Raw genomic sequence first — 205850 nt, 5'->3', positions numbered from 1 at the left:
TTAAAAAATTAAAATGACTATTATTATATACCTTAGTTTAGTTCAACACTTTATTTGTTGGTCATTTAGGATATTTTATTTATTTATTTTTAATTTATTTATTTTATTTATTTATTTATTATTTTATTTTATTTTATTTTTTATTAAATTATTATCTGTGTACATATTTTAACATTGCCCCCCCCCATACATACCCTCCCTCCCCAGAGTTTTGTGTCCATTGGTTGTACTTATATGCATGTATACAAGTCCTTTGGTTGATCTCTTCATTTAGGATATTTTAATTCTCCTCCCTTCTAAATACTCTATAAACAGACATCTTTATGTAGATAACTTTTCCAAGTTTAGGGTTATTTGCTTTGGCAAGATCCCTAAAAGTAAAATTATTAGAGCAAAGAATATACTTTTTCCCCCCTGACTCTTGAAATACATTATCCAGTTGCTCTCACAGAAGGTTTTAGAAATCAACAATGACTTCTAAGTGTCAAACCCAAATATTTTGTCTCATTCCTCTTTCTCCTTTGCAGCATCTGAGTTTGCTGACTTCTCTGTGCTTGAAATCTTCTTCTCCCAAAATTTTCTTTAAATGACACTGTTCTGGTTCTCTTCCTTTCTCTCAGGCCACATCCTCTATTTCCGCTTTAACCTCCTAAAATGTGTGCTCATCCCAAGGCCTAGTCCTTAGCCCTCACTTTTCTTACTGAGTACACTCTGGTGTCATCACTCTGTCTGTGCCTGACTTTGGATGCTCATTCTGTCCTGAACTCTGCTTCCTTCTGGGTTTTGCCTTCTTCTAAGTCTGGTCCTTGTCCTGTCTTGGGCCCATGTCTGTCTACAACCTTGTGAGGACTAACATATCCTAGTACACTCACATATGCACTCTGTTCTTTGAGATTCTGGATGTAAATGAGGTTCATTTTGGCCAAGTTTTCTATTTGTCTTCTATGAAAATAACATGATTCTGTGTTGAAGGAATACAACTTAATTTACAACCAAAAAGCAAATTAGGCCACTTCACTCCATTAGAAACCTCAATTAAAATATTTATGGAGAAGATGTATGCTTGGAACACAAACATAGTAAGATTTAGTTCTGCCTTCAATGAACTTGAATTTTCTAACTACATTGGCTTGTGACTTAGGTTGGATCCTGACTATAAGAATGGGAAGAGATGGAAGTAGAAAGCCTTCAAATGGATTTACTAATCAAATCCCTTTTCCCACTCCTAATCCCAGGATGCTTCCCTTGCCCTTCCAACCTAAAGTCAAAATAGGGCTGCTTCCTTACAGAGCCCAGGATCCCACTGTAGTGAACCACTTTCCCCTCTCTTACCAACCCAAACATCTCCCACCTTCCCAGCCAGGATGGAGGGCTGGGGAGAAAAAGGACGGGATCTGGGTGAGTAGAGATATCTCTCCAGGAATATATACTATTCTTCCCTGAAAGTGGAGATTGCCTATCAGTGCAAATCTATCACCTCCAGTTTTGACTCTGAGGGTGAGAGAGAGAAAGGGAAGAGGTCATTTGTATTTTGCAAGAAGAGCGGAAATATATTTGCATACATGTAAGTGTTTATACAAGGACTGTCATAGAAAGATACACTGGAAACTGGCAATAATTCGTGGAGGGGGGTGTGTGAGAGAATAATTCGTGGACGAAGTGAAGAATGAGGAGACTTACTTTTCACTGGACTCGTGCACATGCACTCTGTTTGAAAAAGAACAATCCAAATTTTAAAAAATGCATGATAAGGGAAAAAAAAAATCGCAAGGTCACAGAGGCACTGTTTTGCTGGTGTAGGAGAATGATTTGGACAACGATTTTCTAACTGATCTGAAGCCGAAGCGTTGAATCAGAATTACTGGGGGTGGCGACGTTAGAGGTGGCTCAATATTCAGGGGAGGTGCAGTGGCTTATTTTTTCAAAAACAACTTATGATATATACAAAACAGATCGAGTGGGTAAAGAAAAGGAAGAGAATTAAAAACTTAAGCCCCTTGCCGTGCCATTGTTCCACAATGCCGTGACTCGGATTCGAACCGAGGTTGCTGCGGCCACAACGCAGAGTACTAACCACTATACGATCACGGCGAGCTACCGGAGCCTTGGGACACTCGCCTCTCGATTATCCTTTTCAATAGTTATAGGCCTTCCTGGTCTGCACGTCACTGAAAGCCCCGCCTATGGGGCGGGATTTCAGCTTAAGGCCAGTCTGAGGACGCTCAGTCCCTTGCGTGAGCTCAGGGCAGTTGCTCCGGTCTTCTCCTGTTTCGGTCCTTCAGTCGCGGGACGTGGTGACCATGCAGTGGGAAGGGTGGGATGTGAGATGGATGTGAGATGTAGGAGTTTGGAGGCGCCCATGTGGGCATCCACATTCGGGACTGGTCGGATATCAGAGCGTTCACCAGCTGTGAGCTCCTATTCCCTGGGGGACGCCGATTTCTGCTTCTGTGCTCGGGACACCCTCCCAATGATCGTGGGCCTGCAGGGCGCTCCTCAGGGGGTCTCTTCCTCGCTGATTCCCCCAGGAGTGACCCAATGCCTCGTCTGCGGAGGATGTGGACGCCCCACAACCCGACTGGCCACGTAGCATGGACTCAACGCATCTCACCCTCCCGTCCTCCTCCCCCCGACACCCGCTGCCTTGCCGCTTCTTATACTTCCCCGACGGCGCCGATTCCTCCCCCCGCGATCTCCCGCCGGACCTGGTATCCATCCACCTCCGTTGAGCCCCTGGGCGGCAGCGGGATTCAGGCCGCGTTTTTCTTGTGCTCCCGCCCCCATCGCGCCTAGAACCCGGCCGAGGCCACAGTAGGAAGTGGCTTTCTGCTAAACCAAGGACCTGCCACTGGTTTTAAAAAGTGAATCCACAACGACTACCCGTCTCTCCCGTGTCCTCTGCTCTAATCACCTCCCCGCACCCTACGGAATCGCCAGGCGGATCTTGCTAAACACGAATTGAATCTTTTGACCGCACCACCTCTCGCTCCCACCCTCCAAGAAATTAGTCTACCCTTTCAGAGAGAAAATTTGCAAAGAGGAATTACGATAGCAATTTAAGCCATTGCACAGGAGATTATCTCGGCTGATGGATAAATTTCCTTTCTGTCTTCGAGAGCTACTTCAAAGGACAGCTGTTGTGCGAGGCCTTCTCTTCCTGTTATTGGGAGTCCGTTTCCAGGGCTGCCATGGGAATATGTACACGTCTGTTATAACACAGCCTTGTGCGTGCTTTGTCCCCAAGAACGCTAACGCACGTAGATCTGGAGTAACTGGAAGCCTTTTGATTGTCAGATATCCAGTTTAGCCAGAGATGGCGAAAACGCCATTTCCCGCTGTCCTAAGGGAATTGAGATCTATTTTCCAGAATGTGGTTAAAAACTGGAGAGAAAAGTAAAAGGCAAATCCCCTGCCGTGCCATTGCTTCACGCAATGCCGTGACTCGGATTCGAACCGAGGTTGCTGCGGCCACAACGCAGAGTACTAACCACTATACGATCACGGCGAGCTACTGGGGATCTGACGCACTCGGCCCTCTCCTGAAGTCTTCTGTGTTAAAAGCCCCGCCCCTGGACACATCTGATTTGTCTTTGCTCCCGCCCATCTCCAACCTGGCTGCTCCGAGTGTACGCAGGCGCACTTCCTTGCTTTCGTCTGCGGGCTGGTTCCCGCCGCTTCGCAGGAAGGGTGCCGGCGCGCGGGTTTTCACGTCCTTGCGTCTCGAAGTTGTGCGGGTGGGTCGGAACCGATGCTCTTGTAGAATTTAAGAGACAGCCCCATTCTAAACCAGGGTCTGTTCAGACAGTGTGAGCGTTGTGCGTGAGAGGGCCGCCTTTTGGGCGACCCCGGGGCCTCACGTTCGCACTGCCCATTGGAGCCCTTTCGTTTGCAAAACTTTTTTACGGTTTGTGGGCACGACCAGCCGGGGAGTCCGCGGTGCCCGTCCTCTGCTTCAGGTCAGGTCAGGGCGGGGGCCAGGGGGCCTGGGTCACGATGGTTGACTCAAGAAGCGTGGAATGACGGCCCTGTAGACGAGTACAGCCCTCGGAAGACCTGCCTCCGTGGCGTTCCGGTAGCTCGCCGTGATCGTATAGTGGTTAGTACTCTGCGTTGTGGCCGCAGCAACCTCGGTTCGAATCCGAGTCACGGCATTGTGGGGCAATGGCACGGCAAGGGCGCCCTTTTAGGTCCCTGAACCCTTATTCCTCTCTGGCTGTCCCTTAACTCTTACTGACTTTAGCCATAGCCCAGATTCCAAAGTGGCAGAAAACAAACTCTGGGTCTTAACTACTCTGTAGCTCATCTGCTCACGGGTAAGCTGGCCTACGTATTTCCTGTGGCGTCATTGTTTTGCCGCAGGGCGTCATTCTTTGTTCATTTGCCCCCTACCAAGGGTCAAGTCATGTATTGTACTCTTTAAAAAGCCTCGCACTAGCTAGGACTTAAATACTTTGGAGTTTGTGGCCTCCGTCTCCACAATGGGTGTTTCCTCCTTGAGGATATTTTCCCCTAATCTACCTCAGGTTTAAAGAAAATTCTGTTAGTTATGTTATGAGCACTTAAAAAATCCAAATTTAACAAAGTAAGGTCTGTCCTTTGGCATCAGGCAAAATGGAAGTTTTGGATTTGGCTCTGGGGTGGCTGACAGCAGCTGTATCACGTCAAGGAGGGAATGAGGTAGGACTTAGTGAGGAATGAGCCTCTCCAGCTGCTCCCAGGGAACCTGGGGGCTGGCAAAGCAAGCCAGGAGCAACCCTGGGAGAGGTGGACACTGCAGTGGGGCTGTGCCCCCTTTACCGACAATTTATCAGCAAAGACTTACTGAACGGTATGTAAGAGCAAGACACTGCTGAGGGCTGTAATTTTCCCGGGTCTTCCCTCTGCCAGTTTCCAAAATTGGATGAATTTAAAGCCACACAACAGGACAGCTCAGACCACAATGCAACAGAATGGAGGGAGGTGAGCCTGAGAAAATGCCATTCTTAAGAATATATATATATTATTCACACACACACACACACACACACATAGTTAACATCACATAAAGAAAAAAACAAACAAAAAAAACCAAAAAACAAAAAACAGAACTGGCTAACAGAAATGTGAAGAACTTTTTTCCTCTGACCATTTACCAAATAGCTACACTGAAGGTTTTTAAATCCACGGGCTGGAATGAGGTGTCAGGGTGGGAAGCAAGGTAAGTCTCCTGTTACTTTCCTTGAGGAAGAGTGACAGAAGGGGAAGGTGTTCTGCACTTGCTGCTGCTGACCTTGGCAGGTGTACAGTTATCCTGGAGATGGATGCCACCCAACTATCAAAATTTCATAATATCCTTTTCTGAGGTCACTTGATTCCCCCTGGTCTGATATCAGGCCTACAACACAGACATTTGATAATGATGTGAGTGCCCATGTAGATCCATGTAGATATTTTTGCAGGAAGAGCATTGTTCTGAACAAGCTCAGATGTTTTCTTCCTTCAATATTTCTATTGATTTCAGAGAGGACGGGAAAGGGAGAGGAGAGGAGAGGAGAGGAGAGGAGAGGAGAGGAGAGGAGAGGAGAGGAGAGGAGAGGAGAGAGAGAGAGAGAGAGAGAGAGAGAGAGAGAGAGAGAGAGAGAGAGAGAGAAAGAGAGGAGAGAGAAACATCAATGATGACAGAATCATCGATCAGCTGTTTCCTGCATGTCCCTTACTGGGGATTGAGCCCACAACCTGGACATGTACCCTCACTGGGAATGGAACTCCGTGATCTCCTGGTTCACAGGTCGACACTCAACCATTGAGCTATGCTGACAAGACTTGATTTAGAGTCTTAAAGAATTTGGCATGATTCATTTCCCTTGAATCTCCTTATCTCTGGGCTGGCAGGGCTGAGAACTAGGTGCCCTGACCTTTGATGACCTCACCTGCTGCCCTGGAACGCCCTCTCTGAGCAGCCAGACAACACCCTCTTCCCCTGGACCTCTTGCTTTATCAGTAAACCATATTTTGCAGTTTCTGATTCTGGGAATGTGGTCCTTCCCCCCCACTCCTTCCAACTCGAAGGTTAAGCTTTTCTGTAGGTCTCAACACTAGAAAAGAGGCAGGGAAACCTTTAAGGGGCAAATCTTGAAGAAAATAACTGGAATTTATAAGCATTCCACATTATTCATCTGCACCTTATTTTGCAAAGTGCTGCTCCATCGGAGCCCTTTATTGTTCATCTTGTGAGACTTGTGCTTCCTAGAAGGGGCCTTCTCCAGTCTACGGGGCTTCATCGATGAGGGTGACATTGAGGCTATGAGAATAAGATGGAGATCTGGGCAGAGTAATAGAGGGGCCCAAGTTTGGAGGCATCTAGGGCAGAGGCCGCAGCCCTAGACTTCCACTAGGAGGCGCTGCATTCCAGGAAGTGGACGTGGAATGCTGAGGCTGGAAGCTCTGTCCAGCACCTGCAGCTCCCAGGTCCACTGCCCAGGGCCAAGAGGTGTGGGAGTTTAGGGTCCCAAGAAGAACTCCCTCTAACATTTATTTATTCCACAAAGTTTAAGGAGCCGGGCACTATTCTTGGCACGGAGTAATCAGTCCCGAACAAGACAAACCTACCTCCCTGACTTGCTCACTGATTCCTAAAAGCTCTTTACAGGACACAGAAACCACATGGGTACTTCTTGGCTTTGTTCCCAGCGAGGCAGCTGATCTCAGATCCTTCCCTGAAGACAGATTTTGGTCAGGCCAGAGAGAGGAAGACAGGATGGAGAAAAGGGAAAAGAAAGAGGGCTTAGCTCCAAAGACTCTATGCTGGCTTCCCATTTATCTGTGCTGTCCTTCTTCAGTACACGTCTCAGGCATGACCCCTCCTCTTTATGACCTCATCTGACCCAGGTTGGACTCTATTTTCCTCTCCGACTCTCCAGAAGATGATGTGGACAGTGGTTTCCTTGGAAAGGATCGGATTGGGGCTGCTGGTGGAGCTGGGAGAGAGTGGAGTGAAGCGAGGAGGTGGCAGCAGCAACTCCATTCCATCTTTCTCACAGGCAGCTTCCACTCTTTCAGGCCACAGGATCAGCAGGACTTCCACCCGGAAACATTCCTGAGCAAGAAGCCTGTGGAGTGAATAGACTTCAAAGCTGGAGCCAGCCTGGTGGGCCTTTCCCTATTACCCTATTTCACCAAAAATAAGACAGTGTGTTATATTAATTTTTGCTCCCAAAGATGCGCTAGGTCTTATTTTCAGGGGATGTCTTATTTTTCCACAAAGAAGAATACGGTACACATTTATTGTTAAATGAAAATAAAGGAAATGTATTAACCTGTATACAGTACGGTAGTACGGTAGTTGTCAACACAAACCAGACAAACTGTGAATCCTACAGAATCAAGAATTTACTCATTTATTCAATGACAATCATGTTATCATCTTCTGGAACATCATCATAACAATCCAATTCCTGCATTTCCTGGTGAATTCCTTGTGACTCCATTTCTTTCAGAATCAGTGGACCAAATCTCTCATGTTTAGCCTAGGGGGGCCTTATTTTTGGGGGGGATGCCTTATATTTCTCTCAGAAGGAAACCTGTAAGTAGGTCTTATTTTCGGAGGATGTCTTATTTTCAGGAAAACACGGTATTAGAGTTATCTTAATTCATTTTAATAGAAAGCAGAATTACACTTATCCTCATTGCAACACTGCTTGAGAAGGCTTTTTCCTGAGAAGATATGAACTGAGGGTCTGAATCAGTTCCCCAACTGTGCAGTGCCCCTCAGGCACCCTCCTGGGCTTCAGAGGAGCCAGCAGGCAAGTTTGGTACCTACCACCGAAGGCTTGTGACTCTCCTTGAGAAAATACCCAACTATCTGGATTCATATATAAGATTTCCACTTCACAGCAGTTGGACAAGTTGCTTAACTTCTCTAAGCCCCAGTTTTTGTGAAATAGGGCCTTAAAGCAGTAACTACCTTATAGGGGGTTGGGAGGATTCAGTGAAAATAATGCATGAAAGGCCCTTGGCTCAGAGTTTTGCACCAAGTAAGCTCCCCATAAAGGTTAACTATTATTACTATTATGAATCATTGGTGACCATTCTAGGACATGGTTTCAGTGAGTATTTTCTCCTTCTCCCTGTAGGCCTTCGTCAAATTTCCATGAACCCATTCAGTGTGCTGACAGAGAGAGAGCCTGACAAAACTTCAGCAGTGTCCAGGCTGGGCCCATGGTGCTAGGGCGCCGAGCTCAAGTGGCGCCTCCCGGCAGGCGGCATCCACCTGCCATGGTATGGAATGTTTTCTTTTACAAAAATATGACTTTCAGAGTGTCTTTCTTTGTCTAGCATTTCTTTCTTATATTCTGTAATGTTCCTAAAAAAATAATATCTAACACTTTTTAAGGGCTACTATGTATTGTGGCACTTTTTAAAGGACAGGGATATTTGAAAGATTAATTTTTTTAAAAAGCCTAGTTACCTCAAATGAGAAAATGTAGCATTTAGCAATATAGTTATTAAAGAATTATATATATATATATATATATATATATATATATATATATATATTATTGATTTGAGAGAGAGAGAGAGAGAGAGAGAGAGAGAAAGAGAAACATTGATTCTACCCTGACCAGGGACGGAAGCTGCCACCTTTCAGTGTATGGGATGATGCTCCAACCAACTGAGCCACACTGGCCAGAGCATAGATAAATTTTTCATCTGAATATTACAGTCATGTGGCAAAAGGATTTTTCCCTGTTTATGGTCAAATTAACTTGCCTCTAATCCCCAATAATTTCTTATGGAATGAATAACTTTTCTATGCAATGTAATTTATTATATGTAATAAATCTGAACAGTTATTTTCCTAAGGAAGCACACCTTATCATTCTCTGCATTGTGTTCACACAAAGAGGTATTCTTTCGACAAAGAACTTAAACCTAGGGCATAGGAGAAGAGAGCACCCTCTCATTTCTCTGTATAAGAAAGCCAGTGATGCAGACATAATGTTCACTTCCCTTAAGGGAGCAATGGCTCTTGACAAGAAGAAATGTGGTTTTGGCAAAGAACTTGCTGCTCCGAATTTGTTTAAAAACACTTGATATTCTGTTTTACTTCCTACATCAAATATGTGGGGAGATATTTATAAGGAAATCTGTAAACTGATGAGTGAAGTGTCTTTGAGCCTTGTGTCAGTAATAAAATGAATTTGGTGCTTTCAAACATATACATTTCACTAGGTTAGAGAGAAAGCCAAGTTTCTGAAAGACCTCTCTTTAATGGTTAAAATTGTACAGACTAAAGGAAAATAAACACTGTACTGTGGTAATTGCCTATTGTGATGGTCTACATGTTTGTTTCTCCCTCCCACTTCAACATTAAGGCAAATGTTGAAGGCTTAATCCTCACTGGGATGGTATTTAGGGATGAGACTTTTGGATGGTATTAAGGTTATTAGGTTAGATGAGGTCATGAGAGGGGGCCCTCCTGGTGGGATTAACCCCCTGGTAAGAAGAAAAACCAGGCGAAACCAGTTTGGCTCAGTGGATAGAGCGTCAGCCTGCAGACTGAAAGGTCCCGGGTTCGATTCTGGTCAAGGGCATGTACCTTAGTTGAGGGCACATCCCCAGTAGGGGTGTGCAAGAGGCAGCTGGCCGATGTTTCTAACTCTCTATCCCTCTCTCTTTCTCTCTGTAAAAAAAATCAATAAAATATATTTTTAAAAGAAGAAGAAGAAGAAGAAGAAGAAGAAGAAGAAGAAGAAGAAGAAGAAAAACCAGAGAGCCCTCTTGTTCTCTCTGCCATGTGTGGACACAGCAAGAAGGAGGCTGCCTGCGAGCCAGGAAGAGAGCTCTCATCAGGATCCAGCCATGCTGTACCCTGATGTTGAACTTCTAGCCTACGGAACTGTGAGCAACACATTTAAATTTCTGTTGTTTAAGCCACTCACTCTGTTGCATTTTGTTATGACAGCCCAAGCCAATTAACACACCAATAAACTCTCAGACCATGTTTCTCTTTCATTGACAGATGTTTTCACATGGACCAGTATTTGTGTTGAAACCATCCAGTGACCTGGCTTCCCTGGCTCTTGGCTCTGAGGTCACTTCTTGGACATGAGAACCGATTTAGCTCCACCACTTTGGATCCCAGGCCGTGCACCTTAAACATGGCCTAGGGCTTGCTCTCCGGCTCTCTCATCCAAAGCTAGCCCCTGCTACAACTCTTCAGGGTTACCCCCAGGTGAAGGGTCTGATATCAGTCATGTGTCAGGAACCATCAAAGGTACAATAAAACGTAAGGAACATGGCAGGGTAGGACAAACACTGAACCTACATTTTGATATCGAGAAAGAAGAGTGAGCCATAGAAGGGAGGAGAATACTTGTCACACTATTTCAGAGGGTTATTGCCAGGATCCAATGTGTCATTACACAGGAATGAGAAAAAGCCATGCAGTTTCAATTCAATGCCTTGTCATCATTGCTACTCCAAGGAGTTTATAATATACTAGCTAAGGCAACATAACATGAACCACATGATAACAATATATATTTGACTAAAGTGTTACTCACTTGGAATGACTAACCTATTCTATGCAATCTATGTAATTTATTATATGTCATAGTCCTCTGGACTGCTGAGACCTCCCTTTATCCCCCCATCCTTTAATATTTAAATAAATTATCCTTAACCCCCCGTCTTCTGTAGAATGAGATTAATCACCATCACTCCCAATATTTCTGGAAATTCCTGGGGCCTAGTTCCCTGTGGTCTCTGGTTCTGTGTGCATCCTTTGGCTAAATTCTCTAACTTCGTTGACTGGGCCGTTTATATTCATCTGTCACCCCGCTGCCCCTGTCCCCTGGCAGCCCCCGCACACAGCCTGGCTTCCTGAATTCTCCAAGAATTACTGACATCAAGCTGCATGTGCAGCAGATTTTACTAACGACGTGAGGGAAGGAGGGTGAAGTTGTGGCTCAGCACAGAACATGTTAAATATCCTTTTCCTTAATTGTCCCTTGGCCATGGCCACCTCTGAGAAGACCTCACTGGCCTGCCGTTTACATGGAGCCCCTGTGACCAACATATTATTCCATTTTCCCCATCTCTCTTCTCCTGGCCTTTACTACTTGCTCCTCCTAAGATGCTCCAATAATTCCTGTTCTATTACTTATGTAAAACAAGATGGCCACCACCTGTTGAATGCTTACTCTGTACCAGGCACGGTGCTAAGTGCCATGCACTTCTCAAGTAACAGGTACCCTCACTTTCCTTTGCTCCAGATATCTGGGCACATGCCTAGGTGTTTCAACAAATTTTTTCTACAGATAATTTTTACACTATTTCTGAGTGCTAGGGGCTTGGGGTCTCTGCTCTAATAGGCCTTCATACCCAAAAAGCCACTCAAGAAAGTTGCTAAAACTAAAACAAAGCAATCCCCCCCCCCCCCCCCACACACACACACAATTCTCAATGAGGCATTGTACTGCAACTTTTTATACAAACTCTTTTTCCCTCCAGAATACAATATGACAACATTATGACAAACAGCACCAGAGAAAAATATAAAAGCTGCCACATGAGTAGCTTAGGCAACAAAAGAAGACAGTGAGTCCAGAGGAGGTTGGATGGAGTCCAGCGGCATGCAGGAAAAGAAGTCCGCTGAACGGGACGTTAAGGGCTGGTACAATGAGAACAGGAAGAGGGGAGAGAGGCATTCGGCTGGGCCAGGATGAACAGCAGCGAGTTGTGATGAAGGGCAAGGACTCTGGGCTCAGCCTTCCTTCTGGCATTTGCTCACTTTGGTATTTTTTGGTGAATTGCTTCATGTCTCTGAGCCTGAGTGTCCTCGTCTGGAAAACTGGGATAGCAATAGCACCTTCCTCAAAGGTACGTGGTCAGAAAATGTGTGAAATGCATTTCAGTGACTGACATATAAGTGAACAATACAGCTTTAAAAGAGCAAAGATCTGTATTAGGAACTTCACACTTCGGGAAGCCAGCTCATTGTCTTCACTAGCAGAGAGGTGTGGACAAGGAACCCGGAAGGCTGGTGACCCTCGAGCTCTGGCAAAGGTCAGGGCTGTACACCCACTGTTCAGTCCAGACAATGGTAGCAAAAGAACTTCCCTACCAGACAGTCGTGTAAATTCTTACTGATAAGACAGTCTGCCCTGATAAGATTACTGATAAGATGGTTACTACTGAAAATTGGCTGCCTAAGGGCTATAGTTGTATCCCAAATTAAATAAAAGGAGCCCCTGTGACCAACGTATTTCTCCATCCCCCCCCTCCCCCCCACCTCCCCCTTCGGGCAAGGCCGGAGCCCAAGGGGAGTCCTTCCTCTTGAGTTGGGCTCCAGCCTGGTTCCCTAATATTTCCTAACTATTACTTCTTGTCTCCATTTGCTTGTGGCCCCTCTTCCAGAGCCTGAACCCTGAACCACGGGGACATGGGACTTCACATAACACTTCAGCTATTAGATTTTTTGGAGCACTTACCATTTATACAAATTTTTCCCCCATGCACCTTTGTTCTAATTTAATCATTTGGGAGTGAGGTCACTGTGCCCATGGAGCTGACTCCAAATCTTTCCAATCTTGCTTTGAAAGTAAAGTAACAAACAAACAAACAAAACAAACAGGAGTGGTAAACCCTGACATGCTTAATAATAACTAAGATTACTCCCTTGCTGAAGCCGGTTTGGCTCAGTGGTAGAGCTTCGGTCTGCGGACTGAAAGGTCCCGGGTTTGATTCCGGTCAAGGGCATGTACATTAGTTGCAGGCACATCCCCGGTGGGGGGTGTGCAGGAGGCAGCTGGTTGATGTTTCTCTCTCATCCATGTTTCTAGCTCTCTATCTCTCTCCCTTCCTCTCTGTTGAAAATCAATAAAATATATTAAAAAAAAAAAGATTACTTCCTTATTACTTGTTTTCCCAATCAAGGGTAGACTTTCACCAATGAGATATAGTTAGAGCATCTACGGGGAGGGTCAGGAGTGGACACAACCACCAACTTACTAGACTTTGTCCACCGACTCACTTAGCCATGGAAAATGATTAGCCATCTATTAGTAAGAACTACTAGAGGGAAGGCTTTTAAAATTAGAACCCGAGTCAAAGTCTCCCGAGAAGTTCAGCAAAGAAGAGAATAAAGATTCTAATCCACACTATGACTAAGTGTGGGAGGTGGTTGTTGTTGCTAAGTTTCTAGAACACAAGCCTCATCCATTTCCCATCACAAAGCCGGGACTGCTCACCCATCTGCGCCCTGACACACAGGCCTTTACCCTGTCAGCCTCCGTCACTAGCTCTGCTCGGTCAGGGCTGACGCGGCCCCCACAGGCATTCTGGAGCTCTCTCGATCACAACCAGAGCTCGCTCCATCATCACCTTCTCAGGTGGAGCCCTGCAAAGTTAAATAGGAGGAGATTTGGGACAAAGAGAGGAAGGGATTTAAAAGAGAAAAGAGAGGGTGGGAGGGAGGTAGAGTCAAAGAGAGAGAGAAGTTAAAAGTCGGATGTAGCCAAAACTGGTTTGGCTCAGTGGATAGAGCCTCAGCCTGCACACTGTAAGGGTCCCAGGTTCGATTCCCATCAAGGGTATGTACCTTGGCTGTGGGCACATCCCCAGGAGGGGGTGTGCAGGAGGCAACTGATCGATGTTTCTAACTCTCTATCCCTCTTCCTTTCTCTCTGTAAAAATCAATAAAATATATATTAAAAAATAAATAAATAAAAGTCGGATGTAGAAGCAGAGGGCACGAAAGAAGACAGAAACTCCTAATGGCAGAGCAGAAAGGTTATAACTTCTTAGGACTTACCATATTCTCATTCTGCTTTCTGTGGTCAGATAACAAACATTTGGTTGATCTTTCAATGGGGAATGTTAAAACTGCTGAATAAGCAGGTTGTCCAGTACATGCTCACTGAATTGGCCCAGCCAGTGCTGCAGTGTGGAGGGGTATTTATCATTCCCCTTCTCTAGTTCCACACCCTTCACACGTTCACTACTCTGAGAGAAACCTGTATGAGGGGCAAAGCTAGAGAGGAAAAGACCTTAATCTTCTTGAAGGCAAAGTTTAAAAAACTTCAGGATTCTATGAGAAATGGCAAACATTAAAACAAAAACAAAAAACCCAAACTATAATTGTATACCTGGCAATATAAAAATATTGGGGTGAAGTATGGTAGCAACCATACTTAGGTAAAAACTGCTGTTTGAGTTTTAACCCTGCTATTCTGGCTTCGGCACTTACTTGCTCAAACAATAGGGTAGTTGCCTCAGCTTCCAGATTGAGACGTGGAGGCGAAGGCAATTTTCCTGTGCCTGTGGACCAGGACCACAGGACACTGATTCCCACTGACTCAGTTGCTCCAGGAGTTGAAACTGTAGATAACCTTTAGAGATTAAGTTTGCTCAGGTCTGCTTTTGCACTATCTGCTTTTGCAAGATAGGGCCACATTCCAATGTCCAGCAGGATGTGGCTGGGAACGACCCTGTGGGCTGTTCCCAGCCTTTAGAATTTAGAATTCAGAACAAAGGAAAGATTCTTGTGGTGTAGACCTTTAAAAGGACTGCCTACACCTGCAATGGTGCGGTCATGTGGACTCCGCCTGCGTGTGGTGCTCTCGCAGCCGTCCTGGCCAGTTCAATAAATCCTTGCCTGCTTTTCAAAATCAATTAGCAGCCTCCGGTGGTCTTATTTTTGACTCCAGGGTTCGACCCCACAACAGGGGTTCTTAGAAAACACTTGTTATCACCACCTCTTTAACCCATTTTAAATACCTCCAGTAGTTCAAATGGCTTGATATGCAGGGTCAACCCTATCCAAAAATTGTGACATTTGAAGAAATGTATCTTTAAATGCTTCCCTTTGCATTCTGCCCCATCACGCCTTTCTTTTCTCCTTCACAAGCTCTTCCCTGGAGGAACTTCCCCTCTGGTGAGCAGGAACAAAGGCTTTAGCTCCAACACAAACTCTATACCAGCTCTAACACATCCTTACCTCCAACACAGAGCCGAGGGAGGGCAAGGGCCAGTGGGACGGGGGCAGTGAAAGAAAGAGGGAAGTATAAGGAATGCTCTACTTCGGGAGAAGGTGGCACCTGAGAAGAGAACAGAAAGTTCTTGTTTAGAACATATTGGTGCTGAGACATCAGTGAGCATCTAAGTGGAAATGAACTTCAGGTTTCTGGGACGACAGGAGCGTGGAAGGGTTGGAGAGAGGGACTGGATATCATCTCCATAAAGTGGGAGGTGTGCAATAGGCTGCTGGGTGTACTGGGCCTGAGTGCATGGCCAGCAGAGCACAGAGTCCTTATGCTTGCTCACGGGGCAACTGCCTGCCGCTGGATGACTTAATACATACAGTCAGAGCAGTTGTGGCCAGCCAGAAGGTGTTAAAGGTCCATTTTGCTCTAAAAACCTATATGACTCTACAAGATAACCTGCTTCACACCCCTAGATAAAGCTATTTTATGACCCTGGCTGGTGCCCAGGCAAGATGAAATTGAGCAAGGAAGGAACAGAAAGGCCTCCAAATACTCCCTGGTGCTTTGATTTCTTCAGTTGTCCTCTTGGAAGAAGGAAAATGACAAAATCTGTGCTCTTGTTTAGCAGATAACAATATAATGCGACATATCCATTCAACATTAGCTCAGACAATGACGAGAAAGTCAGAATTTTCAGTTTGTTATTTCTCTGCCTTTACACTTAATACCATTTCCTCAAAGGACTTTAGTCTGGTCAGAGGGAACAAAGGTCTTAACTCTAATATAAACTCTATACCTAGCTTCAACACATGCTTAGCTTCATTTTAAATTTTTTCCCCCCAGTTGTTTCTCTAATAAATATGTTTTCACTAGAGGCCCGATACATGGAATTCGTGTAAGAGTAGGCAGCTTCCTTGGATCCTGAGGCTGCAGCCCAGGCTTCGTCTGGAAGGTCGCCTGGAAGGACATCTGGTCTAATTAGCATACTATGTTTTTATTATTATAGATTGATTTCAGAGGAAGGAGGAGGGAGCGAGAGAAACATCAACGATGAGAGAAAATTATTGATCAGCTGCCTCCTGCATGCCCCCTACAGGGGACTGAGCCTGCAACCCAGGCATGTGCCCTGACTGGGGACCAAACCCTGACCTCGTGGTTCATGGGTCAATGTTCAACCACTGAGCAGCCCTGGGCGGGCATCCCTCCCCCCACTTCATTTCTTAACTAATTTCTTTACTTTGTCCTTTCTTAATTCCTCTAAAAATTCTCCCCATTCTTTAGCTAATTTTTGCAGCCTCTGTGCAGTTTCTCTCTCTCTGCTGGTACATCTTGCCCCTTCTCCATCATTCATCCCCTACTTACCTTTCAAGACTTTGCAGACTCAGAGCAAATGTTACCAACTCTGTGAGCCTCTCTGCCACACCTCTTCCCTTAAGGATTTGTAAGTTCCTTCCTGGCAGAGACCACGTTTCGTTCATCTTTCTATCTTCAGCACCCAAATCAGCGAGGACTCCATGTTTGTCGGGTGGATTAATGAAAGACTTCCTAGTGCTTCCCAGTGACCATGTGGCGTTGAATCCTGCATAGTCCTGCTTTCTGTTTTTCCTTCTTTCTAGTAATTGTCTTTCCACATACCACACGATACATTTCCTGAGGGCAGAGACCTTTCTCTTAGTTCGGTGCTGGACAGTGCTTCTGCTGATCTGCCTGTTAGGAGTGCCCGCGGAACTCGTAGACCTGACCCCACCAAACAGTCTTTAAAAGATGTAAATGTTTAACTTGAGAGCTGCACTCCTCCTCTCCAGGATTCTTCGGAATCAGGATCTCTGGGAGCTGAGCTTTTCTTCCCGTCCTTCCCTGAGGAGACAGAAGGAATCTTAGAAGCTGGTGTAAGAAAGGGTGTTTGGGGAGGGTAGAAATCTGATTTGCTAAGTTCCTTAATTGATCCTGTTTAGACCAAATTCAGCTTGTTCTCTGCCTGTACCGGAAGGACCTAATTTACACAGCAAAAATCTGTTGTGTGTGTTTAATGAAATTATACTTTAATGCTTGAAGAGATCACATTAAAAAAAATTTCATGGGGTCAGTAAACTTTCTGCAAAGTGAAGAACCATCTCAGAATAAGTTTATAAATTTCAATGTTTGTCTACTAGGATTGCTTACTAATACAGTGAGACTCAAAGGTTGCTTTAGTTTATTGATTTTCTCATTTTGTTTTAAAATGTTCTTTATCTAGGATAATTAACTTGGTTTTTTTTAATTTAACTAATGAGGAGCTGTCTTAGATGTTCCAAAAACAATTTTTTTTCAAAATATATTTTTATTGATTCAGAGAGGAAGGGAGAGGGAGAGGGGGAGAGAGAGAGAGAGAGAGAGAGAGAGAGAGAGAGAGAGAGAGAGAGAGAGAGAGAAACATCCATGATGAGAAAGAATCATTGATCAGCTACCTCCTGCACGCCCCTCACTGGGGATCGAGCCTATAACCCAGGCATATGCCCTGAGAGAGAGAGAGAGAGAGAGAGAGAGAGAGAGAGAGAGAGAGAGAGAGAAACATCCATGATGAGAAAGAATCATTGATCAGCTACCTCCTGCACGCCCCTCACTGGGGATCGAGCCTATAACCCAGGCATATGCCCTGACCAGAATCAAACCCTGACCTCCTGGTTTATAGATTGATGCTCAACCACTGAGCCACGCCGGCCAGGACAAAAACAATGTTTGTGTTACAGTATAGTCAGGAACCTGAAAGCCTGTTAATCTTTGTTTTCTCAGCAATATGCTGGGATGTGGAGCCTTCCCAGTCCTCTGTCTCCCTTTCTGTCTTCTCACCGGGCACAGGTCAGTGGGGCCTCCCCCAGTTAACAGGAGTATTGCCCTCTGACTCTTTTTTTTTTTTTTAATATATTTTTATTGATTTTATACAGAGAGGAAGGGAAAGAGATAGAGAGCCAGAAACATTGATGTGGGAGAGTCATCGATCAGCTGCCTCTTGCACACCCCCCACTGGGGATATGCCCGCAACCAAGGTACATGCCCTTGACCGGAATCGAACCCGGGTCCCTTGAGTCCCCAAGCTGACGCTCTATCCATTGAGCCAAACCGGTTTCGGCTGCCCTCTGACTTTTTAAGGAACTAATGGGGACCTGGATGAACCACTGATTCATTTCAATCCTTCCTGGCCTTTATTTCTCTTCTCCCTCCTTGCCTATTCACAATAGGAAATAGAAGTCTGTATTTCATTATTTATTATATTAAAATTATGTTTCCAGTCTTCCCAATTTTCAGTTTTTAAAGAAATTAGCTAAACCTCTAAAGATTTTTAGTTTTTTTTTTTTTTCCTTTGGGTAACTGGCCCTAAAATGTCTCCCTAGTCCCACATTACAGAAGGCCAATCTTTCAGCCTTGGCCCTGGATTTGTTTTTCAGTTGAGGAGAACAGGAGATGGAGAAAACAAGTGGAAGAGAGGCCATTGCTTTGTCCACAACGGAGACTGGCACAGAGAACCCAGCGCTGGAGCTCGCGGTAATGCACCAGTTTAGTTTTTGCAGAGCTTTCTGGTCTGCTGTGCAGCCTCCTGTAGGGTCTTTGGCTGCTCACAATCCCCATCACCCCTGGCAGGGCCCTATGACTGACCCCAGCTCTACCTGTGCTTACAGGAAGAAGGAGTAAATCCTGAGGGAGCCAGGAGGACTGAAGCGCAAGGACAAAGCCTCCCGGATGGGCGGGGGCCTTCCACTCACCACCGGTACGTGTATTCTGGAAGACAGCTATGCTCACCACTATACCACCAATGCAGTATGTGTATTCTGGAACTGGCTCAGTTAAGGCCTAACGAGCTAGGGTGGGTTAATCGTGGCCACTGGACTCAGGAAGCTCATGGTCTTATTGTGGCGATAAGATTCACAGCCACCTGATGTTACCATATGCACAACTGTTTGTATCTAAACATGTGCCATATCTAATAGGAGTTGGTTGGACTGACAACAAAATAACAACAATGAGAAGAGTAACAGCTAACATTTATTGAGTACTCATTATTGTATAGAATGCTTTATGTAATTAATTTAATTTTCACAACAGGTGGATACTAATTTTAATCCCCCCCCCTTTTTTTAAATAAATTAGAAAATTGAGGCTTAGAAATTAACTTACCCATATCAGTAAAAGAAAAAAAAACAACAAAACAAAAACCTCTTCTGGAATACTCAATTTTGGGGATGGTGAGAAAGAAAAATCAGAAAGAGGAAAAAAAGGCAGAGAGGGACCACCATGAGGGATAATAGTAAAAGTAAAAATGTAGAGCCTTGAAAGTCAAAAGGAAAGGAAGTATCAAGAAGGAAGGCACAGTTCACAATGCTGTCTGAACAGGCAGGGGTCAGGGAAGTAGGGGTGAGAGAAATCTTTGGATTTGCTTATGGATTTGGTCCCAGAAGTAATGTCTAAGAAAGTTGTTTGGATAAAGTGGGTCAGATGGAAACCATGTTGCATGGTGTGGAAAAGGTCTGGATATTTATTTAAAAAGTGCAAAAGTCAGACATTGCGAAGCTTAGAAGAGGCTGTTGAATCCTAAACACAGAGCTATTTTTGTTTGTTTTCTTTTCTTTATTTTTAAGAAGTAACTTAGTGACTTCACAGAGAAAACAAGCTTAAAATTTTAAATTCTACTTTCTTCAGAAAGTCACTTTTGTATACAAATTGACATATATCAACATGGACATGGCTGGTCCAAGTACAATGATGCCTACAATTAATTGATTATAGCCAGTTACAGATTTTGTCCTGGCCAGTGTGGCTCAGTTGGTTGGGTGTCATCCCATGCACCAAAAGATTGCCAGTTCCATTCCTATCAGGGCGCATGCCCTGGTAGGGGGCATGCCAGATGTTTCACTGTCATAGCAATGTTTCTCTCTCTCTCTCCCTCCCTCCCTCCCTCTCTCTCTCTTAGAATAGAATTAACAAGTTTTAGTGATTAAAGGTCAACCATTTTCAGGACACACACTCAGACCCATCTTTATCCTCTCTTACTTCTGTCCTTGGTTCCTCGGAAATCCTTAATCTGATCTTGCAATGTAAACTAACTTTAGCTTCTCTTTCTTTCCATTACTCTTTCTGAATTTAGCTATATATATAGTATCCACAAAAATACACACACACATTTTGAATAATTATAAAGGCAGAGTTTATTAAAATACATTTTACTTTCAAAATTGAGCTATTAGCTGTTAAAGTGTCTATACATTTTTCATATTGCATCATTATCCATTCACCCATTGATGGGCTGAAATAAACATGGGAACACATACATCTCTCTAATATTTTGTTTTCATTTCCTGTGGGTCCTATGGGTATATACCCAGAAGTGAAATTACTGAATAATATGATAGATCTATTTTCAAATTTTTGAAGAACCTCCATATTATTTTCCATAGTGATTGAACCAATTTACGTTCTTACCAATAGTGTACAAGGGTTTCCTTTTCTCCCCATCCTTGCCAACACTAGTTATAATCTTGTCTTTTTTATGACAGCCATTCAAACAGGTGTGAAGTTATAGCTCATAGTGGTTTTTATTTTCATTTCTCTGATGATTACTGATGTGAGCATCTTTTCATGTACTTGTTGACCAATTGGATATCTTCTTTGGAAAAATGTCTATTCAACTCCTCTCTCCATTTTAAAGTTGGATTGTTTCTTTTTTCTTTTGCTATTGAGTTGTATGAGTTCTTCATATATTTTGGATACTAATCTCTTATGCAATATATGATTTGCAGAAATGTTCTCTCATTCTGTAGGCTGCTTTTTTCCCATTCTGTTTCTTTTGCTATGCAGAAGCTTTTAAGTTTGATGTAGTCCCACTTGTTGATTTTTTTTTGTGTGTGTGCTTTTGGTGTTATATCCAGAAAATTATCACCAAGATTTATGTTAAGGAGCTTCTTTACTTACGTTTTCTTCTAAGAGTTTTACGGTGTCAGGTCTTATGTTTAAATCTTGGGTCCATTTCAATTTAATTTTTGTGAGTGGTATAAGATAGGTCAATTTTGTTATTGTGCATGTGTTTATCTAGTTTTCCCAACATATTTGCTGAAGAGACTATTTTCCCCCATTGGGTGTTCTTGACTCCCTTGATGAATATTAGTTGACTGTATATGTGGTAATTTAATTCTGAGCGTTCTATTCTGTTCTATTGGTCTATGTGTCTTTTTATGATATACTAGAGGCTTGCTGTATGAATTTGTGCACAGGTGGAGTCCCTTAGCCTGGCCGGCAATCAGGGCCAACAGGGGGTGGAGGGGAGAGGGACCCCAAGAGGTTGGCTGGCTGCAGGAGGTTGACTGTGTGAGAGTACTGACCACCAGGGGCAGCTCCTGCATTGAACACCTGCCTCCTGGTGGTCAGTGGGCATCATAGCTACTGGCCAGTCATCCAGTTGTAATGATTGCTTAGGCTTTTACATATATATATATATATATATATATAACTATTTTTAGTAATATATTATAGCTCTGTATTATAGTTTGAAATAAAAAAGTATGATATCTTTAGCTTTGTTTTTTGTTTTTTGTTTTTTCAGGACTGCTTTGGCTATTTGGGGTGTTTTGTGGTCTCATACAAATATTAGAATAGTTTTTTTCTATTTCTGTGAACAATGCCATTGGTATTTTGATGGGAATTGTGTTGAATCCATAGATGGCTTTGGATAGTATGAAAATTTTAACAATACTAATTCTTCTGACTCATAAACATGAGATCTCTTTCCATGTTATTTTTAATGCCTTTCCTCTTATTATGTCCTTTCTTTTTTCTATGCTTTTCTTCAGGTTGATTTAATATTTTAAATGATTCCATTTTATCTTCTTTGTTGGTCTATTAGATATAACTCTTTTTTTGTTATATTAGTGCTTGCTTTAGTGTTTATAATATACCTTCAACTTATCAAGTATAGCTTCAAGTGATATTATATCCTTTCATGTAAAGTATCAGAACCATATAACAGTATATTTCTGTATCTCTCCTTCCAATCTTTATACTACTATTGTTATGTTTACACAACTTACTTCTACATGTTAGAAACTCCATACTACTATTTTTTGCTTAAATACTAAATTATCTTCCTATATGCTCCAACTTAAATGTACCTGCATCTGTATGAATCCTTATCTTTCCCCCTCCTTTATCAGAAGGTCTACTTTCCCTAAGTCTGAAGCCAACTTCCTTATCATCCTTCTCTACCCTCTTCTCCAGGGCCCTCTTTCCCCTACATCTTCAGTTACTCCTCTGTTAGACCTTTCCTCAATCTATAAGTGTACTCAAGCCTTTTTCTTCTTATAATAAGCAAATAAACAAATCAACCTTACGATATCTTTTTCCTTCATGGCAAAGTTTCTTGGAAAAGTGGGATTTATTTGCAACATCATTTTCTCACATGTCCATTCACTTTTCAGTCCCACATAACCTAGTTTTCACTACCACTCGTCAGCTGAAATTCTCTTACTCAGATGTGCAATGAAAACCTACTTATCAAGTTCAATGTGCACACACTTTTAATGGAAATCTCTGCAGCATGACCTTCTGACCCTTTCCTTCCTTGAAACGAATGTTTTGATTTCAATGACACTACACCCTCCTCATTCTCCTACCTTTCTGGATTGTCTTTATTTTAGTTTTCCAGAGTCTGTCACTTTTCTTCTCTTCTCACTCCTACATGTAATGTCTTGATTTATAAAACCACATCTGAAGTCTGTACCTTTGTTCTAAGCTTCAGCCCTATACATCTAACCATTTGCCAAACAGCTAAACACTTAGATGTCACATAGATACTTCAAATTAAACATTCAAACCAAACTCCTATCAGCATAGGTTTGAGGCTTTTATACTACTTCAGGTGCCAGGTTGGGCTCTAGGCACATAAAGATGAATAAATTCACATTTTCTCCTCATGCCAGTTTCTCCTTAGGTCTGTTCCTCCTCCTATATTCTCTATTTTGGTGAATAACTAAGGCATGCGTGGCAGGAACCTCATTATCATCCCAGTTTTCCTCCACTTGATATGAATCCTCTCTCCTAAACTTCTGTGCCATTCACCCCTCATATCAATCTTCCCCTGCACCCTCAGTTACTTCCTTTATGGCCCCAGTCTATCTCCCGCCCCACTGCCACCAGTGTGATCTTTCTAAAACACACATCTGCTCACATTATTACCTTGCTTACATTCTGCAATGGCTATCCATTTTCTACAAGATAATACCTGAATTCCTAACCATGGCATATAATCTCTATGACCTGGCTTCTGACCCCTTTTACCAGCTTTCTTCCCACCATCCATCTACATACTCCCTGCTTCCCAGAGACTGAAAATCAGCTGTTTTTTTCAAAATGCTAGGGTCACTCAGGTATGCTTTTCTTCTTCTGGAGATTCCCCAGCCTTCTCTTCTAACTGCCTGCAACACACCCACTTAGCAAACTGCTTCCCTTTCCTCTCATATCAGTTCACCGCTCCTCTCCTTTGTGAAAGCTTCTTCAGCAATCACAGGCATGGTTCTTCTCTGCTGCTCTCTTAGCAATCACACATTCCGAATTCCGGGATGACCCTCTGAAATTCTATAAGTAGAAGCCACATGGAGTAATGGAAAGGTCTTGATTTAAACCCTAACTCTGCCATTTACTGGCAGGCTCAGTTCCCTTGCCCATACATCTAACTAACTTTGTGGTCTGGGGGAGGATGATTGGTGAGGTCTGGTAAAAGGTGCTTAATAAACAGCATCTGGGTTTTCTTTTCTTCACAGACAAACTTTAAAAAAAACAAACAAGTAGTTCATATATGCTCACACTCACTCAATCCCCTGCAATTCCGCTTTTACCCAGTCACTCTCCTGTAATTGCTTTCTCCGACAGAACCAGTCACCTCTTCACTGCTGAATCTAGCATCTTCTCATTTGCTTCGCCGCTTGATTTTATCATTGAATATCATTGACCTCTCCTCCTGCCTAAAGATCATTTCTCTTTTTTCACTTTTTCTCTTAGCTCTCAAACTGCTCCTACTAAGTCTGCTGTGTCTTCTGGCTGCCCTATCAGAGTGACTGTTCTGACTTCCTGGGAGGATGGTGGTAAGCCTGGTAGGGATGGGTGAGGATAGCGAGATTGGTAGGTGGCTGTGAACTATACAGGTTACCAGGAGGGAGGTTGGGAAGGGTGCCTGCAGCCCATGTTACATGCCAGTACCATTCCCAAGTGAAGAATTTTAGGCATCCCTTCCTTGCTGGGAGCTTCTCCGCACTCCTCTTTGTTTTATTTCTCATTAGGGCTTGAACCTGATATCGATAGCTGAATGAGCTAGAGTTCTTTTGTCTTCAAATTCCTATTGAAATCTTTTTAAAAGGTGTAAATAGGGACAAACTGTATTAGCGCAGGAAGTCCATAATAGGCTTTAACCATATATCAGAAAGCAGGAGAAACTTCTGCTAACAACAGAACTAAAGGGCCTGGCTCAAAAGGCCATTGAAGGTAGTAATGACTCTCCCTAATGAGAGAGGACACTTCACCTGGGAAAACTTCACTGTCTGTCAGAACCACTGCTACCTCTGACTTGGACAGAACAGAGTTCTGGAATGAAGAAGAGGGTGGATTGAAGGGCTAGTTAGAAATCCCATCACATAGGTCTTCCTGTCTTAGTGTGAAGATCTGATTTTTCTGTTATCAGAAATGGCCACATCAAGCAGGGATTTGGATACAGTATGGAGGAAGAGTTCTTTCCAAGACGATACATCCATCACAACTCAGCCAATAAGCACCTGGCTGTGTTCTGGTTTAGGTTCCCTTCTCACTCTACCTGGGCGGATGGGTCTCAGAACTGGTAATCCCCAGGTGCACAGAGTCTGCTTCCAGTGTAAGTTTTCTGGCTTCCCTCTTGCCTTCCTGGGTTTTCCAACTCCTGTTTGGCTTTCCACTTTGGCTTATTGATAAGTTTTTTGATTCTCAGACTCAGTCACTATTCTCCCGTGGACACTTTTGATAACTTCTCAAACCCAGCTCTCCTTGCCCATCCAGTTTGAAACTAGTTGTGTACATAATTTTGAATCTGGCAAAGTGGTATAGTACCCGTGGACTAGTTCTTTTTATATGATCCTATTTAATAAAGAGGGAATATGCTAATTGACCCTCACACCGTTGCAAAAGATGGCAGTACCTACAGCCAATAAGGAGGGGATATGCTAATTGCTGCCACACCCTCAAAGATGGCACAAAATGGCGGCACCCAGTCCCCTCAGTCCCCCTGGGGCGGCTCCACATGCTTGCCTCCGAATCCCCCAGTCTCCTCAGCCCCCCAGCTGCCCAAGGCTGGCCCGAGGTGGAGGCAAGCCTCAGATGGTGGCTCCCTAGCCGTCCAGGGCAGTCCCAAGGCACAGGTAATCAGGGCCAGCCAAGGCTTGTGCTGCTGGCAGTGGCAGCAGCAGAGGCATCATCTCCTGATTGCCAGGTCGCCTCCTACTCCTGAGGCCTCTAGTCATTAAATAAATGACTTAATCCTCGAAAAGATTCTGATTACTTCTGCCGAGAGGCCCTCACTCTTTACTCAGACTATCATTTGGTTCTGGGTTGACTCATTTCCTTTCTTTTTAGTTCTTCAAGCTAGAGCAGCAGATTCACCCAGGACCACAACAGATTTTGAATTTCTGAAATTCTGAGACAGATTTTCAGAAAGCTGTCCTAAGCTTTCTACTCTAATTGAGAAATGATAGTACCCAGACCTTAGGAGTTTCCATAATTCTATTTCCCTTAATAAGGAGAGTTTCCTCATGATGTGGATAGGATCACTGGGAAAATGCATGCACACTCTTACTGCTAGGCCCGATCTGTAATGTCTTCTAATGTTATGTTCAGCTAGCATGACCTATCATCCTTACCCTACTCTTTCTTGCTCTGTCACTTGAGGCTGCAGGCAGTAAGCATATAAGTGAGAGGGTTATTGTTAGTCCACATCTGGAAAGCCTCCCATGTAGAGCTTACCAGTGGGTACATACTGCAAACAAGTTATGGGTGAGGTATTGAATTTCAGCATCTATCAAGTAGATTACTTCTAAATTCAGCTTCCTGATATAACATAGTACTAACCTTCAAATGGTACCATTATGTAAATAAAGAGCTTGGTGGTATTAGCAAGATCCTGGGCCAAGCAGGATGCCAGGATCATGAACACCTGCTCATATGCTTTTGTGCACTACTTCTCAGTTGGTTCCTATTTTCAGTTGGATGTCCCTCACGGCTTTCCTTTCTATTTTTATTTTATCATTTATTTATTTATTTATTTATTTATTAAAATATATTTTATTGATTTTTCACAGAGAGGAAGAGAGAGGGATAGAGAGTTAGAAACATCGATGAGAGCCAGGACCAGTTTGGCTCAATGGATAGAGCGTCGGCTTGGGGACTGAAGGGTCCCGGGTTCGATTCCAGTCAAGGGCATGTACCTTGGTTGCGGGCATATCCCCAGTAGGGGGTGTGCAAGAGGCAGCTGATCGATGACTCTCTCATCGATGTTTCTAACTCTCTATCTCTCTCCCTTCCTCTCTGTATAAAATCAATAAAATATATATATATATATATATATATATATATATATATATATATATATATATAAAAAAGAAAGAAACATCGATGAGAGAGAATCATCGATCAGCTGCCTCTTGCACACCCCCTACTGGGGATGCGCCCGCAACCAAGGTACATGCCCTTGCCCGGAATCAAACCCAGGACCTTTCAGTCTGCAGGCCGACCCTCCATCCACTGAGCCAAACCGGCCCTGGCTCTATTTTTATTTTAATTTTTAAAATCAGAGATCCAGTTCCAACTTGATATTCTAGAACCAGGTTGTTAATGGGTTTTGCAGAAATGAGTGTTCTTCATTGATTTCTGGTAGTACCCACTGAACTTTAGTTCCCAGAAAATCATCAAGTCTGATTACAGGGTGATGGTAAAAACCTTTTTCAGGCATGCAACTTACTCACTCTTGGACTAGTGCATGCCCACGCTTACTTTGCAGTGGCCTTGCTGATCTGGCCTCTGACTGGGTACATTTTATACCAGCTTTACCTAGTGTATCAGTTTTACCAACAAGAAACAAATGGAATACTTAAGTTAGGATAATTAGAAAAGGGCTTATTTGCAAAGAGACCATTACAAAGATGTGTGTACGATGTAGCGGAACCACAGGAAGGACAGTGCAGAACCTGAGGCCAGCAGCAGTGAACCGTTACTATCCTAGGCTGAAGGGACAAGATGTAAGAGGACCTAAGAGAGTCAGATGAAGAAGACCTCAGTACGTGACCTCAGTCTTTTCTTACACTCTGATCCTCTCCTGGTAGAAGCCAAATAGGTAAGCCAGAGGGCATGGGAGCCTATAGGTGTGGTCCACAGGGTAAGACTCCCTGGGCACAGTGCAAGGTGGAGAGTGGATCTAGAGGAGCAAATCAAATACACCTGGCACATGAAGGGAGACTAGTATTAAAATTAAATTCGTTCCTTGATGTGCTTTGTGAATGACGTTCCAAAGATATTGATGTCCTTTGGGTATTTGACACTTTTAAGCAATACTTTTTACTCACTACATTCTTTATTAATCCGGGAAAGGTAGCAGAGTTCTTGAGATCCTAAGGTATCCTCTTGAATTGATCAATTAGGTGGTGATAAAGATGGTTTTGTCCTTTTTCAGATTATCTATATCTGCTAATACACATTCCATTCTGCTAACACAGGGCTGGGCTCCCTGCTGAAAGGGAAGCGAGGAGGAAGCGGAGGAGGAGGGGGGAATGAAAAGGAAGGCTTATAATGAAGAATGAATGTGTTATATGGGAAAGGCAGCAACGGAGAAGGATATTTTTCCATTGATTTTTAGAAAGAGTGGAAGGGATGGGAAGATACAGAGAGAGAGAAACATCCATGTAAGAGAGACATCACCAGAATCAAACCTGGGAACCTTCAGCCCGAAGGCTGGCCAACACTCTATCCACTGTCCCAAACTGGTTAGGGCTGGAAATTAGTTTTTTGCTCAAATGACTGCAGTGTGCTGAGGATACTGAGGAACGTCAGACAGGTGAGCCTGGAATCTAGGTAAAATAATGATGAGGAATTCAGATTCTGAAGCCAGATTGCCTGAGTTTACATTCTGTCTTTACTCCTTACAGCTTCCACGACCTTGGGAAAGTTACTCAACTTCTGTTTTCCAGTTTCCACATCTGTAAATAGGAATGATAATAGTAGCACCTCAAACATTCTTAGGAGGAGTCAACAAGTTACTATTGGTAAAGTTCTTAGAAAGAGCCCAGCACATAGACAGGGCTATATAAATGTTAAATCAAATTTGAATAGTCCTCCCTGTTGGGCATCTTCTCTCAGTCCCTGCCCACCCAGGGGTGATTGGTGTTTTCCTTCCGGTCTGTCAATGCACATCTGATTGGCTGTTCAGAGTGATGGGCTTGTGCGGTTTTTAGAAAGGAATGGACAAAGCTGCCACTCAGAAGAAAAGGCCCTTTTCTGAATCTGGAAACTGGGCAATGCCTTTTCCCGGGGAACAGGAAAGGAATGGGTCCAGGAGTCTCTCCCTGATATGAGTGTCCACCTCTGTGGTAGGAGGTCCCTGAGATATTGCCAGTCTGGGTTGGGTGGGGTTATTCATGCCCATTGCGATGTTCCTCTGAGGCATTGTCGGGACACTTCCTAATGTCCCCCCTGCTGAATAATTTCCTCCTGGAGAAGAGAAAATTCTTCCTCGGGCCAGGTCATCTAAGGTCTGGAATTGACACAACTGGGATGGAGTAACTTTCGTATCTTAATATTTGTATTCTCATCAGGAGGAGACTGCTACAACCTTTCACCAGGGCAAGAAGTTTCTGCAAAAGACATGCCAGCCTGTTCAAGAAGATCCTGCTGGGCCTGTTCTGTTTGGGTGAGGTGTTGAGAATTCCTGTAAGCGAGAGACACCTTGTTTTAGGAATGTGACCTTGTGTCAAGATGTTTCTAAATGGGATACAACTTTATTCACAAACTGATCTTTTTTATGTGATGTATAGATCTGAATTATTTATAAGTAAATAATCTGAACTATGTTTATTGAGCTGCACTTCTAGGATTAAGTAAAATCTGAGCATAAACTATTTTTCAAAATTATTTGACAGACTTAAATATTTCAGAGAATCTGGGCATGTGTCTGTTTTAGTGTCTTGATTCAAGGTAGGGCATGGACTTTATAGTCTTTAGAAGAGAAACCTGTAGTATACATTACTTATTTGCTAGTAAGATCAATGATATAAAATATTTTAAAATATATTTTATTGACTTTTTTTTTACAGAGAGGAAGGGAGAGAGATAGAGCGTTAGAAACATCAATGAGAGAGAAATATCAATCAATGTGCCCGCAACCAAGGTACATGTCCTTGACCAGAACTGAACCTGAGACCCTTCATTCTGCATGCCGATGCCCTATCCACTGAGCCAAACCGACTAAAGCTAAAATATTTTTTAAAACAGCAAACCTCTTTTTAATATATATTGTCAGTGATGTATGGGATTTTGATGTCAATATTAGAGACAGCTGGGATGATGAGAATGCAAATCATATTTGGGGGTCAGTCAAGGAGCTATGGGATGAGGACTGTATAGTAAGTTCTCACTTAGCATTGTTAATGGGTTCTGTCACTTTCAGAGGAGTACTGTATAATGAACCAATTTAACCAGAGGCTAATTGATATAAACAAGAGTTAAGTTCCTATGGCATTTTACCAATATTATAATGAAAGACACATTTTGAGGACCTGATGTTCTTCCTAGTGTTCATATGGTTTTGCTCAAGAGGAAAGGTTAAAAGCTTTAGAAAAGATGACTTTTGAAATGTTTAACGGTGGATACTGATCAAATGCACTTCAAATTTACTCTGAAAAAAGGATATCAGAGTAAATCCAAGGGAGTTAATGAAAGATAAGTGAAAAGACGCAGTATTCAAACTAAGTCGGACTCTCCCTGCGTATCCTCAAGAAGAAACCAGCCATCCAGCCTGGCCTTGAGAACTGCGGCTCCGTTTGAGGCTGGAGGCTTTTTCTTGCTTAAAGTTCCAGACATTCGTGGCTAGAGCTTCATTTGCCCCTGGGGAGCTCTGACTTGTTGGTCCTTACTCTGCCCCTTCTCCTTTTAGCTTATGCTGCCTACTTCCTGGCAGCCTGCATCTTGGATTTCCAGAGGGCACTGGCCTTGTTCGTCCTCACCTGCCTGGTGCTCTTGGTCCTGGTTCACCGCGCTCTGAAAAGGTTTTTTGGTAAAACATTAACCAGATGTCTGAAGCCCTTTGAAAACTCCTGCCTGAAGCGTTGGATGAAATGGTGAGTTAAGAATCTCAGTATCCCTGGTCGCTCAAACTTGTCCCCCTTTCTTCTCTGACAGTTCCTGAGCTGCCTCTCAGACCCGCCCCTACACTGTTCAAAGTCAATGCTCAGAGAGCAAATAGCAACGGGCCTCTGAGCACTGGACTTCCGTCCAGTTTCTTGCAGCCTCGTGTATCAACATTGCTAGGGGGCAGGAAGGGTTAAGTTTCAGAGAGGAGTTTCCATCCATTTATTGTCAGGGTTCATGACAGAAATAAGGAAAACCATACTTTTCTGCAATGAAGTAATCAAAACAAAGAGGCTTCTAGCTGCATTAAGCTACCAAATTGATTTGGTGGTCATATGTGTCTCCCTTAATTTCCTGATGCTTTTTTTTTTTCTAGTCCCCTAGACTTCTTACGCCCCACCAGGGTCTTTTACAGTTCTTTAGAGCTTAACCTGCAAATTTACTGTTTCAATAAATACTGAACTGAATTTTATAGCAGCTATAGTTCATCTAACTATATAGCATACACATGTTCTTTGAACACAGGCCTGGAGTGACAGAATAACTTTTAGACTCTATAGAGAGTTCCTGTTTTCTGCCTATTCTCCAACGGACACATAGAGAATGAAGTTAAGAATGTTTGCAACAGCAATTATTTGGAGAAACATACCAGACTGCAACCTAAATTTTGGATCACTGATTTGACACTGAGGAGATAATGCTAAAATGACACTATCCATTAGCAGGATAGATTCTAGAAGCCAAATTTTATTCACTTTAAGCGAAAAGAGTTCACAGTAAGAACAGCTCCACAATTCATCCCTGCCTTGTTATCCTTGTTGTTCCTGAGGCATCTCAATGGACAAAGTACTTTTTGTTTTGCTTTCTTTTCATAAGTCTCTCCCTTCTAATTCTGTCCCCTGGAACTGAAATGACACCAACACTCAGACGTGAGGAAACCAGTCTGTGTATTGATCCAGCATGTCTGGTACATCAAGGGACCATAAGACCCTAGGGGTTGGTTTGTGGCTTAGCCTTTACTCTTGCCCTCGGAGTGGTTGGAAATTGCCTGAAGATTCATGGGGAGGACCATGCATACTTTTCTTTCTTTTAAAAATACTTTGGTTTTTCATTAGTGCAAGCTTAAAGAATGAGACTTTATATCACATCTTACTGATATGAAAGCTTGAGGAAAGGAACTCATGTGATTTGCATCCTCAGGTTGGACTCTTTCAGCTTCATTCTGTGAGTACAAGGATTGGAGAGAGAGCTGCTCGCTAGGAAACTGCCAGATGAATGATTCTCAAGAGATGTCTCTGTGTCTAGTCTATTGAGTTATTTCATTTACCCTTGGGGTGAACTTCTGTTTTTTAGAGGGAAGGCTAATTATCTGTTATTCATTCACTGAGTTGATGACATGGTATTGGCATTCCCTCTGTAGGGTGTTCGCTGGAGTCGCCTTGGTTGGCCTCATCCTGTGGCTAGCTCTAGACACAGCCCAAAGGCCAGAGCAGCTGATGTCCTTTGCAGGAATCTGCATGTTCATCCTCATCCTCTTTGCCTGCTCCAAACACCACAGTGCAGTGAGTGTGGGGTATTCAGGGTGGGCCAAGGGCTGTGTGTTACTGATTACAAGGTACATGTGTCAAGTATTGATTACAAAGACATGGAACTAAGCTCTTTAGAACCTCTGGAATTTTTTTTTTTTTTTAATGATTTTGCTCCTAAGGCAAGTTTTAAAGTTCTCAGAGGCTGTAGACCACTTCTTTTCTTTTCTTTTTTTCTATTAAATTATTATCTGTGTACATATTTTAACATTGCCCCCCCTCCCTTACATACTCTCCCTCCCTAGAGTTTTGTGTCCATTGGTTGTACTTATATGCATGTATACATAGACCACTTATTTTCAAATGGTAGGCTATAATACATTAATGAGCCTTGATATCAGATTAGTGGATTTAAGCTAGTGTTAAAGAAAGAACAAAAAAAAAAAAAAAAAAAAGAAAGAAAGAAAGAAAGAAAGAAAGAAAGAAAGAAAGAAAGAAAGAAAAAGAGAATACAGTAAAGAATTGACTTGCATTGCACATAGGAATATCAAAGTATTGGTTATGATGCTTTTATTTGTATACTAGAGGCCCAATGCACAAAATTGTGCACTGGGGTGGGGGAAGGGATCCCTCAGCCTTGCCTGTGCCCTCAGTTGGACATCCATAGCGCTGCTGCAGAGGCGGGAGAGGCTCCCACCACTGCCCTGGCTTATGGCTGAGTGGCACTCCCCTGTGGGAGTGCATTGACCCCCAAGGGGCAGCTCCTGCACATCAAAGTGATCAGTTGTTCTGCCATTCAATCTATTTGTATATTAGCCTTTTATTATATAGGATTATTATATAGGATATGTATGTATGCATGTGTGTCATCTAACCTGTAGACACAGTTTTAAAAAACCGTATGGACATATGTGGCTCTTTAGATATTATCCCGCTCTGTTTTCCCTTGCTCCCTACTCCATCTTACCCTAGATTTCTTGTTAACATCCTGGTTGGTTTCATCCAGTACCATGAATACATGTTTAAAACTTCAACCAGATAATGGACAAGTAGGGTTTAGGACTCACAGAGGAATAACGTGAGTTCTTATTGGTCCCAGGTGTCCTGGAGGACGGTGCTTTGGGGCCTGGGTCTTCAGTTTGTCTTTGGGATCTTGGTCATCAGAACTGATCCTGGATTTAATGCATTTCAATGGCTGGGAGACCAGGTTCAGGTATGAGAAATTGAATGTGAGGGCTCTGCTATTTTAGAGAAAGGAGATCTGAGTGGGGAGGGGGGATACTTGCAGAGATTGGACTATGTCTTGTTAATGATGGTGATGAGAGATCTGGTGGGAAAGGAAAGAGTATACAATAAAGGGTATAATTAATCATATGAATAAAGAACTGTGAGAGATACATTCAGTAACAGAAGTAAGACCTAACCATGCCTGAGTCTGATCGAATGTTCCTCTGTGTCCTACCTGGCTTCACTCTGTTCACTCTCTCCCTCTCTCTCTTTTCTTTCAGATTTTCCTGAGCTACACAGTGGCTGGCTCCAGTTTTGTCTTTGGGGATACGCTGGTCAAGGATGTCTTTGCTTTTCAGGTCGTTTATCTGTTTTGTAGGCAGGAATGAGGGTCCGGGTGGGGAGAGGTGTAAAGCAGAGGATAAAAATGTGTGCCCAAAAGATCAGCCAGTCTGCATACCAATTTGACCCTAAGACGAGGATCTGACCCCATCAGTAGAAGGAACAGCATCAATCTCCCGCCCTTTGGTCATTACCATACTGACACTGGAATAAAATAGGAGTGGGGGAGGAGGGCTCCTTGTGGCATGGTACTAATGGGATAATAGATATAATATATTTAAATTTATTCCTAAGCTAGCTTGTGTTAAAAAGATCCACTGAGTATCTATACTGTGTCAGCTGCTCTTGGAAGACTGAGAGTTAATTTAGAGGCCTGAAGCACAGTCCATCTATGGCATACGTGAGCACATTTGTACAGTAGTCCCCCTTACCTGTGAGGGATACATTCCAAGATTCCCCCTAACCCCCAGTGGATGCCTGAAACCAGATATTACCAAACCCTATAAATATTGTTTTTCCCCCTCTACAGACATACCTTTGATAAAGTTTAATTTATAAATTAGGCAATTTCACAGATAGAAGATTCATCCTTACCACAGATCTTAGCAACCTTACCATATGGTGTGTTTTTTTTTCTTTTCTTACTGAGAACTTTTACTTTTTCTCTTAAAGAAGCACTTTATGAATTACCAGCATCACTACTCTGGTGCTTTGGGGCCATTAAATAAAATAAGGGTTACTTGAACACAAGCACCTGAGATACTGTGACAGTGGATCTGATAACCTAGACAGGTACTAAGTGACTAATGGGTTGGTGGCTAGTGTAAACAGTGTACACACTAGATAAAGGGATGATTCCTGTCCCAGTCGGGACAGATCAGGACAGTACGAGATTCTCTCATGATACTCACAATGGTGCACAATTTAAAACCTATGAACTGTTTACTTCTTAAATTTTCCATAACATATTTTCTGACCACGGTTGATGTTGGGTAACCACAGAAAGTGAAACCACGGATAAGGGGGGTGGGTGTCTATTGTAATATCTCATTAGTAACCCATCATTCTCATTTTAGTCCTTACCGATCATCATTTACTTTGGATGTGTGATGTCCATTCTCTACTACCTGGGCCTTGTGCAGTGGATAGTTCAGAAGGTGAGTCATTCTCCTACACCACTCAGGAGTTGGGGGCGGGGGTTGCTTATCTTGTGATCTATCAAGAAGCATGAATATGACACTCACTTTGGGAAAATGTAGGATCTAGATGTTAGAACCAGTGTGAAAAGGCAAACTCAAGCATGCCTGATGTCGGATGGTCAGGCCAAGGCTCTAGGTAGGCTGAAGAGTAGAGCAGGAAGAGAAAAATGGGCTGGACTGCCATTTCATACTGAGTTTTAGTCTATTAGTTCTGGAAGCCAAGAGTCCTGAGTTCTGGTCCAGGCTCTGTAATTTGCTTTGTGGCCTTGGGCTTATCACTCCACTTCTCCAGGCTTTAGTTTCCTTACCAGTATGGAGAAGGGAATGGGGGCTGGAGGGAGGCTTACTAGATACTCGCCAAGATTTCCACTAATGTTAACGGTTTAGGTCTTTGTATCTCTTTAGGTTGCCTGGTTCTTACAAATTACCATGGGCACCACCGCCACAGAGACCCTAGCTGTGGCAGGAAACATCTTTGTGGGTATGGTAAGTACTCTGAGGCCTTCTGATCATTTTTCCCCCCCTGGGGAATACATGATGTGGCAGAAAACAGGTTGAGAAAAGTATGTTTTCCACCTGAAAAGTCAAGTAAATGAGATGTATGGGCAGTTAATCACTGATGAAAGAAAAACTCAGAAGTTCAGAGGAAACTCAGCTTACTGCTTTTACCCTTCATCTGTAATACAACTACTTGCCTGGGTATACTTAGTTTGGACATCCTTAACCACTGATCCAACTTTTAAAAAAAATATATTTTATTGATTTTTTACAGAGAGGAAGGAAGAGGGATAAAGAGTTAGAAACATCGATGAGAGAGAAACATTGACCAGCTGCCTCCTGCACACACCCCACCGGGGATGTACCCGCAATCAATATACATGCCCTTCATTGGAATTGAACCTGGGACCTTTCAGCCCACAGACTGACGCTCTATCCACTGAGCCAAACTGGTTTCAGCTTAACAAGTACATTTAAAGCTACTAATATGTACTCAGGAAATACACTGTATTTCATAAGATCATTCATTAAGTACATCAGGTCCTCAAATAACGTATGGACAAAAAGTATTTCGTTTAATTTTATTTCAATATAAAGTTGATAAGATGCCATAGGAATTTAACTCTTGTTTATATCAATTAGTCTATGGTAAAATTGATTTCATTATACAGTCACAGAACATATCAACATTAAGTGAGGACTTATTATAGCTGATTTTAGCTATGGAGAAAAAAATATACCATTCCCCTTCCATAGCATTTTATAATTTACATAAATAAGATAAACGTGTATGAAAATCAATGATAACAATACCAACCAGGATATGATAAGGTGCCAGAGAGAGGGAGGCAGATGCTGGGAGGGCCTAAAAGCAGAGCTCTGTCCTGGAAGGGCATTCACACTAGAGGGATGTGTCCCTGGGCCGGGTGGGCACTCTGGGGTGGAGAGTCACATCCTCTTGAATCTGACTTGCTTCTCCCGTTCACAGACAGAGGCCCCTCTGCTCATCCGTCCATACCTTGCGGACATGACACTCTCTGAAGTCCATGCAGTGATGACTGGAGGGTTTGCTACCATTTCAGGCACTGTGTTGGGAGCCTTCATCTCCTTTGGGGTAGGCATAATCTTTTTGATCACTCCTGGGTGAACTCACGTTTGGGTTCTGCAGACTCTGATCCCTATGTCTGGCCTTACAGATTGAAGCGTCATCCTTGATTTCTGCATCTGTGATGGCTGCCCCATCTGCCCTTGCCTTGTCAAAGTTGGTCTATCCAGAAGTGGAGGAATCCAAGTTCAAGAATAAGGAGGGAGTAAAATTGCCCCGTGGGTGAGTCCAATGAGGCATATAAATTGGGAGATGCTGAGGTCAGGTGCAGAGTCAGGAGTAGTGCTGCGGTGGCAGAGGCTTCATGTCTCCTAAAGGAGGGATAATCTGATTCCGTATCCTCTCTTGTCTACCTCTACCTCTAGCTGATCATGTAGATTTTATTTGTTTAACCCTCCATCTGCCTCGGTCTTCTGCAGACCAGTATTCTCTGTCCTAGGTGTCAGTGCAATTTCATGGCAATTAAACCTGATACTGCTTCAGTATAATTTCCACCACAAGGGTCACTGAGGAACCCTATCTCCTCTTAAGCTGGTCTTGCACCTTCCTCCTGTACTCCTGCACCACAGGAAAAGTGGAATTTCTCTTCTGTGAGAGGCTGAGACTAATCCAGACACCATATTCTTCTCCTATGCCCAACAACCACAGGAAGGAGTCAAATATCCTGGAAGCTGCCAGCAATGGAGCCACAGATGCCATAGGCCTTGCTACTAATGTAGCAGCCAACCTGATTGCCTTCTTGGCCGTGTTGGCCTTTGTCAATGCTGCCCTTTCCTGGCTAGGGGAATTGGTAGACATACAGGGGCTCACTTTCCAGGTAAAGAGTTACATTTGTTGTGCTGTCCCTGTTAGGGGTGTCGAACTCAATCAGAGAAGGGGCCAAAATCTAAAATCCAGCCTAAATCGCGGGCCGAATGGTTTACTGAACAGTCATAAACTGACAATGTCATAAACTGACAGCGGAATGCAGTGATGACAGCGTGGTGCGGGCCACATTGCAAGGCCTGGCGGGCTGGATTTGGCCCGCGGGCCTTGTGTTTGACACATGTGCTGTAGGTTGTATTTAAGTGGTCCTGGAACTGTGAGTGCTCTCCTGGCCCACAGTGAGCTAAAACAGAGCATGGATAGAAGGGTGGAGGAGACTAAGTTAAGGCTCCAGAGAAAGTCCTTGGGTCCTGACCTGTTTTGCTTGTTCTTTCTTTTCATCTAGGTGATTTGCTCCTACGTCCTAAGGCCTATGGTTTTCATGATGGGTGTAGAGTGGGCAGATTGTCCAATGGTGGCTGAGATGGTGGGGATCAAGTTCTTCACAAATGAGTTTGTGGCCTATCAGCAACTGTCTCAATACAGGAACAAACGTCTCTCCGGAATGGAAGAGTGGATCGGGGGCGAGAAACAATGGATTTCTGTAGGTGGCAATTCAGAAGAGCACAAATCATTTGTGGGCAGACAGAAAGTGTTACACAAATTTGTTTCACACCCATGGATCCCTTTCCAGTGTCCCGGGCCTAAACCACAATGCAAGCACAACAATATGCTTAGCTCCAGGCCCCTGAGGTCTGTGTGCTATTCCTCCCCTGCACTCTGACCCAACTTCTCTCTATAATGTAATTTACAGTTGGGGAAGTTCAGGGTAGACACTATTTTTGATGGCCTAAGATCCCCTTCTTCATGTATAAGTTGAAATGCTATAAATTGATCTCCTTTTCTCTCTCCCTGTATCTCAATCATCCTCATTCTTAGGCCTTCTCCATACTCATGGACTTGAACAAGAAGAGTGCTGGGCAAAGAGGCCCATTGTGGCTGCCATAACATTATTCCTGTAATAACTCAGGAAGTGAATATTTTCTGAGTATCTTTTCCATATTCTTTAGAGTAATGTGGAAAAGATTGGGGGTTCTATGATCTTTGGAACTTCTATCATGATTATATGACTACACAATATGGGACTGAATTTATTATTTACATTTTTTTTCCCTAGGTGAGAGCTGAAACCATTACAACATTTTCACTCTGTGGATTTGCCAATCTTAGTTCCATAGGAATCACACTGGGAGGCCTGAGTGAGTCTTTTCATTTTCCCAGCTACCCAATAAGCCAGACAGACCCTAGCTTCTGTAGTAGGCAGTCTGGTGCTTTAGTACAAGTTGAGACCAGATAGAGAAGCTGGTGTGAAATGGGCCCTGATTGGCACAGATAATTTGGAGTTAAGGTAGCCATGTGCCTGGCTATGCATGGAGCCCAGGCTAGATTTACAATCTCTATTTCTGTTACTCTTTTTCCATTCCATTGGAGGCTCAAAAGACTTATTTGACTTTTATTTTCCCTTTGAGGAAGATTATCATGATATTACTTTTATTTTGCCATTTAATGTGTATTGTGCATATATACCCATTTTTTTTTATTCAGTACCAAAGGTACTTTCTGAAATTAGGCTGCTCACCAGTTGTCTTCATAGAAGTAGGAGTTGCACAAGGAATCAAAAGACAAATAAAATCATCAGACACATAGGACAGATAGACAGTAAGAACCACTGGCATCAAGTGTGGGATTAAAAGCTATAAATCACTAGGCGGGGGAGGGGTATTTGAAGCAGACACAGATAAATTAGGTTGTAGGTGATGGTTGGATGAAAAAGTAAGGAAAGTGGCGTTGTCCTTGAGGTCAGGGATAGCAAATTCCAAGAGTTTGGAAGATCCAAGTTAGAAATAAAGTGTAAGAAGAAATACAGCTACGTGTGTCCATTAAGAATCATTAAATTGATTTATTTGGCTGCTGGTTGAACAATTTAAAGGTGAAACAATTTCCTTTTGGCTTATTTGCCCCCTTTGTTAAATGCTTGCCTGTGCTGTTCTAATTCTGATGCCCAATTACTGTCTGATTGTGAGATTGCCATCTAGCAGTGGGATGTGCATCATGTGACTGAGGTTTAGGCAAATGTTGCCGTCCTTAGCCCTCTGGCTCAAAGCAGTCCATCAGATTCTGGTCCATGTAATGAACACCAGGCATCTGTGCCTGTCTGGAGCAAACTGGAGCTTTCCTTGATCCAGGTGCATCTTGGGAATGTTCATGGAACCACTGAAGTTAAGGTCAGACACACATTCCTTGACCTGGGTAATGTTTGAATTAATGAACCCTCAGGACTAAAGTATATATACACTTCTTAGGGCACTGCTGGCCAGCCTCTGGTGGTTAGTAGTAAAAAATGCTATTCATCTGCTGTGTTTTATTCTTCTGCATTCTTTAATTGGGGCTCATGGGAAATACCAGATTGGATGGTGATTTATTATTTTGTTTTGTTTGCAGCATCAATGGTACCCCACAGGAAGAGTGACTTGTCCAAGATTGTAGTGAGTGCCCTCTTCACAGGGGCCTGTGTATCCCTTATCAGTGCCTGTGTGGCAGGTATGTACCTCAGCTAGTCTTTTGGTAGAAATCACAAAGCTAGATACTGATAAGCTCTCTCTCAGAATACTGATTAACCACCCACCTCACAGATGCATATAAAAGGCACCTAATCTACAATGTTCTCCAATTTACACCCAAATTGTTGAGAGCTTTCAGGAACATGTGTAAAATCTTCCCCTTACTATCTCTGTCTCCTTTATCCAGGAATCCTCTATGTTCCCAGGGGAGCTGAAAATGACTGTGTCTCCTTCCTAAACACAACTTTCACCAATAGAACCTATGAGGCCTATGTGTGCTGCAGAGAGCTCTTCCAGAGGTGAGTGAGCATCAGAATCCCAGCTTCCTCCTCTAACATGCTATCCACAACTCAGGAATTGTCTGGGAGAAACAGGGTCTTGAGAGTAATCATGTGGATCCTGAATAGTGTTTAAGAAGGAAGATGGGTATTTGTGGTAGTCTAGATTTATGCTCTTTTCTCTTATTACCTCTAGTATGTATTATCTCTAGTGTGGACAAGTGACAGATTTTACCGATATTGGTGGGATACTGAGAAATGGAGGGGCAAGGAAAGAAGAAAGGAAGTGTGATTTCCCTATTGTGACCAGAATGTTGTAGGTGAAGGCTTGGCAATGGTCCTAGGTGGCTAAGAAATTATGGGCTTCTTCAGACAGAAATGATGACTGAAAGAGGATCAAGTTGAATTGATCATGATGCATTCAGATAAAATAAAGTTGTTTACCAATTTCTGGGATATTATAATAGTTTTCTGTTTTCTCATGTAAGGAGCTGGTAAACAAGTAAAAAACTGAAAAATTTGAAAAATCAGTTATTGTTCTTAGATTCTTAAGAGAGGTGAGGACACACAGCAAACCACTGCCCCCAAGATTGGAGAGACAGGGGAATACAGGCAGTCACAGTTATTGGAGCAGAGACTCATGAGTGGAAACTGCTGCAGAAACCAACCCATGCAGGGGTAGGAGAACCTGAAACTGTAATTGCTGGAGGCATAGTGAGGACAAGTCTGAATGTTAAAAACTTGGGTAGGGGTGGGGGTGACAGTCATAGGAGGCACCCCACACTTTTGTGACTTTTACCTCCAGGAAATAGACCAGGTTCTCACAGTAAATAAAAAAAGAAACAGAGTTGAAGTTATGGTGTACTTCAAAATGGTGCCCTTTTCCCTTCCCTGGGTGAAGAGGAAAAGGAACCATTTAAAAACATACCAGAGACTCTGTTTTTGTTTATGTGAACACATGTTTTTATTTATTTCGGGTGAATACCAAGAGTAGAATTGCTGGGTCTTAGAGTAGATACATGTATGACGAAAAAGATGCTATTGAGAAGTTGGTCTGTAGAACAGTAGAACAGTAGATGGTCAAACACAATCACTTTATCAGATGCTCCATTTGAGTCTTAGTTTTCTATGAGTTATTTTCTTAAACAATTTTTATTTTTCAATTACAGTTGACATGCAAAATTATATTACTTTCAGTTGTACAATCCACTGATTAGACATTAAATAACTTACTAAGTGATCATTCTGATAAATCTCGTACCCATCCGACACCATACATGGCTATTATATTATTGTCTATATTCCCTATGCTGTTCTTTGCACTCTATTTTTTAAAAAAATATATTTTATTGATTTTTACAGAGAGGAAGGGAGAGAGATAGAGAGCTAGAAACGTCGATGAGAGAGAAACATCGACCAGCTGCCTCTTGCACATCCCCTACTGGGGATGTGCCCACAACCAACGTACATGCCCCTGACCGGAATCGAACCCGGGACCTTTCAGTCCGCAGACCGACGCTCTACCACTGAGCCAAACCGGTTTTGGCTGTTCTTTACACTCTTGTGACTATTCTATAATTAGCAATTTTTATTTCTTAATCCCTTTACTTTTTTCACCCATTCTCCCAAACCCCGTCCCATCTGTCAAAATGCTCTCTGTATCTATGTCTGCTTTTTAAAAAAATATGTGTTTTTTTAAAAATTTATTTCAGAGAGAGGAAGGGAAAGGGAGAAAGAGATAGAAACATCAATGATAAGAGAGAATCATTGATCAACTGCCTCCTGCACACCTCCTACTGGGGATCAAGCCCGAAACTTGGGCATGTGCCCTGACAGGGAATCAAACCAGCAACCTCCTGGTGCATGGGATGATGCTCAACCAACTAAGCCACACTGGCCAGGCTGTTAGTTTATTTATTTATTTTTTATTTAATCCTCACCAAGGATATGTTTTTTAAAATTGATTTTACAGAGAGGAAGACAGAAAGAAAGAGAGAAACATCGATTGGTTGCCTCCTATATGTGCTCTGACCGGGATTGAACCCACAATCTGGGTATAAGCCATGACCTGGAATTGAACCCTCCACCTTTCAGTATAAGGAATGATGCTCCAACCAACTGAGAAGAAAGGAATAGAAAAAATATTTGAAATAATAATGACTGAGAATTTTCCCAAATTAATGTCAGACACCAAGCCAAAGATCCAGGAACCTCAGAGAACACAAAGCAGGATAAATGCCAAAAAACTACACCTAGGCATATTTTCAAAATACAGAAGATCAGAGATAAAGAAACATACTGAAATAAGCCAGGAGGGGGAAAAAGGGAGCATATATAAGCTAAAAGAAATAGTTATAGGATACACAGAAAGAAAGATTTGAAGAACTAGAATGTTTAGTTCTGCCAAAATAAAAGATATATACAGTAGTGATATATGGGTGAGTGAAGAGAGTTCTGAAGACAATGCAGATAGTTCTGGGAGATGAGGCTAAAATATCTTAAAAGGCCTTGTATGAAATGCTAAGGTATTTAGATCTTGACTTACAGAATTCTGAACACTGTCATGTTAAGAATTTTTAAAAGATAATTCTTATAACCATTTAGATGTCTGGGAGACCAATAAACACATTGATATAATAGTCTAAGTGACTAAATGGTAACAGCTGATACTAAGTGGTTATGGGAATGAAGATGCACTGGACTGAGGAGAATTAATGGAATTGGTCATCGCTAGATAGGAGGGAAGGATGGGGTAGGGAAGGGAAAGGAGCCTCAAGTGATTGTCTTCTTTGTAGCTTTTGAAAAAAGGTCTAAAAGAGATGACACTAGTCCACTGAGAGGAGGACCAGTTTCACGAGTGGGAATAAAGGGGAAATATTATGGTTTAGCTTCATTCAGTTGGATATGTTGACTTGGAGGTACCTGTGGGACCACCATGGATGCTACTTGCAAGCCAGTTGGGATCTGGGGTTCAGGAGAGAAATCAGAGTGGGAGATATATTTGGAAGTTATCATTAAATAGTTGATCTGTTCACTACTTATGCAGATGTTTGGGTGCTGGCTACTTAACAAGTTACTATGCTGAGTAAACAGATGTTACCCTCTTGTGTTTAGAGGTTATCATCAGAGTAGGCAACCAACAATCTTTGAAAAATAATCCCTTTATTGTACTATTAAAGATGAATTATAAACAGGATAGTGATATTGTTCGATTCCTATGTTCTTGTGCCAGTCCAGTGGATTTCATTGTAAGCACAAACCAAAGTAAATGAATAAAGTGAAAACTGCTAACTTTTGTTTAACAATGAGTTATCTTTCCACTGAACTTCACTGAAAAATGAACAGAATACTCTTTCCTGCTCATTTCTGCCTCTACAGCTGCAATGGACTTTTTGTCTATAGTCATTTACTTAGTGTCATTAGCATCTGGATTCTAAAAGAGATCATGTTTTTGTCCAATGTGTTTATACTAAATAAGTTTTGGGTGACTCCAGGCCAAGATGGTGATAGAGGAGGCTCCTGAACTTCCCTCCTCCAAGATATGAATGTACAGCTTCATAGTAATTCCCTTTGAGAGAACCAGAAACTAGCTGAGTGACTCCTACACATTGGAAAACTGAGAAAATACCCACATTGAATTGGGTAGGAAAGGCTAAGACACAGTCTTACCATAAACCCCACCCCTGGCACAGAGCTATACAACTGAGGGGACTCCCAGCTCAACTTCTCCCAGAGGAGGGAAGGGTTTGCACATTTAGGGCACCAACTTTTAAGGCTCCCACCTGAGGGGCAAGTGCCCCAAACACTTGCCTCTGAAATAATATGGGGCTTGGGTTTCTGAGTCTCCCAGAACTATAGCAAACCAAGAGCAATTCTTAACAGGCGGTGAGCATTCATTGTGGCTCTCCTCCAAGGCTCAGTGCAGAGGGAACTGGCAAAATTGCTCATCTCCCAGTCTTTCCCGGGAAAGGGCTCCGCAGCGGACTTTCTAAAGCAGCAGCCTGGTCTGTCGCTTCGAATTAGCATGCAACTAAGGGCTCACTGCAATCCTCCCTAGAACCCAAACAAGCCCATGGGCACTTCCCTGACCTTTTCCCTCAGGCTCGCTTCCATGATGAAACCAGGCCATCAGCATTTCTCTGGGAAGAGTTTTACACACTTAGGTGCCAGAGTGTTTGTGGTGCTGCCCCAGGGACAAGCCCCCAGATCACCTGGTTCTGATAACCAATGTGGCTTGCATTCAGGAGTCCCCTGTGTCTAGCTTCTAATTAGCATGTATCTCTGGGATGACTGTGATCCTCCTTGGAGCCCACTTTCTCCCTCCAACAATAAAACCAATTTTCTGGTATCTCCCTGGAAGGAGCATGTACACACATCTAATGCCCCAAATTTTATGGCTGCCACTTAAGGGACAGGCCCCCAAATCACCTATCTCTGGCAGTAAACTGGGCTTGCGCTGGAAATCAATTTCCAGTGGGAAATCTAGCCAACAAAGATGAAGTTTTTAAATGAGCACAGAAGCAACCCCCAATAGCTATACACCCAGGGTTCAGCACAGAGGGAGCAGGCACAAATGCCCATCTTCCAATTTCTCCCTGAAAAGAATCTGACTGCATACTTTCCCAAGCTGGTATCTAAGGATCCAGCTTCTAATTAGCCTGCATTCAGGTGCTGACTGCAAACCTCCCCATTCGGGACACTAATGAGACCTACACAGAGACACATAATTAAATTGTTAAAAGTTAAAAACAAAGAGAATTTAAAATCAACAAAAGAAAAATAACTCATTTTGTGCAAGGGAATTCTCATAAGCATATTTGCATATTTTTCGCCAGCAACCTTGTAGTTCAGAAGGGAGTGGGATAATATATTCAAACTTAAAAACTACCAACCAAGGATGCTTTATCAGGCTTTCAGAAGTGGAGAAATAGTGTTTTCCAAACAAGCTAAAGCTGATAGAGTTCATTATCACTAGATCAGCCTTACAAGAAACAGATAGTAATACAATCTTCCCAAATTTGTTAAGACTTGTTCTGTTGCCTTGCATCTGACCTATCAGGTAATTTTCATGTGTAACTTGAGAAGAATGTATTCTGGTGTTGGATGGATTGTTCTGTAAATGTATGGTAGTCTATCTAGTATATCATATAATTTAAGTCCAATGTTTCACTGTTGATTTTCTGTCTGTATGATCTATCCATTACTAAATGGGATTATTAAAATCCCCTACTTGTATGAAGGTTCCCAAATAAATTAAAAATAGAACTACCACATGATCCAGCAATCTCACTTCTGAATATATATCCAAAGAAAATGAAATCACTATCTGTATTCCCATGTTGATTGCAGCATTATTTACAGTAGCCATGGTATGAAAACAACCTCTGTGTCCACTGACAGATGAATGGATACAGAAAATTTATCCTTATAAAAGAAGGAAATCCTGGTATTTGTAAAAGCATTAAACAAAGTGAAATAAGATTGACAAAGACAAATATTGCATGGTATCACTTATATGTAGAATAAAAAATTTGTTTTTAAAGCCAAACCTATAAAAACAGAGTAGAGTGGTGGTTGCCTGGGACTGGGAGGGTTGGGGAGGGTGGGGGGGGGGGGGGAGAGGGGACATGTGTCTAAGGAGGGGTGGAAATAGATGCTTATATACAGGTCTTATCTTGGGCATGAATGAGAAAATATACTTAATTATGTCCTATTTAATTGGTCATTGCAATTGGATCCATTTATAGGTCTTTCCCCCCACCCCACCCCACCCCCAGAACTTATTGATATGTCTTGTTGAATTTTCTTTAACATCTGACCCACTATGTATCTCTCTGGCTTTTCATTTCAGTACTCTGAATGGCACCAACGCTCCTTCTTTTTCCGGTCCATGGGAAAATAAAGAGTTCAGTGCCATAGCCCTTGCTAACTGCTGTGAATTCTACACCAATGCTGTGTGTGCCTAAGGCTGGTCCATTTTCATGACAGTCTTAATCTTGACAGACTTTTGATGGTAAAGGTATTTATGTAGTCAAGAGTTCCCACTCTAACAACCAACTCACCATGTCTTTAACAGTACATGTGAAAAAATAATTTGGTTTTCACTGTATGCCAGTAATGAAAATCAGCATTTGTCTTTTCATTATTTGGCTGAACCAAATAGGAAATTCGTTATGGGCTCTGTCTGAGTTTACATGTAAAATAATAAATATTACCATATAAAAATATCTTGCAAAATCTTCCTTCTAGTTGCCACCTCAAAAATTCTGTGATACAGTCTGCTATAAATGTGATTTAGTATGAAATGCACACTGTGGTGAAAAGTGTATTTCTTGGAGTTTTGTGGATGAGTTAGATTTATGGTTCTAATGATACATATAAAAGTTATATGAATATATAATGATAACATTTTTTTCTGGTTGTCACACATACAACCTCCTTAACATAACATAGTAAACAAAAAGTATTTCTTGTCTGCAAACTTGAAAGGAATGTCTATTTCTTTTTTTAAATATATTTTATTGACTTTTTACAGAGAGGAAGGGAGAGGGATAGAGAGCTGAAAACATCCATGAGAAAGAAACATCGATAGCTGCCTCCTGCACATCCCCTACTGGGAATGTGCCACCAACCAAGGTACATGCCCTCCACCGGAATTAAACCTCTCAGTCCGCAGGCCGACGCTCCATCCACTGAGCCAAACCAGCTTCGGTGGAATGTCTATTTCTTAAAGGCCCTTACTTTGTTTTAGTATTCTGCTTTAGTGTTCGATTTGTTTCAAGTTTACGGGGAATCCTTGAAAACAGTGATTTTCAGAGGGAAGGATGTCAATTTTGCCTCCCAGGGGATATCTGGCAATGTCTGGAGACATTATTAGTTCTCACAAATAGGGGAGAGACGGGGATGCTGCTGACATCTACTGGGTAGAGGCCAGGATTGCTACGAAGTTTCTCTGGCCCCAAATTTCAACACTCTGATTTAAAATATCTACTATATGCCTTATATCTAATATTATTTATAGTATTAATAGTATTATAGTATTAAGGAAGAGTTTCAAAAAGATGTGGAGAGTTCCTCAAAAGTTAAACATGGAATTACATCATGTCCCTACAATAACCACTCCTAGGTATAGATGTAAAAGAACTGAAAATAGGTATTCAAACAATTATATATATGTACATGTTCACAGTAGCATTATTTATAATAGTCAAAAGATGGAAACAGTCCAACTGTCCATCAATGGCTGAAAGGATAAACAAATTGTGTTATGTACATATGATGGAATTTTATTCAGCCACAAAAAGCATGAAGTACCTATATATGCTACTTACAAAGAGGAACCTAGAAACATTATGCTAAGTTAAAAAAGCCAGACACAAAGGCTTGTTATTGTATGATTCTATTTTGTATGATTCCATTTATATGCAAATTCAGAACATCTAAGTCCATAGAGACAATACAGATTGGTGGTGCCAGGGGCTGGGGGGAGTGGGGAATTGGGAGTAGCCACTTCATGAGTATGTGGTTTTACTTCAGGGTAATGGGAATGTTTAGGAATTAGTAGAGGTGGTGCTTACACAGTATGAATGTACTTGTTCATTGACTTGTTCATTTTAAAAGGGTTTGTTTTATGTTATGTGAATTTCACCTCAATAAATTATATTTATATGTCTAAAAATGGATGTAGATACTTGTATATGTTCCTGTAACTAATCTACCTTCTTCCACTTCACAGTTTTCTGAGCTCAGAACCTCTTGGTCTTCTTTCCAGTCTCCATTCCAGTCTCTCTCCTATTTCCCAAAGTTGACGTAAAAGGAAACTAAGCCTCAATAAACTGCTTCTTGACCTGCACACTGACTTTCCCCCTAGCCTGGTTTCTTTCTGCGAGGCAGCAGAAGGCAGTGCTTGGTGGTACTGGACACTCGGCCAGGCTACTTGGGTTCTAATTCAGCCTCTGCCACTAAATGTACTAAATGAATGGACATTGGGTGAACTCGGGCAAATTCCTTAACTTCTCTGGGTCATGGCTCCTCATCAATAAAATGGGAATAAATGGACCTACCTTATAGGCAAAGTTGTGAGGCTGACTGCTCACCATAGGCTCAATGTAAGGGTTAGCTGCTACTAATCATTACTATTTAAGGAGCTTCGTTCACGACTATCAACTTGAGTTTTGTATACAATTTAGTTCACCCAAGGAAGCACGGAGCACGGAGGGGAGGGAACTCATTATCTCCTTTCAGGGGAAAGGGCGGGCTTTCTTATTCTCAGTTTCCTAGTTGAAGCAAATCTGGCTTAAACTCCCTTACTAGGAGGGCGGAGCGGTAACAGCAGGAAGCATGGCAATCATTACCACCACCACCTGCAGAGGAGTCTCAACAGCAAGAGAAGCGAACAGGAAAACCCGGCACTGAATGTGATCTCAGCAAACTCAACAACAACTTGCCTAGTTGAGCACCAAGGTGACCTGGGCAGAAATGGGCTGTGCAGCCAGGGTAGTGTGCAGGCACCGGAGGCGCGCAGCGGGGATCAATGACTCTCAGACTCATCCTGGGGCAGGGCAAACATGCCCACTTCCTGGTCTAGGAAGCGCATGCGCTTGGCTTCCACAAACAAGAGCTCCTAGGGTCCCTGGTGTAGGAGCCGCAGGCTAAGGGAAAAGATAATGAGGACCAAGAAAAATGGGAGTTGAGAAAGGAGGCTGTGGGAGTAATAGTGTGGAAAGGGGACCACGTGATGAGGACTGAATCACTTAGTGGGTCAAGTCTGTTCTCTGAAACACTACCTATAACATCTCTCTAGTGCATATTGTTCCACAGTCTACCCTTTTGTTTAAGGTGTGTGAAAGTCTTTCTAGGCCAGTACATATAGATGTATCTCATTCATTCTATTGGCTCCATGGTATTCCATGTAAGGAGGTACCTACTTTATTTTTCCATATTGGTGCACATTTTCTATTGGTGCACATTGGCCAATTATTTCTAGAGGCCTGAGGTACACAAATTTTGTGTTTGACTCCCACTTCTGAATTAGCTTTAGATGCCCGATCTACTCTTGGTGGAAGTTCTTGCCTAAGCTATTGGTTGTCAAGCCAGGTTATCACCTCTGTGAGAATAATTTACTTTTACAACAGAAATAAAAAGATTAGGAGCCAGAAGATCTGGATTCAAAGTCTTGGCCAGAGTTCCTTTGAAGCCACGTGAAAATTCTTAATCTCTCTGAAGTTCAATATCCACTTCTGAATAATGAAGGTGGTGATAGTTATATCTACCTTACAAGTTGCTAGAAAACTTGAATGTACATGAAAAAACCACATTGTGGAAATGGTAAGGTCTCCAAAGATATTCTTTTCACAAGTAGTTAAAGTGTAAGGACCTCAGAGAGTCTGCCCCTTTATACATGAACTTCCGCTTGGTACTTATCACACTTCTGGCATTGCTTACTTATTGAGATTTACATGTTTGCTTTCTTCCCCCATTTAATCCCTACAATAACCCTTTGAGGAAGGCACTATTACTATCCCAGCTTTCCAGGTGAGGAAATATAGGCTTGGAGAGATTATAAATTGCTCCCTAGAGTCACATGATAAGTGGCAGAGCTGGGATCTGAGCCCAGGATCTGTCTAACTCCAAAGGCCTTGCTCATAACCACTATGTCTATTCTCATACAACTTCAGTCTTCCCTGCCTATGTCTGATCCAGTGCTTCAAGGTCCACTGGTTTAATCCAAGTGGTCTCTTCAGCTTCTAACATCTTTACACTTTCTGAAGTACCTGTGCCATCATGTCCTGCTGTGTGGTATCTTATATTTTTTTTTTATTTTGCTGTTTGTTGTCTTTTATTGAAGCAAGCATAAAAATAGTTATAAACTCTGGAAATTCCCTCAAAGACAGAAATGACTTTATTTAACAAGTTACTTTTATCAGCCCTGAATGTGGAGTTCCAGGAGAAAAGAGACCAAGTCTGTTTGCTGCCAAAGCCCAGGAGCTAGCACTGCCTAGCATAAATAAATAAATGAATGAATATTAAATAAATGAAATGTTTATTTGAGGGCTAAAAAAGATGAAGCTCCAAGGTTTGGTCCTACACTTGGGGCAAAACCAAGATAGGGAAAATGTCTGCCAAGTGAAAGCACATACATAAAAGCATTTATAATGCCTGATATAAAGTAAGCATTTAGTCAGTTATTATTGTTACATAAGTATAATAGGGATGGAGTGGTGCTTATAAGTAGCAGGTAGAAAATAGGAAGGCAAAAGAAAGGAAAAAAATGGAGCAAAATGATGCTGAACTATGGCTGCTTGTGATGAGATGGCCAGTGAGGACTTCTCCTGTAGGCATGGTCTTCAATGAGCCTCTGTAAACAGCGGAGAAAGAGAAAACAATTTTATTTTATTTTTCTTTGTTTTTAAAAAAATATATTTTATTGATTTTTTACAGAGAGGAAGAGAGAGGGATAGAGAGTTAGAAACATCAGTGAGAGAATCATCGATCAGCTGCCTCTTGCACACCCACTACTGGAGATGTGCCCGCAACCAAGGTACATGCCCTTGACTGGAATCCAACCAGGGACCTTTCAGTCCACAGGCCGATGCTCTATCCACTGAGCCAAATCGGTTTCGGCAACAATTAGAATTTAAATAAAATGTGTATATTGACTAATGGGCACAGTCTGGGACCTGGCCCAGAATGGCCGGCATTTCCCTGGGACTCAGACATCACGAAGCTCATGACCGTCATGCTCGCCATGTGGAATACCGGGATGAAGTATGTCATGTGGGCCCTCCAAACTGGCCCCTGCTTCAGGTGGCTTTCCCCACTCGTGACAGAGCAGCTCTGTGTTCTGAGTTTAAGTTACCGCCACTCAGAACAACTCACATCCCGGCAGCAGGATCCTGGGCCTCTTTTGCTTCTCTCATTAAGTCGTCCTCTTCCTCCGCAGTTCCTGTTGGCATGTCTTCAATGTGCCTCTGGAAACAGCGAAGAAAGAGAAAAAGATCTGGTTTTACATGAGATGTGTAAACTGACTTATGGGCACAGGCTGGGACCTGGTCGACAAGGGCTGGCATTTCCCTGGGATTCAGACATCATGAAACTCAGGACTGTCACGCTCGCCACGTGGGGATATGGAGATGGAAGCACGTGGCGTGGGCCTGGGAACCTAACACTCGAGGAGACCTGCTGAAGCACCAAGGATCAGGCTGTACCTCATCTCAAGAGAGCAAGGCTCGAACCATGTGAAACTCAGGATCACAAATCCGTGGGCTTTGACAGCTCATACCCTGGTTTCCTTGCTGGAAAATGAGTCCCCCGGATTGAGGCAGCAGCTCAGGCTCCTTCAGCCCAAAGGCTGCTCAGGTCCCTCCTAATCCGGGGCTTTTCCGAGAGCTCCCCATAAAGTAGGCAGAGTGAAAAGTGATGACTCACAAACTGCTGGGACTAGGCCCACCGAACCCACTGGTTCCCAGCGCCCTTGGCTCAGCATCTGCTCTTCCAGTCTGTGTTCTTCTCCTCCCACAGCCGTGCTCCTCGGCCTTATGCTAGAGCCCCTCACTGTCTGCTTTGACCGACCCCCACTACTAGGCGCACAATCTCACGGAGTGCAGGCCCCGCAACCCTCCCTGGGCTGGGAGGACTCCCCTCGGAGCAGCTCAGGAAGCCAGCCAACTCCCTGGCCTCCTGCAGACACTGTCTAATGCAAACCATCACCACATCATCCCCTGGGTACCAAAGCCCGACGCTTCCAGTTGGCACCTGCCCAACCTCCGCTGGTCATTTGTACCCACTGCGTTACAGAGAGCCAACTCAGGCCACAGTCATTTCTGCCCCAAACTACAATGTGGCTTTCCAGGTAAGCCATCCTGAGTGGGTGGTGAGCCGGCTGGAGCTGAGCAGAAGAATCCGGGAGAACGGTGAAGCAGCACCCTGACCCCGGGGTGCTGGGACAGGACCCTGTGGTCACTGTGACCTTGTCCCTGTCCCTCAGGGCCAGCCATACCCCACCACAAGGAAGGACAGTCCAGCAGCACTAGGACCGAGGGGTGAAGGCCACCCTGGGCCCACCAGATGCCTCTCGGGTTACTTGACTTCCAACCACAAGGTTTCCAGCACCAAGCCGCTCCCTCCTGCCTCATTTCAGGCAGCTCCCTCGGCCTCTAGAACAGCCTCCCATAAACACTCAGTCCTAGTGAATCCCACTCCTTAGCGAGGCATGGACGTCTTTCACATCTCAGTGCCCCCTGCTCCGGCTTTCCCTGCTGCCACTGCGTGCGCCTTCCCTGCACCCAGACCACCCCTGCTCCATCTTCAGGCCCTCCCCCCCCCCCCCCACCAACGTCCCGCCCCACTGGCTGGCCCTGGCTCCATCCGGGTCAGCAGCAGAACCCCGATGCTCACCACCACGCTTCCTTCTACACCTCCATGGAGCTCCTCACCATCTGTCTGTTGTGCACACACTGCTCACATCCCATCACCCCTGCTGGTGCTTGGCCACCGGGTCACAGGTCCTGTGCTTCTCGCAGGGCAGGTCCAAATCATGTCAGCAGAGGGAGGACAATCACGGAGCACCCAAAACCCCCTCTCCAGATCATTCAGGGGAAGTCAGACACAGAAAGAGCTCATCCCGCGATCCTGGATCTCTCCCCTAGGTGCCTCTCTTCACCTCTCATATTTTTTAAATGGAGCTTAACTCAAAAGCAGAGGAGGAAGGGGCTGGCAGTGGGCCATGTCTTGGAAGCCAGCAAAATGCAACCACCCCTTCTTGCAGAAACCTAGACCATTCCTGGGAAAGGAGAGGCGGGGGCTCTGGAAAGATGGTCTGTCCCCTTACCCTGCCCTGGGGACGCCAGTGCGCCAGGGGGCTCTCTGCCCTGAATGTGGAGGCTGGGCGTGGAGCGGGAAGCCCGCAGCCGTGGGGACAGGCGTCGGTCACCCCACCCCCTTACTTATTCCGAGGCCAGGTCCCCGCATGCTCTTGCTCAGCTGTTTCACCGTGTTAATTTGACTCCACAGTTGCCTGCTCTCCTCCTCCATGTATTTAGTCAAGAGGGTGAGCGACTGAAACAGAGATCAACAATGTGTCCCCCACCACGGCCTCTGTGGCTCCACTGCTGGGAAACTGCTCCCAGAGAAGAAAGGCCACGTGCACAAGAGGGCCTTTTAGGTAGGAGCCACACCCGTCAGCAGGACCAACACAGCCAATGACATGGGGAGGCCAAGGGCACCGGCCAATCGGGCGTCCACTGCCCACGTGTGGCCGCTGAGCACTGAAACACAGCCAGTCTGAGCTGAGAGGCGCCCTAAGTGCAAAATGTACAGCAGGTTCTGGGGACTTCACAGCCATTTTCAAAAGAAACGTAAACCATCTCATTAATAAGCTGCCCGGCAGGTGTGGGTCAATGGGTGGAGCGGCCTCTCAGGCACCAGGAGTTCACTGGTGAGATGCCTATTCAAGCAACACGCCCAGGAGGAGCTGTCGATCCCCAGGAGGGGGCATGCAGGAGGAAGCCATCACAGATTCTCTCTCATCACTGATGTTTCCATCCCTCTCGCCATCTCCCTTCCTCCCTCTGACATCAATAAAACAAATGACGGGCTGGATAGGAATTTCGGGATGAGGTGGGAGGGGCAGGAAAGCCCAAGCTTTGGCTTCAATCAAACGGAGTCCAGACCCTCTGCCTCAGAGGTCTGAGGATGGCCCCTCAGCTCACAAAGGCATCGCGAGAATTCAATGCGATGACACGGGAGCACAGAGCACAGAGCTCAGCCCAGAGGACAGAGAAAACGGCACTTGGCTATTTCCATGCACCGCCCCAACCCTGCAAAAGCAAAGGTCGGGCCCTAACCAGTTTAGTGCAATGGATAGAGCATCGGACCTCGGACTAAAGGGCCCTGGGTTCCTTTGGGTTCCTTTCCGGTCAAGGAAGGGAAAGGGATAGAAAGTCAGAAACATCGATGAGAGAGAAACATCTATCAGCTGCCTCTTGCACACCCCCTACTGGGGATGTGCCCACAACCAACGTACATGCCCTTGACTGGAATCGAACCCGGGACCCTTGAGTCCGCAGGCCGACGCTCTGTCCACTCAGCTAAACCGGTTTCGGCTCTACCACATTTCTTATATTTCTTTGCAACTTCGATGACACCTGGCTTCATGTTGCTGAACATGTCCTGGGACCACAGGTAGTCTCAGAAGGGTGGGGCTACAGGATGGATTAGGTCTGGCTGGTAGTTGTTGGGGGTGGCCTGAGGCATTTAGACAGGTGCCCATGCCATGTTTAAGGTACAAGTCCAAAGATCAGAACTGACAGAGCCAAATCTATATTCAGGTATTGGGGGTGATCTGATCTGGGAAGAGGGACAATTAGGTCATCAAATGGTTTTAATGCAAAGATCAGACTCTTATGATGAACATTTGTCACGGACAAGAAAAGCATGATTTAGAAAATTTATTAGAAACCACCTATGTTACAGCTTATATTTTTCATTAGACTGAATAACTTATACTAGTTTTATTTTTTAAAACTTAACTCTTGCTTCCAGAAAAGCAAAAGGTATATTTTTCAAAGTCCCAAATTCACTTTTTCAGTCTCAAGGCTCATGTCTATTACATTTATCAGTATATAGATTTACCCTGACTGTAAAAATCCTCTCAATGTATTTTAAGCAGGAATCAAAACAGAATATTGAAGCTGTTTTTATCACACAGAACAGCAATTTCTTGGCTGAAATAATATTTCCACTTGTCAAGAGCTATTGTACCCTCAAGGGAAGTAAACATTATGTCTGTAGCACTGAGTGCCTCACAGAGAAAAATGGAGGAGGGAGCCCTCTTTTCCATGGTGACAAGACTAAGATTTGAATTATTCATTAAATGAAGGATGTTTATTTATGATTAACCTAGCTCAGAGGATGATGTAGCACGTTTCCCAAGGAAAATATTAGCCTTCAGGTATTTGACATTTGAGAGTTACTGTATTCATGGTTTCAGAAGCAAATCTACGACTCTGTGAACAAGAAAATAATCCCTCAGCTACATAGCTATAATTTATAGAATAAAAAAAACAATGTCAATTCATTTTCTTAGTGGATTTCAGAGACAAGTCAAATGTTTAAAAGAATATTTTAAGGTGGCTATACATGGAAGGCATTATCACTAGTCATATTTTTGTAAAGGCAAAATACTCAGCTTCAACACATAGCTGTGTGCTGCTTGGCTGGTGGCCACAACTATTGTGAATCTGTTGCAAAACCATTTGACTGCCTGGATGCCTCATCCCCACTCCTGCTCCCGCTGCTTTGGATGGACCACAGCCCATGGCATTGTTGAACCACTGAGATGTGTCTGGCTGTGTATCAGAGTGCTGACTGAATCTGCGGTGTTTAACAAAGGCTCAGAAGGGATGGAGAAAATGCTCCTAACAGCCATGTCACATAATAATCACACACAAAAATTTCACTTAATTACTATTGCTAATAATAGCTAACATTTGCTAAGTACTTACTAAATGCCAGGGACTGGGTACTACTTGACTGAGTCCTCACAAAAACTCTATGAAGTGTCTTTTAGTCAAAAAGCCACAGCCTCTGTTGCAATATGGCCCCCACAAACTGAGGGGCCCCCACATGTAGTACTGACGAGGCAGAAGGACTGAAGCACTTGAAAATTGACTAGAATGGAATACAGAGGCTCTAGCTTCCCAAGAAGCTGCCTGGAGGGACTAGGTCATATAACCTATAAATGTGGTGAATTAATATCCAGGGTGAAATAAAACTTAACCAACAAGAGACAGAGACAGAAAGAAGCCAACTGGCCTCCAAGCCAGTCTCAGGAGATAAAATGAGGAGCTAGCTTACTGTTTAATTGTAGAAACATGTGCTTAAGTTACACAATTATAATACAATGTGACATGTGCTGAATCCAGGTAAAGAAATCAGGGAAAGCTCCTTCTAGGTGATGATGATGCACTTTCTATTGAAGGAACAGGAATTTCTCAGATAAGTGGGAGCAGGGAGTGAGAAAGATGTCCCAGGCAGAGTGAGCAGCAGTGTAAAAGCATGGCAACATGAGAGAATATGAAGTATGAGTTTGATATTATTAAAGCAAAGGTGAGTGTGTGCATGTGTGTAAGTAATGCACTTGTTATCATTATTAATCTGCACCTGAAGACATGCTTTATTGATTTGAGAGAGAGGAGGGGGAGAGAGAGAGAGAGAGAGAGAGAGAGAGAGAGAGAGAGAGAGAGAGAAGGGAGAAGAGAAAGAGAGAGACATTGATGTAAGAGTTAAACATTGATCAGTTGCCTCCCACACATGCCCCAACTGGGGGTTGAACCCACAATCTGTGTATGTGCCCTGACCAAAATCAAACCCAGGTCTTTTTGGTGTATAGGACAATATTATAATTAATTGAGCTATACTGGTCAGGGCAGTCATGTACTTACATGTGTGTGAATATGAGATAGTCATGAAGTGTAACTGGGTGAAGAGAGTTATAGGAAATAAAGCTGGGAAGGAGTTTAGCTTTTTTTCTCTAATTTTGTGAGATGAATGATAATATTTTCTTTTTGGAAAGATCATCTTGGTTGCAGTGTGGATGGTGAATTAGAGGTGGTTGAGACTAGAGGTAGGGATTCCATCAAGAAGTCTGCTACAGTTGTTCAAATGAGAGCTGCCCTGCCCAGATCTTTTTTTTAAAATAATATATTTTATTGATTTTTTACAGAGAGAAAGAGAGTTAGAAACACCGATGAGAGAGAATCATTGATCAGCTGCCTCTTGCACCACCCCCACTGGGGATGTGCCCGCAACCAAGGTACATGCCCTTGACTGGAATCAAACCCGGGACCTTTCAGTCCACAGACCGACACTCTATCCACTGAGCCAAACCGGGTCTCGGCTTTTTTTTTTTTTTTTTTTTTTCCCAGGCTGGAGCCCAGCTCTCATCCCCAGCAGTGACTGCGGGTGCTGTGAATGGCTCACAGGTGCCCCTTTCTCCAGTGAATTACCCACCATTGACTGTGGCCACCTTCCCCAGGAAGTTATGACACCCTCTTCAACCACTGCCCTCAGTCAATATCTATTGGGTGGTGGTGGTATTACAAGAGATTGGCCCCCTTGCCTCAAGAGGGTATAATTCTGCTGTGTTGTTAATGCTTCAGATCCCTTACCTGTGGACCAGACTGGGCTAGACTTTACCTGAGACTACATCTTTGTTAGGTAGGTCCTTTTCCTTTCCTTAGTCCGTTTCTCTCCCTCCCTCGGGTGTTTCTCTTGAAACCTGCTCCCTCAATAGATCAGATGCAATCTAAATCCTCTTGAGACTCTGTTTCTAGGCAACCTGACAACCAGTAGTAACTTTGTGAGTATGGAGATGCCTGATACACTGATCCAAGTAGAGTCAATACAACTGACCACTAGTTAGATAATCAGAAGGAAACGTAAAGGGAGGAAGGGATCTGGAATGTCCTGTAATTATGGCTTGATTCTAAAAGGATATTTAATATTCATTATACTTTTTAGATAATTATGGAGTAGTTTGGGGGGGGTGGGCATGAGGGAAGTTATAAGTTAATTCAATTGTGGACAAGCTGTGGGACACCCAGAACACTCAGGTAGAGATGAAGAAGCTAGTTGGGATATATTTATTTATTACTATTTTATTTATTTTAGAGAAAGAGAGAGGAAGGGGAGAGAAAAAAAAAAGAGAAAGGGAGAAACATGGATATGAGAAAAAACATCGACCAGTTGCCTCTTATACACACCCCAACCAGGGATTGAACACGAAACCTGGGTATATTACCCTGACCGGGAATCAAATCCTTCACCTTTTGGAGTATGGGATGATGCCTCAACCCACTGAGAACACAGGCCAGAGCAAAGGAGGTTGGAATTTAGAATTTGGAACAGGAAGTGGAAATCTAGTTGAAAGTTAACAGCAAATAAATGGCAGTCACAGCAGAGGTATTATGTTTACCATCCTGATTCCATACAGGGAAAGTCATAGGATGCTGTCCTGTTGAATTTGCAAGTTAACACCAGGGAAGGCAATCCAGTTCTCCAAGTGAGTCCTTTTGGCCCATTCTGAGCTGAATAATCTTGACCAGGCCTTAAACACACACACACACACACACACACACACACACACACACACACCTTATTTTTGTTGTGGATCTGTGTAATCATCAGGGCCAAAGGTAGTAAAATCATAACATTAAAATAACCAATTTTTAAATCACAATGAGTTGTAGTCACATCACCGATGTATACTCTGCCCAAATGAACAAAACACAAGTGTTTCATACTCACTTCCTTCAGAACCACAATGAACTGTTTGCCTGAAACTCCATAAAGAAGGCATTGGCACCCAGCATCTGAAAGAATGACTATTTTTACCCAATCAACCAGACAATAAGCCTGGGTCTTCTCTCCCTCAACAGTAAAGGGACCTGAGGATACCTAACTTAACTTTTAGGATGGAGACCCACCATAGAAATTACAAAGCATGAACTAAATTACAACAAAACCGGGGGAGTGAGTTTCCTAGCAGGTGCAGAGTTAAGGATGAAGCATGGGAAAAGAAAGAAAGGAACTAACTCTAATACATTTTACAAAGTTCTTTACTGGTATAATTTGAGGTATGAAAGGGAAAATACATTTTTTATTCACTTAGTCATTGTTGAAGGTTTCACCTCCACTTACTTAGCAAAACATACTGATAGTCTTGTTGTTCGGAACCACTATGTCATCCTTTGTTTTTTCATTCCAGTGCTTCTCTAAAGGGCACATTTTCCAGTGCCTCAGTGGAAAAGTTGTGTTTAAGGACACCACTGTGTGTGAGAAAGACTGGTTCACTTCTTTACCATTCTTTATTCAGACTACTAGTTCTTTGTCCGCAAAGCTAGTTGAGTTCCTGCTCTACAATCAACTCACCAAAATCTTTAATAGAAAATGAGTAGGCTAGTTCACTGGATCCTAATAATGAAAACATACTAAACAATATTGGAAATTGCCCATGGGACTTACCTGAACTAGGATTGGAAATAATAAATATTACCATATCAAATAAACTCTTAGCATTTTTGTTCCTGCCAGTCATTCTATAAATATGATGAAAGGTGGTATGCATGTGGTATGGTGAGTAAAGGTACTTGTGGAGAAAAGCTCTATTTCTGGAAATTTTGAGCTGAGATTTATGTGATTACTCCGTCATTTGAAAGATGCATATAAATTTAAGGGGCATGGCCCCCACACTACATTTGCATAACTGTTACACAACTCTTTAAATATTAATACAGAATCAAAATACTTTCTACTTTCAAACTCCTAAGGGATATCCTGCTCCTTGAAGATATTTACTATGTGTTGGTATTAAAGAACCATGTTTTTTTTTCCCATTTTAATAAAGGATCATTTAATAATGTTTTCCCCTTAATATTTTAAAAAAAGTTAGCTTTACATAATGATTTCGAAAGGATACCCACATACTGTATTACACACTTAATGAAATCACCCATCTTCAACTCACCAAGCTCAGAGAACACAGCGCCAAAGCAAAGAATCTCTTGGTCTTCTCCATCCTCACCCTTCCTTCTCCATGTTTTCTAAACCTGGCTCAGTGGAAGACTGGACTCTGCTTCTTGAAACTGTGAATTCCTCCTTGCTCTGGAGGCAGTGATTATGGTGGTTTGAGTGGCTCAGAGAAGTCTCACTCCCTGGGTTCTAACCCTAACCACCACTGTACCGCTGTTTTAAGAGCGGATCGTTAGCAAGATACTTAACCTCTTGGTAACCTGGTTTCCTAAATGGAGATAATATCCATCTACCTTGCGGAGAAATGAGCTCTCTCTTATAACGCGCCTATGACAGTGTTTACTATTATTTATTATCATGGAGCTCAGTCCATGGCTAAGGATCAGTTTGGTGGACTTTAAAAGTTTGGCCAGCTGCCAGGCCGGGAGCAGCCGGGTGGGGAGTAGCCACACCCGGAGCAGCAGCAGCCAGGCAGGGAGCGGCAGTGGCCAGACCCAGAGCAGCTGGTTGTGGAGCGGACCAGAGCAACAGAGGCCAGGTCCGGAGCAGCCAGGCCCGGAACAGCTCGCTCCTCGCCTGCCCCCGCCCCAAGGCTGCCTCTCAGACATGGCTGGAAACTTTTGCGGGAACTTGAGGGTCTGCTGAATCAAGTGATGAAGGCTTAGATCTAGATGTGTTGAGTTAGTATAGCGCTGGGGTGTTGATCTGTGAGTGCCTTGTGTGGGGTCTGGATGAGGTTGGTTGATCTATTTGGAAATGTCTTTTGTGTGAAGTGTATCCTTGGGCATGTGGAGGTATTATTGATTTGAGAAAATGCTAAATAACTGATTTACTATCTGAAAAATTTAAAGTTCTGAAAGTTTAAGGTCTCTTGCCAAAAAGAAGTTTTAAAGCTAACACCTTAATTTTAATGGAAAAAGGGGAGGACAAGCCCTTCCCACCCAGAACAGGTAATCCAATTTCAACCAGCAGCTATCTTTAAACAATGTATTCATTTGCATTTGAATGGCTACACCTTTTGATAACCTAAGGGCAAGTTTACATGTAAACAAGTTTGCTTCTCAATTCCCAGGGCAGAAAAAAACAAGGTTTAAAATTATTAGATTTTAAAATTTATTCTTAGAAGTGTAAAAGTTTATTAATCAAAAAACAACAACAACAACAACAAAAGGAGATTGAAAAACCTGATGAACAATATTAGCTATTGATTGTAGTAGAGTCCGTGATACGGGAGGGGAGTGGACTGACAGTTCTCTGGGGAAGGGGGACTGGTGAATGCGGGAAGAGACTGAACAGAAACTGTGCACCTATGGATGGGGACAATGGGGGTTGGGGAGGGGGCGGAGGGTGGGGTGGGAACCTGGTGGAGGGGGGAAGAAATGAGGAAACTTTGTAATAATATGAACAATAAAGATTGATTTTAAAAAAAGAATTACAGACTTAGAGGAGGATATCTCATAAGCATGCCCATTACAAATTGATTTCTTAAGGAAGTCACACATACATTTTCAGAACACAAATGTGACATTGTGCCTTGCTTTTGGGACTGACTGGCTTTTGAATCAAGAGAGGAGCGGCGGTCAGTCAGGGGTGATGGTGCCACCTTGATCCTCTGAGGATCCTGCCCATGTTTTTGTTTGTTTTTTAAGGAAAGAATTTCCTGAGGATATGAGGATATTATTGAGCTCATTTTATCTGTGTATGTAAGTATGTAATCATGTGACTGTTATCCCAGTACAAATGACTGGGCCTTATATTATGTTCTAGTTCTAAATATTTTGAGCAATAAAGAAGTTCCTCCCATTAAAAAAAAAAAAAAAAAAAAAAGTTTGGCCAACACATGTGAACGAGCAGGGAATTTGAAGAGCAAGGGCCAGCTTTCTGATTCTGATTCGGTCTCCTATTTAAAGAAAATCTGGGCGCAGCTCTCCTCGCAAGGAACTACGGGATCCAAAGCCACCCGCTGCTAGAACAGATTGAAAAGCGGGAAGAGGCACAGCGCGCGGGGGCAGAACCCGGACCAGACCGGTCAGGCGGAAGACGGACACTCGCGGGGGCGGGGTCCTTCCAGGCGAGGGGCGGGAGGCGGCTGCACGTTCGGGTTGGGTAGGAAGAGCTGCCAATCCTGCGAGGCGCACCATGGGGACCAATAGCTTTCTCCCTCCGCCATCGGAGGGCGGGAGAACCGGGGGGAGGGCGGTGCCTCCGCGCCTCTAGGACCACAGGCTTGAGTCCTGCCGGGGTCGTCGATGCATCTCAGCCGCTAGAGCAGGGTGAGCGCGGGAAAGAGGCCAGGGAAAGGGGTGAAACGGCAAAGAAGGGAGATACGACCATCAGAGCTGAGAACTAGGAAGCCAGGAGGCAGAAAGGGGGGCGCGTAGGAGGGTCTGGAGAAATGTGAAGAGGGAAGGAGGGGGGTGGGGGCGGAGCGGCGAGGTGAGGAGACCCAGGGAACGAGGGAAGAAGCGAGCAGCCGGGGCATTGAAGAGTCGGACAACCCGCTGGAGTACGGGAGGCCCTAGGAATTCATCCCAAGTGGGGCAGTAAAGCAAAGCCTGGGAGATTTGGGAGCCAGAGCTCGGTCCGCGCCCGGCGGGTCACCACGTTAGCCCCCCTTCCGCCTCAGTTGCCTGCAGACCAACCTGAGGGGGACGTGGCGTCTGGCCTTCTAAGTCAGGCCGACATTGGGAGTTTCCCTTGGTTCCTTTGAGCCCTGGACCTAGGCAGCCCGATCAGCAGATTCGGCCTGTAAGTTACCGCCAGATCGCTCACATCCTCCACTTGTGAGAAAGGAGCATCTCTGTTTTCACCTCCGCCTTTACACTGGCTCCTCCTCTGACATACACTCCCTGGAGATGGTTTCTACTGATTTACTGCCACCCTTCTGATGAATTTTCTTTCATTGACTTTCATGTTAGACTATTTTCTGTGGCAGTGCATCCTCCCATCCACCTCCTCCACCTGTCCTTGAGCTCTAGACTTGCAGACAGGTAAAACAGGCTTTCAAGGAAATCTAGTAGAAGGCCCCCCCATTTGTAGGTGAATTAAAAACACAGACTCCGAAGGGTGGAAGTGACATGTATTGAAACCTTAGTAGGCACCAAAAAGTCATTCTTGTTGATTCCTCATTAAGCACTAGATTGGAAGACCTGCCTTAAACCAGATGTCAAGACCTCATAAATATCTCAGCTTTGCCTTTCCACCTCCTAAGAGGTGACTGAGATTCTGTCCAAAGTTAGTGCGCTCCCTCACTTCAGTAAGAATAAACTCAGCTTTGTTTTATCAACAGGTTGTTTAGATGACATTTTGGTGGAGCCAAAAGAATCACCTCTCAAAAAGTAGTACAAAATAAAACCAGGGAGGGAGGAAAAGGATTGGAAAATTAAGAGATCAATTGAGAAGTTCTAACACACAAAGTTTAGGTATTACAAAAAGAACAGAGGAAATTTCAAAGAAATAATTCAAGAAAATTTTCTAGAACTGAAGGACATGTACTTGTAGAAGGAAGACATGATGGATCAAAGGAGACATATCAAGGTTAAAATCATAAAATTTCAGAAAAATTTGAGACATAGAAGACAGGAAGTTCTTGGTTGCAAGCAGATAAAGATTATTGCCACTAGAGGGCAGTAATGTCTCAGGCTCTGTAAGGTGTGTGTGTGTGTGTTTCCATACAATTTCATCTCTTTCCAGAGCTCTAGAAAGAGTTAGGCTCAGTTTGAATACATTCCATCTAGTCACACTTGATCAAAGCTCTCACTCTGATTTTTTGCCTAAGAGGCTCTGCTAACAGGTCACCATACAATCAGCCTGAAGGAAGAAAAGACAGTTCTCATTGAGGAATTGCCCTTGTCAGCCTTGGCCTCCACTCAAGGCTACAAAGTTTCAATGATAGGATACATAAATCCAAACAGATGGTGGCAGCCCTGGAGTTGGAAAGAGCAAGAGACAAGGATTGCCCCGGGCGATGGAGGAAGCCAAGTTTTTCCCACACCCTGGCTGGCCCAGGCTTCCGCTCCAGGCTACATAGTTTCAATTATAGAAGATACATAAATCCCAACAGAAATGGCTGCCACCACAGAGCAAGCAGAAGGCTTGGCTCTGCTCTAAGCTACAAAGTTTCAATTATAGAAGGTAAAGAAACCCCAGATACCAGGGCCTCTGCTTGGGTTCCAGGGGGCTTGGCCGGCCTGCAAACCACCACAGGCCCCCTCACCCAGGCCCCCCCACACCCCAAGGGAACCCCCACCCTGATCTGGGACATCCTTCAGGGCAAACCAGCCCGCCCCCACCGGTGCACCAGGCCTCTATCCTATTTAATAAAAGAGTAATATGCAGATTGACCATCACTCCAACACACAAGATGGCTGCCCCAATGTGGACATAACATGGCCACCACAAGATGGCCTGCAAGGGAGGGCAGTTGGGAGTGATCAAGCAGGCAGAAGAGGGAAGTTGGGGGCGAACAGGCCTGCAGGGAAGGGCAATTGGGAGGAACCCAGGCCTGCAGGGGAGAGCAGTAGGGGGGGACCAGGACTGCAAGGGAGGGCAGTTAGGGGTGACCAGGTCTGCAGGGGAGGGCAGTTAGGGGCAAAAAGGCTGGCAGGGGAGCAGTTAGGCATCAATCAGGCTGGCAGGGGAGCTGTTAGGGGGGTGATCAGGCTGGCAGGCAGAAGCGGTTAGGGGTAATCAGTAAGGCAGGCAGGCGAACAGTTGGGAGCCAGCAGTCCTGGATTGTGAGAGGGATTCCCAGATTGGAGAGGGTGCAGGCTGGGTTGAGGGAAAAAACCCCAACCCCCACCCCATGCACGAATTTCATGCACTGGGCCTCTAGTTTATTTATAAGGGGGGAAAAAAAGGTTTATAAATTATAAGTAAAAGCATCTTTAGAAAACATGTTATTTATATTATTGTGTAACATGCAATCTAAATAAGAACATTATGCTTGCCACACAGGAACAGTACTAAGTTAAGGCAAGTTTCTAGCTTCTCCTTCCCAGATTGCTACCCATAAGCATTTCTCTGTAAAAAAATCTGACTCTCCCTGTGCTCAAGAGATTGTTAACAACTGTTGTCAAAGGACAGAGCCAATGCCTGGCAGAGGATGTGACATTCCTCTGAAAGCTGAGTCTCCCGTCTTTCCTTCTCCTCCGGTTATGTTGTTTTTGTGCTGTTGTCAGTATTCTGGATTTTCAGAGAAGTCTTATTTATCTTTACATGTTTGATTCTTATTTTTATGATCCAAAGTGTACTATGCAATAAACTGCTTGAGAAAATAGTTTGTTTAAAGCCCCATGAAAAGTATCCTTTGAACCTTTGCCTAAAGTGGTAAGGCAAAAGGGCTGCTGTCTGGAAGCCAGGCTCTGTGGTAAGTTCTTTCTAAGCAATGCAGATATGGGATGTTTTAAAAAACTGAAATTCTGGGAAGCTTTTTATGTGGCAAGGTTTGATTCAAAGTATTTGGAAGGATAGTTTGGAAATGTTATTCCACATTTCACCTCAATTTAAATAATAAAATATGTAAAATAGTTTTCCTATATATTATTTCCCCCCAATTCAGAAGACTTCCTAGTCCCAGGTTTTTCTCATAAAAATAACTTCTTGAAAGTATAATTAGTCAAAAGAACAAAATAAGAGGTTTACTATTGCAGGGGGTTAGCAAAATTATCATTATGTGCAGATGACATAATATAGCTAGAAAACCTAAGGGAATCAATTTATAAGTTATTAGAAATAATAAGAGCATTCAGTAAGTCAGACATTACATTTTTATAAATTCATAAAATGTATACATTTATATAAGTACAAATATACATTTTTAGAAATGTATAAAAATTAATATTGTTATATTCCAGCTAAAAACAGTTCAAAATTATAATAGGTAAAATTATAAGAAGTTCAATAAAAACAATAATAGCAAATCACAATAGGAAGTATGTTGGACCTAGATGAAGAAAAATAGTAAACTTAACAGGATATAAAAAGGCTTGATCAGAAGACTCCATGCTACAAATATGTCCATTTCTCCTGCATTAATCTGTAGGATCAATGGAAAGTCAACAGATACTATGACTGGATTTTTTGGTAACTTGATCTTTAGTTCAACTGAAATAGTAATTATGTAAAATTGATTTGGTGAGAGAAAAGGAAGGAAGGAAAGAAGGAATGGAGGAAGGAAGGGTGAGTTATAAGGAAAGACTTAGCTCTGGTAGCCAACCTCCAAGATGGACCTTAACTGCACATTACAAAATGTTAAAAATATCCTTAAAACACCAACTAGTCAACTGTCAGTTGTGAGATTTATTGTAACATTTTATAAAATGTATTCATTTCTTCCACACTTCTCCCAAACTTATTCTTTTAAAGAATTGATCTCTCAATACAGCTGGATCTACAGTGATAGTAAATTCTGTCTAAAATGACTCTAAGCAATTCTAGAGTGCCAGAACGAGATCACACAGAAATGAAAGGCAGTTGTTGCAATACTATCTTCTGGAAGAACAGAAATCTTCAAAGTGTAAGGATTAAAACACTGATATATTCAATCAGAGGCCTATAGGCAAAGATACTCAGTGATTAAGTGACCTACATATACCTTTAGCTTTTCTTCCAAATATTATAGGAGAAAACTGGGGGACCTGAGGGAGGACCTGGAATGGAACCCCATATAAAGTAAGTTCCAGGGGGATTGACTGAAACCAAAGTAAAATCACTGCCCACACCAGTAAAGTGACCCATATGGTACCAGTGAACAGTTCTTGGGATTCATTTAAGTAGATAGGATAATACATTTTTATTGTGTTTATTTTTTGCAGATTACTTTGGGCACAGTAGCCACAGAAACTCTTGATGTAGCCGGCAACATTTTCTGGGGTAAGTATGGTAGTATATATTTTTTTCATTAGGTAACATCAGGTATTTTTATAAGAACGTCTCAGAGACCCCAAAGCCTCGCTGAGAATAGTTTTTTCAATAATTTTCTTGTAAGAACTTTCCACAGTAATAGAAAGTCATCCCTGCCGAAACTGGTTTGGCTCAGTGGATAGAGCATCGGCCTGCAGACTGAAAGGTCCCAGGTTCGATTCTGGTCAAGGGCATGTACCTTGGTTGCAGGCACATCCCCAGCAGGGGGTGTGCAAGAGGCAGCTGATCGATGATTCTCTCTCATTGATGTTTCTAACTCTCTATCCCTCTCTGTAAAAAATCAATAAAATTTTTTAAAAAAAGTCATCCCTGCTGTTTATGTCACTTGAGGCCTTCCTGATGGTTCAATACCTAATTCTTCAAATTTAGGTTCTCACACTAAAATAACTGCTACTTCCACTTCTGAGGTTGTTTCATGAGCAGAGTAGCAAGTGTTCTTTAATTTGTTGCTGCCCATATCTTGTTTATCTTTCTTCTTTATAGACAGAGACATGTCTAACTCATCTGTACATTGCAGACTGTTCCTCTTTAAAATAGTGCCTTAATGACTGGGGACATTGCAGGAAGTGTTATGTGTGTCTACATGCCTTTTGTTAAGCTTTTGGCAAAAGCCAGAAAACCAGACACTGATCAATGGAGGAAACTGGTTTCGGCCAATAAAAATATTTTAAATATTATAATACAAATTAGAATGTGGTATGTTCTATGTCAGTACTTCTGAGACCACCTACTAAATCAATCTCTGTTTGTAGGGATCAAGAATCTGCATTTTAGCAAGCCTTCTATATGGTTCTCATGCACATTAAAGTGCTTTATATGTTTAAACATAGACATAGAAAGTCTATCCACTGAGCCATACTGGTTTCAGCAGCTTTCCTCCTTTTAGACTGAGTTCTAATCTTTTTAGTTTAGTTTCACATGTGAACTACTTCCCTTAGTTTTTGTTTTTATTTTGTGTGTGTGTGTGTGTGTGTGTGTGTGTGTGTTTTTCATTGTCTTTTAAAACTATAAGACAGTCATACAAATGACTACAAATGGATCATGCAGATCTTACACTGATTTGGTATATTAGTAGGTTTATTTTTATTCACATTTTTAAATATAACCTTTAATCTGTAAGTCATATATGGAGTTACTATATGATCCAGCAAGCAATTCCACTCATTACCCAAGAGAAATGAAAGCAAATGTCCATATAAAAACTTGCACCTGAATGTTCATAGCAGCATTATTCATAATTGCCCAGAAGTGGAAATAACCCACATGTCCATTCATCAGTTGGAAATAACCAAATAGCCCACAAATAAAATGTGGAATATCTATACAATGGAATTTTGTTCAGCCATAAAAAGGAATGAAGTCTTGATAAGTTATAAATAAAATTTAAAAACATTTTGCTGAGTGAAAGAAGCACTTAACAAAAGATCACATATTGTTTGATTCCATTTCTGTGAAATGTTCAGAGTAGACAAATCTATTGAGACAGAAAATAGATTAGTGTAGTCCTAGGACCTGAAAGAGAAATGGGGAGTGACTGCTAATGAGGTATCAGGTTTTTCTGTGGGATGGCACTTTAATAGTCTGTCTGATAAGCTGATATCTGGAGTCCCTGTGGATATGTTTATGTTGAAAGCTGTTTTGCTGAAGGGGTCTTTTCTCATCCTGCATCTGTCAATCAGGTTGTGTGGGTACTTTGTATGGTACACTATTTTTAGAAGCCATTTGAAGCCTACATGGATGTTCTCTTTCTTCAAAGTATAAATTTTGATTGTCTTTTTCAGGCACAAAGTAGTGCCAACAAGCAGGTATCATCTTAACCCAATTCCAGGCCAGAGATTTTTCTGTACAAGCCAGATTATTTGAACCTGGGCTGTAGACAGTGCAAGGCCTAGTTGTTTTCACTTCACCTTAATTTCTGGTATGCAGCTGGGGTATGCACAGCCCCATTGAGGCAAAAGGTACGTCAGTACTACTGATCCTGTCTTTATTTTAAAGTTTGATATTTTGTTCATCATGGATTTTTCATCAGTTTTAACTGCATTAAAGTTTTATCTATCTGGATTACTGAGGGTTTCCCCTAAATTGTGTGCTCCCAGCTTTGGTATTTCTATATGTACTTGGGAATTTTCACATCCTGAGAGTTTGAATAGACAAAGATGTGCGTTCCCCAACTTCCTCTAAATTCCCATAGTGATTCTGGGTGCACTCTCTCAATTTCCTCCTTTACCATGCTATTTAGAATTAACTGTCTAAACTGTCTTTAGACTCTAAAGACTTCCACACAACTAGAGACTGAAGTGAATTAAACATAAACATTTATCTTCACTTTCCTCTGAAACTGCCCTAAAGTGATAGTAGCAGAATAATAAGGTGAAAACCTACAAGGATTAAGTGAAGAGAAAATAAGAGCTGTCCACAAATTTTTGGAAGACATGCAGCTGATGGAGGAGTGATGCCTGATCTTGATTATCAAAGTACAAGAAACAGAGACCTACTTACTACCTATAGAGACAGATAATGAGAAGTGAGCCAGTTCACACCACAAAATACCATTGAAAATGTGTTATTCTTATCATCAGTCATCAGGGAGAGGCAACAACAATTTGCATTCATATGTTATAGTCTATAATTATTTATTGTATCATCTTGAAGATTATTCTAACTCTCCCATGTCACAATCTGGTCAGGTGTGACCTAGATCTAGTACAATGAACAATGCCCTAATAGACTTATACTGATTATCTTAGGAACTAAGTCAAGCTTAAAGTGACCTTACTATGACCATAAATCATATGACTGACCGACTGAGAATGATTAACTCCAAAAAAATTCCAGGGTCTTGCACAGACTGTAAAATTTGGGGCAACTGCATGAGCTGAAAGGGTAACAAAATGGAGCTTTGGCCTGACTGTTGGAACTTTACTGTGAGGCAGCCTTTGGCTGTGATGCATCTCTTCTCACATTGTTGGTGCATTGTGTCTTTTTCCTGCAATAAACTAGGTTAGTGAACTAAGTGATGGGAATCTGAGTATTTTTTTACATTATTCTAATTTCTGAAAAGAATGGATGGATCCAAAGAGTTGACCAAAAAAAAATCTGAGATTGTTTCCTTTTTGCATTCTCCTGAACTATTGGGTAGTATTTGCTTGTAGTTACAAGTTAACACACTATCGTGGTCAGACCCCTGACCTTTATTTTTAAAGGCTATTCCTGAAAGAAATACTTTGCTTTTTACTAGGAACTAGGCTTGCTCTACGATGTCAATATTAGGTATTTTTATTTAAAATTAAGTTTATTTTTTATGGTCCATCTTAATATGCATAACTATTTCCTCTAGACAGGGAGTTACAAAGAGGCTTGGTGTTCCCTAGGAAGAATGATAGCCTGAAGTTGTTGGCATGTTATCTGGACACCCAAGAACAGTTGGTGGGCCTCCTACAGATCACAGAGAAGCCACTGGTAGCAGGAGTGGTAGGTGACAGCTAGAAAGCTGATAGCAGCTGTAGTGGAGACTAGGCTCTTTTGTTTTCCTCCACAACCTTGGCAAAAGAGCAGTATCACAAGATCTAAAAATAGGGAATTTACTAAATTACTCAGTTGAGCTCTCTTTGTTGAAAATATTATCTTGTTTAATAATAATGTAAAAGGCCAACAGAAGGGACCCGATGAGATGAGGAAGAGGGAAGAGTCCAGGATGTCTTGGTGAAGGGTCAATTGTGATATTGTGTTGAGTCTGCAATGCCTTTGCACATCCAGATAATGTCTACATGTAGCAGGACAATAAGAAACTAGGAAAATTCCAGGCCAAGTGGAAAAGGGAAACTGAGACAAGAAACTGAAACAAGATTCAACAGTTTGGGCAGCTTGCAGCCAGTTTGTGAATTGCAAGATCTTCCCTTCCCTAACTGAGGACACTTGAGAGCAATGTTTTATACCCTCCTCCCTAACCAGAAAATACATACCGTAGTTTACATCACCCTGTCCGGGAAAATAAAGAACAAAGACCCAATTAATGCCATTTGTGCCAGCGAAACCCAAGGACGGATGAAGTTGGGGAACAAATAACAAAAACCTCATTAAAGCCAGATAGACCTACTGTAAAAGTAAAAGACCAAAGAATAATCCAAAACTCATATATTAAAGTGAGTGTATTATTAAAATATACACTCATTTTAATATATCAGCATATTAAAAATGCATCGGGAAAGCTGATGAATATTCTATTGAAACCCTCCCCTAAGATTCTTGTCTAGAGAAAGAAAAATAAACCCTCAGGACAAAGACTCAAGGTGGGCTCACTCTACAGCAGGGGTCTTCAAACTACGGCCCGCGGGCCACATGCGGCCCGCAGAGGAGTCTGATCCGGCCCGCCAGGTTTTTTGGGCAGTGAGCGCAGCTGAGGTGTTACAGTAGGAATTAGTAGTTCATATAGTTCGGCCCTCCAGCTCTCTGAGGGACCGTGATCTGGCCCCCACTTTAAAAAGTTTGAGGACCCCTGCTCTACAGTATGCCTATGCCCCTTCCCGAGCATCAACTTTTTATTCTTCCTATATTCTAACTGTCCCCACAGGACTTGCAGCCAGGGAAGTGGTGGGCAGTGGCAGCTCCACCCAGGTTCACCCCTGATCCTGTCTCCAAGGCCCCCTTTTCTCTGACTTACCCGTGAGCTAACAGCAACCCTGGCTTGGCTCACTGCTTTCCTATAACACTTCCGGAGAGCCAAAGCGGAGCACCACCCAGGCTTTCTCTTCCCTATTGTTTCTTCTACTCTAATTTCTCCCTTCGTTTCACTGTCCCCAGCATTAATAAACATACTCTCAAACCCATCTGGACTCATGTTGCAAAATCTTTCCTACACAAAGTCAAGGACCCACACCCTACAGGCTGGCCTGAGGCAGACCTGCTCCGGGCCAGCCCCTGCCCAATCACAGACAGACAGTTGGGAACAGGACCTGGAACTTAAGATAGGGCAAGACTAAGTCTAGGCATAGGGCTTCCCCCCACATGGCCCATGGGAGTTATTAGTAGATATGTGGATGGGGAAGACATATGCACAGATCTAAGAGAAGAGAGAAGGTTCAAGGACACCCACCTCTTAGGAGGAAGAAGATAATTCAGAGAAGGAACTTGAATATCAATAAAAAGAGATGGGAGAGCTCTGGCCAGGTGGCTCAGTTGGTTGGAACATCATCCTGTACACCAAAAGGTTTCAGGTTCGATTCCCAGTCAGAGCACATACCCAGATTTCGGGTTTGATCACTGTCAGGGCACGTATGGGAGGCAAGGAATCAGGTTTCTCTCTCTCATTGATGTTTCTGTTTCGTTTCTTCTCTCACTCTCTCTTCCTTCCTCTTTCTCCAAAAATCAATGAGAACATATCAACAAAGGAGATGGAATAGAGTGGTATAAATAGTATCCACTGGAAATGACATTTGAGAGGTCAGGTCAAAGATTATACTTTGCATGGTAAGGTAGAAATCAGATAGCAGGAGATTGAAGAATAAAAGGTGAAATAGTGGAGATAGTATATGTATTCTGGAAGCTTAAGTCTAAAGGAAAATGAAGTTGCCATAGTTTTTGTTTGAATATTATTTTGAGCTTGATTATTTGCTGAGGAAACACACACACACACACACACACACACACACACACACACACACGGGTTGTAGAAAATATGATAACTGATGTAGCTGAAAGAGAGATTAGAATTAAAGTTGTATGGATTAGACTTGGTTGGTACATTGTCTCTTTTTCTGCCTCAGTGAGAGAAGTGTCTCTTTGTAGAGGGTTGAAAGGTAAGCTTTAGAAATTTAGATAGTAAAGGCAAGGAGAAAAAGAACTTTAACCAGAGAATGCAAATGCAAATAAATTTGTATGGGACTGGAACAGAAAAGCTGAGGGAACTGACACATGATGGCTGCCATTTTCTCTGTGAAAAATGAAGTAATATGATCAAGTAAGAGAACAGAGTGCAGGTGTGGAACAGACACTGAGGAGAATGTGGAGTGCTGTGTAATAGCATGATCAAGTAGTATTTTGGCCTGGGAATGTATACTCTGAGTGTACCCCAGTCCACACGATTGTATAGATTTTATTTAAAACACGAGTCAGTCTAAGTGTAGGACTGCTGTGGTGGATGAAAAAGACACCAGGATACACAGGAGCACAAGTGTTGGCAAGGGCATGGTTGAAACCTATCCCCGCCCCCCCCAATTTTTCATGAGTCAAAACATTTAGCATCTTGAACAGAAACTCTTTTTTTCTTTTCTGGGGCCTAGGATGAGTCCTTTATATTCAAAAGACATTCAGATACATTTGAATGAGTAAATTAATAAACAAAATAGGAATTTGCTAAACATTTCTGAATACAAGTATTAGGTTTAAATTTTTAGCTACTAGGGATGAATATATTGATTATATCAGAGCATTAGAATTCTGTCCCAAGAGTTACATCCTGTAATTTGCTCAAAATAATTAGACTGACACCAAACTCTAATAAAATCCATTTTCTGTAACACAAAACTTTATTAGAATAAAAATACTTGTACAGTATTCAACATTAAAATTACTTCACACCACATGTAGGTTTTACCTCTGTTAGTTTTTAATGTCTTTAAAGTCTGCACTTTAAATAATCTGCACATCTGTAAACAAATGTTAGATTACCAAAAGGAGTAATATATCCATTCAATACTGAATATCAAAATTTAGAGATGGGCACTGATAGTTATATCCTATTGCACTAAATATTTCTATAAAATTATAGAGAAGAAAAAGAGATTAAAATAAATCACCTGAAATGAGGTAAGTTGTATGGAAAAGTTTTTAGTAGCAAACATCTCCGCTGTTGAGAATATTAAAAACATTCATGGAAAATTCACTTAAATGTTTGTATAGTCTAGGTTATTTTTTTAACAACAACAAAAAAATTACCAAAATTCATTAGAAAAAGAGACAATTATATGGCTTTATTTAAGATTTGTGAATATTCTAAATCTTTCATTAATAAAAAAGAAGTGATACAATCATTCACAAGTGTAGCAAAAAGTTTTTTAAAAAAAGTGAAGATTAGGACTAATAGTTCAAGCTGCCTTTTGGAAAGAAAATTAAAAACAGAGGTAGATGGTTAAATATTAGTGGCCAAGTTACTAAATGCTTGAAGCCAAATAGCAAATAAATTTAGGAGCAGAGAGTAAGACAGAGCACAAGTTATTTTCCTTGTAACAAAGAAAATGAAGGCTTAAGACCCTGTGAAGGATATGATTGTTTAAAGCACTACAGTTCATGCACTTCTTAAAGCAGGAAAATGAACCTTGTCCCTACGCCACAAGCTCCATCAAGCGTGGTCAGTCAAAGTAGGACTGCAGGGTGCCTCGGCGCCGGACATCGCAGGTCCAGCAGTGGAAGCCTCCTCCCAGGGAATTGGCATTACGAATGTTAACCTTAATGGTACCGATACCTGCATTGAACGAGAGAGACGTGGCCAGTTAGATGGATTCACATGAAGATTCTCCTATAGGAAGTAAGCCTAAAGATAGGCAGGAATCCTACAGTTCTGATCCTTAAGTCTACCACAGTCCTGGAGAGTCTTTCAATTTTATTTTCATCAATTATATTTCATCTGATCTGTTCCAATGCTTATATAAAACATGCAACCAAAAAGTCAGCAGAGACTCTGAAGTCTATTTTGTGTCACTGACTATTCACAAGACAATAGGTAGGATGAGCATATATGTCTGTCAAATGTTCAAAAACAATCAAGCATGAACATTTCACGGCCTTTAGAATTATGCTTTAACTATTTTGTCAGACTGTTTCTAATTTTACCAGGTCAACTGAGTAGGAAAAGTATAGTTTACCTAATCTGAAAAGTTGACTTTACTAACATACTAGCAAAGTTATCTGATATGATTGACTTTTTTACTAGGCCACTTTAAGGAAACATTGAAACAGAACTCATACTTTAATATCCGGATTGTATGGTCCGATACTGAGACAATTAATTAGTTTAATCTGGCACTTTGTATTGACAAGGTCATGATGTGCCCAATCAACCAGTGGCATTTAGGAAGAATTTGTTGTGGTTGGCATAATGGGGTTTAAAAAAAAATCTGTTTTCCTCCTCTTATTTTGAGAAGAAAAAATAAGCTACAGAGTCACTAAAGGTTCCACTGGTATGGTCAGGGAGGAGAAGGCAGCAGGAACCATCAGAAAAACTTACCTGAGAAAGTGAGACTGAGCAGGGCTTTTAAGAGTAAGAGTAAGGGTAGGGCAGAGGTAAGGAGTAGGCTTGGGATAAGGGGTGAGCTTTCAAATACAAGAGTATGTTTCCTATAGATATATCTTATCTTATTCAGATTGCTAAATCCATATTAACCCTGATTTGGAGAGAATTCAATTACTTAAAAAGGTTTATTTAACAAGTTCCCTGTGTCTAAAAAGACTTTATTACAAAAAAAGGTAAATCAGATCTTTGGTACTTGATAATATTTTAAGTTGAGAAATAATAAAGTATTAATGGATAAAGAAACTGAATTCAAGCAATTGGGTTACTTAATGAAAACTGGGGGGTGGGGAAAGTGGCATAGCGTTAGGGGTAAAATCATTAGATTGGGCTCAATCTGACTCTGACAGGCCAATCTTTTATACTGATACTAGAAACCTGATGCACAAAATTTGTGCAGGAGTAAGCCTTTTTTCCCCCAGGACCTGGGCTTCCCTGGCAGCCCCAGCTTCATTCGGAAGGATGTTTGGTGTAATTAGCATATTACATTTTTATTATTATAGATTACATTAAGGAGAGATGTGTTAAAGGGTCAAAAATTGTTTCAGGGTAGTACACTTGAAATAAATCAAAACATGACTCAATTACAACAAGTGGACTACCTGGCTTTATTTAACACCCGGGATACATCAAGTCTGTTAACAGTGATCAGCACACATACTTCTGTACTCTATAGAACAGCTATATGAAAATTCCTTCTTTCAACACTTTCCTTCATAGTATTAAAATACCTAGTCCAAATTTTGAATATTAGGATAAGCAAATTCCTTTCTAAATAAAAATCAGTTCTGCTTTTTAGTTCAAAAATGATTTATTGACATCCTCTATTGCATTTCATTACTTTGTTCACTGTGCTTATCAGACATATAAGTCACTTATGTGTAAGTACCTTATGTCAATTAAAACATGCAATGACATTAAATTATTTTAAAGGACTCTCAACAATTCCTTGTTTGGGAAGGGCTGAATAATATATATATACTCAATTACAAAGGGATAGTTCTTCACATATGGGCCCCAGGAGGTTAGGTAAGTCATAGAAGGTGGGTACACTTATTGCCAGGGGAGAGATTGAGGAGCCTGGAATGCATTTCCAACCTTTTGAGGTTATGTTGTTGAAAACAAAAATATTGTCCATCTACAAAATAATAACTGTGCCTCTAAAAGGAACAGAAATTAGATAAAGCATACATCAAACCTAGTTTCATTTCTTCAGGTCTTCATATATGATAACAATGCTTTATATATTGTACATACCCAGCTTTTCAAACATCTTTTGAATTGGGACTTCATTGGCATCCACCATAACACGTTTTTCATCTAGCATTAAGACATTCATGGAAAGCCATTTGGATGACATCCAGAGTGGGTGATCTAAAAATAGCAACGACTTTTAATATTGTGTCTGCAATCATTTTTATTTAAAGCAAGGATTTGAAAGTGAAGAATATATTAAAGTGACAGTTCAATTTTCAAAGTTCACTTTCCCTCTAAAATTTTTATCTTAAGGCAATTTATAAATGGTATAAATCAATTTATACTCATTACACATATGGATTTCACTTTGTTTTATTTATGAAGTCATTTCTTGCTTTATGAGATGTTATTTTAGACTGATTTTTCCCATCTTCTCACTTTCATTTTCTGTGGAAGGAGAGGGTAAACACAAGTATAACTTTGTTTTAGTCTCTGTAGTTCTAAGCACCAGTTCACTCTTTACTGGGGAAATGTTTTCTCTGAATTTCTAAAAATTTGGAATGCAATCTATAGGTGAAAGATTCTTAGTCACTGAAGTAATCATTTTAGGCTGTGAGTAATAAAAGTAAACATACCATCTGGAATAACTGGTTTTGGAGGAGTAACTATGGTCCATCCTGCTTTCTTAAAAAGATCGATCTGTAAGACAAAAAAACAGCAAAGAGGCTTTCATCTATATATACTATCCTTATTCTTAGTCTCTGGTAGCCCTTGTGATTAATAGTTATTTTTGAGAAGCTGTCTTCTCAATTGCCAATATAAAGAAATTAAATTTTCAAGACTGGATGATTTCCTCTGAATCCTAATTTAAATTGTACATAAAATCCCCACATTAGTTTAAAAATAGCAGAAATGTTAAAGCTTTTAAAATATTCTTGTGCTTTTTTCCGGTTCAGATATTTTAAAATACTAAAGACACTTCTTTTTGAGAAATTCTCTTGAAAGAAAATGAAAGTATTTTCTATTTAGTTATAAGAAAAAAAATGTGACTGCCAATCCCATAGTCCATCCACTTCATAGACCATCACTTTGTGTCTGTGATTGTGGTATAAATACAAATGTTAGGGTTGTACTCCTTAAGAACTACCTATCCTTAGTGACCTATTTATTATAATTCAGCTGTCTCTATGTTCACTTACCCAATTACTAGTAATATAGCAATGAATTATATTGAAATGAATAACTAATATTGGTAATTTTGTCTAAATTTATGGGATAAAAATAAAGAGTGACATAGTAAAATAGTGATTTTAAAAACATGTACTAAAGCCTAGCAAATAACAAAACCACTTACCACCCAATTGGAAGTAGGGAGCAGCAGGCGGAAGTAAGAGACTCAAGTGATGGGGACAGATCAGCTGCAGTGCAGCAGCTCTGCTCCTCCCTCTGAGGTAGAGCTGGCTGAAGGAGGCCTGACCCACTAGCGAGGGAAGATACCCACTGCCCCAGATTTGCAGGGGTCACCTTGTTTGCAATGCAGCTGCAATTGGAACCTTGTGATATATAGTAGCTCCCCTTTACCCATGGTTTTGCTTTCTGGGGTTTCAGTTACCTTAGGTCAACCAAGGTCTGAAAATATTAAATGGAAAATTCCAGGTATTTTGAAAGAAAGAGACCACATTCACATATTGTTATAATTGTTCTATTTTGTTAGTTATTGTTAATTTCTTACTGTGTCTATTAAATAAATTAAACTACTATAGGTATGTATGTATAGGGGGAAATATAGAATATATATGTAGAATATATAGAATATATATATATATCTCCCTACCTAATAAAAGTAATATGCAAATTAACCATCACTCCGCTACAAGCCACACCACCAGCTACACCCACCAGCCAATCAGAGTGAGTATGCAAATAAACCCAACCCTACCAGCCACAGAGAACAGAAGGGAGGCTTGGGTTTCCCAGGCAACGGCGGAAGCCAAGCTTTCCACCTGCCCTTGCCGGCCTAGGCCTCCACTCAAGGCTACAAAGTCAATTGTAGAAGGTAAATAAATTCCAGATACCAGGGCCTCTGTCTCAGTTGCCAGAGGGCGTGGCTGGCCTGAAAACCACCACAGGCCCCTCCCTCAGGCTGCCCCACGCCCCACACCCCACGGAAACCCCCACCCTGATCCGGGACATCCTTCAGGGCAAACCAGCTGGCCCCACCTGTGCACCAGACCTCTATCCTATCTAATAAAAGAGTAATATGCAGATTGACCATCACTCCAACACACAAGATGGCTGCCCCCATGTGGTCCAAGATCCTGCCCCCATGTGGACATAAGATGGCCACCACAAGATGGTCAGCAGGAGAGGGCAGTTGGGAGGCACCAGGCCTGCAAAGGAGGGCAGTTGGAAGCAATCAACCCTGCAAGGGAGGGCAGTTGGGGGATCAGGCCAGCAGAGGAAGGAAGTTGGGGGCAAAGAGCCTGGCAGGGGAGCAGTTAGATATCAATCAGGCTGGCACGGGAGTGGTTAGGGGGTGATCAGGCTGGCAGGCAGAAGCAGTTAGGGGCAATCAGGAAGGCAGGCAGGCAAGCAGTTGGGAGCCAGCAGTCATGGATTGTGAGAGGGATGTCCGACTGCTGGTTTAGGCTTGATCTCACTGGGATTGGGTCTAAATGGTCGGACATTCCTCAAGGGGTCCCAGATTGGAGAGTATGCAGGCTGGGCTGAGGGACCCCCCCCCCCCCCGCTCCAGCCCATGCATGAATTTCGTGCACTGGGCTTCTAATATAAATATATTTATTTATATATATATATATATATATATATATATATATATATATATATATATATATATGTGTGTGTGTGTGTGTGTGTGTGTGTGTGTGTGTGTATATGGTTCAGTACTATCCATGGTTTTAGGCATCCACAGGGGGTTTTGGAATATATCCCAGTGGATGAAAAGGAGCTACTGTAATACTATTGTACTTTGTTTAAAAAAAATACATATATGCACAAACTTGAGGCTCTCACAGCACAGCCAAAGTCTGATGACACTATACTGTATATGTCTGAGTGTAGGACATCTTATAGTAAATATAACAAGCAATCTAATTTCAATTATAATAATGTTGAACATTGCTGAATTTGTCATTTAAAATCATTAGGAATCATGGAAGTGCTTAAAATAAAAGTGGCAATGACTTCAATTGCTAGTCTCTATTACTTTTCCAGAGTCCTAACAACTTCCTTACCTGGTGACACGGTCGGTCCGGGTTGGAAAGCACAAGACCAGGTCCAATGATATTGAAGGTGGCATCAATATGCATTGGATTAGGATCTTTAAAGGAGATGATATGCACTTTGTAGTCTGGAGCAAGATGCCTACGCATCCATTCAATGCCCAGGTAGTTTGTAACCTGAAAACAAAAGGAAGACATAAGTCAGAAAACTAAAAATAGAATGGAAATATTTGAATTTGGATATAAAAAAAATAAAATAACACAATGTGTGAAATTTCAGAGGCATCCTTTATCAACCTGGCTTCTCTGTGCAAAAATATCTCTTCCAGCTCGAATAAAGTCAGCAGCATCAAAGCATGGCTCAAATTCAGTAGTCACAAATTTTCCCTGAGCAGCCAACTTGTGTCTGTCTTCTACAGAATGAATGGGGTAATCCTAATTGGAACAAGAATGAACACATACAATGCATTGGTTCATGAGAAAACTATTTGTAGGACATTCTTTATTAAGAAAATTCATTTATCATCATCATTTCCCAACATACTACTACCCCAAAACATGTAAGATGTAGGCTCATGCTAACCAAAATAAATAAATAAATAAATAAATAAATAAATAAATAATAACCAATAACAAAAATGGCAGGATAGCATTTTTCTGATACTTAGAAGCAAGTGGTACAGAGGCAAAAATGTTTCTGAAAATATTCTGTGACCCGTAATTGATTTATGTAGCTACCTACAATATTGACTGTCAACAGGATGAAGTCATTCTCTTCTTTTAGAAAAGGAATTTGGTCCTGAGCCTAACTCCTGCCATAAAATGATATGTCATGCTTCCCTGCCAAATTTGATTGGGTGTGGTGAAATAAATTTATTATTTATTTCTGTCTTTAAACCCCTGGAAGGTTTTGTTTTTTTCTTTAGTCTTTCCATAAGTGATCAAATAGTACATTATCTGATAAGAGATATATATTCCCTTTTACTGTGAATTTGGCCAATAGACCAAATTCTTTTTCTAGAACAGAATGGAGTTTAGTGACTTTTCTCTCTCCACCGATGACTCAGGCAAATTTTATGTGCCTTCAGGCAAATTTTGCTGCTCCCTGTAATAGAATGACACTATTTCCTCATGGGGTGGTTGGAAGTATAAACAGGACTGAGGATGTAAATAAAGTACTTTGTTCAAGACCTGACACGTAGTCAGCACCAAGTAAGTACTTTATTTACATCCTCGGCCCTGTTTAAGTATTAGCCATTACAACTATTATTATCACAATATAATTTACTTTTATTTTCATCATAAAATGCATAACAAATATAAGGTATCAGAGAATCTCCATTCTCACTGTGGATCATTTAGAAAAGTTACTAATAAGCGCACCTATAATTTGGGACTTACCTGGTCATAAAGCTCATCAGCCATTGTGGGCTTAGGAGCTGTTGTCCACTTGGCGCCCCGGTGGAAGTAGTCTTTGATAATTGATCGGTATGCTCGGTACTCAAAGAATCGAGCTCGCCATGCCATGGGAGCCTCAATAATCTCATTGCCCACAACCATTAAGATGTCCCGAGGCATTGCACCATATAAACCTATCAGATCGAAAGTTCCACAATAGCCTTAGTAATGCTAATTGCCAAGATAGAGAAGTCTATATAATATTATCCCATTTTTCAGTAAAAAAAATTTTTTTTACAGAAATTCTGTATGTGTGAATATATAATTATGTGCAAATGAAAAAAGTATGGAATGATAGATACTAGATTGTTAACATGAATTCTGTGTGAGGATCCTGACGCCAAACCAGAGAGAGAGAGAGAGAAAGAGAGAGAGAGAGAGAAAGAGAGAGACAGAGAGAGAGAGAGAGAGAGAGAGAGAGAGAAGAAAAAAGTGAAGAAGTAAGGTTCTTATTCAGAGGTCTTGAACCCCAAGTCTCCACCTTTTAAAAACTTTTTTCTTGCTACACAGAAAGAGTTTTTCAGGGAATGTCAGTATGATAAGATAAAAGTTGGGACAAGATAGCTTCTAGAACTGTGAATTAGACTGAATTCAGGCACAAGAACAATCTTGTAGTGGTGTCGATTAAAAAAGGGTGTGTGTTTCTGTTCCTCTCTTAACTTCGGTTCTTGAGGAAAATTAAATAGAATCCACTCTTCTTATGTAAGAAATTTATCATAAAGTTGATAAAGGATTCTTTCAAGAAAATCCCAGATTTACAATGAAGTTTTGAATGTATACATCTTAATCATATCAAAAAGAACCAAACTGTTCCTAAGTAATCCTTACAGTTTTGAAGAATTATTAAAACAAAGAAATCTCTAAGGAATTATTAGAGTTTTCTCCTTACACATTAAGAAATAAAAAATTAAGACACTAGCAATTTAGGAATTAACATCACTTACCCGTAGACTCAAAATCAGGAGTTGTATACTTTAGGGACCAGTCAATGATGTCAGGCCTCCTCACTGTCACTCCTTCCATTTTTAAAATATTGCACATTTCTTCAATTTCAGCAACAGCCTTTTTCAAATGATCTTTGGGAAAGTAATGGCCTCCATGCTTCTGGTAAAATGGCCAGTACTTTTCATATGTGTTGGCCTAGACGCAGAAGAAAGTAAGTGAAATACAGAAGAAAAATACGACTCATGATATATTTATAAGTGGTGAACCATAATTTGAATAGCTTAACAGAACTGAGACTTAGCACCACATCTCGTCCAGTGTTGGACCCTAGCATGGACACAGTGCTTCTCTAGGACGACACTCAATATTTGTTGAATGAAGAAGTCTAAATCCCCTTGATGTTTAAGAGACAACTGAATGGAAAACAGTTGAATGTTTTAAAAAGGCCCAATAAATTTGCTAAAACGATTACTGTTAAATTAGGGTAGATACAATGGTAAAAAATTTTCACAAAAGTATGAAAATCTAGCCGGGACCGGTTTGGCTCAATGAATAGAGTGTCGGCTTGGGGACTGAAGGGCCCCGGGTTCGATTCCGGTCAAGGGCATGTACCTTGGTTGCGGGCATATCTCCAGTAGGGGGTGTGCAAGAGGCAGCTGATCGATGACTCTCTCATTGATGTTTTGAACTCTCTATCTCTCTCCCTTCCACTCTACAAAAATCAATAAAATATATATATATATATTTTTAAAAAGTATGAAAATCTAGTGGATTCTTCATTGAGATTGTTTTGCATGCTTCATTATGTGCAAATGTGGCTAAGTTCTCAGTAAATTTAAAGAAATATATTGAGAAATCTAGGTGATGCATGTGGATGTAACCTATCAAAATAGATGAAGCAGAATTCTAATTAGAAGATCCAAATGGTAAGAAGCCTGTGACCTTCACCAAAAGGTTGGCAAAGCAATATATGTTATTTATATATTTTAGTTTTATAAAATGTTTAAGGCCAGTATTTAAAAAATACATCCATATATATCATTAAATAAGTGACCAATTACCAGTACTGATCATGTCAGATAAGAATGTTTCCATCACAGATCAGACAATTTCAGATAGTGGTAAGTGCTTTTAAGGAAGGAAAACTGAGTAATGAAATATAGTTTGTCTAAATGTCTAACTCTTTAATGTCTAAGACAGTGTTTCTTCCAGATTTTTGGCTTTACTCCCATTTTTACCTTAGCTTAACAAATATCAAACATATGAAGCAGACCTGCCTCCTCTTAGTTCAGTATCTAGGTTCACACCAATTAGGCTGGAGCTGAACCTGCTGGCAGAGGATTGGGAATCTAACTAACAGAGGATTAGGAATCTAACTAATAGGTCTTTAGCAAAAATGAAGAATGTCAGTAAACTTTAAAACAAGGATTGGCAAACTAAAGCCCAAACTAAATCTGCCCTCTGCCTGTTTTTGCACATAAAGTTTTATGGGAACATACACACATTCCTTTACATATTGTCTATGGTGGTTGTGCACTACAACAGCAGAGTTGAGAATGGGTACTTGCGCAACAGAGACCTATGGTTGCAGAGGCTGAAATATTTATTATCTAATGCTACATAGAATAATTTACCTACCCCTGTCTAAAGTATTAATTGCTTTACTTTTGAAGATATATAGGCAGACAATAAACTTAATATCTAGCTCCAGAAAAATGTTATCAGTATTAAAAATTTGAGTACTTTTTTCCATTAAAAATTTAAATATATATATATATATTTTTTTTATTGATTTTTTACAGAGAGGAAGGAAGAGGAATAGAGAGTTAGAAACATCGATCAGCTGCCTCCTGCACACCCCCTACTGGGGATGTGCCCGCAATCAATGTACATGCCTTGACCGGAATCGAACCTGGGACCCTTGAGTCTGCAGGCCGATGCTCTATCCACTGAGCCAAACTGGTTTTGGCTCATTAAAAATTTTTAATGTTAACATTATTGCAGATGCCCCTCATTTCTTCCCCCCGCCCCTCTCTCGCTCTCGCTCTCTCTCCCCCTGCCCTCCCCCCTTTTTCCTCCTCCTTCCCATAGCCCGCCTTCACCTATTCCCTCTTCCCCCTCCTTTGGTCTTCACCACACTACTGTCCCTGTTCATGGAGTATGCATATATGTTCTTTAGATAATCCTTTCAGTTTTTTTACCCAGTTACCCACATCCCCTCCTTTCTGGGACCTGCCAGTCTGTTCCATGTATCCATGTATTTTTTAAGATCAGTCCACTCTTTTAAAAAACAAAACAAAAGCACTCCACTGTTGTCTACGCCTAGGAAGTCCTGCAGCAGCAACCAGAAGGAGAGGATAATAATGACTCTTTATATTCCTCTCAGACACATTCTGGTACTCCATCCATTCACCACTTCATCCTTCTCATGCCAGGCACATCTCTTATAATCCACTTCGGCACAAGAAGCCTTTGAAAATTTAACACTGGGTCAATGGCAGGTGCACAGCCATGTCGTCTTGCCAGGCACATTCCAAAGTAGCCTATGTGACTATTTGTGCAGAGCAAAGCTTGCCTAGATAAATATAAAGTAAACTTCCCCGGGAGAAAAACTTATTTGAACAAGTGTGACTTGTAAAGCTCATACTCTGGCTAAGGTTGGACAAAGTCCAAATGATCAGGGTACATTATATTTTCAAGGAAACAGTTAGGAACCATTTACACCTCCTTTATTACCCTGCTAAATCAGTTATCAATCATTTACCAAGTGTCTGCAAGATAAAAAAACACATGCCAAAACACTGTTTTTAATAATGTTCTAGAGTTGGCTGTATTCCGAGAAACTTTGTAGTCTTTCAGAGGCTAAAATCTTTCAGCAGGGGTTGCCAAATCAATTTTATATAGTATTTGGAAGGTTAGGAAACATCAAAAGAAATTTCTTCCTTATCCAGTTACAAACATATTACATTAACTTTTATAGATTTTATACTTCATAAAAGATCCTTCATCAAAGGCTTTATAAAAAAACAAAAGCAAAGCAAAAAGCACATATTTGATGGAAAGTATTATATTTGCAGAATTAAAAAGCCATATAGGTTTTAAAAATTGTGTTTCCTGATAACGTAAAGTTTAGCTAGCACTTACATTTTCCCACATATTTTATGCTGTAATTGCATATAAATAATTTACTACATTGTTCTATCTTTCATTGTTCCCACAACTGATTAATATATTGGTGTCATTTTCCTCCATCTGGAAGATGGTAAGGCCTTGCCCCCAGGGGTCATGCATGTCTTAGATTTGCTTTCTGCTCCCACAATACCTAGTTTTTAGTATGTGGCATAAAACAGAAATATCCAGACAAATAAATAAAGTCAATACTGCTAATGCTATTAATATCTACAACTATTATACCTCCAATGTACTTTCACAATGTAATTAACAAACTGGATCCACACAATTACAATGAGTTATGGTTTTGTCCTTTAAAATACTTAACATGTAACCTTTTACCTTCATATTTAATTGTGTTAGGTAGATAGCAAACTTCTTAATACCTTGATTTTACAGAGGCCCAGAAATTTGTGGAATCTTGCACAAGGTAAAACCACTGATTAACTGAGACTAGGTATCAAGCTTTATCAAATACCTAATTCAATCCCAGTCTCCTGATTTCAGCCTGGTTCACTTCCCACAATCCCAAGAAATTACAAAGTCCTAAATTATAAGTCAAGGAACATAAAAATAAAAATAATGTCTGAGAATTCTGAATACATAGTATCACATAGTATGAAAGTCAGTGATTTTAAAGACAAGTAGAAGGATAAACTATTGCTTGAACTTCACCTAATTAAAATGATTAGGGGATGGGGCATCTTTTCAAGAAAGGATTTAAAAAAGATCATGCCTTTTAAAACATGTGGCCCTGGCTGGTGTGGCTCAGTTGGTAGGAGCATTCATTCTCTACAGTAGGGGTGTCGAACTCAATCAGAGAAGGGGCCAAAATCTAAAATCCAGCCTAAATCGCGGGCCGAATGGTTTACTGAACAGTCATAAACTGACAATGTCATAAACTGACAGCGGAGTGCAGTGATGACAGCGCGGTGCGGGTCACATTGCAAGGCCTGGCGGGCTGGATTTGGCCCGCGGGCCTTGTGTTTGACACATGTGCTCTACAGGGAAAGGCCAAGGGTTCAATTCCTGGTCAGGGCACATGCCTTGGTTTCTGGTTCAATCCCCTGGCCCAGATCTGAGTCCATGCCAGAGGCAACCAATCAATATTTTTCCATCATATGGAAGCTCTCTCTTTCCTTCCCTCCCTTCCCTTCTTTCTAAAAATCAATGATTAATGTCCTCAGGTGAGGATAAAAAAAAAGCAAAACATGTGGATGAGTCAAAACCGATTTGGCTCAGTGGAGTGTCGGCCTGCAGACTCAAGGGTCCCAGGTTCGATTCCGGTCAAGGGCTGGTTGTGGGCACATCCCCAGTGGAGAGTGTGCAGGAGGCAGCTGGTCAATGTCTCTCTCTCATCGATGTTTCTAACGCTCTATCCCTCTCCCTTCCTCTCTGTAAAATATCAATAAAATATATTCAAACAAATGAACAAACATGTGGATGACATAGAAATCAATCTGTTCTTCAAAATCAGAACCAAAGATAAGTTTCAGAACAATTAGAAGTTGTTGCTTTATCTTACTCTGTCTTCAAGATCTTACTCAAGAATCATTTTCTTCTAGAAGACTTTCCAACTATTCTGCACCTGGTCATTGCTTTTTCCTTAGCTCTCCTGTAACTGCAGTTCAACTGCCTTCTCAGTTGGTTGGCATAAAATACTTAGTATTAGTTTTCATTTTTATATGAACATAGTATCTCTCCAAATACGAAGTTATTTTCTGCTCATACCTCTGGAGCCCTGGTACAATGTAGGCAACATTTCTGATGATGATGACAAGGATGTAAAAGAACTTATTTCCTCAATCCACATTACAAACACAAATGTCAATATTCAGGAAGAATTTAAGTACATTGACGATATATTTGTATCCCATGATTAATGGGAGTGTAGGCTGTGTCTACAATATTGATGGCATTCCCTCAGCTATGGGACTCTTATGCACTACACAACCTGAACACCAAACCATGAAGGCCCTGGCTATACAATAGTACAGATGAAGAACACTAGGTATTTTTAAAAAGAGAGATATTACTCATTCATTTCAGGGAAATTCTGTAAGGCTTTGTGGCAGGTGGAATTGGAGCTAGTCATGATAAGAGGGGTGCTGGAAAAAGGGTGGAAGAGACCTAGGTGTGAGAAAAGGCACGAGGCTTGTTTAGGGATTAGTGAGTAGTCTGGTTTGGCTGCTTATATGGTTATCTTTTAAAGTCTGTTGAAAACCAGGGTAAGCTGAAACCAGTTTGGCTCAGTGGATAGAGCGTAGGCCTGTGGACTGACAGGTTCCAGGTACGATTCCAGTCAAGGGCATGTATCTTGGTTGTGGGGCACATCCCCAGTAGGGGGTGTGCAAGAGGCAGCTGGTCGATGTTTCTTTCTCATCAGTGTTTCTAACTCTCTATCCCTCTCTCTTCCTCTCTGTAAAAAATCAATAAAAATATATATTAAAAACAAAACCAAAAAAAAAAAAAAAAAACAGGGTGAGAGAGCGAGCCAGTAGGAATGCAAATCTGCTAACCTGCCATACTAACATCTCTGAGTCAGTGAGTGAAATGGGGAGTCCTGGAAATACAGACAAAAGCCAAATTGTGAAGGATTTTGAACACCACAAGGACTTCATCCTAAGCAAAGAGGTAGAAAATACGGCAGTGATGAGTAAAAGCAGGATGAGTAACATGATTGAATTTTGGTTTTTAAAAAGTCACTCTGGCCGAAACCGGTTTGGCTCAGTGGATAGAGCATCGGCCTGCGGACTGAAAGGTCCCAGATTCGATTCCGGTCAAGGGCATGTACACTGGCTGCGGGCACATCCCCGGTAGGGGGTGTGCAGGAGGCAGCTGGTCGATGATTCTCTCTCATCGATGTTTCTGACTCTCTATTCCTCTCCCTTCCTCTCCATAAAAAATCAAGTAAAAAAAAAAAAAAATCACTCTGATAGAAGCTGGAAGGTGGTTGGGAGAGAAGAGTGAATAGGGGAGGCCTGTAAGGAGTTAACTGCAATAGTCCAGACAGTAGATGACAACCTGACCAAAGGCAGCAGCAGAGGATTGGAGGCAAAGTTCACTTTAACAAAAGGCTTGTTAGATCTTGGAGAATGAATGTGGAGGATGTGACTGAAATAGGAATCAAAGATGATTCTTTGGTGTTTTTGCTTGATTAAATAGGAATGCCAAAAACTGAAAGGGAAAAGTGAAGAGTCCAGTTTAGCAAAGTGACTGGCAGTTGAATTCAAGATGTGCCATGTTTGAGGTCCTGTGGCAACTTCCAGGAAGCAGTTAATTGAACATGCTGATTTGGACAGAGTTCAGGAGAGAAATTTGGGCTAGAGTGGAGACAGGATCTGAAGCTGTGAGAACAGCCAAGAGAAGAGGGCCAGTCACGAAGACGTGAGGAACAGTTAAAGAACTAACATCCCCAGAAAGAAACCTCTCAGAATCCACAGGATTCTGTGTAAATAGTGTCAAATACTGCAGAGGTGCCAATTAAGAGAACTCAAACTCAACGCTGGGTTTGGGACTCGGGAGTAAGTGAAGTGAAAGCAGTTGGAGAGGAGTGCCGGAGCAGAAGCCAGACTGCAGAAGCTGAGGAGTGACCCCACTTCAGACATGTGAACACCTTTGCGTTACCTTCACCTCCACGGTGAATGGTGGAACACAGGCGTTTTCCGCTCTGCCCACGATCACTTCCTCCAAGGGGTCCCATTCGTTGTAAGAAGAAACGGGGCAGTCCTTGGGCAGAGGATCAGTGGCTTTGTCCTCGGCTGCACAGGAATTCCTGGAGGACGCCGTAGCTGCCTGGGTGCTCTGGAAAGTTTGCTGCACCCATCCCCTTAAGGTTCTTCCAACCTTCCAAGGACAAAGAAGTGATTATTGTGTGGCCAGGTACAGTACTTGGGGGGAGGGGAAGCAGAAGTGGGGTGAAAACCCAGGGTAACATAGTGAGACATTTAAAATCCTCTTAGAGAGTGTAAACCAAGATGTTAGTTTATAGGTAGGCAGTGGTTACAGGTGAGTTTACCTTCCTATTTATTTATACATTATCTTATCTATTATGTTAATTGGCGTAACTCTTTAAAACCACCTCAGAAGATGTTGTCCCCAGCCATCACAGGTCCCATTTGTATCTCAGAATGGTTTTCTGCAATCGAGCTTTAATTAAACTAAACAGCTGGCCTGCAGATGATGGTCACCCTCTTCCCAGAAAACCACCGAAAGCTGCTCCGAGTCTCCCTGCCAAGACCAGCTGTGGGAGGGAGTCGCCTTTCCTCTTCAGTATCAAAGATTACCAATATTAGATGTTTTTTCCCCAAAGTGAAAACATGTAGAGGGCTTTATCTTTCAAAATAGTTTCAAACCAAATTTTTTTCATTGCTGACAGACATTTCACATTCTTTGGCACTTCGATTTTGAGAATAACCAAGTGCCACCTACTCCATTTTACAGATGGTCTGCAGGCACAAATTTAAACAGCTAGAAAGGAGATCTAAGCACTTGAAAAAAGCTTTTTGAAAATGCAGGGCCTTTAAAAATCAAGAGCAGGGAGAGTCCCTCACCACTGGGCAAATCTCAAGTCTCCAAATCTCTCTCCTGGTTAAACTCTTAGCAAGGAGGGGAAGACGGGTGGGGATCAAAGCAACGAGAGTGACAGCTGTTGTAGAACCAGTTGCTGGGGTTGGGTTGGGGGTGGGGGATAGCCAAACTGCCTCAATAGTCCTGGTTTTAGGAGCTGGCGAGGGTCTGGAGGCGCGAGTTCACACACCAGGGAAATGGAGGGCGGGACCGGGCAGAAACTCTGGGTACAGACCATACTCCTCCAACTTCTCCTCGGGACTCAGGACTCCATGTTACACTTAGAGTGGGTCTGCCCGCTCCCTCTCCGTCCTAAATCCCCACTCTGCCTCTTCTCCCGTCCACCCCACATGCAAGCCCAACTCTATGCCCACAGGAGGCAATAAGCCCCAATAACACCTTTTTACTAAAAGGTGTTCTTGTCACCCCCATCCCCTCCGGGCCACAAGCTCCATGGAGCGAGAGATGAGGCTGAGGAGGGCGCATCCCCTGCGCTGACGGCCACCGCGGCCAGAGACGCGTAGAGACCCAGTGTGCCCTCGGGGTGTGTCCCCAGGCTGGGGACACAGCCAAGCTCCCTGCAGCCAGCAAAGATTCCTGAAGCCGAGCTCCCTAGAGGGACCAGAAAGCAGCAGGTCTGCAGTGCTAGCTGGGGCAAAGCGAGGCGGACGCGCACGCACCCGAGACCCGATGTAGTGAACCGCCTCGGCGCCGCGGCTCCCGCCGCGCAGACACCGCACCCGCAGCATCGCTCCGCTCCGCTCCCGCCTGGTCCGCGAGCCGAATGGTCCCTTCGCTGGGCCGCGTCTGACCGTCCGTCTGATGTGCCCGAGAGTGCTCCCGCAGTGGGGTATCCGGGCCCACGGCCCGCAGCCTTTTGTAACTTCGCCACGCCCAGCGCCCCCCCTCCTTCGCGCCCATTGGCTGCCCGGAACAGGTGGCCGGCCGCCCCGAATTAGGAATGGTTAGGGACTGTCCCGGGGCGCAGAGTCAAGTGCCCGGAGCCTGCCTTTTTTTAGCCAGGCAGTCCTCCCACTGACTGTGCTGCGCTCAGAGAAGCCCAGCCTGGGTTCCCCTTCCCTCCTCCCCACAAGGAGGCCCACGAGTGTCACAGGGAAGGGGAGAAGTCCTGACTTCAGACGAAGTAAACTCAACATATACATCTATTGTTTAAAGTTTACATTTATGGATTTAAGTATGCAAGGCGTGAATACAGTCACGCGTCTAAATTCATCTGTGTGCACTGACCTCATGTTACTATGAATGAAACCACCTCGAGTTTAGGTGGCCGCTTAGGGCAACACCGGGAATGAGACTGGAGCATACTCAGGCTGGAATTCAGGTCCTGCCACTCCTTAGGGGGCTGCGCTTGTTAGGTGTTCTTTGGAATAGTTGCCCTTCCAAATAGCCTTTGGCCCTGTGCCCCTGGCTTAAGAAACTCCGTCATGAAAATAGAGACAAATGTGGCCAGAAGGGAGGCATACAGAAAGTTTCTTCCATTTCATGTGTTTACATTTTTAAATTCAATTTTACTAAGATACAATTGTTAGGAAAGTAGTTTCCTAGCGGTGCAAAGTCTAAATTGCTGTGCATTTGTGCACAACTAGAGAACTAGTTGTGCACAAATCTAGTTCCTAGCAGGAGATGGGTCAGAGAGATTTGAGTATTTCATTTTTCTACCTACAAAACAAGTAATTATTCACTTATTTATTTTTTGTTAACCCTCACTCGAATATTCATTCATTCATTCATTCATTCATTCATTCATTCATAGTGGAAGACAGAGAGAAGTGTCAACCATCTTTTGGTTGCACCCTGCAGGAACCCGGACCAGGGCCCGGAGGAGCCTGTGACTAAGGTATGTGCCCTTGCCCGGAATCGAACCCCGGGGACCAATGCTGTATGCATTGATCCAGATCATCTAGGGATATAATTATTTACTTTCAATGAGCTGTCCTTTTAATTCTGGTGTCTCAAACTGGTTTTCCAAATTTAATTAATGGAAAGCACCAACCAGGATGGCATGGTGGAAAGATCGGTGCAGAGAGAAGAGGGAGAACTGGGTTCTAATCTTGACTATTTTTCTTGTTAATCCTCACCTGAGGATATTTTTCCATTGATTTTTAGAGAGAGGGGAAGGGGAGGCAGAGACAGAGAAACATCGATGTGAGATCTCACATCTATTGATTGCCTTCTCCACCCATGAATCAAGCCTGCAACTGAGGCAGTGCCCTGGACCTGAATGGAACCCTGGATCCTTCATTCCCTGGGCTGATGCTCTATCCGGCGAGGGTAATCTTGACTTTGTTATAGACTACAATGTATCTTCTTGAATGGCAATCATCTTATCCTGGAAGGAAGAACAATTGCATTTATTGTTCCTAGCACACAGGGACATTGAAAGGCCAAATGAAGAGACTGTACATGCAGACTTGGTGTGGACCTAGAGTTATGTGAATATGAGGTAATATTTTACCAGCCTAACAACAAGGAGGCCTCCAAATGTGATAATAGTGTGAAAGGAGTCAGTAAGTCTAGGTTCATATCTTAGCTCTACTACTAACTTGCTGTCTGACTTGGAACCAGTTTCCTTCACCTTCTAGTGAAGGTTTTGGGAAATTCCTACCATTTCTTAAAATTTACAAAGTGCCTTCTCCAAACAATTAAATGCAGCCATGTCTAAGGTCTAATTCTATCAGTATACTAGAGATGTGCTCCTCAATTAAGGAATTTCAGAGTATAGTAAGAACACACAACAAATGGTATTGACATTGCTTCATATCATTTCTGTCTGAGATCTGAGGATTTCTCATGGCACTTATTAAAGACAATTTTAATTTTGCAGTAAGAATTGGATCTGCCTGGAAATCATGAGTCTATGGCAGTGGTTGGCAAACTCATTAGTCAACAGAGCCAAAAATCAACGGTACAATGACTGAAAATTCTTTTGAGAGCCAAAAATTTCAAACTTAAACAATATAGGTAGGTACATTGTTATTAATTTAATTAGGGTACTTTGTTGGGCACCAGATGTAGGAATCTCTTTCACAACCCGCATGGAAAGAGTTCCAATTTAGGGTTTGGGTTCTGGAGAAGGGCCGCACACAAATGAAAAGACTTAAGACTTGAAGAAATTCAACTTGGCGATATGGGGGGGCCAGGCGGTAGTCCAACCCTAGTGGGAGAACTACTCACTTCTCTGGCCCTACCATCCCCTTTTATTAAGGCTTTGGGGAAAACATCTTAGGCAATATAAACAGAAATTTACATGTAGCCCTTAGGAAATAACAGAAACTTACATGGGATAAACAAGGTGGAGGCTGCTTCAGCTAACAATGTCTCAACTAAACGTTAGAGCAGTTAAGGTTGTTGACCAGCCTTCCTGGCTTCCTGTCAACATCTCTTTTTTAGTGAAACTGATTTGTTTTCCAGCAGTACATGGTATTTTGTGGAAGAGCCACACTCAAGGGGCCAAAGAGCCGCATGTGGCTGGAGAGCTGTGATTTGCTGACCACTGGTCTAGGGTATCATTAAGTTTTACATATTTACTTATTATAGCCACAGAACATACACTTATCTCCTAGAATCCAGGAAAAAGTATGTGTGTAGAGCCACCAACCCAGTTCTACTGTAAACACAAATCAAAGTACTTTCCTCACTCCCTCTTCCTTCTTATTTTTTATCCTTGAAAAAGAATTTGTAATAATTTTTATATCGATCTCATCAATTGCAAGTACAAATATTCCATACTGGCTTGTTTGTCTAATATTAGGCCAACTCTGTAAAGTATCGATGGTGATACCTGAGAACTCCCTAGTCTTTAATTGCTGCTTCCCTCCTCCCCCCCCCCCCCCCCCCCAAGATGAAATGACTGTGAACTCTTTGCTCCTTCTTCCTCATTGACAATAGATTAGTTTTTGTCTGGGTGTATGTTTTCATTTCTCATTGATATATACCTAGGATCATAATTGCTGTATCATATGGTAACTCCATGATTTACATTTTGAAGAACTGGCAAACTATCTTTCCAAGTAGCTGAACCAGTTTTATTACATTCCCACAAGCAATGTGTGAGTGTTCCAATTTTTCCACATCCTCACCAACATTTGTATATCCATCATTTTTATTATATCCATTCTAGTGGGTGGGACATGGTATATCATTGTGGTTAATTTACATTTCCCTAATGACTAATGATGTTGATAATCTATTCATGTGCTTATTGGCCATTTATACATGTTCTTTTGGTCTCCTCAGTCTTAGGAGAGGTTCAAATTGAAATACCTTTAGTTAGAGAGGAATTGATGCCCATTTAGAGGAACTAACATCCTACTTTCACTCGAGGCAAAATTAATAGCTGTTTAAAAATACAAAGTGAAAAAAACAAACAAACACAAAGTGAGAATACTTCTTTAAATAGATTGCATACAACTCAGTTTAGAAACACCCTTGAACTTAAAAAAAATTATGAAAAGTAACCTTAAATGATTGAGAGGAAATTTCTCTTTTGGAATAGATAAATAAGAAGTGAATACAGTTTAAATAATTAAACAATGGGCTTGTAAGAGACATTATCACCAATATTCCTATCTTTTGGAGGAGACGTGCTTAGAATTTAGTAATCTACTGTTTTGTAAAAGGTAAAGTTATCATTTTAATAGAAATAAGTCCATATAAAAGAAAAAGATAAAGTATTTTTGTGATAAATGTACTTCTATCACATGAACCTGGCCTTAGTGCTCAATTAATATTTGTTGACTTTAGCTTTAAAGTTGCTTCCACTCTTACTAACAATAACAATTACTGTTTACTGAGGGGTTTTTTTCTTTCTTTCTTTCTTTTTTTAAATATTTTATTGATTTTGTATGAGAGGAAGGGAGAGAGAGAGAGAGTTAGAAACATCGATGCGAGAGAGTCATCAATCAGCTGCCTCTTGCACACCCCCTGCCAGGGAGAGAGTCATCGATCAGCTGCCTCTTGCACATCCCCTACCAGGGATATGCCCACAACCAAGGTACATGCCCTTGACCGGAATTGAACCCGGGACCCTTCAGTCCCCAAGCCGATGCTCTATCCATTGAGCCAAACCATCCTCGGCTGTTTACTGAGTTCTTATCATGTACCAAATAAAAGCTTCAAATATGTTATCTCATTTACTCATCTATGAGGGAGGAAGTCTTCTCATAATAATTTCATGTAGATGAGGAAACTGAGCCTTAGAGAAGTTAAATAAATTACCCAGAGTTAAACAGCTGTCAAGGAGCTGACAGAGCCAAATTCAAACTCAGGCCTGTATGCCCTTAATTTCTATAATTTCTTTTGATTTTCTCACAAATTCTCAGGGGAATATCTTTTGCATAATACAAGGTATACATAATACAACTTCTAACATTAGATTCTCTCCTGTAAACTTCATGTTGTGTCACATGCTCCCAGTATCCTTCAAGATATCGCTGAGTGTTTCTTCCAGGAGCTATTTATCAGATAATTGCCTTCTTAGGACAACACCATGCCCATAAGATTGTGTGGTGATGAGTCTTTGACAAATTAAACTTCCGTAGGTCAGCATAGCTGAATGCTGAAGATAAAGACCAGACATGGTATGAGGCCTCTAAACAAGTGCAGAAATGGCTTAGACACTCTGAGAACTGTGCAAGGCAAGGGAAGGTATTTTAACATAGGTTTAGCTGATGCTCTATTTGCTATAGTCAAAGAAGGGAGATCACCAGGAAGGGGCAGGATACTCCAGAGGGTCTATCCCAGCACTAATAAACTACATATTTATTCCCACTTAAGTCCAACCTTAAGATTTCTAGCAGCGGCTAAAATAGCTCCTTTCACCCTGCAGAAAAATTTATTGTGCCTCACATACTAGTAGCCTGGCACTCTGTTTCCTAACGCAGCCGTCACTAGAACTGGTAGTGCTGCCCAGGGGTAGGCCACAGCTAATCAGCACCCAAAAGAAAGGAAGGAATATTGGCCAATTCCAGAAATGATGCAGAGGTTAGTGAAATCCTATCATTATGTTACAGAATGTCATTACCACAAAAATTTCTTTGCCCAGGAACAATTTCTGGTTTTACAGTAAATATCCCTTGGATGCCTTAGTGGTGGGAAGGTGGTTCTCACTGGACCCTCTTCCTTGTCTTATTCTTTCAGCCCAAATTCCTCTCCCAGACTTTTTCCCAATCCTTTTCCTCAATCTGACCTCCTATTTTCACATCTGGCCTAGATTTTCAAAAATGCTATTAAATAAGAAATGACTGAATAACCAACAACTAAAGAATGGTTAAGGAAATTATAGCACATTCAATATTTGGCTCTAATGTGAACAAATAAATTTTTCTTACTGAGTATTTATTTTTACACACACACACACACACACACATATATTACTGATTTCAGAGAGGAAGAAAGAGGGAGAGATTGAAACATCTATGATGAGAGAGGATCATTGATTGGCTGCCTTCCACATGCCTCCTACTGGGGATTGAGCACACAACCCTGGCATGTACCCTTGGCTGGAATCAAGCTGGGACCATTCAGTCCTCAGGCTGATGCTCTATCTGCAGACCAAACGAGCTAGGGCTGAGTATTTCTTAACTGAATGAATTTAGAGTTTAGAATAACTTAATCAAAGGATAAACATGCAACCACTAATAAGAATGTTTACAAAAAATTGTAATAACTTAGGACAATTCTTATGTCATGCTATTAAGAACAGAATATGAAATTATACATATATGGTAGTCTCTCAACCATATTGAATATCTATGCATATAAAATCCTGGAAATTAATTAATTAAAATTGTAATAGTGACTATTTGGATAAAAACATAAGGGGAAGTCTTTATATTCTTCTTTCTGCTTTTCTGCAACTTGTATAGTTTTTCCCATGAGCCATTATTACATTTATAATCAGAAAAAGAAACATAATTTTACAAGAAGCAAAGAGTTCTGTGTATTCCCACAAAGAACTCTCTTATTGTTACAGATATTTCCCCTTGCGGCTCTGCCCAAGAGAACGGAAGATACTGTTCTGGGAGAAAACCTCCCAAAGCCACCTGGCGCCTCGTGTCCACACATGCAGTGACCTGGCAGGACGGGGAGATTAGTGTGGGAATGTACTTCTGTCTATCCTGCGCTCTGCCCAGTTCTCTCAGGTCTGCGCTTGCTCTCTCACTGCTGCCTAGCCCACTTGTTGCTGGTGAGGAATTTTCCAGAATTATCACTCCAGCAAAAGGCACCTCTTTAGATGGGCCCTGGGAAATGGAGAAGTAACACCTGCCAGTGTTCTGTACCCTTCCTGAGTATTCCTTCTTGGCTTGGTCAACATTCTAGGAAAGCACTCCCTGTTGCCCCACCTCAAAATCAATTAAGTGGCACCCCACCATGATCACCAGTCATGCTCTCCTTACTAAGGAAAGTTCTGCCCAAACACAATTATTCAGAATTTGCAAACTTAGGGTCAAAAGCTGGAGCCAATTTTGAACTTTGCTTAGGAACCCTACATTTCTGTTTCTACCACACTGTTCAGAATTTAAAAGCCAGGCCTAAGCTACAATATTCAGTCATAAGATGGGTAGTCAGTCATAAGATGGGAATGGAATGAGCAGAGAGGCATGAATTTTTTATGAAGCCTTGATCTGGAAACGACAGAATGTAACAGCCAACACCTGGCCTTTCTAGCATGTTTATGTGACAGCAATTAAGTCACCCCAGGGGACAGATTTTGTGCATATCCACATTCCCAAGAGAGAGAATCTGCAAAATGAGACAACTGTGCTTTTCTGGCCCAGCTCTGTAGCAACCACATTTCTGACCTAGCAGCTAATTCATAGATGGGTAAATCCAGTAATTCCAGATGTTCATATACAGCCATTGTAATAAATGACTACTACTATAGGGTTGACTCCTCTCTGGCTGTTTAGATCAGAGAGTCACATTTCATGATCTTCCTACTTTCTTAGGTCGAAAGCCTTCCCTGCCTCCACAGTTCCTCCCTGTGCACCAGTGCACCTTGTTAGCACCTCTTTTATGGATCTTGTCACCTGGCTGTAACAGCTTGTATACAGACTGATCTCTCTCACCAGACCAAGACCTCTGGAGGGCAGGCACTAGCACCTAGCATAGTGATCACCTCTTACTACGTGTTTGTGGAATTAATTTGCTAATCACAATGTTGATATTTTCTCCTCAGAATTGATACCACTCCTTAAAAGGAGTTTTTATAGAATTTTATAACTGAGAGGGACCTCGTTTTTTAGATGGGATAACTATGGCTCAGAAAGGCCAAACGACCCATTTGTACTCATCACACTGCTGAGATGACTTCTCCGTGCAATTCTGTTTTCAAGAGTTAATGAGCTTTAGGAAAATGGACCTGGATTTTATGCTCTGAGAGTTCAAATCTGTAAGCCTTTAACTTCCAGGTTTAGCAAACTGTTGCTGTAAGCCCCAAGAAGAGAGTTAAGTGTGGATGTTATAGGTAGGGACTTTGTACCGTCTGCCCTCTAAACTTGTGGAATCTATATGTCAAGGGAAATCTTACTTTAATATGCTACAACTATTTGCATGAGTTTGTGGAAAGTTTTATTTTATTTCCATGGTAGGTTTTAGATTTATAGAAAAGTTACAAAGTAGAACAGAGTTCCTGTATCCCAATTTCCATTTCCTTCAATGTAATCATCTTATATTAATTGTGATGGTATATTCTTCAAAACTAAGGAAATAATACTCTGCATTATTACTACTAACTAAACCTCAGACTAACTCAGATTTCACCAATTTCCCACTAGTAATGTTGTTCTTCCATTCCAGAATCCCACATTGCATCTAGTTGTCATGTCTTCTCTGGTCTCCTCTGTTCTGTGACAGTTTCTTAGTCTTTGTTTTCATGACCCTAAAGGTTTTGAGGAGTACTGTTGGTTGGGTATTTTGTAGGTTGTCTCTCAAAGTGGCTTTGTCTTATGTCTTCTTGTGATTAGACTGGGGTTATGGGTGTTATGGGAAAGAATACCAGAGGGATGAGGTGCCCTTCTCATTGCATTATATTAGAAGATAGGTGACAACCTCATGCTATCACTGGTGATGTCAATTTAACCCTGATCATTTAGTTAAGTGGTATTTATCAGGTTTATCCCTTGTAAAGTGCATTTTTTCCTTTGCATTCTCTATTTTTTTGGAAGTGAGTTATTAAGACCAGTCTGGAAGGGGAGAAAAGTTTATCTTCATATATTATTTAGAGCTAGAGGCCCGGTGCACAAAATTCATGCATGGGTAGGGTCCCTAGGCCTTGCTGGCAATCAGGGCCAATCAGGTTCCCCACTCTCTGCCTCCCCACCTCCTCCTTCCCCTGATCCCTCATCGCCCCACCACCACCATGGTCACCTGCCATGTTCTATGCCACCCCTGGTGGTCAATGCACATCATAGCAAGCGATTGAACTCCCTGTCTCTCGGTTGAACTCCTAAGGAGACACTTTGCATATTAGCCTATATATATATATATATATATATATATATATATATATATATATATATATATAGTTTCTTATGCAAAGGGATTTATCTCTTCTCTTCCCTTTATTTACAAAAATTTTAGTTTAATAGATAATAGCAATTGATTGAATATATGGGAAATTAAACTAAAATTATAATTGTTTACTAGTAAGACAGTGAGTTTTGCCCAGCCAGCATGGCTCAGTGGTTGAGCGTTGACCTATAAACCAGGAGGTCACAGTTTGATTCCTGGTCGGGGCACATGCCTGGGTTGCAGACTAAGTCCCCAGTGGGAGGTGTGCAGGAGGCTGCCGATCAATGATTCTCTCTTATCATTAATGTTTATAGCTCTCTCCTCTCTTCCTTTCTGAAATCAATAATGTGTGTGTGTGTGTGTGTGTGTGTGTGTATTAAAAGACCAAGTTTTGGCAGATATAGAATAGCATATTGAATTAAAATATGAATTTAAGAGGTAAACACTTCTTTGGGGATACCATTTCATAGCAATAAATTTTCCAACTGAAATTTATTCCTTTAATCATTAAAAGTGTTTTAATATATAAATTTATCCCATTCTTATGGCTGCCTTTCTAAGATGTATCATGTTTTTAACTGCTTGAACAGAATATGCTGAACACAATTTAACCTTTTTACAAACATTGAGCATTATACTGAAATTCACAGCAATGATGATGTTGAGTTTGATGACCTCTAAACTTTCTTCTAATCTAAGTTTAATAGCCATCAGGCAAAAGTAATGAAACTACGTCCCCAAATAACCAAAGCTTCTTATTTTCCACCTAAGGTTTCACCTTGGGAGTGGGGATACAGTGGACTCAGCCTACTCTACACCAGAGAGAAGCAATAGATGCTCACACAAAAGCATCTAGGACAGCACATACAAATCATTCGGGGAGGTTGTTACAAGGTAGATTTTGATTCATGCCCGAGATTCTGCATTTCTAACAACCTCCCAAGTGATGCCAGTGCTGCTGGCCCATAGATCACTGAGTAGCAAGGATCCAGGCTCAGTGGTTGAGCATTGACCTATAAACCAGGAGGTCACAATTTGATTCCTGGCCGGGCACATACCAAACTTTATATTATAGTTAGGTTGTTTTACAGGACTTTCTGAGGCCAGGGAGTCCCTGGTACGGCGCAGAGCTTTTCTCTCATGCTGCAAAGAGCTTTGAGTAGATATGGATCTCCACATAGTATGGCCAAAGCTTAGAAAAAGAAGGAGCTAGGTCACAAAAATAAATACCTATATATACCAAAGGAAGGAAAGGGAATTCTCTTCCTTAAGAGAACTTAAGGATACAAACACTTCATTAATTGTGGTTCCTTTGGTGTTGAAAAGAAGTACCCAGACCACATTAAAAAAGTCAATAAACTAGATTTATGTAAAGATCAGTTTTGTGGAGAGAAGGTCCACTTCTAGAAAATTGACGCTTCTTATCCTAAAATTACACTAGAATATTTTAGGGCAACACTAATGTACCTTTTATGTGATTGCTTCTACTGTTATTTTCTGACAAACAAAAGGTGGGCCTCTCTGTCCTTCAAGATTTAAGCCACAGCAACCAAACTCTTAGCTGCGTTCTAATTAAGCTAATATGATATATGGATTCTACTTATTTAAATACACAATGAAATTATGATTGCTGTTTGAAATGTAGTCTCTTTATTAGGGCAACTAATAAAGTTTCTTGACTCTGAAGTCTTTCACATCATTATGTGCAAGACAACAGCTTGATATAGTTCTAGTGAGAAATGCAGTGCCGAGGGAAGACTACACAGGCTGGTCTGGAGACCTGAATTCTAGTCCCTGCTCCATCAGTAACCACTTGGATAATATTATTACTTGAACAAGTTGCTTAACCTCTCCAGACCTAATTATACAAACTAATTCATCTCAAAGTTTCTTCAGGTCCTGGTGTTTCACCACCCTATTCTGATATCTCAGAAGATACTTTGTGTGCATTCAGAACATTGCTTACCCTTGTTTATAATGCCATTAAGAAAGATGATTCATCCAAGTTTGTGCCTTAACTCTTGAGCAAGTAGCAGCTTGAATGCTATCTCATATCAAGCATCCATTAGGAAAAGTAGCTGGGATTTTGACCGCACTTCTTGCATAGATCCGCTTGTGGCTGTATGATAGCTAGTGGTTTGATTAATATTTGCAGAGTTATTGCTAACTTCCCTTTTCCCCAATAATGACTACAAATCAAGGTTTATAACAGAAATTATTAACAGATGGTAATATTCTGAATCTATCATAAGTGGGTAACAAATATTATATTAGAGTTGACTTTAAAAGGTAAAAAAAAAAAAAAATGCTGACTGTTGCCTGAAAAATTGTAACTTGGTAAATATGCATCCAGGACAAAGGCAGGCGCTTATGGCAGAATGAGATGCAGCACAGTATAGTGGTAGCATCGTGGTAAAGAACGTGGGCTGTAGAGCTCACCCCCAGGTTCGAAACCTGACTCTCATCACTTACTAGCTGTATGACCTTGTGAAGGTATTCAGCCCCACTGAGTATGTAACTCACAGAGTTATGATTATTAAATGAATACAGGTAAAGCACTTAAAACAGCACTCACTACCACTTAGTTATTGTTATTTATTACAATTAGGAACTGAAATGGGGGAAAGGGGAACTAGTCAGGACAGGAAGGCAAGCTTAGTCGAATTAAGAAATAAAAAGATGCTGAGAGCCAGTTCAGAAATGGGGAAGATAGTACTTCCCACATCTGCTTCTGTCCTTGAGAATTATCTGTAGTGCATGACAACAGTCTTATATGAAAACTCTCTACTCTGTGTGTTTAGTATTTCAAAGGGACTTCAGATATATCTTCTCATTTGGTTATCAGCAATCTAGGAGGTAATTAACTCTCTTGTACAACCTAGCAAATACTGCTACTGTCACAGAATTGGATAAGGCAAGCATAGGATGGATCCTGAGAGCAGCAAAGCACAGCCCAGCACAGCAGGCCATCGTTTCTATGTGGGTTCTGAGAAGTGTGGCTGGGTTTTTATATGTCACCAGAGAAGGAATGTGGGGCTATTTCATTTCCCAAGGTGGCCTCATAAGACATTTCCTGAAGTCATTGCATTTGATCTTCTTATCTTCACACTCACCAAACATACTTCAAATTTCTTGGTAGTAAGCATATTTTACATGCCTTAGTTGTGCGGCAGAAAATAGCCATTTAAGCATTTTGTCTGTTTAGCCCTGACAGATACTTGTATTACAAGGCAACACCCTATGGAACATTACCACAAAAACGTCTCAAAGAGAATTAGGGTACCAGTAGAAAATGGCTATATGGTGATGATAGAACATAATCACTAGCCAGATAATAGGAAATATGTATCAGGAAAGTTAGTAGCTTATTATTACAGATTAAAATAATAGTGATCACTACTATATGCCTGTAGTATGCCAAGTGTTTTATGTGAATTTAATCATCATGGTATTGAAGTATAGCAAACAGTAGGAGCTCAATAAATATTTGTTGAGTAAATGAATCTATGAAGTAGGAGTTACTTGTATCCCTTTTACAAAAGATGAAAATTAGATTTAGAGTCTTACGTTTTGCCTAAGGTCACGTAATTGTTAACTAGTGAATGTAGTTCATATTGGTAAACTCAAATTTGATTATAGCACAGCATACAGTGTAGTGGTTCAGAGTGAGAACTTTGGAGCCAGTTAGACCATCTGGTTTTGAATCCTAGCTCTGCCACTTACTAGCTGTGTGACCTTGGTAAAGTTAGTTAACCATTCTGTGCCTCAATTCCTTCATCTGTAAATAAGAAATAATAATTTGAACCTCCCAAGTTTTGGCCGATTTAATGAGATCATACATGTAAAGCACTTGGAACTGTGCCTGATACAGTATAGCTAATACTGTTTAAATGAGCCTTATATTACCTATCAATAGAGCATCCTGTTTTTCAAAAGAAATTTCTATAAATTATCTCATGATATACTTGTAAGGCAGGCAGTAATAATGACCATTAATATAATAGTATGTTACTTAATCCTCACAACAACCCATTTTATATATTATAATAATCAGGCTTAGGAAGGTTAGATGAATTGCCCAAGATCACACAGCAAGTCAATAGATAGCTCCTGTAGGGAGAATGAAAGATTACTAACACACAATGTCAACTCTTAAAATTAGGAGGGATTAGAGGGGAGACAGGAAAACGACTAGTTCCTTAAGGCAAAATGAAGCCATATGCTAACAGGTGGTTACAAGCTGAGGAAAGCCTGAGGAAGAATCAATGAGTTCTATCTCGAGGTGGTATGTTTGCCTAGATTCCATCCCAATGGTACAAAAGTAGGTCAGACATTGCTTCATGGTAATGAAACACTTAGTTTATTTGAAGTCAGAAAAGTTTGAAGGTCTGGGAGTAGCAGAACAACATGAAAAAAGTTTCATAAAAAACACAAAAACTCCACCACAGAAAAATAAAACACTGAAAAATGCCTAGGCATTCATGGCTACTCCCACGCATTTTTGGATGTGGGAATGAAACAGTGACCTTCATTTCAACGGACAAATGAAGTATTCAGTACCAAGATAATGTGAACAATGTGATTATTTTAAAGAAAGTCCCCTTTCTACTTGAGAAGATTCAGAATTTGTATCTTCCCATATCCTCAGTTTTGCTACTTTGGAACCTAGTGCATCAATTTCTTCTGGAGTCAGTCCTCCCATTTTGAGGCAAAAGGGTTGTAAGACCTCTCTTAATTCTCTCTCAGGTCTTATACTCTTCTAGCAAGGCATTGCCAATCAGTGAGAGATATAATGGTGCAGTAAAGATATTTCTGTCTCCTCTGCCTGTTCTTGGTGCCTTGGAAAATAGAAATGAAAGATTTTATTCTATTCTTGGAAGGTGTGTAGCAGAGAACTAGAGGAACTTAGGTGAAGTAAGTACAGGGAATTACTATGAATAAACCATTTTCTATGTTGTTTTCCCCATTTCGGTAGATGGGCCTTGTTTCTGGCTCAGTCCCCAAGACCAGATCTTATATAATACTACAGGCCCAGTGCATAAATTCATGCCCTGGTTGAACTCCCTGTTGAGGGGACAATTTGCATATTACCCTTTTATTATATAGAATTAGGTTACTTACTCCTAGACAAGTTTGAGAGTGTGAAAGTTCTAGGATTTGTCATTATAGACTAGAATTCTCAGATCTGGTGTACTGTACTGGTATCTCAAATATAATATTCAAACCAGACTTTCTGAGATTCAAGCTCATTGTCCTAAATTCAAACCAAATCTCTGTAATGGAGAAAACAGACATATTTAATTATTAAGCATTTAGTATTTTGCTTAATGTTAGGGAGTGGGGAGCAAAAATTAAAAAATATTAGAAAAGAGTGGTACAAATTACTAAATCACTTAAAGATCTCACTGGAAGATAATACAAAGTCACATTAAATAATTGCCAAACAACAGAAACAGACTACAACTAGATGTAGAAATGCATAAATATATGCTGGACTTTTTTCTGGCCCAGTTTCACAGATAAGATCTTACATAATATTGTGTCCACTCTTAGACAAGTTTGAGCATTTGAAAAACCTAAGATTTAAGAAGGTAGATACAACCAGTCAAAGCACAGCAGATTCCTGGATGGATTAATATAGCAGTAATGTGAGGAGGGATTAGAGAGATGGCATTTAAATAGGAGGCTGCTGCAGTAATTCAGCAAAAGTGATAAGGATTCCTATTGATAGTGGGAAAATGGAAGATGAATGTGTAGATAAGTCAATAGCACATGGGTTTCGAATTGCATGTTACATTCAACCTTAAAATACAGTATTTGAACATCAGCAATGATTATGGTGATAATACTAAATTTTAACAGAATTTTAAAAAATATATATTTTATTGATTTGTTACAGAGAGGAAGGGAGAGGGATAGAGAGTTAGAAACACTGATGAGAGAGAAACATCGATCAGCTACCTCCTGCACAACCCCTTCTGGGGACGTACCCACAACTAAGATACATGCCCTTGACCGGAATTGAACCTGGGACCTTCAGCCCCCAGGCCAAAGCTCTATCCACTGAGCCAAACCAGTTAGGGCTTAACAGAGTTTTATTCAATGCTTGATTTAACTGAAAATTTAAATTGTCAAAAGAGGGAGAGATGAATAAGTGGCAGGAAGTGTGGCCTCTATCAGGAGCAAGGATATCCTCCTTGAAGATTACCCTGAGTCTACCTGAGTCTGCCCTGAATAGCATCTGGTGAGTCTGGGAAGAACAAGCTCTAATCCACATAGCCAGACTCGATTCCTAACTTCAATCCAACAAGTATTTATTTATTTATTTAAATATATTTTATTGATTTTCCACAGAGAGGAAGGGAGAGGATAGAGAGCTAGAAATGTCAATGAGAGAGAAACATCGACCAGCTGCCTCCTGTACACTCCCCACCGGGGATGTGCCCGCAATCAATGTACATGCCCTTGACCGGAATCGAACCTGGGACCTTTCAGTCCGCAGACCGATGCTCTATCCACTGAGCCAAACCGGTTTCGGCCCAACAAGTATTTATTAGGCACGACTATAATCCAGCACATTACAATTCCTGTAAAGTATACCATAGATACATATTTTTAAGTTAGTTTCTATCTTCAAATAACTACCTATGCAGAGTAATAAAATGTTCATCTTGTTTTTCATGTGTAAAACAATTAGAAAAAATAGAACGTAAGTGCCAAAGGTATGATAAAGACAAACTGGTTTTCTTTTAAATTTCTTAAATACAACAACCATGTTCCACCCTTTCCTTCTGACTGGTACTCTGACCCCCACCCCAATTCTTCTGCTTGGCTCCCTCCTTGTCATCCTTCAGATTGGAGCTTAAATGTCACTTCCTCAGAGAGGTCTTCCCTGCTTCCCTGTGTAAAGTAGCCCTTTTCTGTTTATTTTTCCTCATAGCAATTTCATCACCTTTAATTACCTGGTTTATTCACCTATTGAGTCCTTTGGTGTCTGACTTCTTCACTAGACTATAAACTCTATGAAGAAAAGAGTTACATTTCTTTTAACCACCATATACTCAGTCTCTGGTACAATAAGTAGCACAAAGTAGATATTCAATAAACATTTGTTTAATAAATACATGACAGTTATTACTTTTACTAATTGAACAGTTTGAACCAATATCATGGGAGATAATTATCTTAAAAGACTTGACTTCTAAAAAATGATGAAACAAGAACTTTCCTGAAAAACTATAAGAACAGATTGTTAAAATGATGTTTTGTGAAGTAGTCTGCAGGTTATTTATAATTCAGCAAAGATTTATAATGGCTCTATTCACCCACCTTCCCAAATTTCTATGATGTAAAGAATATTTCTGCCTCGGTATATGAGGAAAACTTGAAAGAACAATTTTAACAATGTCCTATCTGCTTGGCATATAATGTATCTTTGGCAATAACTCACTTGATATATATGTATGAACATATCGTGATAAAGTAAATCATTTTCAAGTGTAAATGAATCTCTGTACTTATCCATTGAAACTCATAATCATTGCTACTGTTCAAATATATTAGGGTTGAGCATAACATGAAAATGAAAGCACAAGAAGGATTAGCATTCATAGATCTATTGATGTCTCATAATACTGGCTTAACCATTTTCTTTAAAATTTTCACAATTATGGTATATTTCACAGCCTGAAATATAATATTTAATATGTAATATTATTGATGTGGAAGGTGCACAAATAATATACAATCATTATTCTAAAAAGAAACAGGTTCCAACTATCTTTTTTAAATGTATTTTTATTTATTTTTAATATATTTTTATTGATATTACACATCTCTCCCATTTCCCCTTTCCCCCCTCCTCCTCAACTATTTCTTTTGAATTTTAGACTTATTGATAATTAAGAATGTTCATAGTTAATCTAATACAGATTGTAACCTTGAATTTAGCCACTGAAATCAAGATAAACTGTTCGTTAAATGCATCTCTTTAGGAAAACCTCACAGAAGATTGTTTAGCAAAGCTATTTAAAACAATTAAAGGCTGTACTTATTTCCAGGCTATCGCAAGAGAAATTCAGTTTGTTTGGAGATTGATCTACCACTACATTTTGCATTGGAGGAGAGTCTCATTATGATATTCAATTTAGCAATTAAATTATAACTTTGAAAGTGAGTTCTGCATGGCCTGAGACATGTAAAAACTAATATGAAAATAAGTAACTATAGAGACAACAGACCATCTCATACACCCAGTGTAAATCTTAGGACAATCTAATAGAAGCCACAATTGAGAATGTTAAACTCAAAAATCCTGTAGCCTCTGGGCTTACTATATGGTTCTGGACTCCCCCTAGTGGTTCAAACTTTTGGTGTTTTAATTGATATTCTTCAGGTCACAGAATCACCAAATTTATTAAAAACAAAATTTAAAAAAGAATTACACAGCTCCTATTAGGTTGATTTTCCACAAAGAGAAGACTGTGTTAATGAATGGTATAATAAATGTGGATATTAAGATAGTTGAAATAATAGTGTTGCTGCAATGGTCTGAAGAGACATAATGGATTTCTCTCAGACTGGGAAAGCCAGTTATAGTTCTGCTGAGAGTGTGTGAATAAGAGCTGAAGGCTCTGGAACAGGATTCTTGGTTGCTCTAAGGTGAGAACTGGACCTTTTAGAGAAAGGGTGAAGTGACTATTTCCTATAATGCATATAACATACAAAACATGTTAATCAAGTGTTCATGTTATTGGTAAGGCTTCCGACCAACAAAAGGCTATTAGTTAAGTTTTGAGAGCTGGCAAAAGTTATACAATGATTTTTGACTGTGTCTCTGTGTTGGCACCCTTAACTCTAGTGTTGTTCAAGGGTAAACTATTTGTATAAGTAGAAAAACAACAATCCTCCAGTAACTTAAGCACTCTATCTGCAATCTCAATTTTGAAATCTTATAAATTGGGGTTGCACAGATCCCACCGCCCAGGATCAGCAAGCTACGAGCCCACCAGTTTCGGTGCCCATTTGGACTTTCACTGAAGCAGAGATGGCAGCAAAGGCGGCATCATCAGGAACTACCACGCCTTGGTCTTGTCATCCAGTGTACGCAAGATACTGGCAACATTATCACCAAGCAATGGCTTGGATGCGGAGCCACCAGAACGCCTATCGGAAGGCCGTCAAGTCTTATTTCAGTTCTCCATGGTACTTCACTCCGGGAGATCTGCCCCAGAGCTCTCATGCTAAGAAGGATGGATCTCCTCAGTCCTTCTGTGACCATCACTTGGCCTCCCAGGGCTCCCACTGTGGTTATTCACATTCTCCAAGGTCTGGGCACCATCCTCATGACAGCACCAGCGAAGACCATTCTTGGTCCACAGAGGAGGCTGCGGAGACCGACTCAGATGCTGGGAGGCAGGACGACCTGAGCAGCAGGGGGATCACGGAGGAGCTCCGCCAGTACTTTGCGGAGACAGAGAGGCACAGGGAAGAGCGGCGGCGGCGGCAGCACCTGGACACGCAGCATCTGGAAGACTATGTGGACGCCGACCACGACCTGTATTACAAGACCGGCCGCTCCATGGAACCCCCCTCCGAGAGCCCCGGCGAGCGGCGCCAGGCCGAGATGAAGCGCCTGTACGGGGACAGTGCGGCCAAGATCCAGGCCATGGAGGCCGCCGTGCAGCTGAGCTTTAACAAACACTTTGACCGCAAGCGGCCCAAGTACTGGCCGGTCATTCCACTGAAGTTCTGAGCCCTGGGCCCCCAGCCATCACCCCTTTCCTCTGGGATTTGCTCCTTCGTCTGGCTCTGTGCATTTTCTCAGGGAAAGGCGGCTTTGTTCTGAGAAATAGCATGTTCACCAAAGTGCCAGTGGGCCTGTCACGGGATGGGGGTGGGGAAGGGGAGGGATAATGTAATATATCATCCTTTTTAAGCAGCAGGGCGTGTACTGTTGCCTGCATGAGAGATTTTCCTTTGACATAAAATGACCATTTCATATGCAAAAACAAAAACAAAAAAACACACCAAAAATAAATTGGGATTGCAATGAAAGTGGGAAAAATAGAGGTAGAAGGATAAAAACAAGGCTTATTTTTTTCATTTTGAATATCCGTAGCTCTTTTTGATGTGGAGAATTTTAAAAGATAGGAAATGTATTCCAGCTGATTATAGTCATTCCTTGTGGCTACAAGAGAGGAAAGGTGGAAAGAGAACAGCAGGGAGTTTAATGTAGACAGGCATCATCACCTCTAACACTGGTATGACTGTGCCCCAAATAGACAATCACGAATCGCATTAATAGAAGAGGTTACAATTGTTGTCAAAGAACATTAAAGGGAATAAATCAGGAACATGGATAGAATGTATTGATGTGCCACAATACGTCAGAGGGCCTGGTTTTCCTTTTTCAAGGGATTTAAAATGCTACCCTGCGCTTCTCTCTTGCTATGCTGGCGTTTGGCGTTTTTCTACACGAAGGGCATGCCCGAACCTTCCAAACAGGCTGGCACCCCGGGGTGTTGAAGGTGCCACGGATGTTATTTCTCAAGTACTTAAGTCACCTAAGACATTCGTACCAAAGCACTCCAAAATACTGTGCCCATGGGGACAGGAGAGGTTTCCTCACAAAACTGTCAGCAGTCAGGCTGACATCCCTTGCGCAGGTGGTGATGCTCCCGGAGAGCCTGGGAGAGAGTGGCTCTGCTGGTGGCTGGCTCTCCACACCACCGAGCCCTTGGACCTTTCAACGAGTGAAGTTAGCTTCCGCTGCCTCCCAGACGCCCGTAGCGATTTGTCCGTAGAGCTCTGGAATCGCCAGTATTTCATCAAACCCGACACCACAGCAAACCATTTCTCCCAGGCCCAGCATCGTCTAACCTCCCGATTGGCCCGTTGGCCTCCACTCAGGCTGGTGACTCTTCCCTGGCGCATGCGCGCCCCCTGCTTCCGGCCGGGTGCGCGGTGCGCCGGCCTTTCCGGCCCGGGTGAAATCCCTACCCCGCTCTCCTCGGCTGGGTTTCACCTCCGAGTGCCATGGCTCCCGACTCGGGCCCTCCGCCCGAAGGGCCCACCTTAAAGCTCCTACCCGCAGACGCCCGGGACCGGGGCACCCAGCGCTGTCGCCTGGGCCCGGCGGCCCTCCGCGCCCTGGGCGCGCGCCTGGGCTCCGCGGTGACGATCTCGCTGCCGGACGGCGGCTCCTGCCTCTGCACCGCCTGGCCGCGGCGGGACGGGGCGGACGGGTTCGTGCAGCTGGATGCGCAGTGCGCGAGCCGGGGGTCGGCGGTCGGCACGCCGGGGCCCCGGGGGAGCCTCAGCCTGAGCCGCATCCGCCTGGTGCCCTGCCCGCCCCTCCGGCGCCTCACCGTGTGGCCCGAGCTGCGGGAGCGGGTGGGCGCGCCCTCGGACCCGGACCCGGCCGCGGTGCTGGAGGCGGCGCGCGAGCTGCTGCGGAACCGGCTGGTCTCCCGGGGCCACGTGCTGGCTGCTCCGCCCGGCGCCCCGGGCCCGGTGGCCGCCCTGCACATTGTGAGCGGGGCGCCCGCCCCGGACCCGGCCGGCCTGGTCACCCCCCACACCCTCGTCAGCCTCAGCGGGGAGCCGCCGGCGGAGCCGCACCCGCAGCCCGAGGTGCCCCTGGGGGGCCTTTCGGAGGCGGCCGACTCGCTGCGGGAGCTCCTCCGCCTGCCGCTCCGCTACCCTGGCACCCTGGCCGCCCTGGGGCTGGCCGTGCCCCGCGGGGTGCTCCTGGCGGGACCCCCGGGGGTGGGCAAGACGCAGCTGGTGCGCGCCGTGGCCCGGGAGGCGGGCGCGGAGCTGCTGGCGGTGAGCGCGCCGGCGCTGCAGGGCGCGCGGCCCGGGGAGACGGAGGAGAACGTGCGGCGGGTGTTCCAGCGCGCCCGGGAGCTGGCCCGCCGCGGGCCCGCCCTCCTCTTCCTGGACGAGGTGGACGCGCTGTGCCCGCGGCGGGGCGGCGCGCACCGGGCCGCCGAGAGCCGCGCGGTGGCCCAGGTGTTGACGCTGCTGGACGGCTTCGGCGGGGACCGCGAGGTGGTGGTGGTGGGAGCCACCAACCGGCCCGATGCTCTGGACCCCGCGCTGCGCAGACCTGGGAGGTTTGACCGAGAGGTAAACGGGCCAGGCGGGTTACCCCATTGCCCCTGGAGCCTCGTCCTCTTCTGGCCCCGGTGGGCTTCCCCGAGGCGTTTGCCATTTAGGTTTGGAACTCGGGGAGGCTGGATTGGGCCTCTTTGCAGTGCAAAGAACGCATTGGTTTTCTGTCCACGTATGATCTGCCAGCCAGGACGTGTTTCTCCAGGGTCACATTGTTCAGAGAAGCAAGGTGCTCGAGCATTATTAAGGGAAAGTTTTGTTGTGCAAGTCCTGAAGAATACTAATCCGGTAATACTTTTTAGGGGAAGTAGGTTTGCTTACAAACGCATTAAACTCTAATGAATTTAGAATGAGAATTTAAAGTAAAAGGCTAGCCTCGAGATATGTGTGATAAAGTAAAAAGGTGAAGTCAGGGAGTAACTAAATCGGAGCAGGTATAAACTCTGATTTATTCCTTGCTTGTGAGGATGCCTGCATCCTACCCTGAGTTGCCAAGGAAGGTTGAGTATTCAAAGCTGACCTGTTTTATCGGCTTCAGTCTTAAATTGATACTTGATTTCTGTTAAATAGTTTGAATAGTGTTTAGTTTAAGTGATGTTTGACTTTGTGGTAGGATTCTAAAGAGACAGTTGATAATTACATACTTTTCGCTTAATTGTTCTGAACTTGAGTGGATTTCACTAACTATTACTACTTTCCCAAATCAGATCCATAAGGACTGGGCCCTAGACTATCGTGGTTAATTGTATCACTGACTCCTAGAATTTGGTACAGTCTCAAAAATAACAAATAAAAATTTGTTAAATGACATGTAGTTTTCATTGTGCAACTTTTTAGCCAGTGTTACTCTTCTGGAAAATGATGTTCAGAATCTGAGGTATGCTTAAGAGTACATAGTAATAATTCCTAATTTGCTCACTAAATTATTGTACATGTTTGTGAGGATATAAAATAATACGTTAGCCCGGCCGGGTGGCTCAGTTGGCTCCCCAGCCCCAAAAGGTCGTGGGTTTGATCCCTGGGAAGGGTGCACACTGGATGCAACCAGTCAATGTTTCTCTCACACATCCATGTTCTCCCCCTCTCCCCTGCCTCTTTCTCTAAAACCAATAAAAATACCCTGGGTGAATATTAAAAAAATAATGACATTTGAAGCTACAAACATTATTTTCCGCTTTGCATTACAGATTGTCATCGGGACTCCCACACTTAAACAAAGAAAGGCAATTCTACAGGTGATTACCTCAAAGATGCCCGTCTCTGACCAAGTGGATTTGGGCCTCCTTGCGGAAATGACGGTTGGCTATGTTGGCGCAGACCTGACCGCGCTCTGTAGGGACGCTGCCCTGCACGCTTTGCTTCATAGTGAGAAGGTAGGAAACTGATTTATGACCATGTATGTTAATTTTTAAAATTAAGATAAATTACTTTGGGGGATTAAAAAAAAAGTGGTAAGTACATTTTCTTGGGACTTTTGATACCTTCCACAGCTCTTTCTTACACATGTTTTTACATCTGAAACATTTAAGAATTTACTCTAGCTATGATGCCTGTATAGCCTTGAAAACATAAGCGTATATTTCCTACAAACAAGAATTTTAACCAAAGTGCAGTGATCAAGATGAGGAAATTAACACTGACAACATACTTTTACTAAATCTATATCGGCTTTATCCAAATCTCACCAATTGTCTCACATTTCATATAGAGCAAACATTTAAAAGGGAAATCAAAATACTATTTTTAATCCAGGATTACACACTGCATTTAATTGTCATTATTTTTTTAATCTTTTAAAATCCCACCATTCTTCAGTCTTTCTTTTATGACTAACTTTTTAAGAGTACAGGTTAGTTATTCTGTAAAATACTCCTCAGTTTAATGTTTTTTAATAATTTGATTCAGGTTTTGCATTTTTGGCAGAAATGTCAAATGATATTGTGTTCTCATTGTATCTATTAGGTAACTGGTTTCTTGGATAAGGTGGTATCTCTGAGATTTTTCCGTTGTCATAATACTATTTCCCTTTCTTATTAATAAGTATAGGGAAAATAACCCTTTCTAACTCAGGAAAAGATTGGGCATCTGTAATTTAAAAAATTTGACTTTGACATTCAAATCTTTAATTCATGACTACCTTTCTTAAAAATATTTAGAATATTAGCTTAAATGCAATAGTCTTGAGAAATTACAGATTGAGAAATCTGTTTACTTTGTATGTAATAAGCAATCCTGACTTTCTAAACCTCTTTAGAAAAAAGTTAATTTCATCATGCTAAGGATTTGGAGACAAAGTTTATAAATCTCTGTTGTAATGGTAGTATTGTCCTTTGATCTTAGAATTTTTAAAACCCAATTTAAACTGTAAAACGATGACTTACCCTAAAGGATCTCTTTACCTAGATAATTTGTATCCTTCCTTATTTCCTTTTCATATACATTTACCCTTACACTGAAGGAGGGGAAGGAGTTACATGAACTTAAGGAGTTATATAAGTTATATTAACTTATCTAAACTCATCTTCTGAGTTTAGAACCAAAACTGCTTGAAGATTTAATGACAAATCCCACGTTTAAAGGTGTATTTTGCCTGTTGAGGGGATGAAGAGAGTATCAGGGCATGGGAAAGGAGCTTTACATTTAGGATTCCTTTGCTTTGAAGTTCCAGGTTTGACCTTAAGCACCTTGGCTTAGGTGTGCCAGCCAGCCGCTGTCATCCTAGGGTGGAGCCCAGTGCTACTTGAGGAGGGCCCTGCCCAGGCATAGTTACCACAGTGATGGCTGAGTTCATAAACAACCAAGGGGAAGTGGAAGAAAGAAAGGCAAAAAGGAAGAAGGGACAGAGGCATCTGGAGAGGTACTGGCTCCACCTTTTCCTTCTTTCCCCCTCCAGGCAGCCGCGGGGCTGCTGCTGCCTCTGTCTGTGCCAGGGCAGACCTCGGGCACATTAAAGTTGTTCACATTGAAGTTCTTGTTAAAAGATGAGAAGTATAATTTAACACATGCACATATACATACAGAGGGAAAAGAATTTTGTCTGCCTGAGAGGATTATGAGAAGCAAGTGAAATAATGTATACATAAGTGATCTTGAAAAAAGATGGGATGTTCAAGTGTCAGTATGTGTTACCTAAAAATTAATTAGTATGCAGGTACCCAGCATCTAATACTGCCAATCAGTTAAAAATTATTTTAAAAATTATTTAATGGTGTTCTTCATAAGAAATTAAACAAGATAAATTGTAAAGAAAGTAAAGATTGCCTAAAATCTTTCCCAGAGATTATAATTATTAATATTTTTTAAGGAATGCTGTTCAGAATTGCTCTATACATATATTCATTTATATAATCTTACATAAATGGAATAAAATAGTTATTGAAAAATGGGAATTTTTGGACAAGTAAATGTTTAGAATTTGATATGATAGGGCAAGTACTTTAAAAAATACAGATATTACTAATAGAAATAAGAGTTTTTAACTCTAACAAAAAACTTGCTTCACTAGAATGATTAAGGAAATTGCTGTCAAAATATAATCTTAGAGTAAATATAGACTTTCTTTGCAAAACATAAAACCTAATAGCCAAAAATGAAATGATAGAGAAACAGTCCAGGAGAAAATGGGTATAAGCAGGATTATAAACAGCCAATGAACATGAAAAATTCTCTTTAAAGACTAGTCTTTTTCAGTTCTTAACTTTCTATTTTGAAATAAATAAAATTTTAAGGAGAGTTGCAAGATAGGTAACTCCTGTTAAATCTTTTATCCAAATCCACCAGTTTTTAACATTTTACCTAATTAGCTTTATCATTTTCTCTTTCTCTGCATGTATGTATTTTTTCTGAATCATTTGAGTTGGGTTGCATACATCATAACCCATAATCCCTTAATATTTGAAAGTCTGTTTCCTGACAACGAAAGTATTTTCATACAATAGTATGGTTAAATATAATCATTATATTCTGGAAATTTGATATTGATACAAAATGTTATCAATTCTACAGTCTACGTGCTGATTTTGGAAATTGTTTCAATATCTTTAGCATTTTTTTCCTTCAGTAGAGAATTTAATTCAGAATAATATATTACACTTACTTTTAGTCTTGAACACCTCCATGGCATTTTATTTTTTGAGAGAGATATTTGACTGACATTTTTTAAGGATGCGGGTCAGTGATGTTATAGAATGCCTCTCAGTTTGGGTTTGCCTAATGTTGCTTCATAGATTCAGGTTATGTATGGCTGTTGGGAATACTACTTTACATCATGGTGTGTCCTTCTTTGGGTAGCAGTAGATTTCCACCATCCCCATTGGTGATACCACTAAATACCCTGTTTTCCCGAAAATAAGACAGTGTCTTATATTAATTTTTGCTCCCAAAGATGCGCTAGGTCTTATTTTCAGGGGATGTCTTATTTTCCCATGAAGACGAATACGGTACACATTTATTGTTTTTTTAAAATATATTTTATTGATTTTTTTACAGAGAGGAAGGGAGAGAGAGAGAATTTGAAACGTCGATGAGAAAGAAACATTGACCAGCTGCCTCTTGCACACCCCTACCGGGGATGTGCCCGCAACCAAGGTACATGTCCTTGACCGGAATAGAACCTGGGACCTTTCAGTCCGCAGACCGATGCTCTACCACTGAGCCAAACCAGTTTCAGCGGTACACATTTATTGTTAAATGAAAATAAAGGAAATTTATTACCTGTATACGGTACGGTAGTATGGTGGTTGTCAACACAAACCAGACAAACTGTGAATCCTACAGTAGCAAGAATTTACTCATTTATTCAATGACAATCATGTCATCATCTTCTGGAACATCATCGTAACAATCCAATTCCTGAATTTCCTGGTGAATTTCTTGTGACTCCATTTCTTTCAGAATCAGTGGACCAAATCTCTCATGTTTAGCCTAGGGGGGCCTTATTTTCGGGGGGATGCCTTATATTTCACTCAGAAGGAAACCTGTAAGTAGGTCTTATTTTCGGAGGATATCTTATTTTCGGGGAAACACGGTAGTGACTGATGTGATCATCCAGTCCAGGTTTTGTCCAGTTTCTCACTATAAAGCTGCTATATTACCCATTGCAACTAATACATCTGTGAGGAGACCTTTTGAGGTCATGCAGATATCCTGCTCTTCATCAGACTTTCCCTCCCCTGGATTAGACTCCATTCTTGCTCAAAGAAACCTTTACTATGATGGTTCCAAAAAGTGATTAAATTTAATTAGCACAATTCTGAGTCTCATTTCCCCTGTCACATTGGGAGAAATTAAAAAGTTTGGTAATGTCCAGTGCCGGAGAGGTTTGGGGAGAACAGCTAAGTATTCATTGGTGCAGCTTTGAGGACAATGTGGTAATAGCTGTCACAACTATAAATGTACACACTCTTAAATCCTGTCATTCTGCTTTGAGGAAATTATATAAAATACTTGATATGTAGAAGTGAGGTGGAAAAAAAGGAGTGAGGTAGAGTTCTACTAGTTAACATGAAAAGATTTCTGAGTTTTTAAACAAGTACAAATTAATATGTGTGCTGTGGTCTCCCATTTGTGCTGTTTGAAAGGATATGCTTATTATAAAACATACGAGGAATACACAGGAAACTTGACATCTTCAGGGATGAATGGTTGTGGGGGGGGAGGTTCTAGTTTTTTTGTACCGTATGTATAAATAAAATTCAAAAGAAGATTAAAAAAAGTAATTCTTCCAAAAATCTCGCCTCACTTTTGGTTTGATTCTGCTTTTTTTGGGTGCTTTTCAGAACCAGGACAGTCCGATGATTGATGAAACAGACTTCCTTGAAGCTTTTAAAAAGATTCAGCCTTCATCGTTTCGAAGTGTCATTGGACTGATGGACATCAAGCCTGTTAGCTGGGAAGAGATTGGTGGCCTTGAAGATGTAAAACTGAAGTTAAAACAGGTGAGATGGAGAATCTGCTGAAGCCAGTAAAATACTAAATGTAATGCCTTTATGAGAAAACACGCTACACTGAAACGGCGCTTGCTACCATCACTATTTTGATCCTCACATTTAAATCCAGTGATCACTTTTCAGTCCTTATGTAATTGGACTTCTATAGGCATCAAATACTGTTTCATAATTTGCTATCTCATCCTTTTATTGTTTTTTTCTTTGAAGAGTTTATAATCTAGAAGAGGGGTCAGCATACTTTTTCTGCAAAGGGCCAGATAGTAAATATTGTGGGCCATACAGTCGCTGTGGCAACCACTCAACTGCCATCGTAGCACAGAAGCAGCCACAGGCAATGCACATTGAGTACTTGTGTTCTGTCAAACTTTATTTACGGACACTGAAATCTTATCATTTTCACATCATAAAATATTCTTTGGGTTTATTTTCAAAGCATTAAAAAATATAAAATTGGTTTAGTTCGTGGGCTGTACAAATACGTAGGTCGTGGGCCTCACTTTGCCCAGGGACTGGTAAAAGCACAACATTATAATAAACAGTCAGCATGGGCTGGAAGGCTACTTGATACTGGTTTTCACAGTGGATGTGTTGAGGTCATAGTCTCCAGACCCTCTTGCCTGCATTGCAGGTTCAGAAGTTGATTTTGCCAGCTTATCATCTGGTGATCCTGCCGGAAGGAACTAGGTTTCTCTACACACCCAAAAATCCTGACTTACCAGTATAAGTATCTGTTGTCACTTATTCATCTTAACTAGGAGCTATGTATCTACAGAGTCCATGGATAAACACATTTGTTTTGTTTTGTTGTTTTTTTTAAATAAATTTTTATTGTTCATATTATTACAAATGTTCCTTTCCGCCCCCCTTCTCACCCCACCCTCTGTCCTTTCCCCACCCCCCATTGTCCTCATCCATAGGTGCACAATTTATGTTCAGTCTCTTCCCACATCTCCCTCTCCCCTTTTCCCCAAGAATCATCAGTTCACTCCCTTTCCATACCTCTGATTCTATTATATTCAACAGTTAATATTGTTCCTCAGATTTTTTTTTTAGTTTCCTTGGTTTTTAGATTCACTTGTTGATAGTTACGTATTTGTTGTTCATAATTTTTATCTTTATTTACTTTCTCTTCTGAAAGAACCCCCTTCAGCAATTCATATAATTCTGGTTTGGTGGTGATGAACTCCTTTAGCTTTTTTTTATTAGTGAAGCTCTTTATCTGACCTTCGAATCTGAGTGGTAGCTTTGCTGGATAGATTATCTTTGGCTGTAGGTTCTTACTATTCATCACCTTGAATATTTCTTGCCATTCCTGTCTGGCCTGCGTGGTTTCTGTTGAGAAATCAGCTGACAATCGTATAGGTGTTCCTTTATAGGTAACTACCTGCTTAGCTCTTGCTGCTTTTAATATTCTCTCTTTGTCTTTTGCTCTTGGAATCTTAATTATGATTTGTCTTGGTGTGGTCCTCTTTGGATTCCTTTTATTTGGAGTTCTGTGTGCTTCCTGGACTTGTAAGTCCAATTCTTTCACCAGGTGGGGGAAGTTTTCTGTCACTATTTCTTTCAGTATGTTTTCGATATCTTGCTCTCTTTCATCTTCTGGGACCCCCATAATTCTGATGTTGGATCGTTTGAAGTTGTCCCAGAGGTTTCTTACATCATCTTCAATTTTCTGGATTCTCTTGCCTTCTAACTTCTGCAGAGGAGTGTCTTCTGGCTCTTTATGTTCCAAATCTTTGACTTGATTCTTGCGATCTTCTGTTCTGTTTTTAGGACTCTGTAAAATATTTTTTATTTCAGACAATATATTCTTTATTTCTTGTTGATCCCTTATCATTTCTTGTTGATCCCTTTTCATATCCTCATAGGTCTCATTTATTTTATCGGCCTTTTCTAGGAGACTCTTGAAAAACCTTATAAGTGTGGTTTTGAACTCTATATCCAGTCGCTTTTTGTCCTCCATTTCTTTCGTTTGTGATCTATTTGGTTTAGGCATTTTTGCAGGCAGCTTTCCTGATGGAGCGGGGTTTCAGGATGGAGCCTACAGCCTCGGCTTCCGTCAGCCCCGCCCTATGCGACTCCTGAGACTCAGGGTCCTTCAGTACTTGTTGCAAGCACCTCTGAGAGAAAGGTGCCCTCGATTTTCGCCTGCTGCCAAACTGTCTATGCTCTCCCCCAATGAGTCTGGTATTGGGGTTCAGTTCAGTTGGAAGTGGAGTTGGAGGTGGCGTTCAGAGCAGTCTGGAGCCCCTGTCTCCTTCCCGTCAGGGCAATCCCGCGGCACAGCGCCTCCGGGACCTCCTCTTGCCGTTCCCTGGAGTTCCGCCTTACAGCCCAGCTCCCTATGGGTGAGCCTGGGTCCCCAGGGCCTGGCCTAGAATTGGGGTTCAGAGCAGTTGGAGCTGGGCCCAGCACAATCGGAGCTTTTCTCTGCTTCCCGCTAGGGAACGCCAGCCAGGCACTCGGCCTCCCTCCTCTCCGGCTCCATCCTCTCCGCGCGCTGCGTGTCTCCGTACCTTAGGCTTTTACAGCTCCTCCGCGCTTCCTTCTGGTTTTCTCCTTGCTTCTTGTTGTAGGATTTCCAGTCAGTCGACTTTCCTGTAGTTCTGGGTAATGTCCATTTTATATTTTAGTTGTATTTTATTAAAATTGTTGTGTGCGGCTGCGGCTAGTTGCCTACCCAAGCAGCCATCTTGGATTCTCCTGGATAAACACATTTGTAATATGCCCTGTTTTTTAATCATCATTGCCACTTAATCTTCACAAAACGTCACAAAAGCTTTTCCTGTTGAAAGCTTTTCAGCTTTGAGAAGTTAAGCTTTCCTTCCTCCCTGAACACTCCTTTCCCGTGCCTTAAATGTTAGTTATCCATGCTCCCGAGAGTCCTCCTTTTGCATTCTGTGAGTGAGTCCGTGATCTCGATGCCCAAGGCTCCAACTGTCCCCTGAAAACTGTTAGCTCAAAAATCTTTCTATCCTGCAGATGGTCATTCTGATTATCAGAAGTACTTAGCTGCCTGCCTACCAGATAACTTCCAGGGATCTCACACGTAGCTTGTTCAAAGTCCAGCTCACACCTGAATTCCCTGCCCCAGGGAAGACAGCCAGCCATCCCATCCCCACGTCAGAAACCTGTCTTCTCAATGGTCATGCCCTGCCTGCACAGAACTTCCCCTCTGGATTTAGAACTTAGTTCCTGTGTAAAATACAGTTACGTTTTATGTTATAGATCCATCCCTTCCCCATCATCTCCTATGACACATCCAGCCTTATTATTTCTGTAGTCTGAATCAATGCAGGAGAATTTTAATTGGTTTCCCTGCCTCTAGTTTCATTTCCTTCCAGTCATACTGCTTCCTCAGTGTTGCCTAAAACTTTTAAGGCTCATTGTCATCTGACTCCTCCTCGTCAACTCTATTGCTCCTTGCTTCTCCCATCCTTCCCTCTGTTCGTGCTTACTGTTGGCGAGATGAATTAGTTGGTTTCGTGTCTCTCTGTATGTACTGTTTCTTCTCCATGGCCTTCTCTGGCCTGGTTGTTAGTTTACAAGCCTGTCTCCCCAGCTGGGTACAGAGGTCTTGTCTTGTACATCAGTAGTTAAAAGCTTCTGCCCTTGACCTGCACTGCCTATGGTCAGTCTCAGCTCTGCCTCATTAGCAATCAGCTCTGAGAAAGTTACTTAACTTTTCTAAGCCTGGGTTTCAAATCTGTAAAATTATGATGATAAAACTATCTACCTACAGGGTAGTGAAGCTTTATTTACTCTCCAGTTAACATTTATTGAGTGCCTACTTTGTGAAGGTGTCATTCTAGGTGCTGGGGATTTACAGGTGACATTGGCTTATAGTCTAGCAGGAGCAGAATGACAGACCAAACGTGGAAAATAATAATCGAGATAGTGCACGAATAAGTGCTCCAAAAGGAAAGGAGGGCAGTAGCACGGAATGAGGAGGAGGAGGAGGTCTGCTTTGACTAGAGTGGTTAGGGAAGACTTCTCCAAGGAAATGACATTTGAGCTGAGACCTGAATGATGAAGGGTGTCCACACGGAGACCTGCGGGAGAGGACAGGCAGAGAGAATAACAGGGCAAGGCCCTGGGATGGGAAGGAACTGGGGTGTTGGGATAGTCAGGTTATGTAAGGCCTTGTAAGCTGTGGTAGGTACGGAGTTTGGATTGGAATGTATTTTAATTCTGATGGCAAGTCGTTGAAGGATTTTATGAAGGCAGTGATGTGACCTGACTTAGATTTTAAGATCCCCAGCTGCTGAGTATGAGTACCTGAGAATTATTGGAGAATTGTTGAAGGAACAGATGCATTTGCTGAAGTACTTGATCTTTTATCGTTACACTAAAATGACTCTCTTTTTGTATACTTAGAGCATCGAATGGCCCCTGAAATACCCTCGTGAGTTTGTTAGGATGGGCCTGACCCAGCCCAAGGGAGTTCTCCTGTACGGCCTGCCTGGGTGTGCGAAGACCACCCTGGTGAGGGCCCTGGCCACCAGCTGTCACTGCTCCTTCGTGTCCGTGAGCGGAGCTGATCTCTTTTCACCTTTTGTTGGAGATTCAGAAAAACTCTTGTCTCAGGTTTGTTGGTTTATCTTCCTCCACGTAGTTAAGTTTACTTTTGATTTTCATTTCATGCCTTAAGGATAAACTTTTTTAAAAATGTAAAAGGCTCTTTATTACTAGAGACCTGGTGCGTGAAATTCGTGCAAGGGGCTCGGCCCTGGCAGCCCTGGCTCTGTCCAGAAGGATGTCTGGAAAGTCTTTCGGCTGTCCAGTCTAATTAGCACATTACACTTTTATTATTATAGATCGGAAAAGTTATACATATTTGTTTATAGAAAATTTAGAAAATATAGAAAAGTATAAATAAATACTTCATAACCCCTCCACCTACATTAACATTTTAGTGAATTTCTTTTGTCTTTTTATTTGCTTGGGCAGAAGATATATGGGTATCTTTATTGTGATTATTTTTTTTAATGTAGCATCACTTTTAAAATTCCATAATACTGAAAATTATTTGAAAACATGATTTTAACCCTTACATAATATTCATTTTTTTTTTATTTGTTCCCAATTTTTAGGCATTTAGAATCTTTCTCTTCTTTTTACATTGTAAAAGTAGTAATGTAAAAGAAAACACATTCATCTGGGTAATGCATCATATATAGCTTTTTAATATTTTTATTTTTCTCACAAAAGGTATTTCGACAAGCAAGAGCAAACACTCCAGCAATTGTGTTTTTGGATGAAATTGATTCAATTGTGGGTTCGCGATCAGTCAGCAACACAGGATGTAATGTTCAAGAGCGTGTTCTTTCTGTTCTCCTGAATGAATTAGATGGTGTTGGACTGAAAACTATCGAGAGAAGAGGAAGTAAATCAGATCAACAGGGTAAATACAAGGAGCTGAAAAAAAATGAAGAGGTATTTATTAGCCAGATCCCACCAAAACTCTAGGCCCACATTGAACAGATCTGCACTAGCTTGTCCCGAGCTGGCTTCATCTCATAGGCGGGATTATATCCCTCCCATTAGGCTCTGTTAGGATAGTTACAAGGCTGGTAAACTTGTGTTTTAGCTGGAAAAGGGGAGGTAAATTTGATAGTAACTTAGCTGTATATGAATGTGAATTTTATTGTAAGATTTAGAAGTATAACTTTACATATTGCTAATGGAGAAGGAACTTTCTTGTGTGTGTGTGTGTGTATCTCCTCTATCCCTTTTTAAATTTATTTCTTGTTAAAGCAGATTTTTTTCAATAATATAGTAATTGAAAACTGTCTCCTTGAGGAAGGGGTTCCCTTGGTTATAATGAAGTTAAAATGACCTTTAGAAGTTCCCTTCCTCCCTTCCGAATCTTCCCCAGATAGAAGTTGATGTCAATAAATTAATAATTCCTAATAGATCATTTTTCTTGTGTTTTATTCTTTTCTTATTAGTACTTATTTTCTGTTTTTAAAACTGTTCCATGGAAAGAGAGCCACTTACAGCTCTTTAGGCCATATGCCACTAGAATTCAAAGGGACCAATAAAGTGTCATATGCTTCCGTCTTTTGAAGTCATCTATTTAAATATAAACATTCGCTGATGTGCAGGTGCCCTCAGATACCAGGTAGATGTTTTCAGCTATGAAGATTTTTCATGGAGAGATGTTCCTTCATGGTTGGCCACCCCTTCCTCATGGATACAAGTGGCCCTTGGATTAATCATTTGTTTCTGGGTTGTTGAGAAGGTAGTCTGGATAGAAGATATAAGCATTCCAATCCCAAGAAAAATATATCCCTATTTAAAAACAAATTTGTAATTTAAAAAAATACATTGAATAATTAACAACTTGTTAACATTATTCCTTGTTGTGTTTCTTCAGGTAGAATTTGAAGAAATTTTTAATCGAAACGTCATGATTGTTGCGGCAACAAATAGACCTGATGTGTTAGATGATGCCTTGTTACGGCCTGGAAGGTTAGATAAGATGATTTATATTCCACCTCCAGATGAAAAGGTAATCATTGTACACACTTGCTCTGTGGGAACATTCTTTTTTATTTTTAATTTTTTTTAATTTTATTGATTATCGTCTCACATAATTGTCCTTATCCCCCTGTTTCCATCCCAAACCCCTCCCTACATATGTCCCCAATCCCCTGTTGACCATGGCCACTGGTTAGGCCCATATGCATGCACACAAGCCCTTTGGTTGATCTCTTCTGTGGGAACATTCTTAACAACACATCAGTATCTGAACCCTGAGGAGATTGGCAGAACTGAATCCCAAACAGGATGTGGGTGTACATGGTATGTGTTGTACACTGGATTCTGCATTCTTCCTGCCTGGTAGCCCCTCATAAATCGTCCTTTCAATCTGCTTTTTTTGGGGGGTATTCCAGTGCTATTTTCAGAGAAATATAAACCTAAAAGTAAGGTAGTTACTTCGGTGAGTTTGGTGAGTCTACTTACCATTATTTTGCAACTAGAAAGGGGGAACCCTAAAGTGTTATAAGGATTTTGGAGCTTCTATGGGTCAGCATCATTGTTTTACAGTGGAGAAATCAGATTTTGAGATTATATAGTGTATCCACTGCCAAAGAATGAGTGAGTTCTTTGCCCTTAACATCCAAGGCAGGGAGTGGTGACAGACACAGAGAAGGAATTTTTTTCCTTCCTTGGGCCTTTATCAAGTTTTGAAGGGATGAAAAAATAAAAAATGTTTGAAGTCTTATGTTTTTAAATTGTGTCTGACAGATCATGTGTTTACTTTTAAACATGTCTGATGGCACTGCTTATACCCAAAAGAGAGATTCATCATGCCTCTTAAAGAGATCTATCTATGGTTGGCTATTTTAAAAATCTATAAAAATATTAAAGTTTTATCATTATTTTTACCATTGTCATATGAGCCATCGATAAGTTAATCGTTTTTACCTCTTCAGAAGTGATTCTTATTGTTTGATTCATACACACACACACACACACACACACACACTCACACAGTGTGTATGTATATATAAGGAAACTATAACTTGAAATGTTTTAATATAGTATCTATCAAACATAAATGTTATAAGGTTACAAACATATTATGTTTTGTTCCAGGGCAGGCTTTCTATTTTGAAAGTCTGTACAAAAAACATGCCAGTGGGGCCTGATGTTTCTTTAGAAAACTTAGCAGCAGAAACCTGTTTTTTCTCTGGAGCTGATCTTGGAAACCTCTGCAAAGAAGTAAGTTAAGTAGTGAAGAAATCTATGGTTCAGAACATGTCTTCCTTTATTCAGGTGTTCATTCACTCAGTATTTACTGAAAAACGTCTGTGTGGCAGGCATTGGGCAAGGTGAAACAGACAGATGCAGCCCCTTTCCTTATAGAGCTTATGGACTGAGGAGGAGTAAGCAGAGGCAAACCATAATTTTAATTGGCAATTGAAAATATGTAGTGAGTTGGGGGAATTTAGGGTGCCATGGAAACATCTAGGAAGAACACTAACCCAGATTGGGTGTCATAAAAGGCTTTCTGAGAGAGGGTATGTGTAAACTGAAATTGGGAGGATGATGAGGGAGTAGCAGGCTAAGGAGGGAAGGGCAGAGGGAATAAAATATGCAGATGATCGGAGATCAGTAATGACATTATTAAAGAGGTGGACAGTGGCTGGATCACTCAGGTCCTTATAAGCCACATTAAGGCATTTAGACTTCATTTTGAGGGCAAAAGAAGCCATTGTCCAGTGTTCCCTTTCCATGAATATTGTTGTTAATGTTTTAATTATTATTTTAATTTTATTGTTCAACTACAGTTTGCATTCGATATTACTAGTATTTTGTATTAGTTCCAGGTTAGACAATTATACTTTACAAAGTGGTCTTTTCAATATTTCCAGGGCACACCTGGCACCATACACAGTTATTATAATATCATTAACTATATTTCTTGTGCTGTACTTTACATCCTATGACTAATTTGTAACTCTCAATTTATACTGCTCAATCCCTTCACCTTTTCACCCAGTCCCCCAAAGCCCCTCCCCTCTGGCAACCCTCAGTATGCTCTCTGTATCTGTGAGTCTATTTCAATTTTGTTTGTTCATTTATTTTGTTCTTTAGTCTGCATATAAGTGAAATCATATGGTATTTAATCTTTCTCTGCCTAATTTACTTCACTTAATATAATACCCCCTAGGTCCATCCATGTTGTCACAAATAGTAGGATTCTTTTTTTATGGTTGAGTAATATTCCGCTCTATATGTACACTGCAGCTTTTTATCTACTTGTTTTCTGGATGGGCACTTGGATTGTTCCTTACCTTGGCTATCTATATCTATAAAAGGCTAATATGCTGTGTCCGACTGGTCTCTATGACATGCACTGACCACCAGGTGGCAGATGCTCAGTGAAGGAGCTGTCGTGACATCTGCATTGGCCACTTACAGAGAAATGGCACTGTGGACCTGACGCCTACAAAGCAACCCTCAGCTTCTCCCAAGTGGGACATAGGCCACCACCCTATAGCCCTCCCACCAAATCGCAGCCTACATTGCCAAGACCCCATGGCGCAAAATGGGCCCACAGCCCGGCCCGGAAACAGTGGCTGTGGGTGCTGGGTAATGACATCATGTAACAATGCCCACCTTCCTCTCCCTAGCTATTAGCCTCCTTGCAATTTCTTCAGCCCAGGAACATGACTTGTTTTACAGCCAGGTGGAAACATTTTACAGTTTTAACCAAATGTCTGTGAAGTGTTTTCCCATGCCTCATGGCATTTGATCCTCACAGAAGTGTTGGAGTAGGTAGATAGGAGACTCGGTGGAATCCTATTTTCTTTTCACTAGCCAGAAAACAGAGATTTAGAAAGTTTAAAAACTTGACCCGACTGAAAAGAAGAAATGGTGGAACTTGAAGATGACTTCAGGTTTCTCATGGCGCAGAATATAATCAAACACTGCTGTAGTTAAATATTTTACCCTTAGTTCTCCCTGTGTGATCTACAATAATAATCTGCTTCATGTTCATATTTACTGCTGTATTGCTGACAATTATCTGAAAGAGAAGTTGGGGTGCCTCACTAGGCTGGAAAAAGTTTAGCTAAATCAGAAAGCAAATCTAATTAAACAAGTTTATTCTATATTTATAAAAGGCTAAGTTGACTCGTGCATGCACGATATATATAAAGCTCATGCTGGCACCAATCACGTGTGTGTGTTTCGATCTGTCATTGTTGATTGTGAATTTGGATGACACTTCTGTTATAGAGAAAGGGCGAATAGCAACATTAAAATATTTCTTCTAATTAATTTCCTTTCATTGTGCACAAATTCGCGCACCGGCCACTAGTTATAAATAATGTTACAAGGGACATAGGGGTGCATATATTCTTTCCGTAAACTTCTATAGAAGATGCACAGATCATAAGGATACAGTTCATTGAATTAACATAAAGTGAACACACTTGTATATCCGCCAGTATTATTAAGAAATAATATTACCCATTCCCAGAAACCTTTCTTGGGCCTCCCCACTCTCTATCTCTAAGGAAATCACTCCTGAACATTTAGGTTACTGCTATTTTGCTATTGTGAATTATACTGCTATGAATAATCTTGAACATGTCTATTAGTATATATGTGTGTGTATGTGTGTTTCATGTATGTATATATCTACAAAGAGGATTGTTGGGCCATGAAGTATGTATTTATCTGTTCCTTTATGGTCAGTGCTGTGTCCTGTTTAGAAACGCCTAGTCTGAGGTCAGGAGGGTAGTCTTTCATCTTTAAGTATGTATATGGGCTCATAATGTATATGTTATTCTGCAACTTGTTTTTGTTTTTTTTTCTTCTTCTTTAAGGCCAGAGTTTAATGTAGAAGAAAAGTTCTAAGAGGACTTTCAATCATTAACTTTTTAGTTTAAGGTTCTTATTGTCATGAATACAGGAATTCTATGAAATACGACAGATTTTTGCATTTAGACTTTATATATTTTAAAACAAAAACGAAGCAAATCATCTCTTATTGTCTCTCATAGGCTGCCTTGCTGGCTCTGCAAGAAGATGGACTAGATGCAACCACAGTGAAACAGGAGCACTTTCTAAAATCACTTCAGACTGTAAAACCATCCTTAACTCACAAGGATTTGACTTTATATAAAAACTTATTTCAGAAACAAGGATTTTCTAACTTAGAGGATATTTAAAAATTACATACCTGCTCAAGGATTAATTGAAATGTGAACTTTCACTATAGTTTGCATCTTCACTTTTAGGGTTTGTATATATGGTATTTCCTGTAAATAAAAAAAACACACTATCTTGTGCTAGATAAGCTAAGATTCATCTTAGTTCTAAAAGGTACATTAAAATACCATAATTTAGAAAGAAAGTATATGTATTGTGTTGATTTTGTAGTGGGGTGGTTGTTTTTGTTTGTGTTTAGGTTGATTGCTTTTTTAACTTTATTTCGAAATAATTTCATACAGAAAAGTTGTAAGAATAGCACAAACAACTCATATTCTTAATCCATATTCACCATTTTTAAACATTTTGCTATATGCTGAACAGACATACCTCATTTTTATTGCACCTCACTTTATTATGCTCCCAAGATGATGCATTATTTACAAATTGAAGGCAAGACCCTCCACCAGGAAAAAGATTTACAATTCGTTTTATTATGATATTTTATTGCAGTGGTCTGGAACCGAATCTGAAGTATATCTGAGGTATGCCTGTATTTAAGAATACATATTATACCTAATGCCCTTTCACCCCCTTAATAACTCAGTGCATATTTCTTATAAATAAAGTCTTGTCTTATATGACCACAGTGCATTTATCAAATTCAGGAAATTGAACTATTGACCCATGATTTTCCTCCATTGTGCCAAGTAGTCATTTTTTCCCATTAACGGATCCAGTCTAGGACCTATACTCCACTTAGTCGTCCTCTCTCTTTACTCTTTTTTTCATATACACACACACACACACACACACATATATTATTGATTTCAGAGATGAAGGGAAAGGGACAGAGAGAAACATCAATGATGAGAGAGAATCATTGATTGGCTACATCCTCCACACCCCTACTGGGGATGGAGCCTGCAGCCCAGGTGCCATGACCAGGAATCAAACCAGCAACCTCCTGGTTCATAAGTAGATGCTCAACCATTGAGCCATGTCCGCTGGGCTGTTTCTTTACTCTTTACTCTCTAGCCTCTTTTAATCTGAAACAGTTCCTCAGTCTTTCTTGACCTTGGAGTTTTTTGAAGAGTACAAATTATTTTATAGAACAGTGCTTCCTGATCTGTATTTGTCTGATATGGCACCATGGTAGATTTAGGCTCTGCCTTACCAGTGAGCAGTATGTATTGTAGGTGCTGTGTCCTCAGAGATCACGTTAATTTTGACTGCTTTTTTATGGAATTGTTCATTTTCTCCACTGTATAGCTATTGTGTTTTCTTTTTAAAATATTTTTAAGGAGGTAAATTACATATACATCTTTATTTTCCATTATTATGAAAGCAGTTAGAATGCTAGAAAATACAGATGAACACACTTGGTATTTAACCTTCTAGTTCCTTATGCATGGTTTACTATGTAACTTGTTTTTCTCATCTAACAATATCAGGTAAGCATCTCACTGAGCTTTCTTCACAAGTATACGCAAATGAGACAGACATGGCACTGATAGGGCAGCTGGGAGCATGGGTCTCAGGCAAGTCATGCAGGAAATTACATACAACCAAAAGGAGTTAAGGGTCTGATCAGAGCGTAGTGCATGAAATATATGAAGTCATAAATGTTAAGTTGGAAAATTTTCTACTTCTGACTGAAGCCAGGACACATTGACTAAGACAAACCTCACAATTTGGGGAATAATTATTTATAGGTATATAATTTATCTAAGTTATTCTAACAACATGACCCCTCACTTTTGAGTAGTAGGGGAAATAGCTAGGAGACTTAGAATTCTGACAGCTTTCAATCATATTCTCCATCAGTACTGGTTTTCTAGGACAAGGCAGCATTGAGCCTTTGCATGCCTGGCTGAGCACCCTGCTGGAACCCCTCCCTCAGGCTCTGGCTGGAGGCCCCTTGTTTGTTTCCTAGAAAAGGTTTCTAGTTGTCACTCTGGAAGTCTAGTATCCATACTTTGGTTCGAAGCTGAATTTTGATGTGAAAACGTTTCATCAGAACTTTGGAAGCCCCTGAGGACAAAAGCCATGTGTTTTCTCATTAAAATACTTAATAAGCCGAGCCGAAACCGGTTTGGCTCAGTGGATAGAGCGTCGGCCTGGGGACTGAAAGGTCCCGGGTTCGATTCCGGTCAAGGGCATGTACCTTGGTTGCGGGCACATCCCCAGTAGGGGGTGTGCAAGAGGCAGCTGATCGATGATTCTCTCTCATTGATGTTTCTAACTATCCCTCTCTCTTCCTCTCTGTAAAAAATCAATAAAATATATCTTTAAAAAAATAAAAATAAAAAAAAAATAATAATAAAAATAAAATAAAATAAAATAAAATACTTAATAAGCCGAAACCTGTAGACTGAAAGGTCTCAGGTTCGATTCCAGTCAAGGGCATGTATCTTGGTTGCGGGCACATCCCCAGTAGGGGGTGTGCAGGACGCAGCTGGTTGATGTTTCTAACTCTATCCCTCTCCCTTCCTCTCTGTAAAAAGTCAATAAAATATATATTTTAAAAAAATCTATTACCTATTAAAAGATAATAAATGATGATGTCAGATCAAGGATTTCTTTGACTCTGTTTCCCCCCCAAGTTTAATGGGGTAATATTGGTTAGTAACAAATTTCAGGTGTACACCTTTATAAAACATCTATATTGTATGCTCACCACAGAAGTCCAGTCTCCTGCCACCATATATTGACCCTCTTCATCCTCCCCACCTCACTTTCCCATTGGTTATCACCACCCATCTGTTGGCTTTGACTCTGTTTTAATCTGATGTGAGAGTGGCTCTGGACAGCTTCCAAAAGTTGTTCTTAATTGGTGAGAAAATTAAAATACTTCAGTTTCTAAGCACCTGGGAAGTATCATTAGCTTTCCCTGTGCATTGAGCAAAAACTCCTTTCTGAGCCACATTAATAGCCTCAGAAAAAGGTACACCCCCAGACCTGCCAAAATTGAGCAAATCCAATATTTGCTAAACCTGGTAATTAGGTATGCACTGATGGGTAGGCAGAATTAATTTTAACAAGAAGTATTTAATAAAGAATATTTTTCGTACAAAGCCTGAGCTGGGCTGACTACAATCTAATTCCTGGCATGTGGGAACCAAGCAGTCACAGTTCCACGTCCCTGGAAGCCTGGGTTGCAGCAGCCGGAGTAGGTACTGGAAGTTTCTGGTGGGGAGGGGAAGCTCCCTTGAGGGGATGACGGGCTTTGGGCAGCCACAGAGGATGAAGTGTCCTGAGTGGGTTCCTTTGGGGTTTGAAAGGTGGAAGCTGTACCTGCTAGTGTCATCCAGGGGAAGACCAAATTCCATACTGACCTTGCATCTCCCGCAAGTTCATCCATCTGGGCATTCACTGAAGGGGGAAATGTGGCTTTCTGGGTGTAATTCTAATTTAGCTGCCTCTGGCTCTGCAGCTCCTTTTCCGAGCGCCGGTTTTCTCCCAGGCCCTGGCCGGCAGCGGTCCCCTGGTTCTCCGTTCCACCCGCTGGGCGCCCGGAGCGCCAGCGCCCAGCCAAGGCGGGCGCGGACGGCGGGTGATGATCGCGGCGAACGGCAGGGGGCGCCCGCGCCCGCATTCGGCCGCGCAGGGTCTGCGCGCGCGGCGTCCTGCAGGGGGCGCCCTCGCGCCGGGCGCCGAGCGGGGAAAGCGAGTCAGGACCCGCACGTCCCCGACCCGCCCCGTGACCAGGACGCCGCGCGCGGCCCTTCCGGGCGGCCGGGGTCAGCTTATAAGGAGCGCGGCCGCCGGGAGCTCGTTGGCCGTCAGCATCCTCCGCGCGCCCCGCCCGCCCCGCCCGCAGGTGAGCCCCGGCGGAGGCGCTGCCCCGGCGAGTCCGTTGGATCGGTTGGCGCCCGCAGTTTGGTCCCAGGGGCTGAAATTTGATCAACATCTTGGATTTTTTATTTTCTTTATTTACTTACTCTAGGTTTGGCATTCTACACCGCGGTCATCATGAACATTTTCCGAATGCTGATGAAAAAGAAGGAAGTGAGTATTTAAAGCAACTGAAAAATCTTGACCGAAATGTTTGATTTCTAAAGACGAAGCGTCGGGATTTACCCTGAACTTAATTCATTCAATGTTTTCTGTTAGCTCATTCCTTTGGCGCTGATCATGACCGTGGCAGCGAGCGGGGCGTCATCCTTTGCTTTGTATTCCCTGAACAGAAAGACCGATGTGATGTAAGTAGACATCATTCATAGAAACGTTTTTAGAAATGTTAGGATGGCCTTCCGTTTATGAAATGTATGATATCAATCCCCCCGCAAAACAGTCCTGCGGAGAAGGTGGTCAGGGCTGGAAAGCATCCTGGGATCAGAAGACTTTAAATTATGGTATTTATAAAACTAGTTTGTTCCTTAATTCTAAGTGTCCTTTTATCCACTGGCATGCCCTCTTCTCCTGCAGCAAAGTTTGATTTTTTTAAAACTTAAGTTTTGACATTTAAATGGTCTTTTGGGATATCAAAGTTAGGTGATTAAATGAAATTTTAAAAATGTTCAGTTTACTAAAAACAATAAAATAAAATTTCAGCGTACTAGAGAGATCTCTCCTAACGCAGTAAAGTTTGTAGACTTAGTTGTTTGCAATGGCCCTAATCTCAGCTGAGGACATAAGAAGGTAAAACACCATGCGTCCTGGAATATGAGGAAGAGAGAAACTTGAAGCTGAGCTCGCAGGGCGAGAAAGGGCGGCTCTGGAAGAGGGACCGGGGAGCCCGCAGTTCTCCGCCTGCAGAGGTCAAGCCCAGCCCTTCGGTTGGTCCCGGGGGCAAGGACATGTGTGTGTCCTCTTAGCCCGGACATCCACCCCTGGTGCTATTCAGCTGGGGAGAGCTTTCTCCAATCGAGCCCAGTATACGCAACCCAGACCTCCTGACCTGCAGACAATCCCTCATGTCTGAGCCAAACTGCGAAGCCCCTGTAAGGGATCTTCCATCAAGTGCAGTTAACATATGAAAGCCTTAGCATGCAACCTGGATCTGTCCCTAGCATGTGTATAGACCCGATATCAGAGTTGGTTTAAATTCACCTATGTTAACATTTAATCAGCTGTCTTTTGTGTGTAGCATTGATCGAAAGAGAAATCCAGAACCTTGGGAAGCTGTGGATCCCACTGTGCCTAGAAAGGTATTGCTGAATTAAAAGTGATTTACATTTAGCCAAGCCTTAGCACCATTGTCAGCAAAATAGATTTATACCTTTCTTTTAGGGTGCCATTTGGTGTGTGTAGTGTTAAAGAGAGTATTACAGAGTTGTAGAGATCTAGTTCAGACCCTTGCTCATTATTCACAGGCAATTTTATTTTTAAATATATATATATGTTTATAAGCTGAAGGGAGAGGGAGATAGGAACATCAATGATTAGAGAGAATCACTGACCAGCTGCCTCCTGCACACCCCCTACTAGGGGCGGAGCCCACAATCCAGGCATAGTCCCTGACTGGGAATCAAACCATAACCTCCTGGTTTATGGGTCGCCGCTCAACCACTGAGCCACACCAGCTGAGCTTCACAGGTGATTTAGACAACTTGGCCTCTCTGAGGCTCTCAATCTATAAAATGGGTACAATAACAGGGTTAAGAGGTTTAAAGAAGATAAAATACAGAGAGTCCTTTAGCACCATGCCCGGCCTCAAATATTAATATCTCATTTTTTTCCCATTATTTATCTACAGTTAATATAAGGTCTATTATGGCTCATTACAGGAGTTCTGAAAACAGAAGTTGCATTTTAAACAAAAGTAGCTAATATTCGCTTACCTTTTTGAGAGTATTGCAAATACTTTTTACATTTTAAATATTTTGGAAATGAGAAACATTTAGTCTGTTAGATTGAAACTATTTCAGTTTGTCGGGAAAGCTATTTTATTTTTAAACAAAACTTTCAAATAACTCAGTTTGACCTGGTGAGGACACTTAAGATCTTTTAAAACTACCGACATCGCCTCGGTCCTGAGGTAATAGAAAAAGTGAGGGTAAATGAGAATCTCTGAATGTGAGTCCTTTAACTGAGTAATTTCAGTGAGGAAACTGCCACACCCTGTGCTGGGAGCATCACATCCACACAGGGAGCAGACTACTCCGCACACTCAAAAACCACGGGGGATTTAAAAATCTAGATCCCAAATGGAAGGGGCCGGACGGGTAAGACCTTTCTCTCTGATCCTGTGACACTCAGGGACCCAAGGGCTTTTGGAGGTTTAGTGTGATAGAAACCAGCCCATGTTACTGTTTTGTCCATGCTTTAGAGATGGGAAAAGGAGGTGATTGTTTGGCTACAAATGCTAAGATGATGCTTTTTCTAAAGAGGAGTGTGGACAAATCCCAAAGGAGGGTGTAGGATGAAGGACAGAACCTAACGAAATGCTTTATTTTGCTTTTTTTATTTAAGCTTATAACAATCAACCAACAATGGAAACCCATTGAAGAGTTGCAGAAGGTTCGAAAGGCAACCAGATGACCAGTCCTGCCTCCCTCTCCCATAGAGTGCTCCGTGAATCTAGCGGAAACACTTATGCACAAGAGAGATTATGAATCCAGTGTGCAGACATGCTTCTGCTACGTTTCTAGGGCTTGCCTACATTTTTGGGCTCTGAATAAGGAATTATAAAGTTGGTGCAGCAATAACCACAGTCTAAAAAAATAAATTTCTTGCTGTAAATTTGAATTTTGAAATATTTATGTTTATGATGCTTGAATGTTTTAACATGTATAAAGATTCATAAATTTTATTATCTATAATAAAATACCATTTGTATAAGATTTCTTAAAGGTTAGATACCTATTTAAATAGAGAAAAAAAGTCTTATGGGAGAAAGAAACATTTTAAAGCATAGATTCATATTTTAATTAATATGCAGCACATATTTCTGTGTAAACTTTTATTCATCCATTAGAAATTTATTACGCACCTGCTATTAGCTGGGCACCTTTTAGATACAGGTGAGATAAGGCAATGAACAAAACCAAATACTGAAGGGAGATGAATAGAAGATGGTGACTAGAGTGAGGGACAGTGAGGAAGAGATGGGGTGTGAGACACACACGAAGACTCTCCTGGGATTCTGGGGGGGAGTGGTAATGGGGGGTATGTTGGGACTGGCCCTGGGGTGACCCTGTAAGTGTGGGAGGAGGGTGCACAGCACCCTGCAGAGCCTGGGGCCCCTTTACTCTGGCCAGTAGTGACTTGGAGACCAAAGGAGCCATCAAACCCAGAGTGCCCTTGGGGTCCCCTTTGAGTGTTCCATAAAATTGCTTTATGTTAACTTTTTAAAAATACAATTAAGATATAATTCACCTACCATAGTATTCATCCATTTAAAGTCACAATTCAGTGTTTTTTAATATATTCACAAAGTTTTACCCTCACCTCCACCATTTAATTCCAGAACATTTTTATCACCCCCAGAAGAACCCTCTGCTCATTAGCAACAATTCCCTATTCCTGACCCCTCCGTCCCTAGCTCAGGCAAACACTCATACACTCTCTATTCCCACCATCTTATGTGAATGGAATTACACATTAGGTGGCCTTTGTGTCTGGTTTCTTTAACTGAACATAATACTTTCATCTGTGTTGTGTCGTGTATCAGTATTTAATTCCTTTCTGAGACTGTTTATCAGTTGATAGATAAACAACTGTTTATTAGTTTATGGACATTGGTTTTTTGCTTTTTGGTTGTTATGAATAATGCTGCTGTGAATAGCCATGTACAACATTTTGTGTAGCCATGTTTTCTGTTTTTGTTTGTTTTTTATTTATTTTTATTTGTTTTTGTAGCCATATATTTTCAATTCTCTTGGGTACATTAGACTATAATAAAATAGATTCATTAATTATTTTTAACATATTTTTGTTGATATCAGAGAGGAAGGAAGAGGGAGAGAGAGATGGAAACATCAATGATGAGAGAGAACCATTGATTGGCTGCCTTCTGTATGCCTGCTCCTGGGGATTGAGTCCATAGTCCAGCATGTGTCCTGACTGGGAATTAAACCATGTTCTCAATGCTCAGCCACTGAGCTACCCCTGCCAAGCAATCATTAACTATATTAAATAAAGATGATAAATTATTTTTTTCTTAACTTCCCTTTGAATATAATAGAAATTTAAGAGAAGGGCTAAATTTTTTATCAACTTCACAGCAAAATTAACTAGCTCTTGTTAGAGACTTGGCAATTCTGAAAGGACTAAAGCAAAACTACTTCCACCAACCCTTCTTGCTTTCTTATCACTGAAAACTTTCCCAGATGAAAATCTCCAATGGTTGATCTCAAGGAATTACAATTACCAATTAGGAAGCACACTTTTATTTGCTTAAGCTTCTCAAGTGTGATATGATACCATTTAGGCAAATAAAAACAGTTGTGATGGTTGGTCAACTAGGAGAGCAAATTTGTGAGGGATGACTGTGCCTTTCAGATTTCAAAAGATTTATTTTAATTTTGGTTGTGTTCTTAGCATTTTTCCTGAATGTCTTAATTGGAAAAATTTTCAAATATGCAGAGTTGAACAATTGGTACAAAGAATTCTCTCTCTCTCTCTCTCTCTCTCTCTCTCTCTCTCTCTCTCTCTCTCTCTCTCTTTTATCAGTTAACATTTCCCCACATTTTATGTATCTCTGTATATTATGCTCTTTTATTTGCTTATTTTTAATTGATTTCAGAGAGGGAAAAGGAGAGAAAGAGAAACATCAATGATGAGAGAGAATCATTGATAGGCTGCCTCTTGCATGCCCCCTACTGGGGATTGAGCTTGCAATCCAGGCATGTACCCTTGACTCGAATTGTACCTGGGACCCTCAGTCCGCAGGCCAACACTCCATCCACTGAGCCAAACCGACTAGGGCTATATTATGTTCTTTAAAAATGAATTATTTGAAAATAAGTTACACACATCATAAAGCTTTTTATGTCTAAAAGAAAGGACATCTTGGCTGACTAATGCCATTATCATTTCTAAGAAACTGAACATTATTTCAATAATATCACCTAACCTATAACCCATTTCCGTTTTCTCTAATTGCAATGTCCTTTGTGACTGTACTCTTCAGTCTGTAATCCAACTCGGGGTTCAGTTGCCTCATTTGGTTGTTAGGTGGTTGTACTGAATATGCACACAATAAACACATGGTCACAAAAATGACTTCAAAGAATCTTGTGTTGAACTGCTCTCTTCCGAGTTTCATCTGGATAAGATTCTCTTGGATTGTGTACTTTGAACTTTACAAATTTTCATGTAATTTAAATAAGTACAATTATTGAGCATTCACTATGGGGCAGGCCTTGTGCTGGCCTCGAGGATCTGGCATAGGAAAGGGAGACACCTACAAGCACAGCTATGCAGTGACCGTGAAGCAAAGATAGAGGTGAGCACAGGGCGCAAAGGGAAGCTTCTCGAGGAAGATGGACCCTCAGGACCAGCAAGTCTAGTTTCTTGAAAAGGCAATAATTAGAAGTCAGCAAGGCAATGGTGAGCAAGACACTGGCAGAAGGAGAAGAGAAAAAAAGGATGCATTTGAGAGCGATTGATGAGAAGACTTCCAGGCTTCCTGGATCTATCTGGGGGAAGTCCAACATGACTCCGAGATTTCTCACCTGATTCGTTGGGCAGGTGGTGGTGCCAAGACAAAGAATACAGGAGGAAGAAGGAACGGAATGCTTAGGGAAGGGTGGACCAGGAAGAAAATGAACGAGACTCTGGAATAGTTGTGTCAGAGAGCTCAGCGAGCTATCTAGGCAAATTACTTCTGGAGAACTGCAGAGGTGTGAGCTGCAGGTGGTTTGAGTGGTGGTGAAGCCAAGGGCATACAAGAGATCGCCGACGGAGGGAGAGAGCATCTGAAGTGAAGTCTGAACAGAGAGGAGCGTCGTCAGAGGAAGAGGATCTGGGCCCTGATGGGGGTCGAGAGAGACGGTTAGGGAAGGAGCCCAGAGAGGAAGGGCCCTTACCTGTCAGCGGATTGTTCATTTGCAATTAGACCCATTCAGCTCGATGGCTTTGAGCCTTGAGCAGACATCTCTAAGTCTTTCTCACGTAAGATGTGAAGTAAGCTTTCTGAATAAAAAAAGTTAAAATCATATTACATATCACTAAAAACTGGAGTGAGGTCTAATTACTTATTCATCACACTTTAGTTGAGACTGTGGTAGAGAATGAAATTACAGGCTCTGAAATCAGACCTCTGTCACCCATGCTCTTTCTACCTAGGTTGCTTTGGACAAGGCTCAGATTCCTCACCTGTAAAATTGATTTAGTTTGGCCCTAGCTGGTTTGGCTCAGTGGATAGAGTGTTAGCCTGCGAACTGAAGGGTTCCAGATTCAATTCCAGTCAAGGCATATGCCCAGTTGTGTGCTCAATTCCCAGTAGGGGGCGTGCAGGAGGCAGCCAATCAGATTCTCTCTCATCATTGATGTTTCTATCTCTCCCTCTCCCTCTTCCTTCCTCTCTGAAATAAATAAAAATATATTTTAAAAAATTAAAATTGGGTTAGTTTGTACCTGCATGGGTGAGTTGTGAAGACTACCCTATATAATAAAAGCCCAGCGACTGAACAGCCGAACGACCAGAACAACCAGGCAACCAGTCACTAGGAAGCACACTGACCACCAGGGGCAAATGCTCAACGCAGGAGTCAGTGCACTCCCACAGAGGGAGCACTGCTCGGCTGACGGGGATGAGCAGCTGCTCCTGTGCAAACCCCGAGCCCATGGGCAGGAACCTGGGCTGCGACCATTGTCTCCTTGCCCCAGGCTCCTTCTCACTCCCTGCCATCTCCTCCAGATGCCCGCAGGCCACACAACACCGCCGCCGCCGCCAGGCTCACAGAGCTGACCCTGGAGGCTGGGAGGCAGGTTCATGGCCACCGTGGGACTGAGGCCCACTCTGCTGCCTCTCAGTGCAGTTATCCCTGGGACCGGCCTCAACCGGGTCCCCTGGAGAGGCGAGTGCTCCGGCTCCACAGAAGATGCTGGACCAGGGAGCAGCTGCTCAGAGGGCGGGACAACAGCCACTGGGCTGACCTGGCTGAGCGGTGCTCCCACAGCGGGCTGATCCCTGCAGGCCACGCCCCCCACCAGTGCACGGATCCCATGCACCAGGCCTCTGGTGTAAGATAATGGGAATAAAACACCTCACGTGGTACTTAACAGGTACTAGATCAATATGAGTTCCCTTCTCTCTTTTTAGGAAATTATTATCATTATAAAGTAAAAGCTCTTCATGTGTTTAAAATTATTTTCTTCCATGAATGAGAACAGTGCCTGTTTGAAATTCACACATACCTATTTGTGGTGACTGGCTCACCTTTGGTTCACAACACCCCTGGTAAACCTTTGCAGGAGCACAAACCCACAGATAAGTGCATCTTACATTCACTCTCACTGAACTCCTACACATATGCCCACATAGATGATCTCACTCCAGAAAAGATACAATAATTACATATATGATAAGTAATATAAAAAATAATCTGTAGTTTAGAAATCTATTTACACAAGCACATTACATATAGTCTCACATTCAAAAGTGAAGGTATGCGGTTTGAATAAGAAAGGAGGGTGAAGATTGTACCTAAGATTATGAGAGGAGTGGAATTAGTTTTTCTGCTGATTGTCCCGTATAATGCTTTTTCCCCCCTGCTTAGAAAGCTGCCTCAGGGAACTATAGAATCGCAAGAAACCAAGGCTTTTTGTTTTGGTCGTGGTTTACAGTGTCATTTGCCTGTGTGCAAATGCTACTTTAACATGAAAATTAGAATAAAAACAAGGAAAACTGCAAATTTTATAACTACAGCTCAATCACCTGCTATGACTTATATAACACATATCTAATAAAATACTTCTTGTTTGAACAGTGGGTATACTGTTCAGAAAATCAAACTCCACATTTTTGCATTTACTTCAAGTGATGGATGTGGGTTTTCCTCAGGTATGTGCTACAGTGAAGTTCATACTATTCCCGTGTCCGTGCAGACCACCTGCCTCAGACAGGCGACCCTGCTGTGTTCCTGCCTGATGCCCGTGCTTATGTGAATGCTCTCTATCGACATAAATGAGCAGTGAGCTCAGACCATAAGGCAAAGGGGCCTATTATTTCCTGGTTATTTTTTAAAAGTATATATTTTATTGATTTTTTACAGAGAGGAAGGGAGAGAGATAGAGAGCTAGAAACGTCGATGAGAGAGTATCACCTCTCTTGCACACCCCCTACTGGGGATGTGCCCGCAACCAAGGTACATGCCCTTGACCGGAATTGAACCCGGGACCCTTCAGTCCGCAGACCGACGCTCTACCACTGAGCCAAACCGGTTTCGGGTCTGGTTATTTTTTTTAGACAAGGTCACAGACTCAGCCACTGCACATTTCTCAAACATTAATTGTTTCAGATTTCATTGAAGTGGCACCATTTAACTTTTAAATTATGTTTAACCGAGGTATAGTTTATACGCTACAATAAAATGAGCAGGTCTTGATTTCTCAGTTGGAGGAGTTTTGATAATGGCTGTGTGCACGCATTAAGCCCTCCTGCAAAAGAAGCTACTGCGCCTCTCTAGCGCCCCCAAAGTCCTCTCGTGGTACCACTTACTTTTTGAATTATAATAAAAACCATGATCTGTATGCTTAGAGGGGGCACATTGTGTGGCATGTGAATTGTATTGCAAAAAGGAAGAAAAGCATCTGCTCCGCGTTTACCTATCTCAAGAAATGACAGGCTGGCGTAATTTTCCCATTTGATTTGATTATTTCCCCCAAATAATGGGAAGTTACTGAAGATGGTAAGAAGCACAGTAACAAGACCGGCTGGGCCAGGGCTGGCAGTCCGTCTGTCCGTGTGGGGACAAGTCGGTTTGTTGTGAAGAGAACAGGTGCAGAATCCAGATGCTAGGTTTACTTGGTGTCCCAGTGATGCCACCCACGGAGGAAGGCAGAGTACAGAGTTACCATAGCAACAAGATTATCCCTGCAATAAATCCTCCCCAGGGCAAGAGGGATCGCCTCTCCTGGCCAGGCTGCCCGCTGCCCGTTCAGTCACGCTGCCCGAGGAGCGGGGGATTACCAGGTGTGGGTATATCCGACGCTTTGTGAGCATCTTCATTCCTCTCAGAGATGACAGTCTCCATCCATGCCAGGTCAGGTGGCCGCGGTCTTGCCAGTAACCATCAGACATCACATTAATCAGCTTCCCAGCCGACACGGTGGGCAGGGAGCAAGTGGATGGGTCAGCACCTGACTCCAGTCAGAGCTGGGGGACCTGGGCAGGTTTCTTAACTTCCCAGAACCTTGTTTTGCAAAGGGGCGGGGGTGGAGGGTGGGGGGGCGGTGTATCTCAGGGATAAACCTGTGAGGTAGGTTACTATTTAGAAGTATTTTCTCAGAGATATTTCATTTCTGTATTATTTCCTCACTGCTCTTCCTCCCGCTAGCTTTGGGCCGGGAGCATTCCCTGTCTCGGGGTGAGGGCTGAGATGCAAGGACCATCCTATCTCAGTGCAGGTGGGAGGACTGGCAGCAGCAGCAGAACTGCACCCCAGATCTGAATGGGGGGGGTGGGCATAGGATTCTGGTTTTTATTTATTTATTTAATAAATCTTTATTGTTCAGAGTATTACAATAGTTTCTCCTCTCCCCCCCCCCCATAGCTCCCTTTCACCAAGTTCCCACCCCACCCTCTGCCCTTACCTCCCCCCACCGTCGTCATCCATAGGTGTACAATTTTTGTCCAATTTCTTCTTGCACCCCCCCATACCCATTCTCCCCTGAGAATTATTAGTGCACTCCCTTTCTATGCCACTGATTCTATTATTTTCACCAGTTTATTCTGTTCCTCAGATATTTAATTCACTTGATTTTGGGGTTCACTTGTTCATAGATATGTATTTGTTGTTCATAATTTTTATCTTTTATTTTTTCTTCTTCTTCCTCTTCTTAAAAATTCTTTCAGCATTTCATATAGTACTGCTTTGGTGGTGATGAACTCCTTTAGCTTTTTCTTATCTGTGAAGCTCTTTATCTGACCTTCCATTCTAAATGATAACTTTGCTGGGTAGAGTAATGTTGGTTGTAGGTTCTTGCTATTTATCACTTGAAATATTTCTTGTCACTCCCATCTGGCCTGCATAGTTTCTGTTGAGAAATCAGCTGACAATCGTATGGGTGCTCCCTTGTAGCTCTTGCTGCTTTTAATATTCTCTCTTTATCTTTTTTTTTTAAAAAAATATATATTTTATTGATTTTTTTACAGAGAGGAAGATAGAGGGATAGAGAGTCAGAAACATTGATGAGAGAAAATCATCGATCAGCTACCTCTTGCACCACCCCAACTGGGGATGTGCCCACAACCAAGGTACATGCCCTTGTCTGGAATCGAACCCGGGACCTTTCAGTTTGCAAGCTGATGCTCTATCCACTGAGCCAAACCAGTCTCAGCAATATTCTCTCTTTGTCTTTTGCTCTTGGTATTTTAATTATGATGTGTCTTGGTGTTGTCCTCTTTGGATTTCTTTTGTTTGAGGTTCTGTGCACTTCCTGGACTTGTAGGTCTATTTCTTTCACCAGGTAGGGGAAGTTTTTGGTCATTATTTCTTCAAATAGGTTTTCAGTTTCTTGCTCTGTCTCTTCTTCTGGCACCCCCATAATTCTGATGTTGGTACACTTGAAGTTGTCCCAGAGGCTTCTTCTACTATCTTTAACTTTTTGGATTCTTTTTTCTTTTTTCCAGTTGAGTTTTTTCTTTTTTTCTTTGTATTTCAAATCTTTGACTTGATTCTTGCGTTCCTTTAATCTGTTGTTGGGTCTCTATATAATATTTTTTATTTTAGTCAGTGTATGCTTAATTTCTAGATAGTCCTTTTTCATATCCTTGATGGTCTGGTTAAATTTATCTGCCTTTTTAAGAAAATTTTTGAAAAACCTTATAACCGTGGTTATATCTAGTCGTTTGTTTTCCTCCATTTCTTTTGTTTGTGATCTGTTACTTTGTCTCCACATTTTCACTGCTTCCCTGAGTAGTTACTGAGGGAGTAGAGATGGAAAGAAGGCAGTCAGAAGAGAGAGAGAAGAGAGCAGAGCAGAAAGAAGACGTGAGGGAGACGGCTTATGTCAAGGGCCAGGGGATTATGATGAGCTAAGAGCCCTGATAAGGGCTGAGGGCAGCTGAGAGGCAAGGCCTCGAGGGACCAGTCCCCACCCATTTCCTCATTGTTGACAGCTTTGTGTGCGCCTCTGGCTGCCTAAGGTCCCTCCTCACTGCCTGCCCCTGACCTTGCCCTGCCCTGACCCCAGGGAACGTTCTCTCTAGGGTTGTCCCCAGGGGACCTTTGGCCACAGAAGCCATCTCTGAGGAGGGCATCCCCTCAGGCCCAGGGTCAGGCAGGGAAGGCCGGGGAGGTGCCTGGGCTGCTGGGCCCCGGTGTTGAGCAATCTGGGTGTGTCTGTCCCTGCCATTCCCGGAGAGCTGGCTCCCTCCTGCCTCCCCTCCCTGAAAACCCGGTGAGACGCCCAGGGAGAGGTCAGTGTCAGTTTAAGCAGCTTTGTATAAAAAACACACAAAATTTTTCCCTTCCTGTTGACCAGAGAACTCACACCTAAACTTTTGTTGAGCTGGACTGTCAGGAGAGGCCGGTTTGCCCCTTGCTCTGCAGGACCAAGTTACAAGCAGCCAACCGTGCGCTGGCTCCTCGCGGAGCAAACTCGTTGGAAATGGGAGACGGACCGTGGTGGGGGATGGTTGTGCACTCTCTCCCTCTGAGAGGCCTTCCCCTCCCCCGCAGGCACCGTCCTGGGGCCCCTCCTCATGGCCTCATCACAGAGTCCGTTCATGAGCATCTGGGAAATGAACTCCTCCTCCCACACAGCTGGCTCCTCCAGGAGCTCTGCTCTTGCTCATGGTTGGCACCCTGGCAGCTGGTACGTGTCTGGTCGACATGCGCTTGTTGTGTTAATGAAAACTTAAAAACCTTGAGACTAGCCGAAACTGGTTTGGCTCAGTGGATAGAGCGTCGGCCTGTGGACTGAAAGGTCCCAGGTTCGATTCCAGTCAAGGGCATGTACTTTGGTTGTGGGTACATCCCCAGTAGGAGGTGTGCAAGAGGCAGCTGGTCGATGTTTCTAGCTCTCTGTCCCTCCACCTTCCTCTCTGTAAAAAAATCAATAAAATATATATTTTTAAAAAACAACAAAAAACAAACAAACAAACAAACAAAACCTTGAGACTAAGTTTGCCCGTAGACAGCTACGGCGTGAGTGCTTGCAAAGGACTGGTCACTGGGTTTCATTCAGACAGCATTTAAGGATCATCGGCCGCGTGCCATGTAGGTAATAAGGGGAAGGGGCTTATATGAAGGTCAAGAAAGAGGGTCTTCGCCCTTCAAAACGACCCCCGGCTGGCCAGGCCCGGCCCCGGGGGGCAGCTCTGGGCTCCGCCCGCCCTTCTCCCTGCAGCGCAGGCTGCTCTCCCCCGAGGCTGTGGAAGCCCTAGGATTGGTCCTGGCCCTCAGTGCCCGCTCCCGGCGCGGCGGTTTGTGAATTGTCTCGTCTCAGGCCTGAGAGGTGGAAGTTTTGGCCCTGGGAGAGATCCGGGAGATGGCCCTGCAAGTCCTTTCACGCTGGACACCTCCTCTGCGGGCCTCGGGGCTGAGTGCTCCGGGGAAGCCGCAGGCTCTGCATCTGACGAGCTGGGAGGGTCCCGGGAAATGGTGCAACCCCTCTGTGAGCACCCGAGGGTGAGGCAAGTGCCCTGCATGTGCACCCCCTCACTGCCTACCTCCCTCCTGAGAGGCCGTGCCCCCAGTGGGCAAGAGAGCCGAGGTCACCGCTGTCAGCGCCGAAGGGGAAACCCAGCCTTGCAGGCTGCAGCCACTAGTGTCCCGCAAGGGGGCGGGGAAGGTGTCTTTGGCAACTGCAAGGCCACAGGAAGTTCACGGCCGGTAGGATGCCGAGAGGATTAGAGGGAGGAGGTGCAGTCCGGCCCACACTGCCCGCAGCGCCTCCCAAGGGGACGGGAAAGCAGCTCGTCTCCCCGAACAGGACCCTGAGCCAGCCAGGGAGCGTGTGGGCTGTGGGTGGGTCCCACCTCACACTGGACACCGGACCCCCCCCCCATGTGGAGTAGGGTTTCAGCCCTGGCTGCACAGGAGACCCCCGGTGCCCAGGCTGCACCCAGACCCACTGCATCGGAATCTCGGGTGGGACCAGCGTGGGCATCAGAGGTTTTTTGTTTGTTTGTTTGTTTGTTTTTTGTTTTTTCAGAGAGGGGAGAGAGAGAAACATCAATGATGAGAATGATTCATTGATAGGCTGCTTCCTGCATACCCCTACTGGGAACCAAGCCCACAATCTAGGCACATGCCTTTGACCAGAATCAAACCCAGGACCCTTCAGTCTACAGGCCGACGCTCTATCCACTGAGCCAAACCAGCTAGGGCGGCATCAGAGATTTTTAAAAGTTCTCCATGTGTTTGCAGACAATCTATATATATAGATTAGAGGCCACTAATCTATATATATAAAAGCCTAAGTGATGAAAGACCCACCGGTCTACGGGTCGGTATGATGTGCACTGACCACCAGGGGCAGACGCTTCATGCAGGAGCGCTCCCACAGCGGGAGTGCCGCTCTCTGACCGCCCTATCCTGGTGGCCCACCAGCCCGTGGCAGCCACTCCCTCCCTCAGTATCCTGTAGGTCCAATCTCCGGAGAACGGGCCAGGGACATCGGACCAGCACCACCGGCCCAGCCCCGAACCTGGCTTCCTGCACACTTGCGTTTACATTCCACACCTTGTACGACAGCAACTTTGCAGAGTGCCCTCTTTCACTCCAGGACCCCTCTGGGGACGTCAGAGATCCAGTTTCGGCCCCATCCCCGCAGGCCAGGCCGAGGACCTCACCTCCCATAGGGACCCCGCTCACTCCGCAGATGCCGGGGAGGGACTGTGGGAGGCTGGCTCCAGGGCGTGTCTGGCCCATCTCGCCCAGTCCCACCCCACCGGCCACCTTCGAATTAATTTATTTTCAATGTGCATGAATCCATGCACCGGGTCCCTAGGGAAGAAAATGAAACCCTTACACAGGCATACCCCATGTTACGGGTTGGGTTCTAGACCCCCCACAATACAGCAAGTATCACAATAAAGCAAACTGCAACCTTTCTGCTGGTAGATGGTCTTGCCTTCAATTTGTGAAAAAGCATGAAACACCGTAAAAGGAAGTGTGCCTGGAGCCGATCTTTCTGTTTGGGCAAATGGGGCCGGGGGCAGCCCGGGTTCAAAGCCTGCCTCTGTGACTAGTTGTGCCATCGCAAGTCTGTCCTCTTCTAAAAGCCTCAGTCTCCTTCCCTGTGAAGTGGGAACATTGGTGAAAGCGCCTGCCTCTAGGGCCCAGGCAGGAGCAAATGCAGCGATCTGCCTCTCACAGCTGTGGTCAGCCAGTGCTGGCCATTCCCTTAGAGCTCCCCGCTGCCTTCTCTGTGCCTCCAAACCAGGCCGCTGGTGTCTGCCCAGCTCTGCGTCCCCAGGGCTCTGCGTCCCCAGGACTCTGTGTACGGAGCTTGCACATAGCGACAATCAATATTTGTCGAGTAAATGAGCTGGAAGGGGATCCTTGTGTAATGTTAAGACGTGCTCCTAATTTAGCCCTAGAATAAACCCAGAGTCCATATGTTGATTTCACGTGGCAACTCCTTCCTTTTTTATTTATTTATTTATTTATTTATTTATTAAAATATATTTTTATTGATTTTGTACAGAGAGGAAGGGAGAGAGATAGAGAGCCAGAAACATCGATGAGAGAGAGTCATCGATCAGCTGCCTCCTGCACATCCCCCACTGGGGATATGCCCGCAACCAAGGTACATGCCCCGGACCGGAATCGAACCCGGGTCCCTTCAGTCCCCAAGCCGACGCTCTATCCACTGAGCCAAACCGGTTTCGGCTCCTTTTTTATTTTTGATTGTCCATGAAGTGCTGGGCTCTGAGTATTTGAAGATGAAGACTCGGTTGCTGTCATTGAGGAGCTGAGGGTCTGGTGGGGACACAGACCTGTCCGTGAGGTGGTATTTTCTTTCCAATGCAGTAAAGCTGGCACAGGAGCACTCGGGGCACACCGGGGAAGGGAAGGGGAGGGAGGAAGGGGACGAAGCGAAGGAAACGCTCCCACGGATGGAAGATGACCTTGAGAATGACCTCAGCAGTGAGGAGGCTTGTCCTGTGGAGAAGCAGGGAAGGGCGTTGGAGGCAGAGGGAAGAGCACCTGCAAAGCAGGAGAGGCCCGGAGGTATGTGTGTGGTGCAGCCTGAGGAGGGGGTGGGGTGGGGTCCGAGTGGAGGGCAGCCGGTTGTGGCCAGAACGGGAGAGGCCTGAGGGCCGAGCTGAGGCTGGGGCTTTAAGCTGTCAGGAGGCCCGGCCTGTGGGTGAGCAGGCAAACAGAGCACACCTGCGCTCTCTTCCTGCGGGCGCCCGCCCGGCAGACGTGTTACCAGGTGAGTGCTGCTCCGGGTTCCGGCCGGGGAGGGCCTTCCGGCTGGTCCCGCCGTGTCCCCCCTTCTGGGTCAGAAGGGCAGGTGCCCGGAGTGGGGTGGAGGGATGTGGGAGGGGTGTGGAGGGGGTGGCAGTGGTTCTTGTGAGTTTCATTTGTTGGAGGCACAGCTTTCCGGTTTAAACCAGCTGGAACCGTCGGGGCAGCTGAGGAAAACAGGGGCGTAGCAGAGAGGCCCTGGCTGACTCAGAGTCAGGAGACCGGCCGTCTCTGTTTGTTTAAAGCCTGACTGGCCCCTGGGCGTCACTTCCCTGTCAGCAGCCCCGTGTCCTCAGCGTGAAATGAAGGGGTGGCCAGGTGACCCTCCAGCTCTCCGGCTCCACGGAAGCAGGAAGCTCCGGGCAGCAGCGCGGGGTTTGGTGGATAAGAAGCTGAGGGTCGCCGAAACCGGTGTGGCTCAGTGGTAGAGCGTCGGCCTGTGGACTGAAAGGTCCCAGGTTCAATCCCGATCAAGGGCATGTACCTTGGCTGCGGGCACATCCCCGGTGGGTGGTATGCAGGAGGCAGCTGATTGATGTTTCTCTCTCATCGATGTTTCTAACTCTCTATCCCTCTCCCTTCCTCTCTGTAAAAACTCAATAAAATATATTTTAAAAAAATGAAGAAGAAGAAGAAGAAGAAGCTGATGGTGGGGTCTCCCAGACAGACAGACAAACAGCCTCTTCTAGACGGGTCAGGAGGCTGTCAGTGGAGGTGGGTGACAGGGCTGCCTCCCAACGGCTGCTCCTGACTGGCCTCAGCCACCCACTCCCCGTGAGGACTGTGCCCTGGGGGGCGGGAGTGGAGTTCCCCCAGAACCAGCAATGTGCCCCCAGGAGTCCAGTCCAGGAGGTACCAGGCTCCAGTGGGTGGTGTGAGTGTGTGTGTGTGTGTGAGTGTGTGTGAGTGTGTATGAGTGTGTGTGTGTGAGTGTGAGTGTGTGTGAGTGTGTGTGTGTGTATGTGTGTGTGTGAGTGTGTGTGTGTGTGTGTGTGTGTGAGTGTGTGTGTGAGTGTGTGTGAGTGTGAGTGTGTGTGTGAGTGTGTGTGAGTGTGAGTGTGTGTGTGCGTGAGTGTGTGTGTGTGTGTGAGTGTGTGTGTGTGTGAGTGTGTGTGTGAGTGTGTGTGTGAGAGTGTGTGTGTGTGTGTGTGAGTGTGTGTGTGTGTGTGTGAGTGTGTGTGTGTGTGAGTGTGTGTGTGTGTGTGTGTGAGTGTGTGTGTGTGTGAGTGTGTGTGTGTGTGTGAGTGTGTGTAAGATGATGTCCCCACAAACATGGGGTGGGGGCGGGGCCGGGTCCACCTCGCCTGGGCAGCCGCACCACACTCAGCCGCCCGGACACCAGCTCGCCACACCCTGCAGTCACCTTCACCCCAAAGCCACGGTCACCCCAAAGCCCTCCGACTCACAGCATCCATGTTTGAGGACATGCTTCTCAGCGCCAGCCTCTTTTGAATATGTGAAGTCGATGTAAACAATTTTATAATTAATTTTTTTCAAATGCAAATGCTCACCCGTGGATTCAGAGGACCTGACAGTCATTCACACAAGAAACATTTCCCGAAGGTTGGGAGCTCGACTCCTGCCCAGGCCTGGAGGACACGGGCCTGTCAGTGCTCTCACCCCGGGGGAGCCGCATCCGGCGGAGTCACGGGAGGCCCAGGGGGCCTCGGGGGAGGCGGGAGCGGGAGTCTGGGAGGCGGCGGGGGGAGCAGAGGGAACAGCCCGGCGGGGCCAGGAGGCAGGAGCTGGGAGAGGGGATTGTGGTGGAAGCAGGGGGCTGACAAGGAACGGTCCTTTTGCCTTCATCAAACACTCATTTGCATAAGCACCATTTCATATCCCCTGCCAGGCCATGGGCTCTGAGAGAGAGAACCGTGCGCATTGTTCTCTGCAGGACTCCAGGGCCCGCCCAGTGCTAGCACATATAATAGTAAGTGTTCAGCTACATTGGCGTTAAGCGGACAAGCGAAGGAGAGAGGATTCTTGTGCTGATGTGAGTTTGATCAGGAAGGGCTGGGAGCCGTGCTAACCAGGCTTGGGTATTTCACAAGGACCATAGAAAACCACTGAGGGTTTCAAGTAAGGGAATGGCTCGTCCATCCGCTTTGTGCCCTGGGAACCCTTTTTGGCTTGGGTGAGGCGAACGACTGGGGACGGAGAGTCCCGGTAGCAGGGCTGGGGACCTGCAGTCAGGGAGCTGAGGGGAGCGTAAGGGGAGGTGCTCCGGGGTCCGGGGAGTGAGCAGGAGAGGGAGACCGAGGCACAGAGGGTGCGGAGTCTTCGGGTTCGGCAGGTTTACCTCCACGGTCTTGTGGGACCACGTGCACGTTCCACGGTGGCCCTGACCGTGGGGCATGGTTAGGATTCACTCTCTCTCCGTGTGACTGTCCCCTGGTAGGCGCGATCCCTGAGGGCCAGGGCTGAGCCCTCGTCACTTTGCATTCCCCGGCACAGCACAGTGCCCATAGGCACGTAGCACTGCTCAGTACGAGTTTAATGGATGAAATTCTGATTGGAAATGGTATACAAAACTTTAAGGGTGGATATTATTATTTAATACATGCCATGTTTGGGGAGGAAAAAATCATTTCAGCTTGAGAAGCAGTGGTGGAGAGAGACCTGGGAGGTGAGGTGCAGGGCAGGAGGGGGGGGCGAGGGGCCCCTGCGCTGAGGGCTGCGGTACGAAGGGGGCCTCTGGGGGCCTCTCCCCGAGGTGGGAGCCCGCGGGCGGCAGCAGCAGGTTGGGAGGACCGGGTGATAAGCTTGGGTCCCTGTGGGACACCCAGCCCCAGAGAGAAATCGGTGTGTCACCAGCAACAGAAGGTCTGGAGCCTTAGGTGTGGTGAGCGGACGCAGGGCCAGTGTGGGGCAGGGCGTGGAGAGGAGGGCAGAGGCGGGGAGCACTGAGATCCCTCCAGGCTGTGAGGTGCTCCCTCCCCTCCTCCCTCTCCCCTGGCTGTGTCAGGGAGAGGCGCTGGCCCAGGAGCCTGCACAGACGCCCCGGCTTCAGAGGGTTCCGCTGTGCGGGCTGGCACTTTCCTTCCGTGGTCACAGACGCAACACCCTGTGGTTTCCCTGTGTCCTCACAGGCCGGCCTCCTGGGCTGCGGTGCTTTCTCCTCAGCTCAGGCACTGTTTCCTTTCCGAGTATCCCCTGGCTCCCTCCACACCCTGGCCTCTCCCCTGAATGCCTCCTCCCGCGGGGAGCCAGGCTCTTCCTACTGTGTGGGGGGTGGGAGGGTGGTGTCAAGGGTACGGGCCAGCTCCCTCCCACCTCCCCCCTGCTTCCCTTGCCTCTAACCCTCTGGTCCGGCCCAGAAAAGGGCCCAGGGCTGGCAGCTGCAGGTGGGACCCCTGGCAGGCTGTCCTCAGACACGGCACGCCCATGCCCACAGTGAACAGGCACCTGGGCGTAAAGCCCCGGCTGGTAGCCCACTGATCTCTGGGGGGGGGGGGGGGGGGCATTCCCACGCGCCACTCGCAGGCGGCCGCCGGGAGCCACTGAGCTGGAACCGGGCAGAGCTGTGTGCGGGGCCCCGTGCATGTCCTCCACACAGACACAGCAGGCGCTGCAGCCTGGAGACCCGGTGCAATCACAAAATGGAGTAAAAAAATAAGGAAGTGATGAGCTTTGAGTATTTATTACTCTTTAAAAATATAACCTATTTTCTTGGAAGATTTAACAATTTACATTTTAAAACAATGGCTCTTCAACAGCTGATTTGCGAAGTTCCTGAAAACGTCACAATTAGCTCTTCCAAACTGTACGAGCTGGCTCCAGCAAACCGCCTGGGCCGGGAGGAGAGGGGGGGACACCACACCCCGAGTTTAGGGGACGACGTTTCCATTGGTGCGCACTCTCACCGGCACCCTTTTCCTCCCCAGGCGCGAGGGGCAGGGGACAGGCAGCAGGCCTCTGCATCCCCACTGTAGTCAGCCCGGGGGGGGGGGGGGAAGCAGAGCCAGCCCTGGCACCCCCTCCCCACCCCACAGACCTGCCCTCTCCCGCGCCTGCCCAGGCCCCAGCCCGAGGGCATCTCCCCGCACCCCCAGGCCAGGAAGCTGGATGGTGCAATGCCTTCCGCCTTGAAGGTGTGAAATCGGTCGCGGGCTGGAGCTTCCACATTGCTCAGGGAGTGGGTTCACAAGAAACCCCAATGAGGAAGGCAAGAGAACGAGCCTCTTTCTGAGCCTTTATTTCCATGGGCTACAAGGGGTGGGAGCTTCAAGGGCACAATGCAACCCGGGCCATTTCTGAGCAGTAAGGATGAAAAGCACCAGCCCGTTCACTGGACACGTTCTACACGAGCCCGCCTTGGTGCCGGATCTACATATCTGAGGTGGTGACCCGCAGCGATGACACTCCAGCTTCATGGCCCTGCTGATGACCGTGGTGAAGTTCATCTCCCCCATCCCCTATCCCCTCACCGTCCGCACCCCAAATATGTCTCAGGCCCTGGTTTGTCTTCCCTTCAATTAAAGGACGCCTTGCCTTGCTCACAATCACAGCTGATCACAAGCGAACCCGTCATCCCAGGCCCCTCCCAGCTCCTGCTTGGAGTTGCTACCTCTACCTACAGTACATCTGGATTCTCCCTGGGGGTCTTCCTTTGAGTGTGGGGTTTATGTGCTCTGATTTCTAAGCTTAGGAAGGCTAGCACCCTGTCACTTATTCATTCATTCATTCATTCATTCATTCATCCATCCATCCATCCACTCACTCATCTATCCACTCACTCATCCATTCACTCACTCATCCATCCACTCACTCATCCATTCACTCACTCATCCATTCACTCACTCATCCATTCACTCACTCAGTGGGGAGGGGACTGGGGAAGAGGAAGGAGGATGAAACATCTTAGTGGGGGCCAGCTCAGGGAGCATTCACTGAGTCTGTTACAGAACAGAAAGAGTTCACCACCTGGCGCCAGCAGAGCCAAACATTAGATATCGAGAAACGCGCTGGAGAAATATTGGCTAATTTGTTATGAATGGCACCGTCCAGGAGAAGGAGAACCCAATGCTCAAACGCCCATCTCCCCCATGGCATGTAGGTTACAGGTTGTACTGGGCAAAATCACAAGACACCATCGGTTAGGGGCTCAGGGTTGTGCTGGGAGCTGACTGGTCGGAGGTGAGGGAAGGGTAATGAATCATTTCTTCAGGTCTTGAGGCCAGCTCTGAGGGCTGTTCTGGTGTCCCTCTGTCTGGTTTCATGGCAATTATCTGAGGGTTATTTCACTGTAGGACTCACGAACTGAAACATAACTTAGGTCAACACATTGCCTTTAGCTGCCAGAGGTTCAGACCGTGTGACCATGAGTCAGGGCCAGCTACTGCCTGCTGCCTCAGGGGCTGTTGATTATCAGGGTAAAGACGAGGTTGGGGGTGGGGAAAGAGGGAGAGGTATGATTTGTAGAGGTAGGACTTAAAACTGAATTTAATCGGAGTCATAAGGACCCTTGGTTTCAGTTCTTCCCTTTCTTTTGGTCATTCCTCAGTCAAAGGGGGAAAGGGCAAGGGCCACACTGACTGCTTCCTGCTGAAAAGGGTGGAGCATGGGATTAGAGGAATGAAGCTCTTACATTCAATGGAAAACATTCTTTAGTTCCCCGTTTACCATGAATACTCTGTACTGCTTGCCTGGCTGGTTGAGTGTTGACCTATTAACCAGGAAGTCATGGTTCAATTCCCAGTCAGGGCACATGCCTGGGTTGGCGACATGCAGGCAGCCTATCATGATTAATGTTTCCATCTCTTTCTCCCTCTCTCTTCCTCTCTGAAATCAATTAAAATAAATAAATAAACATTCTACACTACCATAATGTTTGCTTTTCCCCAAGGGATCCCTGCTTTTAGTCCTAAAGATGATCTATTTACTCAAAAATATACAGCCTCTAACAGTTAGAAAACACAGTATGGTAAGGATTATCAATGTAATGACCTTGGAATAACCCACGAAATAGATCTCCCGTTCCAGAAGGTAGCCAAGAAAAGAGATTGTCTGTGGGTCTTTCTCCTTCTCTGAGTCTCAAATTCCCAAAACCGAAGTGTGAGTGCAGCATGTTCTCTTAGCTACTTACATAGACTCCTCCCTCCTGGTTTTGCCAGCTACTAATGGAAGGCCATCCTATTGGCTGAGGACCCACGTGCTGCGGACTCTAAGGTGGTCTGTAGGAATCCTAGAGCGTGAACAGTAGAATGGGCCAAATGGCAGGCCATCCAGGTTAAGTTCCATAACGTCAGGTATTTCATGAGAGAGTTGTCTGTGAAAACAAAAGAACAACACAAGCTAATGGTCAGAATAAGTTATAACCCAGCTTCCCGGTGTGTGAGGCTGTCAGTTGAGACTTGTGATGGAAAGCCTGTAGCTGGAAATGTCTCCGAAGATATCAGGTCCTCACTCTCTGAGTGACTCACACACCCACAGTCCCCGAGATTGTTGAAGCATCAGCTGTTGTGGCGATTTTCTGGGGGGAAAAAAATTTTTTTTTTTATCAAGTTGTCCATCTTTAGCTCGCATGATTTGGGAGAAGGCAGTTTTAGTTCTCAATGATTCATGGTCAAAGAATGCAAGAAAAATTCGAAATGTGTGGAGAGTCATAGGCAGATGATGGAGGAAACTGGAAGAGTTCAGGATCCAATCTAGTTTACAAGCAGAGAACAAAACAAAACCCAAAAGACAAAGGAATCTATTATCTACAAAGATATATTATAGTTTCTAATAAAACAATTTTTTTCTCCTCTCTAGAATCAACCCTATTTTTAACAAAGATAGGCAAATTAAGACTCATTTCTTGGCAAAATAAATTAATTTTAATAAACTTGGCTGGATTATTTGTAATCCAGCAAGAATGTTAATTAACCATATTGGCATTTTAACTCTGTGTTGCTGGAATCTTCCATAAGGAATTTCCAGGTTAAACTTAAAAGGCCTCTCAAGGCAAGAAAAGCCAAGGTAAGCACTTACCATCAGACATTGGATGCAATGCCTATGGGTTTTGCCTCTTGAAGTCTCCAAAATATCTCCAGTCGCCCGCACATGCCAAAAAGTGGCTCTCTTTACTCACATAGTGAGGAAGGTATCTGGCCAATGTGCCCAAGGCTTTCGCATGTCAATCTTAATTCCGTAAAGCTGTGTGGTCATATCCACGCCTATGCATTTCTCTCAAACATGACATTCCAGTAAAAGGTTTGATAATAACAACCAGTTTTCATTCTATTATAAAGGGAATATGTTCTATGAATGCAGATTGGTGCAGCCATTGTAGAAAACAGTATGACGATTCCTCAAAAAATGAAATACGGATCTGCCATTTGACCCAGTGATCCCACTTCTAGGGATATATCTTAAGAAACCTGAAACACCAACCAGAAAGAATGTATGTACCCCTATTTTTACAGAAGCACAATTTACAATAGCTAAGATCTGGACAGCCCAAGTTTCCATCAGCAAATGAGTGGATAAAAAAGCTGTGGTACATTTACACCATGAAATTCTATGCAGCGGTAAAAAAGAAGGATCTCTTACCCTTTGAGACAGCAGGGAGGGACCTGGAAAGTATTATGTGAAGTGAAATAAGCCAGTCAGAGAAAGACAAGTATCACATGATCTCACTCATATGTGGAATCTAATGAACAAAATAAACTAATGAATAAAATAGATCCAGAGACATAAAAACAGAACAGACTGCCAAATCTGAGGGAAGGTGAGAGTGGGTGGGTGGGTTGGAAAGATCAACCAAAGAACTTGTATGCATATATGCATCACCCACGGACACAGACAATAGGGGGTGAAGGCCTGGGGCAGGGGGCAGGAGTGGACTAGAAGGGATCAGTGAGCGGAAAAGGGGACATATGTAATAAATATTAAAAATCTTTAAAAAGAAAATATATTCTTATTGAACCTTTGCAAATAGTCATATTGCCATGAAAGTAAAAATACTCTTAAGAGTTTCTGAATTCTGCTTGTATGTGGAGTCTAAATAAAATAAATGAACAAACAAAATAAAATAGACCTATAGATACGGAGAATAGACTGATGGAGGGAAGGATGAAAAAATATGAAGGGCTTAAGAAATACTAAGTGGTAGTTACAAAATAGTCATAGGGATGTAAGTAAGATAAAGCATAGGGAATGTAGTCAATAATGTCTATATAAAAGGCTAAGTGACCATCCAACCGGTGGGTATGACACACACCGACCACCAGGGGGCAGATGCGCAATGCAGGAGCTGCTGAGCTACTAAGACTTGGCAGCTGGGTTCTCGGGTGAAGCAACCCTGGGACCAGAGAGGAGGGAGCCCGATTTTGAGGTGTGTCACCCGAGAACTGCCCTCTTGCAATGCAGGACCCCAGGGGATGTCAGAGAGCCAGTTTCAGCCCAATCCCCACAGCCCAGGCTGAGGGACTCCACCAGTGCATGAATCTGTCACTGGCCTCACTGGAATAACTCAAAGCCATTTCCAGGTTAAATTAAGTCTCCTTTTACATTTTGAACCCTGAGAAGTTTGTCAAACATGCTTGACCAAAGGATTATGTATCCTTTTAAAACAATATGAAATGCTCCCTTTTCCCAAAGTGAAAGTAAGAGATGTCAGACACAAATACAGGTTAGCTATTAACTCAAAACCTGAGTTTTTAGGATTGAGAAGATTCTTGAGAAATCAAGTAGCTGATTAAGACACTATGAGAGAAAAACCTCATCTCATAAAATATAGAATATTTTCTTTCTAGGTAGAAAACATAATATTTTATCTAGCACAGAACAATATAGAAAAATTTTGTTCCTTTGACAGTGTGAAAGAGAACCAAAGTCCAATTCTGTATTAACTTATTTTAGGTACTTAAATTAACTTACTCTATTAAATTTATCTTAATCTTACTCAGCTTGACCATACAGAAAATTCCTTTCTCAGAATTCCTTTTCTACAAACCTTTTACAGCTTTCCTAGGCCTTCTTAGTTTGTCTCTTCTCACTCATTCAGAAATAGCCAAGCTTATTTTAGGACAAACCACTTTCTCTCAATTCCTTCACAAATGTATTTCCTACTCTATACACTTCTTCACTGAGAACACACCCATTTCCTTCCATATTAGTTATAATTAATAACCCTGAGAAGCTTAATTTTTACTGACAACTAAAATGCAAATAATCACGCTGGTTGGTGTGGCTCAGTGGTTGGAACATAGTCCCAAACACCAAAACCTCACGGGTTTGATTAGCAGTCGGAACACATACCCAGATTGGGGGTTCTGTCCTGACGCAGAGGCAACCAATCCATGTTCCTCCCTCTCCCTTCCTCATTCCTTAGATTCATCGGCCAGCATTCTTTAGTTAGTAAATTTATTAATCCATTTCATACCTTTATTTTTTTATTTTTATTTTTTTCATTTCGTAACTTTAGAAACATGTTCTTTTCCTGGCAAAGCACAACATTTTTTTGTTAACTGATGCAAATTTATCTTTTAGTGCTTCTGTAATAAGAGGTCAAAAGTAAGCAAATTTAGACTTATCTAGCAATTAGTGTATCAGTATTTCAGGTTATTTGGAAATATCTAGATATTCAATATTTTTTATCTTTTAGTAAAATTCTAAAGTTTCAAGTTACCAAAGAGAGTTAGAAAATCATTTAAGTACACATACAATATAATTATTGCTATAGAGTTAACCTAAAACCTTTATAATCCCATTTATTTAATTTACTTGCTCCTAACAATTATGTTTAGATTACTTGTGAAATTTTTACCATGCCAAGGTATCTTTCTTGCTGACAAATTTTGCAACAGAGATAACATGAACTTATCTGACTAATAAACACAGGTAAAATAAAAGTATTATTTAGTGCTGTTGATTTCAAAGATATGCCCATTTAACCAAACCAAACTCAGAACCAGCTTTAATAATCAAATATTTTCCCAAATCATGTGATTCTGAAAAGCACATGGTTTAGTCTGTTCTATTTTTGAGAATTTTCATATAAGCGCTTATTTGTTTAACCTAGTGGTCGGCAAACTTCAGCTCACGAGCCACATGCAGCTCTTTGGCCCCTTGAGTGAGGCTCTTCCACAAAATACCACATGCAGGTGCACACGTACAGTGTGATTGAAACTTTGTGGCCCATATGCAGAAGTCGGTTTTCGGTCTGGTTGAGTCTATTTTGAAGAAGTGACGTTAGAACACTCAAGGAGAAAAGAGCCACATGTGGCTCGCGAGACGCGGTTTGCCAGCCACTGGTTTAACCCAATTTAGCATCACAAATTAGCAATACCATTCAGAGGTAGAAATATGCTTTATCTGGAACATACATACAAAGACATACAGATAAACACAAATGGAGATCTCATAGCCTTCATTTTAAATCGCTAGCTTTTGTGTCCCAGTATAATTCAAAACGCAGAGGAGAAACTGCATCCAGATTATGTCTCTGGCCGATGGACTAATTTAAGATTTTGCCAAGAGGACCAAAGCTTTGCAGGCTGCAAAACAAATAACATGCACTTCCCTCAGTCACATTCCTACATTCCGCGCCCAACACACAATACTTTCAAATTTAATTCTCCAGGTCTAGACCAAACTCAACACTGAATTCAAGTTAAAAACAAAATCCCACTGCTGGGCTGAGACACAGACCCCACAGGTAACAGATACAGTTCTAGAGGCCAATGCTCGTGGCTAATGGTAACCTCTCAGGGAGCTTTCCCTACTCCAGCCAACAGGGGGAGCCCCAGACAAAGTCCAACGAGTTTCTCCAGGACCCAACCACAAGTCATCCCGGGGTGCCCCTGGGGTTGTCACCCCCCAGGTTACTCCCTGTAGACGTTTCTGGAACCCAGGACCCCCTATCTCCCACTGATAAATGGGAGCACCGTGATCACCACGCTGTCCGCCGTGAGCACTGAGGGTCTGGCCCTGGACCAGTCCGTCCAGGCCGCTGCTGGGTCAGAACCTGGACAGGCTCGCGCCTGGGGCTGCTGAACAGGCTGGAAAGCCCACTCAGGGCTGAGTCCCTTTGCAGCTGCCGTTTTTGTTACAGAACGAAGCGTTTGTCCACCCAGAGCCAGCAGCGCCGAGCACGGGGAGTTGCAGGGGAGAAAGCACTGGTTATTTTACAAAGGGGATGGGAAGCTGGTGTGTAGGTTTCCCTCCCCTCGGTGGTGTACAGGTTCCCGAGGATCAGGGGACATCACAAGACCCTGTGGGCTAGGGGTTAGGGTCCCGCTGGGAGCTGATGGTGGAGGTGAGGCAACGGTAGTGCATCTCTTCTTGGGGCCTTGAGGACTTCTGGTCCCTCTGTCTGGTCTGCTGGAAAGGGAGCCAAAGGGTGATTCTACCTGAAGGCGCAGGAATGGACACATAACTTAGGCCAAGCGGGGGCGAGAGGAGAGGCAGGCTGTGGCCACCCGGGCCTCAGGATTCAAACATGTCCACCTGCAAACACCATCTTCCCATCCCAGCAAGGGGGGCTGGCTTCCCACCAGGATTCTGGGGCTCACCAAGTCAGTTTTTAGCAACCACAAAATATAATGGATGAAAACAAAATAAAAAGGAGGAATAAGGGAAAGGAGGTGGAAAAATAACCAAACCCGTTCTGCGCTCCTTGCAGACCCTGTGCTAGGGGGTACCTGCCTTTGGTCCAAATGTATGTCAGGTACTCTCTTCTTCCATCAGCCTGCAAGTTACTCTCAGAGGGAATTCCCATGGATCCAGCGTGGTTGGTGCCCCGCCCACCTTCCCACAGCCTCCTGCCTTGAGGTAAGGACCTTTCATTTCTTTATTTTGAGCTAAAAAGAGTAATGTATTGTTCCTTCCAAGAACCCCGGTCTATTTGTATTCCATATATGTCTAATGGTTTAAAATTTGTTTTCTCATTCTTTAACATTGCTCATTTGTAAAATACTTGGGGAGATTTAGGGGAAATTTAAGAAAAACCCGTGATGCAGCTCAGGAGCAAGGCTAGGACGCCATCTGCTGGTCACTTCTGGTTATGACAAAACTGAACTTGGCATTGAGCCTCCTGTTTGTCCAGGTGAAAATGAATTGATTTAGAAGTTAAATGTGGGAAAGGTATGTGCAACGACACATGTAACTAGCAGAGAGTTTGTGTCAAAACTGAAAGAAGTTTTACAAGTTAATATAAAAACTCAATGGAAACATGAGCAAGGAGACTTAAAGGACACTGCACAATAGAGAATATACCATGGACAATAAGTTTATGAAGATGGTCAAATTTTTAATCTTGGGGACTCAGGGGAGGAAAAGAGGAGGTGGTGGAAGACTATATGCTGTGGGAAAAAAAAAATCTCTCAGGTAATTCAGATCTTACCACTAGAGGGAGGGCTTTCGCTTCACTTTAATTTGCATAAGGAAAATGCAGGAGGTAGGACCCTATACTACTGGCCAGAATGGTTAAAATTAAAAGACTGACAATGCCAACCAAGTTGGCAAAAATGTGGGGCGATCGGTACTCTCACATACTGCTGATGAGCGCACACGTTGATACAACCCTGAAAAATCGTTGAGCATTATCTGTAGGCAGAGATGAGACCTGCCATGAGAAGGCCTTCCGGGGCTGGACATGCTATATTTCTTGATCCAGGGTGCTTATGTTCACTTTTGATAACTTATCTCTAATCTGAGCACTTAAAGTCCACATAACACTTCAGTTGCAAAGTAAAAAATAAAAAAGGTTAAAGGTGCAAAGGTCTCCTAACCAAGAGAATAGAGGCAAAAGTTTGGAAAGAAGATAAAAACTCAGGAAAGCAGGTATGGGCTGCAAAATATCTCCACATATTTCAGACTCTTCCCCGGAGGCGTCTGCCTCTCCTTCTTCACTCTGAGAATTCTTGCCCTATACAAACATTTGTTTTGACTCACTCTCCCAACCCCTCCCCACCTTTCTGGAATAACCACTTAAAGGGCTAAAACATGTCCAGGGGCTTTTAGAAGAGCACCATGTCCTTAGGGGAGGTAGTTTGGTCACGTGGAGGCAGTGAAATGTAATTGGATAAAGTCAAGTGCTCCTGAACGTTTACATTTCCATTGCTTTTATACATCTATTATCTAAAACTTGGTTGTGATTTTACTTATTTAAAATATATTTTTATTGATTTCAGAGAAGAAGGGAGAGATAGAAATATCAATGATGAGAGAGAATCATTGATGGGCTGCCTCCTGCACACCTTTCACTGGGGATCCAGCCCACACCAGGGCATGAGCCCTGACTGGGAATCAAACTGTGACCCCCTGGTTCACAGGTTAACCTTCAACCTGAGCCATGCTGGCAGGGCTAAAGGTTAGTTGTGACTTTAACTATATTAGTCTACATTGGATCCCTTTTGTATTAACATGTTTACCTGTTTTACTATATTTAAGAGTTTTCTGTGACCTTCTATTCCTCAGTACCACTCTACCTGTATGACTTTGGGCAAGTCACTTAACTTCTCCTGGTTTATTTATTCATTTGCAAAATGAAGATTATAATGTCCTTCAAAGTACCATCATAAGATTGAATAATACGTATAAAGTGCACAACACCATGTGTCTGGAATGCAACAAGGGCTTGATAAGTATTAAAATTAATATTTCCCCTGTAAACTAAAAGTTGGCTGCTGTTTGGTATGGCTGAGCTGTGGGAGGCAGGATCATGGTGGTGGAGAGGATGGAACTGTGGTGGAGAGGTAAGGGTTTGTATGTCCTTGCCAAGGTGATGGATTTTATCCTGCAGGCCGCAGTTTCTCAAGCCACCCCTCATGGGAGCATGGTCTCTGTAGAGGTGAGGGAGAGCCCAAGATGTTCCCCAAAAACACAAAATTATTTCTTTTCCTGTTTAATTTTAAGCATACAGTGGAATTTTATGTTTTATTTCACAACATGTTCAGTGGTCGGATAAAATGAATGGCATTTGGAGCAGTCTCCGTCCTGTTAGAAATGCTCCCAACAATGTCACAGAAATGAGACAAACGCTCGCACCTGGACGGGCAGGGCAGACTTACTTCCGTGCAGAGGGTGCTCCTGCCAGCTGGAAATCAGGGCAAAAGCACACGGATGGGGAAGTCCATTCATTCGGGGTTTTTTATTTCCTGGCGCGGGGTCTGCCCTGCCCCTCACTCTGAACTCTGACCTGATTGCCAGGGTCCAGAGCTCAGATTCCCATTACTGCGCGATTGGCTGATTCAGAGGAAGGGGAAGGTAAGGCAGAGCCTAGGATGGCAGCCGCCCTGAGAGTCTGACGGTCATTCCGAGATCACAGAACATAAGATGGTGGCCCCTGAAGGATCTGAAGGTCATGCCAAAGTGGTGGGACCTGAGATGGTAGCGAGCTCCTGTCTTTGACCGAAAAAATCAGTGGTTCACTCTCACCATCCACTTTAGAGAAAACCACTTTCAATTGTTCAACCAACTTTCTGAGATGTCCGAAATTTAAATATCATGATATTTTAAAGACAAGGATGACATCCTACCTAATAAAAGAATGATATGCAAATTAACCATCACTCAGCCACACCCACCAGCCACACCCACCAGCCAATCAGAGCCAGTATGCAAATAAACCCAACCAAGATGGCTATAGCCACAGAGAGCAGGAGGGAGGCTTGGGTTTCCCAGGCAATGGAGGAAGCCAAGCTTTCCACCTGCCCTTGCTGGCCTAAGCCTCCACTCGCACTGGGCCTATATATACACTAGATGCCTGTTGCAGGAAGATTCCTACAATAGGGCTTCCTGCAGCAGTCTCCACCACCCTGCCTGCTTCCATCCCTTCTCCCCCGTCCTGTTTGCTTGCTTCTCTGCACCTTTACTCCCTTCAGCAGCGCTTGGCTTCCTTCTGCACTGTCTTCAGTCTTTGCTCTGAGTCTGGATATGCAAATTAGCCACCATGTTGGTTGGGTTAATTTGCATACTTACTCTTGATTGTCTGTTTGGCGTAGCTTGTGGGCATAGCGGAGGTACTGTCAATTTGCATGTTCCTCTTTTATTAGATAAGATATTCAATGGTTAACATTGTAAATTTTGTAATATTTTTTTCATAGTGGCTTAAAACAATCCTGGGCTTTGGAAACATTCTTACACAAAAAAGCAAGTGGGAGTCTGTGTTTGTTTCTCAATAAATTTCCACTTTTACCACACACACACACACACACAAAAGCAGTGAGGATGGAATAGGTTTATATTGATGATTCTGAAACTCCAGTCAAGCTTAACTGAGCAGTAGGCTTTGCCCTACAGCATTCACAGGTGCATGTGACACTTTATGAATGGAGGGGCAGGAAACACTTGTCTTTACGTCTTCGCCTTGACAGGTCTCACATGCACTGTAATCACTGTTCAGAGACAAACATCCCCGTAGCCGTTTGCCTGCTGCAGGTTTCCTCTGGAAGGGACGTGGGCAAAGACGACGGAGGAGGGTGCGGTCAGATGTTCCGTCCCAGGCCAGTCCAGGGAACAGAGGTGTTTGCTTGTCTAGGACTGGCCTTGCTTTCATGAGGTCTCTAAAAATTTCCTACTTAAAAAACAACAACACTCTCTTACCAAGAAGTAGCTCAATATATTTTGGGAGAAAAAAAAATCACAATTCCCCCCCCACCCCCCCTGGTGTCAGATTTTGGTAAAGTGACCAAAAGTATTAAAAAACAAACAAAAAAAAAACAAAAAAAAAACCCCATAAACCAATATGCAGAAATTGGCAAGTGAAACACAGACAATAGGAATTTGAAAGTCTAATAGAACAAGTTTTTGAAAAGCCGAGGACAGGAGACATGAGAGCTCTTTGGTAACTTATAGAGTATAATCTTCAGGAATATTGGGTAATACTCAGGCTAAACTTTATAGTTTGTTTTTTCAAGGTCACATGAGGGCCTTAGACCAGAATGCTGCTTTAAAATGATATCTTTGGTAATATTTCATTGAGGCTGGATTTTTAAGTCTTCAAATCTTAAACACATGATTAGAGGAAATAGTCATAAGGCTTCATAAATCCTATTTATGCTTTGTCTAGTCTATTTTATAGCTTATAGCAATTATAATAGATAATAGTTGGAACTAAATTATAATCAAAAACATAATCCTACTATTATAATATCCTATCTAATAAAAGAATAATAGGCAAATTGACTGCCACTCCAACACACAAGATGGTTGCCCCCATGTGGTCAAAGTTGACTGCCCCCGTGTGGACACAGATAGCTGCCAAAAGATGGCCAGCAGAGGAGGAGATTTGGGAGGGACCAGACCAGCAGAGGAGGGAAGTTGGGGGTGACTGGGCCTGCAGGGAAGGACAGTTGGGGGCAACTAGGCCTGCAGGGGAGAGCAGTTGGGAGGGATCAGGCCTGCAGGGGAGGGCAGTTAGGGGCAAACAGGCTGGCTGGGGAGCAGTTAGGCATTAATCAGACTGGCAAGGGAGTGGTTAGGGGGTGATCAGGCTGGCAGGCAGAAGTGGTTAGGACAATCAGGAAGGCAGGCAGGCAAGCAGTTGGGAGCCAGCAGTCCTGGATTGTGAGAGGGATGTCCGACTGCCTAAATGGGCAGTCGGACATTACCTCAAGGGGTCCCAGATTGGAGAGGGTGCAGGCTGTGCTGAGGGACACCCCCACCCCCATGTACAAATTTCTTGCACCTGGCCTTTAGTATTAAATAACACTGAAAGTTTAACATAAACAAGAGCTTGCAAGGCTGTTGCCCCATATTATTAGAATTTATTTTAGCATCTGACATGGACCAAAAAAAAAATGACACATCAAAACAGAAATATAGCTAAGTATATAAGTAGATAAACAATACGCAACATCTCTATATTTACTAGAATAATTTATTTAAAACTTTATTTTATTACTATTTTCAAAAATAGTTGTCTTTTCCTAGGTAACTGGAAAACTTTAAAGAACACTATTTTAAAAACCTCACAAATATCTTATTTAGCAGATAAAGTGTTATTTTTCATTTGTGAGCTTTCATTTGGCACAAACTACATAAAGGTACTCATCATACATACATTTTTATTTCCTTTATTTTTGTCATAACTTTAGTAAAAAAAAATTAAAAATCAAGCGAATAAAGCTTTATGATGAAAATTATTATTAGACGATTCTGGTGATCATGTTCTGGGTAGAAAACTGTTTTGCTAGTGAACATTAGATACAGCATATGGTGCATAGGTGACATCTGAAACTTGCTACTCTTTTCCTGTATTTCTGCCCAAACTCCAAGGGGATAAAGACAAGAAAATAGGCGAAGGGAAGAAAAGAGCTTTCAGTAGCCCCCGAGGGACCAGACTCAGCAGCTTCTAAGTTGGCTCTCGAAGGGCTCGCTGCATCTGCATATGCTGCCAGGCCTGAAGGACACAACAGGGACTTCCGCCAGGGGCTGGCAAAGTTCTCCTCTAAAGGGACAGGTGGCGCACGCTGTATATTGTAACTACTTAACTCTGCTCCTGCGGCATGCAAGCTGTCAGACTACACATAACTGACTGTGTGTTTGTGTTTACCATTTTATTTACAGACACTGACATTTTTTTTTTTTTAGGGTGACCTTATCATTTATTATCATAAACTGGCCATTTTGAGAATAAAAGGAGACACTATTAATAATTATGCCAGGACAACGGGCATAATTGAGTGGTCACAGACAAACTGGGATTTCAGCATTGAAATGTAAAGTTCATAGAATTTTCACATCACAAAATATAATTATTCTGCTTTCTAAGAACCATTTTAAAATGTAAAATTCATTCTCGGTTCTTTGGGCCACACAGAGCAGGCTGCAGGCTGGCCCAGCCCGTGAGGTGAGGTGTGCTGACCCCATCTACGTCCTTGGAGACATGAGGCTTCACTCTCGGACTGCACCGTGTCTTCACCAGCCTTACTCTCTCAGGGGCTGCTTTCTGTCCTCTCTGCCGCTGCTGCTGGGCTGGGGGGACATTAAAAATGACTGATATAACGTAAAAAGATGAAGGTCTGTTTATCCTATCTGGAAGATTTTTTTCAGGCTTATTTCTTAAACATCTAAGAGGACATTACAGTCTGAGATTATGAAACTAGATAGGTTATCATCTATTTTCCATTGCTTTTAAAAAAAAATATTTTATTGATTTTTTACAGAGAGGAAGGGAGAGAGATAGAGAGTTAGAAACATCGATGAGAGAGAGTCATTGATCAGCTGCCTCTTGCACATCCCCCACCGGGGATGAGCCCGCAACCAAGGTACATGCCCTTGACTGGAATCGAACCCGGGACCGTTCAGTCCACAGGCCGACGCTCTATCCACTTAGCCAAAGCTCTATCCACTTAGCCAAACTGGTCTCGGCTATTTTCCATTGCTTTTTAAGAAGATATTGGGAGGGCCAATGGTAAGATATGTACACATATAATACCTTAATAAAAAAATGAAAAAAATAAATTACATAGACAAAAAAAGAAGATATGTCTTAAGTCCTACTACTATGACTTACTCAATAAAAACACAGGCATTTAGCCAAGACCGGTTTGGCTCAATGGATAGAGCGTCGGCTTGGGGACTGAAGGGACCAGGGTTCGATTCTGGTTAAGGGCATGTACCTTGGTTGCGGGCATATCCCCAGTAGGGGGTGTGCAAGAGGCAGCTGATCGATGATTCTCTCTCATCGACGTTTCTAGCTCTCTGTCTCTCTCCCTTCCTCTCTGTACAAAATCAATAAAATATATTAAAAACAAAACAAAACAAAAAAACACAGGCATTTAATTTAAGGAACTGCACATTTTCATTTTTAATAAACCACATGGCAAAACAATACTTTATTCAATAAAGGTATAGGAAATTACAATTTAAAAATTGTAAATACAGTACATATACTATACTTTGATTTTAAATTATATGAAGAAACACCAGCTTCCAAATCTTTCTAGAATCAATCATATGCAAAATACTGGTTTCTGAAGGGGTATAAGGAAAAGTACATACAACTTGTTAAACTGCGATATGGCTTACTTAGCAACATCTACTTAGAAAAGCACAAACTTTCCAGGTGTACAGTATCTCCCATGTGCAAAGCGGACACACTGGCACATCCCAGTTTTCTGTTGTGGTTATTTCAGAAAATATGTAATTGCAGTAAATTGACACTGCCAGAGAAAGTCCCCATAAATCTCCCCCCACCTTACTGAAGCTGTTGGTCCTCACAGTGTCACTGGAAGAAGAGGTAAACCCCTTTGCAGCCAGAACTCAGTGACAGGCTGCCCGGACGGGTGCGCATGCGCACACACACAAAATTCAATCCTGAGGAGCTCCCACAAGTTACCCCCTCCGACTTCTGTGCTCCCCGCACCTCCACCAATGATGTCTCTGCCTGGCAATCTCTGACACAAGTCTGAAGCCCTGCCTGGAGATTCACATAACGGGTCTGCAGTTGGGCATTTGGGTTAGAAACATATGAAGCTTAATCAGTTACTTGGAGATCAGACTTGCCTCCCCTCCACACAGCATAGCGAAAAGTCACTTCCTTTGTGACTAATACCCAAATGGCTCAGGAACCAAATGAACTGATCGTATACTTAGGAAGATATTCTGTAACTTTAAGTTTAGTGTATGAAAAGTAGTCAACAGAAAAATTGCCTAAAACCTTGTATTACAGAGGCTCAGTTTCCGTAAGAACACCCTATGCCTTAAGACGAAACAATGAACATAACTGCGTAAGAAGAAAATTAATTTAGCGGATTGTCGTGTTTGAGAAGGGAACGATCTCCCTTCCACAGGAGTGGGGGTGGGAGTTCAAGAAGCACAGGCCGGCGTCTCATTAGCCGTGACCTTCACTTGCGTCTGCAGTGCCGTCTGTTTCTCCCGCCTGCATGCTGTGTCAGAGATTCTGGATCAGAACCATCCGCTGCTGGAGAAACGGTTTTTCCCACCCAGAAGCATCTTTAAAGTGGTGTGTTGTTTCTGAAAGATGTTCCCAGCCCCCCCCCCCCCCCCCCCCCCCACACACACACACATTAAAATGAAAGGGAAGCTGATGTCTATGTCTATTCTGGGAAAATTCTACCAAAGATAAACACTGTCAGTGAGGACCTCTGGGCTCGACAGACAGAACTAGAACACTGAGACTCCCGAGAGCAGGAAACTTCGGCTCAGAAATGGAAATATGGCATCCAGAGTTGAAAAAGAAACAGAAAGATACCCAGTGAGCTGGCACGTAATACTGATGGGAGCCGCAGGTTGTGAAAATCTGGGCTCACGCTCCACAGGCAGAGCTAATGGAAAATGCATGGGAATGACTTCACTTCGGTTCTGCCTTTCAAAGCTGAAATATGTCCTATTCAACGGCATTCCCCACTGTGTATTTCTAAGGCAGCACAGTCATCGACGAAACAATAGGCCTTTTCCTAAGATAAGTCAGAAGGCTGGTCTGGCCAGACTTGTGAAACACAGGTTTATGAACAAAACTAACTTTGATTATTTGCAAATGTTAATGAAAACACATTGCACTGAAGAACTGCCTAGTTTTTGTTATGATGTTTTCCCAGCGAACAATTGTAGGTGTTTATCCAGGCTCAGCTGTGCTTTTCCCAGGACAATGGGCGGCTCTTTCTCTGAGCCTGGCTGCGCTGTGTGGCTGGTGGCTGCAGCTCGGGGGGAAGCACAGACCCCACGCTCTGTGTCTCTGTGTCCGGCACCGTGCGGCCCTTGCTCCCATCTGCTAAGTTCACATCCTTCTCTATAGGTTTTGTCAAGTTACAAAGAGTTAAATCTATCAATTATCAAATCTCACAGACCCAGTAAAATACAAGTATGAAATCTGTAATGAAAAAAAAAAAAAAAAAAAAAGCCACACAAACAACCAAGCACAGAAAACTTCATGTGTACCTAATTTTAAACAGAACTTAAGATTTACAAAAGTTGTCAGTGTTTCTCCATTTTACAAAAGGATCCTTTTCAATCCTCAAATGGATTTCAGACTGTTTTACTCAATAACTTTTCAAGGAACAGGAAGAAGTGAAAAGTCAGATAAACCTTTTTAAGGTAAAAGAAAGTTACAAGAAACGAGCTCAGTAGATATGGGAACAGCTGCAAATGTGGAGAAACCTGTTCACACACAGGCGCCTTCTCTTCCTTCCTCTGCTACGTGTCCAAGGTTCGTAAGTGCCCAGATGTGCACTGACATGCCTCTCGTTTATTCTCACTTGCATTCTACATTTAAGATTATTTTTTTAAAATTCAGGACATTATACAATAAAAAAAGAGTATTTTTTTTTATAAATTCCTAAAATTTTTTAAAAATTAAAATCATTATTTTAAATGGATTCACAATAAGAATCCCATAACATTTTCAATTCAATTCAATAAATTCAATAAATTCTGGGCCTTATTAGGTACCATTACCACTCATGAAACCTTTTGTTGGACACCATCAACTCTTAATACTCTTTTAGGTGAATCCAGGTTTTATCTTAGGTTTACTTAGAGTAACACGGTCCTTGGCAGAAACATGAAATCTGTTTCTTATTCTTCACTTACATTTTACGTCACTGACCTGCCTATCTAAGGATTTTATCTCACAGCCTGTCTGGTATATGTTACTTATCCTGATTCTCTGCTGAAACGGACTCCTCACGTGCACTAAATATAATCCCCAAGCCAACAGTTGACATGAATATTCACAGTTGCCTCTTTAATACAACTGTTACCAGTTAGGTTGCCTTCTGTTTGGAAACGTTTATGCTTAACTTCCCTACCACACAGATCTAATGTCCATCCTATTCCAGTGCTTTAACACATGCACGTGCGCGCGCGCGTGCACACACACACACACACACACACACACACTCCAAAACCCTTAAAATTTTTGTCTTCTCAAAATCATGTCTTCCCCAATCCTTTTCAGTATTTCTGCTATGGTATTATTGGAAAACCTCCAAATTATATCTTAGGGTTTCTGGAGCCTGTGGAGGATTCCTAATTCATATCATCATGCAGAAATTCTCTCTGGAGAAATGCAGTTAATCCGCACGAGAGAGAACCCTGGCCCTCTACAGCTCTACCCTGAAAGGCACGCAGATGACCTGGTATGGAGGCAGGAAGCAAGGTATCAAGCAAACTTTCTGTTCAAACATAAGGCAGTTTCTGAAAGGACAAAGCATCATTGTTTACATTTTGTGTAACTTGCTGTTCGTAAGCAAAGATAAACCCATGGACAATACAAGTGACTTCAGAAAGACTTAAACCTGAAACCCCACACCCCATTCTTGCTCCTATATTTTGTTCAAATTATCATATAGTGATTTCATTTTAAGATTAACTTCTGCCATTCAGAAAACTGAAAAATTTCCATAAGCATTTTAATGACAGTGACCACAATATGTAAAGATTTTGTTCTGATAAAATTACAAATAACCAAAATTTTGAGATTCAAAACCCTGTAATATCTGGAAAATTTTGTTTATAAAGTATAATAATACCATTAAGACTTACTTGTGAAATAAAACATTTCTGAAACATTTAGGAATACATGCTTATTCCACTCTGGATAATTACTAGTACTTTCTGAAATCTGTTGAGAAATACTTTCTGTAAAAAGAGAGAGCTGGTTGTCAAATTCCAGAAGCTGGGTATCAAGATTACATTAAAAAATCAGTTTTCCAGCTCTGGTTTGATAGAAGTGGGCTTTAGAAAGGATTTTTAAATGCAAATACAGAACTCTTGATGCTTCCTTTATGACACATACTCTGTTGTGATTGTGAAGTATGGTCTTCGATTGTCTTCTCTGAGGTATCTGTAGAGTCAGTCTCATTCTGTAAACAGTGTTTTGGAAACATCTTCATCTGAAAACCAGGGAGAAGTCTCACTTTACCATTCGACAGGAACTAGCACTCTCAGGCTGATGCGAGGCCAGTGCATGGGCGCGGCCCTCAGGAATTCCATTCTCCCATCCACGAGTCATTTATTGCTCTCAAGTCTGTGACTGCAGGGTAGATAAGGCAGTAGTCCCCCAGACATTTTCAAATAGAACTGGCGTTCTGACAGTTTGCACAAGTTCTGTCCATGTCTTGCCTGTAACTCTGAAGCTGAATAGTACATTTATACATGCCAAATGTGTTCAACAACAAATGCCTGGCTTTGGACTGTACCTCCTCCCATTTAGATGAACTTCCAGGAACTGCAATGCCAAGAACATATCATTACTATTCATTGTACATTACACATTAGTGAGTAAGACCCATGGAGAAAACAACCTTAGTATACTCTGAACATGTTTTTACTACTTCGATTTCTGCCCGCCTGAAGCTATTGTTAGAGAAGTGTCAGTTTGCCAAGCCAGATCAGCTTCTCGTTATCCCTACCTATCTCTCAGGTCCACTCTTGAGTAGAGAAAGGGATCTTGACATCAATTACTAGTCTTTCATCTTTTGTACTTTTAAAAATAAAACTCATGTATGCGCTATTTTGATAAAAAAAAAATCAAATAAAAAGTATCGATTTATGAAATGGTTTAAAGAAATAAAAACACAGGTTCTAGCTCTTATGTAGAAAAAGCATGGTAAATACACCTAGTGCATTTAATCTGAAGACAAAAATCTCTGTGTTACATCTCATCTCAAAGGGATAAAAAATTATTGCTCTGCTATAAACGACGACCTGCAACTCATCTTTTGAAAAGCCCACACCTTCCCTTAAAACAAATCTTTCCAGAAGTCTTCCTACTTAATTTAAGCACAGCTGTTTAATCCCAAAGACAGAAGTCCACCAACCCCAGTGTTTACCATCAGCAACATACTTAGCTGTATGTGTGCGATGGCCATGGGCTTTCCTGAAGTGAGAGACCAGATGTTTAAATCTTCCACTGAATAGACATCTTCTATTTTCATCAAGGCTTCTTTGATATAGTCAACAGGCAAATGCCTTGGCACACCTATTAGTTCAGAATATATCATTTATAAGTAAAATTTACTTTAGGGGAAAAATTTATCTTAGGGGGGACTTCCCTTCAAAAAACAAACAAACAACTGGCTTTGCTAAATTCATTTAAAAATGAACACTTTCCAATATATTAGTATTTTAAGATAAAACCATGCACACATATAATAAGATATACACAAAAATGTTCATTCTCACTAAAAAGGAATATTAACCAGCCCAGGTTACTTCATTTAACAAATAAGCTAAAATAATAAAAAATAAGAAGAAAAGAACATCCAATGATGGCTAAGCTAGTGTTGAGAACTTATATTTACATGCTTATATGTAATATTGGTAAGGCAGGAATGCTGAAAATATAACAAAGCAGCAAGTTAAATTGAAACTAATAAATTAATAAATCACTAAACATACTTGCATCAGGAATCAAAGAGTTGCATTCTTGTCCTAGCTCTGTATTTGGGTAACAGCATGGCCTTAATCAATTTATGCTACCCCTCTGAACCTCAATTTTCTTTCTTTTTTTTTTCTTTCTTTTTTTTTTTTTATATTTTATTGATTTTTTACAGAGGAGGGGAGAGAGATAGAGAGCTAGAAACGTCGATGAGAGAGAAACATCGACCAGCTGCCTCTTATACATCCCCTACCGGAGATTTGCCTGCAACCAATGTACATGCCCTTGACCGGAATCGAACCTGGGACCCTTCAGTCCGCAGACCGACGCTCTACCACTGAGCCAAACCGGTTTCAGCTGAACCTCAATTTTCTTATTGGAAAATGGGAATAATAATGTCTGTCTTACCTACTTTTCTTAGCTATTATAAGGATCAAATAGGTAACATATGGGAGAGTGCATGGATTCCTACACGTCCTATACATGTAAGGTGGTGTTACTGTAGCCTAGTATCAGTAAAAACAAGAAAAGACATGGCTCCTTCCCCAGGATGTCCCCTGACCCCCAATCTGACTTAGGAATACGTTTACAATGGGGATATTAATGAGATCTTACCTTCTAGTATTATAACTACTGTGTCCCATATAATGCGAAATGTTGTAAAAGCCACAAGTAATGAAAATACATATGTACAGATGGGATCAGCAATCTTGTATTCTGGCTGTGAGGTGACAGATAAAAATTGTGTGATTAAATATTGATAGACATATAATAGGCTGTAAAGCAAACTAAGGAATACTCTGTCCCCTGTCCTCTAGCAGGACTGCACAATATCTCTGAAACCGGGATGCTGCATCTGAGAAACTCTTTCCTGGATTGTTTAAATGCCTTTCCTTGTGGGACCTATTTTCAGCCGTTTAATGGTTTGTTCTATTCTTTTCCTCTGTGCCTTCTCTAAATCGTCCACCCAGAACCACAGAGAGTCAGAGCTAGAAGGAGTGTTAGCAGTCATCAGTTGGATTTAAGCCCCTCATATTAAAGGGGAGGGAACTCAAATTTTGAGTTGAGGGATTTGCTCAAGGGGAAAGCATTAGTGACAGAGCCAATACTAGAACCCAGATCTCTGGACTTCACTACATGCACATTCTAGTACCTGGCAGTTACAGATCAGTTACTTCGTGACGTGATACCATGGTGTTCAGTGCTAACAAAAGAGCTGTATAGACTGGTGGTCAATTAGGTTTGCATAAGTGCAAAATGAATAGGAGTGGCACTGGTGTCCAGTATACTGATGAAAGACAATCAGTTTTAGTTTTTTTGTTTTTTTTTAATTAGTCCATACCCGACTAATCAACTTTTTCCATTGATTTTTAGATAGAAGGGAGAGAAGGATTCAGTGAGGCGGGAGAAAGAGAAACATTGATATGAGAGACACATTGACTGGCTGCCTCCTCCACATGCTCCCACGGGGCAGGGTATTGAACCTGCAACCCTTTGGTGCTCTATCTGATGCTCTAACCAGGGCCAATCCATTTTAGTTTTAATGTTGAAATTAAATATATTTTAAAATAAAAAAACCAGTAATCATAGTACCTTGAATCGTATGATGTAGGCAGCTATTAGCACACCGACACTTTGTACCAAATCCCCCAGCGCGTGTACAAATGCAGCTCTCACTGCCAAGCTGTCCTGCCTATGGTTGTGCCCATACCCAGGACCTATGGTAGGAGAATTTGAAGGCAGGGAGTGGGAATGGGCATGATGGTGTCCAGACTGGTTCAACAGAAACCCCATTCTGTTAAAAAAAAAGGAAAATATTATTATTCTTCCTAATGCTATTGATAAAAATATTTATGACTAATCAGACATGAATGAGGCAACATAGAACTAAATATTTACTATTATAAATATTTGAGCACCTTTTATGTATCAGGTACTATTTTATATGCTGGGTCAAAAGGGTAACTGAGACAGATCCCCATCTGCTTAGAGCTTACGTTCTAGTATGGAAGGCAGAGAAGTTAGCAAATAAATACCTAATGTACTGCTAGACAATGGGAAGGCATTGGAGAAAAGTAAAGCATTGCTGAGGGATGGAGAGTGATGGGGAGAGTGGTCAGAGAAGGCCTCCCTTAGATTCCATCAGAGCAGAGACTTGAATGAAGCCAGGAAGCAAGTTATGGTGGAAGAGTGTTCTAGCAGGAGGAATACCAGGGTAAAGGCCCTGAGATGCAAAGGTGCTCTGTGTGTTTAAAAAAAGGCAAGGCAGCCACTGTGGCTAGAATAAAGTCAGCAAGAGTTTGATGTAGACAGTTATTAGCACACCGACACTTTGTACCAAATCCCCTAAGACATGAGTTGGAGTGGTACACAGGATATTAACTTGGGGTGATTATGATGTGTCAGTGTAGGTTCACCAACTGTAACAACGTACCACTCTAGTGAGGGATGCTGGTAATGGGGGAAGCCATGCACGTGTAGGGGCAGGTTTGTGGGAAATCTTTGTACATTCCCCTCAATTTGCTGTGAACCTAAAACTGCTCTACAGAGTAAAGCCTGTTAAATTAAAAAAAAAAAAAAAATAGAGCTTACATTACGTTGACTGCAACTCCAACAGCTGCGGTAATGAGCATTACATCTCCATTTATTTCATAATTCATATGGATAGTTCTTTGGACAGCTTCATACAGGAGAAATGCCATAAGTATATATACCAACAACACACTAATCATAGCTGACAAAACCTCTGGAGGGAAAATATAAAAAACAAATGTATTTGCAGCATGGTTATTACACCTCATACAAACTAAATATTGTGCAATCTTTTATTTACTTAGATCTCTTTTCCTCTGAGAAGATAAAAGCACTATATCGTTTGTCATGTTTTTCTTTAAAATTATTTTAAATAGCTTGATATTCAACATTTTTTAAAAATTAAGGTAAAGCTGACATTAATAGTTTATTAGTTTCAGATATACTATGTATATTTTTATTTAAAAAGGGTTTAGTAGTTTGGTCTGAATCCCCCACTAACTCATTCCTACCACTTATGTCTTTAAATGCTACTTTCCCCTTATCTCTTTATGGTCAAATTATGTGTGTTTATAGACCAAACACATGGCAAAAAAATGAAAACCTGAGAAAAAATATTTGTAATGTATATGACTGCAGACTAATTTCCCAGTAGGCAAGTACACGTACAAATCATAACAAAGTGAACAACTCATCAGAAAAATGGGTGAAAAGCATAAATAGTAATATACAGAAAATAAACAGAAATGGCCAATTTATCAAAATCAATCAAAATTCATAAATTCAGTAGGATTCCTTATTGGCCCTTACTAAATTGGCAATGATTAAAAATTTTGATACTAGACAGTGTCAGCAAGAATATACTGATGGAAAGATCAAATAAATCTATCTGGAGAGCAGTTACCAAAATTAATGAAAATTTAAAATGCATGTATTCCTCGATCCTAAGAATCTATCTGATATCTATAAGATTTTTCACTGCGGCTTTGTTGGTAGTATCAAGAAAGATCTGGAGACATCCTAAATGTTCCCCAATAAGTAACATAATGGATAAATGGTGGCATATACATATAATGGGATACCATACAACCATTATGTGTAAAGAAGAAAAAATAGGCACATTGGTAACTATAGGAAAGATAGACAAGAAAGTGTTTCATCTGGGAAGTGGGAGGAGGAGCTTGTATTTTTAACTTTATTTTTTTTGGTAATGTTTAAAATGTCTAATTTAACCACAAACATGTATTACCTTTTGACTAAATAAAAACAAACACATTTTTATGCATTCAAGTATTTATAAATGTACTCTGATCCAGGAATTCCTCTTCTAGGAAGGACATACACAGTCATGCCAATTGAGTTGCACATGTGTAAAATGTGATATTTTATGAAGCTATTCATCAAGCACTGTATAAATAGCAAGTAATTGTAAACAATAAAAACGTTATTAGTAGAAGCCTTATAACATGGAATGCTGTGCAGCTGTAAAAAAAGAGTAAGGCTCTTTATGTACTGACAAGGAATAAGTTCCAAAATACAAAGTAAAAAAGCAAAGAACACAATTGTGTATGGTGTTACCATTGTGTGAAAAGAAAAAAGAATAGCCTATCTAATAAAAGAGTAACATGCTACTTAGACCGGATGGCAGAATGACCTTCCAAATGACCAGTGGGTGGGGGGTGGGCTTCAAGGGCCTACTCTTGAATGAATTTTGTGCATTGGGCCTCTAGTATATAAATAATGATCTGTAAATGCAGATCTGGAAGGATGTACAAAATACTGATAAAAAACTGGTTATGAGGAGAATGGGTGAGGAGACAGGGATGGCTTTGTTCTATATATGCTTTCATACCAGATAAATTTTCTACCATATGAGTATAAAGTACAGATAATTTTATATATTTTCAAAATAACAAAAAATAGGCAATGTAAAATATATATTAAATAAATAAATAATATTGTTATATAAAACAAATGTTGACATTCTAAACAAGAAAATATATATTTTTAAAATATATTTTATTGATTTTTACAGAGAAGAAGGGAGAGAGACAGAGAGCTAGAAACGTCGATGAGAGAGAAACATCGACCAGCTGCCTCTTATACATCCCCTACCGGGGATGTGCCCGCAACCAATGTACATGTCCTTGACTGGAATCGAACCCGGGACCTTTCAGTCCGCAGACCGACGCTCTACCACTGAGCCAAACCGGTTTCAGCAAGAAAATACTTTTAAAGAAAATTTTCCTTTAGAGACACCAGACATTAATCCTGTTAAGTTGTTAAAAGGTTAAGGAATCTGGAAAACTGTTATCTGGGTTGACTCATTGCTCAAAGGTTCCAGGTAGTTCAAGTATATTGAACTTTGATACATTTTTATTCCAACCTTTAACTTACAATACAGAAAAATTACCTAGAAGTTAGAAACTATTTCCTGAAGACATTTCATTAATTTAGGTGAAATTCCAATAAAAGTTTGTACATGAACAGAACTAATGTTGGAATAAGACAAATAAACACAATTACTACTCTACTCAGAACCATAGTACACTGTAAGTCACTCAATAGCCCAATCAGTTATCAGATCAGTTTTGAGAGAGAGAGATCAACCACATTCATATAACTTTTATTATAGTATATTGTTATAATTTTTCTACTTTATTATTGTTGTTAATCTTTTTACTGTGCCTAATATAGAAATTAAACTTTATCATAGATATAGGTATAAAAAAATAGCACAGTATATGTAGGGTTAGATACTATCCACAGTTTTAGGCATCCACTGGGGTCTTGGGATATATCCTCTATGAATAAAGGTTATTTATTAAATAACCCCAAAGAAAAAGTAAATAGGTTAAAATAATTTAGCCAAATATAAGACATAAAACACATGAATTTATTGTCTAAAGTTATAGCTGCTGATGGTAAAATACACACATAAATAACAAAGAAAAATGAAATAATTAAAATATTTTAAACTGCCGAAACCGGTTTGGCTCAGTGGATAGAGCGTCAGCCTGTGGACTGAAAGGTCCCGGGTTCGATTCCGGGCAAGGGCATGTACCTGGGTTGCGGGCACATCCCCTGTAGGGGGTGTACAAGAGGCAGCTGATCGATGATTCTCATGGATGTTTCTAACTCTCTATCCCTTTACTTTCCTCTCTGTAAAAAAAAATCAATAAAATGTATTAAAAAAAAATAAAGTATTTTAAACTGTAAAATTTTATGTACTGATGATAGCCTCATTTTACTCACCAAAAAAAGAACTTTCTCTTTAAAATTGGTATTTAAAAAATATTAATCCAAAAAAAGTTACCAACCCTATTCAAATTCTTCCTTAAAAAGACAATGTCAAGGTTGTACTAGCAATTAGGCCACCATAGCAATAACATTTTTAAATGAGCAATTATAAAGCAATATAACTTATATTTAAATACACAAAGATGTAATTGCTTATAAAAATCTATAATCAACAATTTAAAATACTTTCAAAACCTCCTACTATTGGCTTGACCCATACTTTCCAGTTTTTCAGTTTTCCCAGGATAGTTCCAATTTATGCCTTTGTCCTGGCATAATTATTAAAGAGTGTTCCATTTCACTCTCAAAAGTGTCCTGATTTGAATGATAAGTTCTATAGTTACTCTAGTTATGCAAGTTAAATTTGCATTTAGTTAAAAAACAAATGCTATATTAATATAACTATGTGCCATGCAATATTTCAGACACATTGGATATCATATAATATTTCAGAGGAATAGGGAATGTGTGGCATGCATGAGCTAAATCCGGTAAGCCCACATCCCAGTAATAATTTAGCTAAACACTTAAAATTACCTTTTTGTGAATTCTCAGATATGACAAAACCACCTTCAGAATAATGTAAAATGAAAGTCAAACTATAGGATAAACAGAGTTCTTTGTTTGGCAAGGAAGATTCCAGCCCACTAGGAGCTGAGAATGCAGTTTTTCACAATATAGTTTTCTCCCAGAGAGTAGCCGAAAAGGGATCCCAATGACTTCCCACAGTTAAGAGTAACGGAATTCAGCGGATTCCTAGAAATTCCTAAATGACATATTAAGATACTGTCATCAATGATATCCCCTTTCCAGCAATCCATCCAAGGAATGTCCTCACATCGAGTTCCCTTGGTGAAAAGCAAAGACATCCACTCGTTAGTTTTTATTCTAATTGACTGTAAAAATGTCTTCTCGCTAGAAAACCGATAAATGCAAAAGAAAAGCACACACAGAATTTTAAGTAAAATTTTAGGACTGAGATTTATAATTGAGAAGTTTAAGGCATATATAATTCTACATAGCTAAAAATCCTAATAATAGTAATATGACCATTTTGTTCTGATAAAATGAACAAAAAGTTCTTTCATTGTGAATGAAACTTTGGTGAAATATGAATAGGACTAATTAGTGTTTAACATTTTTGCCTAGTATTTTTAACATGATGGAATGCAGATAAATAGAGGCACAATGCTTTTTTCCTCCAACAACGTTTAACAGAGGGAAATTATCATTCAACAATGAAATTATGACTTGCTCCAATCTTCTCATTCTTGCTCTGGGTTGGTCTGGTCACATAATGTATAATAAAGTTTTTCAAGACAAAGGAGTACATCACATATACAGACTATTCACTTTCTAAAGGAGACCCAGGAACTTCCACAACTAAAACCCTAGATTTCTGTGAAAGTTACTACCCCATTAGCTTCGGAAAACTTGACTAAATGGAAATTTAACCAAAGTAAAAAACTCTCAAAAGATATTTTTGTGAAAATTCTTGAAAACCTATTATTAAGTAGTTCTAACATATTTTACTACTTTATGCACAAATAATTAAATCACTACACTCAGCTGAACTAGTATTGAAGTAGTGTGAATAAACAGTTTTGGTTTGAATGGCCAATAAATTGGTGAAAGAAAAATTAATTGGGAGAAAACACAGATGATTAATCAGTTTTGCTAGTACCATAAAATACAAAAAATGTTTATGTACATTTTAACATCTATAAATTGCCAAAACTAGAGGTTTTCAATGTTCATATGAAAAATATTGAGTTCTTTTCCAACCTTTGTTATTCTCCATCATAGTACCTTATTCTTTTCTTTGTAGCATTTAATACAATTTATGAGTATGTTGTGCTTATGGTACATATTTACTGCCTGTCTCCCCACACTGTACTATTATTCATTCACTGAACAAGTAACTATTGAGTGCCTACTCAGTGAATGAGTAACAATCTGTTTCAACTATGTAAAACCACTCTCAGTCCCAGCACATTTATTTTTGTGTGAGTGCTGTTTAGATGTACTGGCCTATGTTAACTGTTAACTTTACTAACACTGTGATGACAATAATGAATACATTTCCCTTAAATTATATAATGTTGTCTTTCTTTTTCTTTTTTATTTTCTTTAATTGATTTTTTAAAGAGAGGAAGAGAGAGGGATAGAGAGTTAGAAACATCGATGAGAGAGAATCATCGATCAGCTGCCTCTTGCCCACCCCTTACTGGGGATGTGCCTGCAACCAAGGTACATGCCCTTGACGGGAATCGAACCCGGGACCTTTCAGTCCGCAGGCTGACACTCTATCCACTGAGCCAAACCGGTTTCGGCATAATTTTGTCTTTCTATTGCCTCAAGGAACTACACATAGCACATCTAAAAACCAAATTCAGAGGTCTATAGAAATCAATAGGAAAGGAAAGTGGAGATATATCTCTCTCCCACTTCCTTTTATGCTATTTCTCTTTTCTACCTTCATCCTATAGAAGAAAGGAAGGAAAGAGGAGAAAAATCAGTGAGCTATATTGGATCTGCCTAGGACTAATCTAATCTTTGTATTTCAACGCAACCATAGATAACCCAACAACACTCAGGCTAAAGACATCATATAGGATTTCCAGTGGCCCACTTCTGCCACCAGAATGTCAAGCGAAACTGCAAAGTCGGTCTTTGGATCCTCTCACCTCCTATTCTAAGTAATCTCCTATTTTCTACCTTCTTACTGTTTTCTCTATTCATACTCAAGATACTCCAGTTGACTTTTGACTAGCCAACATTGACTACCTCACTCATGTCTTCTGCCTCAATAAAAATTCTGAATTCTAGGAAGTACCTATTCTTTACCTAGAGATGTACATGTGATATGAATTAATTCTCACTAAGATGTGAATAATGAGTAGGCATAACTCGTATCAGAGGGGGAGGAAGTTATTAAAATGAATCACTAACTAGAGAGAAGAGTGGTTTTTTTTTTGGCTGCATATTTGGGGGAAGACAATTTTTAGTTGAATACTTTCTGCTAAATACTTTAGCATCAGAGAATAAAAAACAAACTAGGTAGAATTAGTATTATCATCATATACCTATCCCAAAACAACAGTCATCTAGTCGGATCAGCCAAGGCCTTTGCTTAGTAGAACTACATACTACAAAAGACTCCCACACTATCACTTTGCCACTAACCTAGGCTGATGAGCTGCATTACCAAACTGTAGATCTTGCTTTTTATTTCAAATGCAGACAACTCTGCCTACTACATCCTATCACATGACCGCTATCTTTATCTAATCCATCCAGCCTCTTCAGCCCCAGAAATGAAAGAATAAAGTCAATTATACTCATAATCCTCAGAGAAGGAATAAAGCAAGCAAGCAAGGGGATGTTCTCTTTAGAACAGCATGTCCCCTCGGTCTGGGAGACAGTGCCATTCTGCCTAAGGGTTTGTGGAATTTCTCCCCACAGTGTGGTTTCATTAAGTTTTAAATTTTATTAACTTCCAGGATGAGAGGGCAAACAACCCAGTCAAATATATTTAGGCACTTAAAAATAACTCACATGTGGTTTTTACCCTCCTCTCCCTCTTCCCATAAAAGAGCTGCCACCATAGTTTACTGAAAGGAATAAAGAAAGAAAAGGAAAAAAAAAAAAAAAAGAAAGTCCTGAATGATTTTACACAATCTATGAGTTCACACGAAGGAAAGGAAAAGACCAACAGACTGGTACTGATTCCTTGGGTTTACCCTTCAAACCTATACGACCTTTCTTTCACCATGATGGCATGATTTTTGCTAAAATATTGTTGCATTGCCAAAAATGTTACCAAAGACCCAAGTCAAAAAGCACATCTTTTAAATTTGTTAATCATCAGATTGAATCATCTGACTTTTCTCCTACCTAGCTGAGACAGTTATGCTGAAAGAATAAGAATTTTGATATGGAAACAAGAGAAGGCAGGCAATTTAGAAGCATGCGTCATTTTGAGAGATATAAAGTCTAGTAGAAGAGGGAAGGAAAATATAACTGAAACTAATATTTATTGGAAATTTACTCTGTGCCAGGTATCCTGTTAGGCTTACCACCTTCCCTTATGTATTTTTCACAATTCTGCAATGTAAGTATTATCATTCATATTTTATAGAAGAAATTCATACTTGGTTATATAGTCATTCAATTAATTCCCTTTTCAGCCCCAATTCTCACTTCTGATGCTCTGCTCTGAGCCTTCTTTGGAGATCTGTTGGGCTGACCCAGTTCCTAGCATGCTGTACTCTAGGCTGCAGCTTCTTGGCTTGTTTCTCCTTCAACCTACTCCCATCTACTTTCTTTCAGAGATTTCTGGAAATTTCTTGTTTATTGGTGACCCAGTATTGACTTCCCTTTGTTGTTTTGATACTTTTTATTTCAATGGACTCTCCGGAGAGACAGGAGTCAAATGCTGATATCTAGTCCACCATCCTGAACTTAGTATTTGTAGGGAAAGGGAAATACCTGGCAGTCTGTAGGAATTTTGAGAGATACAATAGGACCAGTCAGTTCTAGTTTCTCTCATCTTTTTATAGTGCTAATAAACTATGAAGAAACAAAGTGACCATCGAGGTAAATACTATATAGTTTGCACTCACTAGAGAGCCCAAGTACTTCTTTGATATTTAATAGAATTTTCATGATTATTGGCTTTTAATTTATTATATGTAGGACTTCCTATGTTGTATTACTGCATATTTCTGGGATGCAGTGCCACTGACTTCATTAAATGAAATGTACTTTCTCAAATAGTGCTAGAGGGCAAAAATCCCTATTCTAGGATACTATGTTTTAGATCTTAAATTGCAGGTGTCTAAATCACAATAAAATTGGAAAACAAATTTTTTTTTTTAAAGGAGAGAGTGTGTGGGGGGGGGCGGGGGAGGGAGAGAAGGGAGGGAGGAAGGAAAGAGGGAGGGAGGGAAGAAAGGAGGGAAGGAGGGAGGAAGGACAGAAAGGAGCATTGATTGGCTGCCTCTCGTACATGCATGCCCTGACCAGGGATCTAACCTGCAATCTAGCTATGTGCCCTGACTGGGAATCGAACCCACAACCTTTTGGTGTATGAAACCACACTCCAACCAAGCCATCAGGTCAGGGCAATTTTAAAGTTGAAAAAACCCCTCAAGTCAATAAATTAACAAATGAATGCTATGTTGGAAAGTAGTGGGTTTCTTTTAGGACACATCCAAATGTATTATGTAGTGGCTTAAAAAATAACAGAAAAGCCTCACTCCAGGCTTTAGTTCTCTTGTATAGCAGTTGAGAGTGCTGAAGAGTGGAGATGCCAGGTTGTTTCCCAGCCTGATGTCAACTATTCAGCTAAAATGTCAAATTATATACTAGAAGACCCAGTGATTACCTTTTAGAAGACCTAGATACGGAGTTAGTATTAGGTCAAAAAGTAACACAGAAGGGGAGGAAATGATTGATATATTAGCCAAGAGTCTACACAAAATAAAAAACAATATACTAATTCTGGTTCTTTAAAACAGGTTTTACTGAAGCTACCTAAATGTCACCTTTTGGGTTCTGAGCAAATGACATGAGGTCATATGGCACTTCACATAATAGTAAAGGCAATTATTTTATATGTATTTTTTAAATAAGCAAAAAATTAAAAAATAGTAACATAGCAAGAAGCAGTTGTATTTGACTATATATGATTTTAACCTTAATTAAATATTAATGTTTAAAATAGTAAAATAAAATGTGATCATTGTTAATGAAAAAAATGCATGACACTTGTTACAACATGGTAAAGAACACTTTATTCAAGAGGAGAAGCTACTGAGATAGATAGGCCTAGGGACCACTGCAATGGTATTTAGCAGTGGGGGAGAGAGTTTGGGCTCAACTCTGAATACTGTATGGACAAATGGGAATTTATAGCCAAGAAGCAGGTTGGGAATCTGTGGGTGAAAAATTACTGAGGAAACATCAGGAGTGAGGGGGATTCTGATAAAACTGACAGAACAGAAGTCTTGTGAAGACAGGCTGTGGTGGCAAGACATCACTTGAAGGATAACTGGTAAGATATTGAGAGTGGAAGGCTTGGGAGAAGGTTCAGGAGACTGACTAAAATGTGATTAAGCAAAGAATCTTTGTCAGCATTTTCAGAATTGTGTTGATACAGTGGCCTCAATGAAGGTCAGCCACACAGTATCTGTTATACGTATTACAGTGATACTTAAAATCTTGGCCACAGTAGCCTTGGTTGAAATAACCTGAAGTAAAAGAAAGAAGCTAATGCTCATTAATGAATTACACTTACATAATTTTGCTTGATTCAATAAACTGAAGGTAAACTTCTTGTATGATAACATCATTAGGACATAGGGAAATCATTTACAAATTACTGATTATCATATAATTTTATATGTGTAAACTGTTCAGCTGACTGGGCTGAAGTTCAGTACATGGGAAGAAATGTATCTGAGTAAATCCTGTTCACCCATTTTAATTTGCTTTGTTCATCTATTTCAACAGGCTTATCACCAGAAAGATTTCAGCTAATCAAAGGTTATAGTCCGTTATTGGTTTACCATAAAATGCTATAATCTAAAAAACACCTCCCAATTACCTACCTAAGCGATGAAATCCAAAGGTGAATCTTCTGGTTGGCGATTTTGAAGACAGCCACAAAGCAAGCAGGGTCAGTATGATAGCACTTAAGTCAGTTAACATATGAAGGGCATCTGTCATGATTGCTAGGCTATTGGCAATGTATCCACCTTAGAGTAAGGATAAGAGGGAAGAAGGAATATGTTAACTACAATAAATGTAATAAACACAAAAATATGTAACATCCTACAAAACATGGACTTCTAACTAAATCTTTATCCTATTATAATGAAATCAAGGTAACTGAAATTTTAAGCAAAACGTTAAATATGCATGTATTTTTCTAGTGAGAATGTCCATTTCTATGAATTGATTCTCTGAGGAGTCAACAACCTTAAAGAAGAATCACTAACCAGGGGCTAATACATAAAGAAGAATTTTGTTTTAGCACTGCAGCTTTTACTCAACCAACTGTCCTACTCTTAGTGGAATTAATAACCACAAAATCTACATATTACAATAAAGCTGAAGGAAAGGTAAGTACTCATTGTTTGGGAGAGTTTGAACATAAAATTAAACTGAAGAAACTCGTAAAACGTACATTAGCTTAAAATAAAAGATACAAATAACGGATTCAATTGGGTACACAACAGCAATGTCTCCTAATAGAGAGATAAAAGGTGGTATTTAAAATACACAATTTTGCCCTAACCGGTTTGGTTCAGTGGATAGAGCATTGGCCTGCAGACTGAAGGGTCTCAGGTTTGATTCTGGTCAAGAGCATGTGCCTTGGTTGCGGGCACATCCCCAGCAGGGGGTATGCAGATGGTGGCTGATCCATGTTTCTCTCTCATTGATGTTTCTAACTCTATCCCTCCGTTCCTCTCTGTAAAAAATCAATAATACATATATTTAATAAAATAAAACACAATTTTAAATTTTATATTGATTTTCTAGACATTTTATATATATACACACACATAATTTCACATATATGTCTGTGTGTGTTGTTCCATTATGGTTATATAATTTTCCTATTACCCATCCATTGCGTAAGCTTTTATAATATAATACAGAGTATTCAAACTTTCATGGGTACCAGAATCATTTGGAAGTTTTGTAAAACTGCAGATTGCTTGACCTCTTAGAATCTCTAATTAAGTAGGTTTGGATGGGACCTGAGAATTTACATTTCCAACATGTTCCCAGTGAGGCTGATGCTTCTGGGCTCAGAACCACACTTTGAGAATCACTGTTATGCTGTATTAGTGGTTCATGCACATTGAAAGAAAATTAAGAAATATTTCAATATCACTATTTGCTTTATCTCTATAATAGAATGTCAACCAAACTCAGGATTGACAATGACAGATTGAAACACATGCATGCAATTGGCACGAGCAGGAGCTTTATATGTATCAACGTTTATTTTAAATTGCCAGTGCGTGTAATATGTATTGGCTGGTTGATCAGTTGGATGGTTGGACAGATGGTCGGTTGGTCACTTAGCTTTTTATACATATAGATAGTGGAACTTCATGGTCAGGGTGTCTTGACATGCTAGTGTGCTGGGTTGCTGATCTCCCTATTTCTAAGATGATTGTGCAGAGCCAGAAGCAGCAGAACTGGAGGCAGTGATTTTGTAGTCACATCCATGTACTCTAGGGTGTTCTATACAAATATAATTTTTATGTACAGCAGGTCCTCAGGTTACATCAGAGACCCATTTCTATGGCGAGATGTAACGCGATTTGCTGAAAGTCAGAACCCATCTACATAAACACCTATGTCACTCACATGGAGCATATACACAGCAGTAGTGAAGTGAAACAGTAAAAAAAAATATAAAAGATAACAATTACTGACATTTACTTGTGGTAAATAAATAATAAAAACATAAAGCACATATGCATATATGCTGAAATGATAGAACTTTTTTTCTTATATAAATACTGTGAACGGGAGATGGCGATGTAACCATGAAATGATGTACGTCGAGTCTGATGTAACCTGAGGACTTCCTGTATTCCCTGACATGAAAATGCTGGAAATCACTGAGAAAAAATACAGGTTGGTTGTTAATAACATGGGGCTTTGGAATCTCAGAGATTCTAAGCTAGTTACTTGCTAACATTTTGAGCCCCATTATTATAAAAGGAGGGTATGTTAAAGCCACGTTGTCCAACAGAACTTTCTGAGATGATGGAAATGTCCATCTATACTGTCTACTAGTCATATGTAGCCACTAGTCATATGTGACTTTTGAACATTTAAAAGATGGCTAGTGTAACTGAGAAACTGAATTAAATTAATTTAATTTTATTAACCTAAATTTACAGAGCCACACGTTGGTGATCATCAGCAAAAATAGCAGAGTAGGGACCTCTGAAAATCATCTTCATAAAAGCAATAAGAACATGGACAAATCAGCTTATTTAAAACTCTAGAAATTACCTGAAAACTGTTACAGGTAGCTTTTATTCAAGGGAAATGGCGGAATCTTGGTAAGAATAGTGAGCTCTGTGGCTTTTCCCCGTATGTAGCTTTTTGGTAACCTTGAACACCAACAAGTGGCAATCCCAGTGAAAACCTCAGCAGGGCAGCCACTGCAAGGGATAGAATAGGGTTGGAGCTCCTTAAGAGCCCCATTCCCAGAGCAATGTCTTTCATTTGACCTTGTCTCATAGTTCCCGGGAAGACCATACTTGCCAGGCTGTTTTTTCTTTTACTTGACTTGGAGTTCTGCCCTGTGCAAAAACAATCGGAGGCAATAGATAACAATGTGTTCCCCGTGTTCTGAAATTCAAAATAATGTACCCAATCTGCTGGGCTTTTGTTGACTCCTTCAATCTGCAAATGTATACCTTTCAGTTCTGGGGACATTTTCTAAACTACTGTAATACCCTCTCATCTAAAGGGGATATATTCTAAGACCCCTAGTGGACGCTGGAAACTGTGGCTAGTGTTGAACCCTATATATACTATGTTCCTATACAGATACCTATGATAACGTTTATGGCTTCTCTATGGCATAGGTGAGTTGTCAGCATTTTGGGGCCATTACTAAGTAAATAAGGATTATTTGAAGACAAGCACTGTGGACATCATGACAATCAAAAAGCCTACCATGTGATTGTCAGGATGGATAGTGTGGACAAAGGGATAATTCACGTCTTGGGCAGGATGGAGCAGGACAGTGTGAGATTTCATCGTGTTAATCAGAACCAGTGCATATTTGAAAACTTATGAATTGTTTATTTTGGGAATTTTCCATATAATATTTTTGGACTATGGTTGACCACGGGTAACTGAAACTTGTGGAAAGTAAAACCACAGATAAGGGAGGACTACTGTATGTTGCTGATTTCTTTCCTTCTGCTTTCATTGTTCTTTAAACTTCTATTACTTGATGTTTGGACTAATGTACTAATTTTCTTGCATTTTTTCTCCTATTACCCATTTCTACTTTTTTTGCTCTCCTCTTGTCAGAGATTACCTTAGTTCATCTTCCAACTTTTCTGTGGAGTTAAAAATATTTTTTGTGTTTTTATTGTTTAAAAGATTTTTTAAAAAACTTTCCCTAAGGGTACTTTCTCCATTGATTTTTAGACAATGTGGAAGGGAAGGAGGATGGGGGGAGGGAGAGAGAGAAACATTGACATGAGAGACACATGGGTTGTTTGCCTCCCACCCAAGGTTGGGGCTGGAAACCCACAACTAAGGGAGGTGCCTTTGACCGTGATTCAAAACCACAACCCTTTGGTCCTACTTCTAACCACTGAGCAACAGGGCAGGGCTAAAAGCTCTCATTCCACCCCCCCCCCCCCCAAATTTATTTAGCAAGATCAGCACCTCCTGGGAACTTGTTAGAAATGCAAACTCACAGGCCAGATCCCATAACTACTGAATTAGAAACTCTGGCCCAGCGTTGTGTTTAAGTTCTCTAGGTGTTTCTGATGCATTAGATTGGTTTTGGCTTTCCCTATTGCTTGCTTAGGAGTTGGCTTCCTTGGATCTATTAAGCCAGTTTCCTCCTTTATCAGTTTCCTATATAGTTTCCCAAATTTGTGTTGTTGTTGTCTCCATTCCAGTTTTCCACATCTGTGTGGATATACATATCCCTTTATTGTCGTTTAAAAGAGGCTTCAGGAGAGAGTACAATTAGATGAATGAGTTCATTTGCCATCTTTATCTGCACTCACTTTTTAAACTTTTTCACTTCAATAAAAATGCAGTTGTTAATCAACAACACTGTTATTAAACTCAAGGACACTTCAGTTCTCATCTTATTGGACCTCTTGCAGCTTCAACTTATTTATTGCCACTTTGAAATACTCCCTTTTCTTGGATTCTGAGATACCTGTTTGCTTTCTGCTTGATTTCTAAAGTTGGAGTTCCTCCAGACTTGGCTCTTTAGGTGACTTTTTCCATTCCCACGGCATTACATATCTCTACCTTGACCTCTTTTCTGAACTGTAGACTCATATGCTCACTAGATATATTTACTTGGCTATTTCACGTACATGTGAGAACACGTTTAAAACAGCCATAGCTAAATCCTGCTCTATATTTTCTCCCTGCTTCATAAATTACATACATTTCCATACACTCAGCTGCTTAGGTGAGAAACTTCAGAATTATTGCTGACACTGCTCTCCCCTCAACCACCACAGCCAAACCACTAGCCAAGTTTGCCAATGTTACCTCTAGAATGTTTCTCAACCAGTAAGCACATTTTTCTCAAGCCACTTTGGTCCAAGCCATAATAGTCTCTTGTCTGGATCTCTGCAATAGTTGTTTCCATTTCTGCACCCTCCAATCCATTCTCCATGTAAGAGCCAGAGTAATCTTTTAAAAAGGTAAATCCTAACACGTTACACTCTGCTTAAAAGCCTTCACTGGCTTCCCATTGTATTTAGAATGAAAAACTACACTCATTTAACACGGTCCACTTAATACAGGACCTACCTGATCTGGTTCCCCTGCCTCTTCCCTTCTTGTTTACTACATTGCAGCCAAGCTGTTTATCCTCTAACACAATAAAAACGAACTCAACAGAAATTTAATGAGTGTCTATTCTGTGCCAATTATTGTTCTAGGTGCTGGGAATTCAGCTTACATTTCAGTGGAGAAAGACAAGATGTTACACAAGTAAATATACTAAAACTAGGAAATATACACACAAGATAATCTCAGCTGTAGGGGGCTTTTACAGTTGGGGAGGGAGCAGGGGGGAAGGAAGGTTTAGTTAGAAAGGGCTCTCAGAGGTTTCTTTTGAGATGAGACATAAATGACAAGAAACCTGCCAAGAGAAGATTTGGGAAAAGTCAATCCAAATAAGCAGTATTTTTCAAATTGCAGACCCTGCTCTATTTGTGGACCCATGAAATCAATTTAAGTGGGGTGGAACCACAACTGAAAAAATACTAGAAGACATTACATGAAATAAAACTTTTCAGTTATCCATATGTATTTATACACGTGTATATGTTCAGTTATACATAGGCATGATGCACACCTACATGAATCACAGTGTTAACTGTATTTCTTACTCTAGTGACCTCAAAATAACCTGTGAAGGCCTGAAGGGCAGGAAAGAGCTTTGTGAGTTATAGGGGAAAGGTGGCCAGCATGGCTGAAGAGAGCGCGGGGGAGGAGTGATAGGAAATGAGGTAGGAAATGTAGGTAGTTTTCCTACATTGAACCATCCAACCAGCACCTCAAACCTGGACTGTGGCCACCTCTCTTCTCACCATGGCTCCCCGCGAAGAGACACCGTGGGAGAGTGGCCTCTCTGCGTTAATGTCACTTCGTAAGCGGTTATTAAGGCAAGTTAGCAGTTACACTAATGTGACTGTGAAATGTATTTTATAGTGAGAATGTATTTAAGTAATTAAAAAATGAAAAATAAGCCAAGTTCATAAACCCCGGGGGAGCCATTTTCCTGGTTCCTCTCAGATTCTCCTTATAATGAAAAACTTTCAGGTTAGTTGGTAGTATTTAATGTTGCAAATCTCTTGGATATATATAAATCTAACAGGAAGTAGCATAGAGACCACCCAAGTCATAGGTAAGGGGAGGGAAAAAAAAAAGTCAAAGAGACTGGGACTGTAGGTGTGACTCTTCCATTAACCACCGATTTCCTCCCAACTTCCTGACCCCCCTCAGGCCCTCAGATTCCCTACGAAAAAGGGGGGGAAGGGGAGGCCTGAGCCTGCAGGTGTTCAGTGAGGTCCTTTCCTACCGTAACATTTTATGGTTCTAAGTAACTTTAGAATTATTATTATTATTATTATTATTACTATTTTAAACCTTGCAAGCATTAACCTGGTGTTTCATCACAATTCTTTTAGAAGAAAAGAGGAAGTTACAGGATGTACAGTGAAGGTAAACAATAAATTTATGTTGTAGATTGACCCGCACTTTGGAACGGTGTGGACTTTTCACACCACAAGAGATGAGTCTCTCTTGCTAGAGAGCAAGCAAGCTTCCCGAAAAGAACGTTTTAAACCTCCCATCCCGTGCACCCAGAGCAGCCGGACACCATGGAAATGGCAAGTGAGTTGGCTCCACCGCTCACCTACGAGTTCTCCAGCCATGAACAGCAAGTACAGCACGGCGGCGATGGTCAGCCGGGTCTTCACCTTCCTCTGGGCCAGCCGCTCCCGGCGCCGGCTGCAGCTGTCGCAGGGGTCCGCCTTCAGGCTCAGGCGGCTGCGGGGCAGCGGCAGGTCCTGGTCCAGCAGCGAGTCGTCGTCGGCCTGGAGGGCCGGGTGCGCCCCGTTCGCAGGCCTCTCCGGGGCTTCGGAGCCGTCGTCGGCCACCACCACGCGAAGTTTGTTAAACCGGGAGAGCCCCTCGTCGCCCGCCTCGTCCGAGAAGTCGAAGGCGCTGGTGTCATTCAGAAACAGCGGCGCGTCGTCCTTCCGCAGCAGAGATTTGAGGCGCTTCCACGCGCCGGCCCCGGCCATGGCAGAGGCTGCGCGCCGCGCGCGGAACGGCCCGCGGCTGCAGGGACCGCCGGCCGGCGGGGCGGCCCCTACCTCACCGCCGCGCGTCCCTCCCCATCGCGTGGGACCCGAAGCACGTTCGACATTAAAGGCGCCCCATCGCAGCCCGCAAGTGGGTGCCGGAGCCCGGGCGGCGGCGGGGGGCGCAGGGCGGGCGGGGAGGAGGCGCCGCGGCTCCGCGAGGGGGCGGCGCGTCGGTGTGGGGCGCCGCCGCGGGGCCGCCGCTCATCTCCCCGCCCCCGCTCGGCTCGGCTCGGCCCGGAGCCGCGGGGGAGCGGGGCTGGTCTCGCCTGCAGCGCCCGCAGCGCCCGCAGCGCCAGGCCGGCTCCGCGGGTCTGACAGGTCCGCGCCCCGGCGCCCGCGGCCACCGCCTCTCCCCGCCCTTCCCGAGCCCGCCCGCCCGCGCGCGCGTGCGCCGGAGCGGCCGCGGGCGAGGCGCGCGCGGGAGGGGGCGCCGCGGGGACGCGCGGGCCGGCGCGCAGGGGCGCGCGCTCTGCGTCCCCCGGACCCTCGCTCGGGTCCCGCCGGCCCGGCCCCGCGCGCCCGCCTTTGCGCGAGGGATGCACACGGGCGCGGCCCCAGCCCCGCGGGCCCTCCCACGTCCCCTCGTGGGGAGACAGAGGATGGGGACCCGCTTGGCCTGGGAATTCGCTCTACGGAACCAGGGCCTGGCGGGGGGGCGGGGTGGGGGGGGGAGGGGAAGCGAGGGTGGGACCTTGGTGGGGGAAACCCATTTAGCTCCATTTGTGAGTGGGAAGTCTGGCAGCTCCTCTCTCCCCAGTTGCTGCCTCTCGCTGGCAAATTGGCCAAGGTCAACTCGGAGATGGCAAGGTGTATAGGATCGTCAGCTGCTCTGCGCCTAATATATAGTTATTATTTAAAAAAATCAAAGGTGCGTTGTTCTCTTTGTGCTCACACTCCACCTTCCTTTTGCCTTCAAGTACCGGTAGTCACAATATGGACTAAACCCAACCAGAGAAAATCTAGTAGAAATATCTGTTCTGGTCCTTAGTTCTGTTTAATAAGAAGTTAAAATTCATTAAGTTCTGAGAAGGAGGTTCAAATTTAGATCTAAATCTTAATGGAATGGCGTTCCCTCCACCACCACCACCACCACCACCACCACCACCACCACCACCACCACGGTGATTCCTTGGATGGATTTTAGGAATTTGGGAGGTCTTACAAACATATGAGCAAAATTTTGTGGACATATATATATATTTTTTTAGTAAGTCCCTTAGGCTTCATCTTATTCTCAAATGGGGTTAAATCTCAAATAAAATTTAATATAGCAATAATAATAATTAAAAAAAAAAAACACTGTCAGGAGAAATTAGCACTTGGATCAAACCTTAGCTTCTACTTGGAGTTGAATTATAGTGCAAACTCCTATTTATCCAATGTTTATAAATACTGTATTTTTGTTTGTTACTTTTCCCCCCATGAGTTTTTTAAAAATATATATATATTTTATTGATTTTTTTACAGAGAGGAAGGGAGAGAGATAGAGAGTTAGAAACATTGATGAGAGAGAAACATCGATTAGCTGCCTCCTGCACACTCCTCACTGGGGATGTGCCCACAACCAAGGTACATGCCCTTGACTGGAATCGAACCTTGGACCTTTCAGTCCACAGGCTGATGCTCTATCCACTGAGCCAAACCCGATTTACACACCCCCCCCCGCCCCCCGCCCCATGGATCTTTAGAGAGTTGAAGGGAGAGGGAGAGAAAGAAACATCGATATGAGGGAGACACATCAATTATATGCCCTTGACGGGAATCAAACCCAGGATCCTTCAGTCTATAGGCCAACACTATATCCACTGAGTCAAACCGGCAAGTCTATAAATGTTGTATTTTTTCAAATTTTTTATTGATTAAGGTATACATGTGTCCATATCTCCCCATTGCCCCCCCCCCCCGCCACCTCACTCCCATACATGCCCTCACCCCCCAGTATAAATGTTGTGTTTTTAAAATATATATTTTATTGATTTTTACAGAGAGAAAGGGAGAGGGATAAAGAGTTAGAAACATCAATGAGAAAGAATCATTGATCAGTTGCCTCTTGCACACTCCCTATTGGGGATGTACCCACAACCAAGGTACATACTCTTGACCAAAATCGAACCTGGGACTCTTCAGTCCCCAGGCCAATGCTGTATCCACTGAGCCAAACTGGTCAGGGCTACTAAATGTTGTATTTTAACAGTAGTCTAATGGATCACCAAATTTCAAGTTATAAAAAAATATAACAAAAAGTCTTAAGAAACATCATTTTCCTCTGAAGATTCAGATGACACTTTAGAATTTTGCGTCTCAGGTGCAAGAGTCCCAACCACTTTTAGATTCCAGAATAGCCCCTCACTTTTGAAGGCCCGCAATATTCTTAAAGCACTGTAGCAATGGGAAGTCAGGTTAGGAAACCTGGATCAGAGATCACATAGTTCCCAGGACCCAGAATATTCAGTACTCATGGCACTTAGGTCATTGTCAGCAGAAGGTGGAGAGCTTACTGAAGGTTGCTTTCCTAACTCCAAATATCTTAATCCACCCATTTGGGAGTAGGTTATTTGTTATTTTTAATGTGTTTATTCTACTGCCTGAAATTCTAATGATACAAATAAAGAAGCAAATATTCCAGGAGTGTGATAGCTTTCCAGTATAAATTCGTCACATGAGATTCCTTATAAAGAAAGGGGAGAAATGTTTTCTAGAAAAGTCGAGGCGAGAGTATTTTTTAAAATTTTATTTTTAGTATTTACAGTAAACTCTGTTGGGAAGTTCTGCATTCCAATTTATTTTAACTATTTTGTATAACTGGGTACCTAAAGAGAGAGCTGGGAGGACAGCCAAAAGCTCCATGGTGATTTTAGGATAGGTTCAAAAATTCTGTGATACGATCCCCCTCAAGAGGTGAAGGTTACTTCCCCCTCCCATTGAGTGTGGACTGCTCCTTCATGAACAGCTTATGGGTCATAATGAGCAGACTCTGGCAGGAGTGACAGTGTGTGACTTATAAGATGAGGTCACAAAGGCATTGCAACTGTCTTCTTGTTCTCACTCTAAGGTCACTTGGACTGGGGGAGCTAGGGCTATCATGTCATGAAGACTCAGGCTTCCTGCCAACAGCCATGTGAGTGAGCAATGTTGGAACCAGATCCCCCTAGGGAAGCCTTCAGATGGCTGCAGTCTGATGATGACTGAAACCTCACCTTGAGCAGATCCTGAGCAGAACTACCCAGGTAAGCCATTCCCAGATGACCCACAGAGTCTGTGAGATAATAGGTATGTATTGTTTTAATATAGTGAGCTTTGGGGTAATTTGTTACAGAGAAGCAGATAACTAATAGACTCTATGTCAACTTTCCTTTGTACCAGAAAAGATACTTTTCTTATTCTTTCATCACATGGACTTTTGTCCCTAGGCCTACCTTTGGGTTAGTGGCATGGGTTTTTTTTGTTTGTTTGTTTGTTTGTTTTTTATCATTAAACTTAAAATGGGCTAAATAAATAGACTTCTGTGAATAGGTTTGGAATGTAACCACTATTTTCAATCTTATGTCTTTGTATTCAGAGCTTATCACAATAGACAAATGTACTTTTGAAATATAATTTCACAATCTGGGTATTGCCTGCAGTTCCGCTAGCTATTGCTCAGGACACTATTTGTTTCCATAAGTGACTTCATATTTCTTCCTAGTATGAAGGATTTTTTTTTTCCCATGGGAAAATGAAAAAGGTTGCCAGCCATTTAGCCCATCTCTTAACCAGGTAACCCATAATACAGAGATGATTTGGGTAATAACAGAGGCTTGTCAGTTAAATTGCAAGACACATAACCTTGGGGCAATTAACTGCAATGAATGCAAAATATGCTATGTCAAAACCTGTTTTCTGGCCCAGCTATCTTTTGGAACAAATGATAATGGTAAAAATTATACAGCTAACATTTACTTAAGGCTTGTTTATGTGCCAGGCATTGTGCAGGTGCCCTGGTTTGTATTAGCTCATTGAATCCTTACAACCTCAATACGAAGAAGGAAGTGATTCAAAGCATGGGTCTTGGAAACAGACTGGCTTGTGTTTGAATTCTAGCCTCATGATTTTCAGTCATATAACCTCTGGCAGACTGTTTAACCTCTTTGTGCTTCAATTTTCTTAGCTATTAAACGATAATAATAGCACCTACCTCACAGGGCCGTGGTTAGGGTTAAATAAGATAATGTATGTAAAACATGTAAAACTTAGCATGTAAGTAGTCTGGGCTCACTCAATGCCAGCTATTACTATTTTTTTAAGTAGATGAAGACACAGAGCCCGAGGGAGGTTAAGGAACTTGGCCAGTGTTGTGCAGCTAGCAAACAGCAGAAACTCAATCCAGATCAGTTTGGTTTCAGAACTCCGGCTCTTGAATGCACCATTACTCTATAACCTCCATACTGATTTCCACAGTGGCTGCACCAGTCTGCATTCCCACCAACAGTGCACAAAGGTTCCCTTTCCTCCACACCCTCACCAACACTCGTTGTGTGTTGATTTATTGATGTCAGCCATTCTGACAGGTGTGAGGTGATATCTTAAGTGGTTTTAATGTGCACGTCTTCGATGATTAGTGATGTTGAGCATCTTCTCATGTCTATTAGCCATCTGTGTGTTCTCTTTGGAGAAGTGTTTGTTCAGGTCCTTTGCCAATTTTTTTTTAAACTTTGATTTGATGGTGAAGAACCTTAAGGTGTTTTTTTGTTTGTTTGTTTGTTTGAGTAATTTTTATTGATATTTAGAGAGAGAAAGGAAGAGGGAAAAAGAAACATGGATGTGAAAGCCTAACATTGATCAGCAAACTCCTGCATGCTCCCTGTTGGGGATTGAGTTGAAATCTAGCCAGGTGCCCTGACCGGCAATTGAACCAGCAACCTTTTACTTAGTCAACTGAGCCACATGGGCCAAGACTGCCCATTTTTTAAAAATTGGATTGTTGGCTCTTTTTTTGTGTTGAGTTGTGAGTTCTTTATAAATTTTAAGTATGAACCTCTTATAGGAAGTATCATTGGCTAATATTTTCTTGCATTCAGTAGGTTGTCTTTCATTTTGTTGATGGTTTCCTTTGATGTGTAAAAACTTTAGTTAGATATAGTTCCATTTATTTATTTTTTGTTTCCCTTGCCCAAGGAGATATATCAGAAAAAAAAATTGCTAAGAGAGATGTCAGAGGTTTTACTGTCTATGCTTTCTTCTAGGAGTTTTATGGTTTTGAGCCTTACAATGAAATCTTTAATCCATTTTGAGTTGATTCTTGTATATGGAATAAGAAAGTGGTCTAGTTTCATTTTTTCACATTTATCTGTCCCAATTTTCCCAATACCGTTTAATAACTAGACAGTCTTTGCCCCATTGTATGTTCTTTGCTTTCAGTGATTCCATTTCTAGGTGTATATTAGAAGAAATCCAAAACACTAATTTGAAAGAATAAGTACATCCTTATGTTCACTGCAGTGTTATTTACAACAGCTAATATCTGGAAGAAATTCAAGTGACCATAAATAGATGAGTAGATAAAAAAGCTGTGATACATATTCAGTATTTACAATGGAATATTACTCCATTAAAAAAAAAAAGGCAATGAAATCTTACCATTTGCAACAGGTGGTCCTAGCGAGTATTATGCCAAGTGAAATATGTCAGTCAGAGAAAGACATATACTATACAATTTCACTTATATGTGGAATCTAAAGAACAGAATAAATTAACAAACAAGACTGAAACAAACTCATAGATACAGAGAAGAGACTAATGGTTGCCAGCAGGGAGAGGGGTTAATGTTTGAGGGAGACACATCAATTATAGAGAGTTAATCCATAATTTTAAATTTCCCTCTAACAAACATTCTGTTTCTTTAAGCTGGTATGTAAGGTCATTTCTAAGAAATTCTTAGTGATGAGATCATTTTGTCTCATAATGATTGGAGATTATTAATACACTAATAGTTTATATTTATACTAGACTTATTTCAAAGAACATTGTAACATTGATGAATTAAGCCGGGACAGAGAAGCAACCTCAAACAAAGTGACTCTTTTTGTGGGCCTAACAACTCGTGGCTTTACACAATGAAGGCCATTGTGTCAGAATTTCCCTCCCGGGGTTATTGTGAGGATTAGTTTCATTAAACTCTGCAGTGTTTTGAGTTTTTCTCAGAATTCTTTCATAAGTAAAGATGGTAATAATTTTTTTTAAAGTATCATTATATTGGTCCTCCTAGAACCAAATGCAACAAGTTCACCTGCTATTTTAACTCCCTATTTTCCCTGCAGCAAAAATCCCAAAACTAGGCCAACCTAAATTACCTTTAATCGTTTTAAACCTACCACCAGAGCACACATGCCTGACTAATGTTTAGTCCCCTAATCACAAAGATCTTGGGGTATGATTTACATGGCACAATAATGCCTCATAATCACTATGCCCCATGGTAGTTAAATGTAAATTACTGTAATTATTACAGTTGTTTTTTACTGACCAACAAAGTTTTACTCTCCTCTTTGTTTCTTATGTTTTAATAATTCATAGTCTGCTCACTTGCAAATAGGGTTTAAGGAAGCTTTCCCTTTAGTAGTTCTTCATTGTCTCCAAACATTGTAAATGTTGAAAGTTTTACCTGATACCAGCTACCGTTTAACCCTCACAGAAACATCAGATAAAAGAGGAGAGGCTTTGATCCAACTCTTTATCAGCTGTGTTTCCTTAGGAACTCCTCCTCCTCAGTCTCTGACTTCTGATCCTAACCCTGAACCCAGTAGCCCACCGAGGCCATGCTGTCCCCCTCCCTGATGCAGAAAGAGCTGCTTTCAATATTCTGAGTGATGGGCAGGAGGCAGCAGAAACTCTGGAGCAGACCCAGGTGAAGTGTGGGGAACAGTAGGATAAGAGGCCCATTGTAAATGAGGAAACTGCCTGGCAGGTGACCAACTGCCCTGGTTTATTTGGGACAGAGGGGTGTCCAGGCCATGGGACTTTCAATTTACTTGGATGAGTTCACCTCTCAGGAAAGAAAGACTCTAGAACTCTGGTAAGGGCTGAATCTTGCTGAGCTGGGAGAGAATCTTTTCTGGGAAAGATACCTTGTTCTGATTGGGTCCTGTAGCAAACTGGGCTGGGTGACTTCAGGGAATTCTCTGGGCGTGACTCCTAGTACATTGGAGTGAAAGAGGTCAGAGCAATCAAAAAGGAAAGCCAGCCACACCCAGGTAGGGCCCTGCAGGCCACAACCATGTTAGAGTCACCAAGGTCCCAAGTGAATTCTGAGGCTTTGCAGGTACAGAAACTACACCAGAGGAACAGGCTGGGGAAATCAATGTTTGCCTAATTGCCCCAGAGACTGAGTAAATTACTTTGTGGCTGATCCTATATAATAAAGAGGTAATATGCATATTAACCATCACACCCTAGCACAAGATGGCTGCCCCCATGTGGTCACAAGATGGCTGTCACAAGATGGCCAGCAGGGGAGGGCAGTTGTGGGCAATCAGGCCAGCAGGGGAGGGCAGTTAAGGGAGACCAGGCCGGCAGGGGAGAGCAATTGGGGGCGACCAGGCCTGCAAGGGAGGGCAGTAGGGGGCCACCAGGCCATCAGGGGAGGGCAGTTGGAGATGACCAGGCCTGCAGGGGAGCACAATTAGGAGTGACCAGGCTGGCAAGGGAGGGCTGGGACTGTAGGGGAAGGCAGTTGAGGGTGACTGGGCCAGCAGGGGAGGGCAGTTGGGGGAGACCAGGCCAGTAGGGGAGCAGTTAGGCTGGCAGGGGAGTGGTTAGGGGGTGATCAGGCTAACAGGCAGAAACAGTTAGGGGCAATCAGGCAGGCAGGCAGGCAGGCAGGCAGGCGAGCAGTTGGGAGCCAGCAGTCCCGGATTGTGAGAGGGATGTCTGACTTCCAGGATTTGGCCTTACCTGGCAGTCGGGTCCCAAATTGGAGAGAGTGCATGCTGGGCTGAGGGACAATTCCCCCCCGTGCACAAATTTCATGCACTGGGCCTCTAATCTGTTAATAATCCTGTGGGATATACCTTTCCTATTGCCCTAGATGTCCTCTTGACAGGACCAGTGATAGGAGAAACCAAGTTATCTTAGAATTAGAGCAAAGATGACTGAGAGTTTTAAATGACATTGTTCCAGGCCTCCTGGCCTTTTGTGCTTCTATTTCCCTGCTGAGGTTCTCTTTATCCTTGGCGACTGGCTCACTCCCATCCAGCCTTCAAACCCTGTGGATTCTGCCCAACTTTCTCCCTCCTTTCTACTTCCTCCACCTTCTCCCTCCTTCCCTTTTTCTTCCCTCTCTTCCCCTCTTCTATCCCTCCCCTGACTCCTTGTTTCTTCAACAAATATTATTTGAATGATTTTCATATTCAGTCAGGACACTAGACCTTGGAGCTATAGTGCTGAATAAGACAGTCTAGATCAAGCATGTCAAACTCAAAAGCTAACTAACCCTGGCCAAATAAACGAGGCATGTGGGCTGCAGGCCGCGAGTTTGACAGCTTGGTCTAAATGATATTCTCAGTAGTCCTGTGTACACATCCCAATTCTAAATCTTTATTACTAATTTTCCTTGAATTATATGCAGACTGTTGATATCCATACCTATACGTAGTTTTTAAGTGAAAGTGCAAAATAATATATCCTTTTTTCTCTGTTATATTTTAGTCTAGTCTTCCTGAAATCATTCCCGTAGGCTCCATCAGGTGAAGTCTGCAGATAACCAACTTCAACCATTGTGTAGTGATTTTTATAGTCTAGGGCAGGAAATGCACTTACTATTACTCTAGCTGCCTTTAGTTGTGCCGAGTTCTGAGTTGTAATCTCACAGCTCAGAGCTCTGTCTTCATTTTATAAATTGTTTGGATATTTTTACCCCAAACTACATTACTTAGCACTTGTTCCCACTAAAGCTTATTTGTCAGTTGTCTGACCACATGGTCAGATTTATCGGCTCTTCAGACTAGCCCAGCAAGCTTTTTCTATACAGGGCCAGTAGTAATGTCCGTTTTATAGCAATACCCTGGTGTCAGTCAGCTTTTCAGCTCTGCTTTTGTGTTGTGAAAGCAGCCATAGGTGATAGTAAATAATGAGTATGGCTGTGTTCCATAAAACTTTATTAATAGGCCCTGAAATGTGAATTTCATACACTTTTCATGTGTCACAAATATTAGTGTTCTTTATGTTTTTTCCTCCCAACCATTAAAAAATGTAAAACCACTCTTAACTTGTAGGCTGCCCAGAAGCAGGCACAGGATGGATTTGGCCTGAGGCCTATAGTTTGTTGGACCCTGATCTAGGCCCATGGTTAGTGGGATGTGTTGTTCAGATTTTACTGCATTCTCTCTCCTCCAGATCATGAGCACAGATCTTAGTGAGTCTCCTCCCACATAGGAGCTTGAGGCTCTTGACTGGGTTCCATGAATCCCTGCTTCCCAACATACTATTCAAGCAGCTACAGTTAGACCAACTGCTCCCATAAAGGTGGGGTATAGCTAGGTCCCATAACCCACCAGAGGGCTCTGCTTGTGACTGTCCAGACCTCCCAGTGGCTTCTGTTAAAACACCTTGGAGTTTTCAGAACGGAAATCTGTGTCTTCAACCGCCCCCTCACTACACCCCCCGCCCCCACACACACATACACCCACACCTGAGCTGTAGCCACTCTGAATTTTCATTGTTTGGAGACCACAACCATTGTACACAGAGTTGCCTCATTTGAAATGCTTTTCTTCACTATTCCTTTACCTAGTAAAGGAATTCTAGGTAAATTCTAGAGCCACTCCCCCATGGCACTCATCATGCCTCCCCTCCCCCCCGCCCCCCTCCCCGATCTTTAGGAGTCTATTTGTTGCATGCACGCATGTCTCACTTGTAATTTTATCTTCATTGGTGGCATTATTTGACTAATGGATGCTTCTAACTCTCTTGTTAGACTCTACGTTCCATGAAAGTAGAGGACTCCATCTTTGTGGACCGCTTTGTCTCCTGCCATCTGGCCCTGTGCCTGGCACATAGTAGATGCTCAATAGGCATTTGTTGAATGGAGAAATCGGAGCCACTAGACCTCAGGCGATTGGCTGGGGCATTACTGTCTATGACAGCCCTCTCCCCTTACTGGCAGAGCCAGCTTGGATGAAGATCTCTTTGATCCTCAGTTTCCTTCTCTGTAGAAGAGGGGTAATAACTACTATAATTGGCCATGGTGACTTAAATGAGATAATGTACCTGGCACATGGCTTACCCCAGTTACTGTTAGATTATTAATTCCCCTTTTCCCTTCTTCTCAATGGCATCAACTCCATCTCCCGGTAACCTGGCTCACAGAAACTAATAAATATAGAACAGAATATTGTGGGTATGTAAGAAAATGTTGATATGTTTTGCAGATCAATAGTGAATGAAGTAAGTGGGGATGAAATGACTTGGGATAGCACTTGATTTAAAATATTTTAGTTTTCAGCATGGGAAAATCTTGAAAATGATTGAATCTGATTAATGGTTATTCTATACTATTGATTATACATTATATATATACTGGAGGGGCCTGGTGCATGGATTTATGCACCAGTGGGGTCCTTTGGCCTGGCCTGAGGGGATCTGGCTGAAACCAGCTCTTAAACATCCCCCAAGGGGTCCCAGATTTCAAGAGGGCAGTTCTTGGGTGATGCACCCTTGAATGGGGCTCTCTCCTCTCTGGTTCCAGGTGTGTCACCTGAGAACCACAGCTTCCAAGTCACCGCAGCTTATCAGCTCCTGCATTGAGCATCTGCCCCTAATGGTCAGTGTGTGTCATAGCTACCAGTCAGAGCATCTGCCCCCAGTGGTTATTGCGTGTCATAGCTACTGGTCAGACAGTTGGACGGTCGCTTAGGCTTTTATATATAGAGATAGTATCTTCTCTATATCTATGTGTTTGAAATGTTTTGTAATATAAACATTTAAATATAAAGAAAATGACAATGATTTGTAGAAAGAAATAAAATATGTAGCCTGGATATTCCTGAACCAGGAATTCAACATGGAAAGCTAATTTGATTTAAGACTACTGGGAATCCTAGCAAGGGGAATTAGCTATAGGCTCCAGGCTTAATGGCTACAATCTCTGGGGTCATTTCCATCAAGGAGATCCACTTCTTGTGGGACTTGGCAGTGCTCCCATTCCTCAGACGTGTTTGGAAAGACACTGGCTGTTTCTGAGCTGCCCTAGCCTGGATAGAAGCTCAATATTCTGGCTCTTAGTCCAGTGTTCTTGTAGGGCTTTATCTGTGTTTAAATCCAGAGCATCACCTCACTGCTATATTGTTGTGATTACTATTATTTTTGTAACATACTGATATGTTACACAAAAGATTATTGTTCTATGTACAATACAAAATGACTAAACCATCAATTTCTGTTTCCACATCTTTCTCCAAACAATGGATTTGATTTCAGCTTACTAAATTACAACTCTAATAATGCCTCACCATCATAAAAATACTCCCAGAATATCTTTGAACACCCCAAAACTCTTCATTTACTCACAGCTTCTTGCTTTTACTCCAACAGATAACTCATTCATTCCTTTGCACTCTCAGAGGATGGCTTATTAAAAATCTTAAGGGAAAAAAGATGAAAAAAAAGAGGGGAAAAAAACAACCAGAAAAACAAAACACTTGTTCCCTGCCACCCAGCCATGTTGCAGATGGAACTGTCCATAATCCAGCACAGAGCACAGTTAAAGTCCAAATAGCCCATGACCTCCAGAACAAGCCTGTCGTCTGACAAAATCAGAACCAACTGTCCTCACGTGTCTACTGACGAGTGAGTGCAGGAGGGATCGTTTTTAGAGAATGAAGGCTTGCTTCAAGAGAGCAGAGTGAAAGCTCCGGAGGTTTATGAGTCTGAGCTCTCCCTGTGACTTACATACTCCTGGACTGCGGTCGTGGTTCCCCAGGGCAACCCGGGCTACCGCCAGGAACTCCTCTCTCCCCGTCTGCTCTTCTGTCCCAGGACCAGTTCCAGGGACTGTCTCAAAGACTGAGTCATCTGGTGCCTGCGCTCAGGGGCTTCTCCCATCGCACGCTCTGTCCCCCAAGTCAGGCACTTAAATCCTTCTCCAAGCAGGGGCAGCGGTGAGGGTGAGAGGGGTGTGACAGTTGCTGCTATTGCTGCCACCAATGGCAACAGCATCTGTTTCTCCTGCTTCCAGTTTCTGGTTTTGCTTTAGGACCTCTGAACTGTTGCTTCAGCTAACTCTCCTGCTGGCACCGCATTCTATCAGATCTCTTCGGCGTTGAAACCTGAGAAGCAGCAGGGTACTGTGAGAATTCCTGATTTTGAGGTTTGACCTGCTTGTCCAACTCTGGCCAAGCGGCAGCTTCAGGAACGACAGAGACCGCTAAAGGGAAAGGCACTAATGATAACTGTGGTTTACTAATTGTGCTCAAAGGCGTAATTTAATTGGATCCTATTTCAGATCTGTGAGATAGTTATTAGTCCTATTTGGAGAGATAAAAAACTAGGGCACTGTGAGGTTAAGTAATGTGTTTACAGCCACAGAGTTAATTGGCAGCAGGACCATAATAACTGAAGGTATTCTGTTTCCTAGAGGAGTTTATCTGTATCAAATCCAAGAATTTACTAAACTGTAGAGGAAGTAGGGGAAGAGAGAGAGAGAGAGAAAGAAACATCAATGTCTGTGGGAGTGGTGGGGTTGGTGGGAATTGGATGGTGGAAGATTTTTGTTTTTCATTTTAGACACATCTGTGCACTCTACATTTTTAAAACACGTGCAAGTATTACTTCTATAAATTAAAAAAGTTTTAAAATAAAAAATACAAAAATATTCATTCATGAGTGATTGTTTAGTCATATGTAATACTATGCAGGCAATAGAAAAAAATAGGTCCATCTATACAAATTTTAAGTAAGAAAAACAAATTGCAGAAGGATATAATATGATTAGGATAATACCATTTATTTCAACTGTGTGTGTATGTAGATAGGTAGGTAGGTAGTGAGATCAGTATATGTGTACACCACATTGGGAGGATACATATCAAGGTGAAGAGGAGACAGACATTTATATTTCACTAGAGGGCCAGTGCACGAATTCATGCACAGGTGGGGTCCAGCCAGCCCACCCTGATGGAGGCCTATGGGGCCTGGCTGGCAGGTGGAGGGACTGTGGGCAGTTAGCCTGCTGGCCCTGCCCCAGATTAGGGTGTTGGAGGCCGATCAGGGGCTGGGGTGGTGGGCCCAATTGGGGCCTGGATCAGGCTGGTTGGCTCCACAGTGCACATCATAGCTTCTGGTCATTCTGCTGTTCTGATCGCTGAGCTTTTATATATATCAGATTAATGCCTAGTGCATGAAATTCATGCATAGAGGGGGGTGGGGGGGTTTCCCTTAACCTGGCCTGCACCCTCTCACAATCCAGGTCTGCCATGTGGGATTGGACCTAAACCGGCAGTCAGATATCCCTCTCATAATCCGGGACTGCTGGCTCCTAACAGTTCGTCTACCTGCCTGCCTGATCACTCTAACCACTCTGCCTGCCCGTCTGATCACCCTTAACCACTCACCTGCCTGCCTGATTCCCCCTAGCTGCTCGCCTGCCTGCCTTATCACTCTTAACCGCCTCTGCCTTGGTCTCCACTGCCGTGGCTTCATCTGGAATGACGTCTGGAAGATCGTTTGGCTATCCACTCTAATTAGCATATTATGCTTTTATTATTATAGATTAGAGGCCTGGTGCATGAAATTCGTGCACTCAGGAGTGAGGTGTCCCTCAGTCCAGCCTGTGCCCTCTCACAGTCTGGAAGCCCCACAATTGATAGCCCTGCAGAAGCAGGCCCTGCCCACCCGCCTCAGCACAGCTGGCCGAACAGCTTGGGCCTCCTCCCACGATTGATCCCCTCCTCCCGCGATTGATCGCCTCTGTTCTGCTCACCCTCTGCCCTGTTGGTTAGTGGCCTGGGCCTCCCTCTGTGGGATGATCATGGGGCAATAGCCAATCCCCCCGACTCCTGACCAATCGCATTACACCTACCTTGGCTGGCCTGACTCCAGTGTGTGTCATAGCGTGGTCATCTGGACAGTTGTTCCGCTGTTCGGCAGTTTGGTCATTTTACACATTATGCTTTTATTATTATTGATAGATTATATCTTTCCATGCCTCTCAATTTTGTTTTATTTTTTTCAAGAAGCATGTCTTGAATTATGAATGTGTATGAAATATTCTGCTGGTTCAAAGCTTAGTGATTGCAGGTGTTTCCCATTTCTCTTTTTGCCACAGAGGAGCCAAGTTTGACTGTATTGTTTACATAGGAAAGTCAGGATCTTACACTGACTTATAGCAAGGAAACTACTGGCTTCTCAGCATTTTTTTTTAAAAATCAATCTTTATTATTCATATTATTACAAAGGTTACTCATTTCTTCCCCCCTCCACCAGGTTCCCACCCTACCCTCTGCCTTTTCCTCACCCTCCATTGTCCTCATCCATAGGTGCACAGTTTATGATCAGTCTCTTCCCGCATCCACCACTCCCCTTTTCCCCGAGAATTGTCAGTCCACTCCCCTCCCGTATCTTTGATTCCATTATAATCAACAGTTAATATTGTTCATCAGGTTTTTTAATTTCCTTGTTTTTTTTAATTAATAAGCTTTTATATTTTTAAGAATAAATTTTAAAATCTAATAATTTTAAACCTTGTTTTTTCTGCCCTGGGAACTGGCTTCTCAGCATTTTTATAAAAGCGAAGTTAGTGAATTGAATTGCTCTACTCTTGTGACTTGATGTCATCACAGAGCTGACCAAAGCTGATTCAAGCTGCTTTTTGAATATTGTTAGATTTCCTTTCTCTGCTTGGTTTTGAGCAAATGTCACCAAGTTGTATGTGGGATTCAAATCCCCAAATCCAGTATCTGATTATTGTAACAAGGTATCCCTCCCATTATTTGGAGGCCTTACTAACCCTGATACTTCTTAGAATCCTTTTAGCACTTCAATTATTTTTGTTTTATTTTACTGTGTAAAGAACACAACCT

At 42.3% G+C, this 205850-nt stretch overlaps 6 protein-coding genes and 3 long non-coding RNA genes across 12 annotated transcripts; 7 read left to right on the top strand and 2 right to left on the bottom strand.

The window, feature by feature from the left end:
• The first annotated feature begins 6934 nt into the window (after positions 1–6934).
• LOC311610113 lies at positions 6935–10562 on the top strand. The gene is made up of 4 exons (XR_014792901.1): positions 6935–7126; positions 8112–8256; positions 9733–9879; positions 10001–10562. It is a non-coding gene; the product is annotated as an uncharacterized lncRNA (long non-coding RNA).
• A 6209-nt stretch (positions 10563–16771) lies between these two features.
• Positions 16772–46162, top strand: SLC28A2 (solute carrier family 28 member 2). Its single transcript, XM_084869443.1, has 18 exons — positions 16772–16855; positions 18392–18488; positions 18623–18711; positions 28811–28905; positions 30148–30331; positions 31762–31903; positions 32967–33080; positions 33376–33453; positions 34513–34593; positions 35041–35121; positions 36122–36247; positions 36330–36460; positions 36887–37055; positions 37449–37646; positions 38220–38301; positions 39545–39643; positions 39851–39962; positions 45793–46162. The coding sequence occupies exons 2-18, from the start codon at positions 18408–18410 to the stop codon at positions 45905–45907; spliced, it is 1977 nt and encodes a 658-aa protein (XP_084725569.1). The 5' UTR covers positions 16772–16855; positions 18392–18407; the 3' UTR covers positions 45908–46162.
• Positions 46163–61683: 15521 nt separating this feature from the next.
• On the top strand, positions 61684–91100 carry LOC311616419. The gene is made up of 3 exons (XR_014793886.1): positions 61684–61744; positions 66287–66344; positions 91036–91100. It is a non-coding gene; the product is annotated as an uncharacterized lncRNA (long non-coding RNA).
• GATM (glycine amidinotransferase) lies at positions 72897–109457 on the bottom strand. 2 transcript variants are annotated; one of them, XM_084871744.1, is made up of 9 exons: positions 109376–109457; positions 88320–88538; positions 81521–81716; positions 80520–80710; positions 79416–79553; positions 79131–79295; positions 76512–76575; positions 75937–76053; positions 72897–73854 (listed from the first exon to the last, which is right to left on the bottom strand). In XM_084871744.1, exons 1-9 carry the CDS (start codon positions 109400–109402, stop codon positions 73742–73744), a joined length of 1230 nt encoding a protein of 409 aa, XP_084727870.1. In that variant the 5' UTR covers positions 109403–109457; the 3' UTR covers positions 72897–73741. The 2 variants fall into 2 exon arrangements, with proteins under 2 accessions (XP_084727870.1, XP_084727869.1); XM_084871743.1 differs by lacking the exon at positions 109376–109457 and adding an exon at positions 89942–90142.
• Positions 106718–108551, top strand: LOC311616401 (gem-associated protein 8-like). Its single transcript, XM_084871761.1, has one exon. It carries the CDS (start codon positions 107842–107844, stop codon positions 108547–108549), a length of 708 nt encoding a protein of 235 aa, XP_084727887.1. The 5' UTR covers positions 106718–107841; the 3' UTR covers positions 108550–108551.
• A 375-nt stretch (positions 109458–109832) lies between the features above and the next one.
• On the top strand, positions 109833–128146 carry AFG2B (AFG2 AAA ATPase homolog B; the record flags this gene model as incomplete). 3 transcript variants are annotated; one of them, XR_014793880.1, is made up of 8 exons in its annotated part: positions 109833–110927; positions 112100–112285; positions 116690–116848; positions 121238–121447; positions 122072–122264; positions 123240–123374; positions 124466–124591; positions 127384–128146. XR_014793880.1 is itself a non-coding variant. In XM_084871717.1 (8 exons), 8 exons carry the CDS (start codon positions 109833–109835, stop codon positions 127549–127551), a joined length of 2298 nt encoding a protein of 765 aa, XP_084727843.1. In that variant the 3' UTR covers positions 127552–127737. The 3 variants fall into 3 exon arrangements, 2 of the variants coding, with proteins under 2 accessions (XP_084727843.1, XP_084727842.1); XM_084871717.1 differs by having other exon boundaries at positions 116696–116848; positions 122072–122296; positions 127384–127737; XM_084871716.1 differs by having other exon boundaries at positions 122072–122296; positions 127384–127734.
• Positions 128147–131188: 3042 nt separating this feature from the next.
• On the top strand, positions 131189–134224 carry LOC311616410 (normal mucosa of esophagus-specific gene 1 protein). Its single transcript, XM_084871768.1, has 5 exons — positions 131189–131354; positions 131481–131542; positions 131648–131736; positions 132624–132684; positions 133949–134224. Exons 2-5 carry the CDS (start codon positions 131507–131509, stop codon positions 134015–134017), a joined length of 255 nt encoding a protein of 84 aa, XP_084727894.1. The 5' UTR covers positions 131189–131354; positions 131481–131506; the 3' UTR covers positions 134018–134224.
• Positions 134225–163761: 29537 nt separating this feature from the next.
• On the top strand, positions 163762–165863 carry LOC311617532. Its single transcript, XR_014794120.1, has 3 exons — positions 163762–165300; positions 165341–165529; positions 165776–165863. It is a non-coding gene; the product is annotated as an uncharacterized lncRNA (long non-coding RNA).
• Positions 165779–191174, bottom strand: SLC30A4 (solute carrier family 30 member 4). Its single transcript, XM_084873879.1, has 7 exons — positions 190347–191174; positions 183790–183936; positions 173936–174089; positions 172937–173138; positions 171959–172064; positions 170810–170944; positions 165779–170191 (listed from the first exon to the last, which is right to left on the bottom strand). The coding sequence occupies exons 1-7, from the start codon at positions 190735–190737 to the stop codon at positions 170034–170036; spliced, it is 1293 nt and encodes a 430-aa protein (XP_084730005.1). The 5' UTR covers positions 190738–191174; the 3' UTR covers positions 165779–170033.
• Between the last annotated feature and the right edge of the window lie 14676 nt (positions 191175–205850).

This window comes from Pipistrellus hanaki, assembly GCF_964339955.1.
Source record: "Pipistrellus hanaki genome assembly, chromosome: 1".
Lineage (NCBI taxonomy): Eukaryota > Metazoa > Chordata > Mammalia > Chiroptera > Vespertilionidae > Pipistrellus > Pipistrellus hanaki.
This window is presented reverse-complemented; position numbering and strand designations above follow the sequence as displayed.

Excerpts from the sequence above, each read along its gene's own strand:
- SLC28A2 (XM_084869443.1), top strand. The coding sequence starts at position 18,408 with ATGGAGAAAACAAGTGGAAGAGAGGCCATTGCTTTGTCCACAACGGAG. Across the intron at positions 33,454-34,512 it reads AGGATGTCTTTGCTTTTCAG|TCCTTACCGATCATCATTTA; the intron begins GTCGTTTATCTG and ends TTCTCATTTTAG. Across the intron at positions 36,461-36,886 it reads GGAGTAAAATTGCCCCGTGG|GAAGGAGTCAAATATCCTGG; the intron begins GTGAGTCCAATG and ends CAACAACCACAG.
- GATM (XM_084871743.1), bottom strand. The coding sequence starts at position 90,010 with ATGCTGCGGGTGCGGTGTCTGCGCGGCGGGAGCCGCGGCGCCGAGGCG. Across the intron at positions 81,717-88,319 it reads CATTCACCGTGGAGGTGAAG|GCCAACACATATGAAAAGTA; the intron begins GTAACGCAAAGG and ends TTCTGCGTCTAG. Across the intron at positions 73,855-75,936 it reads AAAGATGTTTGAAAAGCTGG|GTATCGGTACCATTAAGGTT; the intron begins GTATGTACAATA and ends CGTTCAATGCAG.
- LOC311616401 (XM_084871761.1), top strand. The coding sequence starts at position 107,842 with ATGGCAGCAAAGGCGGCATCATCAGGAACTACCACGCCTTGGTCTTGT.
- LOC311616410 (XM_084871768.1), top strand. The coding sequence starts at position 131,507 with ATGAACATTTTCCGAATGCTGATGAAAAAGAAGGAA. Across the intron at positions 131,737-132,623 it reads AACAGAAAGACCGATGTGAT|CATTGATCGAAAGAGAAATC; the intron begins GTAAGTAGACAT and ends TTTTGTGTGTAG. Across the intron at positions 132,685-133,948 it reads ATCCCACTGTGCCTAGAAAG|CTTATAACAATCAACCAACA; the intron begins GTATTGCTGAAT and ends TTTTTATTTAAG.
- SLC30A4 (XM_084873879.1), bottom strand. The coding sequence starts at position 190,737 with ATGGCCGGGGCCGGCGCGTGGAAGCGCCTCAAATCTCTGCTGCGGAAG. Across the intron at positions 183,937-190,346 it reads CATGGCTGGAGAACTCGTAG|GTGGATACATTGCCAATAGC; the intron begins GTGAGCGGTGGA and ends CCTTACTCTAAG. Across the intron at positions 173,139-173,935 it reads GGAGTTGCAGTCAACGTAAT|AATGGGGTTTCTGTTGAACC; the intron begins GTAAGCTCTATT and ends TTTTTTTAACAG.